General features: G+C 34.6%; 2 protein-coding genes across 5 annotated transcripts; one reads left to right on the top strand and one right to left on the bottom strand.

Annotated features, from left to right (window-relative positions):
* Nucleotides 1-533: 533 nt before the first annotated feature.
* On the bottom strand, nt 534-8642 carry FPGT (fucose-1-phosphate guanylyltransferase). 4 transcript variants are annotated; one of them, XM_045477854.1, is made up of 5 exons: nt 8460-8572; nt 7452-7567; nt 6596-6763; nt 4907-4999; nt 534-3145 (listed from the first exon to the last, which is right to left on the bottom strand). In XM_045477854.1, the coding sequence occupies exons 2-5, from the start codon at nt 7507-7509 to the stop codon at nt 1689-1691; spliced, it is 1776 nt and encodes a 591-aa protein (XP_045333810.1). In that variant the 5' UTR covers nt 7510-7567; nt 8460-8572; the 3' UTR covers nt 534-1688. The 4 variants fall into 4 exon arrangements, with proteins under 4 accessions (XP_045333810.1, XP_045333809.1, XP_045333811.1 ...); XM_045477853.1 differs by lacking the exon at nt 7452-7567 and having other exon boundaries at nt 8460-8642; XM_045477856.1 differs by lacking the exon at nt 7452-7567 and having other exon boundaries at nt 2162-2328; nt 8460-8640.
* Nucleotides 8643-8728: 86 nt separating this feature from the next.
* Nucleotides 8729-231412, top strand: LRRIQ3 (leucine rich repeats and IQ motif containing 3). The gene is made up of 8 exons (XM_045477858.1): nt 8729-8856; nt 35466-35714; nt 38464-38787; nt 64606-64739; nt 139056-139209; nt 163644-163773; nt 220846-221575; nt 231094-231412. Exons 2-8 carry the CDS (start codon nt 35466-35468, stop codon nt 231248-231250), a joined length of 1878 nt encoding a protein of 625 aa, XP_045333814.1. The 5' UTR covers nt 8729-8856; the 3' UTR covers nt 231251-231412.
* The last annotated feature ends 12381 nt before the right edge of the window (nt 231413-243793 follow it).

The following is a 243793-nucleotide window of genomic DNA, read 5'->3' as shown; positions in this document are numbered from 1 at the left end:
TCAGAAGAGTTTGAAACTGAATGTAAAGTTTTAGAAAAGTCTTAACTATATGTCAATATGTCACTTTTTGTTCCTTTTATAGGTATGTGTGAGAGGATTAAATAATAAAAATCTGTATTTAAGTGCATTTAAAAAGGATTTTCAATAAATAAATATAAAAACTCCAAAGAAAAAAGGAAGCATTGATTCACATTTTTCTTGGTAGTGTTTTCTCTTTAGTGGAACATAAAATAACAGTAATTTTTAATAACTGATGGTACTTTACATTAGGTGAAATACAGTATTAAACATTTAATCAATAACAGACATACAACATCCTCTGAAAGCTCTGCAAGTAAATCAGTAAATGCTAAAGAGTAGCTATCATGTATCTGTATTTCCTCCTTGGGAAGAACCTTAAAAGAAAATAAAACAAAACCCCAAACCAAAATGAAACACATAAATAGCCTAATAAGGGTGGCAGGCAAGCCACTTCTGGTTTACCAGTTATTTTCATACTGACATATTAATATATAAACAAAAGAAGCACAGACTAGTTCGGATTTCAGTTTATTCCTGTTAAAACACAAAATTGACAAATCATTTCTCTAATTTTTATCAGACTTTGACATAAAGACATTTCACGTGCATGCTTATAGCAAAATAGCAGCACATAAGTTGAGATTCCAGTCTATTTTTATTTTCTTGAAGCTGTCTATCATCAGTAAGTTTTCTCATTTTTTTATTTTTCTGCCTCCTTCCTGCTGCTTACCTTTTGGTCAATTACTGCTTCTCAGTATCATCACCAGTACAAGGGTAAGAAAAAGTAAAATCAGCCCATCTGGTAATTTAATAGTTCTATTAAAGGGGTTAAAAAGAGATTGCAAATAATGCCCCAAATAAACTTTTATGATTATCAATGAATCCCAATTATTCCTACCGTTTTCTACATACAGATATTTGAGTTTTGTGTATGTGTATGCTTTTGTATGGATGGAAATTTAGGAAAATTTTAAGATATAGAAACATATGTCCAAGTTTATAAGGTAAAATACCACATAAACACTTTTAGTTTCACTTTGGCAAGAGCAATAAATGAGATAGATTTTTATCATCAATTCCAGAGCTATCTCTATCTAATTACTTATTAATTAAATAATCACAATATTGGAAGCATTGTTTTCATCTGAATTTGTAAGCTATGAATTTGTTTCCAAAAAAGTATTTCAATTCCTACAGTGTTCTTTGAAGACCCTATTGTATGTATACCATTTTTATCAGTTCATCAGAATAGGACTACTATGTTCTACTACTGTACTACTAGTATATGCTATAGTATACTACTATACTAATACTATGCCAATTAACACGTAGACCTGTACTGAAACCAAAGCCCAAAAAGAAGATGGAAAAAGGTATGTTTAGAAAATCATTTAAAGCTTCTTGTGTACTATATGAACACAACAATGCTCCACAAACCCGTTTCTTTTAAAAGAAAATTAAAATAGTAATATCAAAAAAACCCTTTTCTGAACTTACAGCCTTGAAATATTCTTTCATCAAAAATGTTTGATTTTGTTATTAATATTATGCTATAGCAATTACGTTAATGTAATTTTCATTCACTTCAGTAGAACAAACAAAAGCCTACAGAAAACTCTTCTATTTCCAATCTTGCTCTATCAAGAAAGGTAAGGTATATATAATATTTAAGATGCCTCTAAATCGAACTGTTTTCTATTTAAAGTAATTTCTAGAAAAATTTGCTCCCTATAAGTTATCATGTCTTCTACGTCTTTGTAGATAAGCATTTCTTCAATGGACAACAGTTTATACTTATTCAGGCTGAATGCTGATTTGTTCTGTACAGCATTTAACATTTTTAGGGATGTTGTAACTGAATCACTCAAAGAGGAACAAGCTGGGAAAATACGAGCATTCCACAAACTTAAACATGTCTTGTTTCCAGAGAACAGTTCCTCTGTAACTTTCAGATTCCAAATATTTAGGCATGACAGGAAACAGACTCCAAAGAATTGAAGTAACTTTATATCTGACAATGTTTTAACATTCCTTTTCAAGTTGTCTTGCACTCCAAAAGCCATAGTTGAATACTTCAAGTATCCATTCATCTTCAAGCTTAAGGAACACACAAAAGAATCTGCAGGCAGGACAGCTTCTGTTATGACAGAACAACCACTAACAATGCAGTTTTCACCAACTGAAACATTAGGCCCCAATCTAGAATACTCCACAACTGAGCCAGTTGCCACAGAACATCCTGAATCCAGTATACTTTGAATGATACAGGATGTGTTACCAGAGCATTTTGGTGTTGTAGAAAAGATGCTAAAAGCTATGGACTGCAAGCCAAGTTCTGACTTCAAACTGCTATCTGAAGTAAAATGAAACAAGTATTCTTCAGTTGTTCCAATGTGATAGAATTTGGATTTATTAAGAACCACAACATTTAATGAGGTTCCTTTCAGAAGATGAAATATTCTCTGCCTGATGTCTGTCAACTCTGCCTCTTCTTTAGTGACATTTGATGTGTTTCTGGTGTACTCCACAGTTGCTCCAGGTCCCAAAGCCTGCAGAAAGTCTCCATAGGCATCAATTTCACAGTTCAATGTGCCTATTTTTTCATAAAAAGCAAGTAATTTTTTTGCTGTTTTATGATCCATGTAAAATAGGCTGTCCGTGTAGACATACTCAGACTCTAATTTAAGAGGGGTAGTGTCACCCCCAGCCATGTCCTGGTGAGAAAAATTTCCAGGTCTACACACAGCATTAAAGTGATGCATCTGTTCTATGCTGGGCTTATGAAGGAAACGATGGCAACACCTGTATTCAAGGTCTTTATATTCTAAATAATTAAAAGCTTCTAAGACAAATACTCCATGTGTGGTACCAACAGTCAAACTAGAAGGATGGGCTAAAGCTGTAAAGCCAGGTTTGTCAAATCTAATAAACTCACATTCTCCAACACTATAAAGTTCAATATCATCTGCACAAGTAACCAGAATCCCAGGTTTCATATGTGAGGGGAAATCAATGTACATGGCTAGTTTTAATTCCAACATCTGATAAATGGGGTTACCGAAAGGTAACGCAGTGAAAATTTTGCCCAGAGCACTTGCATTTGGAAGGCGTTGGCTGTAACCACCTATATAAAATTAAACAAAATAACTGTTTTAAAATGTTTACAAGACTGTAAGATTTTAAAAACCCAGGGGCATCAGTGACAACTCAAAATATCTCTAAAGATATTTAATGTATATAATGCATTACTGTAACTCAGAAAAGAATAGTAAATTCCAGGTTACAAATTCAAAGAACAATTCTCCTCAAGTGATTTGATATAACGCAATTTTAGATTAAGAAAGAATTCTATTATACTTCAGAGGCTGCGAATTGTTTTGAATCAACTGCACAACGAGTGAACAGGACCATGGGCTAAAACATGGTCTTATATCTACATTTCAAACAGTAAATTTCACGACATTTAAACTCCTACATTTGGTACGCACTTCATAGAGGGGAAAAAAGTCACAAAAAAACTAATATACCAATCCAAAATATAATTATTAAACTGTAATTACCAGATGCTGTGTCTTTCCTCAAATTATTACATCCACTCAAAGGAAATACAGGTGCGTTTACTTAAAAGCATTTTAAAATGTATATTTGTTTTTCATTTGAACAGGCTTTTTCCCTCTAAAATGAGTCTTATGACTTCTTAATTCCTTGAAAAGCATGTTCTCTTAGGTACATTAAATAGCTTACATCATTTTTATGTAACTAATTATAATGAGAGGCAACATTACATAGTAGAGTAGACAAAAATAGGTTCAAACTCTGGTTCACCACTTTTTAATTGCTTATCATTGGGTTTACTCCAAATCAGCAAATGAAGAGTAATACTTGCTTTATCTTCTTTTATGTAGAGCACTTTGCACAAGAGTATGTTGTTCAGCAAATGAGAGTTAATGCTTTCCACTTTTTTCCTTTTCCAAAGACTAGCCAAAACTTAAGTTTAGAATTGTAAGAATTACCTCTTTCTAACTATGTATTTTGAGTGTCTAACTTAATTTTTATTAATTGGTAATCATATTGGTTCCAGAATAAAGCTATATATTTGAATTTTTCTACTTTTTTAGAGTTAGTCTTAAAATCAGAACTTGGATGCTTTACTTGGTATTATCTTTACAAAGAATCATTGTTCTGTATATAAACTATAAGAAATGAAAAATGCCTTGGAAGTCATATAGATGAGTAGTTCTAAAATATCTGTTCCTGGACTGGTGCCAGTCCATAATAAAGTTTTCATCAGCCCCAGTAGAGAAGAGTGGAGGTTTTCATGTAACCAAGATTTTCATACAACTACATTTACTGAATTAAAAAAAAACAATCTTTATTCTGAGATTATTTATTTCCTATTTTTCTGCTTTATAATGTTTTCTTTTGTGTGTGACTCTTCCTCTTACATACTTTTTTGTCATCTCCATGTTTTGTCACCACTTTTTCTTTTATTTTTAAATTCTTTTAAGCATTAAAGACTTTTGCCACCAATAATCAGATAAAAATGCATGATAGAAGGTTTTGGTAAAGTCTGGAAATCACAGTGCTAAACCAGCCTCTCCCCTACAACAATTCCTTTTAAAGCATTACTGAGAAATGTTCATATTTTGATGAGTTCTATCTTCGGTAAATAATTTTCTATATACATTCCAAAAGATAAATTTGTTAAAAACATTATGCTGCTTATAACTTTAAAATAATCAAGAAAAACATGAAATATTTATTTTCAAAGAGTAACTTCAAAGACAAAAATTTAAAAAAAGGAAAGTATTTGCAAGGTAGAAAAAAGTCCCTAAGATATCAAAGGTAAAATGTAAATTGGAAAAAAGAAAATGTGTAACTTTACCAGAATGAATTAATAGGATGGTAAAAGAATTCCATTTATCTCCATATAACTTTTCCAAACATCGAAGGGCACAAAGTGTGGATCCTCCATTTCCTTAAAAATGAAAGTAAAACCACAACTTATTTCTTAGAAACCTGCTGAAAATTTGTTATTATGGTAAGGTTTGGTGTTATAACTTTGAGGATATGGCCTTTAGCTATAATTAAGTAGGCAGAGAGCAAAGGTAGAGGCAAAAGAATCAAGTTAAATACACATTTTACAGCATTTAAGTAAATAAACAATTGGAAATGAAACCCAGAGATCAGCACTTGGTAATAAATGATGAGATTATAATCTTCTCTTGAAAACAGTAATTAAAACAAAGGAAAAATGATAAATTAGGCAATCTGAAACAGTGGAATACTCTAAGTATACACATTCATTTGGAGTTACAAACTGAAAAACCCATTAAAATAATTCCCCCCCACATCACATAACCAAAGATTTGAGTTAGATGTCATTTCTAAAAAGTTTCTTAGAGGAGCACCTGGGTGGTTCAGTTGGTTGAGTGTCAGACTCTTGACCTTGGCTCAGGTCATAATGGCTCAGGACATGATCTCAAGGGTCCTGAGTTCGAGCCCCACCCCAGGGGCTGCCCTGGTATCAGGGATCCTGCTTGGGATTCTGTCCCTCTCTCTCTCTGCCCCTCCCCTGCTCATGGTCTCTAAACAAACAAACAAACAAACAAACTCAAAAAAAATTTTCTTAGAACCTGGTGTCCTAAAATACATCTTAAACATAACTACACTTACTAGTTACCTTGTGCAGGTTATTTAACATTCTGTGCCTCAGATTCCCATCTATAAAATGGGAATTATTAAAGTACTGACTGCACCATTGTGAGGATTAAAACACTGGTCAATTAGAACAATGCTGGTATCAGATATAAATATCCCATATGGTATCAGGGGCTTTAGTTTTAAGTATCACATGGAAAATAGCCTCCAGAAAAATAGCACATATTTTCTTGCAATGAAGGTCAAAAGGCATAGCTGACTTAAACTGGGCTTTGAAAGTAGTATCTATGATATTAGGCCATTATATATATACACACACACACACACACACATATACGTATACACATATATATGTGTGTGTATACATATGTGTGTGTATATATATGTGTGTGTGTGTGTGTGTGTGTATATATATATATATAATGGCCTAATATCATAGATACTACTTTCAAAGCCCAGTTTAAGTCAGCTATGCCTTATGTGTATATACACACATATATGTGTGTATATATATATGTGTGTGTATATAGTGCTGATTTGCAACCTTCATGTAAATCTCTGAACAAACTATGGAGTTAGGAGGGACCTTAAGAACCTTACTGATAAAGTCGAAAAGAATATTTAACATTAATTTTAAAATTTTATTAAAATAAATTTCGTTTTAATTTTATTAAAACAAATAATATTCTTTTCTTAATAACATTCTGCAAGTTTTTCATGGTAAGTCACAATGTGTAAACAGTTACTATGCCTTTTTCTTAAAAAATAGTAAATTTACATTAAATTTTTAAAGCCTGGAAAGACTATGGGTAGAAAGATATAGGGCTCATCAACTGTGAGCCATAGGAAAGCTTTTCTTCAGCAATCATTCTGTTCAGAACCTATGATATAAATCTGATTATATATAGCATACCTATTTTGGCTCCAGCAGGGTCAACAAAAACATGATATTGGACTCCAAGGGGTAACTCCTTTTTTTTCAGCTTTTCTGAGAGCTGTTGCTTATAAGCAAGTTCCTGTTTTTCATCAGCTGCTGTTATTGCAACAATGTCCCAGAATTCTCCAGCTGCCACAGGTTTGCCTGTGTGAAAAAGCAAGGAAATGAGTATCAGAAATTTCTAGCTATTACAAATTTGCCTATTAGAAAGAAAAATGAAAAATTATCTTCATACACTTAACTTCTTTTCAGAATTACGGAATAATTAGTGGCTAGCTAGTTTGATTCAAACTATTTCTACTGAAGATTGTTCACAAATTTTGCATTTTCCTCTCTTTTAGATTACTTGCTCCTTTCATGGTCTACAGTCCATTTATTTAAATATTCTGAAAGTTGCTATGTTTCTTGATTAAGAGAAGTATTCTTGCCTTGCTAAAAATTACCTCAATTCTTAAATAAGAAGAGGAGACAAAAAGAATAAACGGGGGTGCTTAGATGGCTCAGTCAGCTATGCCTCGGATTCTTTATCTCGGCTCAGGTCATGATCTCAAGGTTCATGGGATCAACCCCCAGTCAGGCTGTATACTGTCAATGTGGGGCCTGCTTGGGATTCTCTCTCTCCTTCTCTTTCTGCCCCTCCCCTGCTCGTGCTCTCTTCCCCAAATAAATAAAACAAACAAACAAAAAAAATGAATAAATGAATCTCCAGCTGTGAAAAGCAATTTTCACATATTAGGACCACTTAGTGTTTGTTGGCTGAGTAAGATTCAACCCAAGAATCTATTCCTACAATGTTACTGTTTATAAATTCAGGTACTTTATTTTTTATTACCTGAAGATGAGCCATGCAAGTTTACAAAGGCTTTGAAGTATGACCTAAAATTCTGCATAACAGAAAAGTTCCCAAGTCCCTGATGCACTCATTTAAAAACAGACTAAACTGACGCTCTTTGTTGGTAAAAAAAGATGAATAAAGATTTTAATTGGGGCGCCTGGGTGGCTCAGTCGGTTAAGCGTCCGACTTCGGCTCAGGTCATGATCTCACAGTCTGTGAGTTCAAGCCCCGCGTCGGGGCTCTGTGCTGACAGCTGAGCCTGGAGCCCATTTCAGATTCTGTGTCTCCCTCTCTCTCTGCCCCTCCCCTGTTCATACTCTGTCTCTGTCTCAAAAATAAATAAACATTAAAAAAAATAAAAATAAAAAGATTTTAATTAGTTAACAGTTTTTGTCAGCCAGAATCTATTATTCCTAAATATCTTATTATTTATATTTTTGATGCAGAAACTTCACCAAAAATGACTAATTTTATTAGATAGTTGTATAAGGAATGACACATAGCACAGTCTTTAAAAAATTTTATTTGATACAAATTTCCCCTTTTAAATTTTGACCCATAATTCTTCCATGTCTTTTTACTCAGTATGCATTCATAGCATGCAACAAATTGGTGAAGTAGGCAAGGGGATTGGAGAAGGCTAAAATAATATTTGTAATGGTCAAATACTGATCTTTAGACAGTTTAGATTTATCTAAAGTAACTTTTGTTAATAGGCTAACCAAATGTGTAACTTGGATTGATAGCCTCACTAGTCAGAATAATTTTCTTTCTTCTCCTTTGTTTTGATATATACATGTTACTAAGAATAAAGTAAAAAAAAAAATAAAGTAACAACATGACGCAAAGAAAGGGCAGTGACAGAAGAATAAAAAAATCAAGCGGAGTTATTAGCTATAAAGCCGAAGGTGAGCAGACCGGAAGTGATAGTCCAGCAAATTTCCCGGCACGTAAAGTTCCCTCCCTGTCCACTGCCGCAGAAAGCTGGGGTTCCCCCTTCGCTACCTCTCAGTTCTGAAAACCTCTGCAATTTTCGCTGGGTGGCTTCTCGCAGAGCTACGTCTAAGAGCGCGTTTGCAGCAGCCATAGCAAAACTTTCCCCGAGACCAGCTGAAGCCTTCCAGGTATCCTCCGGCTGGCGCAGCACGCATGCGCCTCAGAATGTAACCCGTTCCTGGGTCCGGTTTGCCTCTGTTCCGCCCCTTACGTGCGTCACTCACGTAACCACGCCCCCAGAGCGGTGGCCTGCCGGGAGAAAATCCTGGGGGTCAGAGTGCAGAGCCTTGCCGTGTTTCCCTAGCAACGGTCTCTGGAGCAGATGGCCACCTAGTGATTTGTCGGACTGTGCCGGGTCTGGGCCTCTTGTTCCCAACTCATAAGGCTTTGCAGCCCTGTTGACCCGGTGAGTTATTCGGGTTGAGTGATAAAATTGCTAGAACTGACCCTCTGAGAAGACAAAAGTACAACCTAGATTCCAGCTTTCCCTCGAAAGGTGGTTCGTCCTTTCAACTCGTGATTTGTTTCAGATTTGTTTTAGCCGGGAGCAGTTTCCAAAGACGTCTTTATAGTTAATTCCTCCCTCAGGGTTGTTATCTGAAACAATCTGCACCAAATCCAGATCCAGATGTACAGTCTCAACATTCAAGATCTATATTCTCTTAAGGAACCTTAGGTTTGTGGCTTCTTTGCCCTTGTGTTTCTTAGTAAGTGAGCCTCTCCACCCCTCTCAGTTTTGAGTTCACTTCATAGGCTTTTGTCCATTGTATAAAATTCAGTCTGCAACAGGTCTCTTAACATTCGTGGTTTTGGTTGCTTCAGCTGTCATTCTGTTGTGTATGCGGATTGATCAAGAACTTTAAATAACATTACTGGGAATAAGTCAGACTTATTAGATGCATTTTGGTAGATACCTATAAGTATTTCTTTTGTAAAACACAAGTTTATAATGAGCTTTACAGATGAACCTATTCATGCTTATGTACAACAATTTTAAGAAACAGAGAGGCTAATAGTCAAGTGCTCACGATCAGTAGAAGAGGAGATTTAAGCACGCTACTTGAATCCCAAACCCAGAACTCATCTACCACATCATGCAGTTTGATTTATTTTAGAAACCTGTCTTCCTAAAGCCTTCATCAGTAACACAGGTGGGCATTCAAGGCCCTATAAGTTCTTGCCATGAACTTAACTTAGTTTTTTTTTTTTTTTTTCTAAAGACTTCGCTCTGCATTTAATTCTGTACTTAAGGTACATTTCAGTAAAAATGGAGATTACTCTTTCATAGTTTTGCCGTTTAGAAGTTTTGTGTTGTTAATAAAAACAAAACATTAAGAACATTTATATGATACGACTTGAGTGAGGTGAGAGTGAACAAAAGGGAGTGAGTGATAAAGATCAGAGAGGTGAAAAACCCCTAAAGAAGGGATTTTGTTTTATACTGAGTACAACGAAGCCATTGCAGTTTTTATGTGACTTGCCTTATGTCTAAAACGATCACTCAGAAATGTGAAAATAGACTATAGTGGAGGGTAGGGCAAGGTTGGTGAAGGCTTGGCAACGATGGTAACAGTGGGGATGCTGAGAAATTGATTACATTCTGGACATATTTTTGAAGGCGCAACCAATACAATTTGCTAATGATATGGTTGTGGAATGTTAGAGAATGAGAGGGGTCAAGACTGACCACCTCAAGGATAGAACAGCTATCAGTTGAGATGGGAAAGACTGCTGATGGGGAATGTTGGTGGAGTAGTGGGGAGAGTCCAGAGTTTGCTTTTAGACATGTAGAACATATAGATATATGTGTATGTCACGCATATGTAATGGAGGTTTTTGTGTGTGTGTGTCTGTAGGCATTACACATATGAGTCCAGAGTTCATAAGAGAGGTCTGGGCTGGAGAGCGAATTTTTTGAGTCCTCAGAGTTAGAGACAGTGTGAGGCTATGTGCCTGTGATTCTGCAGTTCACAGACCTCTCCAGAGGGATAACTTTAAGGTTGGCTTAGAGTTAATGAAATTAATTTTAAACTACTGAACTAGATGAGATCCTAGGGGAAGAAAGGTGAAGTTCAAGGATTGTGCATAGTAACAAGGTAAACAATGAAAATGTGACCAAATAAGAAAATTTTGGATAGTGAGAAGTGTGAAGGGACTAGAACAGGCTGATGTAATAGACTGTATTACATAGACTATTAAATACAGCATTCTTGGGACCTGGAAAGGATGGCCATAGAAATCAATATTATTTTTTCCTATACGATTACATTATTCATATAAAATGTGTTGGAAGTAAATATACCACCTTATCAACTATGGTTTTTGTTCTTCCCTCTTTTCTGTTTTTTTTCTCAACTGTTCATTAATATTAATTTTTAAGTAAAAATGAAAAAAATATTGAATACCATATTAGTGGGAGTAGTTTCGTCAGAAGTAGATTGTGGGGGGTAAAAATATCTAGGGATTTAAGTTTATGTTTAATATAATCGAACAGTGTGATATGGTTGTTTAAATAGTCATAAGGTACGGTAACCACAATAAAATATGCTAACACAGCTAAGTAGTAAACCCATTAATTCTTTATAAGTAAAACACATTGGAAATGACATATTTAATCATGGATTCCACATTTTGAAAGGGATGTCAGACAAACTGAACTATATGATAGTTGAAAAATGGTATTTTGTGGAGACATTTGGGCTTTTTTTGTATGGGAGGAGAGTAGAGAGTATCTGAAGAAGTACCGTAAAGAAGTGTGAGATAGATTTTTAAAAGAACTTTACTGAGGCATACTTTATATGACATTAACTTAACCTGTTGTAAGTGAACAATTTAATGATTTTTACTAAGTTTACTGAGCTGTGCAACCGTCACCCCAATAAGATGCCTATGCTTGTTTAGAGTTAATTCCAGTCAGGTTGTTCCTATTATATGGGCATAACTATGACTGTTGTGTGGAAGTTGTAGAGAAGAATATTAATTTTGTTTCCAAACATTATTTTTTTCCTTCACAAGAAGAAACTGAAACTAAATGAAGAGGGTTCTGGATTGTGCACCACGATTCTCTTGGTGCATGGTTTGATCAGTTCACGCTAGGGCTCTGATCTTTTCCATTCCTTGTGTTTCATCTCTCTGCACAACCACTGTTCCTCCTCCTACTCTTTCTGACATGCAGTATAAGCAAAAAGATATTTTTACTCTTCCATTTATTTGAATTTCTTTATTTGGCTAGCTTGTTCTAGCCAAATAAAGTATTTTTTCCCCACTGTATCCTGTTGAAGGAACCCTCACGTTTCTCACCTTTCTGGAGGACCAAGGAAAAAATTTTATCCCCCGAACTTCTATTTAACATCCTCCTTTATTATTTTTTTAAGACTTTATTTTTTAGAGCAGTTTTAGTTTTACAGAAAAATTGAGAAGAAAATTCAGAGATTTCCAATATACTCCCACATAATTCACATGTGCATAGCCTACTCTGTCATTAACATCCCCCCACCAGAATGGTACATTTGTTACAGTTGATGAATTTATATTGACATGTCATAATCACCCAAAGTCCATAATTTACCTTACATTTCACTCTTGGTGTATATTCTATGGGTTTGGACAAAGTATGATGACATGTGTTCATCATTATAATATTCAGAATTGTTTCACTGTCTGAAAATCGGTGTTCTGCCTATTCATCCACCCCGTGAACTCTGCCACCACTAATCTTTTTACTGTCTCCATGGTTCTGCTTTTTCCATAATGCCATATAGTTGTAATCCTATACTACATAGCCTTTTCATACTGATGTCTTTCACTTAGTAGTGTGCATTTAAGGTACACTATGTCTTTTCATTCTTGATAACCATTTCTTTTTAGTGCTGAGTAATAGTCCATTATCTGGATGTGCCACACTTTATCCTTTCAACTACTGAAGGACATCTTGATTGTTCCCAAATTTTTGCAATTGTGAATAAAGCTGTTATGAACATTCATATGGCAAAAGATAAATACCAAGAAGTGCAATTACTGGATCTTATGATAAGAGTATATTTAGTCTTATAAGATACGGCCAAACTGTCTTCCAAAGTTCCTATACTGTTTTGCATTCCTACCAGCAATGAATGACAGTTTCTGTTGCTACACATCCTTGCCAGCAGTTTGTGGTGTCAGTGTTCAGGATTTTGGCCATTCTAATAGGTGTGTAATGTTATTTCATTGTTGTTTTAATATGCATTTCCCTGATGACATGTGAGGAGGAACAGCTTTCATGTACTTATTTGACATCTGTATATCTTTTTTGGTGAAGTATCTATTAAGGTCTTTGGCCCATTTTTAAAATCTGGGTGTTTATTTCCCTTATTGTTTAGTTTTAAGTGTTCTTCTTTTTTTTTTTTTTAATATTTATTTATTTTTGAGACAGAGACAGAGCATGAACAGGGGAGGGTCAGAAAGAGGGAGACACAGAATCTGAAACAGGCTACAGGCTCTGAGCTGTCAGCACAGAGCCCTATGCGGGGCTCGAACGCACGGATCGTGAGATCATGACCTGAGCCGAAGTCAGCCACTTAACTGACTGAGCCACCCAGGCGCCCCTTAAGTGTTCTTTATATATTTTAAATCAAAATCCTTTATCAGATGTATCGTTTGCAAATATTTTCTCCCATTGTGTAGCTTGTTTTCTTATTCATTTGACATTACTGTTTGCAAATTATGTCTTTAATTAATTTTTTTATTTAAAGGAAATAATTTTTCATTAAGTTTTTAACTTTAATTCAGTATAGTTAACATACAATGTTATATTGGTCTCAGGTGTACAATGTAGGGACTCAACAATTCTCTACATTACTCAGTGCTCATTGGTCTAAGTGTACTGTTTAATCCCCATCACCTACTTCAACCATCTCCCCACCCACCTCCCTCTGGTAACCATCAGTTTGTTCTCTTAGAGTCTGTTTCTTGTTTTTTATCTCTCTATGCCTTTAATTTTAATGAAGTATAGGTTATAAAATATTTCTTTCATGGATTATGATTTTGGTGGTGTATCTAAAAGGTCATTATTATACCTAAGGTCATTTAGATTTTCTTCTAGGTTATCTTCTAGGAAGTTTATAGTTTTGTGTTGTCATAGATCTATTTTAAATTAATTTTTCTGAATGTGTAAAGTCTGTGTCTACATTCATTTTTTTTTTTTTTTGCATGTGGATGTCCAACTGTTTCAGCACCATTTGTTGAAGCTCCATTGTATTGTCTTTGCTTCTTTGTCAGAGATCAGTTCACTATATTTCTATTTCCAGACTCTTATTATATTCCATTGGTCTAATTTCTTTTGTTTTGACAACACTACATTGTTTTTGACTACTATTGCTTTATAGTAGGTCTTGAAGTCTGGTAGCATCATTCCTTCAACTTTGTTCTTGAATAGTGTGTTAGATATTGTAGGTTTTTGCCTCTTTGTGTAAATTTTACAATCAGTCTGTTGATATTGATAAAATAATATGCTGAGATTTTGGATGGGACTGCATTTAATCTATAGATCAAACTGGGAAGAAATGACATCTCAATATTGAGTCTTCCTATTAAGAGTGTCGATGCACATGAAATCTCTCTCCATTTATTTAGTTCTTTGATTTTGCTCATCAACTGTTTGTTTTCCTCTTGTACATATTTTATTACATGTATACCTAAATATTTCATTTTGAGGGGTGCTAATGTAAATAGTACTGTGTTTTTAACTTGTGCATTGCTGGTATAAAGGAAAGTGATTGGCTTTTGTGTATTTACCTTGTATCTACAATCTTATTATAATCACTTATTAGTTCCAGGGTTTTTTTTCTCTTCTTAATTTCTTTCTTTCTTTTTGTCGATTCTTTTCTATTTCCTGTATAGAAAATGATCATGTCATCTGTGAACAAACACAATTTTATTTCTTCATTCCTAATCTGTATATCTTTATTTTCCTTTCCATGTCTTATTGAATTAGCTTAGACTTCCAGTATGATATTGAAAGGCAGCGATGAGATGGGACATTCCTGCTTGGACCTGATCTTATTGGGAAAGCAAATTTCTTTCCGTTGAGTATGATTAGCTGTAGAATTTTTATAGATATTTTATCAAGTTGAGGAAGTTGTCCTCTATTCCTAGATTACTGAAAATTTTTCTCAAGAATAGAGTTGGATTTGAATAAATGATTTTTCTGCATTTATTGAAATGGTCATGTGGTTTTCTTTTTTTTGGCTTGTTAATGTGACAGATTACATTAATTGGTTTTTGAATGTTGAACCAGACTTGCATACCTCGGAAAAATCCCACTTGGTAGATTCTTTGTATACATTGTTCAATTTACTAATTTTTTTCCAGGAATTTTGCATCTGTTTTCATGAGAAATATTGATCTGTAGTTTTCCATTTTTGTAATGTCTTTGGCCATAGGGTTTGGATAATGCTGGCCTCATAGAATGAGTTAGGCTTTGCTTCTATTCTCTGAAGGAGATTTTAGGGAATTAGTATAATTTCTTCCTTAAATTTTGGTAGCATTCCCCAAAGATCTCATCTGGACCTGAGGCTATCTGTTTTGAAAAGTTATTAATTATTGGTTCAATTTCTTTCATAAATATATGCCTATTTAGATTATTTATTATTGTGTGAGTCTTGGCAGATTGTGTCTTTCAAGGAATTGGTTCATTTAAGGTAGGATATCAAGTTCTGCACGTGGAGCTATTCATAGTATTAATTTATTATACCTCTGTTGTCCGTGGGATCTGTAGTAGTGCCCTTACTTTAATTTCTGATACTAATAATTTGTGTTCTCTTTTTTTTTCTTTGCCTGGCTAGTGGCTTATTAATACTATTGATCTTTCCAAAGAGCAGGCTTTGGTTTTATGGATTATCTCTGTTGATTTTCTATTTTCAATTTCATTGATTTCTCCTGTAATTTTTATTAATTTTCTTATGCTTACTTTGGATTTAATTTGCTCTCTCTTTTTTTTCTTCTAGTTTTCTAAGGTGAAGTTTAGATTATTGCTTTTAGATTTTTCTTCTTTTGTGATGTATGCATTCAATGCTATAAATTTCCCTCTAAGCACTTCTTTTGTGACATCCCACAAATTTTGATAAATTGTGTTTTTATTTTCATTTAGTTTAAAATATTTTAAAATTTCTCTTGAGATATTCTTTGGCCCATGTGTTATTTAGAAATGTGTTATTTAATCTCCACATATTTTGTTTTTTCCAGCTATATTTCTGTTATTGATATGTAGTTGAATTCCATTGTGATCTGGGTAGATACTGTATGATTTCTATTCTTTTAAGTTTCTGAAGTTGTATTTGAGGCTCAATATGTGGCCTCTCTTGGTAATGTTTATGTGAGCTTTTGATGAATATACATTCAGCTGTTGTTGGATGAAGTAGTCTGTAGTTGTCAACTATATCCAGTTGATTGATGGTGTTGTTGTGTGTAACTATGTTCTTACTGATTTTCTGTCTGCTAGATTTGTCCATTTCTGATAGCAGAGTTGAAGTCTGCAACTGTGATAGTGCATTCATCTGTTTCTTGAAGTTCTATCAGTTTTGCTTCACTTTTGTTAGGTGTATAAACTTTATCAGTTGCTATGTCTTTTTGGAGAAATGACCTCATTATTATTATGTAATGTCTGTCTTTATCCTGATAACTTTCCTTGCTTTGAAGACTGTTCTGTTTGAAGTTAACATAGCTACTCCTGCTTTCTTTTGATTTGTGTCAGCATGATAGATCTTTATTACTTTATATGTCTTTACCTTTCATTTGGGTTTTTTGTGGACAACATATAGTTGGGTCTTTTTTTTTTTTTTAATCTCATTTGACAGTCTCTTTTAATTGGTTCATTTGGACCTTTGACATTCATAATGATTATTGATATATTTGGATTAATATATGCAATATCCATTGCTATTTTCTATTTGTTGCCATTATTCTTTGTTTTTTATCTTTTGTATTTCACTTTTCATGCTTTTTTGGTTTTAAGTGAACACTACATATGATTTCATTTTCTCTTCCTTCATAGCATATTGACTATAGTTCTTATTTTACCATTTTTAGTGGTTACCGTAAAGTTTGCAATACACATTTATAACTAATTCAGTTCTATTTTCAAATAACACTATACCCCTTCCCACCTAGTGTTACGTACCTTATTATTAGAAGATAAACCCAATTCCTTCTGTCTCTTATATAATTGTTGCTTTTAAAAAAATGTTTATTTGAGTGGGGAGAGGGGGAGAGGCAGAGAGAGATGGAGACACAGAATCTGAAGTACGCTCCAGGCTGTGAGCTGTCAGCACAGAGCCCGATGCAAGTCTCCAACCCATGAGCCCTGAAATCATGACCTGAGCTGAAGTCGGATGATTAACAGACTGAGCCAACCGGGTACCCCTCATTGCTGCTTTTAATTTCACTTATATATAAGCATTCACATATATACTACCAGTTTGCTACTAGTATTTTGAAAAAATTTTATCTGTTAGATCAGTTAGGAATAAGAAAAATAAAATATTTTTATTTTATATACACTTATTCCTTTCCCAGTGTTCTTCCTTGCTTTCTGTAGATCTGAGATTCTGAACAAATTACATTCCTTTTCTCTAAAGAACTTCTTTTAACATTTCTTGTAAGGTAGGTCTACTGGCAACGAATCTCCTCAATGTTTGTTTCCCTGTGAAAGTCTTTTATTTCTCCTTAATTTTGAAAGATAATTTCATAGTGTACAGAATTCTAGGCCAGTGGGTTTTTTTTCCTCTGAATTCATTCTTTCTTTCTTTCTTTCTTTCTTCATTTGCCACTGACAAATAAACACAGTTTAATTATTTCTTTTCAAGAAAAAAAACAAATGTGATATGAACAACAAAAAAGAAATAGAAGTTACTTTGATTAAAAGTCACAACATGAATGGTGGAGATTACACTAAGTAATAGGGACAGACTAATACCACTGTCTACATGCTTTGGTGTTCCAAAGAGAAAGTAGTTTTGTCTTATAGCAGTGGTTTTATATATACATGTACACTGTAAAAAATATATGCAATAGTGTTTCTCAGGCCTTTTTTCTCCATCTTTTTGCTCCTTTTCAGAACCCTTGTACAATCTTGAGACTTATCGAGGACTCCAAAGAACTTTTATGTGGATTATAACTATCAATATTTATATGTTGGAAGTTGAAATTGAGAAATTTTTGAATAATTACTTACCGACTCACTTGATTAGAATAATGATGAGCATGAGTAAAGATGTTAAGAGAAATAACATCTTAATATTAATATAAAAATTATTTTGATCTCATGGATACCCTCAAACTTGCTGTGTTAGAAAAAGCAAAATAAAAGCAAATTTGGAAGTAAACTTTACTTGCCATGGTTTATAGTACTTGGGTTTGAAAAGAGGTGATGAAATGTACTAAAATTGTAGTAACACTTGTATTGTCTTGATGGGCTGACTTTCTGTACTTACTGGTTCATTCCTTTGCCTACTATAGAAAAGATTTTTCTTTCTTGACCTTCTGTGTAATCTAAGTAGCAAATATTCTGTGTCTTACAAGAATATTTTTCTTTGCTTTATGTTGAATTTATTACATTCTTGATTAACAGACTCTTAAGAGAACAAACTGAGGGTTGCTGGAGGGGTATTTGGTGGGGCATAGGCTAAATGGGTGATGGGCATTAAGGAGGGCACTTGTTGGGATGAGCACTAGGTGTTATATGCAAGTGATGAATCACTAAATTCTACTCCTGAAACCATTACCCTGTATGTTAACTAACTTGAATTTAAATAAAATGAAAAGAAAAATAAGAAATTGTCAGAGGCTATTTGGACATTTGATTAAGATAGGATCAGGGTGCTAGAGAAATAATACTGAGTTATATATTTAATTAAATAAGCATTTTAAATAATACAACATTTTAAATAAATACAGACATTAACATGATTGTAAAGAACCTGATTTTTATAAGTGAGGAATCTTTATTCTTTGCTTTTATTTTTCTCTCAGTACTTTAAATATTTTACTCCATTCCATTCTTGCTTATGTAATTTCTTAGGAAATGTTTTCTATGCAGATGTTTTTCTAGATTTTTAAATTAGTTTTTATTGTTTTATATTCATCTTCTGGTTCATCACCTTTTGGTATTTAAAGGCTTATAGTTCTACAGTATGCAAGCCTGGAATCAAATTAAAAGTTGGAAACTGGTGTTTTCACAAAAGCTTTTTTAAAAATTTTGAACAGAAATATACAGCCTTCTAAATTTTAGAAAGCAAATACATTTAATGGACAGAAAATAAGATGTCTTGATTCCAAGTGCATCTTAGATTCATTGTTCCAAATAATTTTTTATGTCATTTGAAATGTGGAATTTACCACAAAAATATAATGTTTTAAGGAATCAGTGTTTTTTTATATAAACTTACAAACCAACTGGATTCCATTTTCATTTGCCAGGAGATTAGTAATATTCTGACTGTTCTACTAGAATCTCTTCTTAATTTTCAGAGTACATTTTGTGTGTGAAGTAAACTCACGGCAAGTCTTCATCAAAGCCGTATTGTCTCCATGAACTATTTGGCCAAATAAAAGTATTTTTAAAATATAATTGCTATATTTTTGATGGGCTTAAATATATTGTAGACATTCTAAACTAAAAATAGTTTACAACCACAATAGATATAAAATATTACTAGTTATATTTCTTATAGTTAGATTTTTGAAAAAAATCATTATTTCCCCCTTTAAAAAATTAAAAAAAAATTTTTTTAATGTTTATTTATTTTTGAGAGACAGAGCATGAGCAGGGGAGGGGCAGAGAGAGAGAGTGACAGACACACAGAATTTGAAGTGGGCTCCAGGCTCTGAGCTGTCAGCACAAAGCCTGATGGGAGAGTTGAGGGTAGAATTCACAAACTGTGAGATCATGACCTGACCTGAAGTCAGACACTTAACGAACTGAGCCACCCAGGTGCCCCCGCCCTTTTTTTGTGATTTTATTTTACTTGCAAATTTTGTGGTAATTCTGGAGTCTAGTGTCCAGAATTCAACTTAGTTAATAATGTCATAACGCTTACAAAATAAGGTACTGTAACAAACCTGATCATCAGGTTATGATGTTATGTTATATATTATGTTTTAATATACGTTTTATTTAAAATAATAATATATTTGTATGCCTAGCATCTAAAATTCCGGTGACTAAGTGTAATGCCTATAGGTCACTGACACAGAAAACATTGTGTTTGAAAATTTCTTTAAAGGGCGCCCGGGTGGCTCAGTCGGTTAAGTGTCCGACTTCGGCTCAGGTCATGATCTCCCGGTCTGTGAGTTCGAGCCCCACGTCAGGCTCTGTGCTCACAGCTCGGAGCCTGGAGCCTGTTTCATATTCTGTGTCTCCCTCTCTCTCTGACCCTCCCCCGTTCATGCTCTGTCTCTCCCTATCTCAAAAATAAATAAACGCTAAAAATAAAAAAATAAAATAAAAAAAATTTCTTTAAAATATTTATCAAATATCCATTTGAAAAGGAAATAAACATACAAAATAAAGAGTTTTTACTTTCCAGTATTTAATTTAGATGTTCATTAATTATAACTTCATATAGTTATCCTGCAATTATTTGCTCCCAATATTTTTAAATGGAAAAGTTGGGAATTAAGATGAGACTTATAATTGATGTGCATTATATTTCATAAAGACATAGTTTTTATAGTGTGATTAAAAATGTATAATAACTTTAAAATTAGTACTTTTGTCCATACAAACTAGGCTTACTGTTAATGATCTTGATTTGTTTTTAACTACAGGACATCTTTGAAACTGTAATTGTAGTTCTGATGCTTTCTGTAATGTGTTGCTGTACTTATGTGTTATTTCTGTAATGCGTTGCCTTTGAACATTATATTATTATTTTAACTTGTTGATATACACATTTATATGTGCATTTTACAAAGTAATTGCAAAATTATCAAAATATTAAAAGGAACAAAAGTGCCTGTATTCATCTTTAATTGTCATATTTAAAATTGGCAGCACTTGGTACATAGACTTTTAAGTAGGTATAGGAGGAGTTCTCAATTGCAGTGGTTTTCAGTTTTCCTTGGTAGGCAGTGTAATTATCTGGGTCCATCGTTGCAGAGATAAGATTTAAGAGGTATCTAATCAGGCCTGGGGATTTGTGTTATTCTAGTTATACTGTGTGCAATCAGTAATAAATAAAATTAAATGTTGCATAAGAATCCTCGCTTCTTCACACTGATTGGGCTATGTGACAGACTAATTAAATAGTTTGAATAACTGAAAAATACTTTTAAGAAATGATAGTTCTTAAAAAAATGAAAAAATAATGTTCTACATTTAATCCTATAATTTACTAACCATAGATTAATCTTTCCTTTGGAGAACAATAACTTGATCTCATATAATAATGTTCTACTCTGAAATGTTTTTTAATATTAAGGTTGTTTGTATGTTGGGAAATAAGTACTACTAATAGAGATGAATATTGATGCAATAGAGGACACATTTACAAGTGATTCTAGTATATGAGAAAGACTGATTTTAAGATTATTTTAGAATTCATATTCCCAACTAAAAAATCAGTTGAGAATGATTTAAAAATTAACCTGTATAAAACAAAGATCAGTAAATAGGAACCAAAAATATATTTGTAGGCACCTGGGATGAGATTCATTTAAGCATTTCATTAACTCTGAATGACCTGACAGATAAGGAAGAGATATACTTTGTAGTAATATTTCTTACTATATGATAAAAGGAAGCACAGAGTGTTTGGAGACATTTTTTTCTCCTCTCACTTAAGATCTGAAAAATAAGTAAAAAGTTGGTTGTTTTCATTATAAAAGACCCTTCATATTATCTGGTTAAAGTTAACATTTCTAGAATTTATAGAAAATTTTTTTAGAATTTATATTTATTGAGACTTATAGGATAAGATAATGACAAAATGGTCCCATCCCCAAATATTTGGAAATATAATCAAAGATTATACTTTTTTGCAAATGTACTTATTAAAAATATATTTATTACTGATTTATTTTTCTTTTGCTTACTTTAAATTTAATTTGTTATTCTTGATCTAGTTTCCCAAGGTAGAAACTTAAATTATTGATTTTAGATCTTCTTTTCTAATATGTGAATTCAACACTATGAATTACTTTCTAAGCACTGTTTTCACTGCATCCCACAATTTTTTTTATAATTAAAAAAATTTTTTTTCAATGTTTATTTATTTTTGAGAAAGTGTGAATGGGGGAGGGCAGAGAGAGAGGCAGACACAGAATCCAAAGCAGGCTCCAGGCTCTGAGCTGTTAGCACAGAGCCTGACGCGGGGCTCGAACTCAGGAACCCTAAGATCATGACCTGAGCTAAAGTCAGATGCTTAACTGACTGAGCCACCCAGGCACCCCCACATTTTTTTTAAAGTTAATTTTTCGGTGCACCTGGATGGTTCGGTCAGTTAAGTGTCCAACTTCAGCTCAGGTCATGATCTCATTGTTGGTGGGTTTGAGCCGTGAATTGGGTTCTGTGCTGAGAGCTCAGAGCCTGGAGCCTGCTTTAGATTCTGTGTCTCCCTCTCTCTCTGCCCCTCTCCCGCTTGTGCTGTCTCTCAAAAATAAATAAACATTAAAAAAACCAAAAATGAAGTTTATTTTGAGTTAGATAGAGAGCACAAGTGGGGGAAGGGCAGAGAGAGAGGGAGAGAATCCCAAGAGACTCTGTGCTGCCAGTGCAGAGCCTGACACCAAGACTGGAACCCTTGGAACTGTGAGATCATGACCTGAGCTGAAATCAAGAGTCCGATGCTTAACTGACTGAGCCACCCGGGTGCTCTGACTGCATCCCACAAATTTCGATAAGGTGTATTTTCATTTAGTTCAAAATATTTTTAAATTTCTCTTTGAGCTGTATATTATTTAGAAATATGTTATTTAATCTCCGTGTATTTTGATATTTTCAAGCTATCTTTCTTTTATTGGTATCTAGTTTAATTCCACTGTGGTCTGAAACAGACATTGTATGTTTTCTATTCTTTTATTTATTTATTTTACTATTTTTTTAATTAAAAAAAATTTTTTTTATATATTTCTGAGAGAGAGACAGAGCATGAGTAGGGGAGGGGCAGAGAGAGAGGGACACACAGAATCCAAAACAAGCTCCAGAGAATCCAAAGCAGGCTCCAGGCTCTGAGCTGTCAGCACAGAGCCCGATGTGGGGCTCAAACTCACGAACTGCGAGATCATGACCTGAGCCAAAGTCGGACGCTCAACTGACTGAGCCACCCAGGTGCCCTGATTTCTGTTCTTTTAGATTTGTGAAGGTATGTTTTATGGCCCAGATTGTGGTCTATCTTGGCAAATATTCCATGTGAGCTTGAGCTTGAGTTTGAGAAGACTGTATAATGTTCCGCTGTTGGATGAAGTAGTAGATAGGTGTCAATTATCTAGTTGACTAATGGTGTTGTGGACTTCAACTATGTCCTTACAGATTTTCTGCCTGCTCAAGCTATCTGTTCAATGAAGTTTCCAAATCTAATAGTGGATTCATCTCTGTCTCCTTTTAAGTTCTCTCAGTTTTGCCTCCCTCAGGTGATTTAGTGCTGTGTTTAGGCACATGCCCATTAAGATTGTTATGTCTTCTTACAGAATCTATCAATATGTAATACCTCCATTTTATCCCTGATAATTTTCCTTGCTCTGAAATCTGCTCTATCTGAACTATTATATCTTCCCCAGCTTTCTTTTGATTCGTGTTAGCATGGTATACATTTTGCCATCATTTAACTTTTTTTTTACTTTTTTAAATGTGTGCCACAGAAGAATATTTTTAATTCACATACTGTAATCTCATCCCTTTAAACTGTACAATTCAGTAAAAAATATTTTTTAAATGTTTATTTATTTATTTTGAGAGAGAGAGAGAGAGAGAGAGAGAGACAGAGACGGAGGGTATATGTGTGTGTGTATGTGTGTGTGTGAGCAGGGGAGGGGCAAAGAGAGAAACAGAATCTCAGGCAGGCTCCATGCTGTCAGCACAGAGCCTGATGTGGGGTTCAGTCTCATGAACTGTTAAGATCATGACCTGAACTGAAATCAAGAGTCAGACGATTAACCAACTGAGCTATCCAGACACTCCTCAGTGAAAAATATATATAAATGAAAACAATAACTTTGTTATTTATTAACAGCTTTTCATGTTGCTAACCATTCTACAATATTAGTTTTAATGCTTTTATAGTATTCCATTGATGATATTAAATACTTTAGTTAATTATACTGTCAAAGACATTAAGGGTTTTTTGCTATTAAATGATTTTTGCTATTCACTTATTATTTTTATTATACATTTTTAATTGAGGTATAATTGACACATAATATCACATTAGCTACAGATATGCAACATAATGACTCAGTATTTATATATATTGTGAAATGATCCCCACAACAGTGTCGTTAATTATGTAGTTACATATGTACTCACCATATGTAGTTACAAAATGTTTCTCATATGTTGAGAACTTTTAAGATGTATTCTCTTAACAACTTTCAAATATGCAATACAATATTATTAACCAAAGGCATCACTTGGTGCATTACCTCCTCATGACCTATTTATTTTGTAATTGGAAATTTGTACCTTTTGACCCCTTATCCTATTTTGCCAACTCCTACCCCTGCCTCTGCACCACCAATGTTTGTATCTATGAGCTTGAGTTTTTGTTTCTGTCTTCAAATTCCACATATAAGTGAGATCATCCAGAATTTTTCTTTCTTTGTCTGATTTGTTTCACATGGTATAATGCCCTCAGGGTCTATCTTTGTTGCAAATGACAGGATTTCATTCTTTCTTATGGCTGAATACTATTCCATTCTATGTATATACCACATTTTCTTTATTCATCTGTCAGTAGGCACTTAGGCGGCTTCTATATCTTGGCCTATTGAATATGTGGGGTGAATATATCTTTTTGAGTTAGTGTTTTCCTAGTCTTCAGATAAATATTGAGAAGTAGAATTGTTGGATCATGTGGTAGTTTTATTTTTAGTTTTTTGAGGAACCTCCATATTGTTTTCTGCAGTGGTTGTACCGATTTACATTCTCATTAATGGTGCATAAGGGTTTCCTTTTCTCCACATCCTTGCCAACCCTTGTTATTTCTTGTCCTTTGGATAAGAGCCATTCTAACAGGTATGAAGTGATATTTCCTTGTGGTTTTGATTTGTATTTCCCTGATGATTAGAGGTAATGAGCATCCCTTCATGTACCATGTTGACCATATGGATGTCTTCTTTACAAAATATGTATTTAGATTCACTGCCCATTTTTAAATTGCATTTTATTTTGCTATTGAGTTGTGTGAGTTCTTTATGTATTTTGGATATTGTCCCCTTATTACATATATGATTTGCAAATGTTGTCTTTCAATCAATAGCCTGCTTTTTCATTTTATTGACGGTTTTCTTTGCTGTGCAGAAGCTTCTTAGTTTGATATATTTTTACTCGATATATTTTTGCTTTTGTGTCCTTTGCTTTTGGTGTCAAATACAAAAATCATTACCAAGACTGTTGTGAAGGAATTTACTGCCTATGTTTTCTTTTAGGAGTTTTAGGTCTTAAGTTCAAGTCTGTAATCCATTTTGAGCTAAATTTTGTGTATAGTATGAGATAGTGGTCCAGTTTTATTCCTTTGGATGTTGCTGTCCAGTTTTCCCAACACTATTTATTGAAGAAGCTCTCCTTTCCCCATTGTATATTTTTGGCTCTTATGTTGTAAATCAATTGACCATCTATGTGGGTTTACTTCTGGTGTCTATTCTGCCTCATTTATCTATATTTTTTATGCAAATGCCACACTGTTTTGATTACTATAGCTTTGTAATACAGTTTGAAATTAGGGAGTATAATGCCTCCAGCCTGTTGTTCTTTCTCAAGATTGCTTTGGCTATTTAGTTTTTTTGTGGTTTCATACAAATTTAGGATTATTTATTATATTTCTGTAAAAATGGCATTGAAATTTGGATAAAAATTGATCTGAATATATAAATTGTTTTGGGTAGTATAGATATTTAGCAGTATTAATTCTTCTAGTTCATGAGCATGGAATAACTTTCCAAATATTTGTCTCTAATTAATTAATTAATTTCATTGTACAGGTTTTTTATTTCCATGGCTAAATTTATTTCTAGGTATTTTATTCTTTTTGGTGCAATTGTAAATGGGACTGTTTTCTTAAATTCTCTTTCTAATAGTTCACTATTAGTGTATAGGAACTCAACAGATTTTTGTATATTACTCTTATTTCTTGTAACTCTACTGAATTTCTTTATTCTAAGAGTTTTTTGGTAAAGTCTCTAGGGTTTTCTCTATGTAGTGTTATGTGCAAATAGTGACTGTTTTATTTTTTCCTATCCAATTTGGATGATTTTTATTTCTTTTTCTTGCCTAATTGCTCTCTGAACTTCTAATACTGTGTTGAATAAAACTGGTGAGAGTGGGCATCCTTGTCTTGTTCCTAATCTTAGAGGAAAAGCTTTAAGTTTTTACTGTTGTATATGATGTTAACTGTGGGTTTGTCATATATGGCCTTTATTATGTTATGCTCTATCTATACCATTTGTTGAAATACTCAGGTTATCATAATAGGATGTTGAATTTTGTCCAGTGCTTTTTTTTTGCAGCTCTCAAGATGATGATATGATTTTTAGCTTTCATTTTGTTAAGTGGTGTGTCATTGTATATACTGAATTGTGGAGATTGATCTATCCTTTCTTCCCGGGCATAAATCCCACTTCATCATGGTGTATGATCCTCTTAATGCATTGTCGAATTTGGTTTGCTAATGTCTTGTTGAGAATTTTTTGCATCTGTGTTCATCAGAGATACTGGCCTATGATTTTTTTTTGTAGTATCCTCTAGTTTTAGTATCAGGTTATTACTGATCTCATAAAATGAGTTTGGAAATGTTCTCTCCTTTTCTTAGAAGAGTCTGAGAAGGATTGGAATTGATTGTTTAAATGTTTGGTAGAATTCATCTCCATCACTTTACTTTTCATTTATATGTCAGTACATTTAAAGTACCATTCCTGTAGACAGCATGTAGTTGGCCTGTTTGATCCACTGTAACTTTGATCCACTATGTCTTTGTGTTGGTGCTTTGACCATTGATATTTAAATTGATTAGTTCTATAGTTGAATTAATATCTACTATATTTTGTTACTGTTTTAATTGCTCTTGTTTTTGTTACAGTTTTAACCTTCTACTCTTTTCTGTCTGTGGTTTAATTGAGCATTGTATATGATTTCATTTTCTATCTTATCTCAGTGTATTTCTTTTCTTTTTTTTATTAGCTGCCCTCATTATTGTGTTAACTTAAATCCACTCTCAAATCACGTATACTACTTTACATGTAGTTTAAATATTTTTTAATAACAGGATATCTCTAATTCTTCCATTTTGTTCCTTGTATCATTGCTGCCATTCATTTTATTTATACATATCCATACACGAATATACATATATACATAGATAATCTAATATAGTTTGCCATTAGCATTTGACCAAACTGTTATCTATCAACTAAAAATAGGAAAAATAAAAGCTTTTTATTTTATCTTCACTTGTTTCTTCCCCACTGCTTTTCCTTTCTTTAAGTAGATCTGAGTTCTGAACTATATTATTTTCTTTCTGACAAACTGCTTTTAACATTTCTTGCAAAGCAGATATATTGGCAACCTATTCCCTCAATTTTTGTTTGTTTAAGAGTCTTTATTTCTTATCCACTTTTAAAGGATAATTTCACAGGGCATAGATTTTTATATTAGTGAGTTATTTTCTCTCAACACTAAATACTTCACTCTATCTTCTCCTTGCTTGCCTGGTTTCTTAGGAGATGTTGGATACACTTCTGAATTTTTTTTTATATTAGTGAGCTATTTTCTCTTAATAGTAAATACTTCACTCTATCTTCTCCTTGCTTGCATGGTTTCTTAGGAGATGTTGGATATACTTCTGAATTTTGCTGCTCTATGGGTAAAGTGTCCCCCTCACCCCCAGTGTTTTTTTTTTTTTGTTTTTTGTTTTTTGTTTTTTGTTTTTTTGTTTTTGCCTTAATCCTGCTTGGTGTTTTCTGAGCTTCTTGGATCAGTGGGTTGGTATCTGACATTAATTTGCAGAAATTCTCACATATTTACTATTTCATATTTTTCTTCTTTTCCTATATCACTTTCTTCTCATTCAGGTATTTCCATTATGTATATGTTGTACTTTTTGTAGTTATCCTACAGTTCTGGAATATTTTATTCAGCTTTTTTCAGTGATTCTTTTTTTTTTTTCTCTTTGCTTTTTGGTTTTGGAAATTTATTTTTTTTTTTTTTATTTTTTTTTATTTTTTTAAAATTTTTTTTTTCAACGTTTTTTATTTATTTTTTTGGGACAGAGAGAGACAGAGCATGAACGGGGGAGGGGCAGAGAGAGAGGGAGACACAGAATCTGAAACAGGCTCCAGGCTCTGAGCCATCAGCCCAGAGCCTGACACGGGGCTCGAACTCACGGACCGCGAGATCGTGACCTGGCTGAAGTCGGACGCTTAACCGACTGCGCCACCCAGGCGCCCCTGGTTTTGGAAATTTCTATTGACATATACCCAAACAAAGAGATTCTTTCCTTAGGCATGTCCATCCAGCCTACTAAAGAGATAGAGAGCCTATCAAAGATAATAATCATTTCTGTTACAGTGGTTTTGATCTCTAACACTTCTTTTTGATTCTTTTCAAAGATTTTTATCTCTCTTTATACTGTCTTTTCTTGTTTGTTGTCTATTTTTTTTTCCTTTATAGTCTTTAGCATATTAATCATAATTGTTTTAAATTCTCTGTCTGGTAATTCCAACATCCCTGCAGTATGTGAATCTGGTTCTAATGCTTGCTGTATGTTGTCTTTTAGTATGCTTTGTAATTTTTTTTATTGAAAGCCAGGCATCATGTACTGGTAAAAAGAATTCCAGTAAAATGGCGTGTGGTGTGGTGTTAAGATGTGGATAAGTCTCAGTCTTTAAGTGAGGTTGTGCTCCCTAGTCTGTGAATTTCACAAGTACTCCTCAGCCTTCCTAATCTTAGGTGGGACAAGATGGCTAGAGTGGGCTGTAATTGTGTACTTCCTTTCTCCCAAATGGAAGGCTTGATGGAGATGTAGTTGGATATTTCTCTACTTCCAGATCAGTTAGGCTCTGGTAAAACCTCGGTTTATTGTGTGTTAGATATTTTCTCTTTAGGGTAGCCCTTGTTAAGAAGAACAGGGTGATCTTGTGTATTTCAAAATTATTCTTTTTCTGTCTCCTCTCAGAGGCACAAGCAGATTTTTCTCCAATATTCGATCTGAGGACCTGGTAGAGCTCCTGGATATTAATCTCACAGAAGTATGAGGGCTGGAGTTTCTAAATCTGAGTTGTCAACACTAAGCCCCTAATAACTTGTCAGTCAGAGTCCTACCCAGGCACTGGTTCCTGCAGAGGTTTCTTTTGGTGAATTTTTGCTCCAGTAACTTCTGAATCTTTGTATCCACCTGCCTATCTCTGAATTTTGATTCAGTGGTTTTTCATGTAACCTCACTTTTCTGGTGAATCTAAGAAGAGTTGTTGACTTTTCATTTTGTTCATCTTTTTATTTGTTAGAATGGTATGACATCTTCTAAGCTCCTTATATCCTGGACCAGAAACCAAAAGTGTCCTAATTCACTTTTTGAAGATTACATTCTATTTTGAGTTGTTAATTGAGGCAGATTTATTTTAGTAACACTTATTTATAGTGTTTGTTACATGCCAGACGCTATTCTAAAACCTTTATGTCAAGTCATTTTGTCTTCATAATAATTCTATCCATTAAGTGCTATTGGAGTTCTCATTGTATGGATGAGGAAACTGAGGCACATAGCTTGGATGTATAGGAAACTGAGGGTACATAACTTGCCTGAGATCACGAAGCTCAGAACAACTTATATTTGTTTCTTCTTTCTCTATTTCATAAGATAAAAAATAAGTTCAAAAAGCAAAATAACTTCCTTTAACCAAAAGAATGTAGTTAAGGAAAACCTGTGTCAGTTGGGCCTTCAGAAGGCCTGATAGATTCTGCCTCTATGCTTTTTTGGCCCATGTAGAGAGTCTTGCTATTCTACTATGGGGACACACACAAATAGACATGTGAGAGAATGACACAGGGAAGGCTTGCGTAGATGGAGAGAGGTCCTAGGACAGTGTGGTGAGAGAGACCCATACATCCCAGCATCCCAGCTGACTCTTCCCTCCAGGGTCCTTGCCAATGTGTCAGAACTGCATATTAGCCATCTTGTAAGTGTAGTGCAGATGAACACCAAGACTGAATCTCTAGTTAACATCACTTGGAAAAAGAACTGCCTACTTGAATCAAGTCAACCCACAAAATCCTGAGAAATATTAAACAGTAGTTGTTTTGAGCCAGTAGATTTTGGGGTATTCTGTTATGCAGCATAAATAAATGAAAAATGTATTCTTTTTTGCAGGCATTTGGATATTGGTTGTGGAAATTTGAAGGGAAGGATTTCAAGGAATTAACAATAGATCTCAATCTATATGAGAGACACTTTGTCATTTTACTTAGAAGTCTTTTTTTCTAGGGGTGCCTGGGTGGCTCAGTTGGCTAAGTGTCCAACTCTTGATTTCAGGTGAGATTATGATCTCAGGTAATGGGATCAAGTTCTACGCTGACAGCACAGAGCCTGCTTGAGATTCTCTCTCTTCCTGTCTCTGCTTGTGTGCACGTGCATGCTCTCTCTCTCTCTCTCTCAAAATAAATAAACTTAAAAAAGAAGTCTTTCTCCAGATTTATTGAGATATAATTGACATATAATTTTGTATAAGTTTAATGTGTACCATATGATGACTTGATACACACAAATATTGCAAAATGATAATCACAATAAGCTTAGTTAAGACATCTATCTATCTTATATAGTTATTTATTTATTTATTTTGTGATGAGAACATTTGGGATATACTCTGTTAGTAACTTTTAAGTATACAATGTAATATTGTTAACTGTAGTTACCATGTTATGTGTTATATTGCTAGAACTTGTTTATCTTAGATCTGGAAGTTTGTAACCTTTAACATCGACCCATTTCCTGTACCCCATTTTGCTCACACCGGGAACCCCCCAATTTACTCTCTGTTTAAATGAGTTTAACTTTTTTAGATTTCACATTGAGATCATAGAGTATTTGTCTTTCTCTGTCTGACTTATTTCACTTACTATCAACCCTTCAAAATCCATCTGTGTTGTATAAAATGGCAGAATTTCCTTCTTTCTCATGGCTGAACAATGTTCTATTGTGTATGTGTGTATACATTATATAAAATATATCTATATCTATATATCGCATTTTTTTAATTGTTCATCAGTCAGTGTGCAGTTAGCTTGTTTCTGTTTCTTGGCTGTTGTAAATAATGAACTTGGGAGTTGCAGATATCTCTGAAATATAATTATTTCATTTCCTTTGGATATATACTAGAATATATATTTTATATATATAATTGTTAGATCATATGGTAGTTCCATTTTAAATTTTTTGAGGCATCTCCATACCATTTTCCATAGTGGCTGTATCAGTTCACATTCTCACCAGCAGGGCACAAGGGTTTGTTCCCTCCTCTCATTATGGTTTTGATTTGCATTTTCCTGACAATTAGCAATGTTGAGCACCTTCTCATGTATATGTTGGCCATTTATATGTCTTTTTGGGGGAAGAAAATGTTCAAGTCCTTGTCCTATTTTAAAATTAGATGATGATGATGATGAGGTGGAGGAGGAGGAGGAGGAGGAGGAGGAGGAAGAGGGGATTGCTACTGATATGTATGAGTACTTTTTATATTTTGGTATTTATCCCTTATTAGATGTTTGCAAATACTTTCTCCCATTCCATAATTTGCATCTTCATTTTGTTTATTGTTTCTTTTCTGTGTAGAAGTGTTTCAGTGTGATATAGTCCTTCTTGTTGATTTTTGCTTTTGTTGCCTGTTTTTGGTGTCATATCCAAAAATCATTGCTAAGACCAATGTTACAGAGCTTTTCCCATGTTTTCTTCTAGGAGTTTTATGGTCCCCAGTCTTACATTTAAGTCTTTTGACTTTATTTTTGACTTACTTTTGAGTATTTTTAGTTTTTTGTAATGTTTATTTATTATTGGGAGACAGAGAGAGACAGAGCATGCGCATGGAAGGGATGGAGAGAGAAGGAGACACAGAATCTGAAGCAGACTCCAGGCTCTGAGCTGTCAGCACAGAGCCTGACACAGGGCTCGAATCCACGAACCACTAGATCGTGACCTGAGCCTAAGTGAGACGCTCAACCAACTGAGCTACCCAGAAGCCCCACATTTTGAGGTATTTTTAATAAGTGGTGTAAGAGTCAGATTTTATTCTTTTTCCAGTGAATAGACAGTGTTCTCAGCACCATTTATTGAAATTACTGTCCTCTCTTTTAGTATTCTTTGTCTCTTGTCAAATATTAGTTGACATATATGTATACGTTTATTTCTGGGCTCTCAATTGTTGTAATTTGGTCTGTGCGCCTATTGTTTTTTTTTTTGTTTTTTGTTGTTGTTGTTCATTTGTTTGCCAGTACTGTGCTGTTTTGATTATTGTGAATCTGTAATATGTTTTTAAGTCAGGAAGTATGAGGCCTTCAGCTTCATTTTCTTTTTCAAAATTGTTTTGTCTACTTGAGATTTTTGGGTTATTGTTGTTATTGTCCCATATGAATTTCAGCATTATTTTTCCTACTTTTGTGAAGAATGCTATTTGAATTTTATTAAAAATTGTATTGAATCTGTAGTTGACTTAGGATAGAATGGACATTTTAAGAATATTAACTGTTCCTGAGCACAGGATTATTCGTTTGTATCTTTAATTTCCTTCATTAATGTCTTAGAGATTTCAGTGTACAGATCTTTCACTTCCTTGGTTACATTTATTCCTAAGTATTTTATTCTTTTTGATGCTATTATAAGAGGATTGTTTTTTTCCTTTTTAAGATACCTCATTGTTAGTATATATAAAATGCAAATGACTTTTGCATGGTTATTGTGTGTCCCCATCTTTACTGAATTCATTTGTACGTTCTAACAGTTTTCATGGAGTCTTGAGGATTTTCTATATATAAGATCACATTATCTGTAAACAGAAAATTTACTTCTTCCTTTCTGATTTGGATTCCTTTTGTTTCTTTTTCTTAGCTGATCACCCTAGGTAGGATTTCTGGCCAATTTATTTATTTATACCTGATTCAGTTTTTGTTCCCATGCTAAACTATGAAAAATATATAGCTAACCACAAAAAAAAATGTCTGACATCAGGGTACATGTAATATAATTGGAAAGGCAACAATTAAATTATATAACATAAAAATACATAATTTCTAAATTGGGGATGTAGGCATGGTACAGGAATGTAATGACTAAGAGTTATCTAGACAATGAAGTTTCGCATATTTCATTAACCATGTTTAATTTTATTGTTTTCATGGGTTTGCGTTTAAACATAAAATAATTAGACAATGTAGATTTTTTAAAAATTATGAGGCCATGAAATTTTAGAGTTCCCTAGTTACCTTACTATTTAATTATTACAGATCGTTTTTTATCTGTCTGTAATTGGCATCTTTTTAATTAAATCTAGGAAGTGTTTGTCCAAAATGAGTAAAAAGGCATTCAATTAAGTACTATCATGAAGATTATCTCAAATTTGGATTTGTGTGACCTAATAATTCTTTTCCTCAAACTATATGTCTTATCTGCAAGAAAAAGTTTTTCAGTGAGGCAATAATACCAATCACACTAACTCCCTCACTGGGTATTATTAAAAAGTTATTTTGAACATATTTAGGCATTTTGAGGGAAGGGACTATGTTATCTTATGTATCAGTATCAGTTACCTTCACAAAATGGTATCAGTGAACTCACAGTTAGTAGCAATGTTAGTCAACTAACAGCTAAAGTTAGAATGCTTAACTAATTACAGAAGTTTTCATTTAGTTAGGTTATCTAGTGTGTCTGAGATCAATAAAGGAAATAGAAAACATTCTACCTTTGAATAATACCAGTGGTAGATTATTGACATCACATTTAAGTGACATATGGATAGCATTAATACAGAAAAGTTTAACATAAAAATCTTTCATTGCCTGTGATAAGTTTATAGATATTAACTATACTTAATAATGCTATTTAGAATCCCTAAAAATAAATGCTAGGCAGATGATACCTTCTACAAAGAAGTAAAGAAATATCAAACTATTAGAGATGAATAAGCAGAGAAATGAATGCTTGAAATAATAGTTTATCTGTGCATCTATTATATATATATTTATATATATAAATACACACACACGCGCGCACACACACACACACACACACACACACGTGTACCAATGCTGTGACTAAAGATACAAAGTCAACTTCAGCTTTATATGAAGAAATGGGATCTCTGCTGTTCCATGTTGATGTGTTTTGTTTGTCTAGAGATTGTTATAAGTTATGATCTAAAAAAGTTTAGTTAATAATTCATTAAGATTGGATCATTAATTGTAGCACATACATAACACGAATGCAAGGTGTTGACAGGGGGAACTGAAGGTGCAGGGAGTTATGGGGGTATATATGGGATCTCTGTGTACTTTAAGTTTTTCTGTAAACCTAAAACAGCTCCAAAAAATAAAGTCTATTAATAATTTTAAAAAATCATTTGGTTACACAAATAGAAAGGAAAAAAAATTCACTTGGTATATGACTCTCACTTTGCAGATTTCTTCCAGAATTGTTATTGACTCAAAAATTGGATTCTATAAGTGAAACTTTTGAGCACCCCATTGTCTTAAAACATCCTGATTTATGCCTGATATATGGTTTCTCATAAACCCTTGTTATAAACTGGAGTTTGCCTGTATTAGGCCAGGATGGAAAAAATAGGTTTTTTTGAAAGGAGAGCCTGAGGAAAGACTTGAGGTCTTTTCTAAATAGGGAGTCCAAATGATGGAATACATTTTGTATATTGCCTTTCATTTCAGACCTATAGAGCTTGGTAAGTTTATAAAGATTCATTCGTATCTGTTTATTTTATATCAGGGTCTTTATTCTTTCTCAATGTGTCCATGACTTACCCAGGAACATGCTCAATTACAGATTCCTTGACCCTCAGCCCAGAGACTGATAACATAGATATGATATGGGACCTAGGAATCTGCATTTTGTTTAATTTCTTAGATGGTACTTAGAATTTAATTATAGTTGTAGGCCTTGGTCAGCATATAAAAAGGAACTAATCTCTTGAATGAGTGCAAGGGTTTATCTAGATTTTCACATTTATTTTCATTTGGATTATGCCTACCTAGTTTACCTTCACATGGTAGAAAGATTCTTCCAATAGGGAAGGTGGTTAATCTGACTAAATGCTCTCAGGCCACTTGAGCTCAGTTATTCTCTTTTAAACTATCACTGGGTAACTGTGTTTTGTAAAAGCTTAAATTACCCAGAGTAAGGGAAATTTCAAATATATAAGAAATACTATGTAAAATTACTTTAAAAAGCTTTGATACAGGAATTTTAGATAAATTAGTCTTATTTTAAAACTAATAGAATTCCAGATTTTAACTGCCTAGTTGAATTGAACATAGAAATAAGTAATGTGATTGTAAATTGTTTCTTTAAGAAATTTATAACAGAAATTTATAACACCCATTTTGTGCACCCTCCTCCTGCCTGGCAACCATAAGTTCTCTATATTTGTAGGTCTGATTCTTCTTTTTGTTTCTTTATTGTTTTTTTTTTAATGTTTTTGGATTCCACTTACAAGTTAGATTTTTTAATTTTAACTTTTCTACCCGTTTTATTCTATCTATTAGCAAATATTTTTTGTTTTCAAATTTATTTTTGGAAGTTGAAAAAACTTTTCTAAGCAATTTCCAATTTTGCCTAGATGTTTCATGGAACAATCACAAAAGAACTAACCAGTCATGAAGAATGGAGTCACTATAATGACAACATGATAGAAGATCAGAAAGATTTTGTTTTTGTGAAGTTCAGTGGCCTTCATTTAAAATCTATGGAAAATTTGCAATCCTGTATCTCTCTGAGAGTATGCATCTTCTCAAACAATTTTATCACAGATATTCATCCACTTCAAAATTGTATAAGATTAGTCAAACTTGATCTCCATGGAAATCAGGTAAGCAATAGCATTTTAGATATTTGTGTATAAATGAAATTGATGTTTAAAAACACGTATGTTACCTATCTACAGTATTTCAGTCTTTTACATAAAATGTAAATAAAAATTTAAAACTAAATAAAATATATAAAAATACAAAATTTAAGGGGCATCTGGCTGACTCAGTCCGTAGACCATGCAACTCTTGATCTTGGTGTCATGACTTTGAGCTTCACATTGGTGTAGAGACTACTTTTAAAAAAATTTAAATTTAAGCAAAATTTTTGAATTAGAAATATGTAAATACTTTGTGATTTGGTATATTTTACTTCTTAATAGCCTGCATTAAAAATTATTTGGACTTAAAAATTTTTTTTAATGACATAATTGACATATAACATATTAAGTTCAGGCATACAACATAATGACTTGAGATATATATATCACTTAGGCTGCTTCCGTGTCTTGACTATTGTAAATAATGCTGCAATGAATATTGAGGGTATATATATCTTTTTGAGGTAGTATTTTCCTAGTCTTCAGATAAATATTGAGAAGTGGAATTGTTGGATCATATGGCAGTTTTATTTTTAGTTTTTTTTAAGAAACCTCCATACTGTTTTCCACAGTGGTTGTACCAATTTACATTCCTGTAACAGTGCATAAGGGTTTCCTTTTTTCCACATCCTTGCCAGCACTTGTTATTTTTTGTCATTTGGATAAAAGACATCCTAACAGATATGAAGTGGTATCTCCTTGTGGTTTTGATTTGTGTTTCCCTGATGATTAGAGACAGTGAGCATCCCTTCATGTACCATGTTGGCCATCTATCTGGATGTCTTCTTTAGAAAATAAGTATTCAGATTCACTGTCCATTTTTTAGTTGGATTTTATTTTTTCTATAGAGTTGTATGAGTTCTTTATATATTTTGGATATTATTCCCTTATTACACATACAATTTGCAAATACTTTCTTCCATTTACTGGCTTGCCTTTTCATTTTGTTGATGGTTTTCTTTGCAGTACAGAAGCTTCTTAGTTTGATATATTTTTACTTGATATATTTTTGCCTTTGTGTCCTTTGCTTTTGGTGTCAAATCCAAAAATCATTACCAAGACTATTGTGAAGAAGTTTACTGCCTGTGTTTTGTTTTCAGATTTTTATAGTTTCAGATCTTAGGTTAAGCCCTTAATCCATTTTGAGCTAATTTTTGTATATAGTGTAAGATAGTAGTCTGGTTTCTTTTTTTTTTCTGTTTTGTTTTGTTTTGTTTTGTTTTGTTTTGTTTTGTTTTGTTGCCTGTTGCTATCTGGTTTTCCCAACACCACTTATTGAAGAGACTGCCCTTGTGTTCGCTTCAGCAGTACATAGTCTAAAATTAGAATGATATAGAGAAGAATACAGGCCCTGTGTATGGCCTCTTGAAGAGACTGCCCTTTCCCCATTGTGTATTCCTGACACCATCATAAATCAATTGATCATCTATGCATGGGTTTATTTCTGGTTTTTCTATTCTGTTACATTGATCTGTGTGTTTTTATGCCAATACTATACTGTTTTGATCACTATAGGTTCATAATATAGTTTAAAATCAGGGAGCAGGATGCATCCTGCTTTATTCTCTTTCAGGATTGCTTTGACTATTCAGGGTCTTCTGTGTTTCCATACACATTTTGGGAGTCTTTTTCTATTTCTGTGAAAAATGCCTTTGAAATTTAGAAGGGATTACACTGAATATGTAGATTACATTGGGCAATATTATTTTAACAACATTATTCTCTCAGTCCATGAGCATGGAATATCTTTCCATTTATTTTTCTCTTATTCAAGTTATTTCATACATTTGTCATTGTTTTCAGTGTCCAGATCTTTCACCTCCTTGTTTAAACTCATTCAGGCATTTTATTCTTTTTGATGCGGTTGTAAATGGGATTGTTTTCTTAATTCCTCTTTCTGATAGCTTATTATTAGTATATAGAAATGCAACAGATGTTTGTATACTGAATTTGTATCCTACAACTTTACTGAATTCATTTATCAGTTGTAAGAATTTTTTGGTGGAGTCTTAGGGTTTTCTGTATATAATATGTTGTCTGCAAATGGTAACAGTTTTGTTTCTTCCTTTTTGGTTTTCCATGCCATTTGTTTCTTTTTCTTGCCCAATTATTCTAGCTGGGACTTCTAATACTGTGTTGAATAAAAGTAGCAAGAGTGGGTATCCTTGTCTTGTTCCTGATCTTAGAGGGAAAGCTTTCAGTTTTCACCATTGCATATGATGTTAGCTGTAGCTTGTCATATATGGCTTTTATGATATTGAGGTATATTCTCTGTATCTACTTTGCTGAGAGTTTTTATTATGAATTAATGTTGAATTTTGTCAAATGCCTTTTCTCTATTGAGATGATCATATGATTTTTATCCTTTATTTTGTTAATGGGGTATATCACATTAATTCTTTACATCAGTAAAGTACTTTAGAAAAGTTTAGAATTGGCCTACTACAAAGAAATTTTTACTGAACAAAGTATATATGTCCATTCTTTTAATTATACTAATAATGATAACCTAGTCCAGAGGAACAATGTATTATGTTTTTACTCCAGTCACCACTGGAAAACTAGAGATTCGTTTTTGGCTTATTAATGAGAAATTTGCCATTTTGAAAAATACTGAGTTTTAGAAGATGTTTAATATTTTTCCGTTTTCCATGCAATTTATAGAAAATTAACATTTGTATTTAAGATGTTATTATTGATAATATTTCAGATAAAGAGTCTACCAGATACCAAATTTTGGAGTGGACTGAAGAAACTAAAACTCCTCTATCTTCATGACAATGGGTTTGCAAAGTTAAAGAATATATGTATGTTATCTGCCTGTCCAAGTCTAATTGCCCTCACTATGTTTGATTGTCCAGTGAGCCTTAAAAAAGGATATAGACATGTTCTTGTCAACAGTATATGGCCTCTCAAAGCACTGGATCATCATGTGATTTCTGATGAAGAAATAATTCAGAACTGGCATCTTCCTGAAAGATTTAGAGCATATAACCACCGACTTTTCTTTAATTTCTGCCCTGCTTTGAAAAAGGTAATTGAAGGGCTCCTGGGTGGCACAGTCATTTAAGCATCTGACTTCAGCTCAGGTGATGATCTCACAGTTCGTGAGTTCAAGCCCCGCGTCGAGCTCTGTGCTGACAGTTCAGAGCCTAGAATCTGCTTCAAAGATTCTGCGTCTCCCTTTCTTTCTGCCCCTCCCCCACTCACACTCTGTCTCTCAAAAATAAATAAAAAGACTTAAAAAATATTTTTTTAAAAAGGTAATTGGATTCATTAGAGTTTCATTTTGAATAAATTTATGGAAGTAAAATTTTAGCTTCTAGATTCTATACCTAAATCATATAAACTAATATATACTGTATCATTTATCTAAAATGTGATAAACTAGTTAGTACATTAGTAATGTCTTATATCTGAGGATTTGTAGAAGCTTGTATGCCTACTGCATAAAAATTGCTGAACATAAAAATATCAAATTATAGAGAAATATTTTTGGTCCCTGTTATGTTTTTATAGCTCTAAGGACATATAGCTTATATACTATAAAATTCCCTTTTTATATGTATGATTTAATTATTTTGGTAAATTGATCGTGCTGTATAGCCATCTCCACAATCCACTGTTAGAAATTTCCACCACTCCAAAAGTTTCCCTCTTTCTCATTCACAGTTAATCTCAACTTCCTCCTGCAGTCTTAGGTACTGTTGATCTGGCTTCTGTTTCTTTAAATTTGCTTCTCTAAACATTTTATGTGAATCAAACTATACAATATGTAGTCGTATGCATCTGCCTTTGTTCACTTAGTGTGATGTGGTGGAGGCTCATTTATATTGTAGCATATATGCATAGTTTGTTCCTTTTGATTGTTGAGTGATTTTCCATTATATGAATACACTACATTTTTTTTGTCCATTCACCAGTTGATAGACATTTAGATTATTTTCAGTTTTTGCTATTATGAATGATGCTGCTATGAACACCTACTTACATGTCTTTGTGTAGACATGTTTTCATTTTTCTTGGGGAGATTCTTAGCAGTGAAATTACTGGTAGGTATGGTAAGTGTATGCATAATTTGGTAAGAAACTTAATTGCTTTCTAAAAAGTAGAAACCACAAAAAAATAAAATAAAAAAATGAAAAGTAGAAACCACAAACGTGGGAGGGTTCTAGTTTCTTTATGTACTTGCAAACACTTAGTGTTTTTTTGTTTTACGCTATAGACATTCTAGTAGATATAAAGTGGTATATTTTTTTTTTTGGTTTTAATTTTTTTCCCTTATGAGTCATGATGACAAACATTTTTCTCTGCTTATTAACTGTGCATATACTTTCTTTCATCAAATGTCTATACCAATTTTTTCCTCATCTTGCAAGTGAGTTGTTTGTCTTATTATTGAGTTGTAAGCGTAGATATATGGGTATAAGTCCTTTATTAGATATATGTATTGCAAAGATTTTTCTCTCAGCGAATTTTCCATCTTGTAAATGGTCTCTTTTGGAGCAGAAAATTTTTGAGTTTTAAGCCATCCAGGTTATGATTTTTTTCTTTTAAGGATCATGCTTTTGATGTTGTGTCTAAGAAGTCTCTCTATGGTCACTAAATTTTTCTATGTTTTCTCCTAGAAGTTTAATAATTTTAGTTCTGAAATCGAGACCTATGTTTCATGTTTCATTTTCAGTGAATTTTTATGCATGGTATGAAGTAAGGATCCAAGTTCATTTTTTTTTTTGCGTGTAGATATTCAGTTATACCAGCCCCATATGTTGACAAGATTATTCTTTCCCTGGTGAATTGTTTGTGATATCTTTGTCAGAAATCAGTTAGTCATAAAAAGGTAAGGGTTAATTTCTGGACTCTGAATGATTATATTCCAATGGTCTGTGTATGTATCCTTAGGCCAGTATCACACAGTCTTGATTATTGTAGCTTTGTAGTTAAGTTTTGAAATAGGGAAGTGTGAGTCCTCCAACTTTACTCTTCTTTTTCAATATTGCTTTGGCTATTCAGGGTCCCTTGCATTTACAAATGAATTTTAGGATCAGGTTGTCAATTTCTGCAATGATTCCTGCTGGAATAGTGGTAAAAATTTCATTGAATTTATAAATCAATTTGTGGAGATTGCCATCTTTACAATAGTGAGTATTCTCATTCTTGAATGTGAACTCTCAATTCATTTAGATCTTCTTCCATTCTCTAAGTATTGTTTATTAAAAAAATTATTTCTGTGTATTTTATTTATTTTGGCAATATTGTGAATGGAGTTCTTAAATTCATTTTTGGATTATTGGTTACTAATATATAGAAATACATTGATATTTTAATTTAATCTTATATTCTGCCACCTTGCTATTGTCATTTCTTAATTCTAGAAGCTTTTTGTTGATTCAAAAAAATTTTTTTTAATGAAAGTGAATCTCTAATTTTCAGGTTTCCATATTTGAATGATTCCTTTGGGAAGTAGTTTCCTCCCCCCCCCCCCAATGCTTTAATGGACAATTCAGAATATTAATGGAAGTGGATAAAACTATTAAATTCTTAAACAATTAATTTGATGACCTGCACTAAATCATTATTATATCTTGATTTTTAAAATGCTGAAACAAGTGATTAGGAAATGATATCTAGTTGGATATTACAAAATACTTAAATTGGTGAATAAAAATATTTAAAAAACATGCTTCATGACATGAATATTAGAACAAATAAATCAGGTAAGAATTCAGAAAAAGGGGTGAGCTCTGCAGGTGTTAGAAAGCTCAAGTACCGAGATACAGGAAATAAAAAAGTATGTTGCAGAATAGTATTTGTAAAATGTTGTAAGTATTTCTAAATATACATATATATGTATTGACAATTGAAGAACAGAAAATCATTTGAAGTGATCACATTTGGAAGGATATATAAACAATGAACAGTGATTATGCATGAGATTAGGAAGTTAGAAAACTTTGTAACTGCATAAATTCTTTATAAACATTTATGAGTATATTAATGATTTTGTAATAACAGTTAAAAATTTTAGAGAAATAAAAAGTGCTGCAGTGTTTAATTATGGTTGTTTTAACCTGGGTCCTAAAAGAAGAATTTCATTTATATATTCTAGTTGGATGGTATGGTATAATGAAAGATGGGAACATACTTGTCTTTTTTAAGGACAATCAAAATGACTGATGTTCATTTAAGCAATTAATAGGAAGTTAGTGGGGGTATGAAAAGAAGATTGGAGGAATACTAAGGAGTTTAGACTTCTTAATGAATGCAGTGAAGATCTATTGAAGTTATTTGAGGAGAAAATTAGAGTGGTTCTATCATAGCTGGTGCTCTATGAATAAATGTTATTGACAAATTTTTTAAAGGAGATTAATCCAGTATTTTGCTAGCAGATTAAGGGGGGTTAGGAGACAGATGAGGGCAGAGAAACTATTATAGGCCAGAAATGATGTGATTAGGGTTGATTCAAGTGAACAGTAGTGGCAAAGAAAATAGAAGACATTGTAAAGAAGAGGACAGACACTCAGTAAAAGTCATTGTTATAGACACTTTATATATTTTATTCCTTCACTCCTTTACCAAATATGTATTGATTGCCTAATATGTGAGAGAGATTATTCTGGACTGGGTGGTAAATAATAATGACAGATGTTCTGCTTTCATAAAGTTCAGTGGGAAGGCCCAGGAAATAAACATGTAGGCTAAAAAACAAAAACAAACCCAGCATAGAATGCTAGATATTGTTAATTTCTAAAGAAAATAGAGTAATATAGGACAAAAAGTATGGAGGCTTGGGCTAGATAGGGAAGGACTTCCTGAAAAATATTTGTTCTTCATCATATTCTCTGTTATGGGGAGATATTATTATTTCACAGAAGAAAATGAAATATAATAAGGTTTAAGACTTTACCCAATACCAGACATCTAGTCAGTCATGAAGCTGGGATTTCAAATCTGTCTTGGTTTCATAGTCCTACAATCAACATTGTATCACAAAGTATAGACAGTGCAAAGATTTGACAGGGTTTTTTTTTTAACTGACCAAATATGTGCAGATAAGAATAAGAAGTGAGAAAATACTCTTTTGGTATTTTGAACTTGGGTAACTGAGACAAAAAGTAACTTAGTGTACAGAAATGGTGGCATTCAAAGAGTTTTGTTAGAAAGTTAAATTTGGTCATGTTTATTGAGGCAGGATATCGGTATGGAGATATTAACCAGGCATTGGAAATGAAGAACTGGAATTCAGAAATAGTGTTCCAGGTCTAAGATGTAAATTCAGTAGTCACTTGTTTGAGGGCATGACCGAAGCCAAGCTGTCACAGGAAAATAAAGGAATCAGTATGAAAACCAAAGGACAAAGCATTGGGGCAGTTTCCCTTTATGGTTAGAAAGAAGGGGGACCAGTGAGGATAACATAAAATTAATTCCAGGAGGTAGAAGGAAAAACAGAGATATGGCTTATTATCACTTAGGTGAAGAGAAAAGAATGATTTAAAAATGAAGGATGTTTGGGGTGCCTGGGTAGCTCAGTCGGTTGGGCATCTGACTTCAGCTCAGGTCATGATCTCGCAGTTGGTGAGTTCAAGCCCCTCGTCACGCTCTGTGCTGACAGCTCAGAGCCTGGAGCCTGGTTCGGATTCTGTGTCTCCCTCTCTCTCTCCTGCTCATGCTCTGTCTCTCTCTGTCTCAAAAATAAATAAAAAACATTAAAAATTTTTTTAAAAAAATGAAGGATGTTTTAAAAGGTCAAGGAACATTATGGATACAGAACTAGTTTGAAAACCTTTTGTTGAAGAGGTTGCATCTTTGGAATTTTGGTAACTTACGGGAATGGATATGGAATTGTAATGGGTTAATATGTAATTGCTAAGTATAGAAACTTTTCCAGGAAAATTTTGGACAGAGGGAAGATAATGCCTTAACTGCCAGAAATAGGACTAATGGGAGAGGTTTTTAGAAGTGAGATTATACTAACTTCCACATATTTTTAAGCTGAGGGAAATACATTTTAATTAAAAAAAAGAGATTGAGGGGCACCTGGTTGGCACAGCTGGCTAAGCATCTGACTTCAGCTCAGGTCATGCTCTTGCAGTTCGTGGTTCGAGCCCCACATCAGGTCCTGTGTTGACAGCTCAGAGTCTGGAGCCTGCTTCAGATTCTGTGGCTCCCCCCCCCCCGCCCCTCCCCCACTCATGTGCATGCGCTCTCTCAAAAATAAATAAGCATTAAAAAAAAGATTGAAAATATCAGAAATAGAATAATTGAAAACAAAAATAAAAGCACTGTCTAGAAAACATGAATGGAAGGCATCACAAATGGAGTAAGCCTGAAAGAGCTATGGATACACCAAATTATGGCAGAATTTTGTTGCAGAGATTTAAAGAAATATGTTTGAATGATAGTTTTTCAGTTTACTGATACATTTTTATTCATTATTTCTGCTATAAGCAACATTGTTTTTATTATTCTTTGATTGTTGAAAGATATTATTTAATTTATAGCAATATAAAACACTTGAATGAATGACATTCTATGAGGATATAAATTTATTTAGCAATGTTAGAAATATATATTTCAAAACATTTCTTTGCACTTACTGAGTGTACAAATACTATGAAAATTGAAAATAAAGAATCTTATAAAGATCACATGATCTTTTTCAATAAGTGTTATTCTTTTATCAGGAGGGCATTAATGCAGAAACGAATTTATTAATTCTTTTTTAAAATTTTTTTTAATGTTTATTCATTTTTGAGAGACAGAGAGAGACAGAGTATGAGCAGGGAAGGGGCAGAGAGAGAGGGAGACACAGAATCTGAAGCAGGCTCCAGATTCTGAGCAGTCAGCACAGAGCCCGACGCGGGGCTCGAACTCACAAACCGTGAGATCATGACCTGAGCCGATGTCGGACGCTCAACCAACTGAGCCACCCAGGCGCCCTGAATTTATTAATTCTTAAACAAATTAGTAACGTGATTAAAACTTGTGTCTTATAAGACAATAAAACTAGAATGACCCTGTCTGTCCTTAATTTTGACATATAATGATTTTTAGAACTTTGTTTTTTGGGTTTACTTGGAGAATACTTACAATTTGAAAAAGGGAAAGCGTATGTTCTTCTTTACTATATGAAATGAAACTAGAAATTTGAAGTGTTAGTTATCTAAAAGCATATAATGAGGGGATTTATATTTTTTAATCATTATATATACATAAAACATTTTTAAGATGGGAGTGATCTGGGCAAGAAACCAATGCTATCAATTCAGATTGTGTTTGTCTTTATGTGATAGAAACCTAACTAAAAAGGGATTTTTTTCTCATGTAACAAAAAGTTCAGATAGTTCTGTGTAGTTTCTCAAGGAAATTATGAAGGACCAAGGTTTATTCTAGCATCTTGCTCTGCTATTTAGTGAATGGATTCCCTCAAAGACCATGAGTTTCTTCTGTCAAGACTTAGGTCAAAAGGAAGGGATTGGTAGGAACTAAAGGCACATGTCAGCTAAGTCTGAAAATAATAGCTCCACCCGGTGTCCCACCTGAAAGCCTTCTACCATCAGAACTAGATCACATGGCTACCTCTAACTAGAAGGAAATCTGGCTTGATGAGTTTTTTTATCTAGGCACATTTATTTGTTAAACAAAACCAAGGTTCTATTAATAAGGAAGAAAGGAAGAAATTTTTGGAAGGCACTTAATACTTTTTGTTGCACAGTGAAAAATGCATTAAAAATGCAGTACAGAATATTTCAAGGTAGAGATTTTTTTTGTTGGTTTCAAGTTTTTATTTAAATCTCAGTTAACATACAGTGTAATACTACTTTCAGGTATAGAATTTAGTGATTCATCACTTAACATACAACACCCAGTGCTCATCAGAACCAGTGCATTGTAAGAAGTTGCTTCAGCCAATGTCAAAGAGGTTACTGCCTGTGTTCTATTCTAGGATTTTGATGGTTTAAGGTCTCATGTTTAGGTCTTTATACATTTGAATTTATTTTTGTGTATGGTATGAGAAAGTTGTCCAGTTTCATCCTGCATTTTGCTGTCCAGTTTCCTCAACACCATTTGTTGAAAAGACTGTCTTTTTTCCATTGGATACTCTTTCCTGCTTTGTCAAAGATTAGTTGGCCATATAGTTGTGGGTCCATTTCTAGGTTTTCTGTTATGTTCCATTGATCTGTGTGTCTGTTTTTCTGCCAGTACCATACTGTCTTAATCACTACAGGTTGGTAATATAATTTGATGTCTAAAATTGTGATGCTTCCAGCTTTGTTTTTCCTTTTCAGGATTGCTTGGCTATTCAGGATCTTCTGTGGTTCCATACAAATGTTAGGATTGTTTCTTCTAGCTCTGTGAAAAATATTGGTGGTATTTTGACAGAGATTGCATTAAATGTATAGATTGCTTTGGGTAGTATAGACATTTTCATAATATTCTTCCAATCCATGAGCATGGGATGTTTTTCCATTTCTTTGTGTTGTCTTCAATTTCTTTCATCAGTGGTATATAGTTTTCAGAGTACAGATCTTTTACCTCTTGGGTGAGGTTTATTACTAGGTATCTTATGGTTTTGGTGTAATTGTAAATGGGATCAATTCCTTGATTTGTCTTTCTGCTGCTTCACTATTAGTGTGTAGAAATGCAGCAGAATTCTGTACATTGATTTTGTATTCTGCAACTTAACTGAATTTGGTTCTAGTGTATCAGTTCTGGTGATTTTTTTTTGTGGAGTCGTTTGGGTTTTCTATGTAGAGTAGAATCATGTCATATGCAGACAGTGAAAGTTTGACTTCTTCCTTGCTGATTTGGATGCCTTTTATTTCTTTTTGTTATCTAATTGCTGATGTGAGTACTTCTAGTACTATGTTAAATAACAGTGGTGAGAGTAGACATCCCTGTCTTATTCCTGACCATCGAGGAAAAGCTCTCCATTTTTACCCATTGAGGATGATTATTAGCTGTGGGTCTTTCACATATGGCCTTCATGATGTTGAGGTATGTTCCCTCTATCCTACTTTGTTGAGGGTTTTTATCAAGAATGAATGCTGTACTTTGTCAAGTGCTTTTTTGCATCTGTTGGGAGAATCATATGTTCTTTTTTTTAATTATTATTACTGTGGTATATCACATTGATTGATTTGCAAATATTGAACCACCCTTTCAACCCAGGAATAAATTACACTTGATTTTGGTGAATGATTCTTTTAATGTACTATTAGATTCATTTTGCTAGTATTTTTTTGGGAATTTTTGCATTCATGTTCATTAGGGTTATTGGCCTATAATTCTCTTTTTCACTTGGGTCTTTGGCTTTGGAATCAAGGTAATACTGACTTTGTAGAATGAGTTTGGTTGTCTTCAATTTCTATTTTTTGGAATAGTTTGAGAAAAATTGATAATAACTCACAGGGGAATAGGTAGAATTCCCATGTGAAGCCATCTGGCCCTGGACTTTTGTTTGAGAGATTTTTGATTACTGATTCAATTTCTTTGCTGGCTATTGGTGTGTTCAAGTTTTCTATTTCTTCCTGTTTCAGTTTTGGTAGTTTGTGTTTCTAGGAATTTATCCATTTCTTCCAGATTGTCCACTTTGTTGGTATATAATGTTTCATAATATTCTTCTATAGTTGTTTGTATTCCTGTGGTATTGAATGTGATTTCACCTCTGTCATTAGTGATTTTATTTATTTGGGTCATTTCTTTTTTCTTTTTGATAAACCTGACTAGGGGTTTATCAATTTTGTTAATTCTTTTAAAGAACCAGCTCCTGGTTTCATTTATCTGTTCTACTGGGTTTTTGTTTCTATATTATTTATTTCTGCTCTAATCTTTATTATTTCCCTTTTTCTGCTGGCTTTGGGCTATTTATTTTTCTAGGCCATTTAGGTGTAAGGTTAGGTTGTGTATTTGATTTTTCTTGCTTCTTGAGATAGTCCTGTATTGCTATTTATTTCTCTCTTATGACCACTATTGCTGCATCTTAGAGGTTTTGGATCATTGTGTTTCATTTTCATTTGTTTCCATGGATTTTTTTCTTTCTTATTTAACTTCTTGGTTGGCCTATTCATTCTTTAGTAGGATGTTCTTTAGTCTTCATGTATTTGGGATCTTTCCAAATTTTTTCTTGTGATTGACTTAAGATTTCATAGCATTGTGGTCATAAAATATGCATGGCATGATTCTAATCTTTTTGTACTTGCTAAGGTCTGATTTGTGACATAGTATATGATCTGTTGTGGAGAATGTCCCGTGTACACTTGAAAAGAATGTGTATTCTGTTGCTTGGGAGGAAATGTTCTGAATGTACCTATTAAGTCCATCTGGTCCAGTATATTATTCAAAGCTATTGTTTCCTGTTGATTTATGCTTAGATGATCTGTACATTGCTGTAAGTAGGTTGTTAACATCCCTTACTAATATTGTATTATTATCAATGAGTTTCTTTATGTTTGTTATTAATTGTTTTATATATTTAGGTGCCTTCAAGATGGGGGTATAAATATTAATAATTTTTAGTTCTTCTTGTTGGAAAGACACCTTTATTATGATTCATTGCCCTTCTCCATGTCTTGTTATAGTCTTCAGTTTAAAATCTAGTTTGTCTGATGTAAGTATTGTCACTCCAGCTTTCTGTTGACATCTATTTGCATGGTAAAATATTTCTCTGTCCTCTCACTCTCAATCTGAAGGTGAAAAAGAAAAAGAAAAAAAAAATCTACAGTTTTCTTTGGTGCAAAATGAATTTGTTGAATGCAGCATATAGATGGGTCTTATTTTTTTTAATCCATTCTGACATCCTATGTCTTTTGATTGGAGCATTTAGTCCATTTACATTTAGAGTAATTATTGGTAGATATGAATTTAGTGTCATTGTATTAACTTGCTTTATTGTTGTTTCTGGACTTTTTCTCTGTTACTTTCTAGTCTTTGTTGCTTTTGGTCTTTATTTCCCACTCAAAGAGTCCCTTTTTGCAAAGCTGGTTTAGTGGCCACAAACTCCTTTAGTTTTATTTGTCATGAAACTTTCTCTTTGCTATTCTGAATGATAACTGTACTGGATAGAGTATTTTTGGCTGCAGATTTTCCCCATTCAGCACAATGAATATATCATGCCACTCCTTTCTGGCCTGCCAGGTTTCTTGTGGAGCAATCTGCTGCTAACCTTATTTGTCTTCCCTTATAAGTTAAGGACTTCTTTTGTCTTGCTGATTTTAGGAATTTTTTCTTTATCACTATATTTTGCAAATTTAACTACAGTATGTCTTAGTGTTGGCCTGCTTTTGTTGACTTTGGTGTGAGTTCTCTGTACTTCCTGGATTTTGATATCTCCTTCCTTTTCCAGATTATGGAAATTTTCAGCTCTAGTTTCCTCAAATAAACCTTCTGCCTCTTTTCCCTCTCTTCTTCTTCTGGGACTCCTATGATATGAATGTTATAATGGTTTATGGAGTCACTGAGTTCCCTGTGTCTACATTTGTGATCCAAGATTTTTTTTCCCTCTTCTCTTAAATTCATTGTTTTCCACAATTCTGTCTTCTCTATCGCTTATTCTTTGCTTCTTCCATTCTTGTGTTAATTACATCCAGTTGGTTTCAAATCTCGGTTATAGCATTTTTCATTTTGGCATGACTAATTTTTAGGTCTTTTATCTCTGTGGTAAGGGACTCCCTAGTGTCTTCTATGCTTTTCTCAAGCCTAGTTTGTATCCTTATGAGTGTGGCTTTAAATTATGGATCGGGCATATTAGTTATATCTGTTTTGATTTGATCCCTGACTGTGACCTTTTCTTGTTCTTTCTTTTGGGATGAATTCCTCCATCTTGGCATTTTGTCTAGGTCTCTGTTTTCTCGGTGTTAGGAAAGCCTGTTATGTTTCATGCTCCTGAGAGTAATGGCTTTATGAAGAAGAGATCTTATACTGTCCAGGGCCTGGTGCTTCTGGAAGTGTCTCTGGTGTATGCTGTGTGTACTCTGTTGTTGTGTTTTGGCTGCTCTTTCCTTTGGTCAGTACTCTGAAGTTTCCTTTTGCCTGCAATGGGGACTGTTTGGACGTTGGCCAGAGTGTGGTGAGTTTTAACTAGGTGTGCTGCATTTTGCTTGGTAAAAGAGACCTGATGCTATTTCTAGTAGAGCTGAAGCTTTGTAGAACTCTATGGTCAGTAGACATGGTGCATGTGGGGGATTTGTGCTGGTCTTCTGGGCGAATGACCCATTGCTCTAATTCTCAGGACACCTGCTGGAGAAGAGCAGCACCAGTAGAGCCCAGGGGGACAAGGCTTGGTGTAAGTAGTTTAGGCTGCCAGTGTTGGCACTCTGCTGCTTACTGAAGTTAGTTTATGCTGGGAGATGGGGGAGGGGGGTATGAAATGGGACCAGCCTACTCCCTAGTCCACAGAGAGGGGAGTTTGCACCCGGCCCTGTCCAAGTAGCCTTCCCAGAAGAACAAAGACTCTCCCCCTCATGCCTCTCAGGTCTCCCTCAGATCATCACCTTCACACTGTGTCTAGGCCACCTGCCTACCCAGCAGTGCAGTGCACCTTGGGCTCTATCCCAGCCAGGCTGGCTGAGGTTTAAAATTCCAATCTTTAAGGACCTGGTGTGGCAGAGACTCATGCTGGTCCTCTGGAAGAGGGTCTCAATGTGCTGGGACTGATGCAGGATCATCCCAGAAAGGCAGTCTTACCAAAGCACAGGGGCATGTAGTTTGGAGTAAAGTGCAGCAAAAAGACAGTGTCCAGATTAGCCACCCTTAGCAGGTGTTTCAGTGCCTATGCTGAAGGTCAGGCAGGGGAAATGGCACCCTCCCTCTCCTTCCCCCAGAGAGTCAATGCCACCTCTTTAAGATGCACTGCAAGAAGGGGGGAATGTCTCTCCCAGTCGGTCCCAGGGGGTCCTCAGATTGCACCATCTGCCCCCAGACTATCTGCCCTCCTCAAAAGGAGCACTGCAGTGCCCTCAGGGATCCACACCCAGCCACTCCCTGTGTCTGAACTCTAAAACTCCAGTCTTTGAGCCCTGCTGGTTATAAAAACTCAGGAAAATCAGGCCCTCTCGGTTTCCCAGTCAGTGGCTTTGGGAAGGTGTTTTGTGTGTGTGTGTGTTTGTGATCCCCTGTGTGCTTTACTCTCTCTCTTACCTCTCTCCGTGACCAGGGCTTCGTCCCCTCAGCAGCACCCACAATCTTTTTGTCCCCTAAATCATGTCTTTGCAACTCCTGCCTTCCATGATGTGGCCTCTTCTCTCTCTCTAGTTGTGCAGTTTGTTGTGTCAGTTCTCAGATTGATTTTTTGGGTACTCACAATGATATGATATTTACCTAACTGTGTTGGAGGAATGAGACAAGTCTAGGATCCTCCTACTACTCTGTCATCTTAGCTCCTACTTTAAGGTAGAGATTTTTAGATCAATTATTTAGCATGCATTTTTTACTCTTAATTCTACTGTAAGTATCAAAAGAAAAATAAAAATGCCTAAATATAACAACCAAATAAATTTTAACAGTGCATTTATGCTTGACTTAATAAATCATGTAGATTAAATAATGTTTGTAAAATTTATATTTTTTAAATAAAAAAGAATAAAAATATAGCCTATATGACATACAAAAAATCATTACAGTGTCAAAAGTAAGAGTATATTTATAAAAATTGCTATATATTTATATTTACAAATGTGGTGTGATTGTAAGTAAATAAAATAATTATAAATTTATTATGTGTAAAAACCAAAATCAATGTGGCTATAGTAAGATCAAGTCCAAATATTGAGATAATACAGAAAAAGTAAAAGTAAAATGCAAGCCAATATATATTAAGTAGAATAAAGCAAAAACCTTTATATTAGCCTTAATGTAGAATTTGGCACACAAGGGATGCATACCTCAACATAATAAAGGCGATATATGGCAAGCCAACATGTAATAAGTTAACATCTGACTCAACAATGAAAAGCTAAAATGTTTTCCTTTAGATCAAGAACAAGTCAAGGGTACACACTCGTACTAATTTTATTTACCATAGTATTGGAAATCCTAGTCAGACCAATTAGACAAGAAAAATAAATAAAAGTCATACAAATCAGAAAGGAAATGGTAAAACTGACTGCAGAAGGCATGATGTATATAGAAAACCTTAAAGACTCCACCAAAACTCTTAGAGCTAATAAGTAATAAGTGAGTTTACTAAAGTTGGATACAAGATAAATATACAAAAATCATTTGCATTTCTGTAAACCACAATAAACTATCAGAAATAGAAATTAAGAAAACAATTCTATACAGTTGCATCAAAAAGGATGAAATACCTAGGAATAAATTTAATTTAACAATGTGAAAAACCTGTACTTTGCAAACTATAAGCCATGGATGAAACAAATTGGAGATGACACAAATAGATGAAAGATAATTGATGTTCATCAACTGGAAGAATTATTGTTGAAATGTCCATACTACCCAAAACATTCTTCATATTCAGTGCAACCTGTATCAAAATTCCAATGACGTTTTTCACAAAAACTGAAAAAAAAATCATATAGGACCTTACAAGAACCCAAATGTCAAAAGCAATATTGAGAAAGAAGATCACAGCTGGAAGCATCATGTCTCTTGATTTCAAACTATATTACAAAGGTATAGTAATCAAAATAGTATGGTATTGGAATAAAAACAGACACACAAATCAGTGAAACCATATAGAGTCCAGAAGTACACCAATGAATATATGGTCAATTAATTTACAACAATGGAGCCAAGAATATACAACATGGAAAGGGGACAGTCTCTTCATTTTAATAGTCTTGGGAAAAACTGGACCCTTATATGTACCATACACAAAATTAACTTAAAATTGATTAAAAACTTGAAACTAAGCTCTGAAACCATAAAACTGGAAAAAAAAAGGAAATGAGCTCCTTGAAATCAGCCTTGGCAGTGATTTTTGTTTTTTTTGGATTTGACACCAAAAGTAAAGGTAATAAAAGCAAAAGCAAGTAAGTGTGACTTCATCAAACTAAAAAGCTGCACAGCAAAGGAAACTATCAACAAAATGAAAAGCAATTGACAAAATTGGAGAATATATTGGCAAATCATATATCTAATAAATCATAACACTGTCTAATATTCTAAATATATGTATAGGAAATACTTTAGAAAATTTTTAAAAGGGGATGGGTGCCTCGATGGCTCAGTTGATTAAGCACTCAACTTCGGCTTAGGTCATGATCTTGAGATTTCAAGTTCCAGCCCCTAGTTGGGCTCTGCACTGACAGTGCAGATCCTGCTTTGGATTCTCTGTCATCCTCTCTCTCTGCCTGCCCCCACCCCCAAACTCTCACTCTTCACTCTCTCTCTCTCAAAATAAATAAACATTAAAAAACTTAGAAAGAAAATTGTTAAAAAGGGAGAGCTGTAAAGGAAGGTACAGCTTCTATACCTCACTTGAACAGGTAAATTGTTGACATCATTTGACTGTGATTGTGTGTGTGTATGTATGTGTGTGTATAAGAAAGCTCTAAAAAAGAATGCACAGATGCTCCTGGGTGACTCAGTTGATTGGCTCTTGATTTTGGCTTAAGTCATGATTTCACAGTGAAGGGATCAAGCACTCCCCGCCCCCCAATCCACCCCCCAGGCTCCATGCTGGATGTGGAGCCTGCTTAAGATTCTGTCTCTCCCTTTGCCACTCTCTCTGGCTCATGTTCTCTCTCTTAAAAAAAAAAAAAAATGCACAAAAAACACTATAGATACATATAAAAGGAGTTCTCAAATTCTTTAGTAGGAAAGTAAGAATAAGAAAAGAGATAAAAAAAATGGAGAAAACAAACAGAAAACACAAAATGATGTAAAATAAAATGCCAGACTTAAGTCCTATTCTATCAGTAATTACATTAAAATGTATATTAAACTTAAATGGCCTAAATGCACTAATTAAAAGACAGATATTGGCAAAGTTGATTTAAAAATATGATCCAACTGCATGTTGTCTACAAGAAATTTAAAATATAATGATATAGGCACATTGAAAATAAAAGAATGGAGAAAGATTTATCATACCAAAGGTAACCAAAGTAAAATAGGACTGACTGGCTATCTTAATATCGGATAAATTAATCTTAAGAGCAAAGACAGTTATCATAGTCAAGGACATTATATAATGATAAAAAGTGCAAACCACCAAGAAGACAGTAACCTTAAATGTGAATGCACCAACAACAGAAGTACAAATTTGTGAATCAAAAATTGATAAAAGTGAAATGAGAAATAGATAAATACATGATTATATTTGGGGACATCAAAATTCCCCTGTCAACAATTAGAGCAACTAGATCTTGGAAAACTCCACAATACTATCAACTAACAAAATCTAACTGACATTTATAGAACACTCCACACAGCAGTAGCAGGATAGACATACTTTTTGTGTGTCCAATCATATGTAGGTATTTTCCTGTTTCATGGAGCAAACCTCAACAAATTTAAAAGAATTAAAATCATACAGGGTGTGTTCTCTGATTATAGAAAGATAAGAGGAAAATCCTCAAACAGTTGGAAACTAAGTAGCACACTTCTAATAAATCTATAGTTCAAAATACAGTCTCAAGAGAAAAAAAAAAGTTAAAAATACAATCTACCAAAATTTGTGGGACACAGCTAAAGCAATGCTGAGAGGGAACTTTTTAGCTCTAAATGCATATTGGGACAAAAGGAAAATCCTCAACTCAATAGTCTAAGATCCCCCCCTCAAGAACCTGGAAAAACAAAAGTAAAATAAACCCAAAGTAAGCAAAAGGAAGGAAGTGATATAGAGAGGAACAGATGTTAGTGAACTAAAAAACCAAAAAAAAAAAAAAAAAAAAAATTAGTAAAACAAAGATCTGATTCTTTGAAATATCAGTAAAATTGACAAACCTCTGGCAAGACTGACATAGAAGAAAAGAGAGAAGACACAAATTACCAACATTAGGAACAAAACAAGGGATATCACTACAGACCTTGCAGACATCAAAAGAAGAGAATACCACAAAAACGCTATCTATACACACAAACTTGACAGTTTAGATGAATAAACCATTTTATGCCAAAAAACAAAAAACAGAACTCATCCATTATGAAATAGATAATTTTGAATAGTCCTCTATGAAGGAAATTGAGTTCAAAACTTTAAAACTCAAAAAAAAAAAAAAAAAAAAAGAAAGAAAAAGAAATCTTCAATCCCAGATACTTTCACTGGAGAATTCTTCCAAACATTTAATATTTTATTCTGTTTCTTCTAGAAAATAAAAAGGAACACTTTGCCATTTATTTTGTAAAGTTAATAGTAGCTTGATACCAAAACCAAGAAAATTGCAGATCAGTCAATATTCCTCATGAGAAGAAGCATAAAAATCTTTAACAAAATGTTAGCAAATAGAATTCAGCAATGTATGAAAATAACTATATTCTATGAGCAAATGGTGCTTATTCCAGGGGTGGAAACTAGAGTAACTTAGCTTAGCTACAGTAACTAAGATTGTATGGTATTGGTGAGGCATAGATCAATGGGACAGATCAGAAAACCTAAAAATAGGTTCATACAATATGTTCAGCCAAATTTTGACAAATGTATAAGTAATTTGATGGACAAAATATAACCTTTCAATAAACGTTGCTGGAGTAATTGGGTACACACATACACACACACACACACACACACATAACACAAGCCTCAACCTAAGTTTCACACTTCATACAAAAATGAACTCAAAATGGATCAGGGAGTTAAATGTACAACGTAAAACTATAAAACTTCTAGGAAGAAAAAAATTTAAGGAAATTTTGGGGATCTACGAATAGGAAAAGCATTCTGAGACCTGACACAAAAAGCATAATCTTTAAAAAGGAAAAAATGATAAAATTAAAAGTTTTTATTTCTCTGTAAAACAGTCTGTTCGATGAATGAAAAGATAAGTTAGAGTTGGAAAGTATTTGGAAATGAATATTTAAAAACTGATAATAGTTAATTTGGTGGAAATTTAGTAGGTTTTTTTTCTATTTGCTTTTCTTCTTCCCTGAAATTTCTACACTGTTATTATGATTCTAAATGTTATTTGAAGAGTGTTTCTAAAATGTTTACCAAGTAATCCTAAGAAATACTGATTTAAAATAATAAAAATCTTAGTGTGAAGAGTTTCACACTAGATTTCCATTTTCATGTGATTATTAAAGTGAGTGTATCATGTGTATGATATGATGAGGGAGCATAGGGCAAGCTGACACCCGCAAACCACCCCCCATCCCCAGATGGGATATGTGTGATATTCCTCAGGCACTCCCAGCTGCCCAAGAACAAAGGAGAGAGGAAAACAAATGGTTAAACTGATAAAGTCTCCATCAGTTTACAAATATCTCAATTGCCTAGTCTCCAGGAACTCCCTACTATCTTCATGTTAATATTTTGCTAGAGGGAAAAATAGCCTTAGCTTGACAATAACTAGGCCTCTAGTAATCTGTAAATCTTCTTTTTTTTTTTTATTTTTTTTTTATTTTTTTTTTCAACGTTTATTTATTTTGGGACAGAGAGAGACAGAGTATGAACGGGGGAGGGGCAGAGAGAGGGAGACACAGAATCGGAAGCAGGCTCCAGGCTCTGAGCCATCAGCCCAGAGCCTGACGCGGGGCTCGAACTCCGGGACCGCGAGATCGTGACCTGGCTGAAGTCGGACGCTTAACCGACTGCGCCACCCAGGCGCCCCTAAATCTTCTTTAGCATATGGAAATCCCTTTGAGAAACTTCTTGACTCTACCTCAACTCCACAGTATATAAGCAGTCACTCTTCACAACCCCAGTGTAGCTCTTCCTGCCCACAGGTCATGTGCTTTAATAAAATCACCTTTTTGCACCAAAGATGTGTGTCTTCAAGGATTCTTTCTTGGCATTGGGTCTGAGCCCCACCATTACTCCCAAACCCCATCATGATATGATTTTTTATGGAGTAAAAAGATAAAAACTGTGTGGGTTTGTTCTTTTTACAATCAATACTTGTGGGATTAGTATGATTTACATTTTTCAAATACGTTGGGAAAGTACGTACCAAATTAGGAAATTCTGATGGGAAAAATCACAAATGGAATAAAAAAAGATAGACCTTGGGGATCAGATACATATAGAATAAATAAAAATATGGGAATAGGATAAAAAAACAAATTTAAGTAAACCTGAATATATTTAGAATATCAAAATAATTGATATTATTTTTTGTATAATTATAAAGGAATAGAATATAATTTTGGAATTTATTTTTTAAACTACTTTTCCTGTTAGAACACAAAGTACTCTTTTCCATGTGAGTCATATAAAAGTCCTTACTCTTCTTTTGAAATGCTTCATTATGGTTTATACCAGAGTTAGCAACATTTTCATCCCAGGTTTACAATAGCAAGCTGTGGAGTATTGATATTTCAGTATTGTACCATCTGTTTTCTTGATTGTTGAATTTTTTTTTGCCTAAGCATATGTTGTTCTTTGCCAAAATTTTACTGTAATACTTTAATTCCCTTTATTAGATTGAAAATATTAGTGCTCATTGTCTTTCATAGTTAATTTATTGATTTCATAATTTTACATTGTGTTAGTTTGGATAAATTGCTTAGTAAATTCCTTTAGACTAATTTGTGTGTGTGTGTGTGTGTGTATCAAATAAGGTGTATAGAAATTCTTTGTGAACTCTAAAACACTATATCACTTTAAGTATGACTGTAAAACTCTTGGCAGGTAACATTGTTTGGATGCTTGAAATGTTTGAGCCTTTGTTTTAAGTGCTCTACAAATATTCCTTCACAAGAACCCAATGAGGTAGTACCATCCTTATCTTTATTTTAAAGATGATGAACAGGTGAGACAGGTTACTTACCCCAGTAAGAGGTAGAAATGGAATTTAAATCCAGTTTTTCCTCTAGAGCCATCAGTCCTCTAGTGAAGGAGATGCATTACACTCCCTTAGAAACAGGATATGTCCATTTGTCCTCAGATATCAAATGGCTTATGGCATTTGTACAAGTTTGCAGTGATATCTTCATTGGCATTTTATAAGATAATTGTTTTAGAACATCAGAAAGTTTATTGTCTAGAGGCTCTTTGTTCTCTGGCAAGGACACTAACCCTGCCCACTTTATCTCTTTAAAGAGAAAGAATTATTCATGCTTTGGCAGGAAGCAGAACTCTGCTGTAAACTATAGTGTGAGCTTAATGGTTCTCTGCTGGTGACAACTATAGCATCTGACCAGGACCACTTTTAAGCCTAGTCATCTAAATTCCCTTGTTACTTATGAACTCCACCTCCATGGCAGAGTTCAATTACAAATTTTATTTGTAATAAAATTCAGTTAACAAGAGAAAAACAAATTTACTAACATGTGTATCTCTCATTTATACATGGGAGATAGCCAGGGAAAAATGAGTAACTCCCTGAGATAGCTTAGACTTCATGCTTCAGTACCATCTTAATAGAGAAAGGGGAGGGAAGGTGTAGACCACTTGAGAGAGAGTAAATGATTTTTAGGAAAGATAAATGGGTCCTTAAAAGAATAGGTGGGAGTTAATGACAAAGTTTTGGGTGTGGTACCCTCTCCTACTCTTTTCTCCTAATCTACTCTCTTGTGGTAAGAGTTTGTCTCCTTTGTTGATGAAACTCCTGGGGAGTGAATTTATAGCAATTGAATGCCTTTTAAAGGATCTGTCCTTAATTAGATATTTGGGCAAAGCCTCTCCCTGCATTTGATTACTGCTCAAAATAATCAGTATACCACAGGGGCACATTTTGGCGAGATATGTCTTGAACACTTACAGTGATATTTTGGGGTGGCATATTTTGCTACCCTGAAGACACACACATGCACACACACGCACACTCATACATATGCCATGAGCCCAAATGCAATGAATAAAGAAACAAAGATTAGAGGAAATCACATCTATTCTAGAAACCGACAAAGGATAACATTTAAATAGAAGACTGCTTCATGGACGTGCTTTTAATCATAGTGAAGATTGTTTTTCAGGTATAATGAAGATGGGACTGAGACCAAGTCAAAGGTAGAAACTAGCTCAGCTTGGCTTTATGCCATTCTTCATACATATAAGAAAACTATGTGAAGTAGAGGAGACTCTGTAAGTTCTTGTATTTGCCAAGGGTAATAGTGGAACAGTGGCAGATAGGATTCACTGTTACAAGTCACAAAATAAATTTCATGTAGAGGCTTGTTAAAAGACAAAATTCAACTGAGTGTATTTGAAAATCTAATCGGCTTTCCTAAGTGATTCATGAATCAGGCAGCATCCCATTTAGCAAGTATGGAGGAGTTCCAAAGAGGAGTTGAACAAAATGGAAGGTTTTTGTAGGGAGGAATGTGGGGCAAAGAAGTTATTAGCAAAGAGAAAGCATTGTTCCAGGTAAGATCACCATTCCATAGGTAGAAGAGCAGGCAGCGGGTCTTATTAGGTAGATTTACCTCATCTTCCTTTGGGATATGGAGAGGGCCCATGTGACAGATTACCTCATTGGTGCTGACCAGAAAATTCCTGATTGGTTAAGTCTACATTTCTGGGGGAGGCCAAAACTATAATTAGATTAGGTATTAAGCCCTAGTTTGGTAACTTGGCTTGGCACAAGTGACTCTATCTTGAGCCTGTGGTTTTCTCTTTAACAGGCAGGGTTACAATGAATAGTACACTGATAATGAGGTAGGACTCCTTTGTGATAGGGCAGTCAGGAGCTTCAGAAAGGAGATGAGTCTCAGCCACATAACTTAACTGGAGTAGTTGACAAGCTAATAATTAACTCAGTAGGAGAAAGATGGCCTTTGACAGAATAGCTTTAACAAATTAAGAATATATACATGAAAATGATGAGAAAAAAATAACCATGGAGGTAAGTTCCAGGATATCTACTATACATAAATAGGAATTTTAGTAGAGAAAATAAAGCAAAATGAGAAGCAATAATCAAAGATCTCTCTCTCTCTCTATTATATATATATTATATATATATATATAATATTTATATATATATTATATATATATAATATATAATATATGTATGTATATAATGTCATGAATCTTAGTATGGAGCAAAGTTGGGAAAGAACAACATGTATTTTCTTTAAAAATTGCTGAAGTTCAGCTCTCTAGTCATGGAAGAAGGAAAAAGCAAAAGTCTACTTCAGATGAGATGTTTCAGTATATCATTAGGCAAGTTGAGGTGTTGGCAAGTGTAGAGCATGTGAAGCAAAGTGAAAAACATTTGCAAAGGCACAGGGCTGAGGCTAGAGCTTGGCATAATCAACTGACAACAAGTAACTTAGTGTTCTTATAGTTTAGAAGACATAGTTGGGCATATCGTTACAAAAATAGGAGTATTATAACAAAGGGTGTAATGTGTAATACTAGGGAGATGGCTTTATCTTGTAAGATCTTGGGGAAATATTTAACAATGTAGCATGATCCAATTTTCATACTAGAAAAATCATCATGTATTCTGTAATTTTGGAGTGGAGGCAAATTCAGTATAAAGAAATCAGTGAGGACTGGGCCCTGGTTTATAACAACCGATTTCTTAAATTAGTAGAGGGTATGGATTATAGGGAACAGATTGAAGAGATACTGTTTTGATAGAAATCAGTGAATTTATTAGATGGTAAGGGGAAGGGAGGAGTGTGGGTTTATTATTTAGATGAAAAGGTGAAGAATAATTTCAGTGACTATATATGTAATGCAGTATGAGGTATGGATTGGGGATGTTTTGAAATGGGTGAGATAATTATTTCAGTTTTTGACATGTAAGTAGAGAAATAGAATTGGAATTTTATAGATTTGTAATTTAAGAGGTAATTCCTAATAGGGGTTATAGCTATGTGGATAATCAGCATATGTGAGATGGTAAGATGTAGAAAGGAAGGTGATCATTCAAGGAGAATTAGCAGAGAGGTGAAAAACAAAAGCAAGCCTAAATTCTACCAATATTTAAATAGTTTGAAGAAGAAAAGAAACCAGCCAAACATACTGAGAAATAAAAATTTAAAAGGTAGAAAAATTAGGAATATGATGTTATTGCAGCCAGACAAGAATTGAATTACAAAAATAGGTTGATAATACCAAATTAAGCTTGGAGAACAAATATGACAATGTATAAGTTGCTATTACATAGTGATTTAATAGTCAACTAATTGAATGCTAGTTATGGACTAGTAGTTTACTTCGTCTTAGAGATATAGGATAAAGAAAGATTTCTTAAACTTAGTGAGTTATATTGCAAGTGGGGAAGATCAATAATTGTGTGTAGCATAAACTCATCAATAAAAAACAAATCAGGACTTAGGAGAGACTTTATTCAAAAGGATTATTGCAAGGGAGGGAAAGGGGCTGGTGCAATAGGGGGAATACTCTAGTTGATCAGAGATCTGCAAACGTCTTTAAGGTTAATCAACAAAGGTTTTTTCTTTTATTGGGAGGAGTAAATAAGACTGGAAAGAACTGGTGTGGATAAGTAGGATGAAGGAGAGTGGCATGATCTGACTGTAAATCAAAGAATGTTTTACCTTGAGAGTTGCCTATTTCAGGAAGAGCTGTTAAGAGAGGGTTATGTGGTGGCTCAGGCTGAAGGTGGGCAAAGTTCAGAAACCTAGGGGACAGAGAGGATCTTAGCCAAAGATTGGTTAGTGGGGACAAAGTAGTTTAATCATTAAAAGGCAAGTGAGAATTTAGAGAGTCTGTGTCAGGGCCGTGTCATAGGTACACTAGAGGGGCATCCATGGATGCTATCTAAGTAATAATATGGGGGAAGGGTGCTTTTTTTGGAGTAAACCATTTTCTGAAAGGACTGGGTGAGGAAATTCCTTAACCTTTTCTGTTTTCTAGGATCACAGGGCTCAGGTAAAATTCAACATTGTCAAGTGTGACAAATGAGTTGCTTCACAAGATAATATTATAGAAGGATATTGAACTCAGATCAATGTCAATAAAGTCTTTTTGGAGGAAAGAATTGAATCTCCAAAAGACTAAGATAGTGAGACAAGTAATTGAGAAAGGCAGTCAAGAAACTGGAATGGTACCTGTAAAAAGCATTGAGGTTTGATTATTATGTAATTTTCAGGGGTATAAGTGGTTGGATATTGCCATTTTGGAAGGTATCTTATGTATGGCGAAGGGAGGTGAGATTGAGGTGAGAAGATACTAAATCAAGGATTTTGTGTGCTTTCAGTGATGTGCCAGTGAAATATATGAAGCAAGGATGCCAAATGATCAGATTTGCATTTTAGAAAGTTCACTCTAGCAATAGTGCTTATTGTGGTTCAAAGGGAGTGGGGGAATGGGGATTATTTCAGATGTCAAGACATTTTTAGTAAGTTAAGTGATAAAGACATGAAGTAAAGCAATGGCAGAGATTAGAAGAAAAGGGAGAAGTCAGATAGATATTGGGATGTTGAATATATGGGATCTAGCAGCATTTGGGTATAAGGAAGCATAAGAGAAAAGAGAGCTTAGGGTAGTTCCAGGCTTTCTGAGTTAGGTAATTATGGGCACTAGTGCCATTTACTAAAAGCATATAAGAAGGCAGTTCAAAAAGGAAAATTCATGTTTGGGAAAGCTGAATTTAACTAGATATCAGTTTGATCATATTGTTCTATAGCTCTGTAGACAGTTTAGTCCTAGAGCTAGAAATCTGAAAGTCATTAGCACATAGATATATATTGAAGCTATGAATTGGATACAACCATCTAGAGAGTGTGTTCACTCTAGAAAACACAATGAGAGAATCCTTTCAATGTGAAATTAGACCAATGAATAGATAGGTCTTTAAAAAGTCCAAAGTAAACAGAGTTCTAGGAAAACTAAGAAGAGTGTTGTATAGAAGCCAAGGGTAGTGTTTCAAGGAGGAATATCCAATCAATGTAAGAAAAGTATCGGGTGCATTGGTAGAGGTAAAATCCAGTAGATTGAGGTACAAGAAAGGAGAAGGTAGGTACAGGAAATATGGAATTCTGATCCAAGAATTTAGGCTTTTTTAATATATTTTTTAATATTTATTTTTGAGAGACAGAGAGACAGAGTATGAATGGGGGAGGGGCAAAAAGAGGGAGAGACACAGAATCGAAGATAGGCTCCAGGCTCGGAGCTGTCACCACAGATCCTGACCTGGGGCTCAAACTCATGAACTGTGAGATCATGACCTGAGCCAAAGTTGGACACTTAACCAACTAAACTACCCAGGCACCCCAAGAATTTAGGCTTTTAATGAAACTTAAATACAAAAGATGGAGGGTTGGGATGTGTATGATTATTTATATGGTTGCATTTTAAAGTTTAATTTATTTTAATTGATTTTTAGTTCATTTGAATTAATGAATTTTAAAGATGGGAGAGGCTACATCATATTAATAGGTAAAGGGATTGTGCCAGTAGAAGATAAGTAATAGTGAAACAGAGATAGATGGGACTTAACAGCAATGGAGTGCCTGTCTTGGATAGGAAGGCATATACTTCTTGTTCTAAGACTAAGTAGAAGGCACTTCTATTCAGAATACCTAGGGATATAGATAAATGGGAGTATAATTAAATTTAAGGAATCGAGGAGGGTTAGTTGATGGATTTCAGACCTGATGGCCCTGTTTCGTCTGGGAAAGGTATTTAGGGAGTTCTAGGGAAAAGGCTTAAAGAGTATTGAGAAGAGTACAGAATGTTTGCAGTATCTCCCGTTGGGAATGGAAGTGAGCCAGGGCCAAGTAAAGCATTTGATAAGTAGCAATGAATATTTGTAAATATAAATTTGAAGTAGCACTAATCTGCATTGTTTTGTGATTTTTTTTTTTCCTGGCAGTACATAGCTGATTGAATGTATAGGCAGAAAAGGGGACATGAAGTGATTAGGTTGATAATTTTCAGGGTAGGTGCCTTAAAAACAATATAAGTTTTAGGTTTTTAGTATATAATCCTTACATTTAAGACATAAGTAAAGTAGCTTTATTTCTAACTAGTCAAATGATCAGTAAGGATATAGGGAGTGTATAATCTGAAATCTAAAATTTGCAGGAACAGAGACCTTAAAGATAATTTCTTTAAAGACAGTATAGAATATTTTTCTTCAGGGGATGAGCTATATCCTAATAAAAGTGTCTAATATTCTAGTTAAGCTGCAATTAAATTTTGAAGTACTGTAAATTATTCTGTGAATTCAACATCTGTCAGTTTCCTATGTGAATCCACAGAATAGTTTTATTTTTTTTTATTTATTTATTTAAAAAAAATTTTTTTTTCAACGTTTATTTATTTTTTTGGGGACAGAGAGAGACAGAGCATGAACGGGGGAGGGGCAGAGAGAGAGGGAGTCACAGAATCAGAAGCAGGCTCCAGGCTCTGAGCCATCAGCCCAGAGCCCGACGCGGGGCTCGAACTCACGGACCGCGAGATCGTGACCTGGCTGAAGTCGGACGCTTAACCGACTGCGCCACCCAGGCGCCCCCACAGAATAGTTTTAGACTTTCATTGAATACCTATTCTTGCCACCACCTTTTAAAGACCAACTTGATTATAGTAAAAATTTTATACTTATGATATCAGATTGGAAAAAAGAATCTAGAATGGAGACATTTATCATCATGGGTCTTGCATTTTGTATAGAAGATTGAAATTATTTTGTTCTACTAACTCTTGATCTTATGATCTATTGAAATAGATATGAAAATGTATTTATTATTTTACTATTATACCTACAAGACACTTGTGAACATTTTAATAGTTTATATTATTAGACTACCAACTTTAAAATATCCCTTGGAAATTCTTACATGAAATATAAATATTAATTGTATTTTCTTTATACAGGGATCAACCTATGGTGATGAAATTAATAATATCAAATATATTGTTTCAAAAATTAATGAAATTCTGGCTCATAATTCACCAGTTTTGATTGTTCAAAGATGGATACGTGGTTTCTTGGTTAGAAAAAAAATGAGGTATGTTTTCTTTACTATTTGAATATTAAAATAAGATAATAAAATCAGTGATAAGTCAATTTTTTAATAATATATATGTTTGTATTCTCTATCAGAATAGTATTTTATTGACTATTAGAACTTGTTTTAAAGAAAATATCATATACTCTGTAGTAATATAATATTTAGCATAATAAAAATGGATAATTTTACTTTCTATTTTAAATTTACCATATAAACAGCTAATCAATAGGGTTTTAATTATCATTGTTGGAGTAATTCTGCTAGTTTTCTTTTTATTAAACTTAAATATTTCAGTCAAAAACATATTAAATTTCTCTCATATAATGGGATGTAATAGAAATATAAGCCATATACTATATAATGGGATACAATAGAAATATAAATCATGAAACATGAAGATTTCATATTTTGAGGGGATGTGAAGATAATTTTTCTGAAACATCTGCTACCACATCAATTTACATGCCCTTTAGTTAGCTGTCTTTTCCTCTCTCTTCATTTCCTGTATTCCTTTCCAATGGCTGGCATTTGCAAACAGAGGAAAACTTTTCTTGCAAACATCTCTCAGCATTTTAATTGGGGAGATCAGATAGGATACTCTACTGTCAACTTATTTGTATTAGTTATGCCAAACATCAAACATATGAAAAAAATAAAGGAACATTCTCATATAGTTTACTCTCCAGATGCTAAATGCAGAGTTCAGAAGACAGAAATGAAATTTGGCCCTGAAAAAATAGGCAGGATTAAATAGTTCTTGAGTTGGGCAGTGGGCATGGCCTGAGAAAGCGAAATTAGAAAGTTCCACTGAAATGATATTCAACATTCTCTGGTGAGGCTGAGAGAATGTTCTCCTGCATTAACCTGAATGTGCTAAATCACAGGGCAATAGCGCCAATAAAGAGGTAAGTATGAGGGACAAGTAGCAAATCTGACCATAACTTCCTTCTGAGGAAGAAGTTCCATTTACTCTTCAAACCAAGTCAAAGAGAGAGTGGGCTCAAAAGTGGGGGCACATAAAATGATTTGGAATAAAAGATGTGGGAAAGTTTTTAGGCAGTTACTGATAGGTACATATTTTTTCTATCTCATGTTCCATTTAAATTTAGTATGCATTTTACATGAAATAAGTGTCTAATGAAAGGGACCTGTCTTTATGCCCCCAGATTGAGTTTTTCTCTCTTAGATCAAGATTTCCTCTAATACTCATGTAGCATGAGATAAAAACCTTGTGCATGGAAACAATTTCTGAAAATTTAGTATGTGTGAACAGAGTTTGAATGAGCTTTGTGGAAAGAGATTTCAGTAATGGTAATAGATCACAGTGGTTCAAGGCAGACTGATTTTGATTATTTTTCTGTTTAAAATGATGTTCCATTAGTCCCCTTACTTAACTGCTCTGAGCCTGAGTTTCCTCATATGTCGAATGGTAGAGAGCAGGGGCTAAAAGCAGGACTTATTTCACTCTTTGCTTGTGGGAATTAAAATCATGAATATAAAGCATAGCTCAATCTTACTGGCTGCTATATTTTAAATATCATCACTGTTGTTATATCTGTGCTCTCTGCATTATTTGATTCCATGGGAAACATACTCTGTATCTTTTCTTTTTTGATTCTTGCTCCCTTTTAATTACATTTATGACAGCATATACATAGTAATCTTTCAAAAATATAAATCTGATTTGATTCACCAACTTAAAATCCTTCAATTGCTCCTAGTTTTTTTTAGGGCAAATGGCTGGGATATTTGCCCCTACAATGTTCATAACATACTGTCATTATCACTAGCACTTACCATGCTATATTGCAGTTGTCTATATAATTATCTATATCTCCAGATGTACTGTACATTCTGAATCTCTAGCATATAACAGAGTGCTTGACATATGTTAGGTGTTCAAAACATACTTTGCACAGTTGATAAATACATTAATAAATGGATTGTGAAAACTAGAATCAGAAAAGTAGGTCTGGATTCATCTATGGGAAAATGAAAACAGAAAGGAAGTGGGAAACATGCAAAGCTACTATGAGAAGTGCCTATGGATTCCCCCAACCTAAAGGTACAAGTGATTAGTCCTATCATATGTCTATTTCTAGCTATGAGAGGTATCTCACCACAGCCAAATACTTTGCACTTTGCTTGGAAACTGTTCACTTAAACTGCTTGAAATTTTATATACATCCTTGAAATATCATATACTGCCCGAATTTAGAAAACTGTTATGATTAATGCTATTTTAAAGTGATGGTGCTTCTAATAGGGATGATACAGTGCAAAGGAGGTATACTTTTTATTTTTATTTTTTTTAATTTTAATCCAGTATAATTAACATAAGTTAATCGGTTTCAGGTGCACAACGCAGTGATTCAGTCCTTCCACAAACTACTCAGTGCTCATCATGATAAGTGTACTCTTAATCTCTTGCACTTATTTTACCCATTTATCCACCTAACTTAAGTTCCCTCTGGTAACCATCAGTTTGCTCTGAACAGTTAAGAGTCTGTTTCTTGGTTTGTCTCTCTCTCTCTCTCTCTCTCTTTTTGTTTTTGTTTTTGGTTTTTTTTGTTCATTTGTTTTGTTTCTTAAATTCCACATATGACTGAAAACATAATGGTATTTGTCTTTCTCTGACTGGCTTATTTCGCTTAGCATTATACCCTCCAGATCCATCCATGCTGCTGTAGAAGGCAAAATTTCATGGCTGAGTAATTGTGTGTGTGTGTGTACTTTTTACTTTTATTTTATCCATTCGTCTATCAATAGACACTTGGCTGCTTCCATAATTTGGCTATTGTAAATAATGATGCAGTAAACATAGGAGTTCATATATATCTTTTCAAATTAGTGTTTTCACACTCAGGGTAAATAGTAGTGTGATTACTGGATCACGTGTTAATTCTAATTTTAATTTCTAGAAGAACTTCCATAGTGTTTTCCGCAGTGGCTGCACTAGGTTGCATTCCCACCAACAGTACATGAGGGTTCCTTTTTCTCCACATCTTTGCCAATATTTGTTTCTGATGTTTTTGATGTTAGTCATTCTGACAGGTTTGAGGTGATATTTCATTGTAGTTTTGATTTGCATTTCACTGACAATGAGTCATATTGTGTGTCTTTTTATGTGTTTGTTGGCCATCTGTATGTCTTTGGAGAAATGTCTGTTCATGTCTTCTGCCCATTTTTAATTGAATTATTTGGGGGTTTTTTGGATGATGAATAGTTTAAGTTCTTTATGTATTTTGGGTACTACACCTTTACCAGATATGTCACTTGCAAATATCTTCTCCCATTCAGTAGGTTGTCTTTTGGCTTTGTTGATTGTTTCCTTTGCTTTGGAGAAGATTTTTATTTTGATGAAGTCACAATGGTTTATTTTGCTTTTGTTTCCCTTGCCTCAGAGGACAGATCTAGAAAAATGTTTCTATGGCCAATGTCAGAGACATTACTTCCTATACTCTCTTCTAGGATTTTTATGGTTTCAGGCCTAATATTTAGGTCATTATTTTTGTGTATGCTATAAGAAAGTGGTCCAGTTTTCCCAACACCATTTGTTGAAGAGACTTTTTCCCATTGCATATCCTTTTATGCTTTGTTGAATTTTACTTGACCATTTAATTGTGGGTTTATTTCTAGGCTCTCAATTATAACCCACTGATCCCTCTGTCTATTTCTGTGTCAAAACTATACTGTTTTGGTGACTACAGCTTTACAGTATATCTTGAAATCTGGGATTGTGATACTTCTAGTGTTGTTCTTTTTCAAGATTGCTCTGGCTTTTCAGGGTCTTTTGTGGTTCTATACAAATTTTAGGGTTGTTTGTTTTAGTTCTGTAAAAAATGCTGTCTGTATTTTGATAGGGATTGCATTAAATCTGTAGATTGCTTTGGGTGGTATGGACATTTTTTTTAATATGAAATTTACTGTCAAATTGGGTTTCCATACAACACCCAGTGCTCATCCCAACAGGTGCCCTCCTCAATGCCCATCACCCACTTTCCCCTCCCTCCCATCCCCCATCAACCCTCAGTTTATTCTCAGTTTTTAAGAGTCTCTTATGGTTTGCCTCCCTCCCTCTCTAACTTTTTTTCCCCTTCCCCTCCCCCATGGGTTTCTGTTAAGTTTCTCAGGATCGACATAAGAAAACATGGTATCTGTCTTTCTCTGTATGACTTATTTCACTTAGCATAACACTCTCCAGTTCCATCCATGTTGCTACAAAAGGCCATATTTCATTCTTTCTCATTGCCAAGTAGTATTCCATTGTATATATAAACCACAACTTCTTTATCCATTCATCAGTTGATGGACATTTAGGCTCTCTCCATAATTTGGCTATTGTTGAAAGTGCTGCTATAAACATTGGGGTACAAGTGCCCCTGTGCATTAGCACTTCTGTATCCCTTGGGTAACTTCCTAGCAGTGTTTTTGCTGGGTCATAGGGTAGATCTATTTTTAATTTTTTGAGGAACCTCCACACTGTTTTCCAGAGTGGCTGCACCAATTTGCATTCCCACCAACAGTGCAAGAGGGTTCCTATTTCTCCGCATCCTCTCCAGCATCTGTAGTCTCCTGACTTGTTCATTTTAGCCACTCTGACTGGCGTGAGGTGATATCTGAATGTGGTTTTGATTTGTATTTCCCTGATAAGGAGTGATGTCGAGCATCTTTTCATGTGGCTGTTGGCCATCTGGATGTCTTCTTTAGAGAAGTGTCTATTCGTGTCTTCTTCCCATTTCTTCACTAGATTATTTGTTTTTTGGGTGTGGAGTTTGGTGAGTTCTTTATAGGTTTTGGATACTAGCCCTTTGTCCAATATGTCATTTGCAAATATCTTTCCCCATTCCGTCCGTTGACAATATTTGTTTCCCCAATCCATGAGAATGGATTATCTTTACATTTGTTTGTGTCATCTTCAGTTTCTTTCACCAGTATTTTATAGTTTTCAGAGTACAGGTCTTTCACTTCCTTTGTTAAGTTTATTGCTAGATATTTTACTATTTGTGGTGCAATTGTAAATGGGATTGTTTTCTTAATTTCTCATTCTACTATCACGTTGTTAGGGTATAGGAATCCAATGGATTCCTGAATATTGGTTTTGTATCCTGTGACCTTATTGAATTTATTGATCAGTTCTAGTAGGTTTTTGATTGAGTCTTTAGCATTTTCTATATATAGTATCATGTCATCTGTAAAAAAGAGAAAGTTTTACTTCCTCCTTACCAATTTGGATGGCTTTTGCTGATTTTTCATGTTTGATTGCTGTGGCTAGGACTTCCAGTACTATGCTGAATAAAAGTGGTAAAAGTGGACATCCTTGTCCTGTTCCTGATCTTAGGGGGAAATCTCTCAGATTTGCACCATTCAGTAAGATATTAGCTATGGGTTTTTATTTTATGCCACTTATTATGTTGAGGCATATTTCATTTCCTCTGCACCTACTTTGTTGAGGGTCTTTTTCATGAGTTGATGTCATACTTTGTCAAATGCTTTTTCTGTATCTAGTGAAATGATCATGTGTTTTTTATCCTTTCTCTTCTTGATATGATTTATCAAATTGACTAAATTGTGAATATTGAACAACTGTTGCATCCTGGGAATAAATCCCACTTGATGGTGTGATTAATTTTTTTTCTAAGGTATTGTTGGATTCAGTTGCTAATATTTTGTTGAGGATTTACCTGTAGTTCTCTTTTTTGTGATGTTTTTATCTGGCTTTGGTATCAAGGTAATGTTGGTTTCATAAAATGAATTTGGAGATTTTCCTTCCTCTTCTATTTTTTGGAACAGTTTGTGAAGAATAGCTATTAACTCTTCTTTACATGTTTAGTAGAATTCACTGGTGAAGTCTTGGACTTTTGTTTGTTGGTAGTTTTCTGATTAGCAATTCAATTTCATTCTTGGTAATCCTCTTCAAAATTTCTAATTCTTCCTGATTCAGTTTTGGGAAATTGTATGATTCTAAGAATTTATTTATTTCTTCTAGATTGTCCCAATTTGTTGGCATATAATTTTTCATAATTTTCCCTTAAAATCCTTTGTATTTCTGTGGTGTCAGTTATTATGTCTCCTCTTTCATTTCTAATTTTGTTTATTTGAATCCTTCTCTCTCTCTTTCTCTCTTGCTCACATGAGTATGGCTAACGTTTATCAATTTTGTCCATCTTTTCAAAGAGTCAGTTCTTAGTTTCATTGATCTGTTCTATTTTTTTTAAGTTTCTATTTCATTTATTTCTGTTCTAATTTTCAATATTTCCTTCTACTTGTTTTTTTTTTTTTCTTTTTCTCTACCTCCTTTAGGTGTAAGATTATGTTGTTTATTTGAGATTTTTCTTTCTATTTGAGGTATTTTATAGTTTCATAGTGTTGTGGTCAGAAAGATACATGGTATGGCTTCAGTCTTTTGGAATAAGTTGAGACTTGTTTTGTAGACTAACATGTGATCTCTTCTGGAGACTGTTCTGGGTGCACTTGGAAAGACTATGTATTCTGCTGTTTTAGGATAGAATGTTCTGAATGTATCTGTTAGATTCATGTGGCCCAATGTGTCATTCAAAGCCACTGAATGATTCTTGTTGATTTTCTATTGGTGATCTATCCATTGATATAAGTGAGGTATTAAAGTCCCCTGCTATTATTGTATTATTATTGATTTCTTCCTTTATGTTTATTATTAGCCCTTTATGTATTTGAGTGCCTGCATGTTGGGTGCATAAATATTTAAATTATTGTATCTTCTTGTTGGATTGTTTCCTTTATGATTATATAGTGTCCTTGTCTCTTGTTACAGCCCTTGTTTTAAAGTATATTTTGTCCATTGTATTGCCACTCCAGCTTTCTTTTCACTTCCATTTGTATGATAAATGCTTTTCCATCCCTTCACTTTTAATCTGGCTTTATCTTTGGGCCTGAAATGATATAGTTGGGTCTTGCTTATTTATCCATTCTGTTACCGTATGCCTTTTGATTGATTAGTCCATTTATATTCAAAGTAATTATTGATAGGTATGTAGTTATTGACCTGGTGTTAAATGTTTTACGGTTCTTTTTTGTAGTTCTCTTCTGTTCCTTTGTCTCTTGCTCTCTTTTATAAGTTTATTGGCTTATTTTTAGTGATATACCTGGATTCCTTTAGTGATATACCTGGATGCCTTTCTCTTTATTTATTTTTGTATATCTATGACCATTTTTTGATTTGTGTTTAAAGTTACTATTAGGTAGTGTATATTAAGTTGATGATTGCTTAATTTCAAAACCATTTTAAAAGCACGAAATTTTTACTCCTCCCCCCTCTCACTTTTTAGATATATGTTGCCTTACTTTACCTTCTTTTATTTTCTGAATTGCTTGACTGATTTTTATAGATATATTTAATTTTACTGCTTTTGTTGTTCCTACTTTTCTTACTCTTGCTTATGTTGTTCCACTAAAAGAGTCCCCTTTAACATTTCTTATAAAGCTTGTTTAGTGGTGATGAATTTCTTTAACTTTTGTTTGCCTGGGATACTCTTTATCTCTCTTTCTATTCTAAACTACAGGTTTTTAAAAAAAATTTTTTTTTTCAACATTTATGTATTTTTGGGACAGAGAGAGACAGAGCATGAATGGGGGAGGGGCAGAGAGAGAGGGAGACACAGAATCGGAAACAGGCTCCAGGCTCTGAGCCATCAGCTCAGAGCCTGACGCGGGGCTCGAACTCACGGACTGCGAGATCGTGACCTGGCTGAAGTCGGACGCTTAACGACTGCGCCACCCAGGCGCCCCAATCTCTCTTTCTATTCTAAATGATAGCCTTACTGCATAGAGTATTCTCGGTTGTAGATTGTTTTCTTTTAGCACTTTGAATATATCATAACACTCCCTTCTAGCCAGCAAAGTTTCTGCTGAAAAAAAAAAAATCAGCTTAATAGCTTTGTGGGGTTTCCCTTGTATGTAACTATTTTCTTTTCTCTTGCTGCTTTTAAAATTCTCTATCTCTACTTTTTGCCATTTTACTATGTAGACACCTCCTTGGGTTGATTTTGTTGGGGGCTCTCTGTGCTTCCTGGATCTGGATTTTTGTTTCCTTCACCAGATTTGGGATTTTTTCAGCTATTATTTCTTTAAATAAATTTTCTACCCCCTTTTCTCTCTTTTCTTTTGCTGAGATCCTATAATGTGAAGGTTAATATACTTGATGGTGTTGCTGATTCCCCTTAGTCTGTTTTCATTTAAAAATTTTTTTCCTCTTTTCTGTTCAGCTTGATTGCTTTCATTACTCTGTCCTCAAAGTCACCGATCCCTTTTTCTGGTTTCTCTAGTATTTATTCCATCTAGTGTATTTTTAATTTCAGTTATAGATTTCTTCATTTTTACACTTTTTCCCCCCGTCTGTTGAGGGTCTCACTGAGGTCCTCCACTCTTTTCTCAAGTCCATTGAGTATCTTTATGACCACTACTTTAAATTCTCTATCAAGAATATTGCTTATATCCATTTCATTTAGCTCTTTTGCTATGATTTTGTCCTGTCCTGTTCTTTCATTTGAGACATATTCCTCTGTCTCTTCCTTTTGTCTAACTTTCTATGTGTATTTCTATGTTAGGAAAGTCAACCACATATCCTACATTTGGAAGTAGAGGCCTTATGAAGAAGAGGTCATATAGTGCCCTAGAGTGCAATGTCCGCTGTTCACTAGAACTTGGCACTTCAGGAGTGTCTCCTATGTGTATGGTATGCACCCTACTGTTTTGCGTGAGCCACATTTGCCTTCAGTTCAGTCATCTGCAGTGGCTCTCTTTGCCTGTATGGAGCAGGATTTGGTCCTTTGTTGCCTTCAGTTCAGTCATCTTCAATGGCTCTCTTTGCTTGTTTGGAGCAGGATTTGGTCTTATGTTGTTGGAGCCATCTTGTATTTGAATTGAATCAGACCAGGCAATTGCCAGAACTGTGGGAGCATTAAACTGCAGGGCACTTTCCCTGTGTTGTCCCCTGAGAAGCTTTCATTGGTGGGTGGGGCCCAAAGTCAGATTAGATGTCTGTCTCCATCCCACTGCTGGGGCTGCAGTTGAACTGGTGTGTGTTACTTTCTTCCCCTCTCCCTTGGTCAATAGTCACTTTCAGGTGATGCTGATCCCTGTCAGGTTTGTTTGTGCAGTGCTGAGTTGTGGCAGTGCTTTGGGTGCACTCCTGCCAAGGGTATATTGGATGGGGAGGGTCTGCAAGGGAGTTCAAGGATGAAGTATGCAGTGATAGCAAGGTCTGGGCTAGTCTACTCTAGGAGGGGACCTGCAGTCACCTCAGAAAATTCCTGCTGAGGCTGGGCTGGAGACGTGGGTCTGCAGAAGAGCACAGGAGCAGGGCATGCTGTCAGCAAGCTAGGTGAAGAGTGTTTAGGCTGTGCTGGTTCCCACAAATAAACCTGTATCTGGGATGTGGAGTGGGGAAGGGAAGGATCTGTTTCCAATGGCAGACAGCTGTTATGTGTTGGACATTTGTGTTAAGTTATAAACAAATGATTTTCCTCCCTCTCTGTTTTTATCTTATTTTTCCTTCCCTTCCCTTATGTTTATCTGTTGTTTCTTTAATTCCGTGTATGCGTGAAATCATTTATTTGTCTTTCTGTAACTGACTTCTTTCACTTAGCGTAATACACTCTAGTTCATCCACACTGTTGCAAATGGCAAGATTTCATTCTTTTTGATTGCTGGGTGCATTGTGTACACACACACACATACACACACACCCCACATCTTCTGAATCCATTCATCAGTTGATGGACATTTGGGCTTTTTCCATAAGTTGGCTATTGTTGATAGTGCTGCTGTAAACATTGGGGTGCATGAATCCCTTCAAATCAGCATTTTTGTATCCTTTGGATAAATACCTCGTAGTGCAGTTGCTGGGTCATAGGATAGTTCCATTTTTAATTTTTGAGGAACCTCCATACTGTTATCCAGATTGGTTGTACCAGTTTGCATCCCACCAACAGTGCAAAAGTGTCCCCCTTTCTCTGCATCCTTGCTGACATGTTTCTTGACTTGTTCATTTTAGCCATTCTGACAGGTGTGAGGTGGTATCACATTGTGGTTTTGATTTGTTTTTCCCTGATGATGAGTGATGTTGAGCGTCTTTTTATGTGTCTGTGTCTTCTTTGGAAAAGTGTCTGTTCATGTCTTCTGCCCTTTTCTCCACTGGATTATTTGTTTTTTTTGGGGGGGTGTTGAGTTTGGTAAGTTCTTTATAGATTTTGGATACTAACCCTTTATCTGATATGTCATTTGCAAATATCTTCTCCTATTCCATTGGTTGCCTTTTAGTTTCGTTGACTGTTTCCTTCACTGTGCAGAAGCTTTTTATTGTGTAAGAGACTCTTAAATACAGAGAACAAACTGAGGGGTGCTGGATCAGAGAAGGGTGGAGGGATGTGTTAAATAATAGATGATGGACATAATGGAGGGCACATTTAGGGATGAGCATTGGGTATCATATGTAAGAGATAAATCACTGGGTTCTACTCCTGCAACCAAGACTACACTGTGTATCAACTAACTTAAATTTAAAAAAAAAAAGAAGAAATGAAATTATGCATGGAAATTTGCACATGTCAAGTTCTATTGTTTAACCTATTCCAAATTCTGTGCTCTTTACTTTTCTATGTTTTCTGAAGAACCCCAGTCTTTTTAGTAGGGAATTGTTTTTGGAAACAAGTATCTGGGAATTGGATATGTTCATTGTTACTAGAGTGTCATGTTTCCTAGGCCATTTTGGCAGACAGAATAGGAAATGGTTTATCTTTCACGTCATGAATTCATACTGACACCTCTAATGCTAATCCAAGAAGGGGGTTCTGTACTTCTCTCTACTTTCTATAGTTTCTGTACTTTCCTTCCACATGTGACTTTTGGCTGCCAACATTATCAGTAATTTTGCTCGTTAGCTTAATTCCAGTGGACACAAACAGTTTAGAATTGCTATACATAAACTACTTTCAACTGAGAACATATTTAATAAAGTTAAAATATATTGAAGATATTTTTTGTATTTATTCTGGAGATGTATATTTAAAATAATTGTTGAATAGGTACTTAGTGTTATCATAGTATATTATTAGCTCCTTTTCTAATAATTTTATTTCCTTTCAATTTTAAAATATCTATTTTCATCTTTTATTTCTCCCTTAAGGCATCTTCTGTTTATTATGCTCCTTCTAGTTTAGTATTTATTTCTAAAATGAATTTTAACATTTTGGTTCTTTTCTGAATCTTATCATTGTATTTCTAAACTTGTCTACCTCTAGTTTATGTGGTCTTGTATGCCTTTTATCATTTTCTTCATACCTTTTAGTTTATATTTTTTAAAAATAAGACTTTATTTTATTTTGGAGCAGTTTAAGTTACATATCAATATTAAACAGAAGGTACAGAGATTTCTAATATACTCCCAACCTCTACTCATTTATAGCCTCTCCCATTGTAAACATTCCCCATCAGACTGTGGTACCTTTGTTAAAACTGATGAACTTAAACTGACACGTAGTGATACCCCAAAGCCCATAGTTTACATTAGAATATACTCTGTGTTATATATATTCTATGGCTTGGACACATGTATAATGGTATGCATTATCATTATTGAATTATATAGTGTATTTTCTCTGCCTCCAAAAATTCTTTTCCTCTTCCTGTTCATTTCTCTTTCCACCTCTAACCCCTGGAAGCCCTGATTTTTTATTGTCTCCATGGATTTGCCTATTCTAGAATATCATATGGTTGCAGTCATACAATATGTAGACATTTCAAATTGACTTTCACTTAGTAACATGCATTTAAGGTTTCTCCATGTGTTTTCATGGCTTGATAAGCTCATTTATTTTTAGAGTTGAATAATATCCCATTGTCTGTATGTACCTGTTTTTATCCATTCCCCTTCTGAAGAGCATATTGGTTACTTTCAAATTTTGACAATTATGAATAAAGCTGCTATAAACATCCATGTACAGGTTTTTGTGTGGATCTAAGTTTTCAACACCTTTGGATAAATACCAAGGAACATGATTGCTGGACTGTATGGAAAAATTTATTTAGTTTTGTAAGAAACTGCCAAACTCTTTTCCAAAGTGACTGTATCATTTTGAATACCCATCAGCAGCGAATGAGGGTTTCTGGTTCATTGCTTCCCTGCCACTATTTGGTATTGTCATTGTTTCAGATTTTGGCTATTTTAATAGATGTGTAGTGGTATCTCATTGTTATTTTAATTTGCATTCTACTTATTTGCATATGATATCTACTGATTTGATTTGCATTTTCATATGTTTATTTTCTAAAGAAAGTGTTTATTATTACTTTTAAATGTTTATTTATCTTTGAGAGAGAGAGACAGAGTGTGAACAAGGGAGGGACAGAGAGAGAGGGAGACCAGAATCCAAAGCAGGTTCCAGGCTCTAGCTGTCAGTGCAGAGCCTGATGTGGGGCTTGAAGCCACCAACCCTGAGATCATGACCTGAGCTGAAGTCAGTTGCTTATCCAATTGAGCCACCCAGGTGTCCCCCATATGTTTATTTTCTTTCTGTATACCTTCTTTGGTGAGATGTTACTTAAGGTATCTGACCCTTTTTTAAACTGTATTGTTTTCTTACTGTTGAATTTTAAGAATTCTTTAATTTTGGAAAACAGTTCTTTATTAAGTATGTCTTTTGAAAATAGTTTCTCCTAATCTATAGTTTGTCTTCTCATTCTCTTGACTTTGTCTTTTGCAGAGCAGAAGTTTTTAATTTTAAGGAAATCAAGCTTATCAATTTTTTTCTCATAGATTGTGTCTTTGGTGTTGCATCTAAAAAGTCTTTGTCATATCCAAGGTAATCTAGTTTTTCACCAATGTTATATCTTGTAAGAGTTTTATAGCTTTGAATTTTACATTTAGGTCACAGATCCATTTTGATTATTTTCAAGAAAGAAGTAATGAGGTTTGTATCTAGATTCATTTATTTATTTTTTGCAAATGAATGTTCCAGCGTATTTCTTGATGAGGCTGTCTTTGTTGCGTTGTATTGTCTTTGTTCCTTTGTCAATGATTAGTTGACTCTATTTATATATGTTTATTTCTGAGGTCTCTATTCTGTTCCATTGATCTGTTTATCTGTTCTTTTGCTAATACCTCCATGTCTTGATTACTGTAGCTTTTTAGTAATCTTGAAGTTGGGTAATGTCAGTCCTTCAATTTTGTTCTTCCATGTTGTATTAGTGAGTCTGGGTTCTTTATGCCTTTCAGTGGAAGCTTTAAGATCAGTGTGTCGCTATCCACAAAATAATCTACTGGGATTTTGATTGAGCTTGCACTGAATCTATAGATAAATTGGGAAGAACTAAAATCTTGACAATAGTGACTCTTCCTTTCTGTGAAACATTAAATCTCTCATTTATTTAATTCTTCTTTGATTTTGTTCATCAGAATTTTGTATGTAGTTTTCCTCAAATAGATCTTATACATATTTATTAGATTTGAACCTCAATACTTAATTTTCAGGGGTGCTAATGTATGGTATTATGTTTTGCTCTTTCATTGTTGGTACATCAGAAAGTGATTGAATTTTGTGCATTAACCTTGTATTTTTCAACCTTGCTATAATTGCTGTTTAGTGCCTGGAGGGTTTTTTGTTTGTTTGTTTTTTTATTTGTTTGTTTATTTGTCAGGTTTTTTTTTTAGATTTTCTATGTAGACAATCATTCACAAAGAAAGGCAATTTTTTTCCTTTTCAGTCTATATACCTTCAATATTCTTTTCTTGTCTTGTTGTATTAGCTAGAACTTCCAGTACAGATGTTGAAAAGGAGTGGTGAGAGGTCATCCTTACCTTGGACCTCATCTTAGTGAGAAAGCTTCTAGTTTTGCATTTTTAAGTATGATATCAGTGGTAAAGATTTTTGGTAGATATTATATTTATTTATTTATTTATTTATTTATTTATTTTTATGTTTTATTTATTTTTGAGATAGAGAGAGAGAGAGACAGACAGACAGACAGAGCTCAAGCAGGAGAGGGCAGAGAGAGGGAGACACAGAATCTAAAGCAGGCTCCAGGTTCTGAGCTGTCAGCACAGAGCCCGATGTGGGGCTTGAACTCATGAACTGTGAGATCATGACCTAAGCTGAAGTCAGACACTTAACCTGTTGAGCCACCCAGGTGTCCCAATGGTAGATACTATTTTTAACATGTTGAGGGAATTCTCCTTTATTCCTATCTTTCTGAGAATTTTTATCATGAATAGGTATTGAATTTTGTTAAATGTTTTTTCTGCATCTATTGATTAGGATCATCTGATTGTTTCCTTCCCTCCCTCCTTTCTTCCCTTCCTCCTTTCCTCCCTCCCTCTCTTTCTTTCTTTCTTTCTTTCTTTCTTTCTTTCTTTCTTTCTTTCTTTCTTTCTTTCTTTCTTTCTTTCCCTGTTTATTTAATTGATTTAATGAATTGATTTTTGAATGTTTAACCAGCCTTGCATACCAGGGATAAATCCATTTGTGTAGTAGTGTATGATTCCTTTTATATATTGTTGGGTTTGATTTGCTAGTATTTCATTTAAAATGTTTACATCTATGTTTCTGCATGATATTGGTCTGTTGCTTTTTCTTGTATGTCTTTGTCTACTTTTCATATTAGTGCAGCTGGCTTTATAGAAGAGTGAGGGAGACTGTTCCTATCCTCTAGAAGAAATTGTAGAGAATTCATATAATTTCTTTTTCTTTTTTTTATTTATTCATTTTGAGTAAGAGAGAGCACACACTATCTGGGGAACGGCAGAGAGAAGGGAGAGAGAGAATTCCAAGCCATCTCCATGTTGTCAGTATGGAACCTGACCTGGGGGGGCTTGAATCTGAGCCAAAATCAATAGTCTCTCACTTAACCAACTGAGCCATCTGGGTGACCCTCCTCTAATTTTCATTTCTTTTCTTTCTTTCCTTCTTTTCCTTTCATTCGTTCTACTTTGAGTTTAATTTGCCTTTTTTTTTTCTAGTTTCATAAGGTGGAAGCTGAGATTACTTCTTTTTTGCTTTTTGTTCTTTTTTAACATATGCTGCCAATGCTATACATTTCACTCTAAGTACTACTATCACTGCATTCCACAAATTTTGATAAGTTGTGTTTTCAATTTTAGTTCAAAATATCTTAAAATTTCCCTGAAGATTTCTTCTCTGACCCTTACATTATTTAAAAGTATGTCATTTTTCTCCCTGTATCTTGAAAATTTCCAGGTATCTTTCTGTTAATTAAAAAAAAATTTAAGTTTATTTATTTTGAGAGAGAGACAGAGAGAGCGAGTGGGGAGGGATAGAGAGAAAGGAAAATAAAGAATTCCAAGCAGTCTCCACACTGTCAGCACAGAGCCCGATGGCAGGGCTAGAATTCACAAACCACGAGTTCATGACCTGAGCTGAAACCAAGAGTTGGAAGCTTAACCTACTGAGCTACCCAGGTGACCTATCTTTCTATTATTAATGTCTAATTTCATTCTTTTGTGATCTGAGACAGACATTGTATGATTTATTTGTTTTAAGTTTGTTAAGGTATGTTTTTGAACCAGAATAGACCAGAATGTGGTCTAGTTGAATAGACCAGAAATGTGGTCTAGGTGAATGTCTGATGTGAGCCTAAATAAATATGTATTTTACTGTCAGTTTATATCTTGTTGATTGATGGTGCCATTTAGTTCAGCTATATTTGTACTGATTTTCTGCCTGTTTTAGCTGTCCATTTCCGATAGAGAGTTGTCCCCCTATGATAGTGGACTAATCTGTTTCCCTTTGCAATTCTATTAGTTTTTGCCTCACTTAGTTTCATATGCTAATTAGGCACATACATGTTAAGCACTGTGATATCTTCTTGGAAATTTTACCCCTTTATTATTATGCAATACCCTGACAACTTTCCTTGCTTGGAAGTCCTTTTTTGGAAGTTAATATAGCTACTCCTGCTTTCTTTTAATTAGTGTTAGTAAGGTACAAATTTCTCTAGTACTCTACTTTTAATCTATTATATTTTAGACAACATATAGTTGTGTTTTTTTAATACACTCTGACAATATCTGTCTTTTAAATTTGTGCATTTAGACTATTGACATGTATAGTGATTATTGATACACCTAGATTAATTTATTACCATATTCATTACTTTTTTCTGTTTGTTGTCATTGTTCTTTGTTCCTATTTTGTTTTTTACTCTTTTTCTGCCTGTTGTAGTTTTAATTATTTTCTGTTATTTCATTTTCTCTTCTTTCTTAGCATATCAGTTATACTCCTTCCTTTTTAAAATTTTTTGTTGACTTTTTTAAGGTTTGCCCTAGAGTTTGCAATATACATTTGCAGATAACCCAAGCCCACTTTCATCTTTTTAAAATTATTTTTATTATTATTTTTAAAATTTCCATCCAAGCTAGTTAACATATATTGTAATAATGATTTCAGGAACAGAATTTTAGTGATTCTTCACTTACCTATAATGCCTACTGCTCATCCCAACATCCCAAGGGATTAATGCCCCTTGCCAATTTAACCCTTCCCCCTACCCCAAGCCCCTCCAGCAACCCTCAGTTTGCTCTCTGTATTTAAGAGTCTCTTATGGTTAGTCTCCCTCCCTGTTTTTATTTTATTTTTCTTCCCTTCCTTTAGTTCATCTGTTTTGTATCTTAAATTCCACATATGAGTTAAGTCATATGATATTTGTCTTTCTCTGACTGACTGATTTCGTTTAGCATAATACAGCCCTAGTTCCAATCATGTTTTTGCAAATCAAGCCCATTTTCAAATGATACTATAGTACTTCACAGGTAGTGTTAGTACCTTATAATACCTTATAATAACAAAACAATCCTAATTCCTTCCTCCTGTCCCTTGTATCATTTCTTTCATTTTACCCATATATAAAGCATACATTAGATATATATCTATATACATATATATAATTTGTGTGTGTACGTACATATAAATATCTACATAATTGAATATATTTTTGGTATTATTTTGAACAAAATGTTGTCTGAAATGTTATCTGTTAGATCAATTAAGAATAAGAAAAATAAAGTTTTTTTTTTTTAAAAAAGACAAAAGTTTAATTTTAGCTTCATTATTCCTTCATTGGTGCTCTTCCTTAATTTTTATAGGTCCAAGGTAATGACCTATTTTATTTTTCTTCTTTCTAAAGAACCTCTTTTAGAATTTGTTGCAAGGCAGGTACTAGCAACAAATTTCCTCAGTTTTTGTTTGTCTGAAAAAGTCTTTATTTTTCCTTCACCTTGAAGGGTAATTTCATAGTGAATAGAATTCTGGGTTGGTGTTTTCTTTCTTTCTTTCTTTTTTCTTCCAATAGTAAACATTTTACTTCATTTTCTTCTTGCATAATTTTTGTGGAAAAGACATATATAATTCTTATCTTTTTACATCTATCAAGACTGTTTGCTTTGGGGCACCTTAGTGGCTCAGTAGGTTAAGTATCCTGCTTCGGCTTAGGTCATGATCTCCCGATTTGCAAGTTCGAGCCCTGTTTTCGAATTTGAGCCATTTTGGAGTTCAAGCCCTGCATGGGTTCTCTCCTGTCAGCAGGAGCCCTTGGACCCTCTGTCCCCTCTTTCTGCCCCTTTCCTGCTTGTGTGCACATGCTCTCTCTCTTTCTCACACACACACACAAATATTTAGAGATTTTTTGCTTTATCTCTGATTTTCTGTAGTTTAAAAATAATATGCCTCAGTGATTTTTTTGCATTTTTTCTGCTTTGTTGTCTATGAGTCACCTGGATATATGGTTTGATGACTGACATTAATTCAGGGAAACTTTTCACCATTATTGTTTCAAATATTTCTCCTTTTCATTTATCCCTTTCTTCTCTTTCTGATATTCCCATCATACATTACTATACTTTTATTGTCCTATAGACTTTGGATGTTCTGTTCTGCTTTTCTCAGTCTTTGTTATCTTTTCCTTTTCCTTTTGAAAAATTTTAATTGACCTCTTGGTCAGAAAGTTGCTGTTCAGCCATGTCCAGGCTACTAACAAGCCCATCATGAACATTCATCATTTCTGTTACACTGTTTTTGATCTGTAGCATTTATTTTTTGATTCTTTCTTAGATTTACATCTCTCTGCTCACGTTTCTTATCTGTTTTTATATGCTGTATACTTTAAAGCTTTTAGCATATTATTTATAGTCGTTTTAAGTTCTGGTCTGATAATCCCAACATCCCTGCCACATATTTCTGATGATTGCTTGGTCTCTTCAAATTGTGGGTTTTCCCCTTTTGATATTCCTTGTAATTTTTTTCCTGATACCTAGACATGATATATTGGGTAAAAAGAACAATTGTAAATAGGCCTTAATTTTATGGTGTGGATGAGGGTATCTTTAGTACTGTGATTAAGTTTCAATCTTTTAATGAGTCTATGCTTATGGGCTGTGAACTTCACAAGAGTTTTTGTTTTTTTCTCTCCCCTCATCCCCTATGTGTGACTGGATTGCTGGAGTGGTTTGGATTTGGGTTTTCCTTTCTTGCAGATCAGTTAGGCTCTTATAATACCACAGCAGGTTAGGCTCTGGTTAAATAATTTTATCCGGGAGCAAGCTTTGTTAAGAACAGAGTACTCTGGTATGTTTCAAAATGGTTTATTTCCCTTCCCTTTTCTGGAAGCATAAGGAGATTTTTCCCTGGTATCTACTGTGGGAACCTGATTGGACTTTTAGAGGTAAATGCCACAATATTGTGGCAGCCCTCTTATGACTGCAAACACCTGACATTTTTTTTAAGTTTATTTATTTTGAGAGAGAGAGAGAGAGAGAGAGAGAGAGAGATCGATCCAGCGAGCAGGGGAGGGGCAGAGGGAGATGGAGAGAAAGAATCCCAAGCAGGCATTTTGCTGTCAGTGCAGAGCTCAATGCAGGGCTCTATCTCACAACCCTGAGATTATGACCTGAGCTGAAATCAAGAGTCAGATGCTTAACCTACCGAGCCACCAAGGCACACCTTCCCTGGAGTTTTTAACTCTCAAGAGTTGTACATGCAGCCTCCAGCACTTCATCAATGACAGTTCAGGTTTCACTACCCCAGCACTGGTTTCGATGGCAGTTTCCTCTTGTGACTCTTTCCTTAAGTAAGTGTAATGACTTATATTCGCCTGTCTGTCTCTCCAATCTTGGGGCAGCAGTTTGCCCTGTGTTCTCCAACTCTCTTAGGTATCTAAGAAGAATCACCGGTTTTTCAGTCTTTTTAGCTTTTTAGTTGTTAGGACAAAATGGAAATTTCCAAGTTCCTTATATGCAGAACTGGATTTAAGTTTATTTTGAAATAATAGGTTATAGTTTTTATTTTTGTTGTAGGCTTCACTGTCTGGCTTGCTTTATTGTCCTTAGTGATATTATTTGGTGGTGGTGGTGGCAGTGCTTTTCCTCCTCCTCCTCCTCCCCCCCCTCCTCCTCCTCCTCCTCCTCCCCCTCCTCCCCCTTCTCCTCCCCCTTCTCCTCTCCCTTCTCCTCCCCTTCCCCTCCTTCTCCTCCTCCTCCTCCCCCTTTTTCTCCCCCTTCTCCTCCCCTTCCCCCCCTTCTCCTCCTCCTCCTCCTCCCCCTTCTCCTCCCCTTCCCCTCCTCCTCCTTCTCTGCCTTCTTCTTTTTGCTGTATAATAACTGTATAGGATTAGATTGTGATCCTTTTGTATTGCCCTTTTTATGACAAAATAGTTTTTTTGAACTTTAAAAAGAAACTTTCCTTTAAGTTCTAATGTAATTTCTGTTTTGTTTGTTTGTTGTATGTGTGTGGACCTATGTGTAGTTTCTGAAAATATCATGGCTTACTTTCCGAGTTCTCAGACTATGGTCCACAGCACCTCCTTTTTAACGTGGACTTGTTTTCTTTCTCTTTTTCTCTCCAGTTTTGATTCTGTCTTCAAGGAGTTTCTTCTAAATTTTGGGCTTTGACCTAGAGGGGAGCATTGGCTACTTCTGGAGTTCATAGACCCAGAATACTCCAAACCCTTCCAGTCCTTCCAAGGATCCCTTGTATTCACACAGTATTGGAATATGCAAAACCCCTCCCAAGATTTAGGCTCTGTTTTTAAATTCTCTCTCTGAGCTTTCCAGGGAATGTTTTCACTTTTTTGTTTTATTCCTAACTATCAGATGCCTGATTGCTTTTATCTGTTTCCTCCTGCATAATTGCTAATACCACAGTGGTCTTATAGATGTCATTTGTTTTTTTCCCCATTCTTTCACATTTTGGATTTCCTGGGGATACCCTGTTATGTAATATTGTTAGAGAAAATTAAAAATCTTTTCTAATTGTCATGTCTGCTTTTATCCCTGGGTGCCCTCATAAAACAGCTTTGCCAGCAATATAGATTCACCAACTATTCCTAACCAAATTTCTGTGACTTCTGTATTTTAGGTGATATGTATTAGCTCAATTTGTTGATTAAAAATATAAGGGGGTACAAAAATGAAGTATCCTACATTCACATTAAGAAAGAAATAGAGGAACTTGAATTTTTAAGTATCAAAAGAGTTAAGGGTAATTTAAAATCGTTGAATAGTATCAGACATAGCATATGGAAATAGTATATGTACGGAACACTATTAGTTTATGTAAACTATATACAGATAGTATTTGAAATAGAAAAAAGTGTCAAGTATAGGGATGATGTTTTCAAAAAGACAGATTTCATCTTGTTTTCTAAGAAAAATCTATTATGATTGTATGAATTGTATGGTTATAAACTTTTTAATTATGTAGTATTAAAGTAGGAGCTGTCTGAATACCATGGTTGCAATAAATTGGACTTTAGCAGAAGTCAGGGTTTATTATATATAACATTTAAAATACCTAGATTTTATTTCTCAGTAAATATGATTAAATTCATTTATATATATTTGAAAATAATATGTGATCCTATTCAGACTAGGAGCAAGATAAGGAGAGTCATAATCATCACTATTATATTATAGTTTCCTGAAAGGTTTATCTAATTTGATAATTTATTTAAGAGAACAAACTATATATTTGTATGTTTTAGTCATAATTGGATTCAGTTCTCAGTAATAGAGAACTCCCAAAATGATGGCTTAAATTAGGCAAAAGTTTTCTTTTTCATATTTGAAAAGTCAGTATTCCAAGAAGTCCAGGCCTGTGACTCTGCAAAAAAAGTCTGGTCCCAAGTTGTTGTCTGGCTCTTTAAGAAGAAGTTTGCCAACCTCTGCTATGTAGCCTCTCCTGATAGCCCAAGAGGAAGGCTGATTGATACCGCAGAACCCAGGTTTGTTGGGAATTAAAGATGCTAGGAACCTGTATAAGTAGAAGCATAAGTGCTGCTACAAATAAGAGCATTTATTGAATCTCAGTTTTAGAATCAAACTTTCCTACTTGATGCTGAACTGCTGGACAGCTGACATTCTCTTCTCCAGTTAGTCCCTCATCTCCACTCTATTCTCTGGTGAGGTTAAATTAAACAATCCTTACACTACAGACCTGGGATATTTTATGGTGGGGTGTATTTTAACAAAACTGTAGGAATTTGTTAAAATTTTATAAGATTTCCAGTTACCTTATCTACAAAATAGTAGTCTTTTATTCTCCGGTATGGAGATTACATATTTCTTTCTGGAGAAACGGCTATCTCAAGATAAAATCCTGACAGTTGGGGTTCTTCCAATGAAACCACAATCAGATCACCCCACATCAAACTTAGTTGAGAGCTTGTTTGGAGGTTCTAGCAAGGGAACACAGCTATTCATTTACCCTTGACCAAATAACAGTCCTTCTCTATCAGAATAAATCATCCTTTCTCCTAGCATACAGCTCTGGGAGGCATGCACATGGAGCAGTGAGGGAGGAGGGGAGTACTTGCCTAGCCACCCAGATCAGCTGAATCAACCCTGTGATCAATGGGGTGACAGACGTACAACCAGATCAAGCCAAAAAAGACCCCAAGTAGTCAAACATTCTTGAAAAATAGAGTTGGAAGTATCATAATCCAGACTTCAAGTTATACTACAAAGCTATAGTAATCAAAAAAGTGTGGTACGGGCACAAAAACAGACACCTAAATCAATGGAACAGAAGACACAGAAATGAACCCAGAACTATATGGTCAATTAATCTTTGACAGAGCAGGAAAGAATATGCAATGGGAAAAAGACAGTGTCTTCAACAAATGCTGTTGACAATATCGGACATCTACCTAAAAACAAAAAATGAAACTGGATCACTTCCTTACATCATACACAAAAATAAATTGAAAGTAGATTAAAGATCTAAATGTGAGACCTGCATCGATAAAACATCCTAGAAGCGAGCTCAGGTAGTATTGTCTCTAACGTTGGCCTTAGCAACATTTTTCTAGATATGTCTTCTGAGTCAAGGGAAACAAAAACAAAAATAAACTATTGGGACTTCATCAAATAAAAATCTGCACAACAAAACAATCAACAAAACTGAAAGACAACCTACGAAATGGGAGAAGATATTTGCACATGACATATTCAATAAAGTTTCAGGTAAAGAAGATGTTATATAAATGTAAAATGAATATTATTCAGCTAAAAAGAACAAAATCTTGCCATTTGAAACAACGTGGATGGAGCTAAAGAGTATTATGCTAAGTAAAATAAGTCAGAGAAAGATAAATACCATATGATTTCACTCATATGTGGAATTTAAGAAACAAAACAAATGAACAAAGGAAAAAAAATAAAGAGGAGACACACCAAGAAACAGACTCTTAACCATAGAGAACAGACTGAGGGTTACCACAGCCAAGGAGAGGGGAGAATGTGCGAAGTAGCTAATAGGGATTAAAAAGTAGGGGCGCCTGGGTGGCGCAGTCGGTTAAGCATCCGACTTCAGCCAGGTCACGATCTCGCGGTCAGTGAGTTCGAGCCCCGCGTCAGGCTCTGGGCTGATGGCTCAGAGCCTGGAGCCTGTTTCCGATTCTGTGTCTCCCTCTCTCTCTGCCCCTCCCCCGTTCATGCTCTGTCTCTCTCTGTCCCAAAAATAAATAAACGTTGAAAAAAAAATTAAAAAAAAATAAATAAAAAGTACACTTATGAGGAACACTGAACAAGGTATAGAATTGTTGAATCACTGTATTGTATACCTGAAACTAATATAACACTGTATGTTTACTGGAATTAAATTTAAAAACTTAAAGAAATTTAGTTGGTAATTACTCAAATATAGAGAAATATTTAATATTTTTACTTAGAGTTGAAAGGACAGCCAAGGATCATTAGATGTTGATTAATGCCTCTGTAACTGTAAACTAAAACAAACAAAATAAAGGAATGCAGGTTAAGAGAGAGTTTGGGGAGATTTTTTCCCTCTAATACTTGCAATATACTTTTGTTGGGCATGTAATTTTAGGCTGGTAGATATTTTCTATTGATTCATTGAATGTATTTTTATCTTTTTTGGCTTTCATTATTGTTGTTGAAAAGTGAACTATCAGGCTACTTGTTCCCCTATAGGTTATCTTTATTTTTTCTCTTACTACATGTAAACCTAAGATATCTCCGTTTTCTGAAGGTGTTTACTTTGACACTTGTCAGAATCTATTCCTTTTTATTATCCAACTTAAGATTTGCAGAGCTTTATGCATCTAGGAATTGGTTTCTCCTTTATCAGTGCTGGATGATTTCTAGTCATCAGGTTATTGATAACCTCTCCAAAACATTCTTCTTATATGCAATTATCTCTTTGCAATGGTGGTATCTAAGTGTATTAACAGGTTGACCACAGCAGAGGTCATGGTCACAGACTAATATTTCTGTATTTGGAAACACTCTTGGCTGAAGTTTTCTTCCTATGGATTCCAAGCTCTTACTGGGGAGGATAAACAGGCCTCTATTGAGTTTTAGTCTGGTTTTATTTTCTTTTGTTTATCTTTTCTTTATATATTATGAATACATTTTAGTAGTTATCTTGGTTGGGACTCTTAAATATTGTTTTGATTTTAAAGATGACTTATGAAGAATGATCTTATTACTCTTATAACTCACTTAGGATGACTTCTTTTTTTTAGTTTATTTCAACTTTTAATTTAAATTCTAGTTAGTTAACATATACTATAATATTGATTTCATGAGTAGAATTTAGTGATTCATCACTTACCTATAACACCCAGTGCTCCTCACAATTATACTCCATAATCTCCATTTCCTATTTAACCCATCCCTCTACCTACCTCCCCTCTGGTAACCGTCAGTGTGTTCTCTATAGTTAAGAGTCTGTTTCTTGTTTTTTTTTTTTTTTCTCTCTCTCTCTGTCTCTGTCTCTCTCTTTTTTCCCCTTTGTCTATTTTGTTTCTTTTTTGGGGGGGAGGGTAATAAAATTTATTATACAATGTCAGAAGAAAAAAAACACAAATAATCCAGCTAGCTATATGAATCATGCTCATAGCTGAAATAGTGAAAAAGTTATAAGAATGATAAATTTTTTGAGCTCACAATAAAAATGTTGGAAGTACTATAGTACTGGTGGTAGCAGAGATGGTCATGATGAAAAATACCACAGTAATTTTCAGTGACTAACATGTTCTTTGCATGTATAATCTCATTTAATTTTAAATTTATGAAGTAGATACTATTCTTATCTCCAGAGAGAAAGAAAAGTTACGTGCTCTGGGTTACCCACTTTAGTCCCATCCAGAATTAGAACTGTTTTTTCTTAATTTTATTTTTTATTTTTTAAAATTTACATCCAAATTAGTTAGCATATAGTGAAACAATGATTTCAGGAGTAGATTCCATAATGCCCCTACCCATTTAGCCCATCCCCCTTCCCACAATCCCTCCAGTAACCCTCAGTTTGTTCTCCATATTTGAGTCTCTTCTGTTTTGTCCCCCTCCCTGTTTTTATGTTTTTTTTGTTTCCCTTCCCTTATGTTTATCTGTTTCGTCTCTTAAAGTCTTCATATGAGTGAAGTCATATGACTTGTGTCTTTCTCTGAGTGACTAATTTCACTTAGCATAATACCCTCCAGTTCCATCCACGTAGTTGCAAATGGCAAGATTTCATTCTTTTTGATTGTTGAGTAATGCTCCATTTTATCTATATACCACTTCTTCTTTATCCATTCATCCATCGATGGACATTTGGGCTCTTTCCATACTTTGGCTATTGTTGATAGTGCTGCTATAAACATGGGGGTGCATGTGTCCTTTCAAAACATCACACCTACATCCCATGGATAAAGGCCTAGTAGTGCAACTGCTGGATTGTAGGGTAGTTCTATTTTTAGTTTTTTGAAGAACCTCCATACTGTTTTCCAGAGTGGATGCACCAGCTTGAATTCCCACCAACAATGCAAAAGAGATCCTCTTTGTCCACATCCTCGCCAACATCTCTTGTTGCCTGAGTTGTTCATGTTAGCCATTTTGACAGGTGTAAGGTGGTACCTCATTGTGGTTTTGATTTGTATTTCCCTGATGATGAGTGATCTTGAACATTTTTTCATGTGTCGGTTGGCCATCTGGATGTCTTCCTTGGAAAAGTGTCTATTCATGTCTTTTGCCCATTTCTTTATTGGATTATTTGTTTTTTTGGGTGTTGAGTTTGATAATTTCTTTATAGATTTTGGATACTAACCCTTTATCTGATATGTCATTTGCAAATATCTTCTCCCATTCTGTCGGTTGCCTTTTAGTTTTGCTGATTGTTTCCTTCGCTGTGCAGAAGCTTTTTATTTTGATGAGGTCCCAGTAGTTCATTTTTGCTTTTGCACAGAAATCAGTTGCATTCCTATACACCAACAGTGAAGTGACAGAAAGCGAAATCAAGGATTCCATCCCATTTACAGTAGCACAAAAAAAACCATAAAATACCTAGGAATAAATCTAACCAAAGAGGTGAAAAATCTATACACTGAAAACTGTAGAAAGCTTATGAAATAAATTGAAGAAGACACAAAAAAATGGAAAAAAGATTCCATGCTCCTGGATAGGAAGAAAAAATATTGTTAAAATGTCAATACTACCCAAAACAATCTACATATTCAATGTAATCCCTATCAAAGTAACACCAGCATTCTTCACAGAGCTAGAACAAATAATCCTAAAATGTATATGGAACCAGAAAAGACCCTGAATAGCCAAAGCAATCTTTAAAAAGAAAACCAAATCAGGAGGCATCACAATCCCAGACTTCAAGCTATACTACAAAGCTGTAATCATCAAGACAGTATGGTACTGGCACAAGAACAGACACTCAGATCAATGGAACAGAATAGAGAACCCAGAAATGGAGCCACACACTTATGGCCAACTAGTCTTTGATGAAGCAGGAAAGAATATCCAATGGATTAAAGACAGTGTCTTCAGCAAGTGGTGCTGGGAAAACCGGACAGCGACATGCAGAAGAATGAACCTGGACTACTTTCTTATACCATACCCAAAAATAAACTCAAAATTGATGAAAGACCTCAACGTAAGACAGGAAGCCATCAAAATCCTTGAGGAGAAAGCAGGCAAAAACCTCTTTGATCTTGGCCACAGCAACTTCTTACTCAACACGTCTCCACAGGCAATGGAAACAAAAGCAAAAATGAACTACTAGGACCTCATCAAAATATTTTGTTTCTTAACTTCTGCATATGGATGAAATTATATGGTATTTGTCTTCTTCTGACTGACTTATTTCACTTAGCATAATATTCTCTAGCTCCATCCATCTTGTTGCAAATGACAAGATTTAATTAATTTTTATGGCTGAATAGCATTCCATTGTGTGTGTGTGTGTGTGTGTGTGTGTGTGTGTGTGTGTGTGTGTGTATATCTTCTTTATCCATTCATCAATTGGTAAACATTTAGGCTGTTCCCATAACTTGGCAAATGTAGATAATATGCTGCTATAAATATCAGGGTGCACATATGCCTTTGAATTAGTATTTTTGTGTTCTTTGGATAAATTCCCAGCAGTGCAAATTACTAGATCCTAGGGTAGTTGTATTTTTAGCTTTTTGAGGAAACTTCATACTGTTTTCCAGAGTGGTTGCACCAGTTCGCATTCCCACCAATAGTGCATAAGGGCTCCTTTTTCTCCACATCCTCGCCAATACCTGTTGTTTCTTGTGTTGTTAATTTTAGCCATTCTTGACAGGTGTAAGGTGATATCTCATTGTACTTTTGATTTGCATTTCCCTGAGATGAGTAAGACAGCATCTTTTCCTGTGTCTGTATGTCATCTCTGGGTAAATGTCTGTTCCTGTCTCCTGCCCATTTTTAATTGGATTATTCATTTTTGGGGTGTTGAGTTTTATAAGTTCTTTATGAAGTTCTTTATGTTTTGGATTCTGAACCTTTATTGAATATGTCAAGTGAAAACATTTTCTCCTATTCCATAGGTTGTCTTTTAGTTTTGTTGATTGTTTGTTTTGTTCTGCAGAAGATTTTTATTTTGATGAAATCCCAATGGTTTATTTTCGCTTTTGTTTCTCTTGGCTCAGGAGACATACCTAGTAAGAATTTGCTACTGTTGGTATCAAAGAGTTTATGCCTGTGTTCTCCTTTAGGGTTTTTATGGTTGCAGGTCTCACATTTAGGTCTTTAATTCATTTTCAGTTTATTTTTGTGTATGGTGTAAGGAAGTGATCCAGTTTCATTCTTCTGCGTGTAGCTGTCCAGTATTACCAACAGCATTTGTTGAAGACCCTTTTTCTCATTGCATATTCTTTCCTGTTCTCTCGAAGATTAATTGACCATATAGTTGGGGATTCATTTCTGAGTTTTCTATTCTGTCCCATTGATCTATGTGTCTCTTTTTGTACCAGTACCATACTGTTTTGATCACTACAGCTTTTTAATATAACTTCATGTCCAGAATTGTGATGCCTCCAGATTTGCTTTTTTCTTCAAGGTTGATTTGGCTATGCAGGGTCTTTTTGTGGTTGCATACACATTTTAGATTTGTTTGTTCTAGATTTGTGAAAAATACTGGTGGTATCTTCATAGGGATTGCATTAAGTGTGTAGATTGCTTTGATTAGTATAAACATTTTAACAATATTTGTTCTTTAGATCCATGAGCATGCAATGTCTTTCCATTTGTTTGTGTCACTTATCAGTTTCTGTCACAAGTGTTTTATAGTTTTCAGAGTACAGGTCTTTCACCTCTTCGGTTAGGTTTATTCCTATTAGCTTTTATTTCTATTAGGTTTATTCCTACCTTATTGTTTTTGGTGCAATTGTAAATGAGATTGATTCCTTGATTTCTCTTTCTGCTTATTCTTTATTTCTGTATGTTGATTTTATATCCTGTGACTTTACTGAATTTATTTATTTAATTAAAAAAATTTTAACATTTATTTATTGTTGAGAGACAGAAGCAGAGCATGAGCATGGGAGGGGCAGGGAGAGAGGGAGACACAGAATCTGAAGCAGGCTGCAGGCCCTGAGCTGTCAGTACAGAGCCCGACACAGGGCTCAAACTCACAAACAGCAAGGTCACAATATGAGCCGAAATCAGATGCTTAACCAACTGAGCTACCCAGGTGCCCCCTGAATTTATTTATCAGTTCTGGCAGGTTTTTGGTGGAGTCTTTGAGTTTTCTATACAGAGTACCATGCCATCTGAAAATAGTGAAAGTTTGACTTCTTCCTTGCAGATTTGGATGCCTTTTATTTCTTTTTGTTTTCTGGTTGCTATGGCTGGGACTACCTGTAATATGTTAACTAATAGTGGTGAGAGTCGACATCCCTGTCTTGTTCCTGACTATAGAGGAAAAGCTGTTTTTCCCATCGAGGATCTTAGCTGTAGGATTTTCATATATGGCCTTTATTATATTGAAAGTATTCTCAGTCTGAACCTACTTTTTGAGGATTTTTATCATGAATGGATGTCGTATTTTGTTAAATGCTTTTTCTGCCTGTATTGAAATTATCACATGGTTCTAATCCTTTCTTTATTAATGCGGTGTATTACATTGATCAGTTTGTGAATATTGAACCACGCTTGCAACCCAGAAGTAAATCCCACTTGATTGTGGCGAATGATTTTTTTTAATGTGTTGTTGGATTTGATTTGCTAATATTTTATTGAGGATTTTTGTACACATAGGATGAATTTTATTAGTTGCATTTCATTTTCATCACCAGCTGTATTGGTAGGAAATTACCTAGATGCTATGATAGCCTCCAAGTAAGCTACCCAGCAGGCTATTTCACAAGTAACAGAATAGAATGCCTCCCAGACCAAATTAATCTGTTTGAATCATAGTTTATTTAATTTACTTAAAACATAGAGTAAGAAATAAAGGAGGAAGATGGGGGTAAAAGTGGAGTGAAATGACCACACTATCTGAATCCTGTGTTAGGCAAAATTCCTATGTTTTGTCTCTCACTCTGTTTCATCAGGCCTCACTGATGATGATTGGTGGTAAAGGATCAGAATTAAGGATGAGTTAGCGTCTTCAGCAGTCAGAAAGTATTCTGGATGGAGCCAACACACTCTTGATTTATTAGAGAGATGCAGGAACAAGTGTGCCTCACCATAGGTATAGAGTAACTGATAACCTACTAAGCAGTTTTGAATTTTACTTGCATGTTTTGAGCATAGCATGCTTGGGGTCATATTAGGTTGCTGATGGATGCTTGATTTGGTGGGAGACACAGCTGTCCATCTGGAGATGATGTGATCAATGCTCTGTGAATTTTTTAAGATGTTACTTCATTCTCCGATACCTTTCTATCTATAGATAATAGTCATTTCATCCTTTATATCAACCAGTATGTGTATACACCTGTTTCATCTATTCTGTCTAGCGAGTTTTCCAGGTTACTAGCTTCATTTCTATCTATACTTAACACATCTTATGAATTTTACCTATATCTCACACTTGCTTATTCAGTATCTATACTTGGCATCCTACCAGTTTCTTTTATCCAGGGACAAGCTAAGTCTAAGAAAGCAATTTTCTTCCTCTGACAACTTGTAGAGTGAGGAGAATAGTGATGTTAGTGGTTATTATAACTCACCTTTACACTGGAGGTGTATTCCATTGGATCCTGGATTTTGGGAATGTTTCTCTGTATAATCTCCATTCTGATCAGACCTTACACTCTCCTCTACTTGTGTACTCAAGGCTATCCATAATACCAAAGGTCCAGATTATCTGAGTGAAGTAAATGCCCTTAGGCTGAAAGATGGATTCAAAGCCCCTGATTTTATTTTTGGATTGTTGCTTTAATTTGGGTTTAGATTCTAAGGAATACATACATATTTTTTCCTCACCCATGAATTATATTTTATCCATATTTTTTTTCATGTTTTTCACAAGAAGATTGGTCAGGGTATCAGTCATACTTAGGAAATTAAATTTATAACTTGGGTTTTTATGAAGTGAGAAATGATAAAATTGATTACATAAATTGATCTAGATTTCTGAATTAAAGTATATGTTTATGAGAAAGATAATTGCCATGAATTTTACCTCTTTACACTCTAGTTAAAAAAAAAGGATTTTACCAAGCATCCACTCTTATATCATCTATATTCTTAAATTTGAATAAAGTGTTTCTTAATATTAAAAATAAACTTAGACAAATCAATTATTGATAATTCTACAGTGTTAATCATAAATTATTAAATATTATATAATTGATAAGATTCAGAGAATAAAGGGGCACCTGGGTGGCTCAGTAGGTGAAGTGTCTGACTTTGGCTCAGGTCATGATTTTGCGGTTCATGGGTTCGAGCCCTGCATTTGGCTCTGTGCTGACAGCTCAGAACCTGGAGCCTGCTTAAGCTTCTGTGTCTCCCTCTCTGTCTGTCCCTCCCCTGCTCGTACTCTGTCTCTCTCTCTCTCAAAAATAAACATTAAAAACATTTTTTTTAATATTCAAAGAATAAAAAATTATATAAATAAAACCAGTTGTCCTTTGTGTCATCAGCAGTTTTGCTTGCCTCCTGTACATTTAAATGTTCCTCATTATGTGCAGTATGATTTGGGTTGATTGATGACATACTTCACACCCAGATGAGTAATTTCTTATATCAGGCTGTATGTTTTATTAGGATTATTTTGATTATCTTAATAGAAGTAGAAGAAATAAAAGAATATCCAAGACAAACTACTGTAAACGATAAAAGGGATACATTGGTTTACATGACTGAAATGTCCTAAAGAAATTGTTTTAGAATCCTGAATAAACTCTGAATTCTACCCTGCCCTGAACTTAACCTTTTGATATTTAAACCATTTTGAACCTGTTGTGTTTAAAAAGAAGTGGACACTATAAGGAATAGACTTCACAGTGTGAAATTGATAAACTGGGGTAGAGGAGAATCATGAAGAAGAAGGAACCTGTTATCCTAGGCAAGGACATTGGTAATCATTTTTACAGTGTTAAGAAATTGTTGAGCTGTTTATTTATATTATACATTGGCTTTTTCCTGCAGAGAATGAAGTTAGATTAGTAGGAAAAATGCCAGATATTGATGTGATTTGATTGCTTCTTATGGTCTATAGTGGATTATTTTAGGAAAGACACATAATTAGTTGAAATGAGTATAAATGAAAGCAGTGAGAGGAGGAAATATGATTTTGCTAAAAAGGGCAAATCTATAGTGATTTATAGATTTATAACTGATCCATAATTCAGTTTCATGAAATGTTGTTAATTTGGGAGTCTGTCAAGTAGAAAAGATGATTTATTTACCCCAAACTGAAGTTAGGATTTGGAAAGATAGAAAGGTAAGCTGCTAGAAGAAATTAAAACCTACTATTAAGTATTCTCTGCTTGACTTAAGAGGTAGTAAACATCACTAGGAAAGTAAAGCCTCCAATTCAGTCAGTGATAGCACCTTATGAAATATTAGTGGAAGCCTAGTCAGAGCCCAAATGAAGATACAGTCATTAAACTGAATCCTGCAGGGAGGGCGGAGCATAATAATAATGTTTTGTTGGTTTTTGTTTTTTGTTTTGTTTTGTTTTTCCCCCACTTTCAAAGGTTTGCTTGTTTTAGGGGGTGGCCAGTAAAAATACAGATTGCTTACTAAGTGTTTAAGGGAATTGAATGGCCAGATAAATCTAAAGCTTCTCTAAAAATGTTGATTTTCCTAAGCCCTTTGGCATATTTAGTATTACAGATTGTCAGGACATAGTCTGCTACAGAAACATCTCCTATACAGACATCCTTACGACTGACTGTTCAACTCAGGGAGAGGGTAGAATACAAGGGACTACCTCCAAGAAAGCCCAATGAAATGCTCGCAGGTTCACTGACCAGGTAACACAGGACCACCCAAGCAGGAACCTTCCTGCCTTTTGTTTGGCAGGATGTGCTCTGTATTGTGCACTAGTGTCCATTTTATATATCTCTGTGGTCATTCTGCTTTTTACTCTACATTATGTATTCGTAGATTGGTTGAGGATAGGTAATTGATATTTATCCAGATTTCTTGAACCATGAATTACTATAGGTCATGAACTTAGATCTGGATTTGATATGTTTTTTGGATTCTCCCTTTTTGAAGTAGGGGCACATATGTGTCATCTACACATTGCCAATTTTGCATGTACATGTATGAGAAGGAAAGTGATATTGATGTTGATACCCAAAGAGATAGATTTTAATAAACATTTTTGTTGTATCAGTAACACTTATTTTATACCTCATTGTTGTGAAGAGTAGGATAAATCAAACACTCAGGTGTAGGGGTGGGACTAGATTGCTCTGAGCCAGTCAGAAAAAAATTTGTGTCTCTTGTCAGAGGGATTGATAGGTTTATACTAGCCAGTCTATACTAGTTCCCTGGCCAGAGGGATTACTTTGGGTTTGGTTCAAGTAAGCATGAGGTACAGGGCTTTGGTTTGGCTTGGTAATCATGTATCCTCTATTCTCTTTCTCCTGGATGATTGCTATAGTCCTTTTTTTTTTTTTTTTTTGGCCCATTTTTGCAACATTTTGCCTGGTTTGACATATGGGAAAAGGGTGAGCCAAGAGAACCCCAGAGGAATGGGACTTAGCCCCAGACAAGCCATGCCTAGATTTTTCAGTTTTGGAAACCAGTCACTTCTCATTTGTGCTTCACCTAACTTTGGGGTTTTGTTTCATGCAGCCAAAAGCTATTAGTTGATAAGTATGTTTATTAGAAATGTATTTGTTGAATTATTGAGTAGTAAACAAATTATCTGTAGGGGCTTAATTTAATTATAACTAGTATAAAATTAGCAAAATATTTCAAGTATAGCTCTCTTGTATGTAACTTCATTTTTTAACTTTATTTTTAAGGGTTATAAGTTGTAATAAACAGTTGCTACTTGCACAATACCTTAACCAGTTTGATTATAGCCATTGTCACATATTTTCAATGTTGAAATTATTCAAACACTAAAAATAAAGTGAAGTTAATTGCTCTTGCCCAATTTTCAGCAAGTTTTTCTTGAGAAAAGCATTTTGTAACTTTAATTCACTCGGAAGTAGAATGCTTATTTTGTTGAAAGTATATCACATATATTTTATTTGTATATCAATTATGCATTCATTATTTATTAAATTTTTAAGATTCCTGATACTTTTACTTTCTTTTCTGGACATTATGTTGGATATTGGATAACTCTCCTGAAATGGCTAGCATTTTGACATAAAATTATTATTTCTTCTCTGATGGTCACATAGCAACTTATGTTATTATTAAATATCAAATTATTTGGGTTTAAGTAATGCCTTACAGCTTTTATCATCAGTGATTTTAGAATTTTTGATGGTTGCTCAAAGAAAATGAGTATATCAAAACGGAAAAAAGTCTTGTTATAAAGAGTTTAATTTTTTTTGTTTGTACTATAAGAAACATGGAGGGGCGCCTGGGTGGCGCAGTCGGTTGAGCGTCCGACTTCAGCCAGGTCACGATCTTGCGGTCCGTGAGTTCGAGCCCCGCGTCGGGCTCTGGGCTGATGGCTCAGAGCCTGGAGCCTGTTTCCGATTCTGTGTCTCCCTCTCTCTCTGCCCCTCCCCTGTTCATGCTCTGTCTCTCTCTGTCCCAAAAATAAATAAACGTTGAAAAAAAAAATTTAAAAAAAGAAACATGGAAGACTTAGAGATTAAATGTATCAAATCAAATTTGCTTTTTAATTTTTATTAGCCATTAGGCAATTCTTATTAAAAACTTCCTTGTGCCCCCTTTTTCAGTTATTAAAAATAAAATTGTTTCTGTAGCCAAATATCATTAACTACTGTGAATTTTTTTGATGTTATCCAAAGTTGGCAGTGGACAAGTGTCAGTAGACATGAATTCAAGTGTTTGTTTGGCATGATGTGCCAAACATTTTATGTAAACTACCTCATCTAATCCTATAAACAATCCTATAAATGACTTTCCTGAGGTTATAAAGCTAGTAAATTATAGATACTCAAGTCTGTATCTTATGAATCAGAACTAAATAAGACACTTCTATTATTCTGCTACCACTTGCTAAAATCCTGGGGAAATAATATTCCTTTCACTTACAATCAGGTTTGTATATGTATATATGTGTCTATATCTAGATATGTATATATGCATTTGTTTTCCATTCTGCCCCAGAAGTCTCTAAGGTAGAACGGAAGTGAGTGTGTGTGTGTGTGTGTATGTGTGTGTGCACGTACGCACACGCAAATGTGTGCTCGTGCACGCGCGCATGTGTTTGGACATATATGTATATCTTAGAATGTAATACAGGTCGCAGTTGGGCAAACTGAAGCCTATAGGCAGACAGAACCAGATATGGCTTATAAGCCAAAAAGAATGGTTTTTCATTCCTACAGTAAAAACTAGGTATATTGAAGATAGCAGTAGCACAAGTGTTTTTCAAAGTAAATCTTATTTTAAATGATAAATTTAGGTCAAAATTCTTTTGAAAAAAATTTAGTAAGGCAAATTTGCCAGATATAGACAATTTAAATAGTATCTAGCTTTATATAAGGTGGGGATCATTAATCATAATGTGTAAAAACAAAGTATATATTTAAGCCAATGTTATCTAAAGTTTGCAGCTTTAAAATTACATTTACTTAGTTTAATGCTGTTTTGGATCACCAATGTGCTTTTTCTACTGTTTGCTAACCATAAATCATCTTTATTAGAATATTACTAAAAGATCAATAACATTTTATGATTAGGTAAATAATTTTAGTAATTTAATATCAATGGATTGTGTCTGGTCTTATGTTCATCTTACTGAGTTGAATAATAGCTCTACTTAAGTTTTCACATTTAGACTGAATTTATTTTCTTTATTTCAAGTTTATGCAGAATAATTTTAATTGTACTATATAAGATGTCTTAATTCCATTGAAACTCAGGATAGAAAAATGGACTGCTATATTGAGTCTTTTTAGAAATTAGTTTTCCATTTTCAGAAGTGGTACAAGAAGCAAAATATTTTGTATGTTTGTTTTCTTTCAAAGTGAATGGGATTCTACATATACACACTAGTGAGTTTTATTGTCTTCTTTTTATCCTCATTAAACTCAGTAGCAGACTAATGACATAGACAGGTAAATAGACTCATTCCAACATCGTGTGGGTGAGTCTTCCTACATTTGGGGCAGGGACAGCATATCCACGAGCAGGGTCAGGAAGTGTAATAACATCAGCATGGCCTTGGTGCGTGCCCTGATGGTTTAAGCTATCAAAGCAGGATCACCATTGTCTGCCTCCTTTTATTTATTCAGATGAGTACAGTTCTGACTCTCATAAGCAAGCATTTGTGGCCATTTCAGAAACAATTATCTTTGAAAACATATAATTCAAAAGAAATCATATGCAGCATGTGGCATTTAAATTTAAGCTATTCCAACAGCCAACTTTGTATCTATGACCTATAGGTTTTGATTCCTTAATTCAGGGGACAGTCTGTTTTAAAAAGTCAGACTATCTCATTACAATGAAGCATTTCCTTAGGGTGGATTGAGAAGAGATGTAATTAATTTTGTTTGTGGAAGGGCAAAGAATAATTTCAGGAGGTCATGCTTAAAGTGAGCTTTAAAACTTCCTGAGGAATATGTGTATCTCATTATCTCATTTAATACTGTAACTAAGAACCTGAGAATCAATATTTTTCAATAGTACTTCTTCCTTTAGATAATAATTCTCAGTTACTGTCTCTAGGATTAAATAATAAAACTATTAAGTTATATGCTGCTTCTTTAATAGTGAAAAACAGTAGTTGTAATGGACTAGGCAAATTTTTTACAGAGCAACAGAATGTGCCCAAGATTTGGCCAAAATAACTTAGCATTATTTATTTAAGACTAGATATGCATGAGGAAAGAATCTCTGAGATTTAGCATATCTCTATAGAAGCCTCAAAACTAAAAAGCAAAATAAGATTGAAGAAAACTACGATGTAATATACAATAAATATGGGGACAACTAGAAAAGGTATAAAATACATGTAGAGAGAATCCCAGAAGCAGAAGAAATAAAGGAACAGAAGAAATATTTGAAACAAGTACAGTGGATAATTTCTCCCAATTATTGTCAGACACCAAACCATAGATCCAGGAAAATCAGAATACCAAGCAGGATAAATGCCAGAAAACCTACACCTAAGCATATCACATTCACGCAACAGAAAAATCACAACAAAACAAAAATTCATAGAAAAGTCAGAAGATAAAACCACCTTACTATAGAAGAGCAAAGAGGGGTGCCTAGGTGGCTCAGTCAGTTGGGCATATGACTTCAGCTCAGGTCATGATCTCACAGCTCATGAGTTCGAGCCCTGCATGGGCTCTGTGCTGACAGCTCAGAGCCTGGAGCCTGTTTCGTATTCTGTGTCTTCCTCTCCACCCCTCCCTTGCTTTCACTCTGTGTGTCTCTCTCAAAAATAAATAAACATTTGGAAAATTAAAAAAAAAAAAAAAGAAGAGCAAAGAATTATGTCTGACTTTTCCTTAGAAACCATGAAAGCAAGAGTGGAGTGAAATATTCAAAGTGTTGAGAGCGAAAACCACCAACCTTGAATTCTGTATGCTACAGAATTATCCTTAAAAAGTGAAGGAAAATAAAGACTTTCTCAGACAAACAAAAACTGGGGGAATTTGTTACCATTAGACCTGACTTGTAAGAAATGTTTAAAAAAGTTTTTAGAAGGAAAATGATATAGGTTAGAAACATATCTAAAGGAAGAGCATTGAGAAAAGAATAAGTGAAGGTAAAATAACTTATTTTTTTCTTAATAAATCTAACAATGTTTATTCAAAATAATATATTATATTATGATTTGTATACATTAATCAATATAGTATTATTTGAAATTAGACTTAGGTTAATTGTAAATACATGTTGCAAACTTTAGGGTAGCTACTAAACAAAATAACAAGAAAAAAGTGTAACCAATTTTTAAGCAAGCAAAGAAAATGAAATCATGAAATGCTCAGTTAAAATCAAAAAAGAGGAAGAGTGAAGACAAAGGTAGGAACAAGAACAAGGGCAATAAATACAGTAAGAAATATGGTAAATATGAATCCCAATATATCATTAATTACTTTGATTACTGGTGGTCTAATAAATGTACCAATGAAAATACAGAGATTGTCAGAGTGGATTGAAAAACAAGACCCAACTATATATTATCTACCAAAAGCTGCCATAAGTATAAAGGCACGTATAGATTAAAAGTAAATGGATGGAAAGGCACCTAGGTGGCTCAGTTGGTTGAATGTCTGACTTCAACTCGGGTCATGATCTCATGGTTCGTGGGTTCGAGCCCCATGTTGGGCTTTGTGCTGACAGCACAGATCCTACTTCAGTTTCTTGGTCTCTCTCTGTGTGTGTGCCTCTCCCCTACTTGTGCTTTCTCTCTCTCTCTCTCTCTCTCTCTCTCTCTCTCTCTCTCTCTCTGCCTCTCCCCTACTTGTGCTCTCTCTCTCTTTCTCTCTGAAAAATAAACATTAAAAAAAAGTAAATGTATGGAGAAAGGTATACCATGCTAATACTAATCAAAGGAATGCTGGAGTAGCTATATTAATTTTGGACAGAGAAAATTTCATAGTAAGTTACCAAGATAAAGAGGGAAGTACATAACAAAACTAGGGTAAATGTTCCAAGAAGATATAACTATCCTTAATGTGTATGCAACAAATGACAGAGCATCAAAATATGTGCTAGAACTACAAAAGAGAAATAGATGAAGACATCAATACCTGCCTATCAGAAATAGATCAAGCAGGCAGAAAATCAGTAAGGGCGTAGTTGTCCTCAACAATTTCACCAACTGGATATAATGGACATTTATAGACCATTTTATGGAACAACAGTGGAATCCACATTCATCTCAAGCTCACCATGGTACATTCAGCAAAATAGACTGATACTAGCCATAAAACACAACGTTAACAACCTTAAAAGACTAGGAATCATTTAATATCTACTGTCAGACACAATGGAATAAAACTATTCTCAATACAAACTACATCAATAACAGAATTATAGCTAGAAAATCCCAAATTACTTAGAGATTAAACAGTTTCTGATACTTCTAAACAGCACATGGGTCAAAGAAGAAGTTTCAAGGGAAATTTTATAGTATCTTGAACTAAATGAAAATGAAAGCAACTTACCAAAATTTATGGGATGTAGTGAAAGCAGAGCTTAGATGGATATTTATAGCACTAAATACGATATTGGAAACGAAGAAAGACCTAAAAACAATCATCTAAGTTACCACTTTAGGAAAGTAGAAAAAGAAGATCAAAGTAAATCTAAAGTAAACATTAACAATACAAATTAGAGCATGAATCAGTGAAACTCAATACTAACATATTCTTGCCTTAGGTTACAGCAACTATGCTCCTTGTATTTACCCAAAGCAGTTGTAAACTTATGTCTACACAAAAACTTGACATGGACATTTATAGAAGCTTTATTCATAATTGCAAAAAACTAGAAGAAACCATGATATCCTTTAGTAGGTGAAGGGATGAATAAACAATATGGTACATTCAGACAATGGAATAATTTCATCAGCGAGAAGAAATGAGTCATCAAGCCATGAAAATACATGGAGGGAACATAAATGTATATTTCTAAGTGAAATAATTAAAAAGGATACATATTATATGATTCCAACTATATGACATTTTGGAAAAGACAAAACTACAGAGATAGTAAAAATATCAGCCGGTGTCAAGGCTGGGGAGGGAGGAGTGAATAGGTAGGGCATAAAGGATCTTTCAGGGCAATGAAATATTATTTATGTTACATAATGATGGATACATGTCATTATATATTTGTCCAACTCGTAGATTGTACACACCAGAGTGAATCCTAATATAAATTATGGTCTTTGAGGGGTAACGATATGACAGTATAGGTTCACCAGTTGTAACAGATATATTATTCTTGTAGGGGATGTTGATATTGAGGGAGGCTATGCATATGTAGGAATAGGGGTTGTACAGGAAAGCTCTATGTCTTTCAACTTTGCTGTGAACCTAATACTGCTTTAAAATATAAAATCTATTAAAATAATTTAAAAAATTGAAAAAGTAGCACACAGTGTCATTAAAGATTTTGGTTTAAGGGATTACATGAAGGGTGTTCAAACCTTACTCATTCACTCCCTCCATCTTCCTTTTCCCTCCCATTTTCTCCCTCCCTCCTTCCTTCTTTGATAGGTTGAAGTCAAGTTCTAGTTTTTTAATAGCAATCACAATTCCACAGTTGTTAAGATCTTACATATATATTTTTATAGTTCATCCAAAGTTGTTGATTGTGTGAAACCTGATGTATCAAATAGTACATGAACTTTTGTGTTTTGTTTAGTTTAAATAAAGCATTATGAATCAGATAGGAGTGAATAAATAAATTGTAAACACAGGAGGTTTTTGAATTTGTGATCATTTTTCTCCTATAATTATGCTAGATATATGGTCTATTAAATGTGTCATTTTTATGCAGATAATTATAAAGGCCTTCTAGCCCTTAGGTACTGACAATTGAAAACAAAATCATGGAGTGCCTGGGTATCTCAGATGGTTAAGCATCCGACTTTGGTTCAGGTCATGATCTCATGGTCTGGGGTTTCAAGCCCTGTGTCGGGCTCTGTGATGACAGCTCAGAGACTGGAGCCTGCTTCAGATTCTGTCTCCCTTGCTTTCTGCCCCTCCCCCACTCACACTCTGTCTCTCTCTCTCTCTCTCTCAAAAATGAATAAACATTAAAAATGTTAAAAAAAAGAAAACAATCAATCATAAATGAAAAAATACAAATACAAATTTTATATTTAAAAAAATACTTAAGACATTTTTCACAGACAGTGAAACAATAAACTTAATTTAGAATTTTAGTATAAAGTAATAAGGGTCCATTCCTTTCCCAACTGTTTCATACTGTTGGAGTGTGAAAATGAGATGAAGTGGTTTCCCTCTTCAACCTTAGCTTCTGTTGAATGGTGGTGAAGAGAAAAAGAATGAAAACAGGATAAGGGAATTTTATACTTAAAAAAGAAAATACTGACTAAGAACAGGCTTCCTAGCATACCTCTTTAGGAAAAGATTAGAATAACCAAAGCGAAAGCGAAAATTGTGAGTGGTGAGTGAGAAAGTAGATAGAACTCATTAATCCTCAAAATAAGAAATAGTGCCAACCACATAACCAAGAATCCTGAGAATTTTTGCCATTTCTAACATATATTGAATTAGATATTTATTCTTCTCAGATGTCTACGCAATTCCTTATTCTTGAAATTGCTGATAAGCTTCCCCCAGAGTGCCATAACTCCCCTGGGAAGATGCCTACTGATGTGTTAATACATCTCTGAGTGGGATGAGAAGCACTCTGACCAGGAGTAAGGAGACCTGGCGTGCCCTTGCTCCAACCTTTGGCCCTTGAGTGAGTTGACTCTCCTTGAGCCTCATGAAGTAGGGACAGTTGTGAGGATGAACTGTTCAGTGCTCAGCAGTAATTGATGGATATCAGCACTCTACAAATGTTAGTTCTTAGAAGGTATTAGGATTCCTGTGATTCCACAGTTCACTATTTTCTATTAAAATTATTATCTTTCTGATAACAGATTTGGCAAGGGAGCTAGATTCTATAATTTTAAAAAGTAGTCTTTCTTCCTTCTTCCTTCTTACCCTTCTAGGGTAATTCTGTTAAAGGAAATGCCTTTACCATGGAAACCTTATATTACAAAGAATTTTACATTCCTTAAAAAAAAAAAAAAAAAGCCGCCATCTGGCTTGCTGGCAAAACTCCTTAGAATCCTAAAATATAGGGAGAAGTGTTTCCTCCTCTATTTTTTTGGACGAGTTTGTGAAGGATTTTATTTCTTTAAGTGTTTGGTAGAATCCACTAATGAAGCCATCTTGGCCTGGGCTTTCCTTCATGGCAATATTTTAAATTACTGATTTAGTTTTTTGTTTTCTTGAAGGGGTTTAGGATGAAATTTGGGTAAATTACTAATTTAGTTTTTATTTCCCCCACTGTGAGAGTTCTGTTTAGATTTTCTATTTCTTTTTAAGTTAGTTTTGGTAATTTGTGTCTTCTGGGGAATTTTTTCCAGTTCATCTAAATGGCCTCATTTTTGGTGTAATGCCATTCCTAGTATTCATTCTGTTATGATACTTTTAATTTCTGTAAGGTCAATAGTAAAATAGTCACTTTTATTTTTTTATTTTAGTAATTTATGACTTCTCTTTTTTTTCTTGTCAGCCTTGCTAGAGATCTGCCTCTTTTTTCGTGGTATTTACAAGGAATCAAGTATTAATTTCATTGATTCTCTATTTTTTTTTCTGCTTCACTGATTTCCGCTCTGATCTTTATTTCCTTTCATTCTGCCTGCTATGGGTTTGCTGCACTCTTTTCTTCCCCATGTTTCTTAAAGTGGAATCTTCCTTGCTTTTATATAGCTCCTATGTCCTTTCCCTTTCTCTGTGCTTTTCACTTTATATGTTTATATATGTGTATATTGTCTTTATATATTATGTATTATATATATACACAAACATCTTTAAGAAGATAAGAGAAGAGGGGCACCTGGGTACCTCAGTTGGTTAAGCATCCAACTTCAGCTCAGGTCATGATTTCACAGTTCTGTGGGTCTGAGCCCCACATCAGACTCTGTGCTAACAGCTTAGAGCCTGGAGCCTGTTTTGTGTTCTGTGTCTGTCTGTCTGTCTGTCTGTCTGTCTGTCTCTGTCCCTCCTCTGATCATGCTCTCTCTCTCTCTCTCTCAAAATAAATAAATAAACATTAAAAAAAAGATAAAATGCATTTTTACTTTCTTTTATAATTACTTATATAATTGGAATTACTGTTGCTTTTTTATTTCTTCATGTAAGTTTGAGTTATTGTGTGCTGTCAGTTCTTCTACCTAAAAAAATGTCCTTTGCAATTTCTTGTAAAGCAGCTCTGCTAGGAAGAAATTCTCTCAAGTTTTTGTTTATCAATAAATAAAGGAGACATCTCCACAATTACAAATAAAGTAAAAAAAAATATATATAAATGACTAATATGTGAAACCCTGAAATTTTAAAATCTAGAATAACTTCTCAACTGGTTTCCTGTGATGTATTGATACTCCCAGGAGGAGTTACAGGTGAGCCATCAAGGAAAGCCTGGGGCAGCAATAATCCTCTGGACCTTTTGGCAGGTTATTTCCCAGACGGAAGTTGCTTTGTTTTCACTAATAAACGATATAGTTTCCTTTGTGTGCCATGACATGAAAAAGGATGGGTGGCGCTTATGTACTCGAACAGAGTGATACCTATGCAAATACAAACTATCAATTTTGACCCAAGAAGAATATAATATCTCTGCAGGCCAATAAACAGTAGAATAAAGAAGTACAATTTTTTATTTTTTTTTTAATTTAAAAAAAATTTTTTTTCCAGTATATGAAGTTTATTGTCAAATTGGTTTCCATACAACACCCAGTGCTCATCCCAAAAGGTGCTCTCCTCAATACCCATCACCCACCCTCCCCTCCCTCCCACCCCCCGTCAACCCTCAGTTTGTTCTCAGTTTTTAAGAGTCTCTTATGCTTTAGCTCTCTTCCACTCTAACCTCTTTTTTTTTCCTTCCCCTCCCCCGTGGGTTTCTGTTAAGTTCTCAGGATCCACATAAGAGTGAAACCATATGGAATCTGTCTTACTCTGTATGGCTTATTTCACTTAGCATCACACTCTCCAGTTCCATCCATGTTGCTACAAAAGGCCATATTTCATTCTTTCTCATTGCCATGTAGTACTTCATTGTGTATATAAACCACAGTTTCTTTATCCATTCATCAGTTGATGGACATTTAGGCTCTCTCCATAATTTGGCTATTGTTGAAAGTGCTGCTATAAACATTGGGGTACAAGTGCCCCTGTGCATCGGTACTGCTGTATCCTTTGGGTAAATTCCTAGCAGTGCTATTGCTGGGTCATAGGGTAGGTCTATTTTTAATTTTTTGAGGAACCTCCACACTGTTTTCCAGAGTGGCTGCACCAATTTGCATTCCCACCAACAGTGCAGGAAGGTGCCCCTTTCTCCACATCCTCTCCAGCATCTATAGTCTCCTGATTTGTTCATTTTGGTCACTCTGACTGGCGTGAGGTGATACCTGAGTGTGGTTTTGATTTGTATTTCCCTGATGAGGAGCGACATTGAGCATCTTTTCATGTGGCTGCTGGCCAACTGGATGTCTTCTTTAGAGAAATGTCTATTCATGTTTTCTGCCCATTTCTTCACTGGGTTATTTGTTTTTTGGGTGTGGAGTTTGGTGAGCTCTTTATAGATTGTGGATACTAGTCCTTTGTCCGATATCTCATTTGCAAATGTCTTTTCCCATTCCGTTGGTTGCCTTTTAGTTTTGTTGGTTGTTTCCTTTGCTGTGCAGAAGCTTTTTATCTTCATAAGGTCCCAGTAGTTCATTTTTGCTTTTCATTCCCTTGCCTTTGGGGATGTGTCAAGTAAGAAATTGCTGCGGCAGAGGTCAGAGAGGTCTCTTCCTGCTTTCTCCTCTAGGGTTTTGATGGTTTCCTGTCTCACATTCAGGTCCTTTATCCATTTTGAGTTTATTTTTGTGAGTAGTGTGAGAAAGTGTTCTAGTTTCAATCTTCTGCATGTTGCTGTCCAGTTCTCCCAGCACCATTTGTTAAAGAGACTGTCTTTTTTCCATTGGATATTCTTTTCTGCTTTGTCAAAGATTAGTTGGCCATACGTTTGTGGGTCTAGTTCTGGGGTTTCTATTCTATTCCATTGGTCTATGTGTCTGTTTTTGTGCCAATACCATGCTGTCTTGATGATGACAGCTTTGTAGTAGAGGCTAAAGTCTGGGATTGTGATGCCTCCTGCTTTGGTCTTCTTCTTCAAAATTCCTTTGGCTAATTGGGGCCTTTTGTGGTTCCATATGAATTTTAGGATTGCTTGTTCTAGTTTCGAGAAGAATGCTGGTGCAATTTTGATTGGGATTGCTTTGAATGTGTAGATAGTTTTGGGTAGTATTGACATTTTGACAATATTTATTTTTCCAAACCATGAGCACGGAATGTTTTTCCATTTCTTTATATCTTCTTCAATTACCTTCATAAGCTTTCTATAGTTTTCAGCATACAGATCTTTTACATCTTTGGTTAGATTTATTCCTAGGTATTTTATGCTTCTTGGTGCAATTGTGAATGGGATCAGTTTCTTTATTTGTCTTTCTGTTGCTTCATTGTTAGTGTATAAGAATGCAACTGATTTCTGTACATTGATTTTGTATCCTGCCACTTTGCTGAATTCATGTATCAGTTCTAGCAGACTTTTGGTGGAGTCTATCGGATTTTCCATGTATAATATCATGTCATCTGCAAAAAGTGAAAGCTTAACTTCATCTTTGCCAATTTTGATGCCTTTGATTTCCTTTTGTTGTCTGATTGCTGATGCTAGAACTTCCAACAGTATGTTAAACAACAGCGGTGAGAGTGGGCATCCTGTCGTGTTCCTGATCTCAGGGAAAAAGCTCTCAGTTTTTCCCCATTGAGGATGATGTTAGCTGTGGGCTTTTCATAAATGGCTTTTATGATCTTTAAGTATGTTCCTTCTATCCCGACTTTCTCAAGGGTTTTTATTAAGAAAGGGTGCTGGATTTTGTCAAAGGCCTTTTCTGCATCTCTTGACAGGATCATATGGTTCTTATCTTTTCTTTTATTAATGTGATGTATCACGTTGATTGATTTGTGAATGTTGAACCAGCCCTGCATCCCAGGAATGAATCCCACTTGATCATGGTGAATAATTCTTTTTATATGCCGTTGAATTCAATTTGCTAGTATCTTATTGAGAAGTTTTGCATCCATATTCATCAGGGATATTGGCCTGAAGTTCTCTTTTTTTTTTTACTGGGTCTCTGTCTGGTTTACGAATCAAAGTAATACTGGCTTCATAGAATGAGTCTGGAAGTTTTCCTTCCCTTTCTATTTTTTGGAATGCTTGAGAAGGATAGGTATTATCTCTGCTTTAAACGTCTGGTAGAACTCCCCTGGGAAGCCATCTGGTCCTGGACTCTTATTTGTTGGGAGATTTTTTATGACTTACTCACTTTCTTCACTGTTTATGGGTCTGTTCAAGCTTTCTATTTCCTCCTGATTGAGTTTTGGAAGAGTGTGGGTGTTTAGGAATTTGTCCATTGCTTCCAGGTTGTCCAGTTTGTTGGCATATAATTTTTCATTGTATTCCCTGATAATTGCTTGTATCTCTGAGGGATTGGTTGTAATAATTCCATTTTCATTCATGATTTTATCTATTTGGGTCATCTCCCTTTCCTTTTTGAGAAGCCTGGCTAGAGGTTTGTCAATTTTGTTTATTTTTTCAAAAAACCAACTCTTGGTTTCGTTGATCTACTCTACAGTTTTTTTAGATTCTATATTGTTTATTTCTGCTCTGATCTTTATTATTTCTCTTCTTCTGCTGGATTTAGGCTGTCTTTGCTGTTCTGCTTCTATTTCCTTTAGGTGTGCTGTTAGATTTTGTATTTGGGATTTTTCTTGTTTCTTGAGATAGGCCTGGATTGCAATGTATTTTCCTCTCAGGACTGCCTTCGCTGCACCCCAAAGCGTTTGGATTGTTGTATTTTCATTTTCATTTTTTTCCATATATTTTTTAATTTCTTCTCTAGTTGCCTGGTCGACCCATTCATTCTTTAGTAGGGTGTTCTTTAACCTTCATGCTTTTGGAGGTTTTCCAGACTTTTTCCCGTGGTTGATTTCAAGCTTGATAGCATTGTGGTCTGAAAGTATGCATGGTATGATATCACTTCTTGTATACTTAGGAAGGGCTATTTTGTGACCCAGTATGTGATCTATCTTGGAGAATGTTCCATGTGCACTTGAGAAGAAAGTATATTCTGTTGCTTTGGGATGCAGAGTTCTAAATATATCTGTCAAGTCCATCTGATCCAATGTCTCATTCAGGGCCCTTGTTTCTTTATTGACCGTGTGTCTAGATGATCTATCCATTTCTGTAAGTGGGGTGTTAAAGTCCCCTGCAATTACCACATTCTTATCAATAAGGTTGCTTATGTTTGTGAGTTATTGTTTTATATATTTGGGGGCTCCTGTATTCTGCGCATAGACATTTATAATTGTTAGCTCTTCCTGATGGATAGACCCTGTAATTATTATATAATGCCCTTCTTCATCTCTTGTTACAGCCTTTCATTTAAAGTCTAGTTTGTCTGATATAAGTATGGCTACTCCAGCTTTCTTTTGACTTCCAGTGGCATGATAAATAGTTCTCCATCCCCTCACTCTCAATCTGAAAGTGTCCTCAGGTCTAAAATGAGTCTCTTGTAGACAGCAAATAGATGGGTCTTGTTTTTTTATCCATTCTGATACCCTATGTCTTTTGGTTGGCGCATTTAGTCCATTTACATTCAGTGTTATTATAGAAAGATACGGGTTTAGAGTCATTGGGATGTCTGTAGGTTTCATGCTTGTAGTGATGTCTCTGGTACTTTGTCTCACAGGATCCCCCTTAGGATCTCTTGTAGGGCTTGTTTAGTGGTGACAAATTCCTTCAGTTTTTGTTTGTTTGGGAAGACCTTTATCTCTCCTTCTATTCTGAATGACAGACTTGCTGGATAAAGGATTCTCAGCTGCATATTTTTTCTGTTCATCACATTGAAGATCTCCTGCCATTCCTTTCTGGCCTGCCAAGTTTCAGTAGAGAGATTGGTCATGAGTCTTATAGGTCTCCCTTTATATGTTAGAGCACGTTTATCTCTAGCTGCTTTCAGAATTTTTTCTTTATCCTTATTTTGCCAGTTTCACTATGATATGTCGCGCAGAAGATCGATTCAAGTTACGTCTGAAGGGAGTTCTCTGTGCCTCTTGAATTTCAATGCCTTTTTCCTTCCCCAGATCCAGGAAGTTCTCAGCTATTATTTCTTCAAGTACACCTTCAGCACCTTTCCCTCTCTCTTCCTCCTCTGGAATACCAATTATGCGTATATTATTTCTCTTTAGTGCATCACTTAGTTCTCTAATTTTCCGCTCATACTCCTGGATTTTTTTATGTCTCTTTTTCTCAGCTTCTTCTTTTTCCATAATTTTATCTTCTAGTTCACCTATTCTCTCCTCTGCCTCTTCAATACAAGCCGTAGTTGTCTCCATTTTATTTTTCAGTTCATTGATAGCATTTTTTAGCTTCTCCTGGCTGTTCCTTAGTCCCTTGATCTCTGTAGCAAGAGATTCTCTGCTGTTCTTTATACTGTTTTCAAGCCCAGCGATTAATTTTATGACTATTATTCTAAATTCACTTTCTGTTATATTGTTTAAATCATTTTTGATCAGTTCGTTAGCTGTTGTTATTTCCTGGACGTTTTTTGAGGGGAATTCTTCTGTTTCATCCTTTTGGATAGTCCCTTGAGTGGTGAGGGACTGCGGGGCACTTCCTCTATGCTGTCTTGAATACTTGAGTTGGTGGGCGAGGCCACAGTCAGACCTGATGTCTGCCCCCAGCCCACCGCTGGGGCCAAAGTCAGACTGGTGTGTGCCTTCTCTTCCCCTCTCCTAGCCCTCGGGATTCACTGTGGGGTGGCGTGGCCCATCTGGGCTGCTTGCACACTGCCAGGCTTGTGGTGCTGGGGATCTGGCATATTAGCTGCAGTGGATCGGCAAGGTGCACAGGGGTGGGAGGGGCAGGCTCACCTCACTTTTCCTTCGGAGATCCGCTGCTTTGGGAGGAGCCCTGCGGCACCAGGAGGGAGTCACACCGGCTGGAGGGATGGATCCGCAGAAGCACAGCGTTGGGTGTTTGTGCGGTGCAAGCAAGTTCCCTGGCAGGAACTGGTTCCCTTTGGGATTTTGGCTGGGGGATGGGTGAGGGAGATGGCGCTGGTGAGCGCCTTTGTTCCCTGCCAAGCTGAGCTCTGTTGTCCCGGGGCTCAGCAACTCTCCCTCCCATTGTCCTCCAGCCCTCCCGTTCTCCAAGCAGAGCTGTTAGCTTATAACCTTCCAGATGTCAAGTCCCGCTTGCTGTCGGAACACACTCCGTCTGGCCCCTTCGCTTTTGCAAGCCAGACTCAGGGGCTTGCTTGGCCGTTGGGCCGCCCCTCCGCCCTGGCTCCCTCCCGCCAGTCCCTGGAGCGTGCACCGCCTCTCCTCCCTTCCTACCCTCTTCCGTGGGCCTCTCGTCTGCGCTTGGCTCCCGAGACTCCGTTCTGCTAGTCTTCTGGCGGTTTTCTGGGTTATTTAGGGAGGTGTAGGTGGAATCTACGCCACCACCTTCTCAAATTGTTTTTCAAGGAGTACCATTTTTAAAGACACTATGCCTAGATGGTTTTATCACTGAATTCTGTTTAATCTTTAGCAATATTATATATATAAACGATTCTTTCTCAGAGGAAAAGTTTTAAAATACCAGTCATTTTATAAGGCTTGTATAGTTTTGTTTTCTAACACATGGTAGAATAATGAAAATGAAAATTATCACCCAATATCAGGAATATGTGTAGATACAAAAATTAAACATTAATGAATCATAATGTCCAAAAATACATGAGAAGTTTAATAGATCATGACCAAATAGGGTTCATTCCAGTAATGAGGGGACCATATGTAGGCAGTGTATTTTAAGTTAAAGGAAAAAATGGAAGCATATTAATTAAGGCCTAAAAATTAATTTAATGAAATTCAGCAACCATGTATAATAAAAATAAGAATAGTATAGGACTGGACTAATTACTGAAGACCATCATACTAAATTTTGAAATGTTAATGCAGTAAAAATACCAAATTTTAACATTGTTTGGAATTTCAAGTTTATATCATAAAATAATATTGAAAGGGTCCTATTTCAGAAAATAAAGAAATCATGTTTTTACGTGATGTATTTATACATAACAGTAAACCATAGAGACTAATAGAATTAATAAATTAATTTGGCTGATGACGATATAAAATATATAGAAATAAATATTAATTATTAACCATGTTTTCAGGTAGGAATTCATTATAATACAAATGACCTCCTTTCCAAGTTCATTTTTATTTATTTTTATTTAAATTTTTTATGTTTATTCATTTTTGAAAGACAGGCAGTGCTCAAGCAGGGTGGGGTGGAGACAGAGGGGGACACAGAATCTGAAACACGCTCCAGGCTCTGTGCTGTCAGCACAGAGCCCTACGAGGGTCTCGAACTCAAGAACCTTGAGATCATGACCTGAGCTGAAGTTGGCTGCTCAACCAACTAAGCCACCCAGGTGCCCCTCCAAGTTCATATTTTTAACTTAAAGTGATTTTAATTAAAAGACTGGTTTTGTAGAAACACTGGAAAATATGCTTTTTAAGTTCCTGAGGAAAATAAAATTACTATCAAGCTCTTATAAACAATATTTTTTCAAATTGACATATGATAGAGAAATTAGGTGAACAGAATAAAGAGTCCTAAAATGATCTGTGTATATAGGAGATATTTAAGTATGATAAAAATAATACTTTAATTTGATGGGAAAAGGATGGCTTGTTTTCTAATTGGTGATAGCAAAATTGGTTATCTTTCTGAACAAAACCATAATTATTTCTCTATTGAATACCATATTAAAAATATATGTTTTAACTGATTGTAATGATTATTTTTTAACAATTTGATATACCTTTCTTTGTTTTACAATGGAAAAGAACTGAAAGGTAGAACTACATTGCAACTAGTCATTATCTTTTGGTAACAAATAGAGCTAAAGACTACATAACAGAACAGCTTTACTCTCTTAAATTAGTAACTTTGAATTATAAGATATTCTCTTCATGCTTGTATATTTTATAACTTATTAATGGTACATTATGTATTATTATAAAACTTTAATATTATGTAGTTGCTTAAAATTAAAAAAAAATTTTTTTAACGTTTATTTATTTTTGAGACAGAGAGAGACAGAGCATAAATGGGGGAGGGTCAGAGAGAGGGAGACACAGAATCTGAAACAGGCTCCAGGCTCTGAGTTGTCAGCACAGAGCCTGACAAGGGGCTCGAACTCACAGACCACAAGATCATGACCTGAGCCGAAGTCGGCCACTTAACCGACTGAGCCACCCAGGCGCCCCTAAAATTTTTTATTAATGTGTGAATTTAAAGCCCTTTGAAGATAATGTTTTATAGATATTTTTTTTCATTTTTGTTTTTATTTATTTATTTAGGTTTCAAGTTGCACCAAGGTTTTTTTTTTTTTTTAATATGAAATTTATTGTCAAATTGGTTTCCATATAATACCCAGTGCTCATCCCAACCGGTGCCCTCCTCAATATCCATCACCCACACTCCCCTCCCTCCTACCCCCCATCAACCCTCAGTTTGTTATCAGTTTTTAAGAGTCTCTTATGTTTTGTTTCCCTCCCTCTCTAACCTCTTTTTTTTTTCTTCCTCTCCCCCATGGTCTTCTGTTAAGTTTCTCAGGATCCACATAAGAGTGAAAACATCTGGTATCTGTCTTTCTCTGTATGGCTTATTTCACTTAGCATAACACTCTCCAGTTCCATCCATGTTGCTACAAAAGGCCATATTTCATTCTTTCTCATGCCACGTACTATTCCATTGTGTATATAAACCACAATTTCTTTATCCATTCATCAGTTGATGGACATTTAGGCTCTGTTCATAATTTGGCTATTGTTGAGAGTGCCGCTATAAACATTGGGGTACAAGTACCCCTATGCATCAGCACCCCTGTATCCCTTGGGTAAATTCCTAGCAGTGTTATTGCTGGGTCACAGGATAGATCTATTTTTAATTTTTTGAGGAACCTCCACACTGTTTTCCAGAGTGGCTGCACCAATTTGCATTCCCGCCAACAGTGCAAGAGGGATCCCATTTCTCCACATCCTCTCCAGCATCTATAGTCTTCTAATTTGTTCATTTTAGCTACTCTGACTGGCTGGCGTGAGGTGGTATATGAGTGTGGTTTTGATTTGTATTTCCCTGATGAGGAGCGACGTTGAGCATCTTTTCATGTGGCTGTTGGCCATCTGGATGTCTTCTTTAGAGAAGTGTCTATTCATGTTTTCTGCCCATTTCTTCACTGTATTATTTGTTTTTTGGGTGTGGAGTTTGGTGAGCTCTTTATAGATTGTGGATACTAGACCTTTGTCCGAAACCATCAAAACCCTAGAGGAGAAAGCTGGAAAAAACCTCTCTGACCTCAGCTGCAGCAATTTCTTACTTGACACATCCCCAAAGGCAAGGGAATGAAAAGCAAAAATGAACTATTGGGACCTCATGAAGATAAAAAGCTTCTGCACTGCAAAGGAAACAATCAACAAAACTAAAAGGCAACCAACGGAATGGGAAAAGATATTTGCAAATAACATATTGTAGATACTTTGAATGCATTCTAAAAGTATGTACTTTCTCATTGAAAAATTACGGTGATTGACAATTCCTTTGAATTTTGATGCTTCCTAATATTTTTTATTGAACCCATAATTTATAGCAAACTTTGATAGGTAAAAATTAATTTTTAAACAATCATTCTGTAATTTTATTGATAATGCTCGTGCGTTGAATTGTGAATTAATAATTGAACAGTTTATGTTGTTATTCAATACCACAGAGAAATCTCAATTTTTTTCTAAAATCCCACTAAAGTTGCTACCTAGCCCTTTGTTCAGTGGGGAGGAGCATTTGATCTAGTGAATATATGTCTTCATCTTAGAAACAAAAGACCCTTATATTAGCTTTCTTTCTAGTCTCCAAATTTCAAGCCATTATAGTATTCTTTAATATGTGATCCCACTTTTACAGAGTTATAAAAGGACAGAATGAATCATATAAGCGAAATCATGCAGTATTTGTCTTTCTGTGATGGTTATATTTAGTTAACGTAATGTCCTCAAGATTCATCCATGTTGTTGCATATTGCAGAATTTGCTTTTTTAAAAGGCTGATTGATATTCTGTCATGCATATATACCACATGTTTTAATCCATTCATCTGGCAGGGAACATTTGTTTCCATACCTTGGCTATTCTGAGCAGTGCCACAATGAATATGGGAGTAAAACTCCATATCTCAAGTTCTTTTTGAGATCCTGATTTCACTTCTTTTTGGTAAATACCCAAAAGTGAAATTGCTGGATCATATGGTAGATCTATTTTTCATTTTTTGAGAAACTACCATACTGTTTTCATAGTGGCTGCACTATTTTTTACCTCACCAGTGATGTGTAGGGTTTCATTTACTCCACATCCTTTCCAATACTTGTTGTCTTTTTTTTTTATATATAATAATAGCAATCCTGAAAGATGTGAGGTGATATCTCATTGTGCTTTTGATTTGCATTTCTCTGATCCTTAGAGATGTTGAGAAATTTTTCATACATCTATTGGCCATTTGTATGTCTTTGGAGAACTCTCTTTTCAAGTCCTCAGCCCATTTTTAATATATGGTTATTAGTTTTTATTGTTGTTTTGTGTTTTTTGTTTGTTTTTTATTTTTTACTCTTGAGTTATAAGAATTCCGCATATACTTTGGAAATTAACTGCTTATCAGATATATGTTTCACAAATGTTTTCTCCCATTCAGTAAGTTGCCTTTTCACTCACTTGGTTGTTTCCTTTGTTGTGTAGAATCCTTTTAATTTAACATAGTCTCACTTGTCTATTTTTGCTTTTGTTGCCTGTACTTTTGGTCTGTGAAATCATTGCCAAGACTAATGTCATGAAACCTTTCCCTCTGTTTTGTTCTAGGAATTTTACAGTTTCAGGTCTCACACTGAAATCTTTAAAATATTTTGAGTTGACTTTTTATGTATAGTGTGACCTAAGGTTCCAATTCCATTCTTTCACATGTGGGTATTCAGTTTTCCCAGCACCATTTTTTGAAGAAACTCTTCTTCGTCCATTGTGTGTTCTTGAAATCCTTGTTAAAGATCAATTGACTGTGTATGTGTGAATTTGCTTAGTCTCTCTCTATACTGTTCTATTGTTGTTTTTCTCAGTCATATTCAACTACTATACTGTTTTTATTGCTATAGCTTTATAGTATATTTTGAAATCAGAAAGTGTGATGCCTCCAGTGCCTTATTATTATTTTTCAAGATTGATGTGGCTATTTGTGATATTTTATGGTTCCATATGAATTCTTTTTTTGTATTTCTGTGAAAAATCCATTGGTACATTGATAAGGATGTATTGAATCTACTTTGGATAATATGGACATTTTAATATTCATCTTCCAGCCCATAAACATAAGTTGGCTTTCCGTTTGTGTCTTCTTTAATTTCTTTCATCCATGTTTTGTTTTGTTTTTTTATTTATGATTTTATTTTTAAGTTTTTACTTAAATTAGTTAATGTACAGTGTAATATTAGTTTCAGGTGGACAATATAGTGATTCAGTAATTCTATACAACACCGGGTGCTTATCACAAATTTGCTCCTCAATACCTATCACCTATTTAACCCATCCCCCATCCACCTCCCTTCTGGTAACCATCAGGTTGTTTTGTATAGTTAAGAGTGTTTCTTGGCTTACCCCTCTCTCCTTCTTTCTCCCTTTGCTTGTTTGTTTTGTTTCTTAAATTCCACATATGAATGAAATCATATGGTACTTGTTTTTTATCAATATTTTAAGTTTTGGTATAGAGGTATTTCATCTCCTCAGTTAAGCTGATTTCTGGTTCTTACTCCTTTTGCTGCAGTTGTAAGTGGGATTGTGTTCCTAATTTCATTTTTAGATAGTTTGTCATTAGTGTATACACCTGATCTTAGCCAAAAGGCCGAGAAGTGATTTTTGTCATTAGTGTATAGAAAAATCATGTTGATTTTGTATCCTGCAACTTTACTGAATGTGTTTGTTAGTTCTAACATTTTTTAAATAGAGTCTTGAGGATGGTTTATATATAAGATCATATTGTCTGCAAAAAGGGACAGTTTACTTCTTTGACTCTAATTGGGCTTCTTAGCTCTAGGTGTCCATTTTCTTTCCTAGATTTAGGAAGTTTTCAGCCATTATTTCTTTGAACACACTTTCTGGTCCTTTCTCTCTTTTCTCCTCCTGGGACCTCTATAACGCATATTTTAGTCCGTTTGTTGGTACTTCGTAACTCCCCGAAGCTTTCTTCACTCTTTTTTATTCTTTTTGTTTTTGTTCCTCTTACGGAATTACTTTCAATGACTTGTCTTTGAGGTTGCTGATCTTGTCTTCTGTTTGATGTAGTCTATATTTGAACCACTCTAGTGAAATTTTTCAGTTCAGTTTTTGTGTTCTTTAGCTCCATGATTTCTGTTTGGTGCTGTTTTTTTTTCCTCATATCTCTGTGTTGAAATTCTCATTCTGCTCCTGTATTATTCTTTTGTCCTCAGTGAACATCTTTATGACATTTATCTTGAATTATGCATCAGGTAACTTATATCTTCTTTCATAAAGGTCAGTTTTTGGGGTTTCTTACTCCTTTGTTTGAAACATCCTTACCTGATTCTTCATTTTCCTTGATTCTGTGTTGCTTTTTTGCACCTTTGACAAAGTAGGCACATCTCCCAATTATTATAGCGAGACCTCATACAGGAGAATACCCTCACCAATCAGCCTGGCAGCGTTTCTGGTGGCCTCCCAACCTTCATAATAATTCAGCCTGCTTTCTGGGTTCTCCGTATTCGCCCAGGTTCCTAGAGTACACCAGGTCTCATTAGTGTACTGGGACAAGTGCAACTGAAGCCAGTTCCTCAGATATCCTCAGAAAAGTTGGATCACTAGATGTCCAACTATTACTCTTCCCAAGGAGAAGCTGAGAGCTAGAGATTTTGTTTACTTGCTCTGTGCAGAACTGGAAAGGGATATATGGTGACTGCCAGCCCAAATCTTTGTCTCTGTTCTCACTAGTCCCTAGACAGAAAGGTTATGCCAGGTCTTGTCAGCACTTGAGTATAGGCAAGTCAGAAGCCAGTCCTTTGGGGCAGCCCCAAGAAAAGTGGTATTGTCGGCAACTGTGGTTTCTCCCTGCTGAGCCAGGGAGAGGAAGTTGGGGCATTTACCAGCCAAAGCCACTGTCTCCATTTTCCTCAGGTGGCTAGACTCTGAGATAGGCAAAACAGAAACCAGTCCTCTGGGGAGTCCCCTCTGAAGAGTTGGGAGCACTGGATATGTGAACCAACTATTTCCCTCCCCTGGGAGAAGCTGGGAGCTACGGCTTCTCTTGCTGAACATATTATGCCACGAGTAAAGATTCTGGAGAGAGGATGTTCTGAATCTCCTTTCTGGCTTGAATGAGTAGTCTTGTTTCGTGTTTGCCCAGGATGCAGGAGGCTTTCACTTGGTTTGTAGATTTCTCACAATAGAAATTTGTGTGTGAATTGTTACTAAATTGGTAGTTTTGTGGGGGTAAGAAGGACCCAGGACTTCTTCCTCTGTTATCTTGCTGATTCATGCCTTCTAAATATTTGAGACTTGTCTTTTCTTGTTCTTTTTATTATTTATTTTTATTCCTCTTTTATACTATTTTATTTCTCTACTCATCTTTCTTTCAGTGTTTGTCCTAAGTTTTAATTTTGGGAGGAGGGGGTCACAGATTCCTTTGAGAATTCAATAAAAGCTGTGGGCACTATTTGCAGTATGATTTTTACATGCATAATCAAATAAAATTTGCTTACAATTTCACTGGGTTTATGACCCTGAAGTTAAACTCTAGTGTTTGCTCTAACCTTTTTATTTTCACATTTTAGCATGATTCTTAAAAAATTAAGTCAGTGTGAATTCTTGCATGGAGCATTCAGGACTACCCTTCCCCATGATCCTTTGACTCCTTGAGATCTATACTGTCTCACACTGTCCAACAGGAATCTTAATGAATTAATGAATTAATTTATTAGAAACAACCTAATTTTTACAACCACCCCATTTTTTTAAAACTCATGAGCTATTTGCTATCTTCTAAGGAGAGTTTCAATTTTTAAGAAAACTAGATAATTCAGATATTTGGCCAGTAGTTCAATAAGAAACCAGTTACTAATTACAATATTATTTACAGGTTCTTAGGTAAAAATAAAATGGAATGAAAGTATTAATCAAATGTTTTTGAGATGAAATAAGTGATCTCTTTAAAATTTATTTATAGTTGATTTTTTTTTCTTATAATCCATGTTAATGAGTGAAAAACAATCTCCCAACAAGAAGTTGCTCTAGTGTAAGTTCCATTAAGACCAGGAACTTTGGGGAGATACCTGGGTGGCTCAGTTGGTTAAGTGTCTGACTCTTGGTTTCGGCTTAGGTCGTGATCTCATGGATCAGATTGAGCCCCACCTCAGGCTCTGCACTGACAGCATAGAGCCTGCTTGGGATTCTCTCTCCCTCTCTCTGCCCCATCCCCATCTAAAAATAAATAAACTTAAAAAAAAAAAAAAAGAACAGGAACTTGGGAATTTTTGAACATATCCCCAGAGTCAGGAAGTGTGCTTTGAAGAATAAATGCTTGAGTTGTAAATGAAGAAGTAAATGGACAAATAACTGATGGAAGGAAATTAAGTTCTTTTTTTTAATAAAAGATTTTTTTTAATCCAAGTTAGTTAAAATATAGTGTAATAATGATTTTAGGAATAGAATTTAGTAATTCATCTCTTACATATAACACCTAGTGCTCATCCCAACAAGTGCCCTCCTTAATGCCCATCACATAATTAGCCCATCTGCCCATCCAACATCCCTCCAGCAATCCTCAGTTTGTTCTCCGTATTTAAGAGTCTACTATGTTTGTCTCCCTCTCTGTTTTTATCTTATTTTTGCTTCCCTTACCTTATAGTCATCCATTTTGTTTCTTAAATTTCACATATGAGTGAAATCATATGATATTTATCTTTGACTGAGTTAGGAAATTAAGTTTTAATATCAACAGGTTGTGGAAATAATTTGCACCTCTTAGTCTGCGAATCTACCTCCTATCAATTATTATAAAAACAAATCATTCCCTTGCCTTTGGGGATGTGTCAAGTAAGAAATTGCTGCGGCTGAAGTCAGAGAGGTTTTTCCCTGCTTTCTCCTCTAGGATTTTGATGGTTTCCTGTCTCACATTCAGGTCCTTTATCCATTTTGAGTTTATTTTTGTGAATAGTGTGAGAAAGTGTTCTAGTTTCATTCTTCTGTATGTTGCTGTCCAGTTCTCCCAGCACCATTTGTTAAAGAGACTGTCTTTTTTCCATTGGATATTCTTTCCTGCTTTGTCAAAGATTAGTTGGACATACTTTTGTGGGTCCAGTTCTGGAGTCTCTCTTCTATTCCATTAGTCTATGTATCTGTTTTTGTGCCAATACCATGGTGTCTTGATGATGACAGCTTTGTAGTAGAGGCTAAAGTCTGGGATTGTGATGCCTCCCACTTTGGTCTTCTTCAAAATTACTTTGGCTATTCGTGGTCTTTTGTGATTCCATACAAATTTTAGGATTGCTTATTCTAGTTTCGAGAAGAATGCTGGTGCAATTTTGATTGGGATTGCATTGAATTTCATATTAAATAATAAGTAAATAAATAAATAAATAAATAAATAAATAAATAAAGTGTTACTAAACTAAAAAAAAGTTAAAAAATCTAGTTTATCTGCTATAAAAATAAAATAAAATAAATAAATTCATGCTATCACAAGAAAAAAACAAATCAATAAGAAAGTATCTTTTAAAAACAGGAAATGTATTAAAAATTTAAATTATATATAAAAGTCATGTATATTTAATAATCTAAAATATCAAGAACAAAATAAAATAAAATATCAGAACACAAGATGATTTAAAAAAAACCTAAACACTCACAATGTTCACAGATAGGTCTCATATCTTTTTGTCTCTCTCTCCCTCCATTACTACTTTTGTTTCGTTAAGTAAATAGTTTATAATGTAACATTTACATTCCTTTAATGATGTTTTAATTGTATACATTTAGTTATTGCTTCTTCCCCATTCCTTTAATGATGTTTTAATTGTATATATTTAGTTATTTTTTCACCCCTCCCCTAGGGCTTAAAATATATACATTAACTTATTTGCTTTAGTTATATATGAGATTGTCTAGTGATATATAAAATGTTATTTCTATCTATGTGTATTTCCTTTCCTCCTTTTTGTGTTATTACTGTTATACATATTACATCTATGTATGTTACAAACACAACAGTACATTATTATATAATGACTTTATAAAATGTTTTGTACTTTAAAGGAGCTAAATGAAAAAAGAAGAACAAATATATATTCATTGTATTTGTTATATTAACAGTCCAATTTATCGCATTTCTAGTTCTCTTCATTTTTTCCTATGGATTCAAGTTACTATCTGGTTTAGAAGAATTTCTGTTGATTCTTCTTTAAATGTTTGATAAAATTTGGGACACCTGGGTAGCTCAGTCGGTCAAGCATCCAACTTCAGCTCAGGTCATGATCTCACAGTCTGTGAGTTCGAGCCCTGTGTCGGGCTCTGTGCTGACAGCTCAGAGCCTGGAGCCTGCTTCAGATTCTGTGTCTCCCTCTCTCTCTGCCCCTCCCCCTGCTTGCACTCTGTCTCTCTCAAAATAAAACAAAGACCTAAAAAATATTTTAAAGCAAGTTTTGATAAAATTCACCAGGGAAGATATCTGGTTGTGGTGTTTTCTTCCTTGGAATATTTTTGATTACTGATTATATCTTGTGATTAGTAATGGGTATATTCAGACTTTCTGTGTTTTTCTGATTCATTCTTGGTAGTTTGTATGTTTCTAAGAATTTTTCCATTACTTCCAGGTTGTGCACTTAGTTGGCAAATAGTTGTTCATAGTAGTCTCTTATGGTCCTTTTGGTATTTCTGTGGTATCAGTTGTAATGTCCCTTTTTACATTTATAATTTTGTTGATTTGGGTCCTCTCTCTTTTTTTCCTTGTTTTTTTTTTTTTTTTTTTTGTTTTGTTTTTTTTTGTAGCTAAAGGTTTGTCAATTTTATTTATCTTTTCAAAGAAACAACTCTTTTTTTTTTATTTTTTTTTAAATTTTTTTTTTCAACGTTTATTTATTTTTGGGACAGAGAGAGACAGAGCATGAATGGGGGAGGGGCAGAGAGAGAGGGAGACACAGAATCGGAAACAGGCTCCAGGCTCTGAGCCATCAGCCCAGAGCCTGACGCGGGGCTCGAACTCACGGACCGCGAGATCGTGACCTGGCTGAAGTCGGACGCTTAACCGACTGCGCCACCCAGGCGCCCCTCAAAGAAACAACTCTTAGTTGGTTATCTTTTCTATTGTTTTCCTGTTCTCTATTTCATTTATTTCTGCTCTAATCTTTATCATTTTTACCCTTCTTCTAACTGTGGCTCAGTTTGCTCTTCTTTTTATAGCTCCTGAAAATGTAGAGTTAGGTATGGGTGCCTGGGTGGCTCAGTCCAACTCTTGATTTCAGCTAAGGTCATGATTTCAAGGTTTGTGGGATCCAGCCCCACACTGTTAGTGCAGATTCTCTCTGCTGGGATTCTCTCTCTTCCTCTTTCTCTGCTCCTCCTCTGCTCATGCTCGCTCTCTCTCTCTTTCCCCTTCTCCCTCCCTCTCTCTCCTCCTCTCTCTCAAAATAAATAAACATTACAAAACTTAAAAAAAAAAAGATGTAGAGTTAGATAGTTTATTAGAGACCATTCTTGCTTCTTAAGATAGGCATTTATTGTTACGAACTTCCCTCTTAGAACTGTTTTTGCTGCATCCCATAAGTTTTGATAGGTTGTGTTTCCATTATGATTTCTCTTAAGATACTTTTTAAAAATTTTCCTTTAACTTTCTTGGTTTCTTGGTTGTTCATAGAATGTTGTTTACTTTCTAATGTATTTATTATTTTCCAATTGTGCTTTTGTGAGTCATACCATTGTAGTGAAAGTAGTTACTTTGTATGATTTCAATCTTATTGAATTTGCTAAGACTTGTTTTGTGGCCTAACATATGGTCTGTCCTAGAAAATATTTTAGGTGCACAAGAGGAGAATATATATTCTACTGTTGTCAAATAGAAAATTCTGTATTTGTCTGTTAAGTCCATTTGGTCTCTAATATTGTTCAAATCCACTGTTTCCTTACTGATTCTCTATCTGAATTGATCTATCTATTGTTGAGAGTGGGGCTTTAAGGCCCAACTCTTATTGTATTGTTTATTTCTCCTTTTAACTCTGTGAGGTTTTGTTTTACGCATTAAGGCTCTAATTTTGGGAAATATTTACAATTGATATATATTTTTGATTTATTGATTCCTTTATCATGATATAATGCCCTTCTTTGTCTCTTCATAACATTTTTAGTTTAAAGACTGTTTAGTTTGATATAGGTATAGCCACTTTTTATTGTTGTTATTTGCTTGGAGTATCTTTTCCATCCCTTTACTCTCAGGCTATGTGTGTTTTTAAGGCTAAAGTGAGTCTCTTATAGGCAGCATATTGTTGGATCTTGTGCTTTTTGTGTCTATTCTATATCTTTTGAATGCAGGATTTAAGCCAGTTATGTTAAACTAATTATTGATAAGGACTTACTACTGCCAAGGGCTTACCACTGCCATTTTGTTTTATAGTTGTTTTGTAGATCCATTATTCCTTTTTTCCTACCTGCTGTCTTTTTCTGAAGTTTGATGTCTTTTGGCATCAGTATGATCTGATTTCTTTATCATGTTCTCTACTATAGTTACTACAGGTATTTTCCTCATGGTTACCATGAGGCTTACATAAAATATCTTAAAACTATAACACCTGTTTAAACACATAGCAACTTAACTTCCATAGAACTCCTAAGTTTTATACTTTTACTTCTCCTCACATTTAGATTATTTATGTTACAATTTATATATTTTTATATTGAACAACTAATAACACATTAGTAAAAGTTATGGTTACTTTTACTACATTCCTTTTTAAGTTTTAAACTAGGGTTGTAAATGAATTTGACACTATCATTAAAATCTTATAAACCAAGAACCATTTCAAGGAGCTTGCCACTTAGGTTTTCTTCCAGGAATTTTATGGTTTCAGTACTTATATTCTAGTATTTAATCCATTTTGATTTAATTTTTGTGTTTTGTGTAAAATAGTGCTCCAATTTAATTATTTTCCATGTTGCTGTTCAGTTTTTTCAGCATTTATTGAAGAGACTGTCCTTTCACCATCATATATTCTTGGTTCCCTTTTTGTAAAATAACTGACCATATATACCAACATTATTTCTGGGCTATTCTTTTCCATCAACCTATGTGTATACTTAATGCCAATACCATATTCTTGATTACTGCAGCTTTATAATGCAGTTTGAAATCAGCACGCCTGATGCCTCCAGCTTTGTTCTTCTCTGTCAAGATTTCTTTGGCTATTTAGGATCTTTTATAGTTTCGCCCAAATTTTGCAATTGTTTGTTCTAGTTCCGCCATTGATATTTTGATAGGGGTTGCACTGAATATGTAGATTGCTTTGGGTAGTATGGACATTTTAACAATATTAATTCTTCCAGTCCATGAACAAAGAATATCTTTTCATTTCTTTGAGTCTTTTATAGTTTCTTTCATTAATATCTTATAGTTTTAATGTGCAGGTTTTTCCCCTTTTTGTTTAAGCTTATGCCTCATATTTTACTCTTTTTGATGTGATTGTAAATGGGATGGTGTCCTTAATTTATCTTTCTGATAGTTTGTTATTATTGTACAGAAACACAACAGATTTTTGTATATGGGTCTTGTGTCCTTCAGCTTTACTGAATTCATTTATTCTAATAGTTTTTTGATGAACTATTTAGGGTTTCCTATATATAATATAATGTTGTATGCAAACAGTGACAGTTTTCTTCTTTTTCCTTTCTAATTTGAATGCTTTTTGTGTCTTTTTCTTGCCAAATTTCTCTAGGTAAGACTTCCACTATTATGCTGAATAAAGGTGACAAAAATGGGTATCCTTGTCATGTTCTTGATCTTAGAGGAAAAGCTTTCAGCTTTTTAACATCAAGTATGATGTTAGCTGTAGGCTCATCATATATGACCCTTATTATGTTGAGGTACATTTCCTCTATACCCACTCTGTTGAGAATTTTTATCATAAATGGATTTTGAATTTTGTGAATTTTTTTTTCTGTATCTATTCAGATGATCATATGACTTTTGGCCTTTGTTTTATTAATGTCGTGTATCATTTGGATTGATTTGCAGATGTTGAGCCATACTTACAATCCTGGAATAAATCCCACTTGATCATGGTGTCCAATCTTGTTAATGTGTTGTTGAATTCAGTTCGCTAATAATTTGTTGAGGATTTTGCATATATGTTCCTCAGGGATATTGGCCTGTAATTTTTTTTTTCTTGTGATGTCCTTATCTGGTTTTGGTATCAGGATAATGCTGGCTTTATAGAGTTTGGTAGAGTTTGGAAGTGTTTCTTCTTTCTTTCTTTCTTTCTTTCTTTCTTTCTTTTTCTTTCTTTCTTTCTTTCTTTTTTGGAAGAGTTTGAGATGGGTTCGTATTAATTCTACTTTAAATGTTTGGTATAAGTTTCCAGTGAAGCCATCTTGCCTTGAACTTCTGTTTGTATGGAGTTTTAAAATTACTAAATCAAATTCTGCCTACTAGTGATTGGTATGTTCAAATGTTCTGTTTTTCAAGATTCAGTCATGGAAGGTTGTATGTTGCTTTGAATGTATCCATTTATTCTTGGCTTACCTATTTGTGAGTCTTTAAATGTAGTAGTCTGTTACGACGTTTAGTGTTTCTGTGGTATCATTCATAACACCTCTTTCATTTCTGATTTTATCTGAGTACTGTCTCTTTTTTTCTTGATGAGTCTACCTAAAGTTTTGTCAGTTTTGTTTGTGTTTTCAAAGAAACAGCTCTTGGTTTCACTGACCCTTTCTATTGTCTTTTTAGTCTGTGTTTCATTTATTTCTGCTCTGATCTTTGTTATTTCCTTCCTTTTACTATTTGGAGTTCATTTGTACTTATTTTTCTAGTTCTTTGAAGTGCATGCTTAGTTTATTTGAGATTTTTATTTTTTGTTTTCTGAGGTAAGCATTTATTGTTAAGAACTTTTCTCTTAGAACTGCCTTTGCTGTATCCCATAGTCTTGGTATATTGTATATCCATTTTATTTTGACTCTATATATTTTTAACTTTATTTTTTATTTCTTCATTGACCCATTGTTTGTTCAGTAGCATGTTGTTTAGTGTCTATATATTTGTGAATTTTCCAGTTTCCTTCTTGTAATTTATTTCTAATTTTATACCATTGTCATTGGAAAAGATACTTGATATGATTTCAATCTTCTAAATTTGTTATGACTTCTATTGTGGCCTAATATATGATTTATTTTGGAGAATGTTCTATGTGCATTTGAGAAAAGTGTTCATTGTATTTCTTTTGAATGGAATGTTCTACATACATCTGTTAAGTTCATCTGGCCTAACATTTTATTTAAGGTTGATGTTTTCTTATTGATTTTCTGTCTGGATGATTTATTTATTGGTGTACTGGAGGTATGGAAGTCCTTTACTATTATTGTTTTGCTCTTTCTCCCTTTAGGTCTGTTAACATGTGTTTTATTTATTTAGGTTCTCTTATATTGGGTACATAAATATTTACAAATGATATATCTTCTTCTTGGATTGACTTCTTTATCATTATAGAATGCCTTTCTTTGTGTCTCACTACAGTAGGTTTTAAAGTCTATTTTGTCTGATATAAATATAGTTTCCCCAGCTTTCTCTTTGTTTGCATTTGAATATGTTGGTATTCATAGATTACCTTTTTCATCCCCTCACCTTCAATCTTGTATCATCTGAATTAAGTTTCTTATAGGCAGTATATAGATTTGTCTTTAAAAAAAACAATCCAGGGGCGCCTGGGTGGCGCAGTCGGTTAAGCGTCCGACTTCAGCCAGGTCACGATCTCGCGGTCCGTGAGTTCGAGCCCCGCGTCGGGCTCTGGGCTGATGGCTCAGAGCCTGGAGCCTGTTTCCGATTCTGTGTCTCCCTCTCTCTCTGCCTCTCCCCCGTTCATGCTGTGTCTCTCTCTGTCCCAAAAATAAATAAAACGTTGAAAAAAAAAAAAAACAAACAAAAACAATCCATTCTACTATTCTATGTCTTTTGGAGAATTCAGTGCATTTACATTTAAATAAATAAATAAATAAATAAATAAATAAGTTTTTGGAATAAAACTTTGCTTTTATTCATTTGTTTTTAATTTTTAAAATTTTTACTTAAATCCAAGTTAGTTAACATATAGTGTAATAATGATTTCAGGAGTAGAATTTAGTGATTTATCACTTACATATAACATACCCAGTGCTCATCCCAACAAGTGCTCTCTTTAAAGTACTTACTGACGTTTGGTTAATTGTTTTTGTGGGTTTTTCTGTTTTGTTTTGATTTGTAGTTCTGTTTTATTTTTCTTTTCTTGCTCTGTTCCTTTGTGGTGTGGTGACTTTCTCTTGTGATATGCTTAGGTTTCTTTGTCATTATCTTTTGTTTATCCCTTAGAGGTTTTGCTTGGTGGCTACCAGGAGGCTTAAATATAACAACTTAAAATAACTTATTTTTTAGTTGATTACATAAGTTTCAAAGAATTTTAAGTTTCTACATTTTTACCCTTCTCCCCCTACACACTGTTTTTGTTATCACGTTTTACATTTTTATCTTATGCATTCCTTAACTCATTCATGTAGTTACTATTACTTTTACTTCTTTTATCTTGTAACCTTCATATTATCTTTTAACCTTCATATTAGCTATATAAGTGATTAATCTACTGCCATTTCTATACATTTACCTTTACCAGTAAGAGCGGTACTTTCATGTTTTTATTGTTTTTTGTTGTCGGTAATGAATGTACTTTCTTTTCAGCATAAAATAATACCTTTGACATTTTTTGCAAGGCAAGTTTAGTGGTGATGGACTCCTTTAGCTTTTGCTTTCCTGGAAAATTATCTATTTCTCTTTCAGTTCTGAATGATGTATTCTGGTTAGAATATTCTGACTGAGAATTTTCTACTTTTGGCACTTTGAGTATATCATACCACTCCCTCTGGCCTGCAAATACCTTTGACATTTTTTGTAAGGCAAGTTTCGTCGTGATGGACGCCTTTAGCTTTTGCTTCTCTGGAAAATTATCTATTTCTCTTTCAGTTCTGAATGATGTATTCTGGTTAGAGTATTCTGACTGAGAATTTTCTACTTTTAGCACTTTGAGTATATCATACCACTCCCTCTGGCCTGCAAAGTTTCTGCTGAAAGATCTGCTGATAATGTTATGGGGGCTTCCTTGAACATACCAGGTTGTTTCACTCTTGCTGCTTTTAAAAACCTGCTTCTTCAAATTCTTCAAGGTTTTTAGCCTTGACATTTTTATTATAATGTGTCTTGGTGTGGGTCTCTTTGATTTCATCTTAGTTGGAATTCTCTGTGTCTCCTGGACCTGGATATTTCCTTTTCCAGATTAGGGAAGTTTCAACCATTACTTCTTCAAATATCATTACTGCCCCTTTCTTTCTTCATTCTTATGAGACTTCTATAATGTAAATGTTTGTCTGCTTGACATTGTCCCATAAATTCTTGAATCTGTACTTACTTTTTTTTTCATTCTTTTCTTTTTGCTGCTCTGATTAGATGAGTTCCTCTGCCCTGTGTTTGAATTCACCGATCCTTTCTTCTGCTTCATCTGGTCAGTTATTGAATCCCTCTAGGATATTTTCGGTGTAGTTACTGAATTCTTCTGATTGGAACTTTCTTATATTTTCTATTTGTTGAAGTTCTCACCATGTTAATCCATTTTTTCTCCTGAGTTTGATTAGCCTTTTTGTGACCAATTCTCTGAACTTTGTCAGGTAAATTATTTGTCTCCATTTTATTAATGTTTCCTCTCCTACGCCCCAATGTTTTATCTTATTCTTTCATTTGGAAAATATTCCTGTTTCTATATTTTGCTTGACTCCCTGTATTGGTTTCTACAGATTAGATGAAATAGCTACCTCTTCTTGTCTTGGAGGATTGGTCTTGTGTGAGATATGAACCTTATTTTTCAACCCTGCCCTAGCTCTTGGTTGTCTTTCACACCTTTGTGATTGTTCAAAGAGCCTATTTTATGTAGTTTCCAGTAGTTGAGTGTGTGCCAAGACCAGTCAGTGTCCAAAAGGGGAGAATTTCCTTCAATACCTAGGTTCAGCCTGATTGGAAGTCAGACCCTCAGGCAGCAGCTTTTAATTTTTTTTTTTTTTTTAGTGTTTATTTATTTATTTTGAGAGAGAGAGAGAGAGAGAGAGAGAGAGAGAGAGAGAATGAGTAGGGGAGGGACAGAGAGAGAGGGAGAGAAAGAAAGAATTCCAAGCAGGCTTGCTCCATGCTGCTAGTGCAGAGCCAGATGTAGGGTTCGAACTCATAAACTGTGAGATTATGACCTGAGCTAAAATCAAGAGTCAGATGCTTAACCTACTGAGCTACCCAGGTGCCACTCAGACAGTAGCTTTTAAAGAACGCAAATATATACTTTACTATGTACTGCAATCATAAGTTCTGCTAAGCCCTTGAGCCTGGTGATCTGGACATAGTCCCTGGTAGCACTGGCAACAATATTGACTCTAGATGAATATACAAGTTCCTTTCTGGGAGATACATGTAAGTTGTAGTGAGTCAGAGGGAGAAGGCAAAGATGGCATACCTAACCTGTATTCCCTGAGAGAGCTTCCATGGCCTTTAGATGTGTGCCAAGCCTACAATCTGCCCTTGTGTCTGAAACTCCATGACTAGCAAGTAAGTCTCTTTTACAAAAAGTCTGGGGATGTGTTTCTGTCTGTTATCTGTGTAGTGTTCTGTGGATTCTAATCTGCCAAGAATTGTCTCTCTGATTGTTATAGTCTCTTGAGACCCAGGAATACAAGCTCATCTCCCAACCCCCAGCCACCAGATCCTGGTGACCAAAGGGTGTCCCCTGGGCAGCAGCCATAGAAACCAAGGCATCAAGGGATAAGGGACTTGTATGAAAGCTTACTTTGAGAGATGCTAGTGCTCTGGTAGAGCATGGGGGAGTGGGCATGAAGTTGGTATCCTTCCTCCAGGTCTCAAGAAATGTTTACAGTCAATCCTTAAATTGTCTTTAATTAGAAGACTGCCCTTCAGGCTGAATCTATATAGCCTGAAGCTAATAGGTCTCTTTAACAGAAAGATTGAACTCCTGTATCTGTTGCTTTGTGCTGTGATCTGGGTGTGGTACTGTTTAAGAGCTTTTACTCCATTTGTTACATTCCTGTGGGACCCATGAGTATAAGCCCTACAGGTTATGAGAACCAGTCAATATAGAGATGCCCCCTGAAAGCAACTGCAAAAATTAGGGCACCAGAAAAGGGTATATGCTCCTTTCTGGAAGATACTAACTAAACTAACCAAACTAAACTAACTAAACTAAAGCTAACTGAACTAAAGCAGAGGGAGAGTGCAAAGATTATATCCACTGCCCTTAATTCTCTCAGGACTTCTAAAGACGTTCCTATAATTGTGCTAAACCAGAAACCTGCCCCTCAGGCCAAATCTCCTGGAAAAGGAAATAGCCTCTTGTTTAGAAAGATGGGCAGTGTGTTTCAGTGTGCTATCTGTTCAATGCCCTGGGATTTGTAGTCTGCCAAGAACTTTCTCTTCAATTGTTATAGTCTCATGGGACCTAAGAACTCAGGTCCACCTTTATCTCCATAGCCAGGTGATCAAGGGACATCCATTAGGTGGCAACTATAAAAACCATGTCACTAGATATAAAAACTGGAGCACCAGATATGTGTAGAAGCTGCCCTCTGGGATATACTGGTGTTCTGGAATGCAGTAGAAAGAAAGTACAAAGATGGCATCCACCAAAAAAAGGAAAGAAATAGAAAAGAAGAAAAAGGAAAGGAAAGAAGCATTAAGGATGACATCACAGGAAAGGGGGTTGGGGAAAGATGGCATCTTTCAGCTTTAGCAAGGGAGGGGGCATGCAGGAAGAGGTCATCCACTAGCCTCTGATACTGGAGAGTAATCCAATAGGTCCCTGCCCCTCAGACCCAGTGTTTTAGAATTAGGAAATGAGTCTCTTCCACCAGAAGTCTGGCCAGTTTCCAAAGGACCACTTCTGCATTGCGCCCTGGGGTGAGTGAGTCTGCATGTATACCATTTAAAAGCTGTTCAAGAGGATAACTCAGAATGGTTTGTCTGACAGGTCATAGATCCCAGTTTCTTTACGGCCAGTTATCGGAGCTTTGCTAGTTTCTGTGCTGGTGTTAAATTTACTTGATTTTTGTCATCTTTCATTCCTTACGTTGGTATCTGCACATTTGGTTAAACAGTCTCCTTTTCCAGACTTTATAGATTCACTTTGACAGAGAAACTTCCCTAGACAGCTCAGACTGGGTGTCTGGATATGACTGCTGATAATGTCGTTGGACTGTCCCTAGACAGCTGGACTGGGTGTGGTGACTGCTTTTAGGGTCTATTTTGGGGGAGGCAACTATTCTAGCTCTGAGGGTGTACCACTGGCTTAGAAGAGCTATACAGAACTGCTGGGTTTGTTTCCTGCCCAAGTGAGATTGTAGTGTAGGCTCTGTGGTTGCCTGGATCAGGCTCTGGTTAGATTTACTAGTTGGTTGGGATTTGGTAGTATACTCTGCAGTAGTTTGAATTAGTTTCTCTGCCCTAGCAGGACAGTAGAATAGGAGTCAGGACCTGCCCATCTCGTTATTTGGGGATCTGAATCAGGCAAGAGTGTGAGTGAATATCCTAGTCAGGTGAGGCTTCCAGTTTTGCTCCGCAGACAAGGAAAGTCATGAGCTCTATTCTCTACTCATGTGCCACTATAAGTAAAGCTATGGGGTGGGCTACACAGCTTCTTGTGTGCTCTGGTAAGATTCTGTGGTTGGGCAGGCTGAAGCCTGTATTCAGCAATGAGTGGTATCAGAAATTAATTTCCTTGCCCAGGTGTAGTGGGAGAAGCAGCTCCAAAGAAGTAAGGCTCTTTGTGGCCCCAAACTGCCCCACACTGCAAGTTCCCTGGCTGAACAGGACTACTCACTTTCCTCAGGGGTCAGTCAGCATTACCTGCCTGCCCCTTGTTTTTGCTAGGTCACAGAGAGGCTTCTGAGTATTCTCACCATCCCTTCCTGTCGGGGGGGGGGGGGGGCAGGAATCATGCTTTGCAGCATGTGGGTTATGACTGCTCTCCTGTGCGTGGACCCACCTTAGACAACTCCTCAATTTTTCTAAATAGGCTTTCCCATTGGGAGAGGCCAGGAACTACAGTGAGCAGTAGAGAAGCTATGAATTAACTCCCTTAATTGGGCAAAGCAGGGGAACTATCTATACTGGGTGCTACATTTACTCTGGGGGTGATCAGCTCTGCTCATATACCTCTCAGCTTGAGCATTGCTAGTGTTCCCTTACTGCCAGATGATGCCAGGAGCCATGCTCTAAAGTGGTGGGGCTATGACTTAGCTCTTTGGCATGAGCGTACCAGCCTCCAGGGCCGGCAAACCTCCTTGTCTGACTGACTGCCTAAATGAGGCAAACCTGTACCCTGCCAGGTCCTTGATCATATTGTGCCACTGACTTGATTCTGCAAATGAGCAAAAACATTGTTTGGGACTACCATTTGGGCTCTGCAGGTAGGAATTCAGTCTGCCAGGATTCCAGTGCTGGTCCCACCCTGCTTTGTCACAATCAGATTCCCAGTAGTTGAGCACCACAGACTCCCCTGTAATCCCCATAGGGTAAGACCAGAATAGGGGCTTCCACAAAGTGACCCACAAACACTACAGAGGCTGGATGTTACCCCTGGGCTCTCTTACCCACTGAAAGAGCTGTAGGCTCAGGGGAGACCTCTCAGTGTGGTGCTGCACTGGTCTAAAGGAAAAGGATTGCTGTTCACATATAGCCACTCCTTTTACCTTTCTAACGCATTCTGTCGTGGTCTTTGTGGTATATTGGGAGATGTGATTCAGCTTTTCCTTTTGTTCTAGGATTCTCTCAATGGTGTTTTGTCCATGAATAGTTGTTAGTCATTCTTGCGTGGGAGAACAAAGTCAAGAATGACATCTGTCACTTACATTTACATATGTATGAATACATTTATATGTATATAAAATTCTTGTTTGAAAGATTTTTTCCTCCTCTCTTTAGTACTTTGTGTCATAGTAGTGCTTGTTGACCTCAGTTGTTTCTGCTGAAAAGTCAGCAGTTAATCTTATTCAGGTTCCCTTGTGCATGACTAGTCCTTTTTCTTCTGCTGTTTTCAGGATTTTCCCTTTGTGTTTTTTTTTTTTCCTTTGTTTTTGCATTTCTACTATTTTACTATGATGTGTCTGGATGTGTTTATAATGTGTTTATTGTACTTTTAGGTTTTTTTTTTTTTTTTTTTAGCTCTTGGATGTATAATGTTTTACATCAGATTTCAGAATGTTTTAACACTTCTAATATTTTTTTCCTGTGTTTTTTCTCATTTTCCTCTTCTATCTCCCATTATTCATATGTTGATGGACTTAATTGTACTCCACATTTCTTTGTGGGTCTATTCATCTGTCTTCATTATTTTCTGTTTATCAGCATAATCTTTATCTCTTCAAGTTTTCTGATTTTTTTCCTTTTTCCAATTAAAGTCTGTTGAACTACTGTAGCAAAACTTTCAGTTAGTATACTTTTCAACTGCAGAATTTCCATTTGGTTCTGTTTTATAATTTCTGTGTCTTTATTAATAATCTCTATTTGAAAAAGCCTTGTCGGGGCGCCTGGGTGGCGCAGTCGGTTGGGCGTCCGACTTCAGCCAGGTCACGATCTCGCGGTCCGTGAGTTCGAGCCCCGCGTCAGGCTCTGGGCTGATGGCTCGGAGCCTGGAGCCTGTTTCCGATTCTGTGTCTCCCTCTCTCTCTGCCCCTCCCCCATTCATGCTCTGTCTCTCTCTGTCCCAAAAATAAATAAAAAAAACGTTGAAAAAAAAAATTTTTAAGAAAAAGCCTTGTCATTATACATTTCTTTGCTTATTTGAGGCTTATTTCCTTTAAACATATTTATAATAGTTGCCTTGAAGTGTTTATCTGTTATGTTTGTCATTTGTACCCTTTTAAAGGCAGTTTCAAAGGCCTACTCTTTGGTTACACTTTTGTTTTTCTTTACCTGTCTCATAAGTTTTTGTTGAAAACTGGACATTTAAAAAAAATTCTAATGTTTATTTTTGAGAGAGAGAGAGAGAGAGAGAGAGAAATGGAGTGTGAGCAGGGGAGAGGCAGAGAGAAAGGGAAACACAGAATCTGAAGTAGGCTCCAGGCTCTGAGGTGTCAGCACAGAGCCTGATGCAGGGCTCGAACCCACAAAACCGTGAGATCATGACCTTTGCCAAAGTCAGATGCTTAACTAACTGAGCCACCCAGGTGCCCCCAAAACTGGACATTTTATTTATTTATTTATTTATTTATTTATTTATTTATTTATTTATATTTTTATTTTAAAAATTTTTTTTATAACGTTTATTTATTTTTGAGACAGAGAGAGACAGAGCATGAGCAGGGGAGGGGCAGAGAGAGAGAGAGGGAGACACAGAATCAGAAGCAGGCTCCAGGCTCCGAGCTGCCAGCACAGAGCCCGATGCAGGGCTCGAACCCACGGACTGTGAGATCATGACCTGAGCTGAAGTCGGACGCTTAACCGACTGAGCCACCCATGCGCCCCAAAACTGGACATTTTAAATAGTATATTGTAACCACCCTTGTTACTGAACATCTCACCCAGGCCTTATTTATTTGTTTAATAACTTGGGTAAACCATTTTAGTAAATTTTATTTCCCTTGCACTGTGGAGCCTCTGATATTTCTCCTTAGAGGGCAAACCTTTAGCCAGGTGCGGTCACCATTGACATGACAGTGATAATAGTAGGGCTTGCTTTGATCGTCTCTTTTTCTGATTTCTCTGTTAAGCCGTTCTGAACTCCTTTGATGTCACAACTATTACTAGCTTTCATTAGTTGCCAGCTGACTGCTCTATTGTTTTCAGAAATTCCCTGGAAAATAAATTGTTCCATAGTGTGATCTTTTAAAAGTGGGTTCTTTATAAAAGTAATCTTTGAGGCCAGGTTTTACAGTTTGTTCAGATCCCAGAAGGGCTTTTCTTAGCTGTCCCCTCTCCTGGTTCTCTCTGGTAAATCTCAAGATGGTTTACAGTTTACCTTGCTACTCTCTTGGAGGTACCCGCTCCTTTTAATTGTTTATCACTTGCTGAGGGCAAGGGCTCTCAGGGTTCCAGTATTCTCTACCTATTGCACCTGGGTTAGAGCTTCTGCCTTATAAGTGAATTCTGAGAGGAGGAAGGAAGTCCAAGATCTCCCAGACATTCTTGCTTGGAATAGATTCTCTAAAACATGGATCCAGGCTATGGTATTTCTTGGAATGATACTGTAGGCCTCAACTGGGACCAGCTGGGGAAGGGATCCTGTGTTTTCTTGACTTGTTACATTTGTAAGTGAGCAGAAGTAATTAGTACAAGTGCTGCTTGAAATTCTTAAATGATAGTTGTATCCCTTTGTCTTCATGTTTTTCACTTCCAGGGGCTGGAGTAACATATTGGATATGTGGGTTGCCGACAGTGTCTCTGATAGTGGTGAGGGAAGGTTGAATGACTTTAGCAGAGCAGAGCTGCGCCACCAACTTACTCTAGTCATCATTAGAGCAAAGTTAACTTTTACATTATTTAAGCCATTATACGTTTTATTCTCTTAATATATTTTACCCTAATTTGTAGATCATCAATGAAAGTATTTTGCATGAAGAAATGAATAGATGGAGCTCACTTTAAAAATTTGAAAAATGGAAAAAAATGCTTTCCTTTTAGTTTTGTTTTACCGCTGCTAATTAATAATAATGGTAACTGTAAACTTCCTACTTCGTCCATCATTTTAATTCAAATGACTTTACAATTTCATCAAATAGAATAAATGTTACTGGTTTTTTGGTAAATTGTCTCCATGATATTGAAGTAGTGTACTTTGATATCCTCTCTTACAAAAATTTTAAAGTAAAGATTGGCTGTTAAATTTTATCTAATACCTTTTCTGCATCTGTTTGTATACATAGACATGTGTCTTCCATTAATTTGCTTATATAATGAGCTTTGTAATAGTTGATCATATTGTTCTTATTCTTTCCTTATATTGCTGGATCTTTTCATCAATATTTAGAATTTTTACATCTGTATTCAAAGCTGAGATTGGTCTATGGTTTTCTTTTTATTGCCTTATTAGACTGACTAGGACTTCCAGTGCAATGATGAGTAGGTTGGGTGAGAGAGGACATTCTTCCCTTGTTTTTGATCTTACAGGGGAAATATTTAGTATTTTACAATTAAGTTTTATATTAGTTTGTTGATGCCATTTATCAGATAATATTTTGGACATATTGGTTTAAACAAAATTAAAATTAATCTCCTCTTTTTCTTTTACATTTTTTACTGTGACTAATAGAAAACTTAAAATTATTTGATGGCATACATTGTATTATGTTGGACAGTACTGCTCTAGAGTAATTTTTATAGATGGAGATAGAGTTACTTCTTTACTGGAGAAGAATAATAAAAAGAGTTCATAATGGTTACCTTATATTTCTGTAGATAACTTTGTCATGTTCTCCTTGCCATTATATTACAAAATACATAGCCAGACATGAGTACAGAACTGTTTGTGGATCCATATCACCAGAGATTTCTCAGCACCCATTCATCCCTTGATGAATGATGATGAGTAAACTTTAGTGCCTAAGTAGTTTTTTATGTAGTATTAATATGAAAACAAATATTACATTAAAGTTAGCAGCATGTTTTCTAAAGATGTAAGTGAATTCATGAGTAGTTTTCTTTCTTTTTTTTTTAATGGCAAAAAAACTAAATGAAAGTTTCCTCCCTGCCCCCACCCCCCAACCCACTCTTATATTCAGCCCCTTGTTGCATAAAAAGCATCAGGAGAAATTCATTGGTGAATGTTTAACAAAGTGGACTTTTATACCTAAAGGATATGAAGACAGTCTCTTTAAGCATCTCTTTCTTCAGCCTGAAACTAATAGAACAGGAAAACTTGCACATTGGAAACATGTAAGTATGGTTAGTTTATTACTTACCTTTAAATATTTTTATTTAAGATACTATAGTTGTAATTTATGTGTCAATAGTAAAAGTTTCTTCATTCCCTTTTAAATATTCTCATTATATTGTTAATATTCTGCCTGAGGTTTTCTTGATGTAAGAAAAGTCATATGATAACAAAGTACAAATATAATTTTGTGGTACATTATTCTTATCACAACCATTTTATAATTTTATGCCTTGCATATATATTTTCTCATATCACCTATTGCAAATAGTTATTAATAGTAATGTAAAATATCTTCATAGCAGTTGAAAACAAAGAAATATTTAGTTTATTGAAAACTAATGATACTATATGTAGTATAATATTCAGTGTTTTATGATAAATTATGTCTTGCTTTGAGGACACATTGGAAATAGAAACTTATTTATTGACTGCCTACTGCTGTCGGGTGCTCTTCTAGATATTTTGCATGTGTTCTGTAATTTATTCTCCACAGCACTGTAAGATAGGTGTTTTCATGTCATTTTTATAAAGAGGAAAACTAAGGCTTTTACAGGTTAACTAACTTACCAAAAGCCACACATTTGAGTGACATTGCTAAGACTTAACTCCAGGTCTTCTGACACCAGAGTTTGTGCAAAAAAACACAAACTTTTTTTTTTTTTTTATCTTTAGAAGTTTTTTTTTTTTGACATTAAATAATGGTAGAAATGAAGACTTGACATTCTAGTATAATTACTAGATCAAACTTATAATAATGTGTAATGCACTGTTTGTGATAAATAAACCCCTTCACATGTAGACCTGTTTCTAAGTAACTTGCACTATAAATATTTCCATTTTATTAACATGATTAGAAAAGACTACAAAAGGTGCAGACTGTCATTTGTCTGATTTCAGTGTTATTGAGGACATGTGTTTTAGAAGTAGCAGAGGAATATCTTCAAGCCCTTAAAACCCACAGAAATTATCCATTGAATAAAAATATAGATTTAAAAGGCCAATATATCCTATTCAAAACTTTTTCCTCAGTAGCACACAGTGCCGACTATATTCATTTGCTCTAGATGAGATGCTTTATAAAAGTATAAAGTTCATATGAAGTGTCTTTTGACCCTCTATATAGAATATAAACTCACTGGTTTCAGGCATGTCACATGCTTTTTTATGTGCTTTATGCAGAGGAGACTTTCATTGAATGTTGTATATAACCAATTTGGATATATATTTATAAAGTACTTGCACACTCATGTACAGATATATGTATATACACATAGTCATATATCCATATGCAAAGTCTAATATACATACATGGATATGTATTGTATTATGGCAAATGACTATGTGCATAAACAGGAATTAAATATTCATATTGTAGAGGTATTTTATTTAATATCTGTGAAGTTACATAGAATATATCATTGTCAGGTCTTTGGAAGTATTTTAAATGTTAAGAAATTTGGGGATATATATTCATTATAAGGAGTTTTCTAAAGCTGTTAATATTGATAATTTTGCTAACCACATCACAATTAATGTTATTAAGAACTATTCTTTCATAGTCTATAAATATGTACATTGTCTGATGATTTTTCACTGTTTATAGCTACTATTCATAAGACATTATAGAAGTTGTCTTCAGCTCAATTTCTTAGAGTAATTGAAATGATCCTTAATCATAAGATTCATCTTTGAATCTTTACTTCTTCTGTGTAAAATTGTTGTTCCATCTTCTGGTGGCTTCTTTTGTAGTCTCTTCAGCTCACTTATGTGGTGTACTATTCTTCTGTTATTTTTGTATCTTGTCATTAGTGACTTGGCAATTGGTCAAGTAGAAACTATAGTAAGAAAAAGTGATGCCATAGAGTGCTTAAGAGAACCTAGGATCCAAGAAACATTAAAAAGATTAAGAAGTAGGGAAAAGAGGAGGTAATAAAATAACACTATTTAATACTGGGAGTTCATTTTAAAAAAATGCTGTGAGCAGAATAATGGAAAGGATCAGTCAAGAGTGGAATTAAAGTTTTAGTAATTAGATAAGTAACTAATGTCTGTTTTTCTTCTGTTTGAGGCTGAAATGTGCTTGGTCCAAAAAGCATAAAACTTCCTGTATTCATGGTAACCTAAAATGGAGAGAGCCAGAAGAGTGAGTTCAAGTTACATTTATTTAGGAAATGCTATGCCGCAAAGCCAGCATTTAAGGTGCACACTTAAGCTGTTAAAGGAGATATAGAACCAAAAGCCAGGATTCATGAGTAAGGACTCTGATTAAAAAAAAAAAAAAAAAAAGTGGATCAGAGGAAATTGAGGTTCTGGAACAATTGCTAGAGACATTATTTATCGATGGCTCACAGTCAACAGGTGGCCATTCCTCTTGAAGAATTGGCCGACAGAAATACAGACCTATGGTGGTCAATGAGATCAAGTTTTAGGGAAACATATTATTATAATGGATTTTAGGGAAATTTAGATACTATTGTGATGGATTTTGCTGAGACACCCAAAAATGTTTGAAATTTGCTTTGGCATAGTCAACCCTTTTCCTCAAAGGTTACTGAGGTAACTGAATTAGGTTACTGAAAATGTATGTATAGGGAGTAATAGCAAACAGAGAAGTTTCTTTTTTTTAATGCTTATTTATTTATTTTGAGAGAGAGAGAGAGAGAGAGAGAGAGAGAGAGAGAGAAGGGTGAGGGGCAGACAGAGAGGAAGAGAGAGAATCCCAAAAAGACTCCATGCTTTCAGTGCAGAGCCTGACATGGGGTTCTTCAAGGGGCTTGTTAGGATGTGGGGCTCAAAGTGGGGCTCGACCTCAGGAACTGTGAGTTCATGACCTGAGCTGAAATCAAGAGTTGGACACTTAAGTGAATGAGCCACCCAGGTGCCCTGAACAAAACAGTTTCTAACTGGATTTGCCTGAAATTCCATTGCAAAACTTTAGTAACCTGGACTAGAGTATGAGATATTCTTCATTATTTATGCTTTGTTTGCTTTGTGGTATTATTTCACTTATTTCCTATATTGCAAACATGAATTTTAGAATAGCTATAATATGAAAGAAAGTCACACCCTTTGTAGCCAAAAGGAAAGAGATTCAGAGGAGAGGAAAGCAATTTGCTACATATTTATCTCAGAGGCAGCTTAGCTGCTTCCTTTCCTCCTGCTCCCGCACCTTCACATCTGAAGCTTCCTTAAGTGCTTTAGTCATATGTTGTTAGGAAGGAGGGAAAACATCTAAAAGGTAAAAAAGAGTGATGGTCAGGAACCTTAACTCTTCCAACCTCATGGAAAGTAAGAACAAGTCTATCTTGTAGATACCGATCTTTGACAGCCTACCTCCTAGATACATGATCTAATTGTTTTTTCTTAGAACTTCAATAACACCTTGCCTTCTTGAAGCATGAAGTTTGGAATGTCATACCCTTTGTCTTCACTCATTTTCTGGAGTGGGTGCATATATTCTTCCTAATTAGGAACACAATGAGGAGAAGGATCAATAAGGCAATCCAACCCAGTTTCTCTGGAAGGGATCTCTTACATAGAACCACTTTTAGGGGCGCCTGGGTGGCTCAGTTGGTTGAGCGTCCGACTTCGGCTCAGGTCATGATCTCGTGGTCTGTGGGTTCGAGCCCCGCGTCGGGCTCTGCTGACAGCTCAGAGCCTGGAGCCTGCTTCAGATTCTGTGTCTCACTCTCTCTCTGCCCCTCCCCCGCTCATGCTCTGTCTCTCTTTCTGTAAAAAAATAAATAAACATTAAAAAAAATTTAAAGAACCACTTTTAATACATTGTTCATATTTCGTATTCCTTTGTGACATTGTATGGTTCCTGGAAACATTGGAAGTAATCTAATATGGCAGTCGTCTATACTAAAGTAAAATTTGCTTTAGAAATGCTGGTTTGGTTGAATTTTAGAATATTTTTATTGATTTTTTTCCTTGATTCCAAAAATTTATTTTTCTCATAACTAATACTGATGGAGCTATATACATGCCATATTGAACACTATTTTTGTAAAACAAAATAGAACAAAATGTTTTCAAATACAGTCCTCCTATGAACCTGTTCCATTATTAAATACATTTTCCTAAAGATACACAGAGACTTTTCAGATTGGCTTCTAACACTTAGCAATATGCATTTAAGATTGCTCCATCTCTTCATGGCTTAATAACTCATTTCCTTTTAGCAGTGAACAATATTTCATTGTCTGGATGTATTACAACTTATCCATTCACCTATTGAAGGACATCTTGGTTGCTTCCAAGTTTTGGCAGTTATGAACAAAGTTTCTATAATCATCCATGTGCAGATTTTGTGTGGACATAAATTTTCAGGTTGCTTAGGTAAATACAAGGGAGCATGATTACTGGATCATATGGTAAGAGTATATTTAGTTTTGTAAAAAAGCTGCCAAACTGTCTTCCAACGTGGCTATACCATTTTGCATTCCTACTAGCAATAAATGAGAGTTCTGTTGCTCCCTGTATTTCTAGCATTTGGTGGTGTCAGTGTTCTAGATTTTGGCTATTCTAATGGATATTTACTAATGTCTTATTGCTTTAATTTGCAATTCCCTAATGACTGAACATATTTTCATAAGTTTACCTGCCATCTAGATGTATATCTTTGGTGAGCTGTAGCTCCCTTTTTACTATTAAAAAGGTGAGATGATTTATCACATGGCCTATGTGAGTAAGAAAAAGAGAAGGGTTCACTTTAAGCAGGGCTTCTGTACAGTGTACAAGTACATTTACATCAGACTCTATATAGAGGATATTCCCTGAGATTGTACAGAGCACAGCTTGCATGGCAGGGTGAGTTTGCCCTGATTTTATAAATCCAAGTAACTAATCATATTTGAGGATTGTTTGTGTGTGTGTGTGTGTGTGTGTGTGTGTGTGTGTGTGTGTGTGTGTTCAATGCGTGCACAACACACGTGCACATGCACCTACTTTAAATTAAGGTCAGTCTGAGGGTAGGGAAAGAGAATAATCATCTCCATATTACAAGCCAAGAAATATTGAATTTAGTTTTTCCCTCTCTGTCTTATTTAACAGTAAGTGATACTAAGACAATACAGAGAGGGTTGATCTTATATCAGATTCAGGAGATGTGATTTTGGTCACCTTGTTTTAATTATATGGAGGGTTAAAAAGAAACTTACAGGTAGATATTTTATTTTTAAATTTCATTGTTTTGTATAATAAGAATGCTTTCTTATACTGGAAACTGACATTTTTTTAAATGTTTATTTTTGAGAGAGAGAGAGACAGAGCGCGAGTAGGGGAAAGGCAGAGAGAGGGAGATACAGAATCCAAAGCAGGCTCCAGCTCTGAGCATCAGCACAGAGCGCAACATGGGGCTCAAACCCACAAACCGCAAGACCATGACCTGAGCTGAAGTCTGATGCTTAACAGACCGAGTCACCCAGGCAAACCCACAAACCGCAAGACCATGACCTGAGCTGAAGTCTGATGCTTAACAGACCGAGTCACCCAGGCACCCGGCCTTTATTTTCAATGTGTTTCTGAAATGTTGCAATTTGTGTAATTCTAACAAGCTTTGTGATGACATTGTTTACAAATTGCCCTTTGTTATTATCTGTCATTTTAGGGTTCTATCAGCAATTCAGTTTATTTCCAATGGGTCTTTTTTGAATATTTACAACATCGTTAGTACTAAAACAAACTCTAAAGCCTTAAAAATGGTAATCAAGCAAGTGCTATGCTGGAACTTGTAAGGAGAGAGGGAAGAACTAGGAAAAATTCACTGGATAGGGACCAGTTGTATAAAGTGTGGAACTGAGAGGAGAGGAGTATACAAATTCGAATCCAGGAAGCCAATTGCCTACATTTAATGGGTCTCACCAAAGGAGAGTTGTCCTGAGTATCAAGACTTCTGGGAAATAGTGGCTTTTAGTGGTAAGTGGAATTATGAGATATTAGAAGAGTATATAAGGGCATATACTAGGGCTGCCTAAGGGTAAGGGTAATTTAACTTAAGCTTAATTCATCCCTCTTTTGGGGTCCAAAGAAGTAATAATGATGGCTTAAAAGTGATACCATAGCTTAATGACCTCAGCAGTACTTAAGGGGCGAAATTTAGCCATTTAATAGTTTTGCAGGTATTTGTTGTGTGTTTTTTAGTATCAAATTCTCTGCTCATCACTGACAAAATAAAGTAAATAAAACATGTCCCCTGTAATCAAGATTTTATTGGGACTAAAGAGAGAAGACTTGGAAGTAAATGAATAAGATTAGGACAGAAATATACAAGGATAATATTACCATTTGTGGTTGCTCAGATGCAAGAAGTGTCATTAGCTGAGAGCTTCAGCATTTAGTTTCTTTCAGGGTCCACCTCTGCTTTCAAGTTGAGGTCACACTATTTTCTTTAGGCAAACTCCAGGCAATTATTGAGTAAGGCATGGTTGCAAGCACCTGGTCATTTCTGCTCGATGTGAGACTTTCAGACAGACTTTGCTCTGGAGCTCCAGGGTGGTTGGCAGAAAGTTTGACTTTTCTGATTAATCTACTTCCTCCATTTTCCCTTAACAGGTGTTACCTCCCAATAAAAGTTTTGCACACTTAACTCTGTCTTGGTATCTCATTTCTGGAAAAACCAACCTGTGACCATTTATTATTATGCTTAGTGCCATAGATATAGGTAGGAAAGATTTGAAACCAAGGAATTGCAGAATTAATTTTAAAAAGCAGCAAATGAGCACTACTAGTATAATACATAATCTGAAGTGAGAACTTTGGGAACTGCCAAGGTCAGTAGGAAAAAGAGAAACAAGCAGAGATTCACCAAATATCATAATACATCTGGAAAAGGTAGAGATAGAAATTATTAAGTGCTGATAGTATTGCTCAACAAATACTTTGTGCATTGAGTTGAGTAAAGGAAAATTAAATAATTTAAAGCTAAGAGAGATAGAAATTAAGAAAGAGTTGTAATGAGGCCCTTATAAATTATGCCAGATGGTAACTTTATTGGCATATTTTAACATCTGCTTAGAGATATCAGTTCTGTTTGTCCCATTTCCATACATGAGGGATTTATTTTTTATTTTTATTTTTATTTTTTTTTTAATTTTTTTTTTAACGTTTATTTATTTTTGAGACAGAGAGAGACAGAGCATGAACGGGGGAGGGTCAGAGAGAGGGAGACACAGAATCCGAAACAGGCTCCGGGCTCTGAGCTGTCAGCACGGAGCCCGACGCGGGGCTCGAACTCACGGACCGCGAGATCATGACCTGAGCCGAAGTCGGCCGCTTAACTGACTGAGCCACCCAGGCGCCCCCATACATGAGGGATTTAATATCAATAATATACAATAGATAATATCCTAGGAGTCATAGGACAAATATAAATACAAATGTAAATAAGTTTATTATTAATATTCCTCAATGAGGTGTCAATCTTTTCTATTATTGAAAATTATATTTTTCATAATCATAACTCCATCTGTATGCATAATCATAACATATCTGCATGCTACCCTGACCCTCTAGAATTAGTTAGGAACACTGAGAATATAGTCATTGACTCCCTTTTTTAAAAATAGACAGTTTGGCAGTAATCTTTTGCTCTGTGTAAAAAGACATGTGTCCACACTTCCAAGGACCAAAATGAGTATTTCTGCCTGAATTATTTCATGGAGAGGCAAGAAATCTACCTGGCACTCTTCAACGTAGCTCTCTTCATTATTCAGAGTTTCTCAATCTTTTTGGGCAACTAACTCAAAGGGGAAGCCTAATTTTATACCAAGCAGGAAACTGGCTTACATTTATTTCCTTCAATTATTTTCATTTGCTCTCACCAGGCACTAAGGATTGCCATCAATATCATTCCACCTGAAAGAGCAAAACTTGAGATTTTATGGATTATCCAGGTTTTATTTTAGTTTAGGGCTGTTCGCTTATATCTCATGGTGTAGCCTTTTGATTTTGAATATCAGCAGTATCCTCTCCTTGGGTGGGCATAGGCTTGGAATTTTGATTCCTGACCTTTTGAGCCATCAGATGTGTAGTTTAGTTTATAAATTGTTTCTTCCTGATCTACAGATATTCTCAGAACAAAAGCAGTTTTGAGTGTTGGGGATTATCTTTCTGGGATCCTGCCTTCTTTTAAATTTTGACCTGATAAATTATAATTTTCTTGATAAATACTTCCTGTTTTTCAAAGACTTAATAAAAAATATTTCATCTGTCTTTTCTGAATTTCAGAATTGATCCAAATTTATATTCTTTCAATCCTGGATGTGGATGTTTTGACTCTCCATATTTTCTTTCTATTATTTAATAGAAATTATTTAATAACTAGCAGTGGTTTCCTTTGACCTAGTAGCCATCTTCCTTTTTTTTTTTTTTTGAAAAAAGTGTATTTTAAATCGCAAATCTATTTTATTTTATACATTGATTTTAAAATTTAAGGTATGAAACACAGTGTTTCTTCTTCCTACCACTACCATGAGCAGTCTATATGTTTTATATTGGTTATATTTGGCAATAGTCTGTCTTTTAGGGAACATCAATTGTCTAATAATTGTCAGTATTTTTTTTACATGATATTGCATTATATCCCAGTTTTTTTTAAATGTATATTTTTGTAGATTCTTGTTTCTGTTTTAAGCAATCTAGCTTGAAACTTTTATGTTTTATGACTCCATAGATACTGCTAAATAATACATAGTAAGGATTCAAAAAGAGGGAAATATATTAAAATCTTGTTAATAATTTCAAATGAAAGTTCTGGATAGTTAACTGATGATAAATGTGTTGTTTTGCACACTTCAGTTATTTTCTGCTTCAATTTTGTCAAATGCTAAAAAATTAACTTGTGTATTTATTTGGCTTTTTGCTTACATTGTTGAGTTATTATTAACACTAAAAAAAGGTTACAATTTTTTAAAAACTTGAATCCTGGGGTGCCTAGGTGGCTCAATAGGTTAAGCTTTTGACTTCGGCTCAGGTCATGATCTCACAGTTAGTGAATTCAAGCCCCACGTCGGGCTCTGTGCTTACAGCTCAGAGCCTGGAGCCTGCTTCAGATTGTGGATTTCCTTCTCTCTCTGTCCCTCCTCCACTCACACTCTGTCTCTCTCTCTCTCTCAAAAATAAATAAACATTAACACAAACAAACAAAAACCTTGAATCCTAAAATCACCTGAAAATTTTTAATGATTTTTCTCACTCTTTTCATTATATTAATTATTTTGGACACTTCACATCTTTGACATTTCATTATAACTCTGACAAGCACTACTGAAACTACATTGTCAACTCCACAATGTTTTTTTATAATATCTCTAGTGAGACATAATTTGCATAAGACAAAGTTAATCCTTTTAAAGTATTCGATTCAGTGGTTTTTAGTATATTTATTTACAGACTTTTGCTATCATTACTATTATTAATTCCAGAACATTTTCATAACCCCAAAAGAAATCCCATATCATTAGCAGTAGTCCTTATGGGCCCTCGAAACCATTAATCTATTTTCTATCTCTATGAATTTGCTTATTCTGGGCATTTAATATAGATTGAATAATAAAATATGTGATCTTTTGTCTCTGGCTTCTTTCACTTAGCATAATTTTTCCAAGATTTATCCATGTTGTAACATGTATCAGTATTTCATTCATATTTATGGCTGAATAATATTATATGATTATGCCACATTTTATAATCTATTCACTAATTGTGTTGCTTCCAGTTTATAGCTATTATTAATAGTGCAGCTATGAACATCCATATGGGAATATTTGGGTGGACATACTTCTCAGTTTTATTGGGCATGTACCTAGCAGTGGAGTTACAGGAAGATGATTAGGTAATTCTATGTTTTACTTTTTGAGGAAGTACCAAACTGTTTACTTCTGCAGCAGCTGCACCATTTTGTATTCACATCATCAATGTATGAGAGTTCTAATTTCTCCAAATCCTCACCAACACTTGTTATTATCTGTCTTTTTTTTATTATTATAACCAGCCTGGTGGGTATGAAGTCGTACTTCACTGTGGTTTTAACTTGCATTTCCCAATAACTAATGATGCTGAGGATCTTTTCTTGTATTTATTGGTTATTTGTATATCTTCTTTGGAGAACTATTCAACTACTTTCATCATTTTATAATAAATAGGTTCTTTTTATTGGTGAGTTCTAAGAATTCCTTATATATTCTTTTTTTCCTTATATATTCTCGATACAAATCTCATAACATATATGACTTGAAAATATTTTCCCATTATATAGGTTGTCTGACTTTTTCAATGGTATCCTTTGAAACATCAAAGCTTTTAATTTTGATAAAATCCAATTCATCTCTTTTTTTTTCCTCAATCACTTATATTTTGAATATCACACCTAAGAAACAGTTATCTAAACCAAAGTCTTAAAGGTTTATTTCTATAATTTTTTCATAAGAATTTCACAATTTTAGCTGTTATATTAGGTCTACAATTCACTTTGAGTTAATTTTTATATAGTATGAATTAGGAATCCAACATAAATCCTTTATATGTGAATATCCAGTTGTACAGCACCATTTTTTTTTAAATAATAATAATAAAAAAAACCCTCATACATCTATTGAATTATCTTGGTCCTCTTGTCATAACTCAATCAACCAAATTCAGGGGTTTATTTCTGGACTCTGTTCTGTTGATCTGTATGTCTATCCCACATAATCACTTTGGCATTGCAAAGTTTTTGTTATTAAAATAGGTTACTGAAGAAAAAAGTCTAATATCCTAAGAATCTTCAATAGTATAGTTTGATTATTGCGTTATAATTAAGATTGAAATCTATTATCCTAAAATTTGTGTTTTATATCATTATACTCAAATTAAAAATTAACATGCAAACTCATCCCATGTGTACAAATGATATATTATTTACCTCCAAATTTTTAAAATTTGTAATTTTAAGATTCATGTTTTGATAGAAAATCTGATATGGAGAGAAATTTTCTGAGAGTTGACAAATGGAAAGACTACTAAAAGTCCTTAGAAGCAATTGATGATTTTTCCATTCGTAGAACACTTGATATATCCCACTGATAAACCATATGGGGTAGTGTAGATTTCATGACCTTTATAATCATAAAATCAGCTTTGCCTGCATACTTTAAAGGCAGTAGATACATAATAATTGTATACATATAAATATCAATATAGATACTTTTTAGGAGTGTTAAAGCTGGATTTTAAATTCCAAGTTTAATGTTCTTTAATGCTCCCCCCCCCTCGACCTCAGCAAGCTATAGGGAAATGAAGAGTGGAGAGATTTGTTTTTGTTTTTATGTTTGTTTGTTTGTTCTTTAGGAATGTGTTGTTTAGATGAGGCAATAGAATCATGGCCAATATGTGTGTGTAATTAAGCATCAGATGTGTGGTGAAACATAAAAAATTGGATGTCAAAAAAGAAAAGATCAAGGGTAACATTGAAAAAATATAATGAACAAAGCTGTGGAGGTGAGAATTAGCTTGGCAGATGTGTGAAATGGAAAGGAAACTATCCTAACTGTACTAAGAGATTTATGAGAGGAATTGTGGAAAGCAAAGTTTGGTAGGACTGTTAATGGACATTTTAATTTTCACTTGAGTGCTGAAAATGATTATTTGGCAAGGAGTAGTCTCTCTGTACAACTTAATATCTTATGTGCAGTTATACCTGTGAAATTACTTAGAATTAACAAGTTACATTTGTTATTCAAACTTTGTATAGGATAGTGGGTGACCAAACGTTAGGATGATTATTTAATTGTTTAATTTATGATATAAAGAAGAGAGCAAAGAATGAAATCTTATACCCATCAGCCTGAAGTTTTCCCGATAGTGAAATATGACAGACAGATGACAAGAAAATGTAGGAAGGTTTCCAGATGAAAGATGAAAGATCATAATAGAAGCTGTAGCTTTTGGTAGTAGATGAGCCTTTTAGAATTTTATTTCATTCAATCTTTTCAATGTTTTTTTTCCTCATTATTGTATTATAAACAGTGTACTTCAGGTGGTTCATTCTCCAGTCTCCTTGCTTGATGTTTATGTAAATTAAGCATCATCTATTTTCTGCCTAATTCATGTTCCCAGTTTCTTCAAGATGCGTTACAATCAGCTCAACCTTCTGATGACATTCACAGTTTTAAAAATATCATTCAAATTGAAACTTCTACATTTTTTTCTTGGTATTCACCAGAAAAGGTACATTAATTAGAGTAAAACTGGTTAGGTTAAGAAAAAATTTGGACTTGACCACTGTACCAGTACAGGGGACGCAGAATGGTTATGGTTCTAGGAACTAGCAAAGAAGGGTCAGTTTGGTAGGTAGCCCCACATCCAATGAGTACTGTGAACTCTATTCACTGTCACATGGCTACCAACAGTTGACCAACTGGTATGAAAAGCTTAGTAATGTTGAAATTGGTCACTGAAAGCTGGTACTTGTGAAGTCTGTCCTCAGGTATCAAAGCCTAGACACTATGCTAACAGACTGCTTAAGAAGAAAACCAGTATCAAAGACTGGATTGCTAGAATGAAAGCTTGAGAAATGGCCCAAGGCAGATGTCAAATTAGAACTAAGAAACATTGCAAAGGCAGATAGAGTGATGAAGGCTGAAAGCGGAGATAAAAAAATAATTACCAGAATTATGGATCAGTCTATGAGCAAAGGTAAATTAATAAGGGAACTCTAAGTATTGGTCCAAAGAGGCTAATTTTCTCCTATCTTAGGCTCTAGAATTGGAAGGAGAGTGGAGTCTGTATGTTGGGGATTTAGTAGCTCCAAAGGAGGGAAAGAGTGATTATAGAAACACAGCATACCTAACCAGCAGCTTTTTCTTCAAAACAGAACCATTGCTGCACATTGTGAGAAATTCCAGTATTAAAATTAACTATGTTTGATCTTGGCTGTTATGAATTAGCCATTTACTGACAAAGTCTCTTCCATAGATAGAGCTAATATATGAAAGCATTGTTTTGTGTCCTTCCCCTATATCACCTCCATTCCAGCACATTTCCTTCTTTCTACAATATGCCATCAGAAGGTTTCTGTCTCAAAGTAGGCACAAAAATGCCTTTTTTTCTTCAAGAACCTTAAATTCTTGGCACCAAGGCCAAAACCTCTTTCCTGGAATCTCTTTACTTCTTTTTAAAGAATGCTATTATTCCCAGAATTGTACTTCTTTATCTGTTTCCCTCTGCGCTTCAGTTTGCAGCATCAAATAAAAGAATAAAGTCCCTGATAATGTCCCAGAACCAAGATTTGGTCTTTTTCATTATTAGGGGAAATCAGATTCTCTGATTTAGCTGCAATATTTTTACTAATATTTTTCTTATGTATGTTTCTATTTAAATTTACTTATACACTGCTTCTTTTGAAAGTGACTTTTATGTGAATGTCTTTAGGAATATAAATCACTTTATGGCAGGTTGTGTTTTATTTTTTTTGTCACCCTTTACCTAGCACAGCAATATGCACATAAGAGGCACTTAACAAATACCGATTTAAAATACTATCTGTTGCTTTTAAAACAAGTATAATCTAAACTCTACTGATATTATTTTGAATCATAATTTATAACTCATGGAGCCATTTTAGTTTATTTCCTTAAAATATTATTCTGTGCTACTATGAAAAAAATAGCTAACAAATTTGCTTATCATTGAACTCTGTCTATGTGGGCAGGAAGAAATAAGGGTATCATTGTAAGAAGATAGATGAAAATAAGATGCAAGTCAAAAAATAAGAAGTGCAAAAAGATCACACAAAGTTATGAACTATGTAAAAAAAAAAAAAAGATTTTCTTGCCAGTCCTGTTATACTAGAACTTAGAATACCTTTCAAAGATAAAGAAGGTTAAAGGGGTTACTCCATTCTGTGGTCATTATAATAAAATTCATTATTCCAGAAATGCTATAGGCTGATTATATAAACAAACTAAAAATAAATTATATACATAAATTATGAGTCAATTTTAATGGATTATTAAAGAAAATGAAAATGGATATCCTTAACATTTTATAACATTTTATTTTTGATACAATTAGAAGTGGGGTACTTGGCGTAGGGGCAACTGATTGGATTCACTATGCCAAGTAATTTTTTCCCCCAAATCTTAGGAATGCTGATAAATCTTGAAAACACTAGTTCAAAGACAATATTAGAGTTTTATGCAAGATCCATACTTTTCAAAACCAGGGCATAGTCTTTATGTGGGAAATAGGGTATATTGTTAACTATCAAATACTTTTATAGGAAATGCATATACTCATTTCTTAAGAAACATCTTAGTGGAGAGTAGTGGTAGGAGAAAATATATAAAAAGCATGTCTTTCCTTTTTAGTTTTAACTTTTGAATTCATTGAAATATGAAAACCTATCATTCATACTTTTAGGTTTGTTGCTACCACATAGAACCATATTATGAGAATTCATGAGCACCTAAAAACCAATATGGAGCTCATTGTCCTCAAGGCAAAATGTAATATTTGCTAAGTATCATTAACTAATGGTACACCTCAAAAGCTGAACTATTTTTTCCATCTTTAAACTTTATCACTGTATTTTTCTTCAGGGTAAAAAAAAATTATGGGTCAATTTTCACTGAAGTGGGATGGATTTATGTATTCACTCTCATCAGTGTCAAAAGGAATTGTGCACATCATTCCCGGACAACAGGATGAAAACCTGTCTCTGATTGGACACTAGGGATATCAGCTGTACTCACAAGATAAGTGTAAAGTTGAAAAGAGAAATACACTTGGTAATTCATCCAAGCCAGCATATTTTAACAGTTTGAAACTTGCATAAAAATGTTCATGAAATTATTTACTTCCTCATACAAGAAAGTTAATATTACCATTTTTAAATCCAGTGAAATGTACCATCATAAAAATTTCTGCTTTACAAAGACTGATAATTCAGAACTTTTCAAGCTGTCCATCCTTTTCTAATAAAAAAAAAAAGATAACAAAATCAATAAAATTACCATTCTTTACCACTTACTTAGAATGAATTTTTATTTGTTCAAGGTAAGAGAGAGTGGCGATTTCAATGTATTTCAATATTGGTCTATGCTTTAAATGACAAAAATTTGTGATTTATGATTCATCTAGAAATTGACATAACTGAATTTTCTTAAAACAAATTTAGGTTCCATGACTTAAAAAATATTAGCTATTGAATCACACTGCTGCTCTCTGATCTATTTAAGATAGTTTTAGAGATATTCCATTTAAGCATGGGTGTTTGCTGACAATAGTCACCAGGAAAGCCTAGAAGTACTCATAGTAAATTGCAGACATTTCTTTATATTTAAATCTTCATTAAATGAAATATAAGGATTCTGACAATACCGGTTTTGATACCTTAGGAACCTAAAATAAGCCTGCTTGTATCTTTGAAAGTTTTGGTGACTACAGTTTTGAGTCATTTTATTTAGCCACAGGAATTTTGGACCTCACGTAAATAAACTCTGGACCATGGCTGAAATATTTCCAGTAAGAGCAGTAGGACTGAGGTTGTTAAAGAAGTTGTGCTGAATACTCTGTGACCTCAGACAGACTGAAATTTGTAATGGGGCTATAGAACTTTTGGGCTAGCTACCCCAGGTCAGTCAGTGAAAGCACTTACTGAGTGCTTTCTGTGTGTGTGTGTGTATATATATATATATATATATATATATATATATATATATATATATCTGATATATGCGTATATATACATACACAGATATATATATACACATAAATTTTATATAATCTATTTTTTATATAATTCACCTTTGCTCAAAAGAGTCCCCATGGTTCCTAGCACATATGTTGTATTCAAAGGAAGAAGCATAATTATACAGCATTTGAAAAAGTCATTTTAGTCGTTAGTATGTAAAACAAAACAAAACAAAAAGCTTAAGTGAAGCAACATTTACTAAAACTCTAAACCCCCAAATGAGTACATTACTCCCAGTTGCAGGAGGCTAAAACCTTAGTTTTAGAAAATATTATCAACTGAATTAATTAAATTATCCAATGAATCAACTTTGACAGTTTAGCAGTATGTATGTATAAAGCATATTTAAGTTGGTTATAATATGCTTTACTTAGAAACATATATATGGATACTATTAATTTATTGAGGTGAGGGTTTTTTTATGACTATAACCCCTTCCTCAGATTCTAAACCCCATTTTAAGACATATAAAGTGTCTAAAATGCTGAATTTGCCTAAGGTCTTTAGGGTAAAGAAGGGCAACCTAAACATCAGTAAAACGTTGATAGACCCTATCTGTTGTTCTTTCTCCTCTTTTGATAAATGTGGACATTGTTAAATATACATAGAAATATAGACTCTTGAGCTATGTATGTTACCAGTAAGGAAAAGTTGTATTTTTTCTTTAGAAAATTCTGTCTTGTTGCCCATCATTAAATTTTACACCACAGTAGGGCCTTGGTGGCTCAGTTGGTTAAGCATATGACTCTTGGTTTAAGCTTAGGTCATAATGTCATGGTTTGTGGGATCAAGCCCCATTGTCAGTGCAGAGCCTGCTTGGGATTCTCTTTCTCCCTCTCTCTCTGCCCCTCCCTTGCTCTCTCTTTATCTCTTTCTCAAAATAAATAAACATTTAAGGAAAAATGAGAAAATAAATTTTACAATACCATATGAACTTGTCTCATTTGGTGATTACTTAAGCAGTATTAATTTATATTGCTAATGCATATTATGTCTCTCTTCATTTCAAAATGATTAGATTTGCTAGTTAAAAATATTGTAGCCAACTAAGTTAACACATTAGTTTTAATAAAATGCAGATTTTTAATAGGAATGGTTTAGCATTAAGTCTATATTCTCAACTATCTCTCTCTTTCTGTTTTTCTCTCTCTGTAGATACCTTCAGTTTCAGCTTAATCAAACCATATTTGTTTTGGAAACAAAATTTTTCCCACTTCCAAGTCTTTATCTTGCTTCTTATGTTTTCCACATCTACATAGAATACTAATCATTAAATTATGAAATATTTTGAGAAGTCTAGAATTTAAATATTCACAAAATAAGTGTACTGATGCCTAGCATAGTGCCATGGATATAGTTGGCACTCAATACATATATGTTGAGTAAACTAATCAAATTTCTCAATCCTTTTTTGTTATTTGTGAGTTGCTATTGCGACAGAGGTTGAAGAATCCAATCAAAATGGTGCAGGGATATCGAGATAAGTAAACCACAGATCCAGTACTCAGAGGGAATAATTTCTTCTAGGGGTGAGAATTGTATTTAACTGTGATATAAGGTAGAATGTAATAAGTGCTTTGAAAGTTATAAATAAAATAATATTGATTATGTAGTTACTGTTTTTTAAAAATGTGGTTTTTAGGTAAACCAGATACAGAATTATTCTCAATTATTACTGTATATGATATTGGCTATTAGACACTGTAATCAATATATTAGTGAAAAATAAGACTGAATAGAATTGCATTGTCTTATAAATAATAATTCGTGAAATAAATTTCTGGAGAAATTTTTAGGGAAACATAAATCCATATACTCTGAAATTTTTCATGCCCTTTACTTTACCTCATACCAATTATTACTAATGAACTAGCACTGTGTTCTCTCAACTTGAAATTATAACCTATTCTAAAATTTCATGGAGGTTTGCAGCATCTGTTTACTAGATTTGACCACTGCTACTACCAAGTAGCCACTGTAATGAAGCAGACAGGATGGGCCTCGGTAATTTACACATTGGCACCTCTAATCGTGGTAAGAATAGACCTTACACCTTAACCATTCTTCAACTGAGGGAGCATACCTTTCTATTATGCTTTTTTCCCTGGTGTTCTTTAACTGGACATTTGCAGCAAAATGTAATATTCAGCCACCTTCATTTCTCATGGCAACTTTTTGTATAGAAGAGAAATGTCACACTTCTTTCTGTATCTACTGTGTGTCCTGTATTTGTTTATCCAGGTCATCCTTTGTAAATTCTCCTCTTCATGTATCAAGAGTATTATCATTTCTAGTCTTCTTTGTTAAGATGAAGGAAGACTGGGAACAAAAACAAGATAGTAGCATTTTTCAAACAGCAGTTAAACCGGCCAGTTGCTTCTAGGGGAATATCTTAAAAAATAACTTTTCTCATAAAGCTTTATTTTAAGTAATTCCCCCTTTTCCATGGATTTTATTTCATGTTAACCAGCACTTATTCTTGAAAGCAGAGTTCAAGTGGCACCTGCCATAATGGATCTCTGTATATTAGCCTCCCTGTGGTAAAGAGTTGCTTGCTAAGTAACGTAATGAGAGGCAATGTAGCCAAACACGAGTTAACAGTTTTTCATTCAGACAAAAGAGGACACCTTTTTTTTTAGTTTGGATTTTAGCATATTCCTAAAGTTATTCCTTTGAATATTATATGGAAAACCCAAGATTTGGATTAGCACTTTTAAAGATGGTGTCTTAGCTGGGAAGAGGAAAGGGAACAAAAACAACAGAAAATGGGGTAGGACATCAAAGGATTAGTGACTTCATTGTGATTCTAAAGAGGTTTTTGGTATCATCCTTGAAATGGAACCTACTTACAATGAACTATATGTATGATATAGACAAAGCAAAAATGCTTGATCAATTATAGAATAGTATAGATAGTATAGGAGTAGATATATAGTATAATAATGAGTCTCTCTTAACAATCTGCTTTGGTGCATAATACATAATGTGAAAACAAAACTACAATCTTCAGAATACCAACTAAGCTAAGTTGGAAACTTAAACCATTAAGGATTGAAAATGAATCATAATTTTCAGAGACAAAAGAGTTTAGTATAAAATATTTACCCTTGGTCCAGAAAGTGGAGAAAATTATCACTGTCACCACTCCTCAATTTTTAAATGAGAAATTATCATCTCTTTTGGGGAAAATAAACATCTGATATAATTATCCATCTGATATTTTACAAGGATGTACTTATTTAGTTTGTCAATTATAGGGAGCTCCATAGCTCTCCATTAATCTATTCCAATTTTCAGTAATATTCTGAGATTCTTTTCTTATTATAATTGGATGAAATTTAGTAAATATACACAAGTCTCTCTCTGCTTCCATATCTATTATAGATTATTTTTTCTTAGCTTCTCTACTCAATACTGTCAAAGGAAAGCTCTTTCATTGCCATTTTGGTCCTCTGGCTTATTGTGATGTAGAACAACAGAATAGGTAGAAAGATGTATCCAAGTAGATGTATAATTATTCTTATCAGATGGTTATGTTTATGCTTTTTGTAAGTGTTACATATTGAGGAATGATAAAGTAGAGGAGACTCTAGAAAACTAACAGTTTAGTTTGATGTACATGATAAATAAGGGAATGAGAGAGTTGTAAAAGAGTTGCTGAGTAAAAAGCATTGGAGTAACTGTAGATTATGGAGATTTCAGGATTAAAAGACAGAATATTGAAAAATGTTACTTGGGATATAGTTCTTTAAAAAATACAAGCTAGGAATTTATTTTTAAATTATGTCTGGTTGTTGGACTCACTCCATAAAAGGGAGTTTCATTTTATAGTATATTGAACTAAAGTTCCCAAACCTCCACTCATTCCTTCTAGTACTTCTCTTTGGTACTATTCATTACACATTTAGCATGTAATTATTGAGTATTTGCTGAGTGCCAGGGGCCATTCTTGACGCTAAGTAAAGAAAGCAAGCATAGAGTTCTTGCCCTGATGAACTAGATTCTAGGAAAAAACAAAAGCAAAAACCAAAACAAAACCAAAACCAAGTTGTAACCAAAGGAATCAAACAAAGTTGTGATAAATGTTTTAAATAAAATAAATAGATTGCTGAGATAGAGAATAATAGGAGAAAGCCTACTTCTCATAAGATTTTCACAGAATGTTTTTCCAATAATGTTAAGACCTGAAGGATAAGAAGCTAGCCATGCAAAATATAGGAGAGTGTTCCAGATAAAGCAAAGAACTTGCACAGTGACCTGAGGCTTGGAGTAACTTGTTTTATTTGAGTGGAGTTCAAGGGACTGACTGCATGTAATCCAATGTTGCAGGAGTATGATTAACAAAGTCAAGGGTAGCATGAGATGAATTTGGCTTTGTGGTTTAGGGCCATATTTTGCTGGGTTTTGCAGTTTACAGTAATGACTGGGCACCTTGGACAACTATTAGGGGATTTAAAGCTAAAATAAATATCAGATTTATCTTTTGATAAATGTGAATGAATCTTGTAAGAGCCAGGGTGAAGGCAGAAACCAACAGAAGGCCATTTGTGGCTGGAAAGGATGATTAAAGCTTACACTAAACAAGTAATGTGAAAATAAAGAAAAGTAGACAGATTTGAAATACATTTAGGAAGGAGAATTGACAAGATTTGCCAATGGCTTAGATACAGAGTTTCAGAAAGAAGGAAAAAATAGAGAAAAAATTCTGTTTTTGTGATTTGAACAAGAGAATGCTATCATTTTATAAGATGAGGGAGATGGCAATCTGGGGAGGTAAGAAGCCTGAATCTCTCTTTGTTGCCTTTTTTCTACTCTGGATTTAAATATGGCTTATGCATATAGGGCTTACTTTAAAACTAATTCAGTAGGTAGTCTACTCTCTTTTCACATTCCAGGTTATCTATCCTCATCTGAAAATATGTTACCCTGACCTGACACAGTGCTTCAACTGTGGTTCTGATCAGAAATTTGTGATCTGTGATTTTCTTCATTCGAGATAAAATGCTTAATATAGCATAAAGTCATCACACAATGTACTCTTAATTTACTCTTAACTAAAATATTGTATCCTATTATCACTTATGACTTTAAATCACTTTATGTATTGCAGTGATTAAATGCATTTTGCCCAACTTTAATATTTATTTCTATTATACATCATGTTTAATTTGATCTATTGCTCCACTCTACTGATAATATTTAAAACTTGTGTCTGGTGTTAACTGATTTTATTCTGTCACCACCTCACCTAAAAATTTCATAAACATTTCCTTCATTATTATTCAAATCATTTGTATAAATGTTGATCATATTAGGGCTAAGAACACATCTGTGTAAGATATTAGAGATCTCACTTCAGGTTGTATCATTGTATTAATCCTTACTCTTCTTCATTTGATGACTTAACATCTCTGATCTCCATCTAATCATGTTGCCTTCCAAAGTTGTGAAAATGTTTCTCAACCGTATTACTAAAATGCAGGTTTATCATGCCAAGTATGTTTGACTTGAATTAATTTTGACCCTGTTAAAAATGAAATTATACCTAATGTAATCAGTTGTCAACTTATACTGCTCCCTGGTGATTATCCCTCTTCCAAATGCCACCAAAGATCCTCAAAAGTATTTCTAAAATTATTGAGGACCAGTGTTAGGTTTAAGGTACTTCAGTTAATAGAAACTGTTATACTAGCATTAAACTGTTAATACTTTATGTTATTGAAAACACGATGTTTATTAGATTATCCCCAGTCTTCTGATAACTTTAACCTTCTCCATGAGTTTGAATATCAATAAGTGGGCATATCCTTTCTTTTCCATCTTGAAGTATGTACACAGAAAAGCGCACTTTCTTTACCTTGGCAGCTTGTGTAAGCCTCAGTTCACTTAGGACTTTAGATGCATCTTCCTAGATGTGTTTCACTATCATGTATGGAGGCTTTGTCATGGATTCTTTTATAAAAGCCAAGGAAGATAAAATTATTTTAAATGATGACAAGCAGTGACATGTGGATATATGAAAAATGATAACTGGGAGAGCTAAAGAAAATATATTTTTGAAAGGAACTAACTAACTATGTATTTAATTTTTAAATAGAATACAAATATGGAAAATTTATATTTTAAATATCTATGTAATCTAATTTTTAAATATCATGATTCTATACATTGACTTTTTTTGTGATAGAGATTGGCTATTCAGATCTGACAGATATGCACTTATTTTAAAAATTTACTTATTCTTTCAGGGGAAGCCAAATAAATATGCATTATTAGAAACAGATTGCTGAACATGTCCTTGCATTCTAAAGGGTCCATTTATATTGCAACAGAATTTGAGGTGATTTTTAACATACAATCAATTGCATTGTTAGTAGGGAGATACAAGTTATGAAAATAGAGCAAAATTTATAGAAGTAAGAAAAAAAATTGACGATGCAGAGGACTTATTGAAGAGGACTGATAGATGAATTTGAGGTTGAAAAGCATTTAGAGTTCATTGTAACATATCTGATGGCAAAACAGTTGCCTATATTATTTTTGTATACTTTGTTTAATAGGAAGAAAGGAACCCAAATGAAAATAGAAGCAACATTACTTAAAATAATGTTATATTTTGATAATGTGTTGATATTGTGTTATTATAATTATTCTTGACAAACTTAAGAAAGCAATTTTAATATAAAGAGAACATATAGGCTCAGAAGTAACTGCTAGTCTTTCTAGCAAAAAGTAGCATTTTTGTCACGTGAAGACTGGAAAGAAATTGTGTTGTGTAACAGTTGACTAGTGAGGGATTTTTCGTGAAGAATAAAAACAGGTTCATTCTAGGACCTCCTAGTACCTAGTACCTACCTTGAACATTTAAAAAAAAAAAATGAAAAAAAAAAATCTTGCACAATGAGTCACCATATAGAGACAGATTGTTTTCAATAAATTAAAGAATGTCACATATAAAATTTAAAAGATAGAAACTCAAGGAGATTTGATTAAATACATCTATTTTGTGCTGCATAGGAATTTTGGCAGAAAACTGTAAATATAGAGTACCAAGACACATATCCAAGTTTCTCTTCTAAATTGTAGAATAAAGGATATTTGCACAAGTGGATAGGTCAAAGTAGGGGAAATATGATAATGAGCTTTTTATTTCAAAATTCTATCTGCTGTCACATATTAGAGAGTTTATGTGACTCTCCTCTTCTTGGATGAAGGTGGTGCTATTCACCAAAACTAGATATAATAATTAACAGATTCGGAGGAAAGAAAGGACTTACTTATATTGAATATGAGATATCTGTGAGATTTTCCAGGGTGAAAGAACACGACTTATGGTTAGTAATGAGTACTACATAAAAAACAAACATCTCAGAAAGGAGTACTATCTGAAAATATATATTTGAGAGTCTTCGGAATTTAGGCCAGTGGAATTCATCAAGGAAAGCATGATATCCTGGGAAGGTTTCTTAAAATACAAATGTATATTCCCCCCCCACAAATTCTGGTCTTTACTCTGTGGCAGACTGCGGTTCCTACCAATATCTCTCCTTTTCTTTCTTGATAATAAACCCTAAATTTTATTCTAGGCAGAACATTACCTAGCAAAAAGACTGCATTGCTTATCCTCCCTGTAAGATATAAACAGAAGTTATTGGAAAGACCTCTGGGAAATTACCTTAAGACCCATGGCCAATGTCCTTTTGTCATTTTACCCTTTCCTCCATCTTGCTGACTGAAATACAGACATGGTGTTTGGAGCTCTAGGAGCTACCTTGACTCATGAGTAAACCTTGAAGATAGAAACCATGTAGAGGCAGTAAGACAGAGATGATAAATTTTGAAAGATCTTGGGTTTCTGGTGATCTGGTGAATCCTCTGTATCACTGGTGGATAGACTGTGAAGACAAAGGCCAATAACACAGTATTACTTATTAAAACATTCCCAACCAATTTATAGACATCGCATAGTTTACATCTGAAAGTGCCCCCAACTCCCCATGAAACTCCCTTTCAACATTCTATTTGTTATTCTTTCTACACATACCAAATCCATTTGTACTTTTAGGACTTGTGATAATTTTGGTCCCATTTCTCCTTCTTCCTTAGTATTTTTAGTATCTGTAAAATAGTTCTGTCTACCCTTGAGAAAGAAATAGACAGAGCACAGTGGGGGAGAGGCAGACAGAGAGGAAGACAGAATCCAAAGCAGGCTCCAAGCTTTCAGCTCAGAGCCCAGCTCAGAGCCCAACATGGGGCTTGAACCCATGAACCATGGAATAGCTAGCTACCTGAGCTGAAATCTGACACTTTATTGACTGAGCCACCCAGGTGCCCCTACCCTTTCTTAATCTAAATCTCCCTTCAGGCTTTCTGGGCAACACCATTTTGCTTCTCTTTGTTATTTTTTATCTTCCCCTCTGTGTTTTGTTTTGTCATGGCACCCTCCTGACATATCCCCTTTTCCCTCAACCTCCTTTTGAGCATGGTTCAAAGTATATCATTACTATTAATAGACAATTTATCAAAATCATACACAATGGAACTCTTTTCATATTTTCCTCAATTTGCCTATCTTACAGTTTTTTGTTGTTTTTTAAAAAAATAAGATCACTCATGGTAATGTATAATAAATGTGAGAGTTTTTAAAATGTATGTAATAGATATTATTATGGTTGTCATTGTTTTTATTTTTTTCCACAGAATATACTTTCTCATGTTGATTTAAAAAGTTCTAGAGAACAGAGAAAACATGTTTCCTCTATATTATATGAATTAAAAACAAAAGAAATTGGTAAAAAATCAAAAACATCAAGACATCTCATTCAAAAAGGTTAGTTATATGAATTTTTAAATTATATGTGTGAACATATTTTGATGAAGAGTAAATTCATTAGAAATTGGTCATGTTAATTTTGAACTGTAAATATACCCATGAAATACATGTTTAGACTTCTAGATAAAATCTCCATATCTCGTTTAATATTTTTAAATATACATATTCAGAAAGTTGTTTCATGGATATTAAGAACTGGGAGTGTAAGGTGGGAATTAAGAGAAATAGGTATTAGCAAGAACCATATGAAATTGATAGCTTTGTTGCAGTATGGCTAGGTCAGCATGGTTCTTCTTTCAGGAAATCTGTCAAGTATCAGATTAATTAATATAAATCATTTCAATTAAATAATGATATTTAATTTCCTTCAGGCTTTGAACATAATTATATTTGTCAATAAAAATAAATTTTATGTTAATAAGATTTTGGTTGTCAAATGTGTACTTGTTTTTTTGTTGTTGTTTCTACAGAATTTTTTCTGATGTAATTTTGTTATGGCCAGATGACATTCTTTTCTTTACCTCTGTCTTTCACAGAAAAATCATATAATAATCTTTATGAAATTATTTGAAATTGTTATCAATTTCCACAAGGTTTCTCTTAAACCTTTTTAAAATTATTGTGATAAAAATATTTACAAGACCTACCCTCTTAATATCATTAACCATAGTCATAATGTTGCACAGCAGATCTCTAGAACTTTTTCATCTTGTATGACTGAAACTTTATACCCATTTCTCTCTCTAGCCTTTTAATTCTTAAATATTCAAATCTTTCTCTTTTTAAAAACTCATGGTGGTGTCTTTATTCCCTTTTATTTTCTTTATATATGAACTGGTCTATCTCTGCCTTATGTGTCAGTGGCTTTATTTGTTATTTCATCAATTATCCATTAGTTTCCATCATAATTAATATTATTGTATATATTAACACATTATAAATACTTTATATTAGTATCCATTGTACTTTATATATTTCATAAAGCTCTGTATTTTTATTGATTTGTATCCAGTTATTTAACTCCTAGATTTATAAATGAAATGAAATAATAGAAAAGTTGTAGTCTCATATACCATATATTCTTCCTGGTACCCAAGACAATATCATCTAATGATTTTAACTGACTTTTCTGCTGTTTTATATTTCCAAGTAACATTCTTATTCTGCTTTTTTTTTTTAAGTTTTAGATACTGTTCACAAATTTCCACTGTGAGAGATGGAGATTTAATTCTCTTATAAAATCTCCCTAACACACACACTTATCATCACTATTTGGGGGTTAATTAATATTTAATGTTTTAATTATTCAGCCTATATACATATTGCTCATGGCTGAGCCAAACAATGTATTAGGATATGTTTGCTTTTTTATATTTTTTTTTGAAAACTTTTTTGAAAATCTCACCATTCAAACCAGCACTCATATGTGTGTGTGTGTGTGTATATATATGTGTATGTATATATATATATATATATATATATATATATATATATACATATATATACATATATATATATATATTCATGATAAATTTGCTTGAGTCTTTCCTTTTGCTGAATCAATCAGGACTGCTTGCTCTATAAACCTGCTCTTACATTATCCGTCTTAGTACATCTCTTCAACTGTGAGCCTGAGAATTTATTTGTGTCCATGCTATGTTGGGACTCTAATTTCCAGAACTCTCTAATATCTTATTCTTTCCTGGCTTATTTTCTTATTTTAATACAGAGCCTTCTCTACTAGTTTACTGAGGAAATATATACAGGAGGTAAAATTTTTAAATCCTTGAAAGCCTAAATATGTCTTTATGCTACACTTATGTTTGGTTGGTGATTTGACTGTGTAGAGCTTCTTTCAGAATTTTTTCAGAATTGCTTTATTGTGTCCTAACTTCCAGTGTTTCCTTTAAGAAGTCTATTTCCAGTTAGTTCTCAGCCTGATATTTATGAACATCTATTTATTGTTTTTCTCTTCTGACTCGAAACTTTTAGCATTTTCTTTTTTTTTTTTTTTTTTAATGTTTATTTATGTTTGAGAGGGGGAGGGGAAGAGAGAGAGGGAGGGGGAGAATCCAAAGCAGGCTCTTCACTGCGAGTGAAAAGGCTGATTTGGGGCTCGAACTCACTGACTGTAAGATCATGACCTGAACTGAAGTCAGACGCTTAACTGAGCCACCCAAGCACCACTAGCATTTTCTTTTTGTACCAGGTATTCTGCAATTTCACAGTGATTTGTCTCTAGATATTTGTTTGCTTGCTTGGCCAAATTGTTTTTTGATTCAATTTATTGTATCAATTCAATGTAAAAATTTATATCTCTCAGTTCTGGGTATTTCTCTTGTATTTTTTTATGATTATATATATATACACACACATACACACATATATATTTATATATATGTGTGTGTATATATATATAAAACATAAAACCTAACCCTTTTAAACATTTCTAACTGTACATTAAGTATGTTTATACTGTTATGCAAACATCAGGGACCTTTTCATCTTCCTTCTTCAATTGAAACTATATGCCCATTAAACACTAACTCCCAATTCTCCCCCACCCACAACCTCTGGAAAGCACTATTCCAATTCTGTCTGTAGAATTTGATTACTCTAGCTATCTTATATAAGTGGAATCATACAATATTTGTCCTTTTGTGACTAACTTCTTTTACTTAGCATAATGTCTTTAATGTTGATTTATGTTGAAGCATGTCATTATTTTTTCTTTTTTTTTTTAAATTATGTTAACGTTTATTTATTTTTGAGAGACAGAGTATGAGCAGGGAAGGGATAGAGAGAGAGAGGGAGGCACAGAATTTGAAGCAGGCTCCAGGATCTGAGCTGTCAGCACAGAGCCAGACTCAGGGCTCGAACCCACGAACCGTGAGATCATGACTGGAGCCAAAGCCGGGCACTCAACCAACTGAGCCACCCAGGTGCCTTTTCTTTTTAAAGTTAAATGAGTATTCCATTACAGTTGACCTTTGAACAACATAGTCTTGAATTGTGCAGGTTCACGTATACACAGAGTTTTTTTTTTATACGAATACTAGTACTATAAATGTGTTTTCTCTTCCTTATAATTTTTTTCTCTAGCTTACTTTATTATAAGAATACAGTATATAATACATACAACATACAAAATATGTGTTAATTGACTACATTATTAGTGAGACTTTTGGTCCAATAGCAGGCTATTACAGGTTAAGTTTTTGGGAAGCCAAAAGTTATACATGGAATTTCAACTGTGCAGGGGGGTGGTGCCCCTAACCCCTGCCTTGTGCAAAGGTCAACTATATGTAGATACCTTTTGCTTATCCTTTCATCTGTTAATTGACACTTGGGCTGCTTCTGTATTTTAGCTGTTGTAAATACTGCTGCTATGAGTATGGGTGTACAGATATTTCTTTGAGATGCTGATTTCCATTGGTTTGAGTATACACCCAGAAGTGGAATTGCTGGATCATATGGTAATTTTAACTTTTTAAAATACTACCATACTGTTTTCTACAGCTGTTGTACCATTCTGCATTCCCAGAAACAGTGCACAGGTCTCTAATTTCTTCACATCCTAGCCAATACTTGTTATTTTCTTTCCTTTTTTGCTGTTCCTTCCCCACTCCTCCCCCATTTCCTTATTGCTTCCCCCTCCTACCCCCTTCCTTCTCCTCCTCCTTCTTCTTCTTCTATGGTAGCCATCCTAGAGGGTGTGAGGTCATATCTCATTGTGCTTTTGTTTTGCATTTCTCTAATGATTAGATTAGTGAAGCTGAGCATATTTTCATGTGCTTATTGGTATATCTTCTTTATAAAAATGTTTATTCAAGTCCTTTGTTGTCCATTGCCTATTTGTATTGTTTGCTCTTTTGTTGCTATTGACTTGTAGAATTTGTTTGTATATTCTAGATATATATATATATATATATATGTATATATATATGATGTGGATATATATATATGTATATATGCTGAATTGTAGAATGTTTGTATATTCTAGACATATATATATGTATATATGATGCATATATAGACATATATATGTATATATAAGATGTATATATATACATATATACATATGTATATATGTATTAAATGTATATATATGTATATATATGCATCTTATATATACATATATATGTCTATATATCCATCATATATATATATATATATATATATATATATATATACACATACATATATATATACACACATACACACACATTTCTCCTGTTCTATGGGTTGCCTTTTTACATTGTTGATAGTACCTTCATGCACAAAAGTTTTTTATCCATTTGGGGTTAATTTTTATATATTATGTAGAGTCCAACTTTACCTTTTGCACATGGAATCCAGTTTTCTGAATTCCATTTGTTGAGAAGAGTATTGAATCATCTTGATATCCATTTTGAAAATCATTTGATTGTATATGCAAGAGTTTACTTCTGAGCTTCTATTCTATTCCATTGATGTATATGTCTATCTTTTATTTTTTTTGTTTATTTATTTATTTTTAAGAGAGAGAGAACGCAAAAAGGGGAGGGGCAGAGAAGGAAACAGAATGTGAAGCAGACCCCAGACTTTGAGCTGTCAGCGCAGAGCCCCAAGTGGGACACACACTCATGAACCGTGAGATCATGACCTGAGCTGAAGTCGGTTGCTTAACCGACTGAGCCACCCAGGTACCCCATATGTCTGTCTTTATATCAGAACCACACTGGTGTGATTGCTCTAGCTTTGTAATAAATTTCAAAATGATTAGGTATGAGAACTGTAACTTTCTTCTTTTTTAGGATTGTTTTGACTCTTTGGGGTCTCTTGAAATTTTGTATGGATTTTAGGATGGATTTTTCTATTTCTGCTAAAATGCCATTGGGATTTTTATAAGGAGTTGATTGAATTTATAGATTACTTTGAGTAGTAGTTTAGCAATGTTATGTCTTCCAGTCCACAAACATGGGATGTTTTTTCCATTTATTTGTGTCATCTTTAATTTCTTTCAGCAACATATTATAGGTTTCAGCGTACAAGTCTTTCTCATCGTTAGTTAAATTTATTCTAAGTATTTTATTCTTCTTGATACTATTATAAATGAAATTATTTTTTTAATTTCCTTTTTGGATCCCTCATTGTTAATATATAGAAACACAAATGATACTTGTGTGTTGGTTTTTGTGTCCTGTAACTTTGTTGAATTTGTCTGTAATTCTGATAGGGTCGTGTGTGTGTGTGTGTGTGTGTGTGTGTGTGTGTGTGTGTGTGTGTATGAATCTGTGTGATCTTCCCAGTTTTCTACATGTAAGATCATGTTCTGTATCAACAAATAATTTTACTTCTTCCTTCCCAGTTTTCATGTCTTTTAGTTTTCTTGCCTAAATTTCTTGCCTAGCTCTGGCTAGGACTTCCAGTACTATATTAAATACAAGTGCAAAAGTGGGCATTTGTCTTATTCATGATGTTAGAGAAGAAAATTTCAGTGTTTTACCATTGTAGGATATTGTGTGTGTGTGTGTGTGTGTGTGTGTGTGTGTTGTGTGTGTGTGTGTGTGTGTGTGTGTGTGTTTTATGTCTTTTATTGTGTTCAGGTAGTTTCTGTCTATTCTTTGGTTTTCTTTTAGTGTTTTTATCATCAAAGTTTGTTGAAATTTTGTCAAAATATTTTTTTGCATTGATTGAGAGGGGTCATTTTGTTTTTTCCTTCATTCTGTTAATGTGTATTATGTTGATTGATTTTCATATGTTGTACCATTTCCTGCATTCCAAGAATAAATCTCACTTGATCCTGATGTATTATCTTTTTAATATGCTACTTAATTGAGTTTGTTAGTAGTTTGTAGAGGATTTTGCATTAGTATTCATAAAGGATATTGGTTTTCTTTTCTTGTAGTGTCTTTGGCTTGAGTATCAGGATAATGTAGCCTCAGGGGAGTAAGGAGGTATTCCCTTCTTTTCAGTTTTTTGGAAGAGTTGGAGAAGGATTGTTGTTACTTCTTGCCTACTAAAATCATCTGGTCTTTTACTTTATTTGTTGGGGAGTTTTCAATTACTAATTAAATCTCCTTATGAGCTATAGATGTATTCAGATTTTTTGTTTCTTCATGATTCAGTGTTGGTAGGTTGTGTATTTATAGGAATTTGTCTATGTCATCTAAGTTATACAATTTATTTGTGTATATTTATTTTCAGTATTTTTATAATCCTTTCTAATTTTGTAAAATCATAGTAACGTACCTGCTTTCCCTTCTGATTTTAGTTATTTGACCCTTTTTTCTTCTTAGACTTTCTAGCTAAAGTTTTGTCCATTTTGTTTATATTTTTGAAGAGCTATATCTTGTTTTCACTGACTTTTTCTGCTGTTTTTATAACTCTGTTTATCTCCTTTCTGATATTTATTATTTTCCTTCTTCATAGCTTAGTTTAGTTTATTCTTTTACCAGTTCCGTAAATGTAAATTTAGATTGTTTATTTGAGACTGTTTTTCTTTTATAATGTAATCATTTATATCCATACACTTGCATCTTGGCACTGATTTGGATGCATCCTAGAAGTTTTAGTATATTGTGTTTCATTTTCATTTGTCTCAAGATATCTTATAATTTCCATCGTGATTTCTTTTTTATCTTATTGTCTATTGAAGAGTGTGCCATTTAATTTCTACATACTTGTGAATTTTCCAGTTTTCCTTATCTTAATTGATTTCTACTTTCATTCCTTTGTGATTAGAAAATATAATTTCAGCATTTTTAAATGTATTAAGATTAGTTTTATAGCCTGATATATTGCATATCCTACATAATATTCCATGTGCACTTGATAAAAATGTATTTTCTTCTATTTTTGGTAGTGTTTTATATATGTCTGTTAGGTCCAATTTTATCTACAATGTTGTTCAAGTCCTCTGCTTACTTACTAATCTTTCTGGTTGTTCTATCCTATATTGAAAATTGAGGTTGAAGTGTACTAGTATTACTGTAGAAACATTTATTTCTGCCTTCAATCTGTACATGTTTGTATTATTTATTTTATTATTCTGATGTTTGGTGGATGTGTTTATAATTATTATATCTTCTCAGTTAATTGACCCTTTTATTATATAATGCCCTTATTTGTCTCTACTCAAGGTCTACTGGATTAAATGTTAATCTCATCTAAAATATAACTTTATAGGGGTGCCTGAGTGACTCAGATGGTTGAGCATCTGACTCTTGATTTTAGTTCAGGTCATGATCTCATGGTTCATGGATTCAAGCCCCACATCAGGCTGCTTGGAGATTCTCTCTCTCTCTGCTCCTTCCCTTGGCATGGAGTCTGCTTGAGATTCTCTCTCTCTCTGCCCCTTCCCTACTCATTCTCTCTCTCTCTCTCTCCATCTCTTTCTCTTAAAATAAACTTTAAGTAATATATATATATCATATATGACATATATATATATATATATATATATATATATATATATATATATTGCCAAATATCTGGGTCCCATGGTTTAACCAAGTTGCCATGTAAAATTAACTATCACAGAGAGTTTTACTAAGTATAGAATTCTCAGTTGACAAATTTTTGTCTTAATTTCAGTACTTTAAGTATATCCTGCTGCTGCCTCCTGGCATGCAAAGTTTCTGCTGACATATCTGCTAATTATCTTACTGAAAATCCCTTTCAATGTGTATGTGTTGAGTATCTGATGAGTCACTTTTCTCTTATGGCTTTCAAGATTTTTCTTTGTCTTTTCACATTTTCTTTATAAGGTCTCTCAGTGTGGATCTCATTTTGTTTATCTTGTTTAGCATTTATAGAGCGTTTTGATTTATAAATGCATGTGTCTCCTCAAATTTGGGATGTTCAGCTAATGTTTCTTCAAATAACTTATCTATTCCTTACTCTCTTTTCCTTATGGGATTCCCAAAATGCATATTTTAATACATTTGATAGTATCCCATAAGCTCCTTATTCCCTGTTCACTTTTCTTCACCCTGTTTTCTTTTTGTTCCCAGAGTCAATGATTTCAAAAGATCTGTCTTTAACTTTGCTGATTTTTTTCTTTTTGTTTACTTTTGCTGTTGAACTGCTAGTGATTTTTTCAATTCGGTTATTTTATTTATTTTTCTTTTTAAAAATTTCTGTTTAATTCTTTTCAATAATTTTTATCTCTTTGTTAATATTCTTATTTTGTTTATATATTGTTTCCCTTATTTACCTTAGTTATTTGCCCATGTTTTCCTTTGTCTCTTTGAGCATATTTAAAACAATTGTTTTAGTCTTTGTCTAACATGAAAACATGCTAAATATCACTAGTTATTGGGGAAATACAAATCAAAATCACAATGAAATATAACCTCACACTTTTCAGCATGGCTAAAATCAACAATACAAGAAACAAGTGTTGGAGAGGACATAGAGAAAAAGAAACTCTTGTGCACTGTTGGTGAAAATGTAAACTAATGCAGCCACTTTAGAAAACAGCATGGGGTTTCCTCAAAAAATTAAAAATAGAACTATAATATCATCCAGGAATTCCACTATTGGGTATTTACCCAAAGAATATGAAAACACTAAGTTGACAAGGTATATGCAGCCCAATGTTTATTGCAGCATTATTTTCAATAACCAAATTATGGAAGAAGCCCAAGTGTCTGCTGATAGATAGATGGATAAAGAGTACACACACACACACACACACACACACACACACACACACACACATATAAATACAATGGAATATTACTCTGCCATAAAAAAGGAATGAAATCTTGCCATTTGCAACAACATGGATGGAGCTAGAGAGAATAATGCTAAGCAAAATAAATCAGTCACAGAAAGACAAATACCAATGGTTTCACCTATTTGTGGAATTTAAGAAACAAAACACATGAACAAATAAAAAATGAAACAAACCTTAAAAAGACTCTTATCTATAGAGAAAAAAAACTGATGGTTACCAGAGGAGGAGGTGGGTGGAAGGATGGGTGGGATAGGTGAAGGGGATTAAGAGTACACTTATCTTGATGAGCACCAAGTAATGTATAAAATGGTTGAATCACTATATTGTACACCTGAACTAATATAACACTGTATGTTAACTATACTAGGATTAAAATAAAAATCTATAAATAAATAAATAAGTAAATAAGTTTTTGTCTAGTAAGTCTGATATGTGTGTTCAGGGACAGTTTCTGGGGATTTATTTTGTTCCTTTAAGTAAGCCTTGTTTATCTCTTTTTTTCTCCGCATTGTGATTTTTTTTTTGTTGCAAATTAAACATTTGTAAAATAGCTACTTCTTTCCATCTTTGCAGACTTGCATGGAACACTTTCACTATTTAACAAACCCCTGAGCCTTAAGATCAGTTCAGGATAAAGTCTTAGTAACTTCTTAGGTCTTTTCTGGGCATACATCCTGTCTGGGTTAGTGTGTATATGGTTTTCTTCCAGTTTTCCCCAGGTTCATTTAAATGTTTAATTTCTCAAAGCGTCTCTTCCTAGCTTCATTCTGGGGACTTAGATTTTCTGTTGTATTTCTCTGTCTTCAATATTTTTCCCCCAGGAGTCTTTGGCTATATTGTGAGTAACTGCTGTTATTCTCAACTTGATATGAAGCCTTTCTTTTCATCTCTTAATTTTTAGTCATACCCCCATCCTTATTTGTATTTGGTATTTTTGAGTCCATAATTTTTCTGGTTTAACTTCCCCAGAGAGTGAATCTTTATTCTCCTTTAAGGGCCAATGGATGAAAGAGTCACCTGTGTGCTAGTCAAAGGATCAGTTGATCTAATTATGCCTTCCAAACAATTTTTTAAACCATGTTTCAAATTCCCTACCTTTTTAGTGTTCTGTATTGTGAATCAGATTTCTTTGCTTGTCCACATCAAATCTTAAATTTCAACTTCGTAGTGTCTGGTTGTCAGTTTCCTTTTATCTGTGTGCTTCTAGCTTCCAAATGATATTTGGTGTCACTGATACTGTCTTTCTCGTTGTCTTTGAATTTTTTTTTCCTTTTTGGTCATGGTACTGGGGTACAAAGAGGGAGCAAAGAAAAAAGACAGTTGTTTAAGTTATTTAAATATTTTTGTTTAATGTGAAGTCTATATTGATTCTTTAAATTGAGCTGACTTTAAATTGAGCCATATTTTATGTTGAATATGTAGGAGGAAGGAAAAGTAGGAAGGAAAAAAGGAAGAAGTAGGGGAGTTTTGGGATACCTATCCTGTTCCAGGCAAGGGATGACTGAACCCTTGGAAAACATCATTCATAAATCATAGTACTGATTGACTTCCCTTTCAAGTGAATGTTTTGTGCAGCCACAATCAATGTATTGTGAAAATTAAAATGTGTTTGCCATCCCACTGCTAGATAATGTCACACTGTAACATTCAATTTAATTTATTATTTATGTTTTACAATGAGGAAAGTGAGTTTAAAGAGCTAAGATAATTTATAAAAGGTCACAAAATCCTAAAGTGACAGAGCTGGTACTATTTCTAGGTTCTGTATCCTCACTTGAAATCTAGTGTCCTTTTTGTTTCACAGTGATGCCTCCTGAGAACTGTAAATGTTTATGTACTAATTAAATTATGTGTATGGGAATATGGTTGTATTAGATTAAGCTATCTGAATCTATGTAATCTAATAAACTCTGCCATTCCCTCTGTCATTCAAAATATTGTGGAGCCACCCATTTCATATAAAACTCTATTATTTCCCATTTATTTTTAATATTTCTGTTGTTAAAAAGTCGTAGAAATTGAAGACTATCTTACTTATCTTAAATCAATACAATTAGAAGAAATAGAGTAAAAATAACATTTTCCCATATTTCTCTTATTTAAATCATAGCCAATTACTTTATACTTGCTTTATTCAAATGGTTAATTTTTAAAGCAGCCAGAAATTGTACTGATGTTCTTGAAAAGATTTGGGGAGGGGCATAAATTTTTATCAATTCAGTATTAAAAACTGCCTTTGTTTTTTCTACTGAGCAGTATTTTCTGTTACTTTTCAATCAATGAATTTTTATATTTAGGATCATCTTAATCCATTTCACCAATTTTTACATAATAGCATATAGTCAGACTCATAAAGGATGAGAAACACCTTGTGCTGTTAGCAGCATTTGTCCTTCCTTCAATATATCATTTTTCCTTTTAGAATGATCAGTATAATTTCTTTCTCTAACCATACTCAAAAAATGGGCTCAACAAGTCTCATTTTGGAGGATTATGAAGTTTGGGGGTCTCTTCCTTCTGCCATTTAGTTAATATTAGGTAGTAACACTGTGTTTGAGATGTAGACCCTTTCTGGACTACTTATTCATTTCCTCTAAATTGAAAGGTGAGTAATGCTGGGAGTACTTGGTGGTTAAAAGTGCTGTGACAGTCCTATAAGCAGCAGCTTCCTTTAATATCATGATTTTCGTAAGGAGAATTATTTGCAATCGTGGCTTCTACCTATTCTTCGGTGATGTTAAAATCTACTTATGATAAATGCGTAAGTCCATTAGATCAAGTTTTTCATTGTTATTCAAATATTCCGATATTTAAATTTTTTTAACATTTTTTTTTTTTATTTTTGTGAGACAGAGAGAGAGACAGAGTATGAGCTGGGGAGGGGCAGAGAGAGAGTGAGACACAGAATCCGAAGCAGGCTCCAGGCTCTGAGCTGAGCTCAAACCCATAGACCGTGAGATCGTGACCTGAGCCAAAGTCAGACACTTAACTGACTGAGCCACCCAGGTGCTGGCAAATATTCTAATTTTGAATAGAGTAGGATATTCTATTATTACTAATTTTCCTTTTGTCTACTTAACCAAGAATTAAGAGAAAATTATCAAAATATTCCCCTATAACGGTGGGTTTGTTTGCTTCTCCCTAATTCTATCAAATTCTGTTTTTTATATTTTAAGGTAATTTTATTAACTATCTCTATGATTATAATTATTACATATTCTTGGTGAATGGAACCTTTTATCATTAGGTATTTACTTTCTGTATCTCTAATAGTGCTTCCCTCATGCTTTATTTTGTCTGATACTAGTATAGCTGCACCAGCTATATTTTAGTAAAATTTTCCTAATATGTTTTCCATGTTTTTACTTTCGACTTTTTGCTGTATATGTTCATCAGGAAAATAGCAAATAGCTGGGCCCGCTTAATTAGCTCCATTATATGTATTATATTTACTGAGATAGTTGGGCCTATTTCTATCTTACACTTTTTTTTTCCAGTTCCACTCTTTGTTTTCTTCTTTCTTGTTTCTTCATAATTGGTATCTATATTTCCCCTTCTCTTGGATTTTTTTATTTTGAAATAATTTTTAATTACAAAAAATGGCACAAAGATCACAAATTATTCCTGAATGTCCTTTACCCGTTCCCCAAATATTATCATCATATGTAATCATTGTACAGTCATTAAAACCAGGAAGTTAACATTGATACAATAATATTAATTTATCTATGGACATATTCATGTTTTGCCAGTTGTATGTCATTTTTCTTTTCCAGGATGTAGTCCTCCTAGCATCTAGGTTTTAATGGCGTCATCATATACATACTCCTTCTGTTTATTTGGTTTGAGATTTTTTTTTTTAAGAAACAGCAAATCTTACCATGTTATTTGGTCAGCATTACTTTCCATATCCTTTGCAGCATCTCCTAGATTCATCTCCTAGATTCTCATCTCATTTCATTTCACTTTCCTTCAGAAGGTTTCTGTGAAACTATAGTAGAATACCTTCTTTGAGCTTTTATCCTGAAGAATATTTTTTACCTTCCCATTTGAACAATTAGTTAAATTTTAAAGTGATTGTTCAAAATTATTTTCATTCAATGTTCAGAAACTATTACTTTATTGTTTTCATGAATTTAGTATTGCTGTTGAGACATCTCATGTCATTTAATTCTATCCTTTTAGAAACTTTTAAATTTGTTTCTCTATCTTTGGCATCCTTAATATGTATATTATAATATGTATATGTGGGTGTTTGTTTGTTTTTTTCTCCCTGCCTTTGCTCATTTGTATTTGGCATACCTTCCATTATTTCTTCACATGTTTTCTCTCCTTCTGGAACACCAAGATCCTGAATGCTTTTACTTCTGTTCTCCATATCTTTAAACATTTCTTTTTTTTTTTCTTTTTTCTTTTCTATCTCTTTATCCTTTCCAGACTTATTTTGGGAGAATACCTCAACTTGATCTTTAAACTCATGAATTATTCTTTAGTGGCATCCATTTTACTATTTCTATCATATACCTACCTAACATTTTAACTAATTATACTTCCAATAGCACATGTTGTTCAGCTTGTTATCTTTCTCTTGATGTAGTTTTATTTTAGCCTGTGAGGCCATATTTCCAGGAATATGTGGTTCTGTTTGACAATAGCTATTGGGAAATTGTCAATTCCAGACCCTCGTGTTATAATTCAGCTAAGTTCAGTAAGAGGAGAAGTGATAAGTTCTCTGGCAAAGACCACCAAGCTCCAGAAGTAACACTGTCATTTGGTGTCATGTTACCGAGTTTTCAAATCAGTTATTCTTCAAATCCTTAGAGAGAGAGAATCTACCTATATTGCAGTCTACTATTGGTAGGCCATATTGTTATACTAATTTTTTCTTTCCCAAATTATCCCAATAGATTTCCATCTGATCTTGCTACCAATACATCATTTCAAAACATCATATCTGTTTTATGATTTCCTTGTTCCAATTTAAAAACAAAAGAAGGATCACTGCCTATAGAATAAACTTTTTGGTATGGCTTTCAGGTACTTGCATATCTGGTTTTGGATTATTTTGTAGCCTCATTTCTCAGTATGTCTCCCTCTTTACAAAGGTTGTGTTCTAGTTATACACTACTACTTATCATTTCAAGAATATAGAACTGTTTTGCTAATTTTTTTTCTTCCACCTGGAAGTGCATCCATTTTTGGTTCTTGAAACTCACTTATTCTGCAATACCATAATTGCATTTGTTTTTCTCCAGTAAGCTTTTGAGGTCCCCAATAATCACAGTTAATGCCTTGGTCTTACGCATCCATAACACTCTATTTGTTTTTACCTTTTGTTATGGTTGTTTTGGCAAACTTCTTCTTGGCAAAATATTAATTCCTTAGTAACAGTGACTTTTTAAAAAATTTCTCTCTGTCTTTCATAATATCTGGCAGAGTATTGTGCCCACAGGAAGTATTGTTAAGAGATCGTCAATCAATATATAAATGAATTCTACCTTTATCCAAAAGAAGTAGATTGCATGACAAGTAAGCAAACAGATGGTAGTAATTCCTTGTTCTACTCTTTTAAGTGTAACAATTGATGCCTCACTATGGAGTCAACTGGGATTCAATGAAATCTCCCTATACCCTATATATAGCTAATTACAGATTTTACCTTTTTATTCCTTAATTTTTCAACAAGTATTTATAGAATAGGTATGTGCACTTGAGAGAACAGTTATTCAATGAACAGTAATTCTGCCAGCTTATAGGGCAGTGTTTCTGAACCTTATTCAAATCATGACGCATGTTTAAAATGATAAAATGTTTATAGCACATTAAGGCAAAATGTATGGTTTAGGGAGAATCTACATGGGACCTGGTAAAAATGTCATACTTTTTTATAGTGTATTTCTTTATGTTATACAATTATGATAAAAATATAGCATATTAGGGAATATACATATATATATATATAATATCTGTGAAGTAAATATGAAGTATATATGTATATAACATAATATGAAACTTCATATATGTGTGTGTGTGTGTGTATACACATAATACATAACTAAAATTCCCAAATAAGATGTCTTAAATATTTTTAATAAGAATATGGAACTTCTTTCTGTAAATGTGAATTTCTATTTCAAACTTTGTGATTTAAATAGCTGTGTACTACTTCTGGTCACAATTTAGTTGTCTTATTTTTATAGTCTTTATTAGTGAGAATTTTTAAAAAATCTTATGCCTTATAATACTTTTTACTTTAAAAATATATACATGTACTAAGTGTTGAAACTAACTTAAAATAAAAAGAGGGGTGCCTGCATGACTCAGTTGGTTAAACGTTGACTCTTGATTTCAGCTCGGGTATGATCTCAATGATCTCACACTTTGTGGGATCAATCCCTGCATCGGACTCTGCCAGCTCAGAGCCTGTTTGGAATTCTCTCTCTCCCTCTCTCTCTCTGTCCCTCCCCCAAGTTGTGTGCTCTCTTCTCTCTCTCAAGTAAATAAATAAACATTAAAAAGTATTAAAATAAAAAGAATTCAACTGTATTGAATGCTAGCAGAAAAGTCTTAGAATAAAAGAGCAAAACAGTATATATTTGAATTTGAACATGAGAAGTCAGTGGCGAACTTGAAAAAGACCAAGTTCAGCAAAGTGGCAGAGAAAAGAACCAGGCTGGCAAAGGTAAAAGCAAATAGAAGTAAAGAAGTGAAGACATTGCCAAATTTTATTTTTTTGAACTATGGTCTTCATGTTTGTAGTAACCTTATGACACTGAAAGAAACAGATCAACCTTCTGAATAAAAGAACTCTTAAATTATGGTCCAATGACATTTTTAGTGTTATGAATATCTTATTTTTATAATTTTAAAATTGATAATTGGTATATAATATACAAAAGAACATTATGATTAGAATATTTGAATAATCAAAACTTATACCCAAAGTTAATCCTGGATATCAGAAAGTTTACAAATTATAGGTTGTTAACAAGGAGAGAAAGTTGGTAAAAGCAATTAGGCAATTATTCCTCTCTTCTTTTAAGGTAAAGAGAATTTGAATGAATGGCTACATGTTAATATTTTTCAATGTGGTATAGTCAGCTAAGCAGTACCGAGCTCCTAACAGGCCAGAAATGTCTTCATTAACAAGATCATGAATGTGAGCAATTATTGCCTTATAATATGGCTTATTGCTAGGAGAACCTATCCCCTAGATACCATTTCTCTGATTCTTAATCTTTTTTTCTTTTTCCCTTTGGTCACAAATCCAAATCTGAGGAAATTTAATAATGTGATAAAATAATTAACCTATCTTTTTCCCTAAAATGCAAATATGCACCCACATTCATTTGATTTATAATTTCAAGGGGTACATAGATCCACTAAGGCCTATTCATGGTCCTCAAATTACCTTATAAAAATAAGAATCACATAATTTAGCTTACAATTAAGTGTTTATGCTGCGTCCAAAATCTCCAGAAAAAGGCTACCCTAATAGGTAATGGTTCTGATATCAATTACACATTCTGTGTGTTTTTATATCTTCATACCTTGAGCAACTCCTAAGCCGTAGGCACTGCGTATGATTCCTTTGAGACATATGTAATGTTCACTGATTCCAAAAGAATATAAATTAGTCTCAGTGCTATTCATATCATCTGTTACCATAACTTCAACTTTCAGATATCATTCTTAAATACTAGTATTCATGAAGATAAATATAATGTGGATAAATGAGTTGTCCATAGCAATACTATATAATTTTTATGTATTTAATTAAAAATAGCATGTAAGGGTCCCTGGGTGGCTCAGTCGGTTCAGTGTCTGACTCTTGATTTTGGCTCAGGTCATGATTTCATGGTTCATGAGATCAAGCCCTACATCAGAATCAGGGCTGACAGAGTGGAGCCCACTTGGGATTCTCTCTCTCCCTCTCTCTCCCTCTCCCTCCCCAACTCACGTGTGTGTGCGCTCTCTCTTTCAAACTAAACTTAAAAAAAAAAACAGCATATAATTATGTCATGATATGGTTTTTCTGATCTTTATATTGTAACTATAAGGTCACCCAGAATAATTCATAATTCATATATTACGGAGTATTGCAGGTCCTACATGGAGCCATATTTACCCATTCACTTTCTCACCAGGACATTTCAAATAGGCAAAACTTTAAAATATTTGTCAGAAAACCAAATAACTAATAAATGAAGGACCCAGGGCTGTTTACACTATGACCGTATATATGTCTCAGGTTTATCCTTCAAAGTCTCAATTAGTGCTGTTTTCCTGGTGTAATAATTTATAATAGCACCCCTTAGTCTTAAACATGTCCCAGTTTTATGTGATTATGCAAGTTATGTGCTGTCCTCACTTTCTTTTCTCCATAAGCCAATTTAACATGAATAGATTCTCAAATTAGACTCATACAAATCAGAGATCTTATCCCAGTGTCAAACTTTACTAATAATTTCAAGGATCCAAATAATGAAGAGGCTTAAATAAAGCAGGGAGAAATCTGAAACATCAAAGGTGGCTTTTCAATTCTTCCTTCCCTTGAAAAAAATGCAACTATGGCCCAGCAAAGTAGAATATCTTTAGTGAGGTTTATAGGTTTACCTCCCACAGAGAGGCAAGTCTTTACATTATGAAATATTTGTTTTGTTTTTCAGAGAGTTGTATAGTTTATATGACATTCTCTGAAAAGCATTAACCTAAATATTTTTGGTTTATTTAATATAAATAATCCTTTAGGTAGGCACCATCCTGCTAAAGGCATTAAATAGATAAGATCTCTTCCTCCTAGAAGTTATCATTTGCCCGTGTTTTCTGGAGTTTCTGTCAATGTGGGGAGTAGATTAGATTGCCTGGCTTCTTTCCTTTACTATGAGCATCCGCTTTATAAACTATTAATGGGTCACTGTCTAGACACTTTACCTCCTTCCTTCCACTATTACGACAGGTTTTGAAATTTAGACTATTTCATTCTACTAATTTTTACTACATTTTAGGTTGTTACTACATATATATTTTTATTAGCTCTAGACATTCAAAATCCAACAATAAACAAGGCATATAAAAGCCTACCCTCATGAAGCTAGCATATTAAGTGATAAGCATGATATTAAATGTTTCAGTGGAACTTCTATAAAATTAAGAAAATAAAAAGCCCTATCTTCAACTTGTGACTAAGGATAAGTATTACATTGTTTCATTTACATTGTCAAATAAATCAAATGTGACAGCTTAACTGTTGATTGCTTTGTTGTTAATATTATCCAAAATTTTGTTTTATTATTAGCTTAAAATAAATAGTTACTTCATCTTTAAGTTAAACCTATGATTCCTTCCAGTTTTTATTTTATAATTCCTAACCAAATGTTTTATTTTCTCTTTAAGAAATGACATATTGCTGTAGGTCAGATACAGGCTGCTTCTTGAAAGCCTATTCTATCTTATATTCTGAAGGATTTTTTTCAGTGCTAGAAATTAAGCGTGTAAATTTCTTGATTTATATAAGAAGGATATGGTATACCAGACAGCCGTTTCAACTGTAAAAGTATGTACTATGTTAGTGGTGTTTTTTTTTTAACTCTTTGTAGTAAACAGGGCACCTGGGTGACTCAGATAAGCATCCAATTCTTGATTTTAGCTCAGGTCATGATCTCAGGATTGTGAGATTAAGCCCTGTATTTGGCTACACTGAGCATAGAGTGTGCTTGGGATTCTCTTTCTCCCTTTATGCCCCTCCCTACCTCTCTCAAATAAGTAATTTAACATTAAAAAAATAATAACTCTTTGTAGTAAGTATACTTGGAAGATGGACCAATCCTCTACAATTATTTCAGGACAACATTTATACTTTAGATATATTTATGAAGAAGTAAATTCATATCTTTTATAAAAAGTGCCAGCTGTAATATGAAAGATATTTCTGAGAATAAAAATGCTATTTCATATTCAGAATATAAGGTCAAAGGGTTAATTATTTGAGGGTCATTATATCAAAGTGCCTGTGATCAGATTTATACGATCTTTAGTTATTTTACCTCATTATGTACTTTGTCTTGCTCTAAATCCACTTATAAGTCTGAAATGAAGACTCTAAAGCAGATTTTATGGTTTCCATTGAAACACATTACATTTTCTGCCTTTAACATTTTTCTTTCAAATTCATCCAATTTATCATATCTTGCTGATTTCAATCCACTTGTGCTTTAGGCAATTTTAACAGTGCTTTTTTTTTTTCCTTTTCCTTTCTCCTAAATTGTTTGCAGGAATGACTGAATTTTAGCCCAGGATATAAAATAGTATCAACTAAATTACTTCAGATGAACAATTAGAGCATACTCACATATACAAAACTAGAAATCTTTGTTGCCAGATTTAAAATTAAAAGCAAACAAAAAATCAGTATGATTTTATATCAGTATGATAGTTCAGATTTTATAAAAAGGATTTTTAATATCCTTATTACCAAGAACAGAGAGAGAGAATGTTAAATGCAAATAAAAATAAGTACAACTTGCAAAGATAATCTTTTAAGTCTAATACATTTGGATTTATTTTCTTTTTTTAAATGTTTATTTATTAATTTTGAGAGAGAGAGAGAGAACGAGTAGGGGAGAGGCAGAGGGAATCCCAAGCAGGCTCTGGGCTGTCAGCACAGAGCCCGATGTGGGGCTTGATCTCATGAACCATGAGATTATGACCTGAGACAAAACCAAGAATTAGACAATTAACCGACTAAGCCACCCAGAAGCCTTGGATTTATTTTATGATTCTAAGCAACAATGCTGTATATTCCATTTATGTTTTGCCTAGTTTCCTATATAGTAAGGTAGGAATTATATGATAATTTCTATCCATTTGACTATGAGCAAAATTGAAACATCACTTAAGAATGAAAGCAATTAAGGATGTCATTCTCTTCCCCTGCCAAGTAGATCTTGGAGGCCATTTGTGCTATTAGCATATCTGCAAAGTTGTACTGACACATTGGTTCTTACGAGAGAAATAGATAAGTCTTTACTGTGCTAAACTACTGAGATTTCAGGGTTTATATATGATAGAAGTTAAGATTAATTATGCTGTTAAATGCAGAAATTGGTACCATAACAAAAACCTTAAATATGGTCTCAGTGATCAGATGAGAAAACTAATGTTCATTTCCAGTCCAAATGTGGATCCAATTTTTGTAACAGCAAAGCATTTCCCTGTGATAACTTGGAAGGCAAACAGTGTATATAGCTAGTGGCTCTAGGGGAAGAAGTTGAAAAACAAGAGTATTGATTCTGTGTTGGTTGTACTGGATTTTTGGCAAGTTACCCTATAGAAAAGAAGAGCTCAGCAAAGCAGCTGGTTTTCAAGGAAAAACAAAAGAATGAAGAGTTCAGAAATTTAGAGCCTTTCATCTTCAGAAAAGTTGTCTGCTTCTATAATCCCAGATAGTAAAACATGAACTTTAATAGGACTTTGAGACAAAGGCCCAAACCTGTTAATTGAAAATGACTCAGGACAGAGTTTAGATTAGGTGTGTAGGCTTCCCACCTATTGTTGTAGGTAGCTTTATTGTAACTTCGATTAAATTGCTAGAGCAAGAGAGATTGGAAGAAAGTAAGAAAAAAAAAAAAACAATCTAAGCACTACATATGACTTCAAAAGAATTTTGAATGTGATTACTGGCACATGGAACTGACAGAAGAAAATAGATGAGAACGCTGATAACCCCGAAGTTTTTATGGAACTTTTTTATGGAAGGGAATTACCAGAAAATCTTTCTGAAATTCCTTTGACCATGTAAGACTTAAATATACTCTTAAGTCCCCAGTCTTTAGCAAGTAAGAATTATAATGAGATAGCTTTTGTAGCCTCTAAGATAGGCAGTTCTCCCACCTCAGATATGGCCAAGGAGATAACGAAAAAGTAAGAACTTCTAGAAGACAGAAGTCCTCCCAAAAAGCAGAATCAGTGACTAATCCAGGACTAATCCAGGAATCCACAGTTGAAATAGGAGAACTTCACAGAGTGAACCTGTGATTAGTGTGTGCCTTCCATTCTTCCCGTTTGTAGTTGATTTTTCCTTATTCCAACTTTGTACAGTCAATATGTGTATACATGGATGGAGTAGGAGGTAGATGACTTACTTGTCTTTTTAATTCATTAGTCTTTAAACTAAAACCCTATCCCAAGCTGATTAGGAGACTGTTGTACACGTTGAGAGATTCTGGACTTGATGGGACTTTCCATTGTCTCAATTCAGAAGTGTGTTCCATGTTTAAGAAAAAGGGTATCAAATATCTTTGGGCACCTGTGGCAAAATATTTCACTTGTTTCTATACATTTCCCAATTTCCCTCAAGTTTGATTGGGGCAACGTAATTTAGTTCTGGTCAACAGATTGTGATATGAAGTAAGTGTGTCACTTTGGGTCTAAGGTAGTTAAGCACATCATTCCCTCACTTTTTTTGTATCAATCTGTGGAGAGATTATGTTTCAGACAGGTTGACTACACTACGGAGGAGGGATGCCCTATCCACTTTAAATTTGTATGAGCAAGAAATCAAAGTTTGTTATTTGTTATGTTAACCATTATAAGATGTCTATTGTGACAGCTAGTGTTAATTATATTAACCATAGTGATTTTTTTTTTTGTCAAAGGGCATAATATAAGGGTATTCCACAAGTGTACTATAAAAATTAAATGAGGGGCACCTGGGTGGCTCAACCAGCTCAGGTCATGATCTCATGGTTCATGGGTTTGAGCCCCACGTCGGGCTCTGTGCTGACAGCTCAGAGCCTGGAGCCTGCTTCAGATTCTGTATCTCCCTCTCTCTGCCCCTGCCCTGCTTGCACTTTGTCTCTCTCTGTCTCTCAAAAATAAATAAATGTTAAAAAATTTTGTTTAAGTAAATAAAATTATGGGGCACCTGGGTGGCTCAGTTGGTTAAGCGTCTGACTTTGGCTCAGGTCATGACTTCAGGGTTCGTGAGTTTGAACCCTGCGTAGGGCTCTGTGCTGACAGCTCAAAGCCTGAAGCCTGCTTCAGATTCTGTGTCTCCCTCTCTCTCCACCTTTCCCCCACTCACATTCTGTCTCTCTCTCTCTCTCTTTCAAAAATAAAATAAACATAAAATTTTTAAAAATCAATTAATAAATGAAAAATTCATGTGTAGCACTTGCTGAAAGCCTTAGCACATACAGTCATGGAGTAAAATGACTAGCATGTAGTGACTGTTCAATAAATGTTAGCTGCTATTGTTATTTTCATTGTTGTTAAATCTCATATACCCATAGGCCTGAAATTTATGAAACTTTGCTCTGTGGTTTTACTGAGAAATTTACAAAGAGAAGAGGTAAGCATGAAGCCTCTAGGGGATTGCTAAGTACAAATTAATGTCAAATAGATCTGATTCCATTATTATTGATGTCAAAATAATAATTTAGATAGATAATATCTGTCCAGTCTATCTTGATTTTAGGAATATTTTTGAATTTAAGAGATCCTTATAATAACTTTTTGGATAAAATGGAAAATATTTAGACATGAGTATATTTTGTTTTTCTTCTAATACTTAACAATTATAAATTAATCAGTATTAACTTGAAGTTAAGATTTTAATGAAATATTTTTGTATTACTCTCTTTATTTCAATATTTTTAGAAAAGACCTAGAATAAAATGCAAACAAACTGACTATATATTTCATGAGGCTAAGAGATTTAGGTAATATACAAGGAAAGTCTAGGATATAAATATTGAGACAGAAACAATGAGCTCATTCCAAGAAAACAACATTTTATACAAGAATAAGAATTAACTATGTGAGGTAATAAAGGTGTTAATTATTTTGATATTGATATTTTACAGTGAATATGTACATCAAATCATCACCTTGTGCACTTTAGACATATATTAATTACATTTGTCAATTATTCCTCATTATAAAACCTCTATATAGGCACATGAATAAGAGATGTTTCTAATAAAGACTAAGTATAAATCTGTCACTTACAAAATAACTTTAAAATCGGACTGAGAATTCTCTGTCCTCTCTCTGCCCCTACCCCACTCGTGCTCTGTCTCACTCTCTCAAAAATAAATAAATATAAACAAAATTAAAAACAGACTGAGAGGTGCCTGGGTAGCTCAGTCGGTTAAGCATCCACTTCTCAGGTCATGATCTCAGAGTTTGTGAGTTCGAGCCCCGTGTTGGGCTCTGTGCTGACAGCTCAGAGCCTGGAACTTGCTTTGGATTCTGTGTCTCCCTCTCTCTCTGCCCCTCCCCCACTCACATCTGTCTCTATCTCTCAAAAATGAATAAACGTTAAAAAAATTAGAAAATTTAAAAAATAAAAAATAAAAACAGACTGAAGGATACATGAATTAAAGCAATTTCACATGAAATACACTTAGTCTTTCAGCTGACCCCAATTTTATTATCACATAACCGTGTATTTTGTAGCTTTTCAATGGCCAATGGAACTTTAGTTTCATGAATTATGGCATCTAGAATGAAATAAAAGCCTATTATTTTATTCTAATGGCGCCTCTCTTAGTACCTGGTATTCAGATTATGATTCACTCTTTAAAAACATCATAACCGGGGTGCCTGGGTGGCTCAGTTGGTTAAGCATCAGACTTCAGCTCAGGTCATGATCTTGTGGTTTGTGAGTTCAAGCCCCATGTCAGGCTTTGTTCTGACAGCTCAGAGCCTGGAGCCTGCTTCAGTTTCTGTGTCTCCATCTCTCTTTGTCCTTCCCCCATTCTCACTCTTTCTCTCTCTCAAAACTAAACATTGAAAAAAACAAAACATCATAACCAACTAAAGCTTATTTAGGGAAGTATAATTATGATGCTAAGGGGAATTGGAAGCAAGCAAGGAGAGACTAACAACTTTCTTAAAATTAGAGAAGCTCAAAATTAAAATGGGCTACTTCAAGAATTAGTGACATCTTAAGTGAAGGTATGCAAACAGAAGCTGGACTAGCATTTGCTGAGATTGTTATATGAAGAAGGTGATAAAATTAATTGGATGGGTTATATTGAAAATTCTCTGTAGTGCCAACTATCTTGTATAGTTTGTAATTCTTTGATTGTAAATACATTGTTTTATGTTGCTACTCTTATATCAGGCACTGTAGGTTAGCAGTTCTTTCAAGAGGTTCACAAAGTTTATTTTTATAATAATAATGGCAATATTTGTCTTTTAAACTTTTTTTCTCTTATAGGTAGAAAGTAGAATTTTCCAGATTCTATATATTTTGTGATGATGGAATCACTGATGTTAACATGTAATGAGTTTATAATTTTATTCTTGGGGCGCCTGGGTGGCGCAGTCGGTTAAGCGTCCGACTTCAGCCAGGTCACGATCTCGCGGTCCGTGAGTTCGAGCCCCGCCGTCAGGCTCTGGGCTGATGGCTCAGAGCCTGGAGCCTGTTTCCAATTCTGTGTCTCCCTCTCTCTCTGCCCTTCCTCCGTTCATGCTCTGTCTCTCTCTGTCCCAAAAATAAATAAACGTTGAAAAAAAATTTTTTAAAAAATTCTTTATAATTTTATTCTTAAATGAATAAACATTTTAAAAATTCTGTTTTAACTTATATTATTGTAAAAATAAACAAATATAATTCACCTTCCCTCCAAAAAAACTCTTTGAGATTCTCAATTATTTATTTATTTATTTATTTATTTACATTTATTTATTTTTGAGAGACAGAGAGAGCACAAGCGGGGAAGGAGCAGAATGAGGGAGATAGATGATCCAAAGCAGGCTCTGCCCTGTGAACACAGAGCCTGAGGTGGGGCTCGAACTCACAAACCATGAGATATGACCTGAGCCAATATCAAGAGTTGGCTGCTTACCTGACTGAGCCACTCAGTTGCCCAGAGGTTCTCAATATTTTTTAAGGCGCAAACGGATTCAGTGAATAAGAAATTGATGTGTGCTCTGACTACAGAATCAAACTACCTGATTTCATGGGGTTTACATTCCAAAGCAGGACTATAGGCAACAAACAAGTGAATAGACAAAGTAATTTTAAATGGTGGTAAGTACTATGAATAAAACATAGAAAAATGGAAGGGTGATGGAGTACTTTAGGCAACACAGCCTTCTTTATATAAAGGGAGACAGATAAGGTCAATTCTGACAGATACTTTAGACAGATAAGGTCAATTCTGAAGAGATATTATTTGTTCGGTAATGAAAAGGAATGATTCATGTGAAAATTATAAGAAAGAGTATGTCAGACAAAGCCATAAGTTAGAAACATCTTCACATGTTGGGAGTTCAAAATGAAGACCTATGAACCTGGTGTGTAATGAGTGAAGAACAGTAAGGTTGGCTAACCAAAGCCTTGTAAGCCAAAGTAACCCAAGTATTAGAACTCAGGCCTTCCCTGTGGTACTGTTCTCCAGCAAAGATTTTAGTGGTGCTGACATTTCCATGATATTAGTAGCAACAAGTGAAATGACAGAATGACTAGAAGTTTAACAGAGAGATCAGAGGAAGTGACAGTAAAGAACCCTCCTGGGATTGCTGTCAACCTTGAGGATCAAAAATCTATGCACGTGTGCTAGGTTTTAGCCATTCAGGGAAATCACACAGGATAGGGGACAGATTTAAAAATATTTCTAATCCACACACAGATCTATTACCGTAGTACAGAAATGTCACTGGTACAAGGGACTTAAGTAAAACCTCAAACTAAACACTGGCAGAACAGCAAGCTTCTTTGACTCAGGATTAGTTTCTAAGAAACCAGGCTTACAAATTTACACACATCTCTGGTAGTGTAGAAGACTCTGTGCATGCCCAAGGCTACATCCTCTCAAAAATGATTCGATAGGCCACTTGCAACCTACCAGTCCCTGGCTTAACATGGAGCAAAAATATAAAACCTCTGAACTGTGATAGCAGCCTCCACATACATGCACAAACACCCAGCAAGAAAAGGTAAAAACCCTAACTGGATAAGGGGAATAAAGAACAGTGTGTGACCAATAAATGGTCTGTGCTTGGGGCACCTGGGTGGCTCAGCCAGTTAAGAGTCCAACCCTTGATTTCGGCTCAAGTCATGATCTCATGGTTTGTGAGAATGAGCCACACTACAGGTTCTGTGCTGACAGCACAGAACCTGCTTGGGATTCTGTCTCTTCCTCTCTCTCTCTACCCCTCCCCTATTCTCTCTCTCTCTTTCTTAAAAATAAAACAAACACACACAAAAATAAATAAGTGGTTTGTGCTGAACCAGGGGCTGAACTTGGTAGATAGCCAAACTAAAAGATAAAAAAGGTAGAAGGGGTTGGGAGTGGTGGTGGAATGGATCTGAGCAGGGACATATACTAAGGGGGAAATAGATTTCAGAGTTACTAGGGGAGAATTCATTGTTGCCTCTTCCAACTCCTGGTGGCTGACATTTCTTGACTAATGGCCCAATAGCTGTAACTTTTGTTTTTTGGTTTCATTACATTTCTTCACGGATGCTGGCTCATCCTGCATCCCTTGGACTGTTGTGATTATATCAGATCCTCTGAAATAATCCAAGTTAATTAGCTCATCATAAAATTTTAACATATCTGCAAAGACCCTTCTTTACATTTCAGGTAACATTTACATTTTGTGAACATAAAATGTAGACACGTATGGGGGCTGTTATTCAGCCTACCACAAGGCCCACATGGTAGACTTAGCATACAGACACTTAAAAGCTGTTGTTCTAAATCTGTTAAAAAACTAAAGTAAATCATGCTTAAATAAAAGGTATGATGGTAATGTCTCATCAAATAGGAAGTATCAATGAAGAGATAGATACTATAAAATAAAAACAAATGGAAATTTTGAACTTCAAAACTGCAGAATTTAAAATAAAAAAAATCACTAGACATATCAACAATAGATTGGAGCTGGCAGAAGAAAAAATCATCAAACTTGAAGATAAATATATGGACATTATTCAATCAAAAAATTAAAAATAATAGGAAAAATGAACAAGGCATTCAGTCTGGCATGAAAGACGATTAGAAATTGCTACTACATCCTGGTAAGTAAAAAGCTGAAAAAAACTTAAAAATCAGCAACTCTTCTTATATACATTGGAGAATTTAGGTCACAGGACAAACTTATGGCCCCCAAATTGAAGAGCCCAGCAGAATAAATAGAATAACAACTTATCAGAACAGAAACCCAAGAGCAGAAACCTCCATAGGAATCAGTGCCAGAGTAGGAAAACCTGAGTATTATTGACAAATTGCTAGAGGCTCAGTGTGGGCAAGTCTGAGAGAAAAACTACAAGGGGACCTGGTCATCAGGGCTGGGTGGGCACATTTTCAAGTTTTACCTCCTAGCGATTTACTAGGTTCTCACAGTGAATATTAGAGAAGTATAGTTCCTGCTTCTGAAAGAGAGTAAAAGGAATCATTTTGAAATATGCAAAAGCAGTCTGTTCTTAACAAGGTCTGCATTCAGGAGAAGCTATATTACCAATCTAAACTACTGGGCTTTTAGCAGAGAGAGAAAAAAAGCAATTAACCAAAGGCAGTTTTAGCTTTCCACGTGGAAGAAGGGAAATACCAAGTTTTGTCTAGCATTCCCATACCACCTAAGGTGGGAGGTAACTGAAAGTATGTGTGAGGTTCACGGTCTAGAGGCTCAATCTCACTAAAAGACTGAGAACTAATCATAGGGTCACAGAATACTTCCATTCTCCACACCTTACCACCACATTTATGAAAACCTATTTATAGCAATGTGTTTTCCCCCTACATTATGACACTATCAAGAAAAGAATTATAAGACATACTAAATGGCAAAAAACACAACTTGAAGAGACAGGGCAGATATCAGAACCAGACTCAAATACAGCATGTGTGTTGTAATTTTTAGACCAGGAATTTATTTATTTATTTTTAATTTTTTTTTATGTTTATTTATTTTTGAGAGAGACAGAGAGTGAGCAGGATAGGGGCAGAGAGAGAGGGAGACACAGAATCTGAAGCAGGATCCAGGCTCCAAGCTGTCAGCACAGAGCCTGAGCAGGGCTCGAACCCATGAACCATGAGATCATGACCTGAGCTGAAACTGGACACTTAGACACTTAACCAACTGAGCTACCCAGGCACCCCTAGCAGAGAAAGATCTAAAAGCTATAATCTAGGTTCCCATCTTAAAGGAAAATAAGACAAATCCAAAGTAAGCACAAAAATAAGAGCAAAAATTAATAAAATCGAAAACAGGAAATAAAATCAGCAAAACAAAAAATTGGTTCTTTGAAAATATATATGAAAGTGACAAATCTCACGGAAGTCTAATTAAGAAAAAGAGGGAGGGCATGGTTTATATAATTAAAGAGGGGTATCAGTTCAGAGGCCATGGACATTAAAACGATAATAAATGGATACTCTAAACAACTCTAAGACCACAAATTTGACAACCAAGATGAAATGGATCAATTCCTGAAAGAGACAGTTCTGCCAAAATTCACACAACAAGTAGACAACCTAATAGGCTTGTATCTAAAGAAATTAAATCAATAATTAATAAGCTTCTAAATCAGAAGTTTTGGAACCGACCTAGATAGGTATAGTGGTCAATTCTACCAAACATTTAAGGAAGAAATCTACCAATTCTGTATAGTCTCTTTCAAAAGATGGAAACAAAGGGAATACTTCTGAACTCATTCTGCAAGGACAAAATTAATAAGAAAACCAGAAAAAGACATTAAAAGGAAAGAAAACTATATGCCAATATATCTCATGAACATAGATGTAAAATTTTTCAACAAAGTATTCTCAAATTTAATCCAAAGATGTATCAAAAGAAATATAACCATGATCTATGCCAGTTATACAAACCTGGTTCAACATTCAAAAATCAATTAACATAATCCATTACATCAACAGACTAAAAAGAAAATTACTAAGGCTAAGAAATAACTGGCTAAGAAAAATATCAATAGATGCAGAAAAAGCATTTGACAAAATTCAACACATATTCATGATAAAATCTTTAGTAATAGAGGGGAACTTTCTCAATTTGGGAAAGAACACAAAAATCTATAGCTAACTTCACACTTAATAATGAGAAACTAGAAACTGTCCTGTAAAGATCAGAAGTAAGGTAAGGGTGTCCCTCTCACCACTGCTTTTCAACATCATACCAGAATTCCTAGCTAATGTAATAATGCAAGAAAAGGAAATAAGAGGCAGATGTGAAAGGAAGAAATAAAACATTACAGATAACATGATCAAATGCAGGAGGAAAAAACCATCATCTTGGAGGTCCTAGCTGATGCAATAAAAAAAAGTCAAAGAACTAAATAAATGGAGACATATTCCATGTTTATTGATAGGAAGATACAATATTATCAAGATCCCAAATTGATCTACAGATTCAATACAATCCAGTCATGATCTCATCAAGTTACTTTGTGCATATTGGCAAACTGATTCTAACTTTTATATGGAGAGGCGAATCCCCAGAATAGTCAACAAAATATTAGAGAAGTACACAGTTGGAGGGCTGTGAAAGACAATATTAAAATAATTAAATACAAGTCACAGACTGGGACAAAATATTTATCAAAGACAAATCTGATAAGAGGCTACTATCCAAAATATTTTTTTAAACATAAAACTTAACAATAAAAGAAAAACAGTTTAAAAAATGAGTCAAAGACTCAATATGTCACCAAAGAAGACATGCAGATGGTAAATAAGCATATGAAAACATGCTTTGCATCATATGTCATTGCAGAAATGCAAATTAAAATGAGATACCTCCATACACCAATGACCAAAATCCAAAACACTTATAACATCAAATGCTCGTGAGCATGTGGAGCAACAGGAACTCTCATTCATTGTTGGCATGAATGAAAATGGTACAGCCAACTTGGAAAACAATCTGACAGTTTCTTACAAAAAAAAAATAGTCTTACCATATGATCCTATAATCACACATTTTGGTATTTACTCAAAGGATTTGAAAAGTTATGTCCACACACAAACTTGAATGTGGATATTTATAGCAGCTTTATTCACAATTGCCAAAATCTTGGAAATCACCAAGGTGTCCTTAGTAGGGGAATGGATAAACTGGGTATATCTGTACAATGGAATATTATTCAGCACTAAATGTTAATGAGCCATCGAGTCATGAAAAGACATGGAGGAAACTTAAATACATATTGTTAAGTATAAGAAACCAATCTGAAAAGGCTACATACATACTGTATAATTCCAACTATATGACATTCTGGAAAAGATAAAACTATAGGAACAGAAAAAATTAGTGGTTGCCAAATGTTAAGAAGCCAGGAGAAATGAATAGGTGAAGCACAGATTTTGGGGGCAGTGAAACTATTTTGTATGATATACTAATGACTGATACATTTCATTAGTTTGTCCAAACCCAAAAATGTGCAATACCAAGGGCAGACCCAAATGTATAGTATGGACTTTGAATGATGATGTTCATTGATTGTAAGGAATTTACCACCTTAGTGGGAAATGTCAATGTCAAGGACAGGGATGTTTATGTTGGGGCAGAGGATATATGGGAACACTCTGTACTTTCCAGTCAATTTTGCTATGAACCTAAAACTGCTCAAAAAGATAAAATTTATTAATTAAAAAACACATACACCCCCCAAAGGTGTAAAATTCAGTTCTTTTTAGTGATTTTTAATCACAGGGCAATGCAACCATTATGACTCCCTAATTCAAGATCATTTTAATCGCCACTAAAAGAAAACTGGTACTCACCAGAAATAACTTCCTGTTCCTGATTCTTCTTAATCACTGGTAACTATAAACCTACCTTATGTCTCTGTGGATTCATCTATTCTGGACATTTCCTGTAAGTATAATCATAAAATATGAAGTCTTTTGTGTCTGTTTTCTTTCATTAGCATAATCTAGGCAATGATCATGTATGTTGCAAAATGTTTCAGTATTCCATTCCTCTTTATGGATGAATAAAATGTATTATATACTCCTAACACAATTTTTTCCAACATTTGGGCTATTATAAATGTACTTTTTAAATATACAAGTCATTATGTGGACACATTGATTTAATTCACTTGGGTATATAGCGAGGAGTGGAATTGATGGATCATATGGTAACTCTATGTTTAACATTTTGAAAAACTATCAAATTTTTTAAAAAGTGGCTGTATCATTTTATAACCAGGAATATATGGAAATCAGCAATGACTGAGGATTCCCATTTCTCCTAATTCTCACCAACACTTGGTATTGTCCTTTTTATTATAGCCATACAAGTTGGTGTGAAATGGAATCTCACTGAGTTTTTATTTACATTCCCTTGATGACCTGTTAGACAAGCATCTTTTTTTTAATATTTTTTAATGTTTATTTATTTTTTTGAGAGAGAGAGAGAGAGCATAAGCAGGAAAGAGGCAGAGAGAGAAGGAGACACAGAATCTGAAGCAGGCTCCAGACTTCGAACTGTCAGCACAGAGCCCAATATGGGACCTGAACTCACAAACCATGAGATCATGACCTGAGCTGAAGTCAGACACTTAACCAACTGAGCCACCCAGGCACTCCAGACAAGCATCTTTTTATGCACTTATTGGCTATTTCTTTTTTTTTTTTTCAACGTTTATTTATTTTTGGGACAGAGAGAGACAGAGCATGAACGGGGGAGGGGCAGAGAGAGAGGGAGACACAGAATCGGAAACAGGCTCCAGGCTCTGAGCCATCAGCCCAGAGCCCGACACGGGGCTCGAACTCACGGACCGCGAGATCGTGACCTGGCTGAAGTCGGACGCTTAACCGACTGTACCACCCAGGCGCCCCACTTATTGGCTATTTCTATATCTTCTTCTGATTAATTTATATTGAAATACTTACCATTTTGTAACAGATATTTTTTTCTTTTGATTATTGACTTGTAAGGGGTTATGTATTCTAGATACAAGCCTCTTAGCAGATATATGATTTGCAGATATTTTCTATCATGCTGTGAGTTGTCTTGTCACTATCCTAATTGTGTCCTTTGAAGCACAAAGTTTTTTGTCTTTAATTAAAAAAAAATTTTATGTTTATTTTTAAGATAGACAGAGTGTGAGTGGGGAAGGGGCAGAGAGAGAGGGAGACACAGAATCCAAAGCAGGCTCCAGGCTCTGGAGTCAGAGGTGGGGTCCGGACTCAAGCCGTGAGATCTTGACCTGAGCCAAAGTCAGACACTAAACCGACCGAGCCTCCCAGGCAGACACCCCTGTTTGTCTTTAATTTTGATGTCCAATCTTTCTTTTTCCCTCTCTTTTCTGTCTCTCCCTTCCATATTCTTGCTCCCCTTCCCACCTACTTTTAGCATTATTGGCTTCTACTTTTGATATCATATCTAAGAAATCATCGCCTAAGCCAAAGTTATGAAGAATTACTCCTATGTTTTCTTCTAAGAGATTTATAGATTTATTCCATAAATTTAGGTTTATGATCCATTTGAATTTACTTTTGCATTTCGTGTGGTGGGGTGGGTGGTCCAACATTATTCTTTTGAATGAGATATTTAGTTGGTCCAACACGATTGTTGAAAAGACTATTTTTTCCTCAATGAATTTTCTTGGCACTCTTGTCAAAAATCTTTTGACCATATATGGGCTTATTTCTGGACTCTCAATTCTATTACACTGATGCAAATGTCTTATCTGTAGGCCAATTTCACTCTGTCTTAGTTACTGTAGCTTTGTAGAAAGTTTTCAAATAAAGAAATAGGAGTCCTCCAGTCTTTTACTTTTCAAGATGGTTTATCTATTTGGATCTCTTACAATTTCACATAAATTTTGAAATCAGCTTTTCATTTCTTCGAAAAAGTTCATTGGGGTTTTAATAGGTATAGTTTGACTATAGATTTCTTTGGGTAGCATTTGTTATTCTAACAATTTTAAGTCTTCCAATCCAAGAATATAGTGTTCTGTCTCTTTATTTAGATATTTATTTCAACAGGTTTTTTTTTCTTTTCTTTTTTTCTTTTTTGGTTTCAGTATTCAAGTCTTGTACTTCTTTTACTAAACTTATTCGTAAAGATTTTACTCTTTTTGATGCTATTATAAATGGAATTGTTTCCTTAAATTCTTTGTGAATTGCTTATTGCTAATGTGTAGAAATATAATTTATTTTTAAGTTGATATATATCATGTATCCTACAAGTTTTGCTGAATTTATTAGTTTTAATAGTTTTTATTGTATTATTTAGATTTTCTATGGGGAACATCACCTCATTTACAAATTGAAAGATTTTGCTTCTCCCTTAGTAATATAATGCTTTTTATATCTTTTTCTTGCTGAAGTGCAAGAACTTTTTGGCTAGAAATTCCAGTACAATTTTGAAAAGAAGTGGTAAGAAGAGACATTTTTGCCTTGTTCCTAACCTTAAGGAGAAAGCATCCATTATTAAGTATGATGTTTGATATGGGATTTTTGTAGATACTCTTTATCAGATTGAAGTAGTTCTTTCTATTCTGAATTTGTTGAGTCATGACAGGTTCTGGAATTTATCAACTAATTTTTCTCCTTCTATTGAGATAAGTAGTTTTTGTCCTTTATTCTATTGATTAGGTATACTGCATTAATTTTTGGATGTTAACCATGCAATCCTGGGGTATTTTCAACTTAGTCATGATGTATAAATACTTGATTATGTGTCTAAATTCAGGTCACTAGTATTTTGCTAAGCAGTTTTGTATTTATATTCTTTTCTTTGATAAAAGGAATTTTTAATATACTTTTTTCAACTTTTTATTTAAATTCTAGTTAGTTAACATATAGTGTAATATTGGTTTCAGAAGTAGAATTTAGTGATTCATCACTTATATGTAATACCCAGTGCCCAACACAATAAGTGCCATCTTTATTACCCATCACCCACTTAGCCATCCCCTGCCTACCTCCCCTCCATGAACCCTCAGTTCTCTATTCTCTTATGGTTTGCTTCCCTCTCTTTTTCCCCTTCCCCTGTGTTCATGTTTTGTTTCTTAAATTCCACATATGAGTGAAATTTTATGATATTTGTCTTTCTCTGACTTTTTCATTTTGCATAATATACTCTAGTTCCATCCATGTCACTGCAAATGACAAGATTTCATTTTTTATAGATTCTTTTATAGGGATGAGTATTTCATTGTGTGTGTGTGTGTGTGTGTGTGTGTGTGTGTGTGTGTACACATACATACATTTTCTTTATTCATTAGTTGATGGACATTTGGACTCTTTCTGTAATTTGGCTATTGTTAATAATGCTACTGTAAACATCAGGGTGCATGTAACCTTTCAAATCAGTAATTTTTTTTATCATTTAGATAAATACTTAGTAGTACTCTTACTGGGTCTTAGGGTAGTTCTATTTTTAACTTTTTGAGGAGCCTCCATGCTGTTTTCCAGAGTGACTGCACCAGTTTGCATTCCTACCAACTAGGTATGAAGGTTCCTCTTTCTCTACATCCTTGTCAACATTTGTTGTTTCCCGTGTTGTTAATTTTAGCCATTCTGACAGATATGAGGTGGTAGGTATTTGTCACGGTTTGGTTTCGATTTGTATTTCCCTTATAATCAGTGATGTTGAGTATCTTTTCATGTTTCTGTTACACATATGGATGCCGTCTTTGGAAAAGTATATATTCATGTCTTCTGCCCATTTCTTAACTGGGTTATTTCTTTTTGGGGTATTGAGTTTGGTAAGTTCTTTATACATTTTGGATACTAACCCTTTAGCAGATATGTCATTTGCAAATATCTTCTCCCATTCCATAGGCTGCCTTTTAGTTTTGCTGATTGTTTCCTTTGATGTGCAGAAGCTTCTTATCTTGATAAAGTCCCAATAGTCTACTTTTGCTTTTGTTTCCCTTACCTCCAGAAACGTGTCTAGTAAGAAGTGGCTACGGCTGAGGTCAAAGAGGTTGTCGCTTGTGTTCTCCTCTAGGATTTTGATAGTTTACTATCTCTCATTGAGGTTTTTCATCCATTTTGAATTTATTTTTGTGTTTGGTAGAAGCAAGTGGTCCAGTTTCATTCTTCTGCATGTTTCTGTCCAGTTTTCCCAACACCATTTGTTGAAAGACATTCTTTTTTACATTGAATATTCTTTCCTGCTTTGTCAAAGATTAGTTGACCATGTAGTTGTGGGTTCATTTCTGGGTTTTCTATTCTGTTTCATTGATCTGTGTGTCTGTTTTTGTCATAGTACCATGCTGTCTTAATCTCTATAGCTTTGTAATATAGCTTAAAATCTCGAATTATGATGCCTCCAGCTTTGTTATTTCTTTTTCTTTTAATACTTTTATTTTTTTTTTTTAATTTTTTTTCAACGTTTATTTATTTTTGGGACAGAGAGAGACAGAGCATGAACGGGGGAAGGGCAGAGAGAGAGGGAGACACAGAATCCGAAACAGGCTCCAGGCTCTGAGCCATCAGCCCAGAGCCCGACGCGGGGCTCGAACTCACGGACAGCGAGATCGTGACCTGGCTGAAGTCGGACGCTTAACCGACTGCGCCACCCAGGCGCCCCTGTTATTTCTTTTTCAAGATTGATTTGCCTATTCAGGGTCTTTTGTGGTTCCATACAAATTTTAGAATTATTTCTTTTGGTTCTATGAAAAATTTTCATGGTATTTTATAGAGATTGCATTAAATGTTTAGATTGCTTTTGGTAATGTAGACATTTTAACAATATTTGTCCTTCCAATCCATGAGCATGGAATGTTTTTCCATTTCTTTGTGTCATCTTCAATTTCTTTCATAAATATTCTATAGTTTTCAGAGTATAGATTTTTTACTTCTTTCATTAGGTTTATTCCTAGGTATCTTATGGATTTTGGCACACATAAATGGTATTGATTCCTTGATTTATCTTTCTGCTGCTTTGTTATTAGTATATGGAAATGCAACAGATTTTTGTACATTGATTTTATATCCTGCAACTTTGATGGATTTGTGTGTCAGTTCTAGCAAGTTTTTGATGGAGTCTTTCAAGTTTTCTACATAGAGTGTTGTCTGTGAATAGTGAAAGTTTGACTCCTACCTTGCTGATTTGGATGCCTTTTATTTCTTTTTGTTGTCTGATTGCTGAGGCTAGGACTTCCAGTACTATGTTAAATAACAATGGTGAGAGTGGACATCCTTGTCTTCTTCCTGACTGGAGAGTTAAAGCTGTTTTTCCCCATTGAGGATGACATTAGCAGTGGGGGTCTTTGGTATATGGCCTTTATAATGTTGAGGTATGTTCCCTCTATCCCTACTTTGTTGAGGATTTTTACAAAGAATGGATACTGTATTTCGTCATATGCCTTTTCACCATCTATTGAGGGGATCATATGGTTCTCATCATTTGTTTTATTAATTTGGAGTATCACATCAATTGATTTGCAAATATTAAATCAGCCCTGCAGCCCCGTAATAAATCCCACTTGGTCATGGTGGATAATTCTTTTAATATTCTGTTGGATTTGATTTGCTAGTATTTTGTCGAGAATTTTTGCATCCATGTTCATCAGGGATATTGACCTCTAATTCCTCTTTTTAGAGGGGTCTTTGTCTGGATCTGGAATCAAGGTAATACTGACCTCATGGAATGAGTTTGGAAGTTTTTCTTCGATTTTTATTTTTTAGAACGTTTGAGAAGAATAGGTATTAACTCTTTTTAAAATATCTGCCAGAATTCCCTTGGAAAGCCATCTATCCCTGGACTTTTGTTTGTTGGAAGAGTTTTGATTATTGATTCAATTTCTTTGCTGGTTATAGATCTTCAAAATTTCTATTTCTTCCTGTTTCATCCCAAAAGAAAGAACAAGAAGAATTTATGACCAGGGAGCTAATCAAAATAGATATAAGTAATATGCCTAAGCCAGAATTTAAAAAAAAATAATCATAAGTATACTAGCTGTGCTTAAGAAAATCATAGAAGAAACCAGACACTTACTTCAGAGATAAAAGACCTAAAATCTAGCCAGGCCAAAATAGAAAATGCTATAACACAGATTCAAAGCCAACTGGATATAATGATCACAGGGATGGAAGAATCAGAGGAATGACTAAGTGGTATAGAGATAAAATTATGGAAAATAATGAAGTTGAGAAGAAGGAAAGAAAAAATACTGAATCATGAATGTAGATTTAGGGAATTCAGCAACTACATATCATTTATATCAAAGGAGTTGCAGAAGAAGAGAGGGGAGAGGGGACAGAAAGTTTATTTGAGCAAATTGTAGCTGAAAACTTCCTTAATCTGGGGAAAGAAACATACATCTAAATCCAGGAAGCACAGAGAACTCCTATGAAAACCAACAAAAACCAGTTAACACCAAGATACAGTGTAAAATTTGCAAAATAGATAAGAATTCTGACAGTAGGGGGAAAGAAATTCCTAATATACAAGGAAAGACAAATCAGGTTAGCAGGAGATCTCTCCACAGACACCTGGCATACCTGAAGGGTGTGGCATGATATATTCAATGTAATGAATGAGGAAAATTTGCAGCCAAGAATACTTTATTTAGCAAGGCTTTCATTCAGAATAGAAGGAGATATAAAGAGTTTCCCAGACAAATAAAATCTAAGGAGTTCGTGGAACTTGGAAGAAGTTCCAACCTTGGAAGAAATATTAAAGAGGACTCTTTGGGAACAAAAGACCAAAAGTGTCCAAGGTTAGAAGGGAACAGGTAAAATCTCCAGAAACAGCAACAAAACAAATCGTAAAATGGCACTAAATTAATATCTATCAATAATCACAATGAATGTAAATGGACTAAATGTTCTAATCAAAAGACATAAGGCAGAATAATGGAAAAAAAAACAAGACCCATCTGTATGCTGCCTGCAAGCATATAGCATAGATATGTCATTTTATATGTAAAGACACCTCTAGATTGAAAGTGAGGGAATGGAGAACCATCTATCTTACTAAAAGAGATCAAAAGAAAGCCAAAGTAGCAATGCTTATCTCTGACACACCAGATTTTAAATCAAAGATTGTAACAAGACACAAAGAAAGGTACTATTCTCATAACAAAGGGATCTATCCAACAAGAAAGTATAACAATTGTAAATATATATGCCCCCAACTTGACAGAAGCCAAATATATAAGTCAATTAATAACAAACAAAGGAACTCATTGATAATACAATAATAGTAGGGGACTTTACACCCTACTTACAACAATGGACAGATCATCTAAGCAGAAAATCATCAAGGAAACAATGGCTTTATATGACACACTGGACCAGATAGATTTAACAGATATTTTCAGAACATTTCCTCCTAAAGCAACAGAATACACATTCTTTTTGAGTACACATAGAATATTCTCCAGAATAGATCACATACTTGGTCACAAATCAGCCCTCAACAAGTACAAAAGTTTGAGATCATACCATGCATATTTTCTGACTACAAGGCTATGAAACTTGCAGTCAACCATAAGAAAAAATTTGGAAAGACTACAAATATATGGAGGTTAAATAACAGCCTACTAAAGAATGAATGTATTAACCAGGAAATTAAAGAAGAAATAAAATAAATACATTGAGGTAAGTGAGGATGAAAACCTGACAGCCCAGAACCTTTGAGATACAGCAGAGGCAGTCACAAGAGAGAAGTGTATATAGCAGTACAGGCCTACCTCAAGAAGTAAGAAATGTGTCAAATACACAACCTAACATTACACCTAAAGGAGCTAGAAAAGGAACAGCAAATAAAGCCTAGGGAAGCAGAAAAGGGAAAATAAAGATTAGAGAAGAAATAAGTGATATAGAAACACACACACACACACACACACACACACATACACACACACACAATCCAGTAAAACAGGTCAACGAAACTAAGAACAGGTTCTTTGAAAGAATTAACAAAGTTGATAAACCCCTAGCCAGATTTATCAAGAAGAAAAGAGAAAGGACCCAAATAAATAAAATCACAAATGAGGGAGGAGAGATGGTAACCAACACCACATAAATACAAACAATTACGAGAGAATATTATGAGAAGTTATATGCCAACAAATTGGACAATCTGAAAAAAGTGGATAAATTCCTAAAAACATACAAACTACCAAAACTGTATGTACATTCATAGGAGATTTTGGTCTGTAGATTTTTTTTTGTCATCTTTGGTTTTGGTATTAGGGTAACACTAACCTCAGAATGAGTTGGAAAAATGCTTCCTCCCATTTTTTTTGGAATAGTTTATAAAGAATTGGTATAAATTCCTTAAATTTTGGTATAATTCATCAGTAGAGTCCTCTGTAGTTGTTCTAATGGTGTTCCCAAATAGATCACTGAAATCTGTAAGTGTTACCTTATGCGGAAAAGGGTCTTTGCAGATGTGATTAAGTTAAGAATCTTGAGATGAGATAATCCCGGATTTCTCTAAAGTCTCTAAATGCTATCATAAGTGTCCTTATAAAAAAAGTAATAGAGTGAGATTCTACTTATACACACATAGAAGAGAGAAAGGAAATGTGAAGAAGGAGACAGATAGAAATGATATTGCCTCAAGCAAAGGAATGCTGGCAGCCAATAGAAGCTGAAAGAGGCAATAAACTAATTATCTCTCAGAGCTTCTGAAGGGAGTGCAGCCCTGCTGACATCTTAATTTCAGCTCAGTGAAAGTAATGTTGAATTAATGGCTTCCAGAACTATGAAAGAATATTCTTTTATTGTTTTAAGCTAACAAGTTTGTGGCAAGCTTTATAAAAGTACAGGAAACTAATATACCATTTGGACCTAGGGTTTTATTTGTGGGGAAAAAATTAAATTATTAATTCAATTTTTATTTGTTATAGTATTATTAATATTTTATGTTTATCATATATTAATATTTTATATTCTTAGGTCAGTAGGGCAGTTTGTGTCTTAGGAATTTGTTCATTTCATCTAAATGATCTAATTTGTTGGCATATTGTTTATTGTATTCCTTATAGTCATTTTTATTTCCTTGAATTTGGTAGTCATGGCTCCTCTTTCATTTCTGATTCTGGTAACTCAAGTCCTCTCTCTCCTTTTTGTTGGGAGATTTATCTAAAGATTTCTAAATTTTGTTAATCTGTTCAAAAAAACAACTAATGTTATTGACTTTCTCTATTGTTTTTCTGTTTCCACTTTGATTTGTTTCTGCTTTCATCTTTACGTTTATCTTTCTTCTGTTTGTGTTGGATTTAGATTTGACTTCTTTTACTAGTTTCTTAAGGTGTTAGGTTAGTTTATCTATTTGAGATTTTCATTTTGAGTGTAGGTGTTCATAGATATAAATTTCCTTCTGAGCACTGCTTTAGCTGAACCGTATAATTTCTTATTGTTTTCATTAATCTTATAGTATTTTCTAACATCATTTGTGATTTTCTCTTTGACCAGTTGGTTATTTAGGAGTGTGATACTTAATTTCAACAAATGAGAATTTCTACAAATGAGAATTTGTAGAGTTCAAAATGAAACTGATAAACAAGATAATAATATCTAGATTAAAAAAAATCATACTACATGCCACTCATCTTCCCCTCAGCTCTCTCAGTTAATTTATAAGGTAGGCATTTTCATTCTTCCATTTCATAGATGAAGAAACTGCAGCCTTGTGGAGTTAAATAAGTGGCTTAATGTTACTTTCTGAAGTGCCTAAATATGCCATTTCAGAAATCCAACTGATTTTGCTCATAGTTTTATACTTCTAATAACTATCCAATAGTGACTCAAGAACAACAGAATGGTATAGGCAAAGCTTTGTTTCAATAGACATTGGACTAGTATAATTTGTGTAGCCAGGGTGGTCTAAGTTGAACACATAGGTTTGACCCTAGGATATCAGCTTGAGAAGTTCAGTTCTTAAAATTAAGATCCTGACATTGGAGGAGAAAGACTGAGGCATCATATTCTTTAGAAGGTTACAGAAATCCTGGGTAAAGTAAAATAATATAATCATCAAAACACCAAATCATAGTTATTCAGGAACCTGTAGGAAGTTTGAACTTAATGCTAAGCCACATTTGCCCAGACATAAGTTAATTTGTTTTTCTCTGTTTATGACCAGGCAGATTTGGTTTGAATATTTTGTTCATCTAAAATTAATCAGATGAGTTTAACTATGGTGGAACAGGTGAAGATGGACGTGGAAGAGAACTGTGTAAAAGGCAACCTTAAAAGAGAGGAAATCATAAAGCTGAAATTGACTTCCTTAAATAATGGAACTTATTGGGGCGCCTGGGTGGCGCAGTCGGTTAAGCGTCCGACTTCAGCCAGGTCACGATCTCGCGGTCCCGGAGTTCGAGCCCCGCGTCGGGCTCTGGGCTGATGGCTCAGAGCCTGGAGCCTGTTTCCGATTCTGTGTCTCCCTCTCTCTCTGCCCCTCCCCCGTTCATGCTCTGTCTCTCTCTGTCCCAAAAATAAATAAACGTTGAAAAAAAAAATTAAAAAAAAAAAAATAATGGAACTTATAATAAAAGACCACATACCATATGACTCCATTTATAATAAATGTTCAGAATACATAAATCTGTAGAGATGGAAGGAAGATTAGTAGTTGCATAGGGTTAGGGAGGTGGTGGAGGTTGGGGAATATAGATTGACTATAATGGTTATAGCATTTCTTTTTTGTGGAATGAAAAATTTGTAAACCTAGATCGTGGTGATGGTTGCACAACTCTGAGTGTTTTAGAACGATTGCACTGTATACTTTAATGGTTTGATAGTTAATTTTTATGATATGTTAAATATGTCTCAATAAAGATCTTGAAAAAAATCACATGTAACATTTTTAAAGCATGCTGGATGTCAACAATGGGGATATTCATTTGAAATGTTGCTGTCACTAACAAGAGCCCTTTCACTGCAATTGAAACCACTATTTGTAAGTAACCTAGCCAGTTGATGATTAAGTAACAGTGTTTTGAGTATTTTACATGTTAATGTCAAAGGTACTTATAACTATCAGTTTTACTGCTTTTGTGTTTAATTTTTTTTTTATTTTAGGGTTTCGTGGTTAACACGTAATGCATTATAATTTTTCCCACGTGACTATAGAGAAATATGTTCCTGGATAACATTTTCACACAGAATGTCTAATTAATGGTATTACGTGGGGAAATAATTTGTCTGCTTCTCTTAACTTTCTATCCTATTAGAATCCATCGCCAATATGTTCTGTTACATATGAATGTATGATTTTTTTTTATAAACTGTGGTGATCTTGGCTCATATCTCAGGCCATTTATAGCACAGTATGTGTGTATATGTAAATGGGAAAGGTTAGAGGAAGACCTCAGAACTTTTTGTATTGTTAGTAAGAAAATTAATCTCAAAAGAAGAAAATGTCTCCTCTGTGACCATAATTTCAATGACATTTATGTGCCTAACAAATATCAGGGAAAACTCAGTGCATGACAGAGTTGATGTCACTACTCTCTCATTTTGTATTTACTTTATTTTTCCTTTTCCTCATATTCTTTGCTTTACCTGAACTCAAAGCTGCCTCAAAGCCTATTTACCACACATGGCCATCTGCTAGTGCTAAGGTGTCAGACAGTTTTGCTGAAGAGAGCAACTGCTTCAGACCCATTTGTGAACATTCAGATCATATCTGCACTGATTTTAAAATAGACCATTTATTTCCCCACAGATGGCTCATAAATCTGTAATATATTTAGGAGAACCAAACAAGCTCTGTTGATCACAAATGGTAGTGGCCTCTGTGTTCCTGACTTCTGAAAGTTTCATGTGACAATTAAAACTATCTGTTGAGATAATTTAAAATAAGTGAATTACAACATAGCCTAGTTATTTTGCTCTTAAATAGAGAAATTTATATAAAGTACAAATATAAGGATAATTTGGGGTTTTTTGCAAACACATTTCTTTCATAGAATAAACTACATCTGAAAGAATTAATTCTTTTGCCTTTGTATTGAAGAATTCAGTTTGTGGAAATTATGGCTGTGCCTCAAAATTATCTGGTGTTATTAATAAAAAATATACAAAGGTATCAGTTTCCTCATTTTTTTAACCAGAATATTATTAGTAATCATGTAAATGGAAACAAATAGTTCAAAATTATTTTATTTAGGATAATATTTTTATTAAAATTTTGTTAATGTTTATTTATTTTTTGAGAGACAAAGAGAGACAGAGTGTGAGTGGGGAAGGGGAAGAGAGAGAGGGAGACACAGAATCTGAAGCAGGCTCTAGGCTCTGAGCTGTCAGCACAGAGCCTGATGCGGGGCTCGAACCCACAAACTATGAGATCATGACCTGAGCCAGTCGGACAGTTAACTGACTGAGCCACCCATGAGCTCCTAGGGTAATATAGTTTTAAATGACATTGTATTAATGAAAAATTAAAATTATTTTTTTTTAAATTTTTTTTCAACGTTTATTTATTTATTTTTGGGACAGAGAGAGACAGAGCATGAACGGGGGAGGGGCAGAGAGAGAGGGAGACACAGAATCGGAAACAGGCTCCAGGCTCTGAGCCATCAGCCCAGAGCCTGACGCGGGGCTGGAACTCACGGACCGCGAGATCGTGACCTGGCTGAAGTCGGACGCTTAACCGACTGCGCCACCCAGGCGCCCCTAAAATTATTTTTTAAGATAAAGAATTTAAATATGACATATTAGTGAAATATTAACATGTTTGAATATGAAAGCTATAAACTTCAAAAATAGTCAATATATATATATTTAATCTAGTTCATGAAATCTGATTTTCTTCCAGTATTCTTTATCACAACAAATGATATCACCATCCAACTAGGTCCTCAAGCCAAAATGCTAACATTCATCCTTGATTGTGTGTTGTTGTTTTTTCCCCCTTTGTGATCTAATTTATCAGCAAGGCTTTTTGGCTTTGCATCTAAATATATTCCAAATCTTTCTACTACTGTGCAATTTCATTGCTTTTACTCTAGCCCTACCTACCATCAAATCTTGCTTGGGCCTCTACAGTAGCATTTAAACCAGTTTCTCTCCTTACACTCTTGGATCTACATTCAAATCCATTTTCCTCATAGTAAAATCATGTATCATATTACTACCCTATTTAAAAAACTCTAAATTTCAGAATAAAATCTAAACTGTGTGTGTGTGTGTGTGTGTGTGTGTGTGTGTGTGTGTGTGTGTGGCCTGCGATGCCACATGTAATCTGGACTCTGTCTTACCTCTCTAACCACTCCTCACACCCCCCTCCTTTTGTTCACTGGGTTCCAACAAAAAATGGCTTTCTCTCTGTATGCTTAACAAGGCCAAATGTGTTCTTGACTAGTATCTTTGCAGTAGCTTCTCATTTCTCCTGGAAAATTCTCCCTCCTCCCCAAATTCCCCACTGCTTATTTCTTCTTATCTTTCAGATTTGAGATGAAATTTAATTTTTTAAAAATATTTCTTATCTGTCCAGTATAATTACTAGACTCAGTGCCATTTTACCCAGACAGAGCATTTATTACTGTTTGATATTTTTATATTTATGAATTTGTTGTCTTATCTTTTACCACTAGAATAAAAATTCCATGAGACCTGAGATCATGCCTTTCATAGTACCCTTGTGTACAAAAGTGCCTTGCACATAGCAAATGTTCAATGTTATGTATACATTTTTTACATGTATTATATTTGTTATATATGCTATGGTTAACAAAGAAAACATGTTTGTATTAGAGAGAAATTGTTAGTATCCATAGAAACCAAGTAATTCTCAAATGATTAAAAAGGAAAATAAAATTGAGAGGAAAAATTAAGAACTAGATGGAGTTTTAATAATAAATTGCATAGTTGTGATTCCTGAATTTCAGCTGAATTTGCAAGCTACTAAAATATGAATGAGTGTATGGAAGGATGGATAGATAGATGAATTAATTGATGAGTAAATCAAAATGATTCTAGGAAGTTAGAAGCTATTCCATTGTTCACTGAGACCATATGTAATTTTAAGTAGCTGCCATTGGGGGAAATTGGTGTCTATTACATTAATAAAACACTGAAATTGAGATTCGAGATCTGAGACTGGATAAATGCTCACAGAATCTTAGACATACTAGGTACATTATCTAAAAAGAAATTAAAATAGAAGAATCATTAATATACCAGGATGAATTACAATTGAAATGAAATAGGAATCAATAATTTAGGAGTGAGGAAAAGAGAAAAATGAACTCTAATATGACCACAAGTAGCAATTAAAAATCCTAAATATCTATTTTATCGTAGACTATATATAGTGTCTGAAGGTTCAGTGAAACTTCTGACATTTCTATTTATTGATATCTACTTTGAAGCTTGTATCATTGGAAATTGTCATAAAATTAGGTTGATATTACAAGAATTACTCAAAGGGAGTTAGTTAAGTAATACTTAAGGTCTAGCTTTTCTGGCTACTCTAATCACTGAACTGAAATTTGGCAATATCTTTCAGTCTCTGCATCTTTCAGCTGGAGAAAAAAATGTAAAATAAAAATGTGAAGGGGCGCCTGGGTGGCGCAGTCGGTTAAGCGTCCGACTTCAGCCAGGTCACGATCTCCCGGTCCGTGAGTTCGAGCCCCGCGTCAGGCTCTGGGCTGATGGCTCAGAGCCTGGAGCCAGTTTCCGATTCTGTGTCTCCCTCTCTCTCTGCCCCTCCCCCGTTCATGCTCTGTCTCTCTCTGTCCCAAAAATAAATAAACGTTGAAAAAAAAAATTAAAAATGTGAAAGTGGAAGTGAGGAAATCTATCTGTCATCATTATTTGCATTGTAGACATTTGTTAAATTCAAGGAGGAGAGGCATGCATTTTGTGGCTTAGTCCTAACTGTGTACTTTTATTTTATTGTGGTAAGAACACCTAACATGAGATCTACCCTCATAACAAAATTTAATTGTGCAATACAATATTGTTGACTACAGGTACAATGGTGTACTACAAGCAGCTCTCTAGAGCTCATTCATCTTGATTAACTGAAACTATGGCAATTAATTAGTATCTTCCCAGTTACTCTCCCCCAGACCTTGGCAAAAAATATTCTACTCTGATTCTATGAATTTGACTATTTTAGATACCTCATGTAAATGGAATCATGCAGCATTTGTCTTTCTGTGACTGGTTTATTTCACTTTGTATAATGTCCTCAAAGCTCATTTATGTTGTCTCCTGATTTCAAAATATCCTTCTTTTTTAATACTAAGTGTATTCCATTATGTGTCTCTGTCACATTTTCTTTATCCATTCATTTGTTGATGGACATTTAGATTGTTTTCACACCTTGGCTGTTGTTTATATAATATCTCTTCAAGATCTTGATTTCAATTATTTTTGATCAATACCCACAAGTAGGATTACTAGATCAAATGGTAGTTCTATTTTTAATATTTTAAGTAATTTTCATGATGTTTTCCATGGTGTCTACACCATTTTGTATTGCCACCAACAGAGTGCAGGGCTTCCAATTTCTCCACATTCTCACCAACATTTTTCATCTTGTATTTTTTAAATAGCCATCTTGACAGGTGTGAAGTGATATCCCATTGTGGTCTTGACATACATTTTCCTGATGATTAGTGACATTGAACATTTTTTCATATATCTGTTGGCCATTCACATGTCTTCTTTGGGGAAATGTCTATTAAAGTCTTTAGTCTACTTAAAATTTTTTAAATACCAGTATTATTTTTTATTATTGAATTAAAGGAATTTCTTATATATTTTGGAGGTTAACCCTTTATCAGATATGTGGTTTGCAAATATTTTCTCCCATTCTGTAGATTGCATTTTTCTTCTGTTGATTGTTTGCTGTGCAGAAGCTTTTTTGTTTGATGTAGTCCCACTTGTCTACTTTTGCTTTGTTTCCTATGCTTTTGCTGTTATATCCGTGAAATTATTGTCAAGACCAATGTCATGAAGTTCTTCCCCTATATTTTCTTCTAGGAGTTTTATAGTTTTAGGCTTACATTTAAGTTTTTAATCCATTTTGAGTGATTTTTTGGTGTCAGTGTGTGAAAAGGTTCCAATTTCATGCTTTTCCCTGTACACACCCAGTTTTCCCAGAACAACTTGTTGAAAATATTATCCTTTCCCTATTGTGTTTTTTTTGGCACCTTTGTTAAAATGCAGGTGGCTGTATGTGGTATGTATTTGAATTTATTTCTGGGCTTTCTATTCTGTTCCACTGTCAATATGTCTTTCTTTATGGTAGTATCTTCCTGTTTTGATTACTGTAGCATTGTAATATATTTTGAAATCAGGAAGAGTTATGTTATGCCTCTAGTTTTGTCTTTACTCAAGATAGATGTAACTATTTGTGGCCTTTTGTGATTCCATGTGAATTGTAAAAATTTTTTTCCTGTTTCTATAAAAAATGCCTTTGGGATTCTAATAAGGTTGCATTGAATTTGTAGATTGTTTTGGGTAGTATGGGCATTTTAACAATATTAATTCTTCCAGTCCCTTGAACACAATTTACCTTTCTATTTGTTTGTGTCTTCCTCATTTTCTTTAGTCAGTATCTTAATGTTTTTAGTGTATAGTCTCTCACTTTCTTGGTTAAATTTATTCCCAAGTAATTATTTTGATGGTATTATAAATGGGATTGTTTTCTTGATATCTTTTGCAGATAGTTTATTGTTAGCTTCTAGGAAAGTAATCGATTTTCATATGTTGATTTTTATATCTAGCAAATTTACTAAATTTATTAGTTCTAACCCAGTTGGTAGGGGGATTCTTTAAAGTTTTCTAGATGTAAGATCACGTCTTCCACAAATAGGGATAATTTTATTTCTTCCTTTCTGAACTGAATGCCTTTTATTTATTTTTCTTATCTAATGACTTCTCCTAGGACCTCCAGTACTATGTTGAACAGGAGTGGCATCTTTGATTTATTCTTGATATTAGAGAAAAAGCTTTCAGTTTTTCACCATTGAGTATGATATTAGCTATGGGAGTTTGTCGCCCTAGACCTGTCTTATAAGAAATGCTCAAGAGAGTTCTTCAGGTTGAAAGAAAATAATGCTAAACAACAATGTGACAGACTATATATTTGTAATATAACTACTGAGTTAGACACTTTAAGACACCAAGACAGAGACCTACCAAAAGGTTATTTTTATTCTTCTTTAGTATCTATCAAAATAGTATTAAACAGCATTTCATCATTTTGTGTTTATGTACACTCCTTTCAACCCTCTGCTTAAGAAACAGAAAAACAAGAAAATAATAAGAAACAGAAAACTTCTGAGCATATTTGGATTCTGAGCCAGTTTTAGGGAGAGGAGTACGTGTTAGATACTAAAGATTTCCTTTCAGTGATGGTTCTCTTTCTAATAGTGGAGATCTTCAGACTATGTATAACATATTTTGGGACAGAAATCATTGGCAGACATGACATGCAATCATGGCTCCATTATTTTACTCAAAGGTTATTTAATGGACAGATCCCTTTCTGGTTTTTGGTAGCAACATTTTTTTTTAAAAGCTAGGATGAATGTTGCATGGGAGGTGTTTCAGATTTTCTTGTTATTTGCTTAATAGTTACAATTTGTTAAACATCTCTTTTTGCAGGCAAGAGGCAATAAGAATCATTAATTTATGGTGAGTGTTAAAGGGCTTCTGATATATTAAGAATTCAACCAAGGGTTTCTGAGAACACCTGTGTGTGTACCCAATTTTCAGTCATAATTCTGATACCCTGCTCTGCTCTTTCAGACTAAATGTGCAAATAGGGGGCGCCTGGGTGGCGCAGTCGGTTAAGCGTCCGACTTCAGCCAGGTCACGATCTCCCGGTCCGCGAGTTCGAGCCCCGCGTCAGGCTCTGGGCTGATGGCTCAGAGCCTGGAGCCTGTTTCCGATTCTGTGTCTCCCTCTCTCTCTCTGCCCCTCCCCCATTCATGCTCTGTCTCTCTCTGTCCCAAAAATAAATAAACGTTGAAAAAAAAAAAAAAATAAAAAAAAAATAAATGTGCAAATAGAAGCTACTTTAATACCTCATTTTTTTCAGTGTTCTGACTACTCTTTAAATCAGTGACCAACTAATTATTTCTAAGCCTACAATTCAAGTAGACAATTCTAAATTTTTTTCTGAAAATCAAAAAATATATATATTGCTATAGAAGAGGAGAATATTAAATAGAATTCTATAAACTATTTTCTTATATGACTCAGTAATTTAGGTAAAGGGCTAATTCCATTGCAATGTCAAGCAATGTTTGGAGAATATGCATTATTCTATCTCTAGGCATTTTCCTATGGTAAGTTTGGGTAAGAGATGCAGTATCCAAACTACCTCATGTCACATTTTTCTTTTTCTATCTGAACTATGATTTGACAGTTTGCATTACTCTATGTCAATGCCCTTACATCCAAAGGTGATGTCATTTGCATTACCTTTTGCCTTGCATGTATAGATAGATGACCTTCAGCTCTTTTGGATTATATTTATTGTCAATTCCCTAATTCACGAATATGAATACCACTTGGGGGCCTATTGTTACTGAAAAGTTTTTACTGGTTATTGAGCCACTCTGTATCATATTGAAGCTGCTTATGTATCAGATCACCAGTCTACTTCACAGACTTGAACTTTATATGAGTGGCTTTTGTGATTATTTTTTTCTTTTCTTATAATAATGCAAGAGTGGCAGGAAAAATGTAACTGACACAAAGCTGTTGCACATTAGACCTTATACTTGTGTGTATAAAAAGTTAACTTTTTGAACTCCTACCTTAATATAGTCACTGTTTTGACCCTTAATGCTGTCAGCCAGATCTAATAAAGATTCTCAATGCAATTTTCAAGTAAGATATGGGAAAAGCAAAACAAAAAGACTATAGGATAATAATCAGATAAAAGGTGTCAGAGTAAGGGAAAAGGAAGGAAAAATAAGTTAATGAGGTAAGAAAAGAAGTATTATCAGTAATTTCAAATTGGTTATCTGCTATACCTAAATCTTCTAATGGGACTCTTTTTTTTAATTGAAGTATAATTGGTACACAATATTACATTAGTTTCAGTGAGACTTTGACTTCATAAAATACAACTGTTTGAGAAAAAATAATATATTTAGAAGTACAACATGTATTCTATTTTTTTTTACTTTTTTTTTTTTTTAATTTTTTTTTTCAACGTTTATTTATTTTTGGGACAGAGAGAGACAGAGCATGAACGGGGGAGGGGCAGAGAGAGAGGGAGACACAGAATCGGAAACAGGCTCCAGGCTCTGAGCCATCAGCCCAGAGCCCGACGCGGGGCTCGAACTCACGGACCGCGAGATCGTGACCTGGCTGAAGTCGGACGCTTAACCGACTGCGCCACCCAGGCGCCCCTTTTTTTACTTTTTTAAATGTTTATCTTTTTTTATTTTTGAGAGAGAGAGACAGAGTGCGAGTTGGGGAGGGGCAGAGAGAGATGGAGACCCAGAATATGAAGCAGGCTCCAGGCTCTGAGCTGTCAGCACAGAGCTCGATGTGGGGCTCGAACTCATGAACCGTGAGATCATGACCTCAGCCAAAGTGGGACACTTAACCGACTGAGCCACCCAGGCACCCCATAAGTACATATATTCTAGTTTTGAGTAGAAATATTCATATTTAATAAATAGTTGAATGTTTAAAATTGAATTCCAAAAATGCAAAATACTATGCTTACTGTAGTGGAGGACACAAAGATATATAAGACATATTCTCTATTCTCCAGAAATTAAAATTTACCCAGAGTTAAGATGGGCAGCTACACCATAAGCAGACTTCTCTATAAACTCTATGAGTAAGTTTTATCCCACTGCTATTAAGACAGTGCTTCCAAATTTTTCCAGTCATGGCACAAATCAATAATAATAATATTTGTGAAGTCTGTTAGGTTAAAAAAAAGTTTGTAATCTAGAGAAAAAGAATAATTATATTACATTTATGTTATTTAATTATAGCATTAACAATAGGGTATAATTGTTTTTTTAAGAGAAAGAGTGGGAACAGGGGAGGGGCAGAGAGAGAAAGAGAGACGGAGAGAGAGAGAGAGAGAGAGAGAGAGAGAGAGAGAGAGAATCCCAAGCAGGCTGCATGCCACCAGCACAGAGCCCCACACAGGGCTCTATTTCAGGACTGTGAGATCATGACCTGAACTGAAATCAAGTCACGTGGTTAACCGACTGAACCACCTGGGCACCTCTAGGAGACATATTTTAAAATAAAATATCAAATATTAAATTTATATAAAACTTTTAAATAATGACTTTATAAATGTTTGATGAGCCTGAGCTTTATTTCCATGAACATAAATCCTTTTTTTTTTTAAGTTTGTTTTTGAGAGAGAATGTGTGCCCATGTGCATGGGGAGTGGCAGAGATAGAATCCCTGCACTGTCAGCATGAATCTCTATCCCAGGAACTGTGAGATCATGACCAGAGCCAAAATCAAGAGTCAGATGCTTAACTGACTGAGCCACCCAAGCACCCTAATATAAAATCTTTATATCAGATACAATGATTTTAAAATATGTTCACAAATCCTTTGACACTTCTCTTCAAAAAAGTGGAGCCTAATTCTCCTCTTTGTGGAGTGGATTTAGTGATTTACATATAAGAAACTGAATATGGCGGAAGAAATGGTGTGTGTCTCACAAGACTATCATAAAAGATATTGTGCCCTCCTCTGGGCTCTTTCAGGCAGATTACTTAATCTGGGGGAAGTTAGCTGCCGTGTCAGAAGGAATTTATACTTACACCAAGCAGTTCTTTTCAAAGCCTACAGGGAAGGAACTGAGGCCTTCTGTTAATAGCCATTAAGGGATATAGACCAGTTGGAGAATGGTTCTTAGAAGTTCAAAAGAGAGGGTATTAGTCTGATCAAGCCTCCATAACAAAATACCACACACTGAGTGGCTTAAACAGAGATTCATTTTCTCTCAGTTCTGAAGACTAGAAGTCAAGATCAGGGTGTGAACATGGTTGGTTTCTGGTGAGATTCCTGGCTTGTAGATGGCAACCATCTTGCTGTGTGTGTGTTCACATGACCGTTTTTTAGTACATGTGTGCATGGAGAGACGGAGAAAGTAAGCTCTTTGGTGTCTCTTCTTTTAAAGACACTTATCCTATTAGATTAGTATCATTTTATTATTTGTCTTCTGTGCTCGGTTTTTTGTTCCTCTGTTTCTCTTTACTTATCTTCTTCTTGTTTATTCAAATATTTTTATAATCTATTTTAATTTTTCCTTTGGATTTTTAGTTGGACCTCTTTGCATTATATATTTATTTTCTCTAAAAATTATAATATAAATCTAACTTTGCACAATCTACTTAATATTATACTACTTCACATAAAATACAGAAAGGAAGAGTCTAAATGGCCTATATGGTTGCATGATTTCTGTATTTTATATGAAGCGATACCCTTCATGATATACTTTTCATTCATATTATGTTTTTGGCTTATATGGTGGGCATCACAAATGTTATATACTTTGGATTCTGTTATAAGAATATTGATGTTTTTAACAGGTCACATTTTATTTGTTTTTGTTTATTCTCCAGAGTTCTTAGGTATTTGTTCTTTGTTTTGTTGTTGGACATCACCTGTATGTTAGGATCTTACTCCAACATATTGGCTATTTCTTTAAGACTCAGTTTTTTTATCTGATAGATGGGGATGAAAAATAGTACAGTACTTAACTCTAAGATTGTTAAGGAAACTAAATGAGATAATTTAAAGGATGCAGAACAATGTGACACATAGCAAAAACTCAGCATATATTAGCTGTATTGTTATGATTTGTGGTCAATAACATCTACCTTAGAAGGTTATCGATATTGAATAAATGTTAAATGTTAAATATATATGTAAAGAATTAAGCCTAGTAACTACCGCATGGAAAGGGTTCAATAAATGACAGTATTTATGTTGTTCAATATGCATGATCGTTTAAAAATATCTTTAAGTTTATTTATTTTTGAGAGAGAGAGCGAGAGCGGGAGAACCCCAAATAGGCTCCACCCTCTAACTCAGAGCCTGATGCTGGGCTTGAACTCACGAACCCTGAGATCATGACCTGAGCCAAAATCCAAAATCAGATGCCTAACTGACTGAGCCACCCAGGTGCCCCAAGATGAATAATCTTTTTATAGATGGTGATGCAAATGGAGCCTTTCAAATAAGTGGGGATAGCATGAGCCAAAGATAAGAAGTAGAAGTATCTAAGTCTTATTCAGAAGTTGTGACTATTATATTTGACGTATAGGGTTCTTAAAGGGAATAATATAAAAAGTAAGGGTACAAAAGATGAAAGTATAAATTTAAAATTAGCAACCCAGCACCCAAAATGAAGAGTATCTCTGAATTGGCTTAGCTGTCTGTAGAAAAAGTATTCATTAGACACCTATTTGTTGAAAACCTGTCATCCACCAAACATTCTGCTAAGTGCTTAGTATAGAGTAGTGAACAAAACTAGCATTGTCTCAACTTTCATAGAGCCTTGAGGATCTCATAACCAATGTATGAACAAAATCATTTATTTTATATCTACCAAGTCTTGGGCATTGCACTAAGATATTAATGTAACTTAAGACAATGCAGACAACACAGTGTTAACTCTCCTACTTCTTGTCTGTGGTTTGGTAATGTCCCTATAGCTAAGTTGACTGTATAATTTATCTTCCAAATTGGATTGCTTCTGAGACTGAAAGAAGTCACTGTTAATAAATTTCACCAGACGATAGGTAAAAACGGGCAAATGGGTGTATACGTATACCAAGGCTCTTTACATATAATGATTTCTTTAGAAGCTCACATGTGAAGAAACTATAGCCACAGATTTTTTTTTTTTTTTGGCTTACCTGTATGTACATATTAAATTGATTTTCCCTGGAGTGCCTGGGTGGCACAGACTACGGTTAAGCCTAAGACTTCTGCTCAGGTCATGATCTCACAGTTCGTGAGCTTGAGCCCCACATCAATCCTCTCCCTACCAGCTTCAGATCCTCTGTGTCCCTCACTCTTCCCCTCCCTGATCACTACCCCCACCACCTCAAAAATAAATAAACATTTAAAAACTAAAAAATAAAATAAATTAATTTTACCCAATGTTTCATCCTTCTCTTTTATCTCTTGACTATGCTTATAGTTTTACCTAAAAATCTCTGTGTTATTGGCTCCAAATATTTGTCTCCAGATATGCCCTCTCTTACATCATTTAGAGTCAGCTCATTTACCTACCTGTTTGCTAGACATCTGTAGCAACTAACTGCTTATGATAGCTTCTGACTTTATATTTTATAAAACAAAATTTCACGTATTTTTCTTTTTTTCACTTCTGCATCTTTGATTGTGACTCTCCTCCCATCCCCTGGGAATGCCTTGTTTCCTATTCTCTTGTCCACACCTTTGCAAATTAATTGAATTTTCCCATATACACAAAAGGTGGGCCTTACAGTATTACAAGTGTAAAACAAATACTCTTCTTAAAACTAACCCAGCTGTTACCTTCTCCAGAGCAGTTTTGCTGACAACTGCCTACCCTAACCCAGATAGGGTGAAGTGTCTTTCTTCTATGTTTTCAACACTTCCTGTGTATACATACTTTTATCTTAACATTTGCCACAATATTTTGAAGAAATCTGCTTTACTTATTTGCCTCCACTACTATACTATAAGGTTTCTTGAGCCATCACTGTCTTTATTTTTTGAAGATTCTAGCTCATAGTAGGTAGTACCAACATATTTATTCATCTTAGTCAAGTTGTGCTTTTCACCTACAAAACTATAATTAAAGAAGCTGAACTTACTTACTGAGGTGATTTTTAGATCACACCCAAGGATGAGGCTGGTTGTTAGGAGAACCAACCACATGGTTAGAGGTTTGGAAATTTTAGTCCCAACCCTCAACCTCTGGAAAGAGGAGAGGGGAGGGAGATAGAATTCAATCTTCAATGGCCAATGATTGAATCAACCATGCCTATGTAATGAAGCCTCCATAAAAACCCCAAAGGACTGGGTTCTGAGAGCTTCCATGTTGGTGAACATGTGGAGATTTGTACAGTGATGTGCTTGGAGAAGGAGCATGGAAGCTTTGTGCCCTTTTCCCATACCTTCCCCTATGTATCTCTTCTGTTTGGCTGCTGGTGAGTTGTTACATCCTTTTACCATAAACCAATAATATAGTAAGTAAAATGTTTCTCTGAATTCTTTGAGCCACTCTAGCAAATTGAACCCAGAGGAGGTTCGTGGAACCTCCAATCTATAGCCAGTTGGTCAGAAGCACGGGTGATAACCTGGACTTATTGGCATCTGAAGATGATAGGGATTCTTTTAGGACTGAACCTTTAACCTGTGGGATGTGATCCTGTCTCCAGGTAGATGTTGTCGTATTTGAGTTGAATTTCAGGACACCCAGTTGGTGTTGGAACATATTTTGATGGTATGGGGGGGAAAATCCCAATCCCCCATATGAATTGAAATTAATAACCAGAACTTTAATTTATTAGTTTGTATTTTCTATCCCTGGTCTTTTATTCTTGGCCAGCTTTCTCATGCCAGGATTTATACTTAAAATGAAATAACACAAGAGAGTACTTTTTCTAGGTAGTTGCCCAGACCATACCCTATTTACTTTACAACTGAAATTCTGGATTTTGTCCCTTTGTATCTAGTGCCTTGCTTTGGACCCAAACTTTTTTTCTTTTAATTAAAAAAAATTTTTTGAAATATTTATGAATTTTTGAGAGAGACAGAGAGAGAGAGAGAGAGAGAGAGAGAGACAGAGCATGAGTGGGGGAGGGGCAGAGAGAGAGGGAGACACGGAATTCTAAGCAGCTCCAGGCTCTGAACTGTCAGCATAGAGCCCGACTTGGGACTCGAACTCACAAACCGTGAGATCATGACCTGAGCCAAAGTCAGAGTCTCAACTGACTGAGCCACCCAGGCTCCCCTGGATGGCTTTGTATTCTGGTGAATTACCTTTTTTATTTGCTAGACTTGATTTTCTACTTCATTTTCGCCTCTGCTTCCTTTTCTGATGTTGACGTTCTTATGGCCTCTAATGAAAATCATGCCTATTTGCTTCTTCCCTACTGCCTGCCTAGACCACAGGTCCTACCTTCTTTATGATCACCTCAACTTCCGTAAAACCTCCACCATCAGATTTGCATTTGACATATAAAGACTTTAAGAGAATTTTCTATTGGAAAAACTAAAATCTTTGTAGACTACGGTTAGTAGAGATGTAATTTTAATAGAGGGAATTAGTCAAATATGGAAAACATCTTTTTTCTAAGACTAATAAGCATAACTTTTTTCAATGTTTATTTTTGGGACAGAGAGAGACAGAGCATGAACGGGGGAGGGGCAGAGAGAGAGGGAGACACAGAATCGGAAGCAGGCTCCAGGCTCTGAGCCATCAGCCCAGAGCCTGACACGGGGCTCGAACTCACGGACCGCAAGATCGTGACCTGGCTGAAGTCGGACGCTTAACCGACTGCGCCACCCAGGCGCCCCAGCATAACTTTTTTCTAACCTGTATTTGCCACCTGACACTGGATTCATAAATAGGTTTGTCAGAAAATAAATATGTGAACAATAATGTGATTCAAGCTATTATATTAGTTAGGTTGGCTATAATAACAAATAGACCCAGAAATATATATTGACTCAAACATAATTGCCATTTATTTCTAGTTTATATGAGTCCAAGTTTGACTAATCCTGGCCAGTGATTAGTTTTTCAAGCAGTGATCCTGGGAGCCAGGGACTTTCCACCTTGTGGATTCACCATCTTCTAGGGCCTTATTCTTATCTCTGTACAGTGAGTCGGAAAAAGAAAGAAAATATAGAAAAGATATATTTGTTTCTTAATAGCCTTGAGCTGGAAATGACACATATCACTTCTGCCCACATTTCACTGTAGAGGACTCAGTCTCATCACCACACATAATAGCAAAGGAGGCTGAGGGATTCATGTGTCAAATATAAGAAAAAGCAATGTTAATGGCAGCTATTAGTTCCCACCAGAATTAAGACAAATATGGTAAAATGGATTACAAATTCCTTTGCAATATGAGATAATAAATATATCTAAAAATAATATGCATGGTGAAGTACTAAATGTAAGATAAGATACTGCTATTGAGTTATTGCAAGTTAAGTAATTGTGAGAGATAATGTAGGAAATATAGGAATCAGTGCATTTTTATGTTAAATGGTTTCAATAGTGATTTCCCTCTCCAAAATCACTATTAAAACACAAGTTTAAAAAGAACATCAGTAGGGAAAAATGTTTCTTAATAAAGCCAATGACAGGTTCTTGTCAACTTTATTAATGTAGCTTTCAAAATAATAGGGACAGAAAATAAACTGTGCTTAGCACTTACATAATGTATTATATTTGTCTTCCCTGTGGTGTAGGTCAGAAGGAATCTGAAGATGAAACTGAAGGTGAAGAATTGGATGCCAGCTTTAGGATATCAGTGTTCAAACTACCCATACATACTTCAGGTTCACTCAAGTATGCTGCATTATTGAAAGAAAAGGAGCAAGATTATTTTCCTACATATGTCCAGCCATTTTCTACCACTCATCAAAAACCAGAAATTACAAAAAAGGACATGCTGTTGAAGGGTAATGTAAGAAAAGAGTTTTTTACAACACACAGAACTGGTATAAAACTCCGAACACTTTGTGATATTGATAAATGTTATTCCGAACAAAAGAAGCAGGAAAGCCATAAAAAAAAAATAACAGCTGTAACTCTGGCACAAGTTGCCCAGGAAAGAGTTAGCTTAGCTGTTCAAGAAAACTTAAATAAGAAAAAAAATGCTGCACAAAAACTAATTGCAAAAGATAATGAGACAATACGGAATGGTTTACAACAACTTTGGCAGGACAGATTCAATTACCTTGAAAAAGTTAAAGAGAGGAGAGCTCGGTTTCTGAGAGAAAAAAAACAAAAGGCTGAAGACCGTTTATTAATTCAAAACATAAGTAATGAGCGCACTCTTTTATGCAAAGGAATGATTAAAATGGACAGATTGAGGAAGAATCAGGCTGTCTTACAAGAGAAAAGTCTGATTGTTCAGCAAAGACTAGAAATGGAAAAATATCAAAAGAATTTACTTAAGCAAATGAAGGAAATTAGGTAAGTACAGTCTTGATATTATAGAAACTTTTAAGTCCATTACATGTGAATATTGCATACTACGTGCTGAGATCTAATAAACAGTACTTTGTTTACAACATGATATATTCTCTTTGAAAAAATAGAAACTACAACAAAGATGAGACAATAAAACGACTGTATCTCATCCCACCTCTACCCTTATCCGGTAAAACCTGCTTCTCAAACAATGGTTTTTCTTATCATAAATGGCATCATCATTAGCCTCTTGACAGTGCTAGAAATCTCAGTGTCTTTTACAACTCAGTCTGTCTCATCACCAATATCCAGTATGTTTCCTTAATCATTTTTCTGCTAAAGGGAATCTCAAACTGATCCTTTTAGATCCTGCTTTTCCCATTCTAATGCACACTCTCATATTCACTCTAAGAATTCACCTTTTATCCTTCCAGGTGAAAGTTCCATCTCCATTCTCCAGACTTCCTTTCCTCAACCCATAGCGGTTCAACAGCCTACAAGCCTCAACTGTCTTTAAAATTTAGTTCTGATCTTTTGTTTTTGTTTTGGCTCCCTCCTTCTCTAGCCTTTTTTATTATTTTTTTTCTTTTTCCCTTTTTTTTTTTTTTTTTTTTCTTTTTCTTTTTAAAAACTGAGTAAAACTGAGAGTTGATGGGGGGTGGGAGGGAGGGGAGGGCGGGTGATGGGTATTGAGGAGGGCATCTGTTGGGATGAGCACTGGGTGTTGTATGGAAACCAATTTGACAATAAATTTCATATTTAAAAAAAATTAGTTCTGATCATGTTACTTCCTAGTTGTGTATATTGACACCTTGCAATTGTCCACAGTATAAAATCTAATCTAAGTGGCATTTCAGACATCATGCTTTGTTCCAGTTTATCCAGACTCATCTCACTAAATTTTCTGCCATAGCTTCCTCTCTCTTCCCCAACAGCACTCTGGATTTGCTCCTGATAGATTAAATTATTCTCTACTCCCTACTCAGATTTGGAGTTTCTTATTCCAGTGACCTTACTAATACTATCCCCTTTTTCTTCAAATATGCACTCTGAAAGGGTACTACCAGCCCACAATGCTAGTGCTATCTACATATCATTATGCAACACAAGCCTCTATGTTATTATGCAAATTAGAATGCTTTGGAGTGCTCAGATTGGTGAGGATAAAATACTTGTTATTGTTTCTCCAGGGAGACAACATCACTAGTGGCTGATGCTTGCTGAGTGTGGCTGTGTTTCGCCCCTATTTGTTCCCATCATGCAGTGTATGAACTGTACAACCACTGACAAAATTCATCCTTTTATTATTCATCCTTTAGTAACCAACTGAAATAGTCTTCACTTTTAACCCTTCCCCAACTGCTCTTCCAGTCTGAATTAATCCTTTTCATTTGGCAGTTCTTTCATAACACTTTATTTAAATCTCAGTTACAGCAGTTATCCCAAGACAGCCTATATCAGGTTAGCTTGTAAAGTCCTTTATAAGATAATTTGGTCTATCTTTCCATTTCAGTATCTAGTACAATGCTTAGCTTCCAAAATTATTGCATAATTATTTATTGAAGAAAATAGGTAAAAAAAATTTGAAACCCAGTTTTTAAATTAGTAATGGTTGTATGTAAGTCCATTTAAGTCATATACTAGAGCCTGTGGGGCATGGAAAATTTTACCATACCTACACCAGTAGCTTAAGTATTTAAGTACACTTATTAATACTTAAGCCATTGCAATGAGAAATAATGCATATTTTTTCAAAATGCTTGTATAGTGAAGATATGTAGCCAGAATTATTAAATATATATGAAAAATATAATTAACCAAGTTTTGAGAATAGCTTCACTAGCTATTAAAATACATATCTAAGAACAAGTTCTTATTTCATGATAATAAATTTTTCGTACACATTTTTTTCTTTCTCTCTGTGATCATTGGCATTTCTACTGAGGAATACTTACCTTCAGTTAGAATTATTCACATGGTAATTCACTTTCAGCTGTTGAAGATGTCAGGTGATGTGGAGACATAAAGATTATTTGGCCCCAAGAAACTGAAAATCTAGGTGGGAGATAACTCATCAGGCAATAAGACTGCCAGAGTTAAATAATAATACAAACAATAATATAAAAACTATCAAAGGACAAAATTAAAATTTCCAGTTAAATGGTAGGTAATAAATAGATGAGAGTAATCTAAGATACCTTCAAAGAGAGGGCATAACTAAACATCAAAGTGTTAATTCATTTCACTTCTTCCCTACACTCATACAAAAATTAATAACATATTCTTGATCCTCTAAGAACCCACAGTTCGATGGCAAATATAAGTGTATATTTGAATCATTACAAAACATAGAAGTAGGAAAATTACAACTGTGAATTTGAACTTGGAAAAGAAGAAAGCTGAGAGGAAATTATTATTGGCAGAATGGATGAGCAAAATTGGAGAGCTCAGAATAGGAAATGTGGGGGGAGAGGAAGGATGTAGTGAATACTGTTCTACTTACAGCAGAGGTTTATGAAGGAGAGTAGTTGAAAGTACAATTGCTTAAGACACATTAAATTGGATTAGAAATGGCCTGTAAAGCTCAGTAGATAGTCACATGTCAAAGACTATTAGGAATACTACCAGGAAAAAAAAAAATTACATTTTAAACATGCGTTTTACCACAGACCCTGCTTTTTAAGAAATGCCTAGAACACTAATTCTCAGAATACATTTTGGACAAAGAAGTCTCAAACAAATGCAAAATTTTTTAAAATTGTTTCATGATGATTTTGTGCAAAGGCTCTGAAAATTAGTATTAATTCAAAATATATTAAGCTATATTTAGTAAATTTAAGCTTTATTAATTTTCAAAGGATCTTTTTGTTGAGGTATAATTAGCATATATCATTCTATTAGTTTCAGGTGTACACCATATTTTAATAGTTGTATATATTGCAAAATAATCACACTAAATCTAGTTAATGTCTGTCACCACACTTAATTACAATTGTTTTTCTTGTGATGAGAACTTTTAAGATTAATTTTTCAGCAACTTTTAATTTTTTTTTTCAACGTTTATTTATTTTTGGGACAGAGAGAGACAGAGCATGAACGGGGGAGGGGCAGAGAGAGAGGGAGACACAGAATCGGAAACAGGCTCCAGGCTCTGAGCCATCAGCCCAGAGCCTGACGCTGGGCTCGAACTCACGGACCGCGAGATCGTGACCTGGCCGAAGCCGGACGCTTAACCGACTGCGCCACCCAGGCGCCCCTCAGTAACTTTTAAATAACAATACAAGTATTATTAACTATAGTCACCATGCTGTACATTACATAACATAACTTACTTATTTTATAACTAGAAGTTTGTACCTTTTGACCCCCTTACGTTTTACCCACTCCCCATCCCCTACCTCTGGCAAGTACCAATGTGTTCTCTATATCTGTGAGCTCTGTTTGTTTGCTTGTTTAGATTCCACATATAGGTGAGATCATGTAATATTTGTCTTTCTGACTTATTTTACTTAGTATAGTGTCCTTAAGTCCATCCATGTTGTTTCAAATAGCAAGATTTCCTTCTTTTATGGGTGAATAATATTCCATTGTATATATACCACATCTTCTTTACAAAGGATATTTTTTTAGAATGTAAAACTGTTACTCAAATATAAAATAAATACATCAAAGATTTTATTTAACTCATTAAAGAACCAGTAAGATGTTATAACCAGTTCAAATGACAGTTCTAAGAGCGTGTATATGTAAAGGCAATCAGGAATGCCACAATAAATTTAGTCATTATCCACTGGCAATAATCAATTATAACTCCATTGGACAAAATTCACTTATACTTTATAGACAAGAATCATCTGTATTACTCATAGTTTTATTCAACTTATAAAGTTGTAAAATAGATCAAAGAGATTGAATGGTACAGATAACTCTGAAGGGCGCACCAGAGAGCATTCCCAGTAATTTTTGTTTTTTTACTCTTTCAAAGTCTTTCACACAATTTCATCTGATATTAGATTGAAGCTTATCAGTCACAGTTTTATCCTGGTGACATTTTAACTGTCCTAACAATGTAAATACATATGTTTAAAGCTTGTCTAGAAATATTTAGAGATCCATATAGCTGCTTATTTCATCTACATTTAAAAAAATATTATTGAAGTATAGTTTACATACAAAGCCATATTAGTTTCAGGTATACAGCATAATGATTTGACAATTCTATAAATTACTCACTGCTCACCACCTTAAATGTAGTTACCTTCTGTCATCATATAACATTATTACAATAGTATTGACTGTATTCCTGATGCTGTATTTTTCATCTCTGTGTTGCCAGAGGGAAGGTCGGTTGGGGGAGGGGTGAAATAGGTGAAAGGGATTGAAAGGTACAACTTCCAGTTATAGAATAAATAAATCATTTACGTTTTTAACTGCCATAATTAAAAACTATGGGGTGTCTGGGTGGCTCAGCAAGGTAAACATCAGACTCTTGATTTCAGCTCAGGTCATGACCTCACAGTTCATGATTTGGAGCCCTGCTTTGAGCTCTGTGCTGGCAGACAGTCTGAGATTCTTTCCCTCTCCTTCTCTCTTTGACCCTCACCCGCTCGTGTTCTCTCTCTCTCTCTCTCCCCTCTCTTTTTCCCTCTCTCTAAATAAATAAATAAAATTTAAAAATAGTTTGTACTAGATAGGAGCATAACTAGCCTTTTCCTAGTTATAAGCAATTTTTGAACTATTACTGAGGTTCTTTACATACCTTTTTAGGTATGAAAAATATTTCATATTTTTCTCTTCCAAAATTTAAAAACATTTTCCTTAATGTATACTCTGTGTGTGTGTGTGTGTGAGTGATTTTTGGAAATTTTTATAATTTAATAAAAAATATATTTTGGAAAGAGAATGAAAACTAGCATGTCAAAATACAAACCTAGTACAAATCAGTGTTACAGAAATTCAATCAGCTTAGTTTTATCAGAGTAAATTGAATGTCTGGCCATCATTAATTTGTAGAGGATACTGAGTCAAATGAGCTTCCTAATGTATCTTAACTGAATTATCTTCTTTTGCAAGCTGCTGCAAAGATATTATCCTTATCCTTGAAAACATACAGGAATAAGGCAATGTTCTGGTTATGTAGGTAATATGTCCTAAAAGGCATTACTGAGTTTTATTATAAATGTTTCCAAGTGAAGATTTTGTATCAACATGCAGAAAAGAGCTGTGAGTCAAAAAAGTAAAATCTTTCTAGAGACTTAAGCGGTTTTTTGGCTCTTTTTCTCTTGGTTGATTCTTCACTAGTGTATCAAACCACTTGACCTAAAAGCATTTTGATGAATCTCAATAACTGGTGAAGTCATTACTGAGAATGCAGTTTCTGATCCTGCTGTGGAATGAGGATGAATGAAAAAAGAAAGCGAAACCATACAGCTCTAGTTTAGAAAGTTGATAAAATGCCCCCAAGGGTATTTAAGAGTGAATAAAAAAGAGACATTGAAATGAAAGAATTTATTATATATCAGGTAAAAGCTGGTCATGAGCTTTCTAAAATATTCTTGTTCACACTCTGAAAAAGTGATGATACTGTTCAGGACAGAACAACAGGGTCCAGTAGAGTATCAATTAGCATGGACGACCTGGCACATAAGGTACTATCTAATTGCATCATCTTTTCCTTGTCCTTTGTTTGGTCATCAGTTTACCTCCTAGACTACTCTCTTCATTCACTGTGTGTTTATATTCTGGTTTGTAAGGCTTTTCTCCATCCAACTTCAGCTATAATCTCAGTGAACTTCCAAATTCATAAGAACAAACCTCCCAGTTGCCTAACAAACATTTTTGGATTTCAACAACCTGTAAACTCATTTCCATAGACATGTAAAAGCCTCCTTGTCACTTGGAACTGCCCGACCTCTTAAATTTTAAGTTCTCGTATACTTGTTTGTGGGTAATTCTGTCTTTTCAATTCTTTTCTTCTGTTGCTTTCACTACACACTTGTTCAAATATATTGTGACACTCAGCCCTCAAATAAACTTCCTTATAGACTTCTTTTCTTTTCATTTCTGGTGTATCATCCAGAGGTCATATCAGTTATTCTTTTCTCCATTTCATTCAGTTTCTCTGAAGTCCTTTCATTGCCTCCACAATGTTAACCACCCCAACTGCCACCTTGGAATAATCCAACTATCTTTACTTCTGGCATTCCGGTTAAAATGGCTGAAAGAGATTACTAATTTGTAGATTTACACTAATATTAATTATATGGCCTCCAACTTGAGCTGCTCCTTCAGTTGCTTACTATTTTTCCTTTTACTCACAAAAGTACATACATGGCAGCAAGAACTTTGCATATGTAATTAAGAGTACTAATTCATCAACCTTTAAATAGAGAAATTATCCTATATTATGCAGGTGGGTCCAGTGCATCACATGAGACTTCACATGCAGGGACAAAAAAGAAAGAGAGATTCAGAGTAGAAGGATTTGATATGATATTGCTGACTTGAAGCTGGAGGGGGTTATGTGGAAAAGTGAGAAGGAAATGAATTCTGACAACAACCAACAATTTTGGAAAGAGGACCTCACAATCTGGATCGGAACCACAGCCCTGGCTGACACCTTGATTTCAGCCTTGTGAGAACCGAAGCAGAAAACCCAGATGATGATCCATGCTGTGCCTGGACTTTTGATCCATGAAAACCATGAGATAATAAAATGGTGGTTGTTGTCAGCCAATACATTTATGGTAATGTGTTATACAGCAGTAGAAAAATCCAAACTCTTTGTTGTTCCTTCCCCAAGTTTGCTTTGGTTAGTCTAGGACCTTTGCATTGCCATATAATTCAAATTTTAATAAATTCAAAATACCTAAATTTAATACATTTAAAATAAATTTTAATCTAAATTTAATCTTCTATATATTTAAGACAAATTTAAATGTTAATTTCTACGCAAAAGACTCTTGACATATTAATTGGGATTGCATTGAATCTATAGATAAATTTGGGGAGAATTGACATCATGATAATATTGTCTCCCAGTCCTTGAAATGGTAGAACTTAACATTAATTTAGATCATTTTTACTTTTTTCAGCAATATTTTATTATTTTCAGGTATAAGCCTTGTACATCTTTTTAAAAAATCTTTTTAGGTTTATTTATTTTTGAGAGAGAGAGAGAGAGAGTGCGTGAGCAGGGGGAGGGGCAGAGAGAGAGGGAGACATAGAATCCGAAGCAGGCTCTGGGCTCTAAGCTGTCTGCACAGAGCCAGAGGCGGGGCCCTGAACTCAGGAACCATTAGATCACGACCTGAGCCGAAGTCAGATGCTTAACCCACTGAGCCACCCAGGTGCCCCCCCATCTTGTATATCTTTTGTTAAACTTACATCTAAGTGTTTGTTTGTTTTTATTTTTTTTTTGATGCGATTGTAAATAGAATTCTTTCTTAGTTTTGCTTTCCAATTGTTTGATCCTGGTATATATAAATATAATAGGTCATTATGTTTCTCTTACTTTTCAGTGCTTTTTAAAAGTTTTTGTTTTGTTTTGTTACATTTTGTCCATAGTTTATAATTGGTATCTATTTAATACATTTATTATACTTAACTACTACTATTAATTACATTTGCAAGGTCTCTTTTGCCATGACTTCTACTCTGCTACTTGTCCAGACATAGCTACTCTCCAGAAATCCAAACTCAAAATAGTTATAGCTATTTTCATGGAGTATTAAATGCAGGCATTCCTCTAAGGATTCTAAGTGTATTTGCTCATTTACTTCTTACTAAACCGTATGAGTTAGTCTGTCCCTTTTTAAAAATGAAGAAAATGATTCAGATAGAGTTAAAATAATTTGCCCCAAATCACACAATCAATAAGCTGCAGATCTGGATCCCAATCCCAAGCAGAATAGCTTTACTACCTTTCTCTTAAACCATAAGCCATTCCTTCTCGCTCTTGGTCATTACCACATCGATAGCCACGCTCCTTAAACATAACGTTACCAAAAGAGAATTCCAATCTTTCTCTTCATCTGGCTGTTCTTCCTGTGTTTCCTATGCTGACGAATACCACTAATATCTATCCAATAAAAGGAGTTATTAAGTATCACTGCACCTGGATGGCTCAGTCAGTTAAGAATCTGACTTTGGCAGGTCATGATCTCACAGTCTATGAGTTCTAGCCCCGCATAGGGCCTTGTGCTGACAGCTCAGAGCCTGAATCTTGCTTCAGTTTCTATGTCTCCCTATGTCTGCCCCTTCCCTGCTCGTGCTCTGTCTCTCTCCAAAAATAAATAAACATTGGGGTGCCTAGATGGCTCAGTCAGTTAAGAGTCCAACTTCAATTCAGCTCAGATCATGATCTCTCAGTTTGTGAGTTTGAGCCCTGCGTTAGTCTCGTGCTGACAGCTCAGAGCCTGGAGCCTGCTTCAGATTCTGTGTCTTCCTCTCTATCTGCCCTTCCCCTGCTCACACTCTGTCTCACTCTCTCAAGAATAAATAAACATTTTAAAAAATTAAAAATAAATAAATAAATAAATAAATAAATAAATAAATAAATAAACAAACATTAAAAATTTTTACAAAAAGGAATTCTTAAATGTCACACACTGTTCTAAGGATTTTATATGTATTAACTCATTTAGTCTTTTACTAACCCCCATGAATTGGATATCCCCTTTTTAAAAATGAAGAAATTGAGGCAAAGAGAACTTAAATAACTTGTGCAAAAATCACATAGTCAATAAGGCAGACTTTGTAGACTTTTGCCTTTCTTCTCGTCAAGTCCAGATTTCTGAGTATATCTGAATACAAATGAAGGGTTCCATGATCTGCTTGCTCTAAGTCTGTTTCTCCAGGCTTATCTGTTCCACTGTTCTCTTTCCCAGAACTTCATGACCCAGAAATTAGAGTGTTGTCACTTCTCAGAGCATGCCAAGCTATACTGTCATCTTTGCCTTTATTTTCGCTGTTCGTGCTATCTAAACAAATATGTGAACAAAATGTTCTTCCCTTTTACTTTCTGCCTGAAAAGTGGAATACCATCTGAATGATATCATTTAAACTGAATTACCTCTAAAGACCCTATCTCCAAATACGGAAACATTCTAAGGTACTAGAGTTTAGGACTTCAACATGAATTTGGGGGTTCGAAATGGGGACACAATTCAGTCCATAATGGAGTCCTAGAAGAAGCTTGGATTTAGTGAGCCTTCAGTAAAAGTTTTGCAAATCAGAGCATAGTCTGATTTCGATGCTTTTTTGGGAATCTATACCAGGGCTTATGGGAATTATGTTACAGCCAAGAGAAATCTTAGAAACATTAGCCTGATATGCATATTATTGAATAAATTATGGATATTATCGATATAATAAAATTTTATGAAATAAGTGGAGTTCTAATTTTTTCCCATTTGTATATGTCTATTTTAAAGGCATCTACTTTTATATTAACACCCTGAATAAATGTATACTTTTAGTCATTTAAAAATATCTCATTCTATTACTTTTTTTCCTCCTAGGGCTCAAGAAACATATAAAAAACACTGTGAAGAAAAATTTGTTATTGATATGATTATCTTTCAAAAAGCATGTGAAAGATTTCAAGATGCTAAAACAAAAGTTGCGCTTGTGAGAAAGAATTTAGTCTTTAAAGTTCCCAATGGAACAACAAAATGAACCAATGCCATGCCACATCTGTGGTCACTTTGAATTATGGCTATTATATTTAGTTAAAGGACTTTGAAATAATACTATTAAAGAAGAAATACTGTATGTAACAAGATGTATTTGTATATAAATCTTCTAAAAATATAAAGAATAAATCATTTCTCTTCTTGATCATAATTTAATTTAAATCAAGTTAACTTGACACCCCCAGAGGTGCCTTATATATCCAGATGTCCAAGGAACAATTAAAACTTATTTCATTAATTACAGGAAATAGTGCAAAGGCATTACTTATAATGTTTCATATCCCAAGGATAGAAACCCTAAAGCTATTTTCAGTTTCTCTGGCATAGTAATTTCTGCCCCAGCTGCTGACTTTTATTAAGACACTGTGTACTTTCATTAGTTTCATTACCTACTTTCACATATTTAATTATATCTTCTTTATTTTGTTAAAACAGTATCTGAATTTTTTACTTCAAAATAAAAGTTTCACCATTATATAAGTGATTCACATTATTATAATAATTTAAAAAATATAAAATATAAAAGGGAAATTAAACATTCTTTTTGCTTTTCTTAGATATTGTAAGATTTTTGTGCATTTACTTGATGTATTTGCCTTTTGCATATATTTGAGAGAAGAAAGGAGAGACAGAGACAAAAGACACATAGTTATATAATTGTGTTTATAAAGTATACAGAACTAGTTATATATATATATATATAAATTTTAAGCCTAATGTATATTCAGGTATAAAATTAGAAAAAATAGAGATATAAGAAGATATAAAATCTTTTGTAAAATTTAAGTTAATTTTCAATAGTTTTTCATTTTTCTAGAAAAATAAATGCCTCAGATTTATTTTGACATTCTCACTTAATACAATGTAGCTAATGCCATTTAAATATCTCTTTAATACTTGGGGCGCCTGGGTGGCTCAGTAGGTTGGGCGTCTGACTTCGGCTCAGGTCATGATCTCGTGGTCCGTGAGTTCGAGACCCGTGTCGGGCTCTGTGCTGACAGCTCAGAACCTGGAGCCTGTTTCAGATTGTGTCTCCCTCTCTCTCTGACCTTCCCCCATTCATGTTCTGTCTCTCTCTCTCTCAAAAATGAATAAACGTTAAAAAAATTTTTAAATATCTCTTTAATACTCATCAGTTATATATGCAAATTTTTAAGTGTTTATTTTTAAAATTCTCTTATTTTGTTAGTCTATGGTAAATTTGCAAATATTAAGTATTTTACAACAGCAGTTATTCACTTGTACTTCTATGCTGGACTGCCAAAAAATGCTTATACTATTTTCCTAATTTTGGTAAAATAATACCTGTCTATTTAATTCCATGGCACCAGCTCCCACTTTTCCTGTTAATTTGCAGATAACTAATGAGTAAGTCATACTGATATTTCTAATTGTTCTTCAAAAAGAACAAAGGTAGATACTGCGAGGTGGTAAAAAGCATGACAGATATAGGTTCCCATGACAAGTTACATAATCTCTCTGCTACCCCAGTTTTCCATTCTGTATTTGGAAACAGTACATATCTTTGGGGGATTTAATGAAAAGAACAATCCATGTCATATAGTATTATTATGAGACTTCAATGAGAAGAAAACACATAACGCAACACGATGCCTTACACATAGTATGCACTTAATAAAGGTAAATGTGTAGTAATGGAGACAGAAGTCTTTTCTGTGTAATTACAGGAGGATTTGTCACCCTTTTATGTAAGAGTCGAGAGACAAATGCCATTAAGAAATAGTATAATTTTTTTGCATGATATATTTGAATATAATTTATGCATTCAATCAGTAAAATTTGTTGAATGTTGACCTTCCTTTATTTTCCCATTTCATATTTATCTTTTATAACCTTTATCACTCAATAATATCCTAGATCATTTCTATCTATCCACCTGTGAGCTTCTTGAAGAAAAAACTTTTTATACTCATCTCTGTGTTTCTATTACTTTGTACTAAGGCAGACATTATATTACACACAATGTTTTGTTTTGTTTTTTATCTCTTTTTCTATTTAAGCTCTGTCCCAGGTCAATCTAATGACCTTTATTGCCACTAACTGTTTTGAAGAATAAAAAATCTCTATCTCTAAGTTATATCTTTAAGTATACAATATGCCTCCTATATTTCCAAAAGCATGCTAGGCTTGGAAGACCTAAAATATTTTTTTTTAAATCATACACTAAAGTGGAATTCACTGTGTTTTTATTTACTATTTCCTTCCTCCTCAATCTTGTTTCTTTTTCTATATTCCCAAACGTCCATAGATTCATTACCATCTAAATGGTTTTCCATATTAAAAGTTTAGAAGATATTTTTTATTGCTTTCTCTTACCCCAGTACATCTTATGAAATATGAAACCCTATAAATTCTATTTGCAGAAGGTCTCTGTGTCAGAGACCGTCTGGCTTTTCACCAAACCTATTTCCTGTTTCTCTAGGACACAGTCTATATTTCCCAGCCTCCCTTGCACAGTTAATTGGAGCACAGGACTGAATTTTGACCAATGAAATCTGAGTAAAAGTGATTGCCAGCTCTTCAGGTGTGTACCATACACTGTCCTATGATCTTTCTCTTCTTTGGCCACCTTGGAAAACATATGCTAAAAATGGCTGAGCCACAACATGAAAAGAGCATCATGGGTTCCTGAATCACTGCTTGTACTGTGATCAAAAACACCTGTTTTAGAAAAAAAAAAGACCTGTTTTGTTCCTTATATTATCCAAAGGAAAATTCGATGATGTTAAAATAAAGGCTTTGTAACCCAACCAATTATGCCAGGCTATCAGTTAATAGTGATTTAGTCAATAAAGAGCTTGGTACCCAAAGTAAGAGTGCTGTCATCACAAAATACCAGCATATGTGTTGTTGGCTTTCCTGGATAGTGAGGAAACGAACATTGAGAATGAAAATATGGACATTTCACCTGGTAGGTTTATCCAAACATTCATTCCCAAGAAACACAACTTCCTGCTTGTAAAGTGTTGCAGTAGTCTTTCATTAACTTTAGCCCTACACATAGAACTATATGGAGATGTTCCAGAGATGACTGGAACTCTATTCATATTCTCCGATGCTCTGTTTCCTCTTGATGGAGACTTATTAACCAAAGGAAGTTTGGAGATTCCCAGCTTAACGCATGGAAGAAATCTCAGCAGCATGAAACAAAAAGGGGGCACACAGAGGAAAAATTCAGTAAAAACTTCTGGTACTGTTGCTGTAAGAAACTAATAGCTGCTTCTTCTGAAATGTTGATGCTGAGAAAGAGGTATCAACTATATATCAACTATGTCTTACACATTCAGGTTATTTCCATGTTATTGGCTATCGTGAGTAATGCCTCAAGGGAAATGGTGGTGTGGATATTTCTTGGATATAATGATGGATTGATTGATTGATTGATTGATTATAAATACCTAGAAGTGGAATTTTTGGATTATGTGGTCATTTTTTTTAATTTTTTGAGGATAGTGCCTTGTCAGTGCAGAGCCCAACACAGGGCTCAAACTCACAAACCATGAGATTGTGACCTGAGCTGAAGTCAGACGCTTAACCGACTGAGCCACCCAGATGACCCTCTTGTGACCAGTTTTATCCTAAAATTTATCTTATCTGTTTTAGTGATGTGTTCGCTGAAGACATAGGGTACACTTATAGGTGGTATACATTCTAACTATGGCCTTATAAATATAGTTGACCTTTGAACAACATGGTTTACAACTGTGTGGGTCCATTTATACACAGATTTTTTATAGTACAGTACTGCAAATGAACTCTCGCTTATGATTTTCTTAACATTTTCTTTTCTCTAGCCTACTTAATCATAAGAATACAGTATATATTACATACAAAATATGTATTAATGAACTATTTATGTTAGCAACTATTTATATTATCAGTAAGGCTTCTGGTCAGTGCTAGGCTATTAGAAGTTAAGTTGTGGGGGAGTCAAAAGTTATACAGGGATTTTTTTACTTTGTATGGGGTCTGTCCTTCTAACTCCCACATTGTTCGAGAGTCAACTATGCATGCAAAAATAAAGATCATAACCTCTACCCATATTGTTTTCATTGTTGTGTCACAAATATATTTGCATAGTTTCATTAATATGTCTTTCCTTCCTCTCCATTTCCCCTAGTCCTTATATATAAAATATTAATGTAATATCATAATAGAACTACAGAGTAATGCACACTGTACACTAATCCTGGGCTCCAAGTAGGATGTAGTAACTAATGAGACTTGGAATTATTTCCTTTAGAAATTTGTATGTATACTTTTTCTGGTTGTTATAAAGAATACTTATGTTAGAATTGAGCCACTTTTGGTGGGAATAAGAAGTGTTGGTATCAGAAAAAGGATGTAGGTGGACATTTGTCAGGTTCTTATGTTGGCTTTTGTCTCTAAATCATCTGAATGCCCTTTCTTGGGGAAATAACCTTTGGCCGAGTCATGCTTTGAGAAATGGACTCCTGTCCCAACACAAAATTTAGAGGAATCAAATAAGTTTCACCCCAGTTTCTGGCATATAGTCAGCCATTTGATGCTCATGCTAGTACTTTTAATTCTGTAAGAGTGATGCACCAGAGACAAGTAAGTCATTCACAGTGGTATTAAGAGTCCAATAGTGGCAGGGCGCCTGGGTGGCTCGGTCGGTTGAGCGTCCGACTTCGGCTCAGGTCACGATCTCACGGTCTGTGAGTTCGAGCCCCGCTCTGGGCTGATGGCTCAGAGCCTGGAGCCTGCTTCTTATTCTGTGTCTCCCTCTCTCTCTGTCCCTCCCCCGTTCATGCTCTGTCTCTCTCTGTCTCAAAAATAAATAAAAACGTTAAAAAAATAAAAAAAAATTAAAAAAAAAAAGAGTCCAATAGTGGCAGCAGCAAATTTTCAGTGTTAGCAATCCAAAAGATAATTTCTGAGGCATTGCTCAGCCTGGACTCTTGCTACCTAGCCTCCTTTGGTTTTTACTCATTTACTGAGCTGATTCCCAGTTTTTCCTGTTGATTCGTAAGTTACCTAATATCCTTACAGCGAGTATCTTTAGTGCTCTCACTAGCAATGTTCTCAGTTGCATGTAAGAAGAATAAGAATTCTTATACACTTAGTTCATTTCAATAGACCTTAATTTTCAAATGTAAATGATTATTTCTGAAATTGACACAATGGACTTTTTGTCTTAATCACCCAGAACAGTGCCAGAGCCATAAGACATGCTAGATTATTATATTAATTTATATTTATGTTAAATGATTAATATTATTCATTTTCAGTGTTGTCATGTTTTAACTTTTGGGGGAAATTGGAAGGGGATGCCTCAGAGGCTGGTAATCAAAAGGCACAAATTAAACATCAGTCATGGTAGTTTTTGTGTACAGCCCTATTACATTCATCTTACCTTATATCCTGATCATCTGTCTACTTGTTTATTTTCCTCAGTTAGTTTATAAAATTCTTGGAGTCAGAAATGTGTGTCACCGTCTTTCTGTTCCTAGCTGTAAATCTAAAATGCAAATCTACTCTTTAGTTGGGTTCCCATTCCTATAGGATAGTCAAAATCCTTTCACTTAATAGGAAAAAAAAAAATCCTTAATCATTTTGCCAGTTCCTACCTTTCCAGCTCTCTCCTGCCTTCAAAACTCCCAATTCCAATTTTCCAGACATCAGACGACTCACAATTCTCAAATTCCTCCGCCTGGTGTACCCTAATCGACTTTTCTGCCAGCAGAATTTCTGAATGGCCTTCTAGAGTCAAAGGAGCATGCTCTGTAAGAGTTTTCACATTGCTTCTGTGCATGGCTCCATTATAATACTTACTACATAGCATTACAACAGATTGATTACATTCTGTTCCATCTGTTTGACTGCAGATTCCCTGTATTTTATTAATTTCTGTATCCCTGGTGCTAAAAAAAAGTCAAGAAAGAAGGATATTTTTAATTTTCCGAGTATACTATTTATTCCTTCAAATAGTTTCAGGAACAAAGGATTACCTCTCAAGATACTTGTTCTTATAAAATTTTCTGACCTGTGTAGGGCAACATATTAATGAATATATTTAACAGACTGATAAAGTTGAGATACAGGCATTCAGTACCACTAAAATTTCAAGAAGAAAACAATCTTCTGCTTTATACTTTGAATTAACTATCTCAACTGTTCTGCTGAGGAATCAACTTTTAGGTTAAAAGCCCCATTTATAGTAATTTCAAACCTCCTACTCTCCCTTCTTTCCCACATTTAGAGGGGATAAAAAACAAACTTGAAAGCTGACTTTTTTTTTTTTTTTTAGAATTTTGCTTCTTCTAAAAATGTGGTTCTTTAGATAAAGAAGAAGAGTGATTATGAGAGTTTAAATAAAGAATGAAGTACTTTATCATAGCTTTGGGAAGATTTCCTAACATACTACCTGCATGCATAATTATCAACTATACTTTTCCTGGCCTCTTCTCTCCCCTCCTGCTGCTCTTCTGCTAGCCAGAGTACACATTGCAGCTCAGTCTCCCTATGAAAGTGTCAGCCACTGTCATGGTACAACCCTCATGATTCACAAAGTAAAGTACATTGGAAAAGAGGAAAGCCACTGTTATCATACAGACATTGGTTTCCTTCTATTTGAAGGGTCAGGGACTTGGAACTCCAAAAAACCGCATCAGAACAGGTTTTTTTTAAGTGGTTAGCTAATTTCCCTCAGATTGCAACATGCCTGTGAGATGAGCTGGACCTCATGAAAATGGCTGACTTGTGTGTCAGAAAATCTGTAGCTATTGGCCTCATTCACCTGATATTGAGATGTAATAAAGTTCTCTGTTACAAAATCATCTTAGTACATGGAAAAAAACACAACACATCATAAAATGTACTTCCTGTGTATACTCATAAGTCTACGGGTGTGTGCATGTGTTTCCGTGTGTACGTAAATACAAAGGTGCCAGTCTGTATGTGTAAATAAGAGCTACTAAAAATGGCTACAGATAGGAAAAGCAGTGGCTCAAACACTCAACCACAAGAGACGTCTCTTGAGTTTAATTTGCCTAAAGGAGAAAAATACATATTATTTCCCAGGCCTTGACAACAGAAGGACTTTTTATCTAGTTCACTTTTGGAGAGTGTGATAAATAAGTGGTTAAAAACAAAACAAACAAACAAAAAAAAAAAACTAATGGATAGTGTGAGGTTAAGAGGTTGTAATATGAAAGACTTCGTAGGACTGGATTCAGATTTTTGTGAGACTTGAGGTTTATTCAACTTGGGAGAGTCATTTTTTAGAAAAACTATCTGAAATTATAGATACGAAGTTAGCCACCTCAGGGCTTATAAAAACAAGGGGTACTGACCTTAATCCTCATTATCTTCACTCTAGATTTTTCTGCAGCCTGGAAAACTGGAAATCTCTTGAAGAGAATGGAAAGAATTCATGAGAAAATGTCAGTATTGGAGCTAAAGAACCTTCATTTATCTTCTCATGAATAGAGGTGGTCACCAACAAGGTAGGAACTGAATGTTAAATTTGTATAATATGCAGTAATACTTCAGAATTGATATGCATGGTTTCTAGAAGTCAAGAAATGTTTGAACTGATATTTAATAACCTCCGTATTTCATATCAACACCTCCTCTATCATTTCAGGATAATCTCTGGTTAACATCCAGAAATTGTCAAGCTACAGTAACAGATGCTTGAATCTCAGCAGCTTATCCCAATTTAGTTCATTTCTCACTGAAACTACATGTCCAGTGGGACTGAGGAAGGTGCCACCATTTTATAGCTTCAGCATCTGTTACACATGGCCTCCAAGTCTGTTATAGCAAGAAAGAGAGCATGGTGGAAAGAAGGTAGTCCAACAGCACTTAAATGCGTTGGCTCCGAAATGATATATGCCACATCTGTTTGCAGCCTTTTTTTCCAGAACTTTCACATGGACATGCCTAACACAAGGGCTTTGGGAAATTCTGGGGAGTAGATAAAAAGTTTTGAGTACATGCACAGCGGTACTTACCTATAATATGGGTAATATTTGGACACTCTCTTTGCCCAATCATCCACAAGAAGACTTCCTTTCTAATCTTTACACAGATATGGAAACTTAAGATCTAAGCTACATATATTTATTAATAAGCATGATGACTGATACATAGTGATGTGAATACAGATCATTCATAATGACTCCAATTCCTATAAGAAGCAAAAAAGCAAGAATGTGCTCCTAAAATATCCAGCAAGAAAGCCCTAATACCTTAACTCTGTGCTTTTTTCCCCCCTATATCTCTTTTCAGGTCTGACCTGATTGTGAGTGTTACTTAATAAAATTATTTGCATATCAAAAATCTTATATTCTGCCCACTCAGCCAGGCTCAATAAAGAATTTGAACTCAGAATTCTTACTACGATTGGTATATTTTTAACAAAAACAAGAAATTGATCTTGAGAAATTTAATGTAAAGAAAAGTAAAGTTAGGCCCAGGGAGAATTTGACTGCCAGTTACACGTCTACATGGCATTTGCCTTAGAAGGAGCCAAGCACATAGGAATTTTCTTTAGAGAGTCCGCTGATTCTAATAAATATGTTTCCATGATTACTTTCTTAATGACATTTGTTTGGGCTGATATGCAGATTTATTCATTTCTTATGATTGTTACTTAAACATATTTTCTCATTCCATATTTTTTATTTGTAATATTACCACTATCATTTCTTTGTCATGGAATTTTATAAGTTACTGCCATCTTAAATGAATTAATTTCTTCTGGAATATATTTTGTATGGTGGGTTGTATTATATAGCTTATTGCATTAGAGCATTCTTTGAGGGACATTTTCCTTTTTGCTTCCCACTGGCTGAGGTATGGTACTACCCTAAAATATTGTGTATGGGATCCCCCCACCTCCCATTTTTACTACTGCTTTCCAAAGAATTGAAAGATCCAGCAGAATTCACCTGATTTTGCCTTTTCATTCCTCGTATAAATTCCAAGAAATATCCCTGCTCGGAAGTACCGACTTTTTTTTTTTTTAAACTAGCTTGCACCCTTATTTCATGGTGTCTGCGTCCATCACCAACTAAGAGCCTTGGGGAACCATTTTCACTAATGGGCTCTGTACTCCCCAGTGTAGTTAATTTCACCCTTATGGTCAGAAAGAGTTAATGTCCTTTGCTACCAGGTTGTAACATATACACTGAGGAGAAGATGATACCCTGTGTTTTTTCAAAATGGACATCTTTATAAGTCATTAGCAATTTTATCTTCCAGAAGTTTCCTCTATTTTTTTTTTCCTCCAGAAACTTTAAACTTATACAATATGCAACTATCACTCTTTGGAAAGGGCATTTCAACAGATTTGATTTTCTTATATATTTTTGCCTTTCGCACAACTTGATGAGTTGCTTCATTAATCTCTTGGTCTCCCTGCCTCTCCTCCATCTGGTATCACTAGCAGATGGAGACAGAATTGCTCAGATATAAAGGGACAGACTCCAACTACAAATACATCACAAAGATAGCAAACAAAGATACTTTGTGATTACTGGATGGTAAAAATTACATAAACTCCATCTATTATTTAATGTAACTGTTATTAAATATGGGCTTTCAAAATTTACAATTGTAGTATATAAACTGTGCACATAACTGTTTACATAAACTATAACCTAGTGATTGTGATACATAAACTGTGACTTGGTGATTGTAATTTGTACATTTATTCAACAAGTATTTGTTGAATACCTACCATATACCATGAAATTAACTGGGGCTAAAATGGAGGGCAGCAGAATCTTTAGTCTCAAAAATATATAAGTAACAGTTTCCAGGATACCAAGTATTTAGGGTACACATAAATACTTAGAGTAGAAGGTTTACATAAATGTGTATGCTGCTGCTCTTCTAACCTTCCCACATAAAACCTCTATAAAAGCCTTCCGGGGCAAACTTTATCCAACCTCACTTAATATGTATGAGACTCAACCCATAGCAATCAGTCAATCCATTTGTCAAGAAACAAATCTTTGCAGAGCTCCCACTTATACAAAATATATTGTGCTTGGCCTGTGATGAACGCAAAGAATTGTAAGACAATACCTTCTTTGCTCAAGGGATTAAAACAAAACAAAACAAAACAAAAAGTTGGTATGGGGGGGCAGTGCATGGGGCGATGTGTGAAATAGTTGATAAGGATTAAGGAGGGCACTTGTGATGAGCACCGGTGATGAATGGAGCTGTTGAATCCCTATATTATATACCTGAAACTAATATAACACTGTATATTAGCTATATTGGAATTAAAATTTTAAAAAGAAATAATTATTAAAAAAAATCTTGGTCAGGTAAAAGGTGCCCATGAAATGGTAAATGCAATACTAGAGAACATGTGATCCCTCCCAACTGATTCATACCCATATGTATACTGGGTATCCCTATTTGGAAGCTTGGTAGGCACCTCAAGCTATAACCTGCTGCACCCTTCTCCATCCCACCAAGGCTACTCTTCCTGATTCTTTCTGTTCAAGGCAGACACCAAGGCATCAGTTTGGATCCCACTACTCCACAGTCCCCCTTTCCCTTCATCTAAAAATGAATGAACTCTTTCCATTTAAAATATTTACAATCTATCTCTTAAGTCAAAGTACTTTTTGCTATCACTAGTTCAAACCCTTGTCATCTTTTCCCTGGATATACTGCAATGTATCTGCTTAAAACCCTCTTTCGGCTTTTCTGTCTCCATACCTCTTTCTAAATATAAATCCAGACCTGCTTAGCTAAAAAATAAATTCTTGGGGCGCCTGGGTGGCGCAGTCAGTTAACCGTCTGACTTCAGCCAGGTCACAATCTCGCGGTCTGTGAGTTCGAGCCCCGCGTCGGGCTCTGGGCTGATGGCTCGGAGCCTGGAGCCTGTTTCCGATTCTGTGTCTCCCTCTCTCTCTGCCCCTCCCCCGTTCATGCTCTGTCTCTCTCTGTCCCAAAAATAAATAAACGTTGAAAAAAAAAAAATTTAAATAAAAAAAAAATAAATAAAATAAATTCTTAATGCCTCCCTGCTGCCTTGAGATTAAAATCTAAGCACTTTGCATGGCACAGAGAGCCCCTTAAAACTTCCTTTCTCCTTCTGCCTCCCACCTTGTTTCCATCTGGGCTTTACCACTTTGTGTTCCAATCACACACAGCCATTTGTAAGAGTTTTCTTTCTTTTCTTTTTTCTTTTTTTTCTTTGAGAGACAGAGAGAGAGACTGCAAGTGAGGGAGGAACAGAGAGAGGTGGACACAGAATCTGAAGCAGGTTCCAGGCTCTGAGCTGTCAGCATAAAGCCTGACATGGGGCTCGAACCGACAAACCATGAGATCATGACCTGAGCTTAACTGACTGAGGCACCCAGGCGCCCCACCCCATACACACAGCCATTCTGAAGATGGTGTCGCTTAGCCTAGAGTGTTCTGCCCCACCACCTACATGCTTTGGCTTACGATATTCCTAATTTAGAGACTGCCTACATATAACTTTCTTGGAAAATTTTGTCTCTCACTCTACCCTTCCTATTCCCTTCTGAGTGTGGTGTCCCTCCCATATGTGCTAATGGCCCTATACATAACTGTCATTATTTCTTATTACACAGTGATATATTTGCCTGTTGACTTTCTTCTCATAGCTGTGAAGCTCATGAGGTTAGAGACCTTTCCTCTCATCATTTCTTTTTTTCAAAAATTTAAAAAGTGTTTTTATTTATTATTGAGAAAAGAGCATGAGCAGGGGAGGGGTAGAGAGAGAGGAGGACAGAGAATCTGAAGTGGGCTCTGCGCTGACAGAAGTGAACCCATCGTGGGGCTCGATCCACGAGCCCTGAGATCATGACCTGAGCCAAAGTCGGGACGCTCAACGGCCTAAGCCACCCAGTCACCCTTCCTCTCATCATTTTCTTTTTTTTTTTTTTTTTTTTTTTTTTTCAACGTTTATTTATTTTTGGGACAGAGAGAGACAGAGCATGAACGGGGGAGGGGCAGAGAGAGAGGGAGACACAGAATCGGAAACAGGCTCCAGGCTCTGAGCCATCAGCCCAGAGCCCGACGCGGGGCTCGAACTCACGGACCGCGAGATCGCGACCTGGCTGAAGTCGGACGCTTAACCGACTGCGCCACCCAGGCGCCCCCCTCTCATCATTTTCTAATCAGCAGCCCACACAGTGCCTGATATAAAATGAGCACTAGACAAACATTGGTTAAATCGAATCAATAAATACCGTAAACCCCCAGGAGAGTGAGCAATTACCTAAGTTTTAAATATTTACTGGAAACAGGGGCACCTGGGTGGCTCAGTCAAGTGTCTGACTTTTGATTTTGGCTCAGGTCATAATCTCGCGGTTCTTTGGTTGGAACCCCGTGATGGGCTCTGCGCTGACAGTGGGGAACATGCTTGGGATTCTCTCTCTCCCTCTCTCTCTGCCTCTCCCCGCACTTGTGTGCATACACACTCTCTCTTTCTCTCTCTCAAAATAAATAAACTTAAAAGATTTCCTGGAAATAAAACCAGGTAATA

Source organism: Leopardus geoffroyi, chromosome C1 (genome assembly GCF_018350155.1).
Source record: "Leopardus geoffroyi isolate Oge1 chromosome C1, O.geoffroyi_Oge1_pat1.0, whole genome shotgun sequence".
NCBI lineage: Eukaryota > Metazoa > Chordata > Mammalia > Carnivora > Felidae > Leopardus > Leopardus geoffroyi.
Note: the sequence above shows the minus strand (reverse complement) of the source record. Positions and strands in the feature narration are given on the sequence as shown.

Excerpts from the sequence above, each read along its gene's own strand:
- FPGT (XM_045477853.1), bottom strand. The coding sequence starts at position 8,541 with ATGGCTGCTGCAAACGCGCTCTTAGACGTAGCTCTGCGAGAAGCCACC. Across the intron at positions 6,764-8,459 it reads GAGGTTTTCAGAACTGAGAG|GCAAACCTGTGGCAGCTGGA; the intron begins GTAGCGAAGGGG and ends TTTTTCACACAG. Across the intron at positions 5,000-6,595 it reads CCCTGCTGGAGCCAAAATAG|GAAATGGAGGATCCACACTT; the intron begins GTATGCTATATA and ends TTCATTTTTAAG.
- LRRIQ3 (XM_045477858.1), top strand. The coding sequence starts at position 35,466 with ATGTTTCATGGAACAATCACAAAAGAACTAACCAGTCATGAAGAATGG. Across the intron at positions 139,210-163,643 it reads AACTTGCACATTGGAAACAT|AATATACTTTCTCATGTTGA; the intron begins GTAAGTATGGTT and ends TTTTTTCCACAG. Across the intron at positions 163,774-220,845 it reads AAGACATCTCATTCAAAAAG|GTCAGAAGGAATCTGAAGAT; the intron begins GTTAGTTATATG and ends CCTGTGGTGTAG.